The 281,126-nt window shown below is 44.4% G+C and overlaps 19 protein-coding genes and 2 long non-coding RNA genes across 38 annotated transcripts in view; 7 read left to right on the plus strand and 14 right to left on the minus strand.

The window, feature by feature from the left end:
* The window catches only part of LOC133956927 (segment polarity protein dishevelled homolog DVL-1-like), a 24,507-nt gene extending 5,909 nt beyond the window's left edge, over positions 1-18,598 (minus strand). Inside the window, exons 1-12 of the mRNA XM_062392296.1 lie at positions 18,192-18,598; positions 12,454-12,523; positions 10,683-10,804; positions 8,044-8,162; positions 3,923-4,061; positions 3,028-3,121; positions 2,827-2,896; positions 2,565-2,704; positions 2,022-2,098; positions 413-480; positions 224-301; positions 1-129 (exon numbers count right to left, since the gene is read on the minus strand). The exon at positions 1-129 is cut by the window's left edge and continues 6 nt beyond it. Coding sequence (XP_062248280.1) covers positions 1-129; positions 224-301; positions 413-480; positions 2,022-2,098; positions 2,565-2,704; positions 2,827-2,896; positions 3,028-3,121; positions 3,923-4,061; positions 8,044-8,162; positions 10,683-10,804; positions 12,454-12,523; positions 18,192-18,361 — 1,276 coding nt within the window. The 5' untranslated portion in view covers positions 18,362-18,598. The remainder of the gene's footprint in view (positions 130-223; positions 302-412; positions 481-2,021; positions 2,099-2,564; positions 2,705-2,826; positions 2,897-3,027; positions 3,122-3,922; positions 4,062-8,043; positions 8,163-10,682; positions 10,805-12,453; positions 12,524-18,191) is intronic.
* Positions 18,599-19,498: 900 nt separating this feature from the next.
* Positions 19,499-30,387, minus strand: LOC133957186 (matrix remodeling-associated protein 8-like). 2 transcript variants are annotated; one of them, XM_062392650.1, is made up of 11 exons: positions 30,305-30,387; positions 29,527-29,590; positions 25,624-25,650; positions 25,223-25,528; positions 25,029-25,130; positions 24,468-24,947; positions 21,347-21,505; positions 21,144-21,174; positions 20,979-21,058; positions 20,837-20,890; positions 19,499-20,728 (listed from the first exon to the last, which is right to left on the minus strand). In XM_062392650.1, the coding sequence occupies exons 2-11, from the start codon at positions 29,552-29,554 to the stop codon at positions 20,703-20,705; spliced, it is 1,293 nt and encodes a 430-aa protein (XP_062248634.1). In that variant the 5' UTR covers positions 29,555-29,590; positions 30,305-30,387; the 3' UTR covers positions 19,499-20,702. The 2 variants fall into 2 exon arrangements, with proteins under 2 accessions (XP_062248634.1, XP_062248633.1); XM_062392649.1 differs by having other exon boundaries at positions 29,527-29,789; positions 30,305-30,360.
* A 1,233-nt stretch (positions 30,388-31,620) lies between these two features.
* aurkaip1 (aurora kinase A interacting protein 1) lies at positions 31,621-33,850 on the minus strand. Its single transcript, XM_062392813.1, has 4 exons — positions 33,699-33,850; positions 32,622-32,727; positions 32,071-32,534; positions 31,621-31,921 (listed from the first exon to the last, which is right to left on the minus strand). The coding sequence occupies exons 2-4, from the start codon at positions 32,671-32,673 to the stop codon at positions 31,805-31,807; spliced, it is 633 nt and encodes a 210-aa protein (XP_062248797.1). The 5' UTR covers positions 32,674-32,727; positions 33,699-33,850; the 3' UTR covers positions 31,621-31,804.
* Positions 33,851-38,957: 5,107 nt separating this feature from the next.
* LOC133956368 (rap1 GTPase-activating protein 1-like) lies at positions 38,958-77,949 on the minus strand. Of its 6 annotated transcripts, none has more exons than XM_062391340.1 (25): positions 77,837-77,949; positions 69,320-69,355; positions 58,719-58,812; positions 52,331-52,378; positions 51,870-51,908; positions 51,563-51,754; positions 50,708-50,811; positions 50,014-50,092; positions 49,858-49,911; positions 49,564-49,647; positions 48,429-48,529; positions 48,154-48,283; positions 47,076-47,231; positions 46,916-46,987; positions 46,722-46,808; positions 46,471-46,611; positions 44,990-45,121; positions 43,612-43,689; positions 42,544-42,653; positions 42,232-42,351; positions 41,943-42,072; positions 41,654-41,840; positions 41,160-41,239; positions 40,814-40,861; positions 38,958-40,595 (listed from the first exon to the last, which is right to left on the minus strand). In XM_062391340.1, the coding sequence occupies exons 1-24, from the start codon at positions 77,878-77,880 to the stop codon at positions 40,853-40,855; spliced, it is 2,307 nt and encodes a 768-aa protein (XP_062247324.1). In that variant the 5' UTR covers positions 77,881-77,949; the 3' UTR covers positions 38,958-40,595; positions 40,814-40,852. The 6 variants fall into 6 exon arrangements, with proteins under 6 accessions (XP_062247324.1, XP_062247326.1, XP_062247323.1 ...); XM_062391342.1 differs by having other exon boundaries at positions 41,729-41,840; positions 77,837-77,947; XM_062391339.1 differs by lacking the exon at positions 40,814-40,861.
* Positions 77,950-89,846: 11,897 nt separating this feature from the next.
* nt5dc2 (5'-nucleotidase domain containing 2) lies at positions 89,847-100,113 on the minus strand. The gene is made up of 14 exons (XM_062391707.1): positions 99,706-100,113; positions 97,107-97,291; positions 96,956-97,030; positions 96,800-96,855; positions 96,266-96,359; positions 94,750-94,878; positions 94,249-94,309; positions 94,046-94,148; positions 93,834-93,935; positions 93,200-93,281; positions 92,957-93,043; positions 91,780-91,920; positions 91,296-91,360; positions 89,847-90,809 (listed from the first exon to the last, which is right to left on the minus strand). Exons 1-14 carry the CDS (start codon positions 100,049-100,051, stop codon positions 90,548-90,550), a joined length of 1,788 nt encoding a protein of 595 aa, XP_062247691.1. The 5' UTR covers positions 100,052-100,113; the 3' UTR covers positions 89,847-90,547.
* A 1,267-nt stretch (positions 100,114-101,380) lies between these two features.
* zgc:162200 (uncharacterized protein LOC558638 homolog) lies at positions 101,381-117,146 on the minus strand. The gene is made up of 10 exons (XM_062392131.1): positions 116,944-117,146; positions 115,094-115,427; positions 112,700-112,912; positions 112,357-112,509; positions 110,267-110,779; positions 108,422-109,303; positions 107,734-107,913; positions 106,594-106,745; positions 104,960-105,320; positions 101,381-103,878 (listed from the first exon to the last, which is right to left on the minus strand). Exons 2-10 carry the CDS (start codon positions 115,343-115,345, stop codon positions 103,873-103,875), a joined length of 2,712 nt encoding a protein of 903 aa, XP_062248115.1. The 5' UTR covers positions 115,346-115,427; positions 116,944-117,146; the 3' UTR covers positions 101,381-103,872.
* Positions 117,147-117,396: 250 nt separating this feature from the next.
* On the plus strand, positions 117,397-121,349 carry apex2 (APEX nuclease (apurinic/apyrimidinic endonuclease) 2). Its single transcript, XM_062392814.1, has 6 exons — positions 117,397-117,554; positions 117,663-117,746; positions 118,698-118,878; positions 119,268-119,411; positions 119,614-119,683; positions 120,032-121,349. The coding sequence occupies exons 1-6, from the start codon at positions 117,440-117,442 to the stop codon at positions 121,184-121,186; spliced, it is 1,749 nt and encodes a 582-aa protein (XP_062248798.1). The 5' UTR covers positions 117,397-117,439; the 3' UTR covers positions 121,187-121,349.
* On the minus strand, positions 118,114-120,094 carry LOC133957306 (uncharacterized). Its single transcript, XR_009921207.1, has 3 exons — positions 120,028-120,094; positions 118,712-118,831; positions 118,114-118,457 (listed from the first exon to the last, which is right to left on the minus strand). It is a non-coding gene; the product is annotated as an uncharacterized LOC133957306 (long non-coding RNA).
* Positions 121,350-123,260: 1,911 nt separating the features above from the next.
* On the plus strand, positions 123,261-134,775 carry LOC133956455 (sodium-coupled neutral amino acid transporter 3-like). Of its 3 annotated transcripts, XM_062391507.1 has the most exons (17): positions 123,261-123,428; positions 124,932-125,043; positions 126,629-126,752; positions 126,849-126,933; positions 127,764-127,879; positions 128,818-128,891; positions 128,990-129,082; positions 129,193-129,274; positions 129,382-129,464; positions 129,640-129,698; positions 129,792-129,932; positions 130,108-130,187; positions 130,277-130,377; positions 130,549-130,673; positions 131,927-132,071; positions 132,209-132,312; positions 133,517-134,775. In XM_062391507.1, exons 3-17 carry the CDS (start codon positions 126,712-126,714, stop codon positions 133,619-133,621), a joined length of 1,434 nt encoding a protein of 477 aa, XP_062247491.1. In that variant the 5' UTR covers positions 123,261-123,428; positions 124,932-125,043; positions 126,629-126,711; the 3' UTR covers positions 133,622-134,775. The 3 variants fall into 3 exon arrangements, with proteins under 3 accessions (XP_062247491.1, XP_062247492.1, XP_062247490.1); XM_062391508.1 differs by lacking the exon at positions 124,932-125,043; XM_062391506.1 differs by lacking the exon at positions 123,261-123,428 and having other exon boundaries at positions 124,903-125,043.
* A 125-nt stretch (positions 134,776-134,900) lies between these two features.
* On the plus strand, positions 134,901-139,059 carry LOC133956454 (actin nucleation-promoting factor WAS-like). 2 transcript variants are annotated; one of them, XM_062391503.1, is made up of 11 exons: positions 134,901-135,256; positions 136,029-136,169; positions 136,357-136,443; positions 136,565-136,661; positions 136,946-136,975; positions 137,062-137,097; positions 137,210-137,411; positions 137,509-137,687; positions 137,786-138,354; positions 138,446-138,557; positions 138,659-139,059. In XM_062391503.1, the coding sequence occupies exons 1-11, from the start codon at positions 135,155-135,157 to the stop codon at positions 138,715-138,717; spliced, it is 1,614 nt and encodes a 537-aa protein (XP_062247487.1). In that variant the 5' UTR covers positions 134,901-135,154; the 3' UTR covers positions 138,718-139,059. The 2 variants fall into 2 exon arrangements, with proteins under 2 accessions (XP_062247487.1, XP_062247489.1); XM_062391505.1 differs by having other exon boundaries at positions 134,902-135,249.
* Positions 138,850-152,455, minus strand: LOC133956453 (semaphorin-3F-like). Its single transcript, XM_062391502.1, has 18 exons — positions 152,005-152,455; positions 150,095-150,231; positions 145,640-145,800; positions 145,461-145,523; positions 145,221-145,340; positions 144,919-145,012; positions 144,694-144,813; positions 144,429-144,574; positions 143,735-143,849; positions 143,561-143,630; positions 143,306-143,450; positions 142,239-142,461; positions 142,055-142,143; positions 141,902-141,943; positions 141,665-141,822; positions 141,499-141,566; positions 141,286-141,413; positions 138,850-140,434 (listed from the first exon to the last, which is right to left on the minus strand). The coding sequence occupies exons 2-18, from the start codon at positions 150,204-150,206 to the stop codon at positions 140,057-140,059; spliced, it is 2,232 nt and encodes a 743-aa protein (XP_062247486.1). The 5' UTR covers positions 150,207-150,231; positions 152,005-152,455; the 3' UTR covers positions 138,850-140,056.
* A 4,187-nt stretch (positions 152,456-156,642) lies between these two features.
* Positions 156,643-163,356, minus strand: tspy (testis specific protein Y-linked). 2 transcript variants are annotated; one of them, XM_062391329.1, is made up of 8 exons: positions 161,005-163,356; positions 160,829-160,915; positions 160,623-160,746; positions 159,748-159,902; positions 159,126-159,202; positions 158,689-158,903; positions 158,439-158,531; positions 156,643-158,118 (listed from the first exon to the last, which is right to left on the minus strand). In XM_062391329.1, exons 1-8 carry the CDS (start codon positions 161,959-161,961, stop codon positions 158,075-158,077), a joined length of 1,752 nt encoding a protein of 583 aa, XP_062247313.1. In that variant the 5' UTR covers positions 161,962-163,356; the 3' UTR covers positions 156,643-158,074. The 2 variants fall into 2 exon arrangements, with proteins under 2 accessions (XP_062247313.1, XP_062247314.1); XM_062391330.1 differs by lacking the exon at positions 158,439-158,531.
* A 49-nt stretch (positions 163,357-163,405) lies between these two features.
* On the plus strand, positions 163,406-172,612 carry si:ch211-167b20.8 (protein phosphatase 1 regulatory subunit 3A). Of its 3 annotated transcripts, XM_062391326.1 has the most exons (5): positions 163,410-164,601; positions 168,018-168,067; positions 168,621-168,703; positions 169,068-169,094; positions 170,857-170,996. In XM_062391326.1, the coding sequence occupies exons 1-4, from the start codon at positions 163,718-163,720 to the stop codon at positions 169,092-169,094; spliced, it is 1,044 nt and encodes a 347-aa protein (XP_062247310.1). In that variant the 5' UTR covers positions 163,410-163,717; the 3' UTR covers positions 170,857-170,996. The 3 variants fall into 3 exon arrangements, with proteins under 3 accessions (XP_062247309.1, XP_062247310.1, XP_062247308.1); XM_062391325.1 differs by lacking the exons at positions 169,068-169,094; positions 170,857-170,996 and adding an exon at positions 168,957-169,049 and having other exon boundaries at positions 163,406-164,601; XM_062391324.1 differs by lacking the exon at positions 169,068-169,094 and having other exon boundaries at positions 163,419-164,601; positions 170,857-172,612.
* A 2,828-nt stretch (positions 172,613-175,440) lies between these two features.
* LOC133956362 (probable G-protein coupled receptor 173) lies at positions 175,441-180,050 on the plus strand. The gene is made up of 2 exons (XM_062391333.1): positions 175,441-175,721; positions 176,823-180,050. Exon 2 carries the CDS (start codon positions 176,981-176,983, stop codon positions 178,181-178,183), a length of 1,203 nt encoding a protein of 400 aa, XP_062247317.1. The 5' UTR covers positions 175,441-175,721; positions 176,823-176,980; the 3' UTR covers positions 178,184-180,050.
* Positions 180,051-182,926: 2,876 nt separating this feature from the next.
* Positions 182,927-188,993, minus strand: wdr13 (WD repeat domain 13). Its single transcript, XM_062391331.1, has 10 exons — positions 188,897-188,993; positions 188,320-188,407; positions 187,955-188,186; positions 187,449-187,558; positions 187,104-187,234; positions 186,710-187,017; positions 184,996-185,176; positions 184,696-184,837; positions 184,473-184,591; positions 182,927-183,794 (listed from the first exon to the last, which is right to left on the minus strand). The coding sequence occupies exons 2-10, from the start codon at positions 188,358-188,360 to the stop codon at positions 183,610-183,612; spliced, it is 1,449 nt and encodes a 482-aa protein (XP_062247315.1). The 5' UTR covers positions 188,361-188,407; positions 188,897-188,993; the 3' UTR covers positions 182,927-183,609.
* Positions 188,994-190,272: 1,279 nt separating this feature from the next.
* Positions 190,273-191,013, plus strand: LOC133956364 (uncharacterized). Its single transcript, XR_009921137.1, has 4 exons — positions 190,273-190,388; positions 190,510-190,541; positions 190,633-190,702; positions 190,870-191,013. It is a non-coding gene; the product is annotated as an uncharacterized LOC133956364 (long non-coding RNA).
* Positions 191,014-191,401: 388 nt separating this feature from the next.
* Positions 191,402-199,107, minus strand: LOC133956361 (protein-serine O-palmitoleoyltransferase porcupine-like). Its single transcript, XM_062391332.1, has 15 exons — positions 198,977-199,107; positions 197,773-197,916; positions 197,477-197,669; positions 197,284-197,327; positions 196,990-197,171; positions 196,753-196,883; positions 196,530-196,550; positions 196,241-196,255; positions 196,005-196,130; positions 195,828-195,928; positions 195,627-195,703; positions 195,450-195,513; positions 195,153-195,238; positions 193,743-193,853; positions 191,402-193,161 (listed from the first exon to the last, which is right to left on the minus strand). Exons 2-15 carry the CDS (start codon positions 197,906-197,908, stop codon positions 193,060-193,062), a joined length of 1,389 nt encoding a protein of 462 aa, XP_062247316.1. The 5' UTR covers positions 197,909-197,916; positions 198,977-199,107; the 3' UTR covers positions 191,402-193,059.
* Positions 199,108-199,391: 284 nt separating this feature from the next.
* On the minus strand, positions 199,392-204,278 carry LOC133956358 (uncharacterized). The gene is made up of 4 exons (XM_062391328.1): positions 204,009-204,278; positions 203,232-203,319; positions 202,639-202,768; positions 199,392-202,417 (listed from the first exon to the last, which is right to left on the minus strand). The coding sequence occupies exons 1-4, from the start codon at positions 204,205-204,207 to the stop codon at positions 201,017-201,019; spliced, it is 1,818 nt and encodes a 605-aa protein (XP_062247312.1). The 5' UTR covers positions 204,208-204,278; the 3' UTR covers positions 199,392-201,016.
* Positions 204,279-214,875: 10,597 nt separating this feature from the next.
* On the plus strand, positions 214,876-232,720 carry LOC133956363 (PDZ domain-containing protein 4). Its single transcript, XM_062391334.1, has 7 exons — positions 214,876-216,684; positions 224,669-224,979; positions 225,091-225,178; positions 225,263-225,361; positions 225,451-225,513; positions 226,490-226,591; positions 229,326-232,720. Exons 1-7 carry the CDS (start codon positions 216,625-216,627, stop codon positions 231,294-231,296), a joined length of 2,694 nt encoding a protein of 897 aa, XP_062247318.1. The 5' UTR covers positions 214,876-216,624; the 3' UTR covers positions 231,297-232,720.
* A 136-nt stretch (positions 232,721-232,856) lies between these two features.
* Positions 232,857-251,359, minus strand: kdm5c (lysine demethylase 5C). 3 transcript variants are annotated; one of them, XM_062391317.1, is made up of 28 exons: positions 250,999-251,359; positions 249,328-249,475; positions 247,383-247,460; positions 247,163-247,285; positions 246,918-247,088; positions 246,634-246,768; positions 244,099-244,155; positions 241,668-241,791; positions 240,700-240,968; positions 240,246-240,404; positions 240,018-240,137; positions 239,775-239,933; positions 239,004-239,185; positions 238,710-238,872; positions 238,504-238,623; positions 238,221-238,415; positions 237,931-238,112; positions 237,685-237,809; positions 237,436-237,583; positions 237,272-237,362; positions 236,760-237,142; positions 236,495-236,633; positions 236,208-236,387; positions 235,916-236,044; positions 235,067-235,819; positions 234,743-234,985; positions 234,027-234,209; positions 232,857-233,937 (listed from the first exon to the last, which is right to left on the minus strand). In XM_062391317.1, exons 2-28 carry the CDS (start codon positions 249,469-249,471, stop codon positions 233,929-233,931), a joined length of 4,764 nt encoding a protein of 1,587 aa, XP_062247301.1. In that variant the 5' UTR covers positions 249,472-249,475; positions 250,999-251,359; the 3' UTR covers positions 232,857-233,928. The 3 variants fall into 3 exon arrangements, with proteins under 3 accessions (XP_062247301.1, XP_062247302.1, XP_062247303.1); XM_062391318.1 differs by lacking the exon at positions 250,999-251,359 and adding an exon at positions 250,588-250,985; XM_062391319.1 differs by lacking the exon at positions 244,099-244,155.
* Positions 251,360-253,163: 1,804 nt separating this feature from the next.
* iqsec2b (IQ motif and Sec7 domain ArfGEF 2b) lies at positions 253,164-280,960 on the minus strand. 4 transcript variants are annotated; one of them, XM_062391321.1, is made up of 14 exons: positions 279,167-280,960; positions 261,831-262,137; positions 261,413-261,730; positions 259,879-260,933; positions 259,633-259,794; positions 259,410-259,532; positions 259,131-259,297; positions 258,741-258,880; positions 258,517-258,642; positions 258,314-258,413; positions 258,059-258,220; positions 257,383-257,571; positions 257,125-257,174; positions 253,164-256,834 (listed from the first exon to the last, which is right to left on the minus strand). In XM_062391321.1, exons 1-14 carry the CDS (start codon positions 279,631-279,633, stop codon positions 255,647-255,649), a joined length of 4,554 nt encoding a protein of 1,517 aa, XP_062247305.1. In that variant the 5' UTR covers positions 279,634-280,960; the 3' UTR covers positions 253,164-255,646. The 4 variants fall into 4 exon arrangements, with proteins under 4 accessions (XP_062247305.1, XP_062247304.1, XP_062247306.1 ...); XM_062391320.1 differs by having other exon boundaries at positions 258,735-258,880; XM_062391322.1 differs by lacking the exon at positions 279,167-280,960 and adding an exon at positions 262,254-262,911 and having other exon boundaries at positions 258,735-258,880.
* Between the last annotated feature and the right edge of the window lie 166 nt (positions 280,961-281,126).

The raw sequence follows: 281,126 nt of genomic DNA on the forward strand, positions 1-281,126 counted from the left end.
CAGCGTTGGTGATTGTGATCTTCAACCACATCCTGTCTCGAATCTCCAGGCCGGAGTCCGGCAGCTGCATCACCTTGACGATCGTGGCCATGTCCGTTTTACTTGCAGATAAGGGCAAGTCGTCAAACTCTGTCACAGGTAGAGGGAGTTCTGAGAAATCAAAAATGCTGCAAGGTTATCATAATCACTCCAGAAAGGATGCGCGTGGTTGGTTGTTTTTTACCGTAGTGTGGGTAAGGTCCCGTCAGGGCAGTGGTGTGTGAGATCCAGGCTGCAGGGTCAATGGGTCTCACTGGTTCAGCTGCAAAATGACATGGCATCAGTTCCTCTACTCCAAATGTAATACAAATATATTTATGTATTTGCTAAGAAGAATTAGGATCTATCTCCACATGACTGCAACAGGTCTTACCACGAGGGATGGTGAAGTAGCTTCGTGGAGACGGGTCCCAGCATTTGGCAACGGTGAGACTAATAGGACTGGAGAGTGAATATAGTAAATCAGTATAAATAATGCAGAGAACAAGAATAAGTAAAAGAATAAAAACAGAAATTCAAGCATGTCCACTTAATACAATAGTAACAACTAGATTTAGGTAAAAACAGGGAAAGCAGTAAGATAAAACACATTTCCTCCTCTTATGAATATTAACCCTATTAAGCCATTTAAAAAACAAAAAGTTAGTTTAAAGCCAAATAATGCAGCAGACAGAAATGTGCAGTCCGAACACTACTGAGCATATTTCCTTGAAATTCTGTGGAGGTGTGAGTTGTGACCCAAAGTAGAACTCATTACATTTGGAGCAGATCCAGAGAAAATGCGGAATTTGAATGAAATGAAATTTGTGTTTCACTTCTCTTCAAAGTCATGAGACGGGGCGTTGTGAGCTGTCACGTTGGAAACTGATTTATATCAGCAGCTCCATTTCATGCATGAGCAGAGAGATCAGGTCTCTGTTTCCTGAGGATAGCACTTACAACAAGTCAAACACAAACTGACTCCCCCGGGATGATCTGCTTATTTATACTATTACGAGTATTAGCGTGTGTGCTTTGAAAGCTTGCTCTGAACTTGTTTAACCAGCGAGAGAGCGAGGCAGGAAAACAGCTGATCACATCGTTTTATAAGAGGTCGCAAAGACGGTGCAGAAAATCTAATCAGCAATCTGGTAATCTAAAAAACAAAGTGTATTATGTGAGTAAGCAGAGTTCATTCCTCAGCCAAGGCACAGCAGGCCCCTTATGAAACCACATATAGATTTACTAGCTGTGTATTTGGATGTGCTCACACACACGTAAATATCAGTCCTGTAAACGTGCCTGGTTTTCCATAAATTATTCTCTGAGAAATCAAGGGAAGAGAATCCACACAAAATGTTGAAAGGGTTCTTTCTTGGGTCATCCCCCACCCCTCTATACAATTTCATCAGAATCAGAATCAGAAAGTATTTGTTGCCAAGTAGGTTTAAACCTACAAGGAATTTGCTCTGGTTATTGGTGCAAACAATGAACATAGAAACATAAAAACACAATAAATACAACACACATAAGAAAAGCAATAAAAATAAACAATATATATCTCCTTCTTATTTACTCCCTTTTTCTAATATTTATACAAATTAACATTTATTTAGACATAACCATATCTAAATAAAAATATATAATAGATAAAAGATATAAAAAGTGAAGTAAAAAGTGAAATGCAAGATGCAAATTTCATGGAAATCGGTTAACCAGTTTTTGCTGAACCCTATCTTAACACACATGAAAAACAAAACCATCCTCTGACCGAAGTCACAACAGCAGATACACTTTTAGGGATGTGCTTATATTTTACATGACTTTCTCAGCGGGCTTTGCTTTTAATTCTTTAAATCCTCCGAATACCAGAAGAGCAGCCTCTCTGATTCCGTGTAAGATTACAACCCGACATGCAGTGGGTTGTTCTGTAAATCTGATCTGAGAGCTGAACGATCCCTAACGCTCAGGAAGTGATCTGAACAGGTTGTTAATGTTCTTACCCGGTTTTGGAAACGATCTCTCTGAGAATCCTGACGGCGTCGTCATTGCTCATGTTCTCAAAGTTCACATCGTTCACCTGCCAGACACGAGACAAACATACATGATCAACTCCGCGTGTCAGATTCCACTCATTAGTTATACATTGTGTGTTTTTCATGACTAAATCGTTATGTTTAACCTCTGCTACACAACTCAATGAGCTCACACACATTAATCTCCGCTGTGCTCAGATGCCTGCAAATCCTAAGCTACTTCCAACGGTTAAAATGAAACCTATATTATGAATGCTTGTGCGGCAGCAGAGTGGAATCAGCCGTCCTGGGTTCAACAGTAGGTGGAGCCACTGAGATCAAAAGAGAAGCAAGTGGCAGGAAGTGGACTTTAAAAGGGCCACAAAACCTACGTTCAGCTTTCACACTGTGAATCAGCAGCAGATGTGTTGTCATCGCACCCAGCACTGATATATACCACAATACTACGACACAATTACAGAATTCTTGTTGAATGTTAATTTGTTAAACTGAAATCATGAGCTCATGTACCTGGAGGAGCATGTCTCCAGGTTCTATTCTCCCGTCAGCAGCCACAGCTCCTCCCTTCATGATGGAGCCGATGTAGATGCCCCCGTCTCCCCGGTCATTACTCTGACCAACAATACTGATACCCAAAAAGTTGTACTTCTCTGTCAGGGAGAAAACACAGGATTATTCTAGACAGGTGTATATATATATATATATATATATATATTAGAAATTATTGGTGTAAATTTGTATTATAAGCATTATAGTTGTGGATCAGCTCTACCCATGTTCAGTGTGACGGTGATGATGTTCAGGCTCATCGTAGAGTCGGTGATACTGCTGAAGGATGAGGACTGGAAAGAGCAGGAGGAGGACATGAGAATATGTAGAGCAACAAATATCAATATCAATCAGCTCTCTCATCTGTTTCAAACTCAGAAAACGTCAATTTCAATTTCAGCTGCGGCGGATGCAACGTGCTCACTCGGTCTATTTTGGCCACTTTGTGCCTCCGTCGGCGGCGCTTGTGTCTGCGCATCAGGTGAGAAGAAGAACTTTGTTCCGTGGAGCTGCTGAGCCTGAGATGGGAAGGAAGAGAGGGAAGGAAAAAGAAACAAAAGATACAAGGTTAAAATAAGACGGAAAAAGCAAAAGCGCGAGGAGTGTAAAACAGTTTATTTAATTTGAATATGACCTGGTATAAGATACAATTTTTCTCATAATGTTGTATATAAATTGTTTTAAAAAGGTAAATGTCTATTTAAATGTATATCCACAGGTAGACAAATACAAAGTGTGCAGGTCAATATGTTAGGAGACAATTTTATTATAATCAAATTACATTGGTATTTTGATATTTGACATAGAGCTGATACGTGTTACTATTCCATTTGCAAATTGCATTTACGACATCATTCTTCAGTGTTTTTCATATACTGTGCTGCTAATTAATAATTAACTGAATGAGACCCCCAAGGAATTTCTGGCCTGGTTCAGCATCTGAATTTGCATTTGCTGATTTATAAAATTACTCTACAGAATACACAATGCAGAATTACTGAATTACATTTACATGTTAAGAAAGAAATAGGCTCTAAATTGAGTAGAGATTTAAAGAAGTATCATGAATAAGTGATGGATCCGCAACAACTACAAAAACAAATGATAAGTCAAGTAAACATCCCACAAATTACTGTACGACACTGAAATGACTGAGTTTCAAGGGAAAACACTCGAATAAATCATATCTGCTGCAGAAATAATATATTTGGGTGTTTCAATTTTTTTATAAATTGAAATAAAACAATAGATATTTTTTCAGAAACAAACTACATCTACAGATACAAGGGTCTGGGTGCAGACGAGGAGTGGTGTGTTACCTGCTCGCATCCTCATCCTCCTCACTGTCAACAAAGGAGCTGGACTCCAGTTCACTGCTCATTACTGAGGCGCTGTCGTAACCCATGGCCGAGTCTCTGGCAGTGCGCTCTGATTTAGAGTGACCGTTGATGCGAGGGACTGGAGAGAGAGAGCAGAGGGAGAGAGAGAGAGAGAGAGAGCAGGGAGAGGGGTGAGTCAGACGAGAGGTCATGTTGTTCATCGAGGAGTTAGATCAAAACGAGGGGGAGGGCGTCTATGTGAGGTTTTTCAATCAATAAGAAAAAGAAATCAGAGTTTACAGATGAATGAGTCACAGGTTCAGTTCTTTGAAAAGGTAGAAATACAGATGTTTGGGATGTACTTTCAGTCGAGTGTCTGACTGTACACATTCATATCTGCATTAATTCACTTCCTTACACACAGAGAAGCCCCAGGTACGACCACCCTGTCCACCTCCATACCTACATTGCCACTGAGGTGGTGACGTCTCAGGGAAACAGCGGATTGGGCTGAAAGATCTCATAAGGCCAAGAGGGCGTGGCAGCCAGCGCTTTCGCCGAGAGCAAGCAAAACATTCCAGCAATGTGGCAGTTCCCATCGCTGGCTGCGCCCGGGAGGTGCTCTTATGAAAGCTGAGCCACTGCACATAAGCACTCAATCAGCAGAGGGACATCCACTGAGAGGATTCACTCAAACATATTTCCTCCCGCGCTGGGATGACTGCCACACCAGAGAGAGCCAAACAAAGGGAAAACACAAGGGTGCAGGTTCACAGGCTGAAATCTGTGTCTCTGTTGCTCTGCTCCGTCTGTGCTAGTCCGTCTCTAGAACCCGGCCTGTGCACCACACGCTCTCTGCCCACCGGCCGGCTGCTCGCAGCTCATCTACAACACAGGCGGTGACACACACAGGTCATCAACACGAAAGATTATCACTGACGAGCAAATATATATAAAGTCCTTTTCTAAAGTTTAGAAGTTTAAAAGGGAATAAATGAACAGATAGAGAACTCAATAGATAAAAGCCAAAGGAACAATTTAAGCTGATAATTTCTACACTTGTGGGTAACATTATATTACATAAACAACATAAACATAAATGCTCACATCAAGGAATAATAGTTGTAACTTTCAAAATAAAACACCTTGGAATAAATGAATAAAAACCTCCAGTAGCAAATAATGTCAGATTCCATCAACGGACACAACAAATCCCTCTCACCAGAGAAACGGCGAGCTCTCATCCGACGCACGATAAAAACTGAGCTGAGAGTCGGGAGAAAGTATTTCCTCACCCCCACCTGCCCCTCCCTCCCTCCCGTCGCACGCAGCTATAGAATGACTACTAATCTGCTCATGACCAATCAGTTGATGGGTTCCCCCCCCCCCCCCCCACAGAGGGAGTTAATGTGGGATTGGAGATGATGGGCCGTCCCCTCTCGTCTCCGCCTCAGGTGAAAAACACCATCAGGGTTGTTAAAAGCTCAACTCCTTGTCAGAGCACAGAGACGGGATTTTAAGACACTTTTTTTTAATAACGCAGGACAGCCGAAGTTCACCAGCTGTGTTTGTGCTTCGTGATAATACCTTAACACAAGCATAAGTGCTCCGGCTTAGCCATGTATGCTTTGACTCCAGCCTCCCAATCCCAGCAGCAGCACTGAGCAGCATAATGCTTCATGCAGTTGTTCCTTTATTGTTGTTGTAGGTATTAGATGTTCTCTGCTCCGGTGCAATAACCGAACATCAGAGTCTTGTCTTACGGATCGTATCCCATAACGCCGTCATGCTGCCCTCGGGGGGGTCTTACACCTGCTCATCCCTCCTAAAATTCTCAACTGCTAAATTATTCATCCATTCACACTCAAACGCTTCAGCGCAGACAGACAAACAAACCAGGGTTTGGTGTTTACCGGGGGGCAGAGCACTTTACCCGATCGCCGTAAAAACAGAGACAGGATCATTTGAAGCGTGTGTCTAAGGTGACAGGGGAATTCCTGCTGCTGCTGCTGATGCTGCAGGCAGTGAGGTGAGGAGGCGGGGTCTGGGCGCCGGCTACAGCTTCATATGTCTCGTCACTCAGGTCATGTGACTGAGACTGCAAACCACTGAGCAGAATTAAATTCCACTTTATTAGGTCCTGCTTGATTCATGAGCCTTGGAACCACAAGGAACACACGCCCAACTAAGACAACAAGTCGTGTGGAAGGGAGGGGAGATGTGAAGTGAGGAAAGAAATACGTGTGTGTGTGTGTGTGTGTGTGTGTGTGTGTGTGTGTGTGCTTGTGTGTGTGTGTGTGTGTGTCTGTGGTCCAGGAATTACTGTGTTGTGGGGACCTAAATCTGTAACCTACACTGTCACATTGTGGAGACTTGTCTTTGCTTATGGAGGCAAATTTTAATCCGTAACATAAATCTTAACATTTTAAAGTGGAGACATGTTTTAAGGTTAGGTTTAGCTAAAAGTTAGACAAGTAGTAACTATGGTTAAGTTATAGTTAGTGTCCAGGAAATCAATGTAAGTCAATGTAATGTCATTGTGCTATAATGACGTAAAGTCATATTCCCTAGGTCCTTGATAGAGTTAGAGGTACGAGGTGATTTGGGTTTAAGTCAGGGTTAAGGTAAGGATTAAGGTTTTGGTTAGGCTGTCCACAAAATGCAAGGAAGTCCATGTTAAGTCCTAATACAAATAGGTGTGCCAACCTGTGTGTGTGTGTGTGTGTGTGTGTGTGTGTGTGTGTGTGTGTGTGTGTGTGTGTGTGTGTGTGTGGGAGAGTTAGACATGAAGTGATCCTAAAGTAATTCTCTATTCTCCATAATCCGTGCAACAGCGCCTCACGTGTTGTCACTGAACCCAGAGGAGGTTGGCGGACAGACATAACGTTCATTAGACTCGATGTATTTCCGTATCACCGGCACAACAACAGATGTGCAGCCGGCAGTCGGCAGCTGTGGCTCTGACACCGTCACCGTCAACAACACATCACTTTGAGCCCAGTCAAAAAACACACACTCTGTCCCGAGTTGCTCAACAGTTCGATCCCGATGAATTCAGTCGATTGAATAAAGTTCCCAGGTTGCGAGAGGGTTGCGGCTCGTCCTACAACCACAACCTGATGCTGATACTATGTGATACCATATGCAGCACATAAACTAATGAGTATCTGCTTAATGAGCCCGGAGCACAGGATACGAAGAGCCACGCTTGCTGTGAGGAGAGGATGAGGGGAGGCAGAGAGGGAGAGAGACAACTGGCTTTGCAGGGAGGAAAACAAACAACAACAGCCGACTGCATCAGAAGCTGCTTCTTTATTACCTCCTGCCATGAATCCAACTAGAAATGGACAATAACCCGCTATTTGGCAAGAACAGGGAGAGGATGAAGTGGATATCTAAATATTTCAGGTTTGATTATGCCGGTAACAAAACACATCTTTTTCCTGCTGCCTACTCTGTTCTCTGTTGTGGACAAAGCAGATATGAGGCCTGTTGAGGTTGTCATATTAAAAAAATAGAGCCGGTAGAGCCGACAGAGCAGTTCAAGCACGTCCTCTGAGGGATCAGGGAGAAAGCGTTCCTCCTCCCGCCAAAAGAAATTGCTTTGGTAAAAATAACACAACAATAAAGGAAAGATGTGTTTGCAGCCGATAACCGTTCTCAGGGCTTTTGAAATCAGAAATCCCAACAATTTCTTCTCCAGGTAGATGGTGGATGGCAGGATTTGTATCCCAACAACAGCTGGAAAAGACTCTCCTCTGATTTTTCATAAAAAACAAGTGTCATCTGACAGGGTTTCATCAGTGGACAAGTAGGGAGTGTGACGACCAGGTGGAACAGCCTCTGATCATCAACCTGAGCCACACAGGACACAGCCGGACAATCTCCGAGCAGGAAAGTGGATTCCTGAATCGTTGACCAATAGTCAAACTGATTCACCTCTTACTTCTTCTTTACTCCCGAGCGTTTGGTTATGCGCTCCCTTCTTTTTTGTGGAGGTGAGTGACGTGTGCAGAGTAGAAAAAGTTGAGTTGGAGCAAGAAGCACCGAAATGTAATAAGTTGGGATGAGAGGATAAATGCATTTTAAGGATCCGTCTGCTCCACGCTGATAATACTCACGCTCAGTCTCTCGCGCTCTCCTCCGTGCACGCTCCCTCTCTCGCTCCCTGCGGTGGCTCAGCAGAGACTCGGTGCCCGTCTCGGTGTCCAGGCCGTCTCGACTGCTGACCGCGTTGGCACTGCAACACACACACACACACACACACACATCAGAAATACTTCCCTCAGATTCATATTGATGCACAAAACACACACTCTCTGCCTCCCTCACAGAAAATCTTTCAGATTAATTAACACTGGTGAACATAATCCCCCAGCCACAATACACTTCTGTCTGTTATAATATCAGTTTGCCTGCCATTCAACCTTAGGGGAATATGGAACTCATATTATAATTCAGTCCCTCTGGCCAAAACAGCACTTTCATTGTTCTGCGGTATGTGATGTGTTTTTCACTAAGTGTCTTTAATGACCAGATACCCTGAGAGGGAGCCATCCTGCACAATACTCGCATTAATGAGACCTATTGAAAGCCCAGATGGTGCCGGGAGCGTGATTGGGAGAGAGACAGACAGGGGAGGATGACAGATTGCATAAAAAATAGAAAAAAAAGGCGAGAAGTGGTAGATCAGGTGTCGGCCGAGCGGTGAGGCGGCCTGTGTACTTGGGGTCTGGGAGGAGTCTGGGGGGGGGCTCTGGAGGGGCTGGAAGGCAGATTGTTATTCTGTCAGAGGGATGGAGACGCCGTGGCCTCAGGCACCAGGGTTAAGGGACGTACACAGCCACCAGGCACCGAGGAAACCTGAAGCCGGTGAGAACTCTACTCAGCCCTGTCAGTCTGTCACACACACTTAGACATGTGTGCAACATGTACTTTACACCTGCATAGATAATCAAACTTACATTCATGTCCACTCACGCTCACGTGGCAGAGCCCGTAAGGTACACCGACACGTGTTGTATTCATAAATAGAAATAAAACACAAAGATGATCCTGCAGGGGCTGCGTTTAGTTTTCCCTGACACACCTCGATGCCGACATGCGAGGGATCAACGCAAATTAAAAACACAAAAGTGGACAGGATGCTGCGTGTGCTGTGTTCCCTCAGCGGGACGAGGTGCTCAACGAGCCGTGCTTACACGCTCCGGCTGCAGAGTGCTAATGGGTGCACCTGGCCAGGACCTCACCAGCACAGATCACCGCATGTTTGCAAATATCACCAAAGATGCACAGTTTGGATGCGTTCTTCTATCGGTGGCGAGTTGGGAGGCAGCGTGACGAGTGGTGTGACGGTGACAATCAGGCTGTCAGCGGCAGCCGAGCAGCCGGGCGGCAGGGCCTGCTGATCCGGGGGGGAGATTATCCAAGGCGCTGGGCTGCAGCTGTGAACAAATGCCACCTCCTTTCAACCCCCTCCCCACAAACACCCACCCACCCCACTCCTCATTGCTGCCAATCGCCCCCCCTCCTCCCTCTTGGGAAATGGAGATGGGCTCTTTTTAATGTACGTTAATCCGGATTACCAGGCAGCAGCACATCAGTTGTGTCCATTTCGCAGCGACACCTACTCTGTGTGCTCATCAAATAGAGCCATTCACGCCGACAAACACATGAAATGCATGAATAAAGCACAAAGGGGAAATGAAGTGGTAATAATATTCTCGCTATTTACAGAGAGCGGTAAAAAGGGAGGAGCCCGGATTAATTTCAGGGGGGAGAGGGCGTTCGCTGTGGGGAATTCAGCACGCCGCCTGAGAGAAAGGCCGTCTGACTCAAAGAGAGAAAGAGAGAGTGAGGGTGGGGGATTACATGGGGGTAAAGGGAGCTGGCGCACTTTCATTTCACTCCACAAGGTGGCGGTAATCCTGGTGAGAGCCGGGCCGGGAACAATAAAACCATCAGGACGGCTGACAGGCCGAGCAGCAGGGAACGGCCTATAGAGGGCAAAAGCGAGCTGAGATGTCAAACAGTGGATAAAGAGCTACACACAGACATGACAGATTGCTCGTTCTCAATATAGAGCCGCAGTCGTATTGCTCTGGCGATGCGATGGCAACAACTCTTGCCCCCACTGCCCCAAGTGCGTCCAGTTATATTTAGCCTGGGAAGTCTCCTGAGCTGGTGCAGTGATATTCTGTAATCTGCCAGGCTGAAGTTTAAAGTCCGGGCTCAGGCAACCGGACTCAGGCGGTCGGGAGCATCTCCATTTCTCTTGCTTTCAGGCACCGCTGTCTGTTTCAACCACATACGCCTTCATTAGCCGAGTATGGATGAGTGCTCTGAGTGACTGGGTACAAAGGGCCTCACTGAGTGCCAGTATTTGCCTGAAGATGTTTATACCGCGATGGCTATTTCAAGATTCAGCGGCAGTAGCGGCTCACGTTAACATAGACGAGTGTACTGATGTCGAGTGTAGGGAAGGGAAGCACACACACACACACACACACACACACAAGTGGGAGAGCCGCTCATGCATGTTTACACTCTCGAGCTGTAGCATATGTCATATTAACACACGGGCCACCTACACCTCCCATATGAGTCCCATGATGATGAGCTCTCATAGGCAATCCCCATTCCGATTAGCACAATATTTTGTGGGCTGTGAAAAAAGAAATTGGTGTGCTTGAATACATCTGCCTACATGCCATGCGTGTGTAATTGTGCGTGTGAGACGAGCGCTTATCGGCCTGCTCACTGGAAGGAGGGGGGGCGGGAGTCTCCGATGCCTCCTGTTCTCTCCAGAGGAGGGGGCAGCTCCGGGTGGCTCTCCGTGCACTGAGACCCTCCATCCGAGTGAGCGCTCTCTGCCAGAACCAACTGAGGGAGACATGGTAGAGAAACACAAACAATAATAAATACTTTGTTGGGATGATGCGGCCCCCAACACACTCTGTGATGAACACGGTGACGCTGCCCCCACGGAGACAGACGCACGGGGAGTGTGTGCACGAGGAGCAGCGGTGAAATGAGATGCGGCCTGGAGATGACTGGTGGCGACGCATAAACAACTTGAGAAACACAGCGAGCGACGCAGAAACCTAAAAGACCTCACTGCTTTTTACCCAGATGAGTGTGAGTACAAAGGATGACGCACAATGACCCATAGATTCGGCTACTCTGCTTTCATCTGAGCCAGAATAATGAGCGTTGAAGCAGGCGGCCTCGGAGACTAACAACTGTATGGACGTGATTATGCTAATGGGAGCTCAGGGAGTCATAGGTGTCCTCAGGTTCTTCAGTGAACCCGGTCCCTGACATCAACAATGAGTAAATTTCACTTTAAAGAAAATGTTTATAACAATAATAATAGCTGTATTTGTATAGCATGCTGAATACAAGTCATGCCACTCAAACTGCTTCACATACAATATAGATCCAAATAAGATCCAAATAAAAAAAACTTGTAATTCAAAATCAGAAGAGAACAGATTTATGTTAATAAAAGAATACCTCCACACATTTGAAGATTTAGGATTTTTTTGTTTTATGACATTGATTCCTTAATTTTCAACTTTAAATTTGGTATCATCTAATGTGTGGAGCTCACTGGATTATACTTAATATAAGCTAACATGTGACCAGGTGTTTCTATAGAGCTGTAATGAATGATCCATGCACAGTAATATGGGGGTTTGGGGAGGGGTCTCCTATGTTTTACATAGTATGGTACAGGTGCATGGCGATTGGAGCAGGGGTGTCATACAATTTGTCCTTTTCTATTGTTTAATTAAGGCACCATATGACATTAACTACATTTATTTTTATTCATTTTAAACATAAAAGGCAAGAAAATAACCTGTAACTAAATCTAATATCGAGTAAAAACATGGCGTTATTCTTAATCACAACACATTTCAGCAACAAGCTCATATTTGTTACAAACAGAGTGGGCTCAATGGGTGATGGATGTATATATAAGTGATGAATATTGTAATTTGTCCGTAAATTTCCCTTAAATTCTACAGACTGTTCCTTTAAATGAACAGCCAGTTAAATTAGATTAAACTTTGCTCTTAATCTTCCATCAATATTTACAGTAACACCAAAGCTTCTGTGCAGATAGATTAATGATTAAGATGTAAATTCTCCTCTTACATGACAGATTGATTTGCTACACTTAATCGTCCCTTCAGGGAATCTCTTTATCTTCTATAAACACAAACAGTCGATAGAGTAACCTCTATCAGTCGGGAGACACTAGATGGAAGGATTTCTTGTTTTATTGTGGAACTCACCAAACGGCGATTCTATTTCGTAACTGTGGCTAATTTTACAGTTGAGATGAAAGCACTCACACCTTCAGATCTGTGCTGAACAGCGAGCTGAAGGTGAAGAGTGTCTAAAAAGCTGTGGAGGCGTTACACAGCCACTTTTACATGATCCATGAGTGCTGCACAATTCTTTGGTCCGGAGCTGAGGCTGCTGGGAGAGTGGGGCCGCACGGGCACACCATCAATCTCACTTACCCAGGACACTACTCTCCCATTGAAGCAGGGCAGCTTGGCGTTGTCATCGGAAATCTCTTCTTTGACCACCCTGGGGAACAGGCAGACAGATTCGGTTAGGTTCAACTGACCGGGAGAAGGACACGGAGTCGGCTGACCGGCACAAACACGGCACAGCCCGGAGACACTTCACTTTCCTGCATCGCTGACAGACCCTGAGAGGAATTCACGACTTCTCCACATTCAGGCTCTAAAACACATTAAACTCAATGAGCGGTGTCGGTGATTTATGAACGTCGTCTGTGCAGTTACACTAAACACAATAATGAGATAAGAGCTGGCTGCTCCACCTGGCAAGGACGAGGCCATAAAACTGCAATGATTGATTCTGACAGCAGAGGTGTTTCACAATGATCCACTGTATACTATAGATAGAACAAATGATAGATAGATAGAAAGATAGAGAGAGAGAGAGAGAGGAGAGATAGAGAGAGAGAGAGAGAGAGAGAGAGAGAGAGAGAGAGAGAGAGAGACAGACAGACAGACAGACAGACAGACAGACAGACAGACAGACAGACAGACAGACAGATAGAGAGAGAGATAGAGAGGAGAGATAGAGAGATAGAGATAGAGATAGAGAGATAGAGATAGAGATAGAGATAGAGAGAGAGAGACAGAGACACAGACAGACAGACAGACAGACCGACAGACAGACAGACAGACAGACAGAGAGGAGAGAAAGAGAGAGAGAGATAGACAAATAGAGACAGACAGACAGACAGACAGACAGACAGACAGAGAGGAGAGAAAGAGAGAGAGAGATAGACAAATAGAGACAGACAGACAGACAGACAGACAGACAGACAGACAGACAGACAGACAGACAGAGAGAGAGAGATGGAGAAATAGAGACAGACAGATAGATAGATAGAGAGAGCGAGACAGGAGAGAGAGAGAGAGAGAGAGAGAGAGACAGAGAGAGAGAGAGACAGAGAGACAGACAGACAGACAGACAGACAGACAGACAGATAGATAGACAGATAGAGAGACAACAGGGTGTCATGGCTCAGTAGTGTATTAATAGAGTGATCCGGTGTGTCAGCCTCAGCTCGGCAGTAAATTCTCGACAGAAATACCTCCCAGTTACCCTTTGACCTGCTGGGACACAGTTCAGATCACCTGCCGGGCTCGAGTGTTTAACGCTCTGGCAGCACATGAACACATGAAGCCTTACACAACGACACGGGGCCTAAAACAACTTGATATATATTCACCAGTTTATAACTTAATCCCTCTGAGTCTTTACAATTTCCCCCAGAAATTATAAATCTGAGCATTTATGAAACATGTGGACATCTCATATTAGCTTCTGGGCTTGAACACATGAAAAGGTAAAAGCCCGACTCCAGGAGAACAGGACAGAGTAAGAGGATTTCATGCAAAGGTTGTCTCTGACTTTACAGCTTTCTGTTTCCACCCTCCTGTTTGCCAGAGCTTCCCTGCGACTGACATGATTAGCCGAGCTGTGTTGTGTGTTTTTTTTGTGCGCTGCCGCCGCTGTGGGAGCGGTGTTGCAGGGAGTGGTGGACAGAGATAACGCAGCGCTCTGGCTGGAGCTGACGACCACAGAAGTCTGCGGCTGTGGCCTGTTCCACCTCGGGGAGGAAGAGGGAGGGAGGCGGGGGCAGACTCTGCTGGTTAGGTAGGAAGTGTTTGCATCCTCTCTTTCAAGCATGACCAGCTGTAAGGTGACTTGCGAGGATGTGGGAGTGGCCCGCGCTAACGAAATTTCAGCAACAGCGCTCCCTCTTCCGTATGCTTGACAAGGACAACCAGTTCCACTCACTGGGTTCACAGACGTGTTTTACAACGTCTGAACGTCCCAGCGTGCAAAATAAATCTGTTAAACGTTTATCCATCTGTCGAGAGGGCTGGAAACTGAAGGAACTGGAAGACAATACCAGTTATAACAGATGACGTCTTCCACATACCCTTGACCTGCATTCTTTTCGAGTTCCATCTGATATCAGGAGTGTCAGTTCCACTTCTGAACTCTTAACACACACAGACACACACACACACAAACACACACACACACACACACACACACACACACACACACACACACACAGACACACACCATGTCTAGAGAAGCACGTGTCTGCAGGGCTCCAGACTGGTGAGCCTATCGAATAACTAATAGAGAATTTGGGTGCACCCACATTTTTTCACTCCACCTTTTGGCACCACAATAATATACCTTTTCTTGAAAGCTCCCACATGCATTGGTGATTTCTGAGCTTTTAGGTTTGTATTGTATTAGGTCTGTAGTACTGCAGTGTTTCAGCTCTGATTTTGAGTGTGTGTGTGTGTGTCTGTCGCTCTCCACTCAGACAATCACATGTATCACAGAGTTGTGTTTCGGTCACACTCTGGAGCCCTGGTCTGGTGCTGTCACAGGTTTGACTTCTTGGAGCTGACAGCTTTAATGGGTCTTAACGGATTTCACAGGATAATGACACGAGATCTCACAACTGAATATTCAACTGCCGGGGATATTTGTGTAGCTGTGGAAGATTAGACCTGTTTGTTTATGCTGGGAGAGACGGAGGAGGGCTGGGTCGTTGCAGCCTAAACTAGAAAACCAGACGCTTGAGAAGAAAACCACCATCACCGGCCAACAGTCCAAGGACGACTGCTCGGGCTGATGCTCATGATACTTTAAACAGGGAAGCAAAATATTTGCAGTCAAATAAGATTGTGAATAGATTTGTGACAGAGTGTCTGACTCAGTAAACATTGTGGTACATTTAATACTGGAACCACGAGGTTCACGCAGTAACACGCAGTAACACAACAACAGATGTTCTTGTTGTTTTTCATTTATAACGTCACAATAAGACACTAAAAGAGGGACATTATAGTGTCACTATGACAGTGAGAGCCTTTTAGTTAATGCTATGACAGTAAAACCTTAAAATGTCGAAATCTTCAAACGGCAAAATCAAAGTGGCATTTGTGCAAAATAAAAAGCTGCAGATTTTGTTATTGCCCCCCCCAACTACAGACACTTCAGCATCACTTCCTCAGCAGAGTAAAAATCCCCCCTATACCAGCCCCCCCTTTTTACTGAGGCACAAACAAGACTGTTTCTTTCAGAGCTTCAGCTTGGCTGCTTCCTCGGCTCCACAGTGCCTCTGTGACTTGCATTATACTGAGGTCTCAAACCCACTCACCGACCGGTGGCAGTGACAAAATAAAAAAAACGCCAAATCATCACCTTGAAGTCTCTGGATAGTAAGGGAGATAAATGGTGCCTTCAAAACAACCCAGCCGCCATTAACTTCCTGTCTTATGAATATGGATGAATGCAGGAATATGACTAGAAGAAATAAGAAGGAAAAAACAACCGAGGTGTGAGATGTACGTAAAGAAAACGCTGGTCGGTTCAATTTGCCGGAGAAGCCACAGCCCCCGGTCACACAGATTCCAAAAGGAGCTACAATGGCTCGTTCGCTGCAGTCGGCTGAGGCGTTTCGGCGGCGAGCCGTTTACCAGCTTCATGAGGCCGTTGCTTAAAGAGCCGATATGGCCGGCACAAATGTGGTTCGGCAATCTCTTAAGAAAATGGCTGTTTTTTTTTCCAGCACAGCAGGGGGTCTACTACAGAGGGCCCTGCACTGACTGCTCATTTACATTTCAAACACTGTCTATAACTGCAAGGGATTTGATGTTTTCCCTCTCTGCTCGGCGCTCTTATTCCTCCCCAGCTAATTCTCCGGCAGCCATTCTGTCTGTGTGTGTGCAGTACGGCCAGCATGGCTACCACAAAGCTCTCCTCCGTGCCTTTGACTGAGTTTGCTTCCATACTGTGCCAGTGCCATACGGCGCCTGCAGAGCCCGGAATATTCAACCTTAACTCAAAGGCCCGACTCCTCACGAAGACGCCTTCATAAACTGTTCATAACAGCCCCGTGTGGAAAAGAACAGTCCTTAGACGACGTCCAAGTCACAGCTGAACTTAACAGGCTTTGTTGATGGCCACGCAGGAGCCGGTCGGCCTTCTGTAGCCGTGTGTTCAGCAACATGGAACGCGTTCTTATGTGGGGAGAGCAAACATGCCCTGTTTGTTTCCATAATCTGCTTGTCGATCACCTGAGGCCCTCGCGAGCAGCCCGGCCTGCGGTGAACGAGAGGCAGGAAGCCGGGGCCGGGGACAAAGCGCCGCACCGAGCCCAGCCTGCCACCAGGAAGAGCCGGCTTCCCTCACAAGGTCAGGCTGCAGTGGAAATGAGTGGCGCTCGGGCTCTATAGGCACTGCCTGCCCCCTGCATTTCCTCCAATCGTGTTTTGCGATTTGCAGCGCGAGTTGCTGATGTGTGTGGGCCCATGTATGACTGTTCAGACTGGAATGAGAAACAAGGCACTGACACAAATACGCCATTCCCAGCAGAGGCCTGATGCAAGTGGAGTCTCACTGACCGAGGGAGACCTGTTGACCTGTAAATCAGGATGGGATGTTAAAACGAGACGACAAGGAAGGAACAAAAGAAGAGAAGAGGGAAACAGTGAGGAAATGTGTCTATTATTTCTTAATTTTGATTATCTGTAAATGTGAATTCCTGGGGTAGAACTCACCATTAAAAACATATTTTTAGATTTCTTGAATCATCGTTAAATGATACGACAAGTTGTGCGTCATTACATTTCTTCTATAGCTCCATAACATAATGAGGAGTAAAATTATGCCCTTAGGATTAAATAATTTGATTCAGTTCGCTCCCTCCTGACTACCACTGATTACAGTATTGTATATTCTTTGTCCTCACTGCCCGTCTCTCCTACATCCTCTACTTGAGATCAGTCTTTTTGAAAACTTCAGTCGCAGCTAATGGTACGAAAAAACCTTGCGAATCCAAGGTCATGAAGAAGTGGTTCAGCTCGACATCTGATCTCCTGATGTTAACTTCTCCACCTCTTGGGGCAATTACTGTAAATGCAAACACTGCTGATAGAATTGCCCCTGTAATCGTCCCAATCACTGTCTTGTGGTTGCTGTACTCTCCAGGGATTCACCTGCAGTCCATTATGTGAGAGTTCGTAAGCGTGCACGAAGAAATACAACTCCCCCCAGGCTGTTTTTCTTTTAAAAGCAAAAATAAATGAAAAATAATTTGTTAAATTGTTATTTCATGGGGGGGAAATCCCATGCTTCAATAATCAGGCTCAGGAGGAGGGGGGGGGGACCAAAACCAAAACAATATGAAACCTGAGAACTGGAACATGTGGATTCTTTTGTCAGCATCGCTCTGACGTTTATTAATATGTATTGACGTGATTATGGGTTAACGCGGTGTCTGTGTGGAGCTGGGGTCTGGCTCTGCGTAATGCATGCGGGGCTGCGTCATTAGGGCTCTGGACAGATCCGGTATCACTTCAAACAGTGTGTATGTGCGTGTGTGTGTGTCTGTGTGTGAGAGAGAGAGAGAGAGAGAGAGAGAGAGAGAGAGAGAGAGAGAGAGTGTGTCTGTGAGTGTGTGCCTGTAATAATGAGCAGGTGCCAGGAGCATGGAGGCAGACATGGCACTGTAGTTTGCACACATGTACAGATGTTGCAGCCTGCATCGTCCCATGTTGTTGCCCGTGACACGGCCCGTAGCCAGATGTTTAACCATGCACTGCTATAACACAATATGACACAACAATAACAGGGTTATAATAAAAATGTATAACAATAATAACAGCGAGCGACCACTCACCCAAAATCCTGGTCCATGGATTTGAAGAAGAATTTGTAGCTGTTGACGGGTCTGTTGTTGAGGACATTTTTAAAATCAGCTAAGGTCACTTTCTCCGGAGACACGGACAGCTTGACCAGATACGGAGTCTCCTCCTCGTCTATGTGATAAATGATCTTAGTTTCCGCCATGAGCGTGAGGGGAGGACGGTCATTGACGCGGGGCAGGACCGAGGCGGAGGCGCAGTGGACGGGCCCGCTGTGCGTCAGCGGCGGAGGAACAACACGGCCGCTCGCCTCCTAACACACAAAGCCTCGGAGCCCGCGGTGGGAAATGAAGCTCCGCGTCTCTGGCGAACAGGATCCGGACATAACGAGGGGAGAGCCCGTGCTGCTGCTGCTGCTGCGCCGTGCGTCGGTACGGTGGCTGTGTCGGCACTAAAACAGGAAGGGACAGTCCACATCCTTGCGTTGGGAATATCGCTCTTGATAATTTTTTCCACCATGGGCGAGAGAGTGCTGTCATCTAGTGGAGAGTCCGGGCTGTGCGCTTGGCCTGTGCGCCACCACCACCACAACAACACGCGCCACACTGGGAACTACACACACACACACACTCACTGGTGTTCGTGCACATGTGGAGCAGAGAGAGAGAGAGAGCAGGTGCAGCTGGTTGAAGTCCAACGTGCATCACAGAGGAAAACATGTGTCCAACATCTGGAAACTCCATTCAATTCAGATCGAATCTATTGTTTCATCAGTTAATTTGCTGATTAACGTAGTGTAGCTATATAGAATGTGTATTTCTTAAAGGTTCAGTGTGTAGAGTTTAGTGACATCTAGTGGTGAAGTTGCATGTTGCAGCTGAAGAACCCCTGACCTCACACTCCTTCCAATAAGGAAGGATAATCTGTGGAAACCTTCAGTTGTCATAAAAACTCAAAAGGTGTTTAGTTTGTCCAGTCTGGGCTCCTGTAAAAAACATGGCAGCCTCCGTAGAGAAGACCTGCTCCTGATGTAAATATAAAGTATTTAAATATAAAGGAACCATTCTAGGGTCAAGAAAACAACAATTGGTCCAGGTAAGATGAAACACACCAGTGAAAACATCACCAGGATTATATGTTTAAATCATATAAAATAACTCCTAACTCGTAGGAGATTTACAGCTAAAGGCTATAATACAGTTTTTTCTCATATTATTAGTTTTATATACACCTAATATAAAGTTTAAATACACACACACACACACACAGATTTGGAGGAAACCAGAAACTAAGCCTCAACAACGGGAACAAAAATAAATTCACGAGTCTGTGACCACTGTAGTGAACATTTTATAGAAGTGTTTTATTAGAAGAAACCAACAATAGATTGTGTGCAAGTGATTAGACAGAGAGCAAGAGGCAGAGAGAGAGAATAAAAAAAAGGGGGTTAGTACTTTGTGATTATTATTGAGATAGTAGACACACTTCTTCTTCTTCTTCTTCTTCTTCTTCTTCTTCTTCTTCTTCTTCTTCTTCTTCTTCTTCTTCTTCTTCTTCCTGCAGTGAAGCTCACAGAGCCGTGAAGCTTTGTGTCAACCTGTATCATTAACCAGCAGTTTTAATCGTGAAAATTCAGTGTTTTATAAACCAGGATACATTTTACATGCCCGATGCAAACAAGTAGCCTACTGCACAGCCCGCTGGAAACCAAATACATGGTAAAAACATTCTTATTTGTCCTGAGTGTCGAGTTTAGACTGAGCCTTTAGTCCACCGTCCTATTATTTAATAATTTGACCCCTGATAGTTTAGATGTTTTCAAAGAGACTACATGTCCGTTTTAGGGGGAATTATTTTCGAGAAGAACTTAAGTCTCACGTTCTGTATTTCAATAAAATACATAACATGGAGAGAAAAGGTAAAATTTAGTCACTTTGTCGTCATAGCAGGTTTAAGAGGAAGAAACAGTACCATGACATGTGGAAAACATCTTACAATCTGCAGATAGAGATGTGTTCAACTCGTTTCCAAACTCTGTCTACAGAGATACAGTAAATTAACCTTTGAATAAACTGTTTACAAATTGAAGTACTTCAATTTACACAAATTGAAGTACAGCTCAATGTGTGTACAAAAAAGAAAGAGGAATATCTAAAACTAAGAGGAGCTGTGAGCTTGCAGCTCTGTGAGCGTGCACAGTACATTTAAAATATACTTCAATAAACAGCATGCACCTTAATAAGAACAATGATGATAGAAAATGTCTAATATTCAAGATAAATCAACCAATGACTGCAAAGTGTAAGGATCAAATAAGTGTTTAACCTTATTAGTACCACAGCTGGTGAAAATACAAGTTGCATATTCAGAAATACACATAAACAATGATGTTGCCTTTTAGTGGAAAAGCTTAGTGTGCCAGAGTTACAGCAGAGGGAGCATTCCTCCTGTCCTCTCTTTGGTTTCCTCCTCTTGTCTCCATGATCCTTTACTCTCCGGTGTTTGCCCTGGACCTGCCAGCAGCAGCAGCTCTAGAAACATCCCTCTCACTTCCACATCTTCCCATCGAGGTCTGAATGTGGGAGAGGGACGTCATGTCAATAAAACACATTTCTTATATTAGACTACACCGTAGCTCTAAGAATGTAATTGTGTATTTAAGTATAGAACGTGGGCTCACCCTTGTTGCACTCTTTGGTCATATCTCTCTCTTTCAGTAGGTTGTTTTTGTAGTCTGTGGGTTGTGGCAGACAAAGTTATGAGGAAGTAATGAGGTGGGTTTTATGTGTTTATTGCATTTTTGTGGATGAGGGTCACTGTACCTGAATTCAGTGATTCCTGGGTGCAGGGCCTCAGCTCCGTGCACTCTAATGACACATCACCTCCAACGATCACGGTCCCCCTGCACAAAATGAATGTTGTGCTTAAAAAGGATAAACATTAAAGGAAATGTGGAATAGAATTTAGGATATAGAAACATGTCTTACCGCTCAGATCTACGCAGCTCATAGTCCAGCCCTTAAATGAAAATAAAACACACAATCACAAACACATTGTGTCCATAAAATGTGATACTCTACTCTAATGAGTAATTATAGAGAACAAAGAAGATGTCAGATACAAGCCAAGAACTCGGACAAGACTTCAACACTCACACAAATACACACAAATACACACACATTCACATTACCTCTCTTTTTGCGTCGCCGCGTCAGCACAATGATGGCGACAACGACGAGCGCCAGCAGGAGGAAGGTCGCCAGGAAATATCCCAAATGCTGCACGAAGTAACCTCGGTGCTCGGGGAGGATGACGTTCACCACACGTGGACCCTCCACCTCCTCGGTCCCTATAAAGACACCAAGCAGTACTTAATATCCCACATAGTTAAAAAAAACAAGCAAGGTTCACACAAAACCAAATAACAGTAGGATGTCTTGTATTAGATTTATGCTCTTAATCTGTATCTGATTATTAGAGTGATTCAAGTTAACGGCGACAAACAAGAGTCAAGTTCAAATTCATTTCTAGGACTAAAGATTTGTTTTCCCCCCGAGGCTCCTTCTTTTCTCACTAGAGCCCAAAAGACAGACACAGAAGGACGGAGAGCAGGAGTAAAATGTCAAAATGCTGTTCGGGGGTATAATGGCTTCCAGGCCTGATGTCATGCAGCTGTTTTTTTTTTTTCTTCTCTTCTCAGGGAAAAACAGGCTGACCAGAAAGGAGGAGGAGAAGTGTGAGGAGGGAGGGACACATTCTGTAATGTGGTTCGTCTGTGGGTCTGTATTAGTTTTCCATTTAAGCCTTTTTCCGTCCTCTACCAAACACACGAGTCTGGTTTCTGCATGCATGGAAAATAAATCTAAGACGCCGACATTCAGCAGAGCCCAACAGTCAGGACGGGGAGGGGAAGTCCCACTCTCCCTGTCACCCAGTTTGTTTGTGTGCACTTTGTGATGGATGACAATAAACATTAAATAATGACAAGTGCAGAAAATACATCCTATAGGGTTTTAGGGAAAATCTGTCCTGACCTGAGAATTGATTCTGACCCCTTTTAAATGTTACATGTCATTTTATTAAACTGATTTGAATGTGTTATTGAACCCAACATATATTTTGTATTAATTTTAAATTACTGAAAGGCTGTAAAGCATTAGACTAAACTTTTTTAAAGTTGGTGCCGTTTCTAACAAAGCTCCTCAGAGCACGTACTTTTAACGTAAGCTTCAGAGTTTTAATGTCTATAACACTTTTATGAAAATGTTTTATTCTTGTTTTATCAAATATCTTCTAATAGTTTATCTTCTATCTGGTACCAGCTACAGAGAAATATAAACGACTGGATTGACCATTAATGACCTTCATCCCCAGCACAAGGTCGAGACTTTAAAGAAGACCTGACACTCCTCAATGATTCCAGCTCCAACTCTGGAGAGTTTCTGTTGCTTCCATCTGGTCGTAGATAAAATCCTCCAAGATGAAGAGCTAATAAAAGTTTAAATAAAAGTCATTTATCCCTGATGTTATCTGGCTTTTAAATGACTCGTTGAGATGTTTTTGAATTTACTGATGTATTTACTGTCACTGTGTGGTTACTACTCTCTGCCCTTCAGGCCTGGAGGATTGTGAAGATGTCATTGTCCACTATAAGCAGTTTGTAGAAACTAGTTTTGCATTCAGAGCTGCTGTTGTTATCGTCTTTCAATGTCCCTGGGAATTCAAAAGCAGCAGAATCCCAGAACCCAGATCGGAGGAAAACGATCTATTTATTTTTTCTTCTTAAATATATTTATGTTTAATATATAACTTTACTCTATGGTCTCCCATGAAGCAGTGAAGCTGGACACCACTACAATCAATCACTACTGACAGACTAATGAGGAGAGCATCTTTGACTATGCTTTCAAAACCAGCCAATAATGAAAACAAAATTATATAAATAAAATGATATGGTCATTCTGACTCAATTCTTCCTCAGTGGGAGCTTGGTCCGTAATTATCAGCTGTCATTGTTTAATGTACCAAATATGCACTGAACTGCAGCGGCACGTCCAAGGTCATCGTCTCTGGAGCTCAAACGTTCCATCCAGAGCTGCAGACATGTCCCAGCAGTGGCTCATTTCCATTTCCCTGACAGATCTGTGTTAACGGCTACTTCACATACGCTGCGCAGAGGTTACAACCCCCCCCCCCTCCTGCAGGACGTGCATCATTTGCAAGTCAATGAACTTCAGGAGTGCGTATTCATTTTCAAAGATGAAGATTTCTGTGGAATTGCTGACAGCTCACAAAAGGACCCCCCCCCCCCCCCCCCTACCCCTTCCTGATTACAAAGAAGTAATGATGCATTCTTGTGTTAACGTGGAAATCATCTGTTGATGTTTGTGATTTCACATGGTTTGATGGAGCCTGGGTAGAGATCAGTGGCGTGTGAATAAAAAGTGAATTCCTTGGCTGAGGTTTACTCGGAGGACGCAGGCAGGACGCCATCGATCCACGTGTGCACCTCCTTCTCTACATACTTCACAGAGTTATAAAACGGGCTGTCATTTCTTTAAAGGGTCGGAGGAGGATCTATAGTCCAACACATACCTTCATCCCCCTCCCCTGCCCTCCTCTCACTTGCATGCTCTTTCATACCACAGCTGGTCCAGATGTTGAACAGATGTATCAGCCTTCCTCTGACTGCTGGTAAACATGACCCGACCAGAGGCTGATACACATCAGGGGAGAGACGGAGCAGAAACCGAGGGAAAAGACGGATAAACACAACTGGAGATGCAGTGTAACCAGTCTGAACACGTGGTCGGGACTTTCTGGAAATTGGGTCAAACAGAGGAAGAAAACACATCCACGCCCTGAATTATCCTGGAGCCCACTCATCTGCTCGATGCAGTTAAAATGTCTCCAGCTGTAAATGATACGTTCATAGACGACAGAAAGTCACCAAGGAAAAATTAGCCCACTTCCGCTGCGGCCGATTTACAGCAATTTACTGTCGACTAGTTCTAAAGAAAGCAAGCAGATAAAAAACATCTTTCTTTCTTTCTTTCCTTCTTTCCTGTCTTCTACATTCCTTCTACCTCCTCCCTCCCTCTGCAACTCAAACACAAAAACAGGGAGTACTGAGAAGAAACTGCCAAGAAGAGCCACTGATTCAACTGACCAACTATGCCTATAATTATAACAACAGGAGCAGGGTTCAATGAGAAACCATATGGGGGGAAAAACATTGACCATTACTAGCGTCTGGAAAAACAAAGCTCTGGTTGTGTCTCTGCTTTGTTTTTTGATTGTGAGTGGCTTACTTGGCACAGGCACATCATTCTGGAAGATTCTGGGCGGCGTGGTGGAGGCGGGCGGAGGTGGAGGTGGAGGTGGAGGTGATGGTGCCACGGTGAGCCGGAAGATGCGTCTCTCGTAAAGGCCGCAGTAGTGGTGGTGCAGGTGGCAGGAGTACAGGCCTCTGTCCACAGGCTTCAAGTCAGATATGGACAAGGAGAAGTCGCCCAGCGTGAAGGCGTCCTCCTCCACGCTCATCTTGCTCTGGGCAAAGACCGGGCCGTAATCCCGGCGCTCCCCAGAGGCGTAGAGGTCCACCAGGCGGTCGGCCCTGTCCTGTCGCACTCCCGGGGCCTGGAAGTCCCAGTGAGCCACCTGCTGCTGGTCCTCCTGGAGACCCTCTCTCCACAGGGGGCGCCGGTTCACACAAGGCAAAACCACCGACTTGCCCAATAACACCACGAATACAGTCCTCTCTCCATCCCAGTAACGTTTCTCTTTGCGAACTGGAAACAGAGGAGTGTTAAATTGAAATAGATGGTATTTGATACATGCTGACTAACGGATTAACATCAGTGTGGCCTCACCTGACTTGGTGACATTGAGCTGGATTTGAATGGATTGGTGAATCTGGCAGTAGTGATGGTGCAGATTGCAAGTGTAAACTCCTCGGTCGGTCGTGACCACATCTGAAAGAGAAAACATCCAAACGCTCATTGGATTAAATGGTAAAAGAAAGAAGGGAACGTTCACAGTGCTTCTGAAAACAAAGGAGCCTCACTGTTGATGACGAGGGAGAAGTTGCCGTCGCTGAAAGCCGAGTCGGGGACGGCAACGCGTCCTTTGTTGAAACCGTTGTAAACCCTTTGGCGGCCTCCGGGGGACATGTCCAGGATTCTCTCCACAGAATACTCCGGGCTGCTGCGGACCATGTCCCAGTGCACCACCCTCTGACGGTCCTTCAGTCGGTCCTGGGTCCACACCATGCGGGGGCTGTGGCAGGGCAGCACGGCCTTCGAACCCACAGGGAAGGTGATGTTCTTAGTTTCAACCACCGCTCCGAGACTCGTGCTGCTCTGAGTCCACGCTGAAACACATAAATAACCACGTGTGCTCAGAGGATCGTGAAACACGTGCGTTGCTAAACCCTCAGCTTTTATGAAGATGGTTAAAAAGTCTCACCTCCAGGCAGGAAGAGCACAGCAAGAACTGAAACAGACACAAACATGAAGGGTTAGAGTTGCATCCTGCATCTCTTAATTCACACTGCCTGCTGTAGTCTCACAGATGAAGACTCGAGGAATATATATAATCAAAACCAGCTAAAGTGGCTCTAGTGGCTGAGAGTTTAAATTTGCACCAGGCTGAGGAGGCGGTGCAGATTTCAGAGTTGGAGAAGACGGGGGTTCAGTCAGAGGACTGTTTACATTATCACAGGAAATCAGAAGAAACAGGAACATGGTTTAAAATTAAAGGTCACAAATGACAACAAGACCAGAAAAAAAACACAACTGGTGCCACAGAAACTCTGTGGAAACTAATTGTTCCTGTTTGTTTTCTTATTCTACAGATAGGAAATGTTCCTGCCGAGCTTTTGCTATTTCTAATGCATCTTTCCCACAGTGCTATTTGGTAGAATGTTTACCGAAGGGCCGGTGGAGACGCATTCAGCCAAAGCACACAGAGCCTCTATTCATGCAGGCTGCTGCTGCTGGCTCGCTGCAGGGCCGTGATCCTGAGGGGATGAAGAACCGAGCTGCTATTCAGCTCACTTCACTCACTCTGTACCTGGTGTCAAACGTCTACAAACATGACCAAACACCTGTGTGTGTTTTTACTGCCCTGGTGACGGGCACAGTGAACCACAGAGGCTAGAGGTGCGGAGCCTTCAGTGCAGGGAATAAGTTCAATATTAGAGAGATTTATTTAAAGATAAGAACCCAACGAAACCCTTGAAATGCAGATAAAGTCTCTGCTAAAAGTTTTTAAACATGCTGCTGACTCTGCGAACTCGATTCCCTGTAGCAGCTCGTTCCAGTGCTCTGAGGCCTGGACTTTAACTGGGCTGCTCCCCACTGGGTCGAAGCCAGGCCCCTGGGCCAGTTAAGAGACCAACGCCTGTGATGGCTGATGATGTGGAGGATCTTTAACCATCCACAGGCTCATATGGTTCAGGCTTGGAGGTAAGAGGTCAAAATATAGCGAGACACAAGGCCTTGAAAATCCTTGAAAGTACTGGATATGATCTTAAAGTCAACTTTAAAACACATTAGGGGCCAGCGTCAGTAAATCTAATGTGATGTGGACTCAACAAATCCTTCAGGGCAGTGGAATTCTTCACATTAGTCAATTAATAGATGTTAAGTCTAGAGGGTAAATCCTTTTGAGTTAATTGCATTTAATGATCATACAAATTTTGATCAGCACTCATAGGGGTTAATTAATGTAATGACATGTTATGTGCGGAACAAAATTATTTGTACAATAGTCCATGTATATGAAAGTAAATTCTATTTTGTCTACTTTTTACTTTTTCTCCACAGCAACTCAAAGGAAAATATTTTACTTCTAACGTGACTACATGTGTTTCACAGCTTGACATATTAAAGAGTTTGCAAAACACATGATTAAGTTGTTAGAGATGAATCTTCTCTACATTAAGGAGTAAAATCAGCTCCAAATGGGCCACAACAATAAAATGCTGCAAACAACAAAGAGCTGTTGTTTTTTAAAGCTTCAAGCTGCACAGAACAAATTTGACACAGGTTGAGGGACCATACATCCAGATGTGTTAGTCATCACAGCTGCACATGGTTTATTCACTTCACGTGAACACACAGACATGTGCAGAGAGGTTTCCTTTTTCGCCACAAGCAAATCATAACGCAGTGATTTGTACCAGCAATATAATAATATTCAAAGATGAGAGAAATTATTTCAGCAGACACACACACACACACACACACACACACACACACACAGACACAGACACACTGGCATCAGACATGAGACCTCAAGCTGGAAAACTTTGGTTTTTCTATTGACGGGTATAAACTTTCCTGCAGAAGGTAAAACAAAGTTGCCCCCGACCCTGCAATTTTCTCTCATCCCTGCTGCAGACACAGACACACACACACACACACACATGCAGGCTGATGACTCACACTAAAGACTTAACAATGTGCTACTGAATCACCAGCCTTAATAACAGACATTTAACAAATGAGCTACAAAATCACTGTTGTCGTTTTTGACACGATGACCACACGGAGAATCACCGCTGAGATAAAATAAAACAGGTTTACACGAGCGAGTGAACCCAGTGATTCACGGATGTTGAAGGTGAGTATAGTTTACTCATCGTTGTGTGTCAGTCCAGCTGCCGACTCAGCTAAATATACAATGATGCATTGAGAGGCCTGGACTCTGTGTGAAAATTAAGAACTTGGTTGCAAAAAGTAAGGTGTAGTGAAGTTTTCATATACTTGTACTCATAACTATTTCCATTTTATTCTACTATATTCTTATACTCCCCCACATTCTATAGGAAAGTATTGAACTTTCCATTCTATTACATTCATCTGACAAATATAATTATCATGTAAAGGTTTTATGTACAATAAAACCTGCTACCCTTATGCAACGATTTAAGTGCCGCCCTCTAACAAATATTTTTTTTCTACTTTGTTTACTTCACATCTGAGTTTCAGTTTCACAAAAGACTATTTTCTCTTTCGACATATCCAAGTATTTGATTAAAATAACAGTTTGAGGCCAAGTGAAATAAAATGATCTAGAATTTCACAATTAAGCAAAGATTAGAGACAATTCCCAAACATTTTAACAAATCTAAATATTGAAGATTATATGTATTAAATCTTCTTGTGCTTGTCTTATTGTGCAAAAAACATAAAATTAACAAATTACAACGATTTAGCCAATTCTAGATTCAACTGATCTTCATAAATAAGCTTGATAAGACCTAAGATAATAATGATAACAAAATTATTGTTTGCACCTTTTATCGACAGGGTGCAATTCAAAGTGCTCCACAAGTAAGGAAAGAAACTTAGCAAATTAGGAAACATGTTCATTTATCTGAACATGTCCAAACATTATAACTGTAAAGACAATTGAATTACAGGATATTTGGTTAGGGAACTTTTATCCATACAAAATCCTGTCCCCTGAGCAAAGTGGGATCAAAACATTGGGAGATTGTGAATTATTATGAGTTTGTAATTTCCCACCAAGAATGAATATACTGTAGATTAAAGTTCCTAAATTAAATTTTCTTCAAAGCAACGTTTACAGTCTGTTCCCTGCCACGTTGTAAGAGGCTGTTAATGAAGACATAAACATGGTCGAGGCAGTAAAGCCCCCCTCCCTCCTCCCCCTCCACCTCCTCCACGGGGTCCGGACTCGAAGCGGCCCACTCCTGGTGAAACACTCATTACTGACACATATAATGACAGGCTGCAGGATTGTGCTGACTCCTCTTCCCAGACCGCAGTTAACCAGAAACACATTGGGCTCCAGCCATAAAAAGTCCCACATGCACAATATACTATCAACAGGCTGCAGGGATCCACTTCACTTGGTTTTTACAAATGACAAAACAATAGGCAGCTTAAGAATAAAGTTAAATAATGAAAACGTAAAAAGTGAAGCGTATGAATAGAAGACCTTTATAGCAAGTATAAAAGATAAACAGAGGAGGAGCAGCTTTCCATCGCCATCACAAAAACAAGTTTAAGAAAAAACAGTTAGAACAATAATAACATACAAAGAGAACGATAGTCCTGTTGTAATAATTACTAAATGTGCAGCTACTAAACTTTGGTCTTGTACATTCACCTCCAGAAAAGTATATTTTTGCTTTCACTACAAGTACATGTTGAAGAAGCAGCCTGCCACAGAAAATAAAATTCAAAGGAATAAGTTTATATATGGAAGCTTCACGCAGCTTCAGGCTTTTGTTCCCGGCGGGTGATTCTAACCTGGATCCAATTATGGCACAGAGAAAGTTTCTGCAGAGTTCTCGGTTTTCTCTCTTATAACAAAAAGACGAGTGAAGGCACTTACTCTGAAGAAGAGTGATCTCGAGCTTCATCTTCTTCGCGGTGGAGGTGCAGGCCCGTCAGAGGAGCTGCGAGCATCAACAGATGAGACAGGAGGAGAGCTTCAGGTTCACAGAGCTTCGGGTTCACAGAGCTTCAGGTTCACAGAGCTTCAGGTTCACAGAGCCGCGGCTCACTTTGTTTTGGTGTATATTCTGCAGCGTCTGGAGCTCGAGCACGCTCCGCCCCCGGAGACACTGAAATCCTAAACCTCTGGTGCAAGCACTCCTCTCATGAGAAGTGACAGAGGAATAAACTGCAGGGTAACAAACTACTTCACAACAATTACAATCACCTCAAACTATCATTGAAATGTGAACACGCTCACAAAGGATTGAGAGCTCTCATAAAACTAGACAACAACCAAACAAAAGACTTTTTATGATGGCTAGTTTGTTAATATCCTCATGAGAGAGGCATTCACTCATACATATTTTATACTTATACATTTTTTGCAGAGCTTGTTGGTTGTAGTCTTGTTTATTTCTAACCAAAGATTATGATTATGTTTCAGAGAGCCATGACATTTAAATGTTTGCCACTAGTATTCAAACATTTCACATTTCTAGCATGAGAGAGCCATATGTGCGAGTACAAACGATTTGTACATTTTGTCAACAGCACCTGTCAAATTTGTGGTTATATGACCACTTTCCTGTAACATTCGATTTTATTATACACAAACAACAAAATTATTTTCTGACTTTCCGAGGCCTGCAATTAGATTTTTGAAATTCCCTTACTTTTCCAGGTTTTCCAGGACTGTGGGCAGTTCTATAGTGAACCTTCTGGTCTGCTGAGCTGTTTGGAGACAAGTATATTTCTGTATTTGTTTGTGAGGCAGGATGAAGCGAGGCTGACTCAGTGAGGTCAACACGTAGTCACTTCTTTGGCCTTGGCTTGTTTGGATAGTTTGCTAGGAGGCAGGCTACAGCAATATGCTGGTTGATGCTGCCTGCAACTGTCAGAGGAATAATGGTGTGAAATAGTTTCAGCAATAGGTCATAAATTCTGAATCCCTTGTCCACCATAACAGCCGGGGCTTTTTCAAGAAGAGGAGCAGAGCCAGAAAACCAGGAGGGACAAGGCCATGTGGTGAAACTCCCATCATTCCCTGTAAGGTAGGGTGGGATTTATACCGGGAAACCATCTCCCTCTGCAAGAGTAACGATGAGGGGATCTCACCTCTCATCTCTGGACAGTCAATAAGCACTTGTGTGTCAGAGCACTTGCCGAACGCACTTGGCATCGTGGCTCTATATTTCTCAGGAGACATGAAGGTAATGTATTTGAAAATATGATAATAGGTGAATGTAAACCCAATCTTGCTCTGAAACATTAAAACCACAATAGTGAGCAAGTTGAATATGACATAACGTAACTGGAATCTGATGGGATCATCAGATGCTGAAAACCTCTCAAGGCCGAGCAACAGCTTCAGTGAAACATCCAGCAGCCTCTTCTGAAGCTTCTCTGTCACCAGCTGTTGGGCCTGTTTTCTCAAACTCTGCATCCAAAGCTGAGGTTCTGGTTTTGCTTCGTAATCCTGATACTGACGCAACAATTCCACATCAAAACTCTTCCTCTGATTCTTCCTCTGGTCGTTGTGTTGTCTCCCACACATTTGGCTTGAGGCAGGGAGTTGACTATCCAGGCGAACAGCACAGGCACTGTCCCCTCTTTCAATTGAAACTTTATTCTCATAAAACAATGCCTTTATTCTCCAAATGTGCAATTCTTTTTTTTCTTTGACTGTGGCCCTAATACTCCTACATTATAATCCAAGGCCTGATAAGAGATTTTATTGAACATAGTAATTGAATCTAAAAACTAGATGGGCACTGAGAGGGCATAAGTAATATAAAGCTTAATAATAAACAAATAACCAAATGAAGAAGGAAATATGACCTCTTTGGTGAAGTGAAAATATTCCTGTTGCTGACCAGAATTCACCTAGTCATTTCAGTTGCACAATACTGCCACCCACAGTAAGAACAGGGAAACTGTAAGCTGCTCATAAGTACTCTGAACCTGTCAGCAGAAAATATCACACACCATGCTTTGGACCGTAAAAGGCTCTTTATTAGATCACTTACACTTTGTCAAAATGAGTGTACACAGCGTTGTACACCAGTGAAAGACAAAACACAGGCTGACGGTTTAAACTGCTTTGTGTTGAGTGTCGTACAGAGACAACCATTGGGGGGGACACGACTCAGTCTCGAAACCCCCGTGGATGTTTGTCACGACCTTCTGTTTCCGTGCTGTTTGACGAAGATCTTCGGTGCACTCCATCCCTCTGGAGCCTTCTTCAGTCCGGCTCGCGTCCAAATCCTCCTCAGATCATCCTCAAATCGTTTCTGTACAGGACGAAGATACAGGCGGCCATGTTAAAGAGGCAAGCTTGTGTTATGCTGGTTATGGAAAATTGTGTTTACATGCAGAAAACAAGAATTCTACTCAAAATATTACCATTACTGGCCTTAATAATTCCAGAGAACACACTCACCTGTTTCTTCTTTCCCCTGCTTTCCAGCACTCTCCTTTTCAAGAACTTAATCCGTTTTTGCAGCTTCCTATATTTATGCCGATTCATCATCCGCCGCCTGATCTTCAGAACATTCTTACAGCTGAGGGGCGTCACCGAGCCTGAGTCATCCTCCAGAACAGGGACACAGATGGGGGGCAGCAACTTCTCCTCCAGCAGGTCTATGTCCTCCATTGGCTGAGGGGACTCCAGCAGGGAAGGGAGGGAGTAGCGCAGGGAGAGCCAGCTCTCCAGAGGACTAACTGAAAGTTTACGTGGCACGAGGGCTTCGTCCAGTTCTGGCTCGAGCTGTGTCCATCGGGGAGGTGGTGTGTTGTCTGCTGCTGTCGAGTAGTTGCTGAGATTCTGTCTGCGTGAGAGGGAGAGAGCAGGGAAGACCGGCTGGCCACATCGGTTCAGAAACTCTCCATGGGTGGGAAGTGCACCTGGGTAAAAGGATATTATGTATTGTCGAGTGTTATTACTTCCTGAGGAAATGAAGTGGAAGTAGACAGACTGATGTTCACGCTTACCAGCTGCTCTACGTAATAGACTTAGACAGGGGACGACCTTTGAAGTAAACATTGTTGATGGTCATCCAAGTAAAGTCATCAGGAATGAATGGACTGGTCACTTGTCCTGTGGACGTGAGCAAAGTACTGAGTGTTAGTCAACTAACATATATTTTAAAAGTAGCAATATAGGCCAGAAAGAACTTGGACCATGTACTTGTAATATTGAAAGATCAGCAAGTGCATTAAAATATCAACAACTGCAAAATCTCATGGAATTTTTTAACTAAAGTTTGAGTTACAAGATGGATCCATGTATCCATCTCCTGCCAAATTAAGAAATATAGATCCAAGGTCCCACTCTTCAGACAAACCCTGCAGTTACTCCTGGCCTGATGACAGTGTATTTAGTTTCTGCGTATCCTGGATCTTCCCTGGAGCCTTCATCTAGCTGTGCTCTGCTTCTACCTTATCTGGCTCATTTTAAGGCTGAGGTGCAGTGGCGCTACAGTAAGCTCCTTATAATAACCCTTACATTATCCTGTTATGTGTGGGAAATTGCAACAACCTTAAAATCAAACAATTATGAATCAGTGCTAATGTTTATTAGAGAATAAACAGATTGGTTATTAACAGACAGAAAATCCTAATGACTTCGTTTCCAGCTAAAACATGAAGTTGTTGTTAGAAGAATATCGTCTTCCGCTGTCAGAAACTCTCACATGATTTAACTCACAATAAACATGACTGTCAGCTGCATCCAGACTGAGAGCTAACATCATTAGATGCTAGCAGATGTGAGCAGCTATCCGGCTGCTACAGATTTAATTAAACACGTTAACAACCATTACATCCACACACGTCACCAGCAGGACGTCTGAATACAAACATTCAAGAAATGTTGTAGTTTCTGCCAAAGTCACAGCGAGGTAATTCTTGGGTTGATGCTAATGCTAACTAGCAATGTAGCTGCGCTCTGGACGTCAAAGTCGAGAAATGATCGCTACAAAAAAGAAATTAACAAATGGTTCTGATATAAACAACGAGGCAACATGAATAAAGTATAAATGTTATTGTATCTAAACTGTGATAAGTTACCGGTTATAACTGTGACCGAGATCCTGCTCTTCAATGTGACTTCAGGAGCCCACTTCCGGCTGGTGCGACTCTTATTTAGTGCGTTTCCTGTTTCTAAGGGAAGAGAAAGGTTCCGGAGGAGCAGACAAATAAAAGCTGGGCAATTGGAGATGATTTCATTTAATATTATTATTATTAGTAGTATTAGTAGGAGTAGTAATAGTAGTAGTAATAGTAGGAGTAGTAGTAGTAGTAGTAGTGGTACTATTAGTAATTGTAGTAGTAGTAGCGTAGTGACCCTCTGATGTCAGCACTCGACAACCTGAACAGAGCGCAGCAGCTCGAGATCATCCACAGCAAAAGAAACTACCACACAGAAAACTACAAGTTCTACACATTTTGTTTTGTTGTGTTTTTTTGTTTCAGGATACAACGACATGAAAACTGAACTGAAGGATTTTCTTCAGACGTTTGCAGCTGAAGGAAATGTCACTGACATCTGATGTCATGTGACTGTTCTGAGAGGTTGTGACCTATAATGTCACTTGACTGTTCTGATAGGTCATGGGAATGACCTCATCGTGACCTCATCATGACCTCATCATGTAGCAATGCTTAACGTGAACAACCAATAAGGTTAGAGACAGAATCTACAACTAACTAATATTAGCAGAGTAATCATCGTGTGGGATTAATGATGTCATGACAGATTTCATAATTGATCATTATTAAATTGTACAACAATTTAAAAGTGATTATTGATGGTTCAGGGTATGAACAGTGTTTCCATTCTGCTTTTGAGTTTCAGAGGTGATTGAGTATGTGTGACACGTGAACATGTGACAAGCACGTCTTCCTCATCTCTTCATCGGGCTGGTGTCTGATCATGTTCAGCTCCTTCAGAGGTTTGACCAGTTTAGCTTGGAAACAAATACATCAGGGTCTGCGTGCCAGAAAGTAATCAGATTACATTGTACTTGTACAAGTATTTTTTCCTTTTTTTTCAGATTATTTATTTTTTACATTACATTTTATTTAGCTGACGCTTTTATCCAAAGCGACTTACAATAAGTGCATTCAACCCCGAGGGTACAGATCCAGTACAACAAGAATCAAGAAAGTACAATTTCTTCAAAATAAAACAAAACTACAAAGTGCTATAAGTAAGTGCTATTGAAGTGCTACTAAAGTGTTAGTTTCAAAAAGTTGTCAGTATTTTTTTTTCTCTAGATATATTTGGAAGAGGTGTGTTTTTAGTTTTCGGCGGAAGATGTGTAGACTTTCTAATATCCGGATGTCGATGGGGAGCTCATTCCACCATCTAGGAGCCAGGATGGCAAACAGTCGTGATTTTGTTTTTTGTTTAGCTCGCAGTGAGGGGACAACGAGCTGATTGGTATTCTCCTGATGTTGCACAGGCAGGAGATCAGAAAATCCTTTCAAATTTGGAACAAATGTACATTTAGACTCAGATGAACTAATGACTGAGGACCTCTTATCTCATTTACATATGCACACAGAAATACAGAAATAAATAAATGTTGAAATTCCAGTTCCAGTGAGAGCCGAGTGGAGGAGGACAGAGAAACTCCAGCTCTCATTTACATATGTATAGCTAAATAAATAAATGTTGAAATAAATTGCAATCTATTGTGCATTTCTGTATTTATTAATGCATTTATTTATTCATAAGTGATGTTTCATCCTCCCTATTATAAAGACGTTGGAGATTGAATGTCAATAAAGTTTTTTAGAAACTCTCTGTCTCCTTCCCCCCTCTGGTACTTCTACGTCTTTATATTCCTTCACCCAAGTACTGCATGCTACTTATGTAATGTCTTCTGCTAATGTAACACTGCACATTTCCTCATTGCAGGACTAATAACTTCTTATCTTAACCTCTTAACTCTCTGCACCTCCCCTCTCTCTGTCTGTCTCTCAGTCACGTGATTTCCCAGAAACTCAGCTGCAGTTTCTGAGTCAGAGAAATATGCTCAACATAATCATTAATAAACTGTAAATATCAAACAATCAAAAACTATCTTTAAACTATAATTTAAAGATCGATTTGCCTCAACACACTCTTGTCTCTCCATAGTTATGTGCACACAAATAATGTGTAGACTGCCCCTAACCTCAACTAGTCTGAACTTAAAACTATCTCTAACTCTAAACTAACTAACTCAAACTGTAACTCTAACTTTTACACAGTTCGTTGAACGTGTGAGGACCAAATGTCCCTGATACCTACAGAAGGACAAAAGCGCACTCACCTGCTTCTTGCGCGTGTCTCGTCTTCTGGTGTTTCTCACTTGTATTCTGATGGAGAAGGAAGCAGGTGTTTTTTTATTGGTCAACAAAATCAAAAGCGAAGCCGCAGAGCAAAGTGCCTGGCGTTTCCAAATTGGCAAAGAGGCTCACAGCGGGGATGGCCTTTACATTACATTACATTACATTACATTTCATTTAGCTGATGCTTTTATCCAAAACGACTTACTAATAAGTTGTGGGCGGTGTGACCTAGGGGGTAGAGTGGTTTGTTCTCCAACAAGAAGGTTGCCGGTTCAAACCCCACTCTTCTCCATCTGCATGTCGAAGTGTCCTTGGCAAGATACTGAACCACTAGATGGCCCCTCAGAAATGTTGAGTGTACCAATTGTAACTCGCTTTGGACAAAAGATTCAGCCAAATGACATGTAATGTATTGTAATAAGTGCATTCAACCAAGAGGGTACAACAAGAATCAAGGAAAACCTCAAGAAGATGTTGATCAGCATCAACTCTATCTTCATGAAACTCAGTTAACCTGCAGCTGTGAAATCCGCTGTGTCCCGGAAGCCGTCAGTCAGTGAAACAGCTGTTCAAGGTGGCAGAACGGAAATGGACCAATAAGGATGAAGAACACAAACAGCTGGAGCATCAGTTAAAGGAGGAGGAGCCACGGATGGAGGATTGACATTAAACATGAACTTCTGTTCTGCTTTTGTACTTGATAAAAAGAAAGACATGTGACACTGTGGAACTGCCGATCAGTTAGAAATGAGGGTCACATCTTGTCTCTGCTCGTTATCAGGATGGTCCACTGGTTGAGTTGATGGTTCTTCTCTGTCCTGGGTCGACCCTGAGGTCTTGGAGGTTCTGGGTCCCATGATCCTCTCTGGCTCGTCCTTCTGTGGATCCTCTCAGGCTGAAGGCTTCAGACTACCTGCACATTAAGGCTGTTGAGATACTTCAATCCAAACATGGGAACCCTCAAATATATCAAATTACCCGACATGAGCTTCAGGTCTCAAAGCTTCATACTAAATTAATAAATTATTGCTTCTACTGACACCTGCAACCCTGTGGAATTCTTCTTTGATGAGTCTGTGACTTGTGAAGTAAACATTTCACATTTCTGACAGCACGACAGACGGCTGCTAGGGAAACGTGCTCAGCGTCACCAATGCTATATAGAAAATTCCGTTGCCAAAAGTGCAACACAAAGAATGTGTTGGAAGAACTCAGAGCACGTTCATGATGTGTCACATGAGAAATATGAGGACTGAGAATGATCAGAAAGATAAAACCTCAGTTTGAGACCTTCAGGCTTCAGCTCAAGACAAGTATGCTGCCATAGTAACCGACTCAGGTAAACTGAACTGAAGACCGAGTTTCCTTTAACTCAACTGAGTCAACTGACTTCGAAACTAACTCTGAGTCACGGCGCAGCTCTACTAGCTGTTAAATGAAGTGTTTGCAGTTCTATAATCATCATGAAGAAAACACGGATTGAAGAATTTCTCCAGCTTTCAGCAAGATTCAATAGAATGCAGACTTTTTAAGAAGATAAAAGGATTAAAGATGAAAGTCAGAGATACAGTTAAATAAACCTGGAAACAGCAGGTTCTTTCTCAGATGACAGACCAGCTGAGCGTCTGTAGTTTTATTACAGAACATTGAACAAAAAATGCCAGACTAAACATTTCTCTTTAACAACAGAATATTGAATTTTAATTATTATTATAACAACAACATCAATAAAAATGATCATATTATAAGAAAATAAATAATAATAATAATGATACAAATTAAAATACCTATAATGATACCAATGATAATAATAATAATGATTCTGATTATTAATATCTAAATAACAACAACAACAATAATAATTATGATATTAAGTAAATTTTTCTTATTCTAAATTGTATTATATATATCATTAGCCTTATCATTATCATTCTTATTCTTATTCTTATTCTTATTCTTATTCTTATCATTCTTATTATTATAATTTGTTGCATTATTATTATTATTATAATTATAATGTAGTTTTGCTGCAATTTATTTAGCTTGTTTTTTTTACACCTATAAAATGAAATAAATGAAACCTATATTCATCTGTGACTTTTGATAAGTGACAAGTACCCCTCATGTGTGGATCTAATTTTAGCAACACACACCAAACAAGCAGATGGCTTTCATCACTCCACTGGAGGGCAGTAGTAATGGTAGGTCTGCAAACGAACCATTAACTTTGAACATGTCCATGTAACAGAATCAGTTTGATTCAGCCCAGGTTTGTGTCCTCAGTTTGCCTGAACACGGCTCAGTGGTGAAATACAAATAGAATAAATAATACAGAGGACCTCTGGGAGAACATGAACAAAGATGCAAGCTAATAAACTTGCCTGGAATTGCTTGAATCTAAATTACTTTTAGATTCTTATTGTTTCAGTTTATTAGCATTTAAACTGGCGTTCTTTTACTTAAACCCATGTGCAGGTCATGAGTTCCCGGCCCATATCAGCATAAATCAGAACAGTCCACAGGAAAGAGCAGAAACAAGAATATGTCATTACTTGTGTTTTTCTTATCAAATTGTAAAAGTTTTTATTTCTGAACCAACTGAAGAGCCACCAACATATTGCAAATGGTTCATCAATGTTTTGGGAGCAGATGCATTTGAAAAGCCACGATTCAGGTTGATTTTTCTCTTCACTCATTAAAACTGAATACGTTTCTTTTTTCAATTTGGCACAGTTGCATAACCAGGGATGCCTCTGCTTTTAGATTGCTCTAGTTTTACATACTTGTGGGGAGCCACATCAAATCATTTATTCATGGGGCTTTCTCTCCTCGCTTTCGTTAGGTTAGCAGGAAAGGGAACAGCTACAGTATGTAGGCCTTTCACAGCAGGGATTCTCTCTATGTGGGAGTCAATATACTGCGTCAACTTGCAAAATAAACAAGGGATACTGATAAAAAAAAAGCTCTGGAAAAAAGGAATACAGGCTGTTAAAGTTGTTTAGGCATTTATTTACAATAAAACAACACCACAACATTCATTTCACTGTAAATCCTGCTGCCTCTTCACTATCTATACTTACACCACAGGTTTGTGGTGACAAGGCAACTTTAAATGATCAGCAGGATATACAGTGAGATTTTTCCCTTTTACAGAACAGTCTGAAAAGCTCTTAAAATAATTTGATTCTACAAAATCTTCTCAAAAGAATATTCAAATTTAAGTGTATGAGAAAAAAACAACAACAACAATAAATTGTTAACTTGGCAGTTATTTTGAGGTGTTGGACAATCCCATCTGAAATCAATGATCTATACATTATACACTATGTACTCCAACTAAATATTTACAAAATCAGTAGTTGTCTTCTGAGTTACCTTCTCTCAAGCAAATAAATATTCACCATTTTGTTTGAATTGCATTGAAGATGTATCGCGCTGAAACAGATCTGACCCCTGAAATACACAGAACTTTACAGATGACAACATTATATTTTACTCCAGAGCAACACATACAGAACAAATCATATGTCGGAAAGCTGCGTGTAGTCGCCATAGAGGTACAGAAGAACAGATGTACGCCACAAATGCCACTTCAATAGGAACCAAATCAATAAATAAAAACATATTAGAGGAGAGAAATAGAACGAAATCTAGAGACCCGACTCCACAGCAGCAAACACGACGGACAAAGCAGTTTAATCAGTCAGTGATGGATACATCCATATATATTAGCAGACTATACACACAGCACTGGTGCATTGCACCATCATTATTTATCTAAAGAAACCAGTGTGCTTAAAAATGATTCTGAACATATTTGTTTTCATCTTAATCGAATACTGCCGTCCCATTATGGCTGCAGAACGTGAGTCAGAGAAGGGAGGTTAAAATAAATTGGAGGGACACAGACATTGCATGTTGAAGTTTTAAGGCCATTTCGTTTAATTCAGGATGCATTTCTTTCTTTACTGTGACTCGTGGTGTTAAGTTTAAACTTGGAGTTTTGGGGGCAGGACAGGAGAGAGAATAATTACTTCGCTCCAACGATCTATGTGGATTTCATCTAGAAAATACTCACATTATACAGCGTCCATCAGAAAGATTCTACATCACATGGGATATTTAGTTATAAAACACTCGTCTTTGATGCTGAATATTTGGTTTTTATTTATATATTAGAAGTCTTTACTGAGTCTCTGTTTCAGAAGAAGTCCTTTCCATCATGTCAACACAGAGATCAGTGGCACTGTCTTTACCCTGTATAGCCAGCACATTGAGGCTTTAACAAGACGAACTAAACCCAAGTCATATCTTTTATAAATAAAATAATAACATACAACTAGGCAACAGTTGTGTGAACAGTTGTGTGAACAGGCAAAGAAAGGAGTGGAAGGAAACAACACTGTGCAAAAGCTGGCCCCTCTTTGTGCGTCGTGCTCTCCCAGTGTCCTCCTCCAGGTTTCTGGATTCCTGTGCCCTGTCACCCACTGAGAAGAGGGAAAGGCCAGAATCCACCTGCATCCTCTCCTACGTCTCCTCTTCCTCATCTTCCTCCTTCTCATCTCTGCTCATGGCGAACGCCTGCACTTGTCTCATCTCCCCGAGGGGCAGTGACTTATGGGAGGGCTTTGGGAAGAAGAGAGAAACACATGTTCATTAGAATTAAAAACTCTCTGGAGAATGTCATCCTGATAAGTCTTATAATTACAACACTTAAATCACCTGCAGTTACAGATCAAGTCTACAAACAGCATTTGGTTTGGTATCATTTAACTGTATATCAAGTCTCTGGTCCCTTTGTCCCTTGTTTGACCCATGAGAAGGGTATTTGAGGAAGGTCTAACCTGAAGATGGAGATCCAGGACACAAGCGGCTGTGCGGAGCTAACAGTTCTGCACACAGAGATGCACAGACAGCGATAAAACACCAACGGAGCAGAGCTGCACATTAGCACACTGAAGCATTACAGCACCACAGGGCAGTAAAGCAGAGATACAGTAACACAGCATCACTGCAGCTCCTTTACTGTGAGTGTAAAACTGAACTGGTCAGTTCAATCAAAGAGTATAAAAACGTTTTATCGCCAGTTTGCATTGAGCATCAACAGAAACTTCAAACAAGCAGAGCACCAGAGAGGATCTGGAGGTGAAGGAAGGGATTCTGTTTTCTGGAGAATGGGTAGTGACTAACCGATGAGGACTGATGATCGTGCGGTCGCTCCAGTTTGATCCGGATGTCTGTCCCCTTCCCTCGATCAGGTTTACCAGGCCCTGGAGGACAAGTGAAAACTGTGTGTTGTAACTTAACACTTTGCTTTAATCGACACAACAAACATTTTCAGTCTTCTATTTCTAACTGTATTTTAGTAAAAAAGCACTTTGATAAAAGTTAGGACTTGTATGGATTGTAGTCTATGGGTCAAACATTTTTATAAGGACGGACGCAGGAAACAGCCTCACACACAAAGACAGCAGGAAAAAAGTAGATTTTCTAAATCGTCCATATTTGGGTGTGTTTGTGTTTTCTTTGAAATAATGAATAATGAATAATGAATAATGAATAATGAATAATGAATAATGTTGGTAGGAATCCAGTAATACTGATAAAATTACATTATTTGATTTTTCTACAGAGACATTTTCACTTCTATCACTATTATATCTATTACTACTAACTCCACTTACTCTTCTCTACAGCCTGACTAGTGTCCTGTGATGGTTTGTGACAACTTGCCGGACCTGCCTCTCCAGCTCTCTCACCTGGGGAGCTCGCACGACTGTTGCCGCTGGTGCTGCTCATGCTGTCCTCCAGCCAGTTGGTGTAGGAGAAGGAGTCTCGCTTGTGCGGCGTCCCCGCAGACGACACACTCTCCTGTGGAGCGGAGAGCGAAACACACACGTGTAGAATGAAGACAAACAGCTCGAAGGACAAATGATTGTGTTGTCTCACAGGGGACACGGATCGATCGCTCACCAGGCCTGTGTCGTAGTCCTCCGTGGCCTCGTTCTCCTCCACCACACTGGCGAAGCTACTAGCATTGGAGGAGGAGCGGGAGAGGTCGTGACCCTCAGGGATGGATGGGGCCCTGCCACCGAGACAAGAACTACACCCTGGGTTAACCACACTCCGGATCAGCCCAACCTGATTCTATCTCATAAGACATGGTCATTCAACATGCTGCTGCAGTGGAGGATAGTCCAGCCGTTACACAAACACATGTGTGTCCAATGTGACGTGGTTGTAACCTTTCTATCATACACACCTGTTCTTAGCAGTCGTGAGCGCTTCGGGGGAGCTCTGATCGGATGAATTGTCTGATTTGGGGTCTTGAGAGACGTGGCCACTGTCGGGGGTCTTCTGGGTGTTTGGGGAGTTTTCTCGACTGAAACCAAAGACGTGTAAATAAGCTTTGAAAACATCAGAAAAGGCAAATAGGATGCAACAACGAGAAAATAGATAAATGTGCAAAATTAAAAGACGATAAAACTATGAACTCTAGTACCAAGGCGTTAATTAGACAGGATATCAGAGGGCGATAGAAATACAGCAGGAAGGTGCAGGTGACCTCTCTCACCTCCTCTCCTGGACTTCTTGGATGTTTTCAATACCGATGGCGCTGCTTCTCCTGGAGCTAAAAGGACCTGATTTCTTCCTGGTCGGGCTTTTCCCCGGGATTATCAACGACTGCCGAGGAGAGGAGAGAGGCTGTAAGAGTCAAAGATAAAATACTTCTAATACGTTAAATATCTTGGAGCAGCATTGAGCTAATCTCGGGAGTTTATCAATCTATTCCTCTACTTCTGAGTGACACTAATTGTTACTTTGACAGCTCCCTTCGAAATGCATTAATGCTAAAACACATGTCAGTCTGACGTATGGGGCTGAGCACTAACGCCGCAGCCTTCCAGTTGTTACTTTGATGAAAAGAAATGTTAAAATATGCACTTAGCAGCTTAATGTCAAGCCCTGGTGCCAGTCTTCCAGCCAGAGCCGAGCGCAGTAAAGTGGGAGATGAAAGATGGATTTAAAGGCTCCGGGGCCTTCCACTAAATGAGCTTTCTCAGTGACTGCTTTGTTCATTCAATCTCGCTCTTTAAAGCTCTCAGAATAAGAACTTGAAAAAAAGCCTTTTATATGATGTGGCTTCAAAGAACAAGATGGAGGGGTCTTTTTTTTCATGATGTGACTGTGTGTATTTTTTTACAAAATGTAGAACTAAGCATAGTGGATTAAAATGCAGAGTACAGGCAGAAAAGACAATAGAAGGTGGGCAAATTCTGCACTAGGTAAAGGAAAATAAAATAAAAAACAGAATTGGGTCAAGGGTGAATACTTCAGAAATGACTTTGTGCTCTTAATGATTTACTGCAGATGTTTTCTAAACAGTAATGTATGTAAAACTCCCAAAAAAACATGAATTGTCAATGTGTAAGTGTGGAGATTAGTAATAATGACAATAATAATATATATATGCAAATCTTTTATCACAGATTTGCATGTTACGCATCCTATCTGCAGCACAAAATCCATATCATGTAGCTCAGCTTGATCGAAACATGTGGAGAAGAGTGTTTGACTGTGATGCAGACAAAATTAAAAAAAAAGAGAGAGAACGAGAGAGAAGTTAGAATTGGACATGAACCTCTTCTACTGTTCCTATCCCTATGGCGCTGCCTCGACGTCCATATTTACTGGGACTTTTGCCTGGGACAAGCAACGACTGAGCCACACAGGGGAGATGAGAGAGAGAGAGAGAGAGAGAGAGAGAGAGGGATGATGGTAGACAACAAAAGGGGCAGGGGGAGGGAGAGAAAACGTGAGATACAAATACATATGCGGTTTTATGCAGTTAAGTCATGTCACGTTCAAAACCAAGTACAAAGCGAATGTTAATTGGAGAACACAAAGGAGGGAGATATTCTGGCTCCATAGGTAAAGACACAGGCAGCTGAACGGGAGAGAGACCAGCCAGTTATAGCATGTGAGTCATACGCCCGTAAGAGAGAGGGAGGACGAAGAAGAGACAAAATCTACAGCGGAGGACATACAACATGTTAACCATCAGGTTTCACATCAAGACAGCAGGGTTATGAGCAGAAGCAGGCGACACTTGTATTCATTATCGAAGCTGCTGGGTTAATAGAAATGATTCGTTATTTTGGAAGGAAATAGACTGAAAATCCTGTTCGGTGCCTAAAAGAGAGAAATGGTATTTTTAATTGTGATTTAAATATCAATGCATATCAGAGAATATCCATAAAATACTGCACCCACAGCCCCTCAAGTATACAGTCATTTAAAACAAGCAGCCAGATGCTGTTGAGTGAAAACCTTCTAACTGTAAAGGTGAAAATGGTTTCTGAACAAATTTAATAAAATGTTTGGTTTTCCCCTAATGAGAGAAATATTCGTTTATTCATAAAACCGATTAAAAAACGGTGTGATCACACAGTGGGCTGGCATGCACACTACACATATTTGCACACACACACACACACTCCCGCACACACACAAACACACACTTCCAAGATGTTGTCACTTTCCCAATATGTCCTCACTCCGTATGCTCAAATAGTCCTCACAAGGATTCAAATGCAGATTAACACACACACACACACAAACACACACACACATTGACGCACACTCAACCTACATTCATTAGAATTCAAGAGCACACTTTTTAAAATGCAGATGCATGGGGAATTTAAATAATGAGAACACAAAAACAATAAATATTAGATGCAGCTTCAACCCAGGGTAGAAATCCACCTTGTGCCACTTCCACTGGAGTCACTCGACTTCGTGGTAGCACACAACGTGGAACCTATTAGAGAATCAAGTTTAAGGCCCGAGCGTAATCGCTCCACTGGACCGAGCGTGCGACCTTTCTCTGTGAGACGTTAGTGCAGCAAGCAAGTGAGGGAAGAGGGGGGGATGAACTCTGGTAGAGTCGCTGGGGGGGAAGTAGAGGAAGCGAGACTCGCCTCACTCCAGACCAGCAGGAGTGGGACTGTACTTACTATCCCTGGGAATTTGGGGCTCTCTGCGGGGTTGTGGGTTAAGCTGCCGCTCAGGCTAGTGGAGAATGAGTGCGGCTTCTTGAGAGCAAGACCCATGGCGTCCATAGAGTGGCTCCTGCTGCGGATCACCCGCTACAGAGAGAGACGGGGAGGAGGAGATACATTCAGATGGCGCTGACCCCTGTGACCCCTCTGCGTGGCTGCACGGAGGTACAGACCCAGACGAGCCCGGGGGTTGTCCCTGAACACTGACCACTGCAGGCAGAGAGCACTGACCTGATGCTAATCCTGACAGACAAGGAAGCGACAGAGAACACTGCTAAGCTTTAGTGCCCGAGGTGGGGGGGGGGGATCAGATGAGTCATAATGTTTAGGTAGTAAGAGAAGAGAGGGGGGGCAGGAGGGCCAAGTGGCTCGCAGAAGTCTGACCACACCGAGTTTAAACACAGCCAGGAGAAGTTTAGAAGCCCAGGTCGCCTCTTTGCAGGCGTGCGACACAGTGGAGAGTCAGAGGCATCGGAAGGAGAAGGAAAACAGCTCTCTTCGATGTGAGGACAGAATTATATTATCAAATACCCAGTGACTGATCAGAGGAGCATGCACAGAAGCACCAGAAAGCTAGAAAGATTGGAAAGCCAATAGAGGTGTGTGCCAGCAGGACAGAGCAGCAGAGCAGCTCTACATTCAGATGATAAGATGTTGAGGAGGTAAATCTCTGGGAGCCTGCAGCATAGAGACAAGAACAATCCTGAAAGACTAAGGGTTACATCCACAGAAGAAACACCTGCTACAAAACATGATCACTTTAATTACTCAAGATTCCAGTTTTTTACTTTTTGCTATCTGTGCAGGTTTGACATTTCTTGGGAAATATACTCGTTTGCTTTCATGCTGAGAGTTAGATGAGAAGATCGGGTGAGAATGGGTGAATCTGATTTGTACAGGTTGTAAAGGTTTTTTGGGGTCTGGGTGTGGAACAGTTGACCCTCTTATTTATGGGTTTACAGGTGGCCTCAGGTTTTTTGGATTTGTGAAAAGCATGACAGAGACACAATGGAAACCAAGATCATGCCGGAGAGGTAATATATATCTCATCTGGCCTGGACAGCCCCAGGAGGAGATAGAAACCGGGTAGCAGGATATCTGTACCTGCTGCCATCTCACCCCATCTCCAGATGCATTAAAGAATGGATGGATGGATGCTTCAGTAAGCAAAGTGGCTGCAGGCTGTAGCTTCATATTTAATAGACAGACATTAAATCAATCTTCTCATGTAACGCTTGGCCCGAAAGACAAAATTCCTAAATATTGAAGAAGACTGAGATTACCTGAAATTCATAAACAAAACATTGCTCCTGTCTAAGTGCTGGGGTAAATAAAGCTTTCAAATCTATACTCAGGACTATGTGTTAAACATTTTAAGCCTTTTCCGTTGAAGCAGAAATTGAAGCCCTGGCCTCTGCTGCCACTCCTCCAGTTACCTTGAAGGACTCGAAGAACCCCCCTCCTCCTCCACTCCCGTTTTCCAGTTTGTCGTCCTCTCCTCCGAGTCCCATCATGGCCTGGCTGTTCACATGAAGCTCCTCGTACAGCGTCTCTAACAAAGCCGACCGCGTTCGCTCCTTCCAGAGAGAGGGACATGAAGCAAAGGGGAATCAAAGGATGCTTTCTTGTGGTTCTGGCCTGATATGCAACATTATTGAATTCTTAAAAGACATTCTCGACAACTCACCTCTAATTTGGCAAATTTCTCAGCTTTGTAACAGGCGTATTCTGCATTGATGAGCTTAGTAAAAAGGAATTCATGGAATTCAGGGCCCTGGGAGGAGAAGAGCAGAGAGACCAGACATCAGGGGGACAACGATAAAAAGGTGCAGTGGCGAGAGGATGCAGTGGTTCAGGTCTACAGGATGTTCTTTCTCTTACTTTTTTAAAGACAGCCGGGTTTGGGAGGGCCGGACCAAAGAAAGGAACGTCATCCCGTGCTGTCACTGACACCTGGGAACACAGAGAGAGGGGATGAAGTGGCATCGTGATTTATATCATGAAGAAAAGTAGAGTAGAGTAAGATGGGAAAACAGGCCACCTTGTAGAGAACATTGTCAGAACACGGGTTGACCACTTGGACCACGACGTAGCCATGGAGGAAGTTGGAGGCGATCATGTCCGGTACGAACGGAGTGTTCTCCTCTTGGAACACGATGGCCACGATATCGTTCCCTATGTGCCGCTTCCTCTGTAACTGCAACACACCGGAGACAGAACAGTTTAACAGGGTATTGACTGTGCACATGCTTCTCTACAAAACAGTGATATTATATTTAAGGACTACTTATGTCAAACATTGGAAGATGTGTTTTTTATATATATTTAATTCTACGTAGCACTGAATCTCTTCTGTTGTGTTTTCTTCCAATAATACTTTATACTTCTTTAATACCAATGATGTCACAGTGCTTGCCAAATTGGGTACACTTTCACAAAAGCTAAAAAATCTTGAGTTTAGTGCATGTCTGATTCTGAAAGCAGCTTTTGTGCCAGCGTAAGAAAAGATGGTGAGTTTATTCGTGTTTAAGAGGGAGGATGAACTGAAATTGCTTTTTATAATGTGAACAGATGACACAAATTATCACTGCTCATTCTTCCCTCACCCTGCCACCAGCTGAAAGCAATTGTATTTGTGAAGAACCACCAGGGTGCGCTGTTTCCTCTAATGACAGGCTGATGGCCTCAACAGAGCCAGTGATCAGAGTCCCAATATAAACATAGCCTCATCTGTGTTTGTGCAAAGCAGGAGAGCAAATGGTGAGCAATCCTGAGCTAATCAATCAGTATTTGCATGAATTGGTGAGACAGAGGAGGAGGAGGAGGAGGAGGAGGAGGAGGAGGAGGAGTCTCCAGCTGCCTGAGCAGTGCAGTGCTGCAGCTCAGCTTTAAATCACCACAAGGGAGGACGGCTGTTCACCTAAGCAGACAATAAGGCATAACATTTAAAGTGATTAATGTTGGCTCCTGGAGGTTTTGTTTTTTTCCTTTTTGCAAATGTGTGCTGCGGCTGGGGAGGTGCATGCAAAGTGTGGAGCTATAATCCCCAGAAGGGAACCAGTCTGACTGCTCGCTTTGAATCATGCAAGGTGTGTTTGTCTGGTTTTGTGTTACAGTACCTGCTGGGTGTCCCCCTCTGTGTACGGCAGCTTTGTGGACACATGGAACATGACCTCCTTGTTGCGGTAGTTGCAGTAGACAGATTCTGCGCCCGTCTGCCCATGAGTCACGTCCAGCCCTCCACGGAAGCTGCGAGCGCACAGACACAAGTGTAAACAGGACGTTCCCCCATCCTCACTGCAGAGGCATGAGCACCAGGCTGTCTCCACGCTCATATACTGTAGAATGAAGTTGTTACTGAATGTATATGGTGTAAAATATGTACTGCCTTCACCCTTTGAAGTTGTGCAGCTCGACTTTTTCTCCTAAAAACTCCAGGAACTCGACGAAGGCCGGACTCTCGTCTGTGTTGCCAAACAGCTCTTCCTCTGAAGTCTGCAACATGGGAGAAATCCTCATGAACATCAAGGCTAAGAGAAGCAAATGATATTAGCAGCTTCAAGTTAAAAAATACACATGGTTTGTACAGTAAGATCCAATTTCAGAGCCACTTCTGTCTGCCTTCAGGACGATGAGCAAAGACTTGCATGCTTCACCTGCAGCGATGGCACAGTGAGTATTTTATACAAGGTGTGTTCTTACTGCAGCAGATCATTAGGGTTAATAACAGGAAGCCGGTTGGTAAAGTGTGTCCTTTGTGTGTTCGACACTCTTGTTCAAACAGCCCATTTACATCCGAGACGACAGAGGTGGCTTCGATCAATTACAGCAGCAGATAACAGGAGCTTTAGAGATAGGCTTCAGGAAGGCTCGTGCAATAATGATCGTCCGTGATGGAGAGTTGATTATCTATTGTCATAACGTGGAGTAGCGATAGGGACAACAAAAGCCCGCCTCGGAAAACACGCAGACAGACAAAGCCCAGGAACAAGCTGCTGCTTATCAAGTATTCCTGCTTTACTCCCGTCCACACGTCTCTCTCTCTCTCTCTGCTCGGCACCCCCTCCTGAGTAGAGAACGTCCTGCGGGATGAGCCGAGGGCCCCTCACTGCCTCCAGGGGACGGCCCCTTGGCTCATCCCCAACGTATTTAACACTACAATTAAACTTCTGCGGGCGTTAAGGGATCGCCAGTGCAGATCTCCACACACGGAGGTCTCTACTCGAGGGTAAAGTGCCCTCAGCCAGGCGTTCAACAGCTCTTCTGCCCCACACACATTGTAAACAAGAGGGCCGTGATTGCTGCAGAAAAGGAGAGAATGAGAGAGGAGTGCTGAAGACCACCACGGAGACTGGGCTCCTCTAAAAGCCATAATTAGGATGGAGGATGACTGAGGGTAATCAGTTTTCTTAGGAGAAAGCAGTAATTACAACGTAATGTACATGCTGATCGTTCCTGGGCTGAATACAATGAGCTCCTGCAGAACCATCTAAAAACAACATATAATCCCTGTTGGCGTTGAAGCTCACCTGTCCGAACTTCTGATACACGACACCGAATTTGAAATTGTTGTTTATCACATGTTCATCGAAGGTGACGATTAGTCGTGAAGCCTGTGAATAAATAAAGGTACAATGAGAAAAATAGCAAACAATGTATTTGAGAGTTTAACCAAACCTAGTATGATGCTTCAGTAATTTAAATTAGATAAATTATGACAATAACTTCCATATTTTAGTGTTTTTAATGTTTAATTCCTTTTTTTCATTTCCTTGAACTGTGTTTGTGCGACTGGAAATTACACAAACCAAACCAGATCTTACTTTTGGATATAGAACTGGAAAAAAGCGATCCACGTTGACCTCTTCACAGACAAGCTGGGATTAAAAAACAGAAAACAGGTCAGATTGTTGTTTGACAACATCACAACAACATTGGACAATTCGATGCGTAACGAAAAATCCTGGGCCGGTCCTCACCTTGGCCATTTGGACCACGTTGGGAAACTCGGTCAGACAGGAAATGGGGATCACATCGTGGTAGGTTTTCAGTTTGGTCCTGTTGATGTCATAAAGCAATTCTCAGAATTTATCGGAGAGAGATGATCCGATGTGGACCATCATCAAACTTCCCCGCCCTCTTCGCCCACTCGCTGGCCTACATAGTCCATCTGTTACTCTGCTGTTGACACTCTCCCGCTTTATGACTCGTACTATTGCACCCAGTGCCGGGAGAAAGTGTTTATCCAGTCAATTTTAGGACTGCACATGTATTTCTCAATGGGTGTGAAAGCATGGACGTTTATTACCTCAGCTGCAGATGTGCAAATTTCAGGTGTAAAGATTTAGATTTTCATTTTTTAACATAGCACAGCAACTTAATCATCTTCTAAATCCAGAAATATCTGTCCTTCTCTATGAGGCTCTCAAGAACTGTTTGGGTGGCTGTGGCTCAGGGGTTAGAGCGGGTCGTCAGTTTGATCCCAGCCTTCCCCATTAAGCATGCTGTATTTTCCCCAGGGCAAGAGACAAAGTGTTGCCTATAGATGTGCAGTTGCAGGGCTCTGCAGCCACGGCTCAATTACTGCAGGTCACTTTCACAGTGTCGGCCAGAAAGCTGCAACCAGTATCACCACAGACCAGCAAGCAGCCCAAACAGGGAAGTGAGTGTTACCTGAGCATGAGCCGGAGATGTTCCTGGTCCCCGATCACATCGTACTTCAGGGAGAACACCAGATGTCCCAGGGCCCCGTCCACTGAGTAGTAATCAAAGTGCTCCTGAGGACACAGGGCACGGACACGGGACATTAGTATCTGTCACCAGCAGACACGGGACACATGTGCAGGCGCTCTGCTCATTACACGTTTCCAATCTCTGCTCCTTTCTTTCTGCTCCTGCTCCTCTACTACAGGCGGATCAAACTTGTTCATGTTGTGTGTGTGTGTGTGTGTGTGAGAGAGAGAGCGAGAACAGGTGGCAAAGCCTAATGCATCTTCATTAGCAGCAGTGTATGAGGTGCCAAACAGGGAGGCTGGTTCCTGTTCGAGGTTTCCTCTGCTGGGATTAGCTTATTGCTTATTCGTTTCATTACTGTAATGAGCAAGAAGTGAAATTGATTGTCAAATATGCTACGACAGTAATTAGGCTCCTTTGAGGAGGAGGGGAGTTGTTGTCCTGGGGATATATTCATTCAGTTTAACTGCGGTAAAATCACTTAGCAAGCACCTTTCAAAAACAGAGAGATGTGAATTTAAAAACAAATAAATATAATAATTTCATCGCAAGCATTTATTGCAAGCGTTAAAATGTGCATGAACAAAATTATAGGATGTTTAAAATGCGGAAATAAGATTAGTGAAGCTATGGATGAAGATCTTTAGAGAGGAAGCTTGTGGAACATCCAATTATTTTATCACAGCAATGAAACAAGTTGAATATCATTTAGCAGTGTTGTTTTAACAGTTATTTTATTTGCTCTTTCAAGTATTTAATCTAGATTAGGGCCAAACTCTGCACAAAGTCTCTAACCTTGCCCAGGAAGTGTTTCCGGAAGAGCATGGCCATCGTGTTACATTCCAGCTTGGTGCGGGTGCTGGGAGACAGCGGCTGCGCCTGCACCGTGTCCACGCGCTCACTCAGCTCATGGTTGTTCCCCTCGATCCAAAATCCCCCGAACTGAGGCAGGAGGATGAGGGGGAAGGGGCTTCTTCTGCCCAACACCTGCGCCCAAATGCAAAAAACAGTGAGTTCCACATAGAGGGATGTGTTAGTGAAGGTAATGTGAGGACAGCGAGAGTGAAAGTGATTCATCTGATGATGAAAAGTGTTTCTATACCTCATGGACACTTGGATAGGGAATGTAGTCCTCCTCAGTCTGGAAACATATCAAGAAATAAAAAAGATTTGTTTGTTCTTCATCAAAGACTGAAAATAACCACATGGTCCAACTCTATAATCCCCAAGGACAGAGCTCCAGAATAAATTCACTGTTATGCAATGAAATTCAGTTTAGCAGCTAGTTACTGATGCATTATAGTCCATTAAAAACACACAGTAAATCCATATTAACCATTAATCGTCAATACATAGTTTTAAATCCTGGACAAACATCATATGTGCTTTTTGAATCCTCTCTACCTCTGACTGACTGACTTGAGAGCACCTCACTGCGTTATGAATAATGCAGTGAGATGCTGCTCTTAAGTCGTGGGCCTGTCTGGTAGAGGGAGATACGGCGGAGCAGCCGCGACACGACACCTGCGCCGTGTGAACGCTGCTCGGCGTGGAGACTCGTACCTTGAGCGGGGGAGGGAAGCTGCATCGCTGCTCATCCATCCTGTTGCCCTGCAAGAGAGGGAGAGGGAGACAGAGGGCTCACTGGTGAATTGGGTGGCCTTGCATTCAACACACAAAAAACATTCACACACCAATTATTGATAAGAAATATAAACTTAAAAACAACACACACAGCAGAGCAGTAATCGTGTGTTCTGAGCGGACTGGCAGAAAATGATCAACCTTGTTAAATAACTACACAGTTTTTCTACGAGTTGTGCAGCAGGCAAAGTCGTAGAGGGACAGATGGAAAGATAAGGACGGAGACACATTACACACACACACACACACACACAGGCAGCAGGGCCACCGGCGGACCATTAGAGGATAATAAAGAGCAGGCATTTGGGAGTGACTGGAAAATCTGTTAGCTCACAGAGGATGTGTGGGAATAATAAACCCCGGGGATTATAAAGCTGCCGAGCTACCTGACACCCTCACAATAAAACTACACCGCTGGACCTGAGGTGTGAAAAAGGGGAAGTGATGGGGGGGGGGAGGTGCAGTGATACAATGAAGTATCGCTGCATAAATAGAGGCCATAGTGATGGAGTCAAGGAAGAGGACACATCGTACGTGAGAGACTGTCTGACTGTCACCGTCCTGCACGTGTCACATCCTGAGGACAGATATCGACCTCTGGCTGAGAACGGTTGTGTTTTCACTCCTGTCTGTGTGTATCGAGAGGTTTGTTAGTTAGTTTGGAAACAAAGTTACACAAAAAACAACTGAACGGATTCACACAGCACTCGGTGGAAGGAGGCGGTAAGGGCAGGGAATGAACCCAGTAAATTTAGATGTGAATCCCAGGGAATAACCCACGTAACAGGCATATTTAGAAGAAACTGATGAAGGTGACATTTCTTGTTGCTGTTTGCCGATCTAGCTCTTCTCCTTTCCCAGTGATGCCAAAACAAACAGGTGACAAACACTGAGGCCGCTGAAAGCTATAATGAGTGTAAGTGAATTAATAATTCTCTGTAAACAACGGCCGGTCTGTGCTGATGCGCTAATTTACTGACACACATGGACAAAGCGATTAGAGGAGTTCTGATGTTTATCAGGAGCACGTAATTAAAACAAACATCCTTCCAAAGCTCGGAGAAACCAGGAGGTGAGATTAAGAGTTTATACAGAGGCAGTTATAACAGAGAAGTGTGAGTGACACACGTATAAACACTCTCCTCTAAAAACCACCACACTCAGTGTCCTTCACGCGTGCACAGAGATAGGTGTGGAGGGCGAGCAGAGGGTCGAAGTGCTGCAGAATTAGTCAGAGTCACTGGTTAGTTGCTTGGTGAGTAGAGTTTGAAGACCGGAGACAGAGGACAGAGATCAACCATGATCGTTGTCTTACCTGCATCTTCTCAATCATTTCAAATAAATCTGGGCTCTGGGGAGAGGAGAGTGACAGGAAATGGTTTTGAGTTGATTTCATTTGTTTTCCAGTTTGACGCTGCTCAGCACTCAGTGTCTGGAGCAGCAGCACGATACTTGTATTGACAGGAAAACACATTTTGAGTTTATTGACTCTGGCTTTACGTTCTCATTCTACATTCTCACACACCACACTGCTGTATGGATACAAATAATAAAAAAACAGCTCTGATAACCCCCCCCCCCCCCCCCCCATGACCCTCGTAGGAAAAGCAGTTAACATAATGGATGTTGTCATTATTAAATTAAATATTTAGGAATATATTGAAGAGGTCTCGTTTCCCTTTGCCATAAAACGCTTGAGCTTTTGATCACTAAAAAAGCAAATTAAGATAAAAGCCTTTTTATGCAATTAATGTGCAGAGAGATTTACATTTTGTTGAGATTACACTTACACAGAGATCAACTACCAATAGAACATGCAAACAATTTAATGAAAAAATGTATACAACTTTTGGGTAATGGGGGTAAAGCTTTGAAAAAGGTACAGTCAGCAATAATCACACATTTAATATCACATGAAGACATGTACTGTCTGACATCCAGAACACAAGTTATGTGATATTTTCTGTAGTCTGCTTCTGAAATGCCAATTAATCTTTATCAGATATTTAACATACACACATATTTGACATATTAAGTTGATAAAACAGCAGTAATTGTGTTTTCAGAGCTGTCAGTCACCTGTAGAGTTATGATTGATGGTTTAAAGTGTTGACCTATTTCTCAGCGCTGTCCAGTAAATGACTCTAACTGGGTGAAGCACACCTCTTCTGTCAACTGTTCCCATTGAACACTGGCAAACGTCAGACTCATCTGATTCAACATTTAATCAGATAGCGTCTCTTGCCTCTCCCTTGTTGCTCCTCAAGTCAAGCGAGCCCGACCTGCGTCTCCATGTTAAACACTCACCTAATTCTCCTGGAGCCCGAACCACAGCTGTTGTGTCCTTTGAATTTCCTCGTGCAAAATGTGGCCGCATGCTTTAGCCATGACAGTGACTGTACGCACTGCAGAAGTCGAATGACAGGAGTCCACAGGTGCACAAGTCTGAAGGGGGTCAGCCAGTGGAGCCTGAAATACTGTAGTTCTGTCCTCACTTTGTGTGCAGAGCAATTGTGCGAGTAAAGTCCTCCGCCATGTGCAAACAGCCGTCTGCCACAATCCCTGAAGGTAAACAGCCGCGGCTTCAACAACATTAACCAGAGATTACAACAAAAGGGAGCTGTTGTTGAGCCTCGTATTATCTTTGGTCTTAAAACAATAAGCACATTAGACATTAAACTGTGTGCCCCTGCCCAGAAGGCTTGGGAGTGTCTGACCAAAATCTTGAAATGTTATGTGTTTCTTTACACTCCAGGCAAACACCTGATACTAGAACCAGAAATGTTTCCCCACGCAAACACACATATTTCCTCAGCTCATAAAGAACCACTGTGTATGACCTTGCAGGTTTTTGCACCAGCAGCATTCATTTCACTCAAAGCACTTTGTCCAAGTGATAAAAACGCTGCCAAACTCTTAAGTTAATTTTACTATCAAGTGGAAGTTTTTTCCCTTTCAGCATTTAAAAAATAGAGCTGCTTACGTGTTTGGGTTTCTTCCAGTGAACCTTTGTCATCAGTGGAGCACTGAATTCACTGTGAGCCATCGTTCCCAGTCTCTACGCTGGCATCCTGCAGCATCAAACAACGCTGTGTCCACTCCAACCACCAGCAGGTCTGGAGTCAGCTCTCCCCGTCGACTGCTGCCTCTCGCTTAAAAAGTAAAAAGTTGACTGTGTCCAACTGCGACACCTGAAGCAAAGCTGCATCCCAGCTAACTGGAAGAAGTGGATCAGGCAAAGCTGAGGACAAGATCCGCAGGCTCTCCCAGTCTGCTCTAAACACACACCACTACCAGCACGTGTGTCGTGTGTCTCAGGTTGCATTACCAAGGCAGCTGTTATCACATAAAGTTTGGATGAATGATCCTCTTGTGTCTTCTGCTCATCCGTCCTCGTGTCACTCGCTCTCTTGAACGTTTTGTTGGAGGAAATCCAAACCAAAGATCATCCATATTTGTTTTCATCACTAACCCCATCTTGACTTAGGCTGTCATGTAGCCCAGAGGTGGAGTCGGGTACTCTTATATGATAAATCTTTCAACGGTACCCTAATCACATATCGGAGCTGTGTGGGCAGTCCCACATACAGGATATGACTCCAATTAATAAAAGACAGCTGTGAGAACACATAAGGAGGTAGAGGGATGAAGAGGAATGTTTTAAAGTGCACAAAAGAAGCGGAGACCTTTCGTTAGGGGACATAACAGGATCCTCATTATGACAAGATCCAAATTAAAGGCACAGGCTCCAGCTGCAACTGTGTGCATCCTCACCGAGCTCATTAAGACCTACGCCATCTCCGTGAGAATGAGGAGGAATCCAGGGACTCAGGTCGTTAATGTTCTTGGATCTACGGTGTAGGTCCGGTTCTGAGTGCAGGATTTGGACCCAGCTCATTTCAGGATTTCACTTACATCCTGAATTTATGGAGGGCCATAAGAATATCCCCTGACCGGTGCAACTTCTGGGAAGAGCAGGCTGTAACTCATCAGCTGGCGTTTATGGTTTGATGGAACCGTGTCTGCATTAGCAGCCGTGCACGACTACAGCGAGGAAACACTGTGCACGAGCACCGGGCCGTAAAATATCAAGGGTTTATGTGTTTGTCTGTGAATCCTGGCGCTGTTGATTTATCTGAGTTATCAAGATATACAAGCTTCTCTCTTGTCTTGAAAAACACACATCGGGAAAAAACTGTTTGTGTAGCTTCTCTCAGAAACAATATTCAATCGATAGACATTATCGATATGAGAGTTTAGAGGCGCTGTTTGGGGCAGTGACAGTAAGTGGTGCAGGGTTAATTGCAGATTGACCTGGTTTTTAAAGGGCTCTGGTTAAAGTGATACACTCCTCTGAGTCTTGCTCCATTAAGCCCTTATTAGACCATTGAACATCACATTAGCATGTCGTCCTTCGGTATCCTCATCAGGCCTTTCCCTTCCTGGAACCCAAGTGTAAAAGGGGGATGAATTGGAATTTTGCAATGGCAGGTAGAATATTTATATCTCATTTTGACTGCAGCTCACACATCTATCAATTTATTCAAGAAATCTCTGTCTGTATGTGGCCCGCACATCTCAGCAACTGTTCACCTTATCAACTTCACACTTGGCATGTGTATTGTTGTGGGCCCAAGGAAGTATGGTGCTAAATTTGATTTTGATTTGGTGCAACAATAACAATAAACGACCTGCGCGTTCACAACAACAGATTCTCCAGCTTGTTTTGAATTGAGTCGAGCTTCACAGAACTTTGAATCTTTGAGTCTTTCCTTGAGTTCTTTAATAGTTTCAGAAATTAAAGCTGCAACTGGCATCACCACAGGAAAAGCAAAAAAGCTCATTCCACACAGGAAGGTTTAGAACGGGCAACGCACAAGTTTGTGTATTTACAAATCCCCAATAGTACATTTGTAATGTACTTTTCTGCTGCTTCTCCCTCCAGGATGTGCAGAAACCTACTGTAAGCCGTGATTCATTGGGGTCCTTACTGGCTATATTTGCCTTGAGTGTCGTGGAAATCTGTGGGCACATAAGGACGTCTAAAAAAAAAATCTCCTCCTCATGTCCGACTCATTGTAACTAAGTCTGAGGCACCTACAGATGGTGCGAGCTGCAGGGATCAGGAGAAACTGTTAAACAGCCCATTCTCCAAATTCTCCTCTAATCCCTTTCTCTTCCCTCTCCCCCCCACGCTCGACTCAGATCAGGTCCGATTGCGAGAAGTCTAAGCCCCGTCCCGAAATGTGGGGAGGGACCATTTGAAACCAATCCGACATGAGATTGTTTCCACTTTTAATCACCACAGAGCTCAGCTTTTCTTCCTCCTCCGTCTAGTATCTTAAAATATCCCTGGGAGGCTTTTCAGGCCGATCGCTCATTTATAAAGATGAGCCATGCCGAGGATAGACGTGGCGATTGAGACCTCAAGATGGATTTGATGTGACGGCCTGAATACATTTATTGAGATTATTTCCTCCTTAATCATCCCCACTTCCTCTCATTTACATTCTGAGTCTTAAATTACAGCAATTGAGTCTTTTCTCATATGATCTCCACTGAAGTGACAGATAACAGAGCGAGCTAAGCTGGTTCATAAATACTCAGAATCTCAAAAATCATAATTTTCTTGTGATCGAATCACATTCTGATGCAACAAACCAAATAGAGTATATTAAAAAAAATTCAATTATTGCAAACTAAAAAAAATCCACTTTGCAAGAGACTAAATCGGCAAAATTGAGCTTTTCCTTATTAACAGCCTGTGAAATGGCTGATTATTTTTCACTGACTCATTATTTTGGAAGGCATGAAAACAGCTTGAACAATTGAACCCTGCACATCCACTGATGAAAACTGATTTCTCTAATTCGATGACACATCCTAGATAATCGTGGGGGCGGAGAGGATGGTCTTTTGATTTAACAATGACAGGCTGCGTTGTGTTGTGTGTAGCGTTGCGTTTGCCTCGATGGAGTCAGAGTTGTGACACTACAGGACGGAGGAGCCGTCGACATAAAAAGCCGCCAATTTCCACCTTAAAAATAGATTTCTCTTCATTGAATCAGGAAAACAATCAGCAGAGCTCTGAGACCTCTTAACTGTAAAAGTTAAAAGAAGATGAGAATAAAAACGAAAGTACCGCAGCGATCAGACCACAGAGTGAGAGCAGGTGGAGAGAAGAGAGGAGGAGTGACACCTCACAAAGATCACAGAAGAAAAGGTCACACAGAGGTCCATCAGAGGAGGTCAGGGGTCAAGTTGGAAAGTCCCCCCCCCCCCCTAGCGTTGTTTGTTCCCCTCCTACCTTGGGGAATGGCGAGGTGGTGTATGGGAGTGTGGGCTGGAACAGCTGTGGCTCTAGTGTTGCAGAAATCCGCGGGTCACTCCCATCTTGTTTCCTGCAACGAGAGACAGATGCAAGAGAAACGGTCAGTTTGAGATCGAGGGAGACGACTGAAAACGTTGTGACGCCACCAAATGTTGGTCGAATCTACCATTTAAAGAAAATAAGGCTTTTAATTTACAACAGTTTAAAGAGTAGAACAAAGCTACAGCTCAGATTACAGAGAGATAAGATAAGAACCGTAGTTATGTTTGATTTTCTCATAGGGAGTCATGTGTTTTGTGTTCTACTGATAAAGGGTTAATTCTGGTTAAACCTTTTGAAACATTCAAAAATCATCTATCAAACAAACATTTCCTAAAATAACTGAGCAGGAAAATACAAGTTACGTCTGATACTTATTCTGGGAAGAGGTTTGGTATCTTCACAGTATTTGCTAAAGAAACGATTTCCAGCCTCAACTGCTATTCACAAAGACTTCAGGGATCTACAGGGATGTATATATTTCCCCATTTACTCAAACAGAGCATCTCTCTAACTCCAGAGAGTAACAAGACCAGCGCAAAATCGGAGCTATACCACTGTCACGCATCCTTTGCTCTAAAGTCAATATCTCAACCTAGAATGGCTACATCCCCACAGGACCACGGATCGATTCCCTCCTACAGCGGGTCGGTTTGCACTGCAGGCTTTCAATTGGTTTTATTAATTCAGGCTGTTTCAAAAAGTGATTGATCTGTATGAAAGTGGAGCTGGACCGGTCCCGCAGCCTGTACACTGCTGTGTGCAGGCGTCAGAGAAGGTGAGAGCAGCTTCACTGGAATATGATTCATATCACGGTCTGTACACTGTGCTGTGAGCTCCACAAACCAAACAGCAGCAAACTCCAAATATAGAGAAATATTATCCAGTGCGTTCAATAACTGTAAAAAAAAACTACAGTGGCTGTCGACAGTGACACAGCATTTAGTCATATGAGTGAACATTTGCCGCTCTGTTGGTCGGATGATGAGGAAAATACAACAAAACAGCCGCTCAGGAGAAACTGCATGAGACGAAGCTGTTTTCACATTCACTGTGTTACTCAGTGAATCAAGTGCGTCTGAGGAAAATGGAGCATGAATCATTAACGTGCTGCTATTACACAACAAGTGGATCTTCAATCACAGAGAAGTCCTGCGTCATCAAAGTGAAACCGGGAACAGTTTCTGAAGCCTGTTTCTCACTGGGCTCAGTAAACGTGAGGTGAGGTGCCCCAGTAGCCCCAGCAGCCCCAGCAGCCCCAGCAGCAACATCCCCAGTAGCCCCAGCAGCCCCAGCAGCCCCAGTAGCAGCCCCAGTAGCAGCCCCAGCAGCCCCAGTAGCCCCAGCAGCAGCCCCAGTAGCCCCAGCAGCAACATCCCCAGTAGCCCCAGCAGCAGCCCCAGTAGCCCCAGCAGCAACATCCCCAGCAGCCCCAGTAGCAGCCCCAGCAGCAGCACCTCTCCCTTGGGAGAACAGGATACGATGAGGCGTCAGCTGCCATGAACTCTTAATTAGAAGTAATGCACAATAGATGGATGCAGGGCGCACACACACAGAGACACACACACACACACACACACACACACACACACACACACACACACACACACACAAACACACACACACAAATATACACACACACACACAAACCTATTTATTCATGTAAAGGGAAATGCTTATTTTTCTTATATGTGTTATATTGATTAAAGAGAATGAAATAGTAAGAAATACAGTAGAACACAATTCACTTGTGTGTCTTGATGTCTTTTGTAAACTCGCAATACTGTAAAAACACATAGTAAATAATAATTAGCATGAATTAGAGATAAGCCATATGCACAGACACACACTCTCTCTCTCTCACACACACACACACACCTATGTATTCATGTGAAGGGAAATGCTGTCATATCTTCTAGGGTTTAGATTGTCAGATAATATTCATGCATGTGGTCTACTCCGTTTTGCACATGGGAAAAACATAAATAATACTTAGCATGAATTAGTAACAAGATCCATATCCACACAAACACACACACACACAGACACACAAACACACACAAACACACACACACACACACACACACACACACACACACACACACAGAGACATACAGACATACACGCACACCTTTATTGTGAGGGAAAGCTTCCATTTGTGTATGAACGATATTGTACTACACTAAAAGAAGATGAAACACTTCATGCATCAGTGTGTGTCCACGCTCCTACACATGTTAATACTGTACAAAAGACATATCAAGTAATAATTTGCAATATATACACATCTGTATGTAACTCTGGCAAAGAATAAGAACACAATAATGTCCATTTCAGAGCATAACAAACTCCTGCATCCTCCCAAGCATGTGGTCCAGCACACGCACACTTCTTACTGCACACAAACACAAACACACACACACCTGCCTCCTCTGTGTGTAGGTTCAGCCTCCTCCGGATCAGTTTGCAGCACTGAGCCACCGCTTCATCCAAACAACCACAACAAATTACATAACGCACACCCCAGCTGGTGGACCACGCACAACAACAGAAATCATCGGCGTGAGGAGAAGTCACAGCACGTCATCCTGAGCGAGGGCGAGAAACTTACTCACAGCACGGCGGAGGGGCGGGGGGGGGGGGCTCTCCCTGGGAAGTCCGGACGGTGACCAGCACTCGGGCAGATGACTCACTGTGGGTGCTGCTCCTCTAAGCAAAGCATCTCACTGTCCTCTCCTCCCTCCTTCCCTTCCTCTCTCTGTAGTATCCTCTCCTCCTCTCTGTCTCTCTGTGTGTACTCTTCCCTCTCTCTCTCTCTCTCTCTCTCTCTCTCTCTCTCTCTCTCTCTGTCTCTCTCTCTTTGCAGCTCCAGCTCACTTGCTGCCTCCCATCAGTCGCTCACCTGCTGGTCCCAGCTCTCAGCTCTTTGGAGTGTCCGCACCCTGAGTGAGCATCCTCTCTGCCGCTGACTCTCCTCCCACTCAGTCTCCCTCTCTCTCTCTCTCTCTCTCTCTCTCTCTCTCTCTCTCTCTCTCTCTCTCTCTCTCTCTCCCTCTCCCTCTCCCTCTCTCGCTCTTCCTCACGCACACATGCACTCTTTGGCTGTTACTTCATCCATCCCCACCCTCTTTGTCTGTTCTCAAGCTCTCACACAAACACACACACACACACATACATACATGATCTGTTACTTGACAAAATCCCCAAACTGTAATCCACACAACAACCCCCCCAACCACCATCATGGCCTTCAAAGCAGGAGACCCTCCCCCATCACTCATTCAGGGGGCAAGTGCAATCTACAGCCCAGAGAGAGAAGGGATGACTCGGGCAACAGGGGATGGGGGGGGGGGGGGGGGGGGGGGGGGGGGGGTTGCCTTCGGTCCCTACACAAGCCAGCTAGGGCTGTTGCTGTGGCAACCACATCAGCCACATGTGGGAAAAAAATAAAATAAACCAACCAGTCTCATTCACATACATGTTCACGATGACATGAACGTGGCTGATCACCGTGAACACCGAGCTCCCGGAGGTCCACAGACTTCCTGGCCTCTCCGGTGCAGGACGGGGGAGCACGTGTGTGGAAAAAGGGTTTTAATCACAGCAATGAGTCTTATTCTGCCCCCAGTGCACATGTGTGCGTTTGCTGCACTAAGCCACTGTCGGCAGTTTCCCAGCAGACCCGTGACTTGTGTCACCGCTGATGCCTTTTTTTTTTCTGCTAAATCCCGGCTAAATAATGCTCTGATGCAGTGAGAGTGTCGACTCATCTCCCGTCTCCTTAGACAGCTCCTCACTGGGCGGGCAAGCACCTTAAGAGTAAAGTAGTGTGTGTGTGTATTTATGTGTGTGTGTGTGCGTGTGTGTGTTTACTCTTCTGTATGTGTCAGACCTAAGGAGATAACGAGGGGATTACAGCACAGTCCTCATCCTTTGCCACATTAAGAGCTGTGTATTGTGATAAACAAAACCAAATAATCTTCTCGTGTCCAGAGGTCACCTGTTGAAAAAAACTATATGTCACTGAACAAAACAACAACTAGTGTATATATTTTTCTATTGAACCCCGACAAAAGGCCGCTCACAGTTTACATGGGGTCCAGTTTTGCAGGGATGATCCGATGGACCAGGAGATCTGGGATTAAAAAAGACATGAACATGTCGCCTGTGACAGCTTTGTCAATAGATGAAAACACATTATCAGATAAGAGCGGGCTGAAGGTCCTGTTTGAAATCTGATTAGCACAGAGTGGTCGTTTCAACACGGATCATTGCAGCTGGTTCCTATCGCAGCCACATGGATCTGCCATGACACTCGGCCGCCTCCCTGAGACCCGGCCCCCCCTGTGCACGTGCTGATGAAATAATAATGAATAATGGCAGGATAGGACTAAATCCCTCGCCACGTAGGGAGCTGATCTCCTCCTGTGTGGAGGACGATAGTTGGCCTTTGAATTGATAGTATCCTCCCGGCTCTAATGTCTTCTGCAGAATGCCTCACTAAATCCCTTCTGAGAAGCCCCTAGGGATTCCCATCCCATTAGCCTGGTGAAATGTCCTGTGGTTCCTCCCCTGCCCTGCCCTCCCCCCACACCACGTTCCCTGAGAACTGCTGCTGCTGTCCAGAAATCTCCCTGTCTCCCACTTCCCTCTCCCTCGCTCACTTTCCCGGCCAAGACATGTTAAATAATGTTACTATATAATCCCTTGAGACACAAGCTCAAATAATGGCTGAGGCGAAAGCGAGCTAAGGATCCTGAGAAGTAGAGTAGAACGAATCAGGAGTCGGCAACTGTGTGTCGGAAAAATCAAGTTTCATTCTTGTATACGTATCTGAATTTATACAAATTAAATGGAAAGTTCCTACCGCTTCAAACTCGTGTTGTTATGCAGAGCAGCAAGGCATGCAAGTAGTGTGTGTGTGTGTGTGTGTGTGTGTGTGTGTGTGTGTGTGTGTGTGTGAGCCAGCGATCCCACAGGCCACTTAATAAAGGCTCAGTTCTGCAATCAGAGACACATTATACACCTCCAACATGTCAGGGGTCTCCAGTGGGCAAGATGGCTGCTGCTCTGAAATATGAATGAATGGTTATTTATGTATAACCTCCACTGAGCGACTCCCACAGAGGTTTAATTAGCGTTGGTCAACCTCAGGGGAGGGGGGGGGGGGGGGGGGGGGGGACAGCAGCATCCGGCAACACCGAGCCACAGCAGCAGTTAGATATAGTGTGGGAAATATATATATATACATTTAAATATACATTGTGGAACAAAAGAATGTATAGAACAGTGAGGCGCAAATAGAGCGTACACTGTAAAAATTAAAATGTCTCTTTTTTCATTTAATCCCCGAGTGGTAAATGTTCTCGGAGGAAAAGCACGTCTGCCATCATTGGATGACGCAGGTCTGAAGGTTCTGCTGCTGCTTCCCGATTCGTTAAAAACCCGACCCCAGTCGCTCCTAAACAAATGGGCTGTGTGTAATCAAGCCTGTAGCGTGTTTGCAAGACAAAGCAGGAGTCAACTGCTTCCTGACTTTGACAGGAACTTTACATCCCCCCCCACGACTTCTCTGCAGTGCACCTCAACCCCACTGTGACTGTGATTGTGAGTCGGTTACATGATCGTGACGCATATTTTGTTTGATGCCTTGTTCTGAATCGGGTAATAATGGGGCTACATGGAGCAGAGGGGGGGTGGGGGGGGATCTGAGCGTGATGGTGTTAAATCTGATCTTTTCTCTCCCAGTAGATCATATCCTTGGATCCCGGTTGTGTTTGACGATGAGCACAGTGACTATTTTTACCAAAAGTTGAAAACTGTCCACTCAATAGTTCCACCAATCATTTCACTACAGATCAACCTCAAAGTGTCACGACAGACAATTCAGACGTTTGACCTCAATTAGTGTATGAGCACTGTGAACAGACCCAGATATGATTTATTCATGCTGTGCGCTGTATGTAACGTGTGGAAATTAACTTCTGCAGTCACGCAGAGACACACTCAGCTCCCGACGCTCGGAGATCTCCCCCCCCACCCCCCCGTGTCATCACTTATTACACGATAACACTGGAGTGCTCAAACGTTTGGAGCCGCTCCCCTGGTTCAACGTTTTCCAAATGTATCATGAAGTGGAAGCAGCTGCTCCCTCGCCCGCCATCACTTCTCCAGCAGCCACAGATAGACCGAACACATGTGCTGTGAATTACCACATAAATAGAACCAGCCGCTGCCTTGTCCCCCCCCACAGACTGACCTGCTGCATTCTAACAAATGGGAGTTAGATTGGATGTGGCTGCACTTTGAGCCTCAGATGAGCAAATCTGTCCAGACCAGAGGATCTGAAATGTCTTATTTAGGTGGAAGCTCATCTGTGTACAGTTTATTTATATATTGTGAATCATTCATAAAGAGTCACCTCTATGTGGTTTAATCTGTTAATCAGGGGGAAGTGACATTAAAAAACACCTCTTTGTCCGATCTGCTCCTGAACATGTGAAAGCACCGGGGCCCTTTTGTCCTTCAGCCATAAAAGTTACCGCTGCCACAATCAGGCAAAAGCAAATACTGGACAAAATTTAGAAAGCAGATACGTCTGAAAGGTAGTTTGTTCCCAAGGGAACTGCGCCTCTAAAAGTCCTCTTAAACAAACAGCTAGATAAGGAAATCATATTTAGTATTCCTTATCACGACAGTAAAACACACCAACTGTTTCTGCTCGGAGGCACAGGGGCACAATTTTCCGCTACGCAGCTGCATTCAAGCCGAGAAAAGGAAAAAATACGTTTGACAGTCAAATGCCACATTCTGGGAATTCTAAATAATAAAGTATCCGCGGGATCTGATGCGTGAGGAGACTCCTGGATTGGTTGTCTTGAGCTAACCCCCCCCCCCCCTCTTGACTGCGGGTCATGCTCAGTATGCATTTACAGCCGTGGTGCAGCAGGTGTTTTTGAATAACGCATGTTCATCCAACCAAGCGTTCCAGATTCTCAGCTCCTCTTATCTCTCACAATATCCCTGTCTGGTTTTCCTCTGTAACACGGCCCCCAGGGGAAATCACAGGGATGCAGATGTGTCTTTTCAGCGAGCAGGGGTCATCCTGTGCACCTCTGTCGTGTGATATTAGAGCTATGAGGGTGTTCAGTGATATTTATACCCTTCTCTCTGTGAAGTGAAACATTCCTCCTGTCAATCAAGACCAGAACAAACAGCAGAATTACTCAGAAGAATCTTATCAGGCGAGAGTTTCTTATCCCACGGGACAGAGAGAGCAGGAGGCAGCTCGCTATAAAAGCTCCTGGACGCAGCCTCCTCCTCCCTCCGGCTCACTGCAGCATCCGCAGCAGGAAAAGGGCCAATAAACAGGCTGCACAATGGAGGTCCCCAGGCATATGCTCAGGGACTTACCCATTCACAAACACTACAGCAATGAAGACCTTAGCCCCTGTTGTTCCAACCAGAAGAGGCCGCAGCCTCGACAGACTGTCTCAGGGTGAAGAGGTGAACTTCAGAAAAGCTGGCGGAACAACTCTTCTAAAGACCAGCTCAGAGAATCAGTTAAAGTGAAATGGAAAGTGTCCTGTCAAAGTTCCCCGCCGCCCGTCTCACCCTTCTGCAGCCTGCTGTCATCTGAGATGTACGGTTTGTTTTTTTGAAGACATCTTGTGCCTGTGCTCCATGATGGATGACATGTTAGGATTTGGATTATTCAGACGAGTAGAACCAGGGGCGAGCTTGTCACTTTGGTGCTATATTTAGTCCGACGGCAGGAGACTCGCAGAGAGACAGTGTAGCCTGATCGGCCCTGACAGTCTGCTCTTCCTCTACGTCCGCTTCTGCAGACAACTCGGCTTGACGTGCACCGATTAGCGTGCACAGGCAAACTGACATTGGGTCGGGGCTTCGTGGAACAGTAGGCGAGCGCCTGTGCAGAAGGAAGGAGACGGAAGGGTGATGCAGAGTGACGTCTCCTGGGAAATCAGTGGACACAAACAGACGAGTGCTTATAGTGACCCCTCCTAAGTGATTTGGGGGCCGGACACAAAGGATGAAATGGGCCTTGAATTTAGACAGCGTTATTAAAAATAGATCCTGGGATTGCATCACACAGTTTTGTTATAAATAGCAGCAGCAGCTTTAAAATAACCTGTTTTTTGGGATGCCAGTGCCTGCAGAGCACAAAGGCAGATATCTGATCAGTCTAATAAAAGAAAACAGGCATAATTAGGTCAAGATTCAAGATGCAAAAACTTGAATGTCATTGTGCAACAGCAACCTAATTATCCTCAATCAAATTGTGCCTTTTTTACGATTTACAGAGGAACTATACAAATATGACAAAGAAGCAAATATATAATAAAATATAAATATAAGCTAAAGTTGAAAATAAAGTTCATAAATAAAAAAAGAGTATATGAAATAGATTATATTCAATATAATATGAAATATATATAAAATATATGACATATGTTATTATAAATCTATAATATTTAGTAGTAATAGTAGTAGTAGTAGTAGAAGTAGTAATAGTAGTAGTAGTAGAAATAGTGGTATTATTTCATTATGATAATCTATTGTTGACTGCAACTGAATGATCCATCTTTTTGCCACTAGAGGGCAGATGATTTGATACCTACCACCTACACACTCACCCTCTTATAAAGATGTATATATATACAGTATATAAACTAAATAAGTGCGATGGGTTTGAGGAAAACGTCCCTGCTCCTTCATCCTGCATTTGAAAACACAAACTGAAGTTCTTTGACGTCTAACCTGGAAAAAGACACACACCCGAGGGATGGTCCAGCACTGCAGACCTGGGCTGCATGAAGGGCGGGTGAGCTGAGGCGTGGATAAAACAGAGGGATCAGGGGCCAAGTTGTTTGAAAGAATAGACAGGAAGTTACACAATGGACAGCCTGCTTCAATAATCCAACAATAATCCATCATGCTCCAGGGACAGAGAGAGACACAGGCAGAGTGCACTTTGTGTCTGGATGTATGTTAGAGAGACGGAGAGAGGGAGTGAGGGAGGGGGGGAGAAAGAGAGAGAGAGAGAGAGAGGCGCCCTTATACAACATCTCAGTATAACCATTATCCACACCAGCACCAGTCTCCCATTTCCTCCCATCATGGGAGCTTAGCAAGAAAGGATTACAACCAATTAAAGGCCTCCCTGGGAGAGAGAGAGAGGGAGAGAGAGAGAGAGAGAGAGAGAGAGAGAGAGGGGACCTGGAGGATCATCTGTTCATTGTGTTTGACCCGAGACGACCAGATGGAAGCTGATCATTCAACATGTAATCAGCGCCATGAGCGCAGGGGTCAACACCCAACAACTGAATCACATTAAACACCTGCAACAGGTCGGGAGTCATCATCCACTGAGGGTCAAGAGAACGTATGTGATCCAGCAGACCATCAAGGGGGGGGGGATAAGGCATGATATGGATAATCTGCTCACACTGAATCTAACAGGCACAACTTGTTGCGTCTTATTAGCAAACTGTGATAATCCTTCATATTTTGATGGGTTTTTGCAGGAAATTCATAATTTGCATTGATCATTTCTTGAACATTGTCATCAGGCAGGCACGCTATATTATTCTGTGTCATCCAAACGTTCTCACTGCAGATTTAAAGAGAGACTCACCAGAATTTCCTTGGCCTTCCAATTCGAAAAGGTGAGCACGGCATTCTGCAGGATTTGTTCAGTCACAGTTTCTCTATTGGAGATTTGAGCCCTACGACATACAGCACCTGCAGGACGAGTTTGACTTTGTCTCTCCCAGATCTATTCCTGCAACACTGCTCTGCAACATCAGCAGTTTGTGAACGATCTGTCACAATCTGTCACTTTGCTTTCCATAAACTCGCCCGTCTGAGAGAACCTCTGCTCGGGTTTCATTCTGCAGACATCCCACTTCACTGGTCTCCTCTTTCTCTTCCGGTCACATCACCTCATCCCCTGATTTCCACCTTATCCTTCTTCCTTCTCTTCACTGCCTCAATTCTTTTTTTATCTCCAGGGCTCTTTTAAATCCTCTTTCAGACGCTCCTCTTCCTCCTGCAGTCTCAGAGAACAAGCCGTCACTGCAGAGAGACCCAGGCCGGTAGCAGGTGAGAGAGATCCTCGTGCATCTGTCGCTGAGGAGTGATGATACTGCAGCGTTTAACCTCCTGCAGTCAGATGGAGGCGGTTGAGGGCCAGACATTCGTGCCACCACACCTCACGCTTTCAGAGTAGTTTATCCGCAGTGGCAGGAGTGTGTGCTCAGCTCCCTGCCTGACACACACACACATACACACACACACACACACACGCATACACACCACTCAATCCTGCCAGCACTGCAGAGATAGAAGATGGACCAGGTATCTGTTTCCCCACTGCTGCCCATCTGCTCCACCTTTTAACGCTCCATTCATCTTACTTACAGTCCACTCTGGGGACTGGTCCACACGGTCGACCATCTTCTCCGTTTTGTCCAAATTTGAACCGTAAATGACAAACAGGAAACAGAACAACTCACCATTTGCTTCTGGCCTTGGCGAAGGTCTTGTCCACCCTGGAAAAATAAAAGCACAAGTTGACGAACAGATTTAAAAGGGTCAGGGTTAGTCAACACAAATTAAAACCCAACTTTTGACACTGTGGTCGTCTATATTTGGGGTTAATCTGTCAAAAAATACCCCAAGCTCTTATAACTCAAAACAAAAAAAAAAAAAATAATTAGCAGGAAAGATGTGAGAGAGCATCAGCACCAGGTGGCACATGACTGAATCCTCCACTTACTAACAGTTTCCGTGTCTCGTGTCTTTCCCTGCATGAGAGTTTGCTCAGACTCATTTGAGTGTGGACAGTGCACAGGGACAGTGGAGTGTCCTTCCCACTCCACAGCCCACTGAACTGAGAGGCTGGTGACTCAGTGGGCCGGGCTACCCTGAAATAACTCCTGCCATCTGTTGAAGTAGCATTTCCAGGGATGATTACTCGCCTCATGTCTCCTGAGACAAAATGAACCTCGTCCTGGGTTTGAATCTGTGCAATGAGGCTGATTACTCACTGACAGCCCAGTTTAAACTATCACGTGTCCTCAGGTCATGCTGGATAAACAGATCTGAGCAGTAATCAGTGGAAACAACAGCCAGATGATGCAGCGTTGGGAAGCCATCGGTTAAGAATGCAGGGTTGGGTTTCTCCCAATAGATGGCGCTGTGTGTGCAGCGAACATATCAGCCTCTGGCAGGTGAGAGTCAAGACAAACTTCTAGAGCTAAACTCCACTGACCAGAATCAGGATATCTGGTGGAGGCAGGATCTTTCTTTAGAACAACCTGACAAACCACAAGAACCAAATACTTTAAACTTGATAATCAGAAAACAGCACAACAGTAAAACCATGTGACGTCTCTACAGATGAAGCAGTTTACGTCCGATTTATCACAACAAAGATGATACACGACACTGACAACTGCCGCACAGTGAGGGAGTCATAGCTGCAGGCCTCCAAGCAGGTGGAGCAGAGTGAATGTTCAGTATGTCTCTGAGGATTTGTTGCCTCCCCTCAGAAAGCAGAACTGAGATACATAATCAAAACTAGAAAGATAGACGAGTGCATATAGGCCAAGGCCCAGTGGTTCCCCTTAAGACACCACAGTTTCATACAATAGATCTGGATTTTTATATAGAAACTCATAAATGTAGAGAAAAGTTCACAATGTTGATTTGTTTAAATCCTGGAAATGCCTCTTTGTCCAAATCTTCACCAAAATCTAAGCAGTTCTCCTGCTGTTACTATGCTCATGAAAACAAAACTCCTATACAAAAGTATATAGCACTAATCACAAACTACAGCGGAGAGTGCCATCATTTTTGTCTTTACATTTGGTATTGATGGAGGAACGGCACTAAGATAAGATAAGATAAAATAGTCCTTTATTAATCCCACAATGGGGAAATTTACAATATTACAGCAGCAAGAGTGATACGTTATATGCAATACTTAAGTTTAAAGATAATAATACTTAAGTGGAATGACTGTAAAAACAATAAAACTATGAATCGAATAAAAACGGATATGTACAGAGTAAAAACAAGACAACTATGTACTGTGATAGAATATGTACAGTGAATGGATTGCAATAGAGTTATATTCACATATCTGTTCCTACATGAATGTCAGAATCCATCAGGCGACCAGAAATCATCATAACCAATCATCCTCTGGGGACCATGAATGTCAATATCAATGTCGGTTGAGATATTTCAGTCTGGACCACAATGATGGACCCACACACACACACTGTAACACACATTTCCATGAAAACGGAATGACAATCCAGCATTGCCAGATTTGCTGCATCCTTGTCATGTCTAGCGTTGCTTTAAAAAAAAAAAAAAGGAAAAGCCATGAGTCAGGCAGCAGAGGCAGCCGGTGTTTTCATTCATGCATGTGTATCAACACACGTCTCTAAATGTCAATGATGCAGGAAATTCCCATAGAGGAAACATTAGGACCCAGAATGATTCTACTTCTTCTTTTGTGCGGAGAGAATCTCAACAGATAAATGAAAGCCTCTAAGACTTCCTCCTTCTGAGAAAACGGTGTCTGTGAGAGGAAACAGGCCCTGGGGTGGAGGGGGGGGGGGGGGGTACAGGGTAGGGAGTAATATGTGGGGTCACCAATCATCCGACTGGTCTTGTTGCAGTAGGTAGTCACCTGACAATGAGACAGATTTGGTGGTGATGGTATAACTCAAATCTATATCACCAGTGTTGGTTTCACAGAGCCTGACATGTATGTGCAGATAAATCAGCTCGGTGTCGTAGGTGGAGGTCGGGGAATCGGCCGAAAGACGTCCGTGCACTCGTCTGAGGATAAGTTGTTTTCACACGAACTTAGCATCACTAAGAAAAACATTTTCTGAACCTCATCCTGTGCGGCTCACGCCATTCTCAGGTTTCATGGGATTCCCGTGAAATGAAATCAACAGGGGTGTGTCGAGATTATTGAATAAAAAGTGGGATAGTGCGGGAAATTCTCAACAATGCAAAACAAAATACGATACCCCAGAGCTGAGAGCTCCTATCAAAACACTGTCACAGATAATAGACGGAACTGTTAAACATTTAATACTGTAAAATTAAATCAATTTGATTGTGTCAATCTGCAAAAACATGTGTCCAAACACTCGTATATAATAAATATTTCAATAATGTTTTGCAACAAGCTGAAGAAGGGTCGAACAAATGTTGTTTTCAGATAAGAAAAAAGAAAAGGAAAAGAGAAGAAACACGAAAAGCTGCTGCGAACTTTCATTTCTATCATTTACTTTACTTTGTACAATTTATCTAAGGAAAAGAAGAAATTCCTGAGTCAACTACGGACCTAATTTATACGTCTACTAATCCTTACAATGTTATTACTCTAAGTCGATCAAAGGAAACAAATAAATCCATTGCACGCTCAGCAATCAGTCAAATGTTTTACTACTTCTCTCATTAGAAGTACAAACCAAAGTCATCCCCCACGTAAAAAAAGACATTTCAATACTAAGGCAAATTAAACCTGGACTGTGCAGGTGAGATAAGGAAGATTCATAAAGTGGGACAAGGACGAGTCGTGAAAATCTCCCCCCCTTCTTCTCAGTGAGACAAAGAATTCACTAATGCATCTGTGGGCCGTGACTCTTTGCACAGTGAAAACAGTGTTAAACACAAACCAGTGCATTTAGGAGCAAGGAGGCGATATACAGCGCTGGGTGGGGGTCAGATACTGGCAAGTTGTTTCTCTTTCTTCCTCTCCGCTCTCAGCTTAGGTGTCAAGCACAAACTGGTTCCCACAAGGCGGGTCCCACAAACCCTACTGGCCCTTCGCCGTGTCAGCAGCCGCGAACACATGACAGCTAGTTCATTCGCTGTAATCTGACTTGAAGCGACGCTCGTAATTCCTCCCTCCCAGCTGCAAACTCTTTTCCCCACTCCAGAAATCAGCTGAGGTCTGTGGTTTACATCCAGTCCGCGGCGACGCTCGTGGCAAGTAGGTCACCAGACAGAAGTCAGCCTGGAAATCCAGCTTAAAGCAAACAGGTTGCCTGTTCAGCCTCCAATCGGCAGCAGGAACATGTTCATGCTGTGATAATTCTGCATCTGAAATATAAGAAGCACTGTAAACTCGAGATAATCCGGACGGAGGCCAGCCTGCACACGCCGAAAACCAAATCATCTGGAAAACGCTGCGGACTGAGTCTGAAAGATGAATGCAGCCGTTCACTCTGTCGCCTTTTAAAGAGTTTGCTGAGTGTTTTATTTAAAAAGCAGTAAAACGCAAACACTGGGAAATTACCTTCTGACTTTCAAATCCATCAGAAAAAAGAGGAGTCACACGCAGAATAAGGCCTTATACATAAAACATACATTTTAAATGTGTAATAACTAATATCGTGAAGATAATAGTAATAAAATAACTGATTCCTCTTATTATTCCTACAGCTACTGTAGATTCTGGTTGAGTCAGGGTCAGTGTTACTCACTCAGCAAGAGCTGAGAACATGCTGACTTGGTTGTTTGTGACTGTGCAGTTTCAACTTGATACTCTCCAACACATACAGAGGTCATAGAACCTACCTGTGGCCGATATTCTCGGAAAATCAAGGAAAAATGTTGAGAAATGCTTTATCTCATCTCCCTTTTTATGTAATCCTACTAATAAACACAAAACAATCACTTTAGCAGAGGCAATAAAGGACTGGGATTAGAAATGTGATTATACATAAGCTGGGTAAACAACAGCTATATTTTTCGTAAGCATTAAAAGCTCAAATTTCAGGGACTGGCAAACTAATTACAGTTCATCCAGTCGAGGACATGAATATGTGAACAAAATGTCACAGCAATCCATCCGGGAGTTGTCAAGATATTTCACTAATAGGACAAAAATGTCACCCAGCCTGTGGAGCTGGAGGAAAAGTCAGGGGATCACCGGTCACTGTAGGATGGAGTATAATTTCATGGCAATCCATCAAATCAGAGTGGTGTACAGCAAAGGTGGATGCTCGGACATATACAGTGTGTGAGTCTGTTCAGTGTTATCCCCACAACATGAAAACAAACACATCTGCAGTCAGACGCTCAGAACGCACCGGGTGGTGTCAGGAATAGATCCACAGGAGGACAGACGAGGCCTTGAGCCGAACAATCGCTATAAATAAAGCTCAGGGAAGCAATAAGTCACATTGTCGAGGAAAACAGAACGTGAACAGATCCCAGACCAGCTCCTGTGTCTGGACCCGGCGAGGCCTGAATGAGCCCATTGACGGAGACATGAGGGCAAAGTGGCTCAATGTTCTCATTTAGCAGCGGTACAGTGAGATACAGTGAACACACACACGCACACGCACACACACACACACACACAAACACACAAACACACACACACACACACACACGACATGTACATCAAGAAAATAAGAAAAAAATGTGATGAGTCATGTCATGATTATTGGTATTTTCATATAACTGTTGTGTTGCTTGCGGACCTCATGGACTGTTTACAAAGATGGATGAACCTGAAAGTGAAGCCAAAGGCTGCGTCCCCATTAAACCACCAGAGCTCGGAATATCCGACCCCGGAGTCAGAAGGTGCAACTGGAACCCCCCCCCCCCCCCCGACTTTGAAATCCAAGACCACCCCTCCAGATATATCGACAGCAGTGAGCGCTGTTGTGTTGACTGTTTACTTGTCGTACACGTCCAATGTTCACTTACTGTCTGTGGACGTTTTACGCGTAATGTGTTGTTATGACCTGCATGTAAAACGTTGTTCCCGTGCAAATGGAAGCCCCCCCCTCCCCTGGTGGCTGCTGATGCTGACTTGTGATTGGTCGAGCACGTTTATCAGCGTGACCACGTCAAAGACAAAACACTACTGCACAGAACCTGGCTCCAAACGCGTAAAATGGCGGCGTTCATATCTCAGATTTTCCATCTTTAAGTACATACTAGACTGAAAGTTATGATTCTGTATTGTAACGCAATGACTGTATAACAATGACAGAGATATTAATAATCGTCTCCACCGTGGCAACACCCCAGTTATCTCGCGGTGTGAATCGGTGACTCACATTGAGTCTCTTGTTTGACCAAACCTGGTCAAGATAAAGATGTTTTGGAGAAAAGCTTTCATGAGAAAGAATGGAAGAAGTCAAAAACAGTCAGCTACAGGTATTAGACACAAACTGTGGGGAGCTCTCTCTCTCTCTCTGTGTAGAGGTTTGTGTTAACATATAAAACATCTCTCCCTCACTTTTTGAGTTTCCATGTTGTGAAGCATGAAGTTGGACTGAGGCCACACACCTGCTCGGGCCGGGACGTGCTGGACACACCAGGCTCAGAGACGAGGATGTGCACGATTTTAAGTGAAATAGAATCCCTGATGTTTTTATTCTTTTATCGGAGCAAAATTAAGTTAACGACCCCTGGCCCCTCGGACATTAGATAATTAACTGCGGCTGATCCGATCCCTGCCTATTCTTCTTTCGTGGATGGCTTTTCCATTTTGAATATGAATGTGAATGTCAGAGTAAATATGCAAGGTGAACTGACTGAGTGGGAACTGGAGAGCCCTCTGCTTGCCCTACATCTCCTGTTTGTTTTGCCGCTGCCCTTGGAAGGTACTTGAATGGCCGTCCTGTTCTCAAGTATCTGCCTCGCGCTCTAATCATCTTTTTTGTCATGCTAACGTTTGCTTTTCTCAGACAAAAGGACAGTCTCTGCGTTGTCCTCCTGTTGTCTCTGCTACAATAATCCATACAATAGGCCTCGGACAAGAGATCATCACAAATCAAACAGACGCCAAAGCCCTCTTTTCTTTGAGCCGACAACAGCGAGGTGTGAAACAGCAGATTTTCATTAATGAATCGGTCAATACGCCTTTTTGCCGAAGCCACAAACTACACAAAAACACCCGAGAGTTTTTAGACTAATACACTTATCATGATCAAGTTGCCATGAACAGTGGGAAACACACCTTTTCCTTGTCTACTTTTCAAATCAGCTGACCAAGAGAAGCAGACAACAACAGTGTGGGTATTTCCACACTGAGCAGCACTTACATGAATTCTTCGTCCTATACATCACGGCCACATACACCAGCATTGTTCGTGTTGCCCGAAGGCCTTGTCACTGAGGTTACTGGAGAAGCGTGCAGCACACAAGCCATAGCTCTGTGTTTATTTCAAGATTTAATGGTTAATGAGCTCCAGACAAACAGCAACGCACTGTAGACCAGCTCCAGTTTGTCTCATGTGACAACAGGCATGTGCAGCCTGTTTCCTCAGGAGGAAAATCAAAGGAAATGAAAGATCAGTGTTCACGGGCTCTGATGGGAGCCTCATTAATGGTTGATGTCCAAATTATAAAGCGTGCTGAGTCCAGCAGAGACCGATCTGCAGATAACAGAGAGGGCCGGCTCTCCGTCGGTGAATGGCAATGGGATGCAGGGGGGCAGAGTGTCTTACAGATCACCTGCTGATATGAGCAATCAGTCTGACCTATCGAAATGCCAAGTGCCACTGCTGAACACAACACCGAGAAGCAGCTTGTTTGATTCATAAAAAATAAGAAAGAAATGGGTGCGTCGTCTCTTTCAAGGACTTTCAAGGAGATTGACCAAGAAGTTTTTGAGTAATCCTGCAAACAGACGTTGAAAAACACTAGAATGACTCAAAGCAAACCTCCGCCAGGGCCCCTCGGTCCTCTCACATTCAATCGAGCTGCACCTTATTGCACAAACTCAAAGATAACAGTCGCTTCTATACGCCAGCTTTCTTCTATCAAGATCCATGAATTAATTATAAGTAAGCTAAACGGTTTAAATTTGAACATCTTTTACCTCTAGTTATAATCCTGATAACACCAAACAAGACAAATGCTGCTTTATCAAGTATTTGGATTGGATCCCAGTGGCACCAGCTAAACACGAGGTTGTTTGATGGTTCCAACTCACTGGACACCGACAGACTGCAGGACTCATGAAGTTGATCAAGTCAACTACTTAACATTTGTTCCAAAAAGAGAGAAACGTCCTTGTAAATTATTACAAGGAGAAACTATGGGTCGATAATATGATGCATTACCAACGTTCTCCCACTTCTTAATGCACCCCCTGTCGTTAACGTCCATCACCACTTGGCCAACAACCAACACACACTTCAATTAATACTGTGGCTGCTACACTATTACACTTAAAACTGCTCCACAGCCCAGCCTCACTATATCAAGTGCCCATGTGTGTGTGTGTGTGCATTGATTGTCCAGGCTTTGTTGTTGGGCAGCACAACACAACACAATCCTCGAGAGGAGGCGGCCAGGTAGGTGTTCGTCTACTGCTCAGATCTGTGAAGTCTGAAGTGAGTCACACGAAGAAACACACAGATTATCACAGCAGTGAACTGGGCAGTAAAGGACTTGATGGCTGGCAGAATGCACTTGAATGCAAAACATATAAATAGAGTAAACACAAGCAAATAACGCAGTGGAATCTGTGTGTAGAAATGAGTGCAGGCATTTCTAGTGTCTGCACAGCTCCCTGCAAACCATTATCTCTGTCTCTTGCCCATAATATAACTCCGTCTGTACATCCGAAATGTCAACAAACACACTGTGCATTGACTTTACAAGTGTCACTCATAATGATTCATCAACAAACAGCCACTGCAGTGTGATAAAGGTTCTGATTTATAATAGAAAGCCACAGAAATGTCACGCTGGCACATGTGATACAAAAGCTGCTCTGATAAACAGAGCTGCAGACATGCAGGCAGAAATACAGGTTCAGAATCTGCACAGTCATCAATCGGGGAGACGGAGACATGCACACAGACAGACACACACACAGAGACATACACACACAGACACACACACACACACACACACACACACACACACGCACACGCACACGCACACGCACGCACACATCACCACCTTAGGAATATGAGCTAAAGAGATGCTCAGTTTTTGACAGAATTATGAGGAATCTCATTTCTTACCCCCCATAGGCTCCAAAAGTGAAACTCCTCTTTCTCTGCGGCATTCCGGCTAATGGATACGAGTGAGTCAGTCAACTCGGTGCTGAATGGAGCCAGCGCTTGTGTCACTTACGCTGACTGAGCATGTGTGTGTGAGAGAGAGAGAGAGAGTGTGTGTCAATGTGTGTGTTTGTATGCTCTGCCTGCTGTGTGAGCTCCACTCCCCCAGCCTGCCTCTTCCTGACTCACACGCCTCCTTCACAAACAGAGGGGTGGGGGGTGGGGGGGGAAACGAGGAGAGGATGAGGGAGGAAAAGGGAGGGGGGGGGGGGGGGGGGGCTGCTGACCATGCCAGGGAACCAGGCGTGTGGTGGTCTCACGTACAGGGCTGGATCCTCGCTCTCATGCACCAGGTTCACAGGGAATGTGTGTTTTTCTATCATTTCCAATTTTTGAACCCTAATCACAAAGTCACACCAGCAGATTCTAAATGGCTGAAGGTAAAAACACTGAGGGAATTTTCTCGCAACACAAGTTCTCCCTCTCTGTGTCCGTGGGAGGCAGCTGGTCGAACAAGCTGCAGCCCGGGTGAGCAGCTCCTCTCCTGCACACTGTAGGTGTCGACCTCCTCCGGGGCTGAGTTGCTGATCCGTCTCTGATAATTCTTCCCCTCACCTCCGGCATGCACATGAGAAAAAGGAAAAGTGAATGTGGCACAAGAAGGTTTTCCCTGGCTTAAATGTCTGGACACTGAGACTGTCCTTCAGCAGCTTGTAATGCTCCCCCTGAATGAGACGTGTTGTCCACTGAGACACATTCCAAAGCACTTGCACTATGTTGGATGAGATTCTTGTCACGCCCGGTGTTGGGCAGGACAACGCCTTCTAACGTTATTAGATTGGAACGGGTTTGACTTTTACAACATTTCATCTCTTCTGGATGATAAGACCTTTCCAAGCCAGGACCATAACTCCCCCCCCCCCCACGGGCCAACGATGTCCTCATCACATTAACGGCGAGGGAGGCTTGTGCTAACCGAGCAGACAGCCACTTAATTAATGGGCCCAACCAAAACAGGCACAATCATGCTGATAGACAATTACATCATCCCTCAGCGATTACATCACCGCGCTCTTTGGAGACGGCAATCTCCTAAAAACAGCACCACAGGACTTGGCCGACTTTGATGGTAATGGACCACAGTTTGTCTCTTGGCCGTGTGGTGAAGCATCAGACCGGACACGTCTCTGCCTGATAGAGACTATTGATTATTGATCTGATGGACATTTTAGTTGATTTGTTCCAGGGCCTTGATGGTGTCCAGGCTCTGGGGATTGGAATGTCTGTCTGACGTTGTCCAGACGGACCTAGAATCACTCCCTTGTGTTTGAATCCCTCCACCAACCACCACAGTTTCAGTCTACTACCCTTATGATGTCACCCCGACCTTTGACCCATGACCACTGAAATCTGATCAGTTGATTTCAAGTGACAGCTCGTCAAAATTTGAATATTCAATCGCATTCAAGAGACTGTAAACCTTTGCTAGGCCGTCATCTTGACCTTTTAACCTCCGAATTCTAATCAGTTCATTCTCGAGTCAAACGGAATGTTTGCAGCAAAGAAAGAAATTCCTTCAATGCATTCTTGAGATATCGTGTTTACAGTCAGGCAGATGGACAGAGGGAAGATAGCATGAAGCTACGATCGGAACTCTGATTTGACGGCTAGCGCCACCATGAGGAATTTCTATTCATCTCATTTGTCCATGGTGAACATAGTAAACATTATGCATGTTAGCCCTGTGGAGTATGTCTGTTGCCGATAACCCATGAACATGCTAAGAATGTGGCTAATAAACCACAATATACCATTAGATACCATACCATACCATACCATAAAACAAGAGAGTGGTCAGTTTTCTTAATTTAAATTATTCGGTACCTAAAGAAAGAGTAACTTTGGCTAATTTGGCGACTTGCTAGTTGGTTTTATTTGACACGTTATGTATCAATCAATTATTCATTAGTTAGAAATAATAATTTTCCATTTGACCCTAGCCGATCCACCGTTCAACCCAAAGTTACGCCCCCTTGATGTCTGTGCATCATGAATCAACTCATTTGAATTGGCTGGAATCAGAAACCACTGTCTTCATCTCAACAGACAAGTCTCGGGCTCTTTGGCAAAGCCGCTGCCAGATTTGATTTAAGCAGCACTCCATTGATTCCTTGTATCAGTCGTGGTTCCACCTTCAGTCCTGTCTGCCTTCCTGACAATTCAATTAAGCAGCTGGGTTGTGTGTGTGTGTGTGTGTGTGTGTGTGTGTGTGTGTGTGCGAGGCATTTGAATGGTTCCAGTCCAGACAAGAGGCCTTTAATCATATCACCTCTGGGACGGCGCCCGCTCCTTCCGAGGAACCCGGGCTCCTCTTTTGTCTTAAAGGAAGTGAACGGGCAGGAAGGGGACAAAAGAAATGGAGATCCCTCCTCGATATCCACGTCCTCAGACCAACAGAAACCACTGATGCAGCAACGTAAGGAAAACACAAGCTCACACAAAGAAGAAAACACAACACGCAGCCGACAATACGAACACAATTTTACACAAAAAGTTCTTCTGTCTCCTCAAGGTAAATGTGTCTTGTTCCCACCTCCTGTTCTACATTCAGCTAAAAGTTAACAACAGGATAATTAGGGTTGAAATCTTAAAAGTTGAATCGTCATTGTTCCATAATTGAATCTGAATCTGTGAATGATTCCAGCCCCTTTCACTCAATGTTTAGTTTTCCTGTCCATGCTGTGGAAAGGGAAGTGGAGGCCGAGTGGGTGTGAGGTCCAGGACGAGCGGACGCTGCTGAGGGGAAATCATTCATTCGTCCTCAGCTCTGCTTTCACGAGGCAGGAAATTTGCCCCCGAAAGAATAAATCAGCCTCGTTCCATCTGAAGCGAAGCGGACTTCAACGTGTGTGAAGGCCTTTGTTAAGAAGGTGTGGCACAATTTATCATTTCAGTTCTGGGGAAAAGAAATTGAATTTTTTTCGATAAGCAGGAGGGAGATAAACGTGTGTGTAGCCGGACAAACATCGTAAATCAACTTTGCCACAAAGCTACGTGAGGTTCTGGATGAAGAAGAAACTCGCTGCTGCAACAAAAGCTTCATTCAAACAGAAAATCTGCTTTATTCTCCATGTTTACTCTCATTGTTATTTTCTCCTGTACATTAAGTGTCTCTGGGTTCAAGACTCATACTCGTACAAGACAGTTAGGATGAAAACTTTCCTGCCTTACTGATTCCTTCCAACAAAATTGTGTTAATGTAAGTTTATGTTTTAAGCAAATTTCAGGCAAATGCAAGAAGAACTTTACAGGAGAGGGAAACTAATCCAGAAGATTACAACCTGACAATAGCAGAATATTACCCAGACAAGAGCAGTGGGCAGCCATGCACGGCGCCCCGGGGAGCAGGTGTTAGCAGAGTAAGGTGCCTTGCTCAGGGGCACTTAGACAGTGGGGTGGGGGGGTGGGACCTAAATCCTGTGTGTAATATCAACTTAAAGTTTCTTGCTATACATTTTCAGAAATAAACAATGTTCTGCCACCGTCTGTCTTAAAGCTCTCGAATGTCGTCTTTCCAAGTTGAAATCTTCGTCTGAATCTTCCACGGCTCCTGTTTTTCGTTTTGAGAATTTCGTAGTCTTTTTGTTTATTTCAGTTTTGCATCCGTCAGGAGTTGGAAACATCATCAACACTCACACTGACTCCTCATAAGAGTTCACTGCATTACTGAAAGCGGCTCAATGGGAACACGCTAGCTATATAAACGCAATCAAAAACTTTATTTTGAAAAAAACTTAATTAATTTGTGTGTTACCAATTGGAATAAAATTTTGTCAGTGTATTTTCTGTTAAACTGAAGGAAACCCCACATTTTTCAGACACAGACTAAATATTACCAAACACATTAAATAGATTTATTAGTTATGTAATTCGGGGAGAACGAGCCAAGCAGTGGAGGTTTTTGTACGGAGAGAGAAAGTCCAAATGGAGCGAGCGAGCAGCCTCTTAAAGAACAAGGTTAATCCGCCACAATATTTATACGGTAGCGTCATGAACACTCTGCTTATGGCCGCTGTATACATTCTAAATATTTGCCATGTACTCCACTGAATAAGGGGTTCACATACGTCTGAAGGGGGGGGAGTTTGCGCAGGAAGGGGTACCACACAAATATTTGAAGGGGGTGAATATTCAAAGGGAAATTGTGCTTTGAGGCAGGGAGGGGGGTGGTGGGGTTGGGGGGTGAATAAGCTGAGGCTTATCTCTGAGAGCATTTCATTTTCATCAGACTTTTCAAACTCCAGCAGCCGACGGAGCGACAGGAGTCACCGGGCACCAGCCGTCTTCTCTCAGGGAACAGAGCCACGTCTGTTTCTTCACTTTGTTGTTTCTTCAAGGGAACTGAGGAGACCTTTAATATGATATTTGCTTTGCGGAGCTGCAATTGAACATTTTCTCCCCTCGAATTTACAGTTTTCACATCCTCTGCTGGACCTTACAGACGCACACATGGTGGACGTCTCTGCAGCACAGACTAACACACAGTCTGAAACCTGAAGAGAAGTTACAGTACCAGTTGTTGACTGTCTGACTGGGAGGAGTGGGCCAAATGAACCGTCCTCCTCCCAATGAGGTCACATGCCCCCTGGGCCCCTGGGAGCCATTGCACACAGCCCCACACACACACTTACACACACTTAAACACACACACACACTAAACACACTGCCTTTCACAGCCTCTCGCCAGAGGGACAGGATATTGTGTTGGGCGCAGCAGAAAAAGAGATTTGTTGTTGCAACGTCCTCAATTCAAATAAATTACTGTCATACTTGTTTCTCCACTTTGCTGGAGTGTGAGTGTAAACAACAGTTCTGCACATTGTGTCCTTTCTTTTCATTGGATAAGACATATATCAGCTCATACCTGAAAGAGAAAAGAGAGTGAATGTGAATGTTACGTTTTCAGTAATCTCTTTTCACATTCTTAAACACAGATACAACGTTTTTCAACATTTTCGTGGATTTCTCAGAGAATAATTCATGGGTCTTGATGTAAAACGAAATCAGGCATGGCTAGGGCTTTCAAATTTGGTGCAGATCCAAATGAAAACCTCAATCTAGTGAATTAAAAGGAGGCATTAGCTCATCCTGCATCCTCTTGAATTCTCCGAGGCGTTACCGATAAAGCAACAACGGGGTGTGGGGGGGGGGGGGGGGGCTTCTTTAAATGATTGGCCCTGAGATCAATTAATCCTGAAAGTCGGTCTTCTTCAGACGAGTTTGATCCGATCATGGGAAACAGCCAATCAGGGACGTGTTGCTCATTGATCTCTGCTGCAGTGAAAGATCTTTTTCACATATAATGGATCCTCTGTGCGGTGCTGTCTGTCCACTGTGTCCCAGGCAGCTGGGTGATGGATGGTCCTCTGCGACCGAGAGGGACTTTGTCTTCCTGCCAGGTGATCAATAGACGACCCGCCACGCCACAGACAAACTCAGCCTGACACCTCTCAACTCCAAATCCCCCGGCGGGTGGAGAAATGCCAAAAAGCTAAAGGGCAGGTTTTAATCTCTTTGCTTTGATCTGGCGGTGGAAGTGGTGCATTTGATGGCTTTTATTTCCACTAACCACCACGGCAGCAGTGACAAATTCAATTTGAGCTGTTTGTGAATTCAGGCAACGTTCGCACTGAAAAGGTCAATAAGAGAGCTCCGGTTGAGGAGGCGGACATTTTCATGTTGTGTGTGTAAGAGTGAAGTCTATGAGGGTGCACTTGTCACTGCCATGTGAGGACCTCTATATACACAGTCTATGGTGAGGACCCAGGAGGATTGAGGGGGACAGCGCCCTCCCCTGGACACTGTGATGCCTTCGGTGCAAACTTTACAGAACAAATCTTCCTTCCTGACAAATCACACATGAGCTGATCAACATTTACATTGACAAGAGAAGGAAGGAACGAAGGAAGTTATTCTTATAAACCTTTTGTTTTTCTAAAAAAGATTAAAGGGGAATTTCTTTGCTCTTTTTTTATAAACGATATCTCATGTATTTGTTGTTGTTGTTAAGACAGTAAGATAGTAATGGGGAGAGAGAGCGGAACCTGAACGTTTGTAAATAATAACACAACTCACAATGAGCTGCCACGTGAGCAACTTGTGGTGTTATTCTTCACATTAAAAGTCCACACAGAAAGATCTCGGCCACACTGGGTTTCCAAAGGGAGGCCCTCTGGCTGTGTTTTTATTTTGTGTATACTCGACTGAAGGAAATCTTCAAAAAGACACTTCATTCCACTAAAACGTCTTGTTCACTCAAGCCTTAAATGGACTCAATTAAACCTAAAATCAATGATTGTAAGTGTGGCGCCTGCGTCTGTTGTCAGCTCGATATAGACCTGATGGAGAGCGTGGGGGTCACAGCCTGTGCAGGGGAGACAGCAGGTGTTTCCAGGAATAGAGACAAAGTTCTGTATGTGTCACCCGGACCCGAGGCGTCAGGGAGGGCAGGGGGGGGTGACGAGTCAGGAAATGTGAGCTCAGTCCCCCGCAGTGAACGATCTGTGAGTCACGCCGAGCTAATCCATATCTGCAGGTTATTAAAAGTTACCTCCACGGCCATTCCCCTCCCCCCCATTCACGCACACTTGTATCTATTCTCCATACGTGTCACACAGCTCAGTGGTGCAGAGATGAAATGATATGAAGTCATTACAGAGAGAAGCAGCACATATGTTCTTCCCTTTACGTCGACTTCACGCTCACACGAGAATAACCTTCTCATGTTGATTCATGAATATTCAAAGGCCATTGGTTATGCATGATGAGCACATGCTAAATAGTGGTAAGTTGTATAATTCTATAGCTTAGCATGCTTTATGTGCTACATGTGATTATGGAAATCCAGTTTACGACTCATGAATAATGTTTCTGCATATTTCAAAGAGAGTTTCTGGCACTTAGCAGTTGCACGATTATAACAACTACATTTTTACAGCAGTGTTATTCGTCACAGAATCCAATGTGCATATTAATTTATTTGTGTTATGATTGGTTAAGTCCTGTTTCCCTATTTCTAAATCTCCACTTTGTATTTTTCGACAGAAGGATGTTTGTCAGGATTGTTTTCTGTGTTTTATGGGAGAGAATAAACACACATCACACCATCTTTGCAACTTTCCATCAAATTAATCGTTGTCAATAGACTAAACATGAAAGTCAGTCCAGTCTCAGCATCCAGGTTTCTATGTGTAAGGCTTTTAAAGGTAAATTGTTTAACTTTTTGAAACAAGGGAGCAGAGACAGAGACTCAACAGAGACGGGATGGAGAAAGAATCCATAGTTAGATATTGTTTCATTCCCCGGGTCACACAACCCTGAGCTGCAGCTGCAACACAGAACTCCTGACTGCAGTGATCTATACTGACACCCCTGCATTTTGAAACCTGGCTTTTATTTTAACATCAACCAATTTCATCCAAAGGCTTCCACTGCTTCACGTCATAAACTACAGTCTCAATAATCTTACACTGCATCAAATTGAGGCTTTTAAATCAAAACTTACTGTGTTTCATTGGACTGGTTTTAAACCAGCCTCTCAGTAATGGTTCTTTTTCAGCTCAGTCAGGAAAGAAGACGCTGATGAGGTGATTTATTTTTCTCTTTCTACCCCAGAGAGGTGAAAACACGTCTGAACAGCAGAGGCTCGAATCCGACGTTCTACAGATATGACTAGACGCTTCGGTGAATGTTAATGATGTGGACTTCAAAGAGTGAGAGTGGATGTAAACCAAACCCAGCTGATGGTGGAGCCTCTGCACCGCGGCAGGTAGAACGGTACAAAGGCAACTTGTGATGAGAATCAAGAAATAAATAAAGAAGCCTCGCAGATACAGGGGCAGCGAGTGGGCGACTCATTCAAAGCTCATCAAAGAGAGGGAGAGAGAGAGAGAGAGAGAGAGAGAGAGAGAGAGAGAGAGCACACTTTGGCTGTTTGCAGTGGTCCGGCTGCAGAGAATGTGCGTTAACACAATGTGCAGATGAATAATTGAACAGAGACGAGAATGATGCATCCAATAAGAAGCTCTTTAAGTATCAACACCAACATTTAATTGTTGTTTGTTTTATTTGTGTAACGCGACAAAAAGCTCCGGGGACAGTTGTGTAATTAAAGTTTCACGTGAGAGAGAACGACACTTTTTTTAAACCGACGCAGGATGAAAACAAAATAATAAGTACAATCTAGTTGCTGTAATGTCCCTGCTGTCAAATCACATGAATTGTTCACTTCCCCATGTTCCCATCAGGCCCCCCCCCCCCAGCTTCTCATCCTTTGCCCACAGACTACATGTTAATTGCAGCACAGGCTTGTGTTTCAGATATCACAGACAGGACTGTAATTTCAAACAGGGTGCAATGACATATCAGACGTCAAACTGTAGCATGAGAGGGCAAGAGAGCGAGGGGGGGGGGGGGTAGATTGATAGCATTTTTGACACCGGGCCAAAGAGGGATCCTACGTGTATAATGATGAGAGAAAAAGCGAAGCAGCCACTGGCCTCACACAAACCAGCAGCGTATAAATAATCCATGTGAAATCTGGCAGTGAAATAAGGACACTGAGTGAAAAGATGTGTGTGAATCAGAAATATAAGTGTTCCGGATACAGGGAGGATCAGAATGAGCCGGCTCATGAATTATATATAGGATCATATGGATCACTAAGCCCTGGAAACAATCCATTCATCTTTAAGGTCCCTTCCAGAACAAAGAGGTAAATTAGCAGAGTTAAACTTCAGTCTGAGTTATTCGTGGATGCAGAGCAGAGAGTCACAAACCTTCACAATAAAAGCAGGCATACAGCAGCAGTCAGTATAAAGAGAGATGTGTATGGTTCCAGTTTAGACACATGTACATTACTCTAAGGGTTTCACTTAACTGTTCATTTATTTATATCAAAATATCACAAATCATTACTTGGAAATTCTTTAATATGATCTCAAAATACTTTATACCAATATACTACCATTAAATCATCTGATATGACTTTTATTGTACTATTCACAGTGTATTTTACATTTTAGTTGAATTCCCTGCTACATGTACAATAGATAAACAGTTTGACAGAAGCTGTCTGTGCTTCTCACAAAGATCATAACTGTGTATCTGGTTTGGAGAGATGTATAATCATGGCTGTTCAGATGAAATAGTTCTCCTTATGACATGTTATTAATTTGATATGACCCCAAAGAAGAAACAGCCACAATAACGATTTGGGCTTCAGACTAATTGCTCTCATCATGTGAGATCAGATGAACTAATGAATTTGCCCCAGTCCAGGACAGTGGCTCGGCCAATTAGTCTCTGTCTCCAGGCCTCTCTCCACTGCTCCCACTCTGGGACTGTGGTCGAAACATGGATTTCCAGTAAGCATCGGCTAATAGAAACTTGAATAAAAATAATATGATGAGGCTTTTTCACGATAACCATAATGATAATACAGTCAAATAAACAATGTAGTGTTTTCTCTGTGGGGTTTCTTGTGTAATTTTTCAGGCGGATGATGGAACCCTGTGTCAGCTGCAGCAGAGACATCGTCTGGCACCGAGCAGAGACCCTAACACTGCACAGCTGTAAGAGTAGAGGTCCCATTACACTTAATAATAGAAGAGGCTGCAGTGTGTGTCTGCCACATGCAACACACCAACCTCTGAGTGCACGTAACAAACAGGGGCACTCAACTGGAAGCTAGGAAATGAAGGCAGGGTGGTGCACGGACATGGAGTGGAGAGAGATTCAGAGGTGAGAAAATGAAGGAGTGAGGTACGGTGGTGGGGGGGGGGGGGCAGGAAGATAAAGCGAAGGGAGGAAGAAAGGAAACTGCAAATGGAAGGAGTGACGTTGCTGGAGAGATGCAGGATGGAGGCAGTGGAGGATGGGAAGTGTAGAGAGATAAGCTCAAAGGAGAAGATGAGACTGGATTTAGAAACCAAAAGAACATTTTATGGAGTGCAATAATACAATCTGTGATAATCAAAGGATTTACTAAATGTGTTAGTAATTTGTAAATGGAGCATTAGAGGTCAGCAGATGTGTCAAAGCTTTGTTCTGGCAGCGTTTGATGCTCAGGTGCAGGTTTATACCCTGAAACCACAGAGCCATGAAATAAACTGAAAACACCAGCCAGTGCTGCAGAAACATGGATGCATCACTAAAGAGCCCACGAGGTGTGAAGTAAACAAACACATGTTCAGACAGGCGAGACAGACACGTCTCCCAGCACATGTTTCATAATGGGTTTGATTTAAAAAATCACGTGAAGAAGAAATCAATACGCCCTCAATCAGGCAATGGGAGTCACAGTTTAAAACAGTTCTCTGGTATTCAGGGAAATACATCCAGCCCCAAAATAGAACTCCGAGAAATATCCTGCAACAGCTGATACACCTTCTCATTGTGACCTCAGAGGGAGATGGAGCAGTAATGGAACCAGAATCAGCCAGATCAGTTTGTTAGGATCCTCTAACGCAGCGAGGGAGAAAGTTATATATAAAAACACAGCAAAGATTGAGTTTCATCCCAAACCAGGAGAGAATCAAACACTGAAGGAGGGGGTAGTGTTTTTAATTCATGATGGAGGATTGAAACACACACACTCCTGCAAGTCCCTGAAAGAACAGTTGACTATTAACTGTAAATGGATTTGTCATTCTGTCCCCAGAGGTCACGTGATTTTCTAAACACTGATGCACTGTGTAGGGAGTCACTGAACATCAAACTGTATTAATGTGGTGAAGAAAAACTAAACCCACATTGAACTGAAGGAAAAGCTGCAGGAGCTGCCGAAAAGGGAAATTCTAAAATAAGATGCCATTTGGAGTAAATGACAGCATGACTCTTATACTCTTTAAAATAAGAAAAGATCTATTATTAGATCAAAATGTTTTATTTGTTTTATACTTTCACGTGTCCTCTTGAATTACACCGGCATAGATAATCAATTAAGTTTATCTTATTTTATCTTATTTAGATAAAAACAGGAGAGTGAGGTTTCACACTGCTCTAGATTGAGGTGACCCTGTGGTGCAGTTCATCATGTAGTTTTCAGACCACGTGACACATCTAAAGAAAAATCTGGAAAACTTGGAAAACCGAGTGTTGTGATTTGAGGTCACACCAGTAAGAACAACAACAACAACAGCAATAATAATATCAGACACTTGATATTCCAAAATGCTAAACAACACAAACTATCAAATATGTTATTTGCTAGTCACGTGTTCTCCCACGGATCCAGCAGTTGAGTACATGAGGAAGTAAAGATGCCTCGAACAAAGACAGCTGCCTCACAACAACGACGGCACATTACTTCAGTGACTTCCTGCAGTGAGGAGGCTGAATTTATCAATTAATAATCACCCGCATCAAGAAGACACAACTGTGCAACGATGTGTTAAACAGTCGCTGCACAAACGATCCCTGCACGGGACAACACATCCTAACTCAACCGAGCTGCTTTATTCTCACTGCTCCGGTTATTTTAAATCGAGCTGAAGCTGTTTTACAACACTGCCACACATTCACATCCATCTACAACAACATCTGACTGAGCAGAGCCGGGTTAGACCCCGGGTTAGACCCTGGGTCAGAGCATGCACACAGTACTGTACCTCCGCTGATGTCTTCAGGCGGGCGGCTGCAAAGTGAATGAGTTTGTGATGCTGAGGGAAGAGGGGATGAATGGATGCTGCGCTGCCTAGCAACCAAACAACCAATTAAAACAATTGGAGGAAACGAGCACAACTCCCAACATGAGCTGAATTAATTAAAGGTCGGTCTCAGCGGTGGGATGAACCAGCTCTTGTCATAATTCATCAATTATTGAAATCAACTCTCTTCACTGTGACTTAAATATTTTACATAAAAAAAACATGATGTGTACATTATAAGAAGAAAACAACACAAAGCAGTATCAGATTTTACTTTTTTATTTGTTGTAGTTGTGCGACGGTAGCGTAATTATTGCTCAGCAGATCCATAATACTTAGAAAACCAGAGACTGTCAGTCTAGTGCCTCAACATGTAACATGAGCTGCATTCTCTCAGGAGATCAGTGAATCTACAGCACCCCCTAGTGCATTCCCTTTGTAAGTGGGTCACTGTTTCCCCCCCTTCTCTACCAAGCATTATATATTTAAAAACAGAGCTACGTGGGGCTGCTGTGGCTTTGGAAGCACGGCGGTTCGATCCCTGACTTCCCCTTTCCACTGTATGACTGTGTGTGTGAATGGGTGGAGGGTAAAACTGTACCCTGAAGCCCTGTGAGTGCTTATCAAGACTAAACAGGGCTTTATTAATACAGCCTGTTTTGTCTTGTGTATTTTTGTTTGTTAATAAAACTAACAGGAGATGCTGTAGTCTGCCATACTTGATGTTGGTGTATACAGTGATGTAATGATGTGGCTCTATGGCGGCTCCAGCCCATGGAAAATAAAAATGGTTCTTAAAAGGTGCTTTAAAAAGGGTTTCAGTGGGAGGGGAATGCTGAGGAGGAAGTTGTGCGTCACCTTCTTGGCCTAAAAAATGGAAAAACCCTGCTTTATGACAATTCAACTCAAGAGTTCACCAGTCCTCCAATGGGAAATCAGTCAGTATCTGAGGAGAGAGAGGTTCTCATCGAATCTGAGACATCTCCTCCAGGAACGGGGTCTTCAAGCAGCCGGTGCAGAGCTGATCCATCCACAGAGGAGCCTCGTGCTGCAGGGGCGTGCGGCGCGGGTAGAAGGTGTACGAGAGGTCGTAGTTCAGGAGGCAGCTCAGGGACGCCATGTAGACGTCGGAGAAACGACACAGGCGCCTGGAGAAGTAGGTGGGGTTGTGACACGTCCTGAAGATGCTGCCGAACTGAGGGTTGAACAAGTTCTTCGTCATGATCCTGGAGACGGAGAAGATTCGGGTCAACATGAGTTCACGTGACTTTGATGAAGGCGTCTGATGTTTTAGCAGCAAGTACAGAAAGTTAAAATACGAGTTCAGGCAGTGAAAAGTAAACAAGGCAGAGAGAACGGCCTCTGACTGCTTCATTATTTATTCTTAAATTGTTGTTACTGATCCATTAACAGGTGGGTGTGGACTTATTCAGAAATATTTTACATATTGTTGGGTAGTTTAATGAAATGTAAAACATGTACTCCTTATAGGCTTTAAGGCTAAAATCCTAGCCTACAGAGTAACAAGTAATTATAGCTGTCCAACAAATACAGTAGAGTGTGTAGTATCAAAGTACTCAGTAGGAAAAACCAAGTGCTCAAGTGAAAACAAGAACTGAAGACCTGGACCGAACCCGAGTGCATCAAGGTTCATACTCTACCTGACAAATAGGTTCAGGGTCACTGGGTTCACTGGGAGGGGAAGCACTCACCTGAGTTCCTCTCGTTCTTTCTGCCATTCCTGAAAAACCTGTTTCGACTCCGCGTCCCGATGAGTCTGCGATGATGAAGAAAACAACACGATGAACACAAATCCAGGTTGATCACATTAAGATGGAAAAACTACAATTTAACCACCAGCACACTAATTTGTAGGGTTCAATCTGAACAGGAGTAAAAATGTGTTTTTGTGCTTCGTTGATAATCAGTTTGACACTTTTACACAGCAGCAGATGTTTGTTAACAGATGTTACTCTGAACACATTTGGATTGGACTTGGTATTTGTCTTATAAGATAAAAATAGTCCTTGTTTAGTCCCACAACGAGGAAATTTGATGTGTTACAACAGCAAAGTGGAACATAAACATAAGGAAATATTGAAATCTACACAAGAGAAATATGAAAATAGACATAATAAGTACAACGTAAACAGGACTGCACATGGAAAAGTACCAGTCCTGGTGTGAGACTCTCACCTGCAGACGCTCCATCAGGCCGGTCAGGGCCTGGAGCCACGTGAGGCTCAGGGCGTAGCGGTCTGTGCTCACCACTTTGGTTTCCTGCTCCAGCTCCGGTACGATGGCGGCCGTACGCCAGCCGTGCCGCAGCATCAGGTCCTGCAGCAAAGTGTGAAATTGCTTTGGTGCAACACCAGCCTGTACAATCAGTGTGTTTACATGTGCTTATAGGAAACTGGTGTCTGCGCTGAGCTGATTTCTAGAGAGGAAACCGGATTTCCCCCAGGCACAGGAGTAACTTGGTTTCTAATCAAGATGTGCTTGAGAAGATATTGCAAACAGGAAATGTAGCACAGCGTCTTCTGTCAACACTGACGAGTGTATTTGGTTCACAGGAGGGATGTTCAGTGCAAGTTCCATTTTGATAAGAGGGAACTTATCTAGTTAAAAACTACACATCTACTCATCTTTATTGTGTCTGTGTTTGCAGTTAGTTATAAAATAAAAAGGTGTGTTGCTGCAGGTTAATGGATCACTTAACAATCTGGAGACAAAAATCTTTTCAAACCAAATTCAAACCCAGTAGATGTTTAGAAAGCAGTCGTCCCAGACTGACCCTGGGTCAGAACTTTGCTCCACACATATTTTAATCGAATTTAAAAACACTCCCGCTCTCTCTAGTCCATGTTCTTTGCTTTCTCTGCAACACTTTTAATATTTCTATAGAATTTGAGGCAGGAATTCTTATCTTTGCAAACTGAACATAATTCTGGTCTATTGTCATTTTATCTATTAATTGCATAAGAAGATTTATATGTATTCAAATCAGATTAAAGTGTATTTTAACAGCTTTTCATTGTGTTACATGTTTTACTGATGCTTTTCTTCTTCTTGCGTGAACTAACTTGTTTCTGTGCTGTGACAATAAAGTTCCCTTGCTCATTTGACACACAACAGAGAACTTAAAGAATATATTGCATTATAAAATATTAAATTCTACATGTTTGAAACAATATCAGTGTGTGCTTCCATCTGGTGTTTGAAGTGTTCACTCTGAAGTGTCAATGAGCATCTGGCATCGTGTGCGTCTGTGTTTCAAAAATGTGTGATGACACATTATGATTTTATTAACTAACCTTTTATAATTATAGTTGCAGTAATGTCATGTTAGCGTGAGTGATGCTTTGACACTTACAGCCAGGTCACTGTAAAGATGGTCTCCAAAGTAAAGCACTTTGGATCCTCTCCACCCCGTCAGCCGGAGAAAGTCAAACAAGTTTCCCTGCAGCGAAAAAAACCACAAACCACCAGATGTTCTCTTCAGCTCCATCAAACAACAAGTACAGACGTGTGTCACAGTCACAACAGGCGAGAACAAAGCTTTCATCATAGAGCAAGGAACAGGGAGGGAGCGGGAACATGAGGTATTAACACACACCTGTTTGTAGATCTGCCCTTTTTCCAAACTTGTGATCTTATCCCATCGCTGGTCTCCTTTATCATCCAGGCGTCGGAAGGGTCTGGAAGAGCAACAAGTGTGAAGGATGTTAGAAAAGATCAACCTCTAAAACTAAAAGATGTCTTTACCACCAGTGCTGATGAAAATCAACCTGATGCTACCCGGACGCAAATTGCAAAACTAAATTAATACGCAATTAAATCAAATTGGGGATTCCTCTGGGTTTGAACATTGTTGGAAACATTCTGGATAATGTAAGTACACAAGCATACAATACATAAAACACATGTGTAACATTTTAATGACATAATATGCTTTCATGGAACAGTTTGATATTCCTGGGAGGTTGGCTGAGAGATGAGGAGATCAGTACAATTCTCACATCTGTAGCCTCAAGCAGCAAGTTAGCTTAGCATGAAGTCTGGAAACAGGGAACACAAGTTTGACCGACAACAACCAAACAGCCCAAACACAACCTGTCATGACTTACTTTATTATTAGACATTTTAATGAAGAATTGTTATATGTTATATATTTAAATTGGATTTAATCTGAGCTCCAATAGGTTTTTAACGAGATTTCTGCTCCAGACGACCGGTGTTCCTTCACTCACTTGATGCAGTCGGTGAAGAAGTGCGGTTTGTCTGCCTGCACGATGACCACGTCGAAGAAGTCTCTCCAGTTCCCCCCCACCATGTAAGTCATTCCTTTGTCCCTGTTCAACCGAGAGACACAAACACAGGTGGAACCGAGGGCCACTGTTTACTCTCGTTAAAGTCAGAGTTGACTCGGGAACACGCGGCACCGCGGCTGAATCCCACTCACACGAAGCTGAAGGGACTGTTGGTGATGAGGAACAGTTTCTTTCCCTCTCTGACGAGTTGGTGCAGAACGGCGTCCGTCTCCTCTCCTCGCAGGATGAACTTATCTGGTGGGGGGAGAAGGTAATCTTAGAGGCACCAAGCAGAACAGGGATGTCTTTGTGAGTGTGGTGAAATTCTGACTCGACCCGGTGATAAGAAACTCACCCAGATCTTGCATGACCCATTTGTACATGTAGCCTTTGAGGTGAACCATGCCGATTGCTTCCTGTGGGTTGAAGAAGAAGCGTTGAGCAGGGAACAGATCTGTGTTATTCAACTTTTTCATGGTTCACTGCCAAATCTAGCTGGAGTGTTTACTGCAGAGAGCTAACGCTGCCAAGGAATAAATGATTCCTCATGTTGAAGTGCTTGAAAGCCTAAGATCCTGCTTGTTTTTAAAACTGAGATCTTATACATTTCTTTTGCTGCAGTGCGATGCCTTGTAACTGGAAACCTCAGCCACAGGAGGAAAGGAGGAGGCAGCATGTTGTTCTGTGCTCCACCCTTGAGAGTTCACTTCAAACTATTGGCTGAGCTCAGCAGATTCCTGAGCCTCCAGCTGAAGAGGAATCCCAGTGCGTGAAAACCTTTGAAATAAACCAGCGCAGTGTGTTTCTCAGTATGAGGCAGACATTAAATACAGCGAGAGCCACAGGGCGAACTCACGGAGACGTCCTTGAAGAGGTGAACTGGATCATACTCTATGTCGTTGGTGATGAAGAAATCGTTTGCCACGGCCAACAGAGTCATCTCGGGGATGGAGAAGATGTCCATGAACTGCTTCACCTTCGGTCCCTGTGACAGGAAACGTACTTTAATGTATGAGAATTACTTTGTGCTCTTTGAAATGACTTCTTAAATCCCATTCAAACCCATTTTCATTTCCACCTCTGCCCGCTGAGAGGCTGAGAACAAAGCCAAGTCTTCAAATGAGATTACATTTTGGATGGGACAGCTTCGAGGGGGGGATTAGAGGAAGGAGAGGTAAACGTCCTGCTGCAGGAAAACACTCAAAAACACCTGATGAACCAAAAACTATTTATCCCAAACATCTGATTCTCAACTGAAAATTCTCCAAACGAGGGAACAAATAAGATTAACCGTCAGATTTAATACAGATTTCTGCTTCTCTTGGCTGAACTCATACAAAATTATAAATCTGCACTAAAAAGGTTTTTTGGACCCAAAGTTCCTGTGGTGATGTTTTCAGGGGAAGTGACGCCACCTTCCAGCTGATTCATGTTTACCAGGGAACGAATGAGATTACGAAATGTACCATCAGGTACTTACGTAATAGTTAAGCCACATGAACCAGGACATTTAAAAATCTCTGTGGAAGGTTACAGATGTAATCCTGGACTAACATCCTGGTTTGAGAGCGACACGATGAGATTCATACAGATGTTCTGAGCCCACAGCGATAAGACGGGTTTCCTCATCTGTGCCAAACTACAAAGGTTTCACTGAGAAGACACGTTTGGAAAGTAGAGTGCAAACCCAACACTCTTCTTAAAATCAATCAAACCTTGATGCTGAAGCAAACCAAACAAAGTAGATCATGAAATCATTGTCGAGAATGTCCAAAACTGACTGATCTAGCTATGTTAAAGAAAGTAGAAAGAAATGAGATCCTTGATTCACACCAAAGGTTTTTGTGTTTTTTTTCCTTACACGAAGTTTGGAGTAAAAATGTTCAGACACAAATCCAGCAAACAACCCATGAAAACACAGCCTGCTTGGTGGAGGTAATTATCTGCAAACAGATAAAACTACAATCCCCACATGAAACCACTTTTCGATATTCTTATTGATTCACACATTAGAATATCAGTCCCCTAAAAAATGATCTGTGAATTATTCTCTGAGAAATCAAGGAAAATGTTTTTAAAAAGCTCAATGTTCTTTTATTATAAGAAAAGTGAGAAAGAAAAAACTTTGTTCTTCAATAACCCAAATCACATCCTTCTACCAAGTTTTGTTAGAATCGGTCCTGTAGTTTTTTACATAATCCTAAAAGACAAACACAACTGATAAACATCATCTGCTCTCTCCACCCAACTTTTTTAAAAGTTGGTACAAACAACCCCAGCCAGTCAAACTGTCTAACACAGCTGTATTGTTATTACTCTACACTATATATATATATATAATAACTGTGTAAACAAACCAACACCCTCCTCACCTTGCCATAGAAGCCACTGTCCTGCTGCAGAGGGACGTGGTAGGTTCCTCCATAGAGCTGAAGGACCTCCTCGTCTGGCACGGGGCTCAGGCCGCTGGGAACATTAAACATGGATGTAAACAGTGAAGCAGCCGGGATGTAAATAAAGAGGCTGAATAAATATCAATGTGGCTGAAAACAATTAAGTCAGTACAGAACGTAGCTCCGCCAAGGCCCAATAGTCTCCTTCAATTCAATCAAGCTGCACACACTCAGATTTCAGTCCCGTGAATGTGCCTGTGTTTTTCCATCGAGATCCATGAATCACTTTCTGGGAAAATCAATGGAAATGTGATAAAAAAAAAAACTTCCCAATGTTGAATGTGTTCTTCTCCCTGACTAACACCACAGACTCACACCAGGGTTCATGATAATCCCTCCAGTAGTTTTTGTGTAATCCTGCTTTCAAAACACACCCAGCCTGTAATAATGGACGTGACTTTTGCATGGAAGGCTGTTGGCAGTTGTTTCCTGAGCCCTGACTCAGCCTCTTACCGATACACTGTTCCAGGCTGAATGTAGTGGAAGGCGTCGATCTTCATCAGAAGACCCTGTGCAGGATAAATGGATAAAAAAAGGAAATTTCACTCTTGACTGTTTCAGCACTCGCTTTTCCTGCAGTTGGGATATTTGTGATGTAGAAGACTTCACCTTCTGGATGTCGTAGTGAAGACCCCGAGCAGCGAAGTTGGGAATGTAGTCGTACTTGCGGAGGCCCGCGGGGTACTGTCAAACACACGAGAGGATCTGAATGTGAAATCTGAATCTGGATCTGATGCAAACTGCTGCAACAACAACACACCTTGAAGTGATCGATGAGGAAGCTCCGTGCCGTGTTGTAGATCATGGTGTTGAGAGCGTTGGAGTACAGGGCCAGGGTGTAGTCGTAGTCGAAGCCGTAGATGTCCACCTCGGCCAGGCTGACCTCGTTGTTGGCGTAGATGGTGGAGGAGTTGAGGAGGTTGCACGCACCGGGGGGGATCAGGTCTGTTCCAGGGAGAAGACATGAAAACACAGATCCAACAATGACGCAGCAAAACAGGAGAACACAATGTTTGATTTAATAAAAAAACAATAATAATGGAAAACCAGTAGTGCTCCCTGCAGCCACTCTGCTGCTGGGAGCCCTACTGGTTTTCCACACTGAGTCACTCAGATCTATGACGTGGGTTGAACATGCAAGACCGGCTTTAAAACTGAACTATCGAGGTGGAGGATTCATGCTCTGCACTGAGAGAGAATCAGCTTTTATATGAATATTAAACAAAAACAAGCACTTATTGAGTAGTTATATATTAATAGAAGCCTCACAGCTTTAGTGTTTTTTAAATCACTTCAGAGACATTTCTTCACAATGGGCATTATCATTTTATTATATTTTGTAAATACACATCCTTATCTATTCTTTGTATTTCTTATCATTATTGTTATTGTTGTTGGTGTTGTATTACTTTATTTTCTTCCCTGCACAAACTGTTCACATGTCCGTCCTTGTATAATCTGTGTGACAGTTAACTTAGTAATTGGCGTAGATGGTGGTGGAGTTGAGGAGGTTGAACGCACCGGGGGGGGATCAGGTCTGTTCCAGGGAGAAGAGGGGAACACAATGTTTGATTTAAGGGGAAGTAGGATTGGGTCGTCCATATTGTGTGACTCCTAAATCAGTAACGTTCTCTGTTTTTTATGAAACCTGCTGACACTGTTTTCAATCCAGTGAAGCTGGCCTGCTCACTGCCGGTTGCGTAATGTGCTGCTGCTGAGATCTCATCTGACACTTTCCCGAGCTGTGTGGATCCCAAACGAACACATTGTACTGTACAGTATCAAATCAACAGCCCTGCAGAGTGGGAGCCGACCACCTCCAGTATACAAGGTCCTTCTCATGATCCATTTTGTCCAAGCCGCTGTTGTGATAAGCACAAAGTCATGCGGGGAACACATGGGCACAGATTAAACAAACAAACCGTTTTCTTCTGGGGCTGAAACAGAGTCACATTCTGTGGCTGGATCGTGATCAGAGGGAATATCAATGTCCACAGGAGAACAGGGAACACGGCCACTCTGTCCCGGGACATGTTCAAGTTCACCGAGGGCTGTGGCGGCTGCACGATTTCCCTGCAGCCACTCTGCTGCTGGGAGCACTACTGGTTTTCCACACTGAGTCACTCAGATCTATGACGTGGGTGGAACGGGCAGGACCGGCTTTAAAACCAAACTATCGAGGTGGAGGATTCATGCTCTGCACTGAGAGAGAAACAGCTTTTATATGAATATTAAAGAAAACAAGCACTTCTTGAGTGGTTTTATATCCCAGTGTTCTCCTTGGCATGCATTAGACAGATATCCTAAAGTTACTAGAAGATTCACAGATTTAGTGTTTTTTAAAATCACAGTTTATAAATTATGATGCATCTCAACAAATGCAACAATCCAACTGTTGAGACAGACGTAACTTGAGCTCTATCTGAAATATTAAAACATGTTTGTTTGTATGATATGGCATCAGATATACAAAGTCTTTTTCTTTTGCATATTTTGCTTGTTTTGTCTGTTATTACTTTATTTTGCTTCCCTGCACAAACTGTTCATAGGTCCGTCCTTGTATAATCTGTGTGACAGTAAACTTAGTAAGAACTTTGTATTTGGATTGTTAGATTTTATTCAGCCTATTTGTTGTCATCTTGTTTCAAAACTTTTCCAAGTCTGTAACTTTGTGAACTTGTTTAGAAAAGTACTTCACAAATAAAGGTATTTTTATTATTAAAGTTTTTATATATTTTTCATGTTTTCTTTTGCTGCATTTCATTTCTATGTATTTATCAGGTTAATAACAGCAGAATTATCTGTGGTGTCAAAATACTTCACTCATAAGTTACTGTGTTGTGGTTATCTGAGGTCAGGGTTGTTATTAGATGAAGCAGATCATCTTCAGGAGAACACGTGAAGCCACGGACTTCACTTCTGTCACTGACTTTTATCTTAACAAATACAAACCATCATTTCAACTTAGATCATAAGTGTGTTTGGAACAAATAAAGAAACTGCAGCTCTGAGACATCTGTCTGATCTGGATGTTTGGAAAGAACAACAACGACAATGATGGTATTGAACCAAAATTGGTCAATAAAAACACACACACACACATACAGACAGGCAGACACACCAACACAAACACAGACAGACTGAGAGACAGACAGGCAGGCAGGCAGCCAACACACACACACACTCACACACATAGACAGACAATCACAGCCTGCAGGAACAAAATGTCCACACTTGATCACAAAGGACAGAACATGGGGTATGTGGGGAACATGGAGCCCTGCTGACGTGGTAACATTCCCCGCAGCTGTGAGGGGGAGACCCGGGGACCGACCTGGAGGAGACCCGGGGGCTCTTACCGTGAACCAGCCGCCTCAGGTCGTGGTACCGGGCCCACAGATAAGACCTCTTGTCCATCGGAGCCGCGGTGGAGGTGAACGAGCGCCTCCTCACGGCCCCGACACCAGGGGCGCCCACGGGCCCCTTCGGTCGCTTCTTGGCCCCGGGAGGCTCCGTGGAGGAGGGCACGTCTGCACCGGGCCTGTCCGGATCGGAGCTGCAGCTTCCTCCTGCTCCTCCTGCTCCTCCTGCTCCTCCTGCTCCTCCTGCTGCTCCCGCTGCTCCTGACAGCCTGCAGACTGAGGAGCTGCTCCCTCCGCTCCACAGCGAGCGGCTCAACGCGCTGCTCACGCGGGTCAGAGACATTTTCAAGGATCCATGTGAACACGTGGAAAACAAGGAGTTGAGCTGAGCTGCGAGTTTTTATACGAGCGGATCAAAACACGTCCGGAGCCACGCCCCCGCTATGCCAACTTAAGCCAGTGGGAGGGGCTCCAGTAGCCCGCAGCCAATCACAACCCCGGAGCTTACTGTCACAGGCACATATGACATTTTCTAAAAATAATAATAATCTGTTGTTTATCATATTTGGCTGTGTTTCTTTAGTTAAGTGTTTTCTTTATATTTTATTTGTAAAGGAGAATATTTTAACATAGGTTATAGTTTTGTTTAAAACTGAATCTATATGTCATGTAAAGTTGTGTTTTGGTTTATTTATATTCTCATTTAAATTCCGTTATAAGTCCTACTGCTCACCTGAAGGCTAAAATCTATGATGCATAATTCTGTATCATTAGTATTTCAATCACTCAAATTGATGGACTATAAAAAGAACATTAAGCTGATTTATATCTTCACTATTTTCTCCAAAACCACTTACTAATCATATTTGCTGTACCACTTCCCTTCCAAATATCTCAGGAATAATACAATTTTTTCTTCAATGTATGCTGTATATTATTAATATTACATGTGGAAGGAGTGTCCGATTGCAAGGAGTGCATATTGCAATCGGACACTGTTTACTGATTTGCATTTTGCATTTCACTTTTCACTTCACTTTTTATATCTTTTATCTTTCATATATTTTTATTCAGAAATGTTTGTCAAAATAAATGCTACTTTGTATAAATATTGGAAAAAAGTGAGTAAATAAGAAGTAAACAGTGAGTAAATATATATTGGTTTTAAATTTTTTATTGCTTTTCCTATGTATGTTGTATTTATTGCGTTTTATGTTTCTATGTTAATTGTATGCACCAATAACCAGAGCAAATTCCTTGTAGGTGTAAACTTACTTTGCAATAAAATACTTCTGATTCTGATTTTATTTATTCTATGCAAGTTTCAAAATAAGTTCAGGACCGTGTCTTCAAACTTATTTGTAAACAAACTGCATTTTTTTTTAGCTTTATCTAAAGTGTCAAGTCATTTCAATTATCTTATTACTCAAACTGCTCACTGATATGTATTCCTCCAGATTTTATTAACGTGACAACTGGAATATTTCCTCAAATTTTCCTCCCAATTATGAAAAGAATCCACTAGCACCATAGAATGAGCACTTTCCATCACATGCCTCAGAAAAAACTTTTCCACAAAACAGTAGTATTTTGTTGGATGATGTCATGTGGTGAAGTGAAAGCACATCAGGATTCTGCTGCACTATTTCAACACAAAACATCACAGTCAGTGTACAGCATTGGCTCGTTTTTATTCCTCATGACGAAAGCGGTTAACAGGTCAATGAAAGGTCCACTTTGCATACACATAAAAAGTTGAGGACCACCGGATGTATTATGCGGAGTGAGCAAATTTACACAGAATGCAGACCACATAAATACAGTTAAAATATTATACAACAACGGTACTTAAATTATACAGCCATGTGCACAGAGTGAATTAAATAGATCAAAAGAATCATTTTACAACCTTCAAAGTATTATGACATTTTTCGTAAAGCATTTTCACTTTTTAGCACAAGTTCATAAACAGTTCAGTACAAGAGCTGGTTAATAACCCTCTCAAAACCATATAGTAATATTGTTTATGTGTTTGATGTTATGTGCTTCATTTTCAGATTTGTATACAGTAACTTGTCTCACAGAAGTACGTCTCTATAATAAATAGTGGCGACTATTCATTCAAGGTAAATCTGATGTCAAATTATTCATTAGTCAACACTAATGACTTCATACAAGGCATGCAAGCTAAAAAGTGAAAATGTTATTACCAAAAATACATAATTGTATTCAGTGCTAAAGCTGCTCCCCGAGTTTCCTCAGACGCAGAGAAATCATAACTTCAAACTACAGTGTGGAATTGTACCTTCTCTTTTAAGAAAATGTCATGTAGTCTAAAAAAAAACATCAGACAAGTTCAAAAACCAAGGCACTAAAAATAATATTTAAAAAAATAGATCAGCAGGAAGTGGGCTCTTTTTACTTTGAACCACAGGACAGATGAAGTTGAAAAATGTATGCCAAACTTTTTCCTCATTTGTTAAACAGCCATTTCTGAACATGGTCATGATTGGTCACATCTAAATCAATTCAATTTGAATATGATAAACTGAACTCAATCAGACAGGTGGTGTCATGGTGCCAATGTTGACGTTTGAAATGCCGCCAGCAAACTACAGTATAAGCAGTACATATGATTACGTGTATGGTTCCATGTTAAGGTTTTTTTTAATTTGCTTTCTCATCTTGCTTTTAAATATTTTAGTTTCTATAAATTATTTATTGTTGTGAAATATATCGGGCTGCTAGATTTAAAATACTGCATTAATGCAATTACGTGACATTATTGTTTCAGTTCTCTACAAGCAGCCGGCTAAGGTGATTAGTATTACTAAGTGAAACCGATGGATGCCGTAGCCCCAGGAGAAGACACTTAGCTTGCTGTGGGTAACAGTGTTTCTTTAAAACATGCTTACTTTGGTAGCACACATGAGCGTTGGGATGTTAAGTGATGAAACACAAAACATGGCGATCGCTGCTTAGCCGGAGTGACAAAAAGCAGAAGCAGAATGGGAAACTGTTGTGACTTTTGCAATCGTGAGAAATGAACATGGCCCAACAGACCAGTTGAATTTAACCAGTGTTTTTAAACAACCACAGCTCAACACCCAGAGAAGGTGACATTACCAGCCAATAATATGCTTGCATTTGGGCCACTATGCCCTCCCAGGTGGATTCACAAAGCTGATTGTAATGAGAAATGCTATATGGCTGTTGTAAAGGGCTGCGGTCAGCCACTATTAACTCAAAGTGAGGGTAAGTTCCCATGACCCACTGATCCTCAAGAACAGCAAGAGTATACAGGCACTGTCCTGACTTGGTCTGCATAGTTTGCAAAGTCAAATGCACGTTAAAGATCTCCCCAATCAAGTGTCTGATCACCGTTTGACCTGAGGTGGTGAGCGTATGTCTGTTCCATTTCAAATCAATGAAACGTATGTTTACTGGCCTTTAGTTAAAGGGTGTGGCTGAAGCCGGATTCAAAATAACGGCATGTAACTGTACCACCAGCAAGAGGGAGAAAACTCGAGACTATGTCAAACTCTCTACTTTTAGGATAGAAATCATTTTAGTAAGGCTAAGCTGCTCTATTAAAACCACTACCTGGGAGACCTTTCACAGATGATCTAAGGCTTACACACACTAAACAACGCCAGACAGACCTGACCAGGATGCCAGACTAAAGGCAAGAAGGGTAAGGACATAAAACAGATCATAGCCTTGATTCAAAGGCTGAGGACAGTAATACTGATTGTGAATAGTCTCATTGTGGAATAAATAGTGGTTAGCGGTAGACCACGACACACAGCTTTGATCAAGACCAGATGGAAGTTAGAACTTCGGACAAGACACAGTCAATGACTTCACAGAGCAATGAGCAGCACATTTGTCTCTTCATCCTTCTCCGGGCTGCATGCAGGTTTCTCCACTCCCCAGCAGAGAAGACCAGGAGGGCCAGATGAGAGATCTTATTTTTGTAACTTTTGTTTTTAGCTTTTTTTTGTGTTTTTAATCCATGGTTCTGGAGGGTAGAGTGGGGAATGTAGCATCGTGTCTGGGATGAACAGGATGTCTTGAGTCAGGAAAGGAGGAAGGAGCCGGGGAGTCAACATGAAGACAGGTCCTTATGGAGAAGAGGGGGGTTGGAGTAATGGAAGGAGTGTTTCAGCGCTACAGAGACAGGGTGGGACAGAGACAAAAGAAAACATTTAGTTCAAGCAAAACAAAATAATATGAATGTAAAAAAGGTGAGGATAATTTATAAGGACCAAGAGATCGATACACGTATAAAGGATCAGCAAGTAAAAGGCAGTTTGGTTTAGAGAGATGTTTTAAAATTTGTGCAAAAGCAAATGTTCCAAATATTAGTGATAGCTTATTTGGTATTTTATAACAAAAGGAAACAAGGTAGTTAATATTGATGGTTTAATCATAGATAAAGTAAATTAGTTTAGATCATAAATCTTGTGTTTTCTTTCTCTCACCGCCTGCGGGATGATTTAGAGTGAGAGCTCCGGGCCCTGCCAGACGCAGCCTGAGCTTTGTTACCAGAGCCCCTACTAACGTTAGTGTGTGATTCCTCTATGGTTCTACACATGGAAGAGGAGGCTCTTTGTCTAGACTCTCTACAGATCCCTGTCATCCTGGTCCTACCAGGTGGGTTGTGAGCAGAGAGAGACGTGGGGGTCATGGCCCCTGAAGACCTAGCACTCATCTGAGAGGACGCCAGGTCTGACTGAACGGTGTTACGGCATGCAGCGGCTGCTTGTGAAGAATTAGACCTGTGAGCTGGAGGTTGCTTTCTTCTCACAGATGTGTCTGAGTTTGGTATTAGATCAGGCTTTTGTTTATTTTCACTCCATGCTTCATATTTGTTAGGATACACACACAAAGCTTTGGAAGAGGTTAGATCACTGGATGAGGTATACAAAGGAGACTTTAGCCTGGTGGAAGAGGCCTGAATAACGCGGGTTGTGATGAAGGTGTCCTGGCGAGCTGGGGCTGAAGCCCTGCGGCCTGACGCAGCCTTCTTTGAGTCACTGACTTTAGTTTTGACCATGACCTCACTGTTCACAGAGCTAGTGGAACGTTTACGTGTGAGGGAATAGCCAGTTTTTGACTCGGCATTAAAGAAATCATTGACACTACGACTTCTAATGAAAGTGGCGTCTCGCGGGAGACCCTTGCCTCTACGTGGCCGGCTGCCTGCTGGGACAGGACTGTCAGGACAAACAGAGAGAGGGGTTCTTACAGGGCTTGTGTGGAGGCTTCGGGTTAGAGCTCGCAGGTGGTGTGTGGCCATGGCAGGAACGCTGCTGCCGAGAACCGGGCTTGCCCGCGGACTGCTCCTCAGCTGCGGCCGTGCAGGACTGCTCCGGGGACTCCGAGAGGCCCTGCCTGACTTGGTGGCCAGCTCTTTGGCTCGGGAGCGGCGAGGGCTGCTGTTCAAGCTGTGGGGAGACAGAGGCGTCTCCAGATCCTCCAGTCGCTGAGTGAGAGCCAGCTTCTGCTGGATGGCCATGCGCAGGAGCGAATTCAGTGTCTTCTTCTCATCCTCGGCCGCTGCCAGCTGCCTCTGCATCTCATCCAGCTGAGTGACATACTGGTCACACCTGAGAGATGCACACACAAGGTAAAGATGCAACATGCACAAGCAGGGAGGCGCACATTAAAGCACAATGCCACACAAAACACATGCTTAAATGACTTGAAGTGGGGTACCACACATTTAAAACACCAGCTGTGACCAAACACTAGTATGGCAAGTAAAGATTATTTTTAATATTGATTCATCTAAAAGGCCTTTTGCTGAGTAGGCTTTTAGTTTAATGTATCTAAAAAATATTACAAACACATTTATAAGATGTCAAGGACAAAGCGATATTCCAACATTTCATAAAATTTGTAAACGTTTGAGAATCCGGTGCCAAACTTGATAATTAAATATAAAAACAATTAATTAATTGATGTTTATTGATACAAATAATACTTTAAAGAGCTAGAACAAAATGGATGACAACAGTAAGAACATACTTTGACTGGATAAAGAGTTAAAAAATACTCCCTTGTAATATCATCCTGTGGAATTGCAGTTACTTCAGCTATCCACATGATGGCCCTGGTAAACTTAATTCAAAGCAGGGGATCTTAAAACGCTTTAGTCTTTAGCCTGTTGCAGCTGTAGTCCTTGACGTCTGTCTGTTCTCCAATCCGTCTTAAGGATAATCGAATGCCAACTCATAACTGCCTGATGAGGCCCTACACAGGCTGATGCAGGAGTCTCGCTCAGATAACAAACAGGAAAACCAACATTCCTGCTGCCTGTCTAAAAACACAAAACCATTTCATTTAAAGACTTGGAAAAATCTTCCCTCTACAAATGCTTACTGCTGCTCAGAAGAGGTTAGTGATTAGTGACTGTGAGTGAGGTATTAACGCTCAAAAGCACCTTCTCACTCGATCTCATGTCCCCCCCCCCTCCTATCTCCCACCAACATGTGGCTCCTCCGTCCCTGAGGTGACCTGGCTTGATGCGACAAATCTGTCCTTGCCTCCTCCCCCATCGGCACAGGGCAAAGCATGTGGCTCGTAATCTTCATGTGAACCAGTGGATTGTCCACAGGCGTAATAAGCGTGGTAAGCTTATTACATGCGTGGCAGCAAAAGCTGCACCACAACAACAGCACCATTACTAAGCATGAAGAACACTGGCAGAGTGGCACAGACCAGACAATCGGAGCTGGTCAACATTCTGTATTTCAGTTGAAAGAGATTTAAATCAATCTAAAAGCTCCTGTGTCACACCACACAAAAAAACAGAATCACAAGTCCCTTTCTCCTTTATAACACTGCTGAATAGAACAGAGATAAAAAAGGAAGTCTTACCGACTGGCGAACATAACTCGGAGGGAAGAGAAGGTGGCGGCGTCCTCCTTCAGGGCTTTGAGCTCATTCCGCAGCTTCATCATCGTCTCGGACACCATGCTCTTCTCTGTCTCATACTTAGTTTTCAGATTGGACAGGGCCAACTCTGCAGTCTGCATAGACAGAACACACCAGTGTACTATAACCACAAGATAATAAACCACCATCATTATGTGACTCCCTCAAGGTGAAGCGCATATTATCATGATGATTTATATAGATTAGACAAAATATTTTCATAATACCCTTATTTTAATATGACAACATCATCCTACGCAGGATCTACCTTAGTTACCCGACCGAATAACTAGTAATAAAACAAGCTATGAGCGCTGTCCCTACTTTTCCAGTTCCCAGTGACACCAACATGTCAAAGAGTAATCTTTGATAGACTTTCTTAGATCAATTAACAGTACAACAATAGTACTGTGAGTTGGATAGTTTGTCCCTCCAAGTTTTCCCCTTTACGTACCTATGACTTTATGGTAAAGTCTCTTAAGAACATAAGTACATCACAGACACACAGGGGGGCCGAAATTAGTCCCTAGAAAACCAGACTTGAGAAGGTAAACCGCTGTAGGGGGGCATATTCCTGCCAAGCAGATTACCTTGTTTGTGTTTGTGTGTATGCATGTGCGTAAAAGGGAGAGTGACAGCTCAGGAAATGAAGCCGGTCATGCGGTGTGCTCGCTCTCTACTCAAGGTGGAGAGCCATGTGAGCCCGAGGGACTGTCTAGACAAGACACTGAAGAGACGGGTCAACCATACTGTTCGTGTGAATATTATGCATAGATAATGATGAGGAAAGCCTCTCACATTATAAAATAATAATTATTCTGGCCAATTTCTTTCGGCAGGCATCAGAAGGAAGGCTGCAGTTCACAATAAACTATTTACCTAATGACCAGGGCCTCTCAGTAAAATAGAGATGTGTGAAAGCTGGTTTTCAGTGGGAACGTTAGAGGACAGTGTTTCAGGGATAAGTCCTTGACAGGTCAGGTTGGCTTACAGCAGTACACTCAAATGGAAAACCAGAGAAATACATTCACCCAGACAAAATGGGCAGATTATATCCAATCCAGTGTCTTTACTGTGACCTACCTGTTTGTTAGCCTTGAGCACCGTCCTGAGCGTAGCTATCTGTTCCCTCTTGGTGCTGAGAAGGGACTTGAGTTTAAGAACTTCCTCCAAGAGGCTCTCGGCATCCCGCTCCGACTCCCCACTGATGCTGAGCCCCGAGTAAGGCATCGCCCCCCTCTGACGACAGAGGTCAACCGCCACCTGAGCAAACAGAATTAAAGAAATATAGTTACCCTTGCTTCAATTTAAAAAGGGATTTTTTTATTGAAATTTTAGTTACTGGCTGAAACCACACAATTTAAGTCTCTGATTTTTCTTCAACATTATTACTAATAAACACATGAAATTCATCTTTTGAACTGAGAATTCAAGGGCATCTATATGCGTTTCAGGATGTTCTTCACAACATGGAACACGGAATTTTCTGAAAGGATTTTCCGCAGTGAAGGCACAACTTTGACCCCACATAATCCAATCCATTCAAACCCACACACACGTGTCAGCAAGTCCTGCAGCAGGCAATGGATTTGTACAGACATGGCAGCTTCTGAGCTAGTTAACAGTCTGAGCTGAGCATTAAGTTCAGTGAGAAATTTGTGCAGGGTGAAAAGCACCCAGAAGAAAATAGGCTTTCAGGATAAAAAAAAAAATTCACAAACATTCAAGTACTCGTTGAGATAAAAGACTGTGACAAGCAGAACTGTCTTACCCGGAGGTGTTTGATCTGACAACGGATGACCGCTACCAAGTTGCGAACGTTAGACGGGTCCCTGAAATCCAGAGTGGGCGACCCAGGGCAGTTAGGAGAGTCTCCACTGGCTCCTGCACTGTCCACCTCTCCCATGAACTGCAATGCTGCAGCTTTGGAGACGAACATCTCATTGGGCCGAGTCTTCTTCTGGGCATTCTGCTGCAGGTATAATTGGTGTGCTCTTCTTGCATTACTCGCTGAACCACTCGCCCTGGCACCGTCACGGTAATAGTCTAGGGTGACTCGCTTGGGTGTCAGGTTGTTGCAGACACAGATGTGGTGATAGAGGTTGGACAGCTCCTCAGAGAACGCCAGCAGCTCTTCCTGGGCAACGGTTAAATGCCCTTCGGAATCGATCGCCACTTTCCGCGTGGCTCCGATCTCCTTCTCCAGCTCACTGATGCGATCCTGGTCCTGTTTACTAGACTTGATGCATTGACGGATCTTGTCAGCCAGCTCCTGGGCCTCTCCCCGCCAGCGATCCTTCTCATGCTTGTATCGCTGCTCGAGAGTGTTATAACGAGTTCCTGCCTGAGTCAGTTCATCTCGCACCTTCAGAAGCTCTTCGCTGGCTGAACGCATGCGGGCCTCCAGCACCTCCTTGCTCTTGGTGTCTACCTCATAGTCAAAGACACCATTGCCACCTTCATCAATCTCCGCTTCACCCTCTCCCCCGTCTTCTCCCTCCTGGTGGTTCTGCTGGCTGCTCTGAACGGCCTCCAGCTGCTGGGTGAGGGAGCCAACCTTGTCCACTTGCTGACTCAGCGCCTGCCGGGACATTACCAGCTGCATCTGCAGCTCCTCCACTTTGCTGGACAGGCCAGACTTATCTCGTTCAGCCTGAGTGAACACAAGGGGAAATTCATGAGGTGAGGAATGAACATGCAGTATGAATCTGACTATGAATTTCATTTGCCAATGAATTGAGTAATGATCTATTTCAATCAACAGAATAGAACAGATCATTTTTCATTAAACAAAAGGACATTCTCTATAACATAAATGTCTCCCCCAACAACCTCTACTCAATGCATTTTTAATGGCTGACCCCATTCCACACCACACTCTCAACATCTGGTGCATAGGGCTGCCCAACCCCCTGTTTAAGTGCATCATGAATTATATATCTCCCTCATACAGGAGCATTGACAGCTCAAGACATCCTTCATTATTCTAAGTACCCTTAACTTGAAAAGCACAACTACACCAGGTGTGAGTTGACTTAGTTATTTGGAGAAGCTCTGTAGATGGCAGTAGGTGTTTGTTGATATTATAGACACAGACACATCACCGAGTCACGGATGTGGTCGAGAGCAGGAAGCAGTTGACATTTGAGTCTCGACAATCTGTGACAGTTTAGTCACATGAACTAACCTGTAGGAAACTCACTGTTCAGTGCCACTTGAAAAAGTGGCAGACATTTTAATATATTATTTTCATATAAACATGAAGACAATTCCGTAAAATAAGCAACAAATATGTAATCAACAATGTGATGCATGTTAATGACTAGATTGTGCACAGGCACTATACATGGTAGATTACAAATATGCAGAAGCCATTTTGTGCCTTTGCATCACTGCCTAAAACTCTTGGTGCATTTATGAATTTGGGTATTTTATTCTATATCTACTGCCTAAACATTATTGTAATTATATTAATATATATATATATACCTATATATGTGAACAGGCAAAAGATATGTGTGAACAGGCAAAAGAAGAACTTCACTGCAAAACATCACAAGCGAATACTAAAACTACTTACTATGAATCCTATTAAAAAACAGGTCATGTGACCTACCTGTAGGAGCTGCTGTTTCAGTTTCTGACTGTCTGAGAAGTGCAGCTCACTCAGTAGATCCGACACCAGCCCAGAAGCTGGAGCACGCAGGAACACATCACTGGTGCGCGGAGTAGAGCAGCAGTGGATGAGGCCGTTACTTTTGGAGCCCCCCAAGTGAGGAGGGTGAGCAGAATTGGGAGCAGAGCCAGGACCATTGTTATAGCCGCTGTCCTGGTCTTCTCCCTCTCCCTCTCCCCCCTGGCCCCCCTGGCCCCGCTCCTGGCTGTCATCCAGCTGGTCCAAGTGGAGCTCCAGGTTCCCCACAGCATCGAAGGGGTGAAGGGTCAGGGAGGAGAGCTCCCTCCGCAGACTGTTCTTCTGCTCCCTCTCCTCCTTCAGGGCTTCCAGAGCCTCATCCAGCTGCATCTCTGCGATCTCCCTCAGCCTCCCTGCCTCCTCCAGCTGAGCTCGCAACTCATCCTGCTCCTCGTTCTTCTGGGTCAGCTCCAGCTTTATTGATTCAAACTCCACCTGAAATGTGATAAAATAAAGAATGACCACGTGAAAGTGTTTCTGTTTTTTTTAAACAGATATAGAATCAAATTCTAGCTCCAACATGTAAATCAGTACACAGTGTTACAGTCACATACCTAGAGGCTTGGACAAACAGTAACAAGGGAAATTATAATTGTTGGGATAATTTAATGATCAGCACCAATTATGATTTTCATTACATTCACATTTTAAATGCGGGGTAATTATATAAAAATGAAAGTATATATTTAAAAATTAGATCAAGATGTAACATTAGTATATGACTGACAGTACACAAGGTCATTTTGGCTTTTCATCTAAAACAAGAGACAAGGCTTTATGTAAATATATAAATCATGTAACAGGTCGAGCATAAATAAGCAAGCATCTGTTATATTTTGATCTCGTCACGGACAATTTGTGTTGGCAAAGCTTCAATATACACAGAAGGTCCTTCTGCCCTTGGCAGCGTTCGCCTCACACCCTCAAGATTCCAACCAATGACAAAACAAAGACAGCATCACGTAAGTACCAAAAAATGAACACACAAATACTTAAAATCTTTTATCCTGCAGTACACAACATGTTTGAGGAGCATTTTCAACAGGCCGAGTAGTTTATAATTCCAAGACTATATGAATTTAACGTCTGTTCAGTTTGAGGATTACCTCAAATTTGTTTAAATGTCTGACCCATCTTGATTTATTTTGATACAAAGAAAACTGACGATAACTGCACATACACATGATAGAATTATAATGGAGTCAAACACCTACACAACAAAAATAACCACTTAGTTCAGTACTGCTCTGCTGAATGGGCGAGGCAGCTTGAGATGCATTTACTCAATAGCTCACAACCATACAGTATGTCCAGAGCATCATTCAACATAACTTGTCGGTGCCTGTTTAAAATAATATAACTCATCAATAGTCATTTGAAACTTATCTGATCCCCATCAGTTGATGATTATTTCACTATTTCTCATGACAGACTGCTATCAGAATATAAATCTTCATTGCGTAAACAATTTCCTTAAGCAATTGCAATGTCCTGCAATCATCTGTGATTCATGACACTGCTGGTGATTAGTCACAGTGCTACTTCCAACTATAAATATTTATTTTCAGTGGCATACTGCCCGAGAACTATTTTTCTTGTGCATGGCAACTGGTTCTCAAGGGAAGCAGCCATACCGGGAATTCACTGAGTAATGGAAAAGGCATCCTCTTTAAACAAAGGCCGTTCCAGTCTCACATTTGTAACTTGATTATAAAGTTTTTTAACAAACATCTTAGAGATTCTAAGTTAGCAGAGAATGCACGGCAGTCATAGGAAAGGTTTTGACTCCATCATTGACAATTGTTGTTGTGGACTACGACAACGACCTGATAGAGTCTCAACAACTGAATGTGCTTCACTAGCACACAAGCACATTCGCTCCAAAATATTCCTTTTTTAATTAATTTGTTCTGGGAAGCAAAATTGTTGTATATCTAACCCTTCTTCCAGTTACAGACATAGTCAGCAGGTAGAGCTTAAATCTAAAAAGCAATGCAAATGTAATAACTAACCTGGTTTTCCTTCAGCACAGACACCTGTTTTTGCAGAGATGTGTTTTCTTCTTCAAGCTCGCCATTGTCCTGCAACTGGCGCAGCTCACGTACTTTGTATTCCTTCATCTCATCCCTCAGATGGCCCTTCTCTGCCTCCAGGCACTCACACTCCTGGGAAACACAATCCAATGTCAAATAATTGCAAAACACCAGATTTTACCCACATTCTTACCAAATTTATGCCATGCACTGTTCATTATACAGTGGCAAAGAGGGGCTCAGTCTGAAGTTGACATGAAGTGATGGGACATGATAGAATAAAGTACATCACCAACATACAGGGGGGCAGAGAACACCATACCTTCTTTAACTGGGTGGAGACTACCCCCAATCTATCGATCTCTGCATGTGCATTGCCCAGAGCAAGGCGTGACTGCTTGAGCTCGGCCTGAACTTCCTCTATGCGGGTTGCCAAGGCAGCCTCCTTCGTGGCAGTCTCCTGCAGAAGATTCTCCTCCCGGCACTCTCCATCAGCCGCTGCACGCTTCTGGTGGCTGACAGAATCTAAAAATGCCTTGACAAAAACAAAAAAGGGCTTAGGAAAGGGCAAAGTGCGTAGAATCCAGCAGACTACAGCATGTAACACATACTGGAACATTTGTGGTGCTTCAAGACAAAAGTAGATGTGCTACTCTTATCAAAAAACCATGAGTGAAGACATCTTTAACAAAGAACAGGGAAGAGAATTTCCCCGACAACCATCAACTGTAATCCAACCAGTGAGGGAATAGCTGTGATGGTTAAGTAACAAGACACCGTAACAGCAGCTTCCACAAGCATTGTATTTTGTGCATTGTTCTTGGCGTCGTAGTAACATGCATTTCCTCCCAGTTTGCCATAATTAGCCAGCTTGACACATTATGCACCAATGACTTCAAAAGAAAAAAAAAAAAAATACGATCAAATAAGGCGTTAATTGAAATGAACGTGGTACTAAACATGCTCAGCTGAACATCTCGGTTCAGTTATATAATGATTATAATTTACAACACACGAGTCTGCTTTGTTAAACCCCAGCCAAAGCCTAGTTAGGTGAACAGCCGAGAAGTTAGCTTTATGCAGATTATCTAAATAGCTGAAATTCTGTACCACTGTGTCCCGTCAGACCTAAAGAGCTTTGCTTGATGTGCAGTTAGAAAACCTTTTGATGCACCACTTTTAGTGTTATTCTAAATGTGCAACTACCCATAAGCAGGGTTTAAACATTATAGGTCACCTAATTTAAGCAGGTAGATGAAACAATTACAATATGGAATTTAATGTTATGGGATTACCTTCTTACATAAACCGGTTTTTTAAAACCATGTCTGCTCAAACAATAACAAACACATTCAAGGCTTATTGACATTTACATCATAGTTACGACTGCAGAAAGGGCACGAAGATTTAATACACACAATGTCCATAAAATCTGTTTGTCAGCTTTACTGCACAATGGGTAATTATTAAAACAAGAGGAGGGGCAATTTAAAAAAAGGGAAGCACATTGTTTGTTTAAAAGATTAAGGAAATGAGAGGCATATGCCATAATTCATAATACATCTGTGGGAGGCATGTACTACATGATAATCTGAGATTTGACATATTGTACTAATCTGTTCATCTTGGCGATCCTGTGCTAACCTCATTCAATCCTTAATACTATGCAGTTAAGGATCCAAATCGGATTAAGGCAAACAGTGAAAATGCAGCATGTTAAAAGTGTTAAAGATATGCTGTGGAGGAAGACCTCCTCACTTCAAAAGTCTTTGCAACAGTATGATATGACATCAGAACTGTAAAACAGCTGTTAGGGTAGCAGCAGATGGACAGCTACCAAAAAAGGAACTGAAGGGATGGGCAAACAAATGTATGTCATGACTCACTGGTAGATATATCAAATTAAATACCATTTATCCTGATATTGATCTCAATAACTGGACTTTGCATTTGTGCCTACACCGAGTTGATGTTGTACTTGGTGAACTTTCCAGTGTGAAATATTGCCAGCCTGCTGACATTTTAGCCAAATCTGGCTAACACTACTCTAACGAATATCACTCCTCATCTGCCGCTCTATGAACAGCTCTTGGCAGCAGGGGATTTCCGGGATGAACACATTGCAGTTTTATCTGGGTGAAACAAAATATACTTTAAAAGACTAGGTATCTGATCTGTACATAGATTTGCATACTAACAGATGCATGACCTAGCATTTCCGCAGGCATCTCCCATGCTGGTATCAGTACAACTCTAAATGTAATATACAAAACATGTGTTGTTAGAGGATGTGTCTTTAGGGAACTTGTCAGATCTTAAATTACAATGAGAAGCATGAGCAGAAATAGCGTGTATCCATAAAATGTCAACCATTTAAATGTTGAGAGTATTTACATTATGAAGTCATGATAAGACACACGGTTCCATTGTCTCTTGATCATTGTGTCTGGCAATAATGCAACAGTTCATCAGACTTGCCCAGTTCTACCAATATAAAAAGACTGCAACCACTGTTATGTTCAATAATCCTGTAGTATTCTTTCAACACAGAGGAAAACATTAACATGAGCATTCTATAAAAAAATACAATAAACTACATGTGAACTTGGAATTTATTAGAAAATATCACTTGAAATCTTCACAATGAAATTAATCTAAACTGATTGGTTGTCTTGGTTTATAAATATAACCACAAGGTGCCCTGCGGTGCTCCTACCTCTTTGAGCTGCTGCAGCTCCCCTTTGAGGGCTTCATGCTCCTCCTCCAGTTGCCTGTGTTTGGTCTTGAGAGCCGCACTTTCCTCCAGCACCACCAGGCCGTAGCGGGCGGCCTGTAGCTTCTCCTCCGTGGCCTCCTCGAGCTCCAGAGACAGCCGCACCACCTCCGTCTTCAAGTCTCCACTCCCCATCTCTGCCTCCCCTTCTAGCTCCACTGCTGCTCCTGCTGTGTCTGCATCTGCCTCCAGCATCCTTGCCCGGCCTCCCACTTAACTGCCGAATGTTCTACTGGGACACTTGCCTCCTTCACTCGTCCGCTCTCATTACTCCCAACTAGAAAAACAAAAACACAAAGATGGTGGTTATGTAAAGTACTCAGAACAATGGCCAGGATGGCAAAGCGGTTTAGTGTGAGTCGTATTGTGAGACCAACTAAGCAAACTGCCTGAGGCTAGATTAATTCTGGGATTGGTTGTGTGGGAAAGTACTGAAAGACCAAATAGCCACGATGCAAATCCAAGCCCCAAATTTCTGAAATGATGCAGCGAGCAATTATATATAACCTGTAAACATCCGCTAGCCATGTTGCTTTTTAAGATGTTATAAGTTATTACTGTTCTTTGATATACTGATTCACTGATGACTGTGAGCATCTGTTGGGGCGGCGGCATCAGAGCCAGTAAATCTAATAAACTGAACAAGCTGACCTTCTGGAATCAATAAAGTAAGTATATATCTATCTATCTATCCACCTATCTATCTATCTATCTATCCATCTTTGTATCTCTCTATCCATCAATATGAAGACACTGTGAACAAAGAGATTCAGATACAGCTTCACCGGCCACCAAGCAGTATCTGAAGTACTAACTGTTAGATCCACCTTTATGTGTTGCGACATTAAAGTAATATACACACAGGAATACATATATATATATATATATATATTAACCAAAAATATAATGCACATTGTTCAGGAATGGGTTATTTTGCATGAGGAATTCGTTCACAAATGGTACTTTTACCTTTAATATAGTCTGATGATCCTACTTTTACTATAACACAGTAGTTTTCTGCTCTATTAAGCTCCTACTTTAACTGGATTAAACATCTGAATGCTTGTCTCACAGCTGGTGACAAACACTGTGGCTTATAACAAGCGTATAACTGGTGATTCCTCGCCTCACCGCAGTGACCACGCTGCCACTATTCAATAACGCTGTTTCTTTTCAACATCAGCTCCGTTACATCCCATCACTAATCCCAGATGGTCCCGAATGGCAGCTGAATACTCGACGTATGTAAGTGTCTGTTAAATAATCCTGATGAATGTGACCCTCCGTGTCGGACTAGGTGGGGCAGAGTCAGCCACATTCCCCCCCCTCGTCCTCTCCTCTCTGACCGAAGATGGAAACAGCAGCCGTCGGTTGTCCCGGTGCCAGGCGATGAGTACCGTGTGCATCTGCTCCCCCTCCATTGGGGTGAATTGAAATACGTAATTACACCTTAAAAACAATTTATATGTTCACCATGTCCCCCGGGAGCAGGCTGCTACAGCCCCGGGAAGGTGACGCGCATCAGGACGGGGTTAAGGTTTCAAAATAGACGCCACCGGGACGCCACCGGGACGCGTAGCTTTAGCATCACGGCCACCGACACAGCGATGCTACCAAGCAACGTCACCCTGAGTAATGTGGACAACCGGTGAGTTAGCTTTTGAATTAGCGAGATTGGACCAGGCCTAGCGGGGGAAGACGACATCCACGACCCGGACACACGGGGGGATGTTCCCCGGTCGGATCCTGTCAGAGAAGCTAATTAGCTAACAGCTACATGGACGGCGACTCACCGTGCGGTCGTGTTTCAAAGAAGCGGCTCGCGCGGCTGCCATCAGACGGTAGCGCCGCACATCCTCCGGGAGCTGTCAGGGTGCGCCGGCTGCTGATCGCGCTGATCGCGCTGCTAGTCCGGGCGAGTCTCTGCTGAACAGCCGCTGTCTCTGCTCCCACCCCCCGGCTCGTCTCGCGTTTCTCCCGGAGGTCGAGTGTCAAAAGCGCGCCGAAACCCTGACGGGACTCCTGCTCCCCCTAGCTCGGCTGCGGCGAAATGCAGCCACAGCAAATTTGATTATATTCCGTGATTCGCTGAGTAAAACGTGTACTGTTTATTCACATGTATAAATTATAACGATTATTAAACTAATAAAAACATATATTATATCAACAAACACTAAATAAGAAATAAAAACCGGAACGAATGACTGAAAAACGTCACTTCCGCTCGTACGTTCCCCTGACTTCCGGTTAACTTCCGCAGTTGCCCGTCTCTCCGTTTAGTTTCCCAAGATGAGGATCGTCACCTGGAATATAAACGGGATCCGGACTTTCAGAGGAGGAATCAAACAGGCCCTGGATGCTCTGGACGCAGACATCATCTGTGTGCAGGAGACTAAAGTCACAAGTAGGTGGTTAACCCGAGCGGAGAGGCGGCCGCCATGTAACGAACCACCACTCGTGTGCATGTGAGGAAAGTTGTGATGATAACACAGATCCCCCCTCCACTCCTCAGGAGACCTGCTGGATGAGAGAAGCGCCATCGTGGACGGATACAACTCGTATTTCAGCTACAGCCGAGGACGCAGCGGATATTCAGGTTAATTACAGAGTCATGAAAAAGCATTGATTCCCTCACAGTACTGTTAAATTGTCCCTGGTGTTGTAATGTGTTGTGGCAACTGACAGAGACGTCAGTGTGTAAAGAGAAGACTGTGTAAATTTGCAGTATTGTCAAAATTCTTGTTATACTTATACTATTGTTTGGGCAAATTGACATTGACAATGTTCCATTAATTTACTTTATTAATCTTGGAGTTAAGTAAATAATCTTTTAATAGTCCCACAATGGAGGAGAAATTTGCAATATTACAGCAGCAAGAGTTCAACATAAGCACCAGCAAGTAATATTAAGTAAGTGTGATGATAATAATACTTTAGTGAGAGGAAGATTAACAGTGTAAAATCAAGGACAATATATGCAGTGAGAACATACATAGTGAATGGATTGCAAATGAATTATTGTATTGCACAGACTCAATGAATATTGCAAAGTTAAGAGAGTTAAACCAGAGTTAGTCCATAATGCGTGCGTGTAGTTCTACTGGGAGCAGAGCTGGTTGTTCAGTTGACCTGCGATACCTTTCCTTCAGACACTGGATCAGTCTGTCAGACTGATCCAGTACTGACACCAGCCCATAACTGGGATGGTGTCCTGCAGGGGGTGGGACCGGTTGTTCACCAGAGAAGACAGCCATCATCCTCCACTGGGTCAAGGAGGTATCCCATGATCAAGCTGGCCCTCCTGTTGCTGCGTTATTAAAAAATATCAAAATAACATCAGAGTTTTCATCAAAGGTCAAATTCCAGTATACATTTTTCCAACTGTATTCACTGAGAACACAGTCTTATAAATTAAAACCTTATTATAATGTATGGTCTCTTATTTATTAGTCAGGTAGAATATCCCTGGAACCACTTGTCTAAAGTTGCTGCTGTAACATTACTGCACTGTGCAAACTAACTCGCTTCCCATTCCTGACGTGCACAGGCGTCGCCACTTACTGTAAGGACAGTGCCACTCCCTTCGCTGCTGAGGAGGGTCTCACCTGTCTGCTCACCAGCCACGAGGGGGCAGTGGGATGCTACGGGGACCACGCTGAGTTTTCAACCGAGGAGCTGCAGCTGTTGGACAATGAAGGACGAGCCATCATCACACAGCACCGAATCATGTAAGAGAGAATCAGTTTACTTTGAGGTTTCTGTGAGGTGTCTGTGTTTTTTCATAAAAGCAACTACCTATGCATCCCATCTTGTGTTTATATTTAGGGTTCTCTCATCTTATTTGGGGTATTTACTAATTTCAAAGGTGAAAGAAGCCAAATACTTCCAGCCATGTACCATTCAAAATAACAGATTAGTTCCCTTCTTTGTCATTTATCATGTTTAAATAAATCATTGGGGAGTTATAGACTTTTGGTTATAAAAAAAAAACTAACTTTCACCCTAGCAAATTTGGAAATGGGAGATTCTATAGTGATTCTACATTTTTCTGTCACAGTATGTAAGCTGTAGTGGACTATGCTCTTCTGTTTTAAGCCTTGTCCCCCCCCCCCCTCAGGTGTCAGGACAAAGTGCAAACTGTTACCATCATCAACGTGTACTGTCCGCGGGCTGATCCTGAAAAGCCGGAGCGAAAACTGTTCAAACTGCAGTTCTACAAGCTGCTCCAGTGTCGGGCTGAGGCTGTCCTGAAAGATGGCAGGTGAGTGCTGAGACCTGAAAAATTGCATGTGTATCCTTTTTCTACCACTTTTTGACTGTTGTGCATTTGAGCTTGAACAAAGCTTTCTTACTTTAATTTATCATGAAAATGTGACATTAACTTACTCTATTAATCTCTATTTATCATATTTTTTAAATGAAGGAAGAAACTGAAGTTTTTTTTTCTGCTGTTTTTTTTTCAGCCATGTGATTGTTTTAGGAGATGTAAATACATCTCACCGGCCGATAGACCACTGTGATCCCAGCGATGTTGTAAGTAAAAGTTAGAATGATGTCATATGAAGATTCATTTTTTTCAACCTCAAAATAGTTCCACATTTTGGGGGAAACACTTTCAGTATCTTATAAAGTTTGATTTGAAGATTAACAACTCTCTTGTGACTTCAAATTGATTATCAAATTATATCCAGCAGCTGATTAGCTCAGCATAAATACAGGAAATAGCTGGAGACAGTGGAGAAACTGAGACGAGAGCGATATCAGTCTGAGCAAGGAAACTAACTAAAGTGTTCCAAACATGTCAAACGATTCCTCTAATATAATAAAATGTAAATGTGTGTTTCATCATAATACAGCTAAATGTATTTTGTCCTTACCTAGGAGGATTTTGGTGAACATCCTGGCAGGAAATGGCTGAATGGTTTCCTGCACGGTGCCAAACATGAGGAAGACAGGAACGAGGAGGAACTCGATGAAGAATCTGAGGAAACTCCGAGAGATCCCGTCCACGGAGGAAAATTTGTGGATACGTTTCGCTATTTCCACCCAACTCGAACAAACGCCTTCACGTGCTGGTCCACACTCACTGGAGCGCGGCAGACCAACTATGGCACCCGCATCGATTATATATTCGCTGATTGCCAGCTCGCCATGGAGCAGTTTGTGACGGCGGACATCATGCCAGAGGTGGAGGGGTCCGACCACTGCCCTGTGTGGGGGCAACTGAGCTGCCCTCTCTTGTCCAACTCCAAGCCTCCTCCCCTTTGTACTCGCTACCTGCCGGAGTTTGCTGGCAAGCAGCAGAAACTCTCACGCTTCCTTGTCAAGGTCAATCCAAAGTCAGCTCAGTCTGAGCAGAGGGATGTTTTACCTGGATCTCAGGAGGAGGGGGAAAAGATGGAGAATTTAAACCCACTGGGAGCTGGAAATGTCTGTGGTAAAAAGCGGGGATTAACATCAGATTCTGTTGTCCCAAGAGGGAAGAAGACAAAGACAGTAAAGACTAATTCAAAGCCACAAGGCAGCCTCCTTTCCTTTTTCAAACCTAAACCCACAAATGTTGTTCCCCCTGCTGAAGCCCCTTTGAGACAGTGTGAAAAACCTCTCCGCCTGGATAACTCCTCAACACAAAACTCACAGAAAGAGTCCACAACGAGAGAACATGTTTCCTCAGTCACAGACAGAGTTCCTGAAGATACAGAGACTGTGAATAATCATTTCCCACAGACGTGCACCAGCAGCCCTGCAGAGAAATGTAACAATCAGGCGAAGACAAAACATTCAAGCACACAGCCCACTGTGGGACACTCGGGTGCCAACACAGGAGCATCATCTGTGTTTTGGAAGTCAGTTCTTCACGGACCACCTCCACCGCCCTCCTGTAAGGTCCACAGGGAACCCTGTGTGCTGCGTACTGTGAAGAAGGAGGGGCCTAACATGGGTAAACAGTTCTTTGTGTGTGCACGTCCTCAGGGCCATGCCTCCAATCAGGAGGCTCGATGTAATTTCTTTGCCTGGGTCGACAAGGGAAAGTAACGTGTTTACTGCAGGGAGCACAGATCATGTTTTCTGAAGTAAAACCTCTACCACAAGTAATTACTGAAAGATAAACCCACAGACTTCTCGTCCTTTCATAGATTTTAATCGTTGACAGTGTTTTTTTCTGAGCTAAATAATAAAAGACATTAGTTTTCTAGTATTTTGAGTTTGTATTTATTTATTCTCAGAGTTGAAACCATTTAATTATCTCTGACAAGTAGGTTATACATTTTCACCCGTGTTTGGTTTATATCTGAGCAAGAATATGAAAAAAACATCTAAAACACTTTGGGCCTATATAGAAATTATTGCTTTTAGTTGCAGATTAAGGAGTTGAACCAGTTATTATTTTTTTCACTTTCTTTACGATTTGCCTAAAGACTTAAACTAAAAAATCAAGGTAGTTTTAGTCTCCATCTTGTTAAGATGACAGAGATTCAATGAGGTACAAGCAAAGCTGACGGCTGTTTTGACGGCTTGAACAAACACAAAAACTCACCGAATCAGGCCTGGTGAAAATTTACGGATTCTGGAGTAATTGAAAATGATTAGTGTTGCTATATTAATTTACAACTTATTCTTCATTCTCCATTTAGGAGAAGGCTCCTTTGATGATGAGACTTCTGTCATTAAAGGAGCCTTCTTCATTTAGGAGAGCTGGACTCAAAGACACAACCAGCGCGCTTGATCCAGTAGAACATAGTCTAGGTTCCTCAGCATCAGAGATTTCCGACTCAGAATCAAGACCAATAATTAACTCCTCCCCTTCTTCATGCAGCATCTTTATGACCATTTCAACTGTAAGTCTGAAATTATTACGACCAGCAAAACTAACACTTTGAATAAGTTAACGTTTGTTCATAAAGTAAGAAAGGAAAAACCAAAATGATTTGTGGTTATTTAAAAACACAATATTTAAAGAATACTTAGAATATTAAACGATAAAAATACAATTACCTCATGCATGAAATAACACAGGAAATGAATACAGGTCATTATTAACCCATGTTGTGCATTTGATGGTTAGCGATACAAAAGAGAGGTTTACTCAAAAAAGTTAAGACATTTTTTACATAAGGATTTAGATGATCAAAAACAGCTTCATTGGGGATTACCTGACATACTGACTGATGAAATTCATTCACGGCAAAGATATAGAGCCGAAAAAATGAGCTGGTCCCTTTTGACCCATTTTGTGTATCAATGGGTTAAAGCTGTAAGAATTACACTTGTTTGTGACTTACTATTTAACTCCACATGGGAATAACATAAAGAACACTTCAAATGCTTTATTGAGAAAAGACTTCCATGTTATCGGTTCGCTTTAATGTCACAGTTTCCTTTGACGTCTCAGAATGCTGCAGTGATAGTGATAGCAGCACCCACGGCCAAAAGGAGGTTAGCCTCGTTTCACTACTTTCATTCAATTAACATTCAGTTTTCACTGTGTGTTCTACACTTGAAGGCGAGGACCGTAATGTGTGATTAGAGGGCGTGAAACAAGCGTTTTTAAGATGTCACGTTGGGCCCAAAGAACTTGTAAGGGACATTTTCCCGACTTCAAATGACACAGGATACTAGACAAATCAGTTGAGTTTCAGATTAGTGATTCGAATGTGCAGCCCTTCTTGTGCTCATTGCAATGAAACCGCCCCACATCATATACTGTAGCTTCTGATTGTCCAAGATGATCTGCACTGAGGATTGTGAACACTGCCCACTAGATGGAGATGACAGTGAACTGATGACACAAAGCTGAAGCACAGACAAGTAACTTTCCACAGCATCACATTTTATTGACACAACCAGCTGCACAGCCACAGAGTAACCACTGTCACGTAGGCCAGTTGGCAAGGTATTCTAATCTGGAGCAAGTTTTAATTTCTTTGGATTTATATTACATTTGAAAGACTGTTCAACTATTCCCCCCCCTCACAAAAGTACTGGCAGTGTCCAGTTGCAGTATTTTATAAAGTAACAGAGCCGAACACGTGGCCTGACCACTCTGGAGGAAAGGGAGGGGCTGGGTTTCTGACATGGCAGGAAATATCGTTTTTAACGCGCACAAATGACAACCTCCTTCCTTCCCTCATTTTTCTCAGTCGTTTCACAGTTGCAAAAACAACCCATGACTCTTTAAAAGACGTGTTCTGGACACGAATCTGCCAACAAACTTTTGACGTTAACCCCGCTAACTCTGTCAAGACCGAGGACATCCATCTTTCAGGCTGTCAGAGGGGTGAGTACAAGAAGAAACCCTGTGGGGCAGCACTCTGCATCTGTATTTGTGCCACAATACAATTCCCCACTCACACAGATACTGTCTTAAATTATTGTTTTACCTCTATTAATGTACTATACACTCACAGCTCATTGTTTACACTTAAACTATATATGTGTTCTGATTTGCAGTATGTGCTGCTACTGGCAGGTTTCATAGCACAGATGTGTGATTTTATAAAAGACTCACTGAAATGGAAGATCATCTTGGCTGGAGTTTGCTGGCATACCCTTTGGTATAAATATAAAGTGTTTGATTCAAGCGTTTGTCTGGATCCAAAATGTCTCCTTGTGAGCTGTATTTCCACATCTTGTATAACATGTGTTATGTTATACATAAGTTTGTTTAATTGTCCTAGACTTTCATTCAAATCAATGAAGTCATTTGAGGGCAACAGCAGCAGCAAAATCTCTTTATTCAAATTCATCCCGATCTGCAAGGACCTCAAATTGTTATGTTTTGCTAGACACCTTCTAAGCAGTCTGTGGATGTGACCCTTTGTTGTCATTTTGTTATAATGAATAAACAAAGTAAAAAAGATCTACCACCAGCGTGTACAATCCTTTATGTGAGATCGTGGAAACAGAGACACATTTCCAGTAATCATTTGTGTCGGGGGGGAGATAACGAACATGTGGGTGTTTCTCTGCTGAGCTAGCAAAGCCCTTATCTCCGTTACGTAGAATTTCCTCAACCACCTGAAATGTCACTGAGAAGTGGCTGACACTTGAGGTTTGACGCAGAATGTTTTTGGTGTCTGCAGGAAGCGTGATATACTGCACAACACCTCCTTATATGATGTTTAAATATGGAGGTGTCTGCTGTTAAAAACAATATTTAAACACCCTCCTGGACTTTCAAGGATCTTTTCCATGGGTCACATGTGTTGCATGAAATGGCCACTTCTGCTGCTACGCGTCAGCTCGGCTTTGTTTTGGATCAAGCACATGGTAACTTGTGAGCACGCACCATGTTTCCACTCCTGAGCACAATCACATGTTGGCAATCTTAAAAAAGCACTTATCTCCTAAGCTAATTACCATCACTGTGACTTCCAGCAGGATGCAAACTGTCAGTGAGTGTCCGCCCATGGTGAGACAAAAGCCCACCTTGCTGGTGACCCATTCTAGCTCTTCTTTCTGCTCCCATAGTCTGCAGTGACATGGTAATCAGTCTCCAGTATGATAAGTTCATGTAAATGTGCAGAGTTCCTGGGTTTACCTGTAGCCTCGGACTACTAACTGTCTCGGGAAACCAGTAAAGAATGAATTCCCTTTGTTTGGGCTCCAGTGTTGACACCTTCCCAGTGCAGACACCTGGTGAGCGGAACCCTGCAGCGTCTATGTCACTGGAACTACCTGTAACTGGTTAAACAAAGGGTTAAGTATGGGTGTTCCCATTTCCCTCTTACTCCCTCCCAGCCTCTAATCTCTCTCACTCTCTCCACTCCTCACTACCAAGGAGCTTTGAAGAGACTCCCTAAGCTGGACAAGAACATTGGAGGCTGAAAACTGAGCCAAATTTAAACCAGGAATTATTCTTTCAATATCCAGAAAAGGCAGCTGGGCTAAGGGTGAGTCAGTCAGATGTGTGTGTGAGTGTGTCTTTGAGTTTCATATTCTGTAGAAGGAAAGGGAAGGGCTAACTGTCAATAGTAAGCTGGTCTTGCATCAGACAAGAAAGCATGTGGCGTTCAGGGCTGGATAGTAAGGCTGCATTAATCTCCTATATGTGTTGTTCATTGACAAGATTAGTCTAATGGTTGTTTCAGGATAACACAACTTTTTAACTACAATACATTGAGCACATTGGAAGCTGCATCAGGGAAGGTTGTTGGGGTAAAAAGAAAAAGGCTGTATAAACTGATGGAAAACACAAGAGTGCTTTTGGGGTTTTATTCCTTCTTTGTTTCCACTGAGCGATACCCCGTGGCCAATGAGTTGTCTAACGTGGAACAAGTTTTCAGTTAACTTGGTTTGTCAAGTTTCTCCGGCTTCACCCTCCCCATTTAAAATGCATAGCAGCAGGCCCTGTTGTAAAACATCTGCCTCCTCCAATGTGAGCGTTGAGTGGTTTTTGTGAAACTTAAAGTGGAACACGTTGCTGACATTTAGTCAGAATTCTTGTTGCATGAGTGTGTTGGCCACGAGCCATGGGAAAGTCATTACGTTAGTAGCTGAAGAAAGTTAGTCTAACCAAACTTGACCTGAGGCCAGTATGCAGGCAAAGGACGACTCTGTATTTAGACAAAATAGCACCATGTACACAGGAAGCCTTTGTTTGTTTCTGTGGACCACTGCTATCAAGCACAACGTTGAAGGGATTGTTCAGCGACAAGGGTAGGAAAGGGGGGGAAATTCCAGATTTGTGAAAAACTTTTTAGGAATGTCACAACGACTCTGTCTTTCGGGGTCAGATGTGAAAATCCTGAGGACACTTGGAGAAGGGAAGTCTCCCATGACCCCTATGGCAGGAGCGCAGACCTACGCTCATTCCCAGAGCACATCCAATGCCAGCTTTGTGTGGCCCACAGTAGATTAGAGCAACATAAGTCCTCTGACAACATTTGTTACTTTAAGCCCTTAATATCACACAAGCTTTAAACTGACACGGCTAACGTGTCAAATTTCCTCTCAGATTAATTTTTCTAGTCCAAAAGTCCTTTTTTTTTCATCCTCACATCCGAGAAGGAGTAGAAGTCCAACTTGTACCCGTGGCAAAGGAGTTCGCCAAAAGAAGAAAACATCATAAATCCGAGATTCATGTTGTCTTTGGCGAGTGGGAGAAATTACAGTGGTGTGTCTCCAGTCTTTATAGGCCTGCCATTTTGAAGCTACAAAGCACTTTCTGTATTGTAGGCTACTCGTCGTATTCAAAGTTTCTTGAGTGCTGTGGCTTTCCTCAAACAGGCTTTGTTTACCTTAAAATGGCTGAGGAGTTTTAAATACCTTTGCCAGTCACTTAAATAAATCCATATTTATCGTGCCGGAGACCAGAGCCCGTCCTGAGTGAGATCTTTTGTTGTTAAGAATTCAGAAAAGGTTTATTTTTTCCCACAAATAATGGAAGGTGTGTCAGATCTCTGCTTTCTAGGTGCGCAGTGGATTTTGATAACCAACTATTCTGCAAATTAAAAAGTTGTTGTCTCTTTCTTCCAGAAAATTTTAAAGAGAAATCTTGAGTCAAGCAAACGTGAATCTTTAAAGTCCCTTAAGCAACAACCTCAGTTACAACCAAAACAATGGAACTCCAGAAGATGAATGGACACAGCAAGGATGAAGGGTAAGACTCATAAACAAACTGGATAGATCATCTCACAGTTAATGTGTCGTGACCTAATAATATATATTTATATACATATTGTTTTTCCTTGTATAGGTTTGATGGGCTGGACGTCATGGCTGAACACGAGGAGTTTCTCCCTCATAAAACTGGTGCTAAGAAAGAAATGCACTTTACAGATGTGAGTGATTTTCACTGTGTGTGTGTGTGTGTGTACGCCCAGCGGCTGTATGAAAACCAACTCTACCTTGTTTAAAAAGGTAAACAGACACTTATTGACCCAAATGCAAACACTCATGAAAGATACAAATACTCAGGTGTCCCCATATTCATTAAGATTGAGTTTAAAATGTTGATTACCTGAGCATACTGTTTATGTCGTATGTAGTACTCCTTAAATAATAACCACAACACATTCTTTCTAGCCTCAGAAGGTCTTGAAATAGAGAAAATACGCAGCCATCACGAGACAAAGCGTATTTTATGTTCAGTTATCTTGAGATTCCATGAAAAATATCTGACCCTTACTAGGTTGTTTGTTTATAGCTCGTTGTGATCTGTGATCTTTGACCCGCATTTGAAAGTTGATTTAAAGGAGGGAGAATTGTGGTGGGGGGTACTCGAGTGGGAAGGGGGGGGGGGGGGGGGGGGGGGTTCAGGTGTGAGTAAATGGTTTACGAGGCTCACAGGTCAGTTAGAGATAGAGGCACTCCCAACTTTGCAGAATTTAGCTCACGGCCACAGGGACTTCAGGACAAATCCGACTGGGCTGGTGTACCGTCATAAATAAATCCATAAAGTTTTAACCAACCATGTCTGTCTCTTTACTGGCCCTCTGTTACAAGGCTGTGTTCACTGGCCAACTACAACTAAGTTACTTCACGTGAAGTTACTTAAAGTTAATCACGGCCACACACCTCATGTCCTCATCTATCAGAAGATGTTTCTTTGCTGTGATCCTTGTGCTGTTGTGTGATTTTGATTTTGATCTTCTTTTTTTTCTCGCTGCAGTTCGAGGGAAAGACTTCATTCGGCATGTCCGTCTTTAATCTCAGTAACTCCATAATGGGCAGTGGAATTCTTGGATTGGCTTTTGCAATGTCCAACACTGGAATCATTCTTTTTTTGTGAGTATGAAGCCAAACACACAAACTGTATGTCTGACTGTTTATACGTGTGTTTACATATTTGTCTATCCATGTATATGCATGCATTTGCCCACTGCATTCTTAAAATACTCTTGTCCAAAGAGGATATTGTAGTGAACTATATTCAGCTTCTACCTGTGACTTATATTTAGTATTTGGGTTAAGCCAGATGCTCCTTGAGGTTGTAAGAATAAAGTATGGCTTTTAGATGTGTGTTCAACACAGTGAAGATGTGTGCAAGTTATTTTGCCCTTTTCTTAATGTTTCTGTAAGCATTTTATCTTTTATTTCAAGATGTGATAATATTGCATTACATTTTTTTGCAAAGTTAATTATTTTTTGTGTATGTTTTATTTATTTTGTTGTTACTGGTGTTTTACCTTCAGTTAGATATTTGATTTCAGGTTATAATTAGGAATAGGTCAAAGTTTGTGTTGTTGGATGCAGTGTGGATGCAGTCAGGGGAGGGTCCTTATAAGGCTAGAAGCAGGGCCACAGGGGTGTGTGTGTCATCTGTGTGTTTGTGTTAGGACAGGTATGAGTGGTGGCAGGGGCCTGAGCTCTGCGCAGGAATACGTTTGTGTGTCCCTGTGTGGCCTGTGTGGGTGTAAATGTGCGCATGCAACTGCTACTGCGCAAAGCCTGATCTGTCACATTGTACCATTTGAGCTCATGCACACGCAACTTCTCTAAATCAGATTTGAGCTGTTAAATTTAGACCTTAGTGAACAGATCCAAGGCCCGCCTGCTTGGATCAGCAGGCGGGGGGGGGGGGGGCTCTTAAAGCCAAACTCTCTTGTGATGGTGGAAAGGATCATCGACTAAAGATGATTCCCACTGATTGAATATTAACAGAATTATCTTTTACCATTGTCTTTGAATATACAAATTTACTCCCCTCTCTGGTGTCTTCACAGAATCCTGTTGATGTCCATTGCCATTCTTTCTGCGTATTCCATCCATCTCCTGCTGAAATGTGCTGGAGTCGTCGGTGAGCCAGAGCTACGCCCACTTAGCATACAAGGCCACAGGATTGAATTCTGTGTTCAAAACTTATCACACACAAATATAATGTTCATGTGCTTTCAGGGATCCGGGCGTATGAACAGCTGGGGAATCGGGCGTTTGGCTCCGTGGGAAAAATAGTGGCTGCGTGCATTATAACAATACACAACATCGGAGGTACAATGTCTCTTTATGAAATCTTTTTGTGTTATTTATTTAAACCTGACACCACCAGATCAACACACCATAGTAAATGACCAAATAAACTTATTTCAATTTCCTTTTAGCAATGTCCAGCTATCTCTTCATCGTCAAGTCTGAGCTCCCTCTGGTTATTCAAGCTTTTCTTGGAACTAATGTAAACACCGGGTGAGTGGAGAAGGATTACTCTGATTTATTTATATACCTCAGTAGACTCACGTTTTAGTTTTTCTGCAGAACTGATTTTGTTGTCTGTTTGTCTGACTGTTTCTTAGAGAGTGGTTCATGAATGGAAACTACCTGATCATCATTGTTAGCGTTTCCATCATTCTTCCTCTAGCACTCATGAAACAACTTGGTATGTTTTTCATCCTGTTGTCACATTTTCTTTAGTTTATCACCTTTATTTTCTCATATATTTCACATCTCTCTGCCTGTTTTGTATGATGTGTTTACTCTCATATTCTGAATTCAAAGTATCATCTCTTCAAGTATTTCTCCTCAGTTTGTGACTGAATCTTTTTCTATTCCAGGTTACCTGGGCTACACCAGTGGCCTCTCCCTCACTTGCATGGTGTTCTTCCTCATTTCGGTGAGTCGGCAAAAAGCCAAATAAAGATTTCAAACAATATCTTCAGCTGTTCCTCTGTTTAACGTTTTATCTCGGATTGCTGTCAATCCCCAGGTTATCTACAAGAAATTCAATATTGATTGTCCGCTGGAGGGAGAGGATCATCCTAATGTGACGGTTTTTGCTGACGACCACGTTGCCATGAATGAGACGAGCGACTTATGTGAAGCCAAGATGTTTACCGTCAACTCACAGGTTTGAGGAATATCATTTACACATCGCCAAGTCTCCGCTGTATATCGATTTCCTGGCGAGCGCAGTGAAGCGTGTTATGTCAACGGCGTCAGGGCGTGTTATGTCAACAGCTGTATTGATTATAGGTAAACTATTGGCTGTGTATTACTCACCATTTGTTGTTCTCTGCTTTTAGACCGCGTACACAATCCCAATCCTGGCCTTTGCTTTTGTCTGTCACCCCGAGGTGTTACCGATCTACACCGAACTGCGAGAGTAAGTCAGAAAGCATCGTCTTTCCTTTAAACATGTGGGAGAAGAGAGCCAAGCTAAAAGGTTTTAACAAAACTATTTTTATGTTGCAGTGCCACCAAGAAACGTATGCAGGGTGTCGCCAACATTTCCATCTTGGCCATGTTTCTCATGTACCTGCTGACGGCTCTTTTTGGATACCTCACCTTCTATGGTAAGACACTCAAAGGTCACTCTGTTCTGATGTGGTGATTGGCAACATTTCAAATGAATGGCCCACTTGTGCCCAGTGCTCATGTGCATTTTCCGATGTTGTGAAAGAGGGTCTATACCAGGTGAGATACTGTATATCAAGCAGTGTGTGTGTCTCTGTTTGTGTGTACAGGTGCTGTGGAGTCCGAGCTGCTCCACACCTACAGTCGCTTGGGCTTCAAGGACGTCCTGATCCTCTGCGTGCGTCTCGCGGTGCTCGTGGCCGTCACGCTCACCGTCCCCGTGGTTCTGTTTCCGGTGAGACATTCATCATATTAGAAAAGAAAGAAGTAATGTTTACTTTACACATTTCATAAAAAGAAAGGGTTGACCCCAATAAATATCTTTTAATTGTAAAATATACTTTTTAGAATTGTATTTACTAAGAATAGATAAATGCAGTTTGAATGACATTATGGAGGTTTATTAAAATCATTATTGTGAAAGTGATGACCCCTAGTGGTTAAAGAATTGTGAATCCATTCTAATAAGCCACATTTTTTATTGGCAGATAGGCCGGAGACCAGTTTATGACTTGAGGCTTTTCTTTTTTAAGCACGTCACCTCCTACCAAGGTTGTCCAAGAACATCCTGAACTCTCAGCTGGAACATTGAGAGTTCATGAGGCTTCTAATGTCGCCTCTTTACCACATTAGTGGAGCTGCAGCAGGGATCCATGCAAATACACAGTCTGAGAGAGTAAGAATAGAGTTATTGTCAAGGTTCTGAAAATAACTCAGTTTCAGAGCAAAACTTCTCAAAGCAGCTGTTTCTGTTTCAGCACTGTGGTCAGTGTGTGAAGCCTTTTCAGACTTCAGAGTCATCTACGGATGCTGAAAGGGATCAGTCTTTTAAATGGCTGGAAAGCATCCAGAATAAAAGAGATTATTAAAAATGCAGCGTCAATCAGCAAACAATCCATAGTTATATCTTGTTATTACTTGTTTACAGGCAAACTGATGCCATGCGTCATCCAGCTGTTGGCAACTTTCGTATGTCAATGTTGTAAAAGGCTATGAAAACCTCAATAAGAGGTCGGAATACTCCTCTCGACCTAATTCCATAATTGCTTATTCCGACTCTGACCTTATTCCTGTTAAGGTTATCAGAACATGCTGTTTGCATGGCAGTGCCTTATCCAGATTATTGTCTTAATCGATTAATGTACAGAATATCAGGGGTTTTCCCCAAAAGTGAAACTACTCCTTTAATACTGTATTTCTGTTTAGAGTGTGAACACCTGCTGTTGCTCTGTAAACTGAAACTGTCAAGTATGTCGCACTTCTGGTATTGTACGTCTTGTAACAACAAATATTTATGCCCTCAAGGGGCTCGCTAAAATTTCAGCTAGCTGGAAGACGGAGTTACTGTAGACGCGTAGCGCCAAATGAACAGTGGCAAAGCTCTGTTACCTGTGTTGATAAAACCAGATGACCTTTATTTTTATCAGTCTTAGTACTTGTTATCTTGCTTGTAAAAGGGAAACATGTTTTCCTTCCTTCCTTCTGCAGATCCGCAGGGCTCTACTCCAGATCTTGTTCCCTGACAAGCCTTTCCACTGGGCCAGACACATAGCCATCGCATTCTGTCTCATCTTCGTGGTCAACCTGCTCGTTATCTTCGTGCCCTCTATCCGCGACATCTTTGGCATCATCGGTATGTTTACACGGGAAGAAATATTGTTTAGTCTGGGCTTCAGTACGGTGTTTTTGTATTGACTGCATCATCTGGAAGACGTGTAATCACTTTCTGTGTGCCGCTTTAACTTCTCCGTTCTCCACCTCCATCTACAGGAGCCACATCTGCTCCCACCCTCATCTTCATCCTACCTGGCATCTTCTATGTCCGGATTGTTCCTGAAGAACAGGAGCCTTTACTGTCCAGACCTAAGATTCAGGTACAAGTTGATTCCTTCAGCTATATATATGAAATTAAATGAATCTTCTCTTGTGTAGCCCTTCCTTGGCCTCATCACCACGAGATCCAAAGCACTGGGTTCTTTTGTTTCTAAACCAATCTCTGTAATACACATCATTTATGATATGTACTGTTTTCAACCTGCTTAAAAATAACTTATAAATAGTGGTGTTTACCCTTGTGATACTAGCAATGAATACCTAAGCATTCAATCTTATTCATTGACACCAACAAAGATGAAATTAAATGATTTATTAAACAACAATTTTATTAAATGATTAAGTCACCTTCAGGACAACCCCTAACTGCAGGGGGTGTTGTTTAAATATAGATAACAGAAAACAAATGTACAGCACTTTGCCAATGCTATTTATGTCTAAGATAAGACTTTAACCGGACATATACTAAATGTGCTCAGGTACAAAGTAGAATAAAGCAACAGCAATTAATTCAAACACAGTCGGAATGAAACCACACACACAGTTTAGCTCATGTGGGTTAGGGGAGAGAGACGTCTGAAGTTAGTGAACTTACAGAACGAGTAGAGTCCTCACTCCTGGAGGCCATGACAGTCAGCTACTCACTCAGCATCAAATCTTCCTCCTCCTCCTCCTTCTCCTCCTCCTCCTCCTTCGGGGGACGGCTGGTCTCTCTTGAAGCCAGAGGTGCAAACAATGCTGTTCCGGTCACGTGGTGCGCTACCTTGTGCCCCCATGCGGCTCCCTCGGCCGGTTTTTTTTTTTTGCGAACTAGCTTAGCATTAGCTGAATGCTAACACTCGGCCACACACTAACACTCTTCCCGACAAACACTTTAGGTTCACCTGTTACTGGTGACTTCACATTTTGTAGCTATGAGCCACATTAGGAGAAACGCACGCTGCCTCCCGCGTTGTGTCATCCAATCGTTCGGACCTGCGCTCTCCTCTAGTCCCGCCCCCCGCCCCCTTTTGACCAATCAAAACCTCGATGTCTCTCCACACTGACAAATCAGGGGCAGATAATACAGGAAGTGACACCTGAAATGATCAGGATGGTTTTGCCCCACATGTTAGGTGATGAACCAAAACAAATAATATGGAGTTTAAACATCTTAAAAGGACAAACTGTACAAACACTGCATTGCTATATTATTTTACATGTTGTTGACACAGATGTTGTTGTGTTTCCTTTCCACCTCTGCAGGCTGCATGCTTCGCTGCCCTGGGATTCATCTTCATGATCATGAGTTTGTCGTTCATCATCACCGACTGGGTGACCGGGGAGTCCAGAAGCGGAGGTGGACACTAGCTGCCACTACCGAACAGCGACACCATGAAAACAATGCAACCAAAGCTCCCCGTCATTAAATTACCCCCTAATCTGCCGAGCTGGACGGTTCGGCTGGAAAGATATGTGAAGGGCCTTCCACCACAACACCCCCCCCCAAAAAAAGAAAAGAGAAATTCAAAAGTGATGGGGCCGACCAAAGGTCAAAAGGACAAAAGGTCCTGTAACGGAGGAGAGAACAAAGATGCATGAGAATACTAAGAAATATGTTCTGACTTATTGAAACCTGTGTCACAGGCTGCAGCAGGGAGGTGTAGAAATGAATAGGAACGGAGTATTCCAAGTTACAGTATCAAGGATGAATGGGAACAGCGTGACTCAAATGGAAATCCTATTTTAGAGGATGGATGTGTAGAGTGTCCTGGAATAACTCAGTCACTGCCAAGCTCCTCACGATCTCCGAGTGTACACGACAGAAATGTGATGATGAGCGTTTGCTTTTTATAAAAGAAAATTACTGTCAGTTGCGATTTTGTAATATATTAGAGACACGTGTCAAAAATCTAAAAATTCTCTCAACGTGACAGATTCAGCTCAGCGCGACGAGCGAGGGGTCAGTCTGCAGATCCCTGACCTCTCCAATCTGTCAAACTTCACTGACTTGTACATGGAAATGAATGAATGTGTTTTAATATGATCATTTGTTAATATAATTCTGACAGTTAGACACGAGGTTATCATCGTCACAGATGAGGCTGACGTGACCTTTCATATGTTGCAGCTTCTGGGGGTTTTGCTGCTATAATCATGAAGGTCAAACGTACAGTTACTGACAAATCACACACAGAGACAGACAAAGAGAGGAGGTTTGCACAATATCAAGTTTATCCATGTCGCTGAAGACGTCATAGCTGCAAACCAAAGAATTTATTTATTGTGTCATATTGAGATGGGTTTCAACACATTCTTTTTTAAAACAAAATCATGTTCAGCAAAGTCCAGTTATCGAATAAATGTAAAAAAAAAAAAATCCGGGTTTAGAAACGCGGTTTTTTCTTTCACGGAATTAAGTTAAAAATAAAATAACTTTTTTCAAAAATTGCCATTCCGCCTGTACATTTTTAAATAAATTTGAATGTTGTTATCTGTCAATAAAAATATGTCTCTCATTTGTACATGCACGGAGTTGAAGTCATCTTTTGTGTGCGTGTGTGTGTGTGTGTGTGCGTGCGCGTGCGTGTGTGTGTCTTTAAAATGAATGCAGTCACGGCAGGACAAGTGCAGCAGTCAACTCCCTCACTCTTGAAAATGGAAGTAACACGTTCATTTGTGCCGTGCGTCTGAGAGAAAGAAGACAAGCAGGGGGGGGGGGGGTTAGAGAAGTGCGGTCGCCCGTTTCCTGCTTTGAAATGATGTGAGCACAGAACAGAGAAGAGAAACTTGTGAGCGCCTGTAGAGGACTGTGACAGCGCGGAGAGAGGACGTCTTCTGTCTCTTCGTCAAATGGTGTTCACATTCGATCGGTAACACACTGGCAGAACTCTCAGAGGAACCATGAGCCGTGGATCTAAATCGAAGATGGACAGCGCCCACAGCTCCCTGCTGAACCTGCAGGAGCACGAGAAGCTGGATGACCTGCTGGGCAGAAGGTGTGCTGTAAGTCATTCTGAGACTGTTATCCGTCCTGAGCTGGTTGACTTTCTGAGGTTTATTGTGACAGGGGGTGGGTGGAGAGAAAATGTATAAGGTGTACTGGTTATTCTGGTTGTTAGGAACCATAAATTGCTTCAGCCCCCGAGGACTTTTCTCTCGTGCCTGCGGTTGTTTAACATCCTGTCCTGAATTTGAATGAGCTCAGTTGTTGACAGAATCTTCAGCCGAGAAATGAGTTAGTAAAATAGTCAAATTAAGATTATGTAGTTTCTGCTTTTTAATTGCTTTTGTGCTTTTTATCTCATCTGCTGATGATTCACATACTTTTTTTGGCTTTTTAAATCTTTTTTTTAAGGCAAATTTTTGGGTCAAATCTATTTAAATACAAATGTTTCTCCCCATACAATCCACAGTGTGTTGACGCAAATGCAGTTTGAAAATGAGTCGCTGGCATTAGGTCATCAGAAGGGACCCAGCAGTAACAGGAAATGGTGGTTGGAGCATTTCTTCCTCTGTGTCAGAATTAGACACGATCATCGGGTTTGGTGTCACAGGAGCAGAAGTTGCTTTGTTCCTGTGTCTCTAGAAACTGCTCCTGTCGCCGAGCACACAAATAAACATTCTAATAAGAGCTGCACATTTGAGCAACTCTTGCATTAGCATTGGCCAATCAGGAGCCTCGCCACAAAACACCAAATCTACAAGTGAGCTGCAATAAAATGTGTGTCCTGGGCACAGGATTGTTTCAATGTGTGTGTTGTGTTTGTGTGTTTAGTCCATGGCCACTGCAGTCGCCCAGCTGTTCATGGCTCTGCCTCACAGTCCGACCTCGTGGAGCTTGCAGCACACAGGAGTGGTGTGCTTCATCAAAGACAACCTTCAGCGCTCCTACTTCATCCGGATGTTTGATTTGAAGGTAATCTCTCACTCGACTTCATTCCAAGAGTTCAGTCAAGAGGCCGCATGAGAACACCGAGGCCTTCTCCAGACTGATAACCTGACACAACACGACTCTTAGTGACTCACTGCAATCTCTCTAATCGGTCGTGAGCGTCATTGAGAGATTTAAATATTAAACTAAATAAAAAGTTTTGTGCCCACAGGCAGGGAGGCAGGTTTGGGAGCAGGAGCTCTACAACCAAATCGTGTACAACTCGCCACGGGCCTACTTCCACACCTTCGAAGCAGACGTACGCACACACTTCTATAAAACCTCTCACTGTCTCAGGCCCCATGCAGTTGTTGTTGTTGTTTAAATCATATTTGTGTGGTAAAGCAGTGTGATCTGTGTTGACTTGTAATCGAATGCAGGACTGTCAAGTGGGACTGAACTTTGCAAAGGAACAGGAAGCAGACGAGTTCCAAAGTGCTGTGGAGGGAAAGATCATCCAAAGAAATACCCGTCATGGTCAGTGAGTCATGTTTACTTCTTAGAATGATAGAATATTAAATACCTTATTTCCCATCAAAACGTTTTTAACATTGCTCTTGATTTACTTTACATATTGTTGAAAAATATTTGAAATTCTGGGTTGTGAGTTTTTTGCCAAACTCTGAAAAGTGAGAATCCTAAAACTAAAATGACAATTGATACAAGATATTTTCATTTTGATTTAAATTTTTCTTGATAAATATTACACAGTGAAGTAAAGTGATGCAACATGGTTTCTCTCACCTCCTTGTTCTTGACAGATAAGAAACAGCGCCCCCATCCACCAAGTGGTAAGACAGAACTTGACTTCATAAATGCAGTATGTTGTTTAAAAGTGCAGCTACTTTACTTTCCTCTATTTTCTGTTTCCTCATAGACCGAGGGACTCTACCTCCACTGCCACCTGACAAAGGTCAGTGGCTCCTTCACCTCAGCATTTCTCCATGTGTAACGTTTACCACCACCAGGCGGTGACTTCTGGAATCTAGAACCAACTTTGATATTCTCTCCATCTCGTCCAAAAGCATCATCCGGTAGCCCTGGATCTCATCGCATGGCCATGGTGGACATTCAGAACCCGGACATCCAGTCTTCACGTTACCGCTCGGTGCCTACGCCTGCCGCCAGCTCATCTCTGAGCAGCAAAGACAAGAAGAAGGACAAGAAGAACAAGAAAAAGGGCATCAAGCTCTCCAAAGCCGACATAGGAGCTCCCAGTGGATTCAAGTGAGCGTGTTCGATGATGAACCTGATGAAGGTGGATGGATATTTTCAAGAGGCTGGTTGTCTAACTGCGTTGCTCTGTCCTCCTCCTTCATGTCAGGCACGTCTCTCACGTCGGGTGGGATCCCAACAACCTGGACCCGGACCTGTCCAAGCTGCTGTCCGAGGCTGGGATCAGTGAGGCTGAGATGAGGGACGAGAAGACGTCTCAGCTCATCTACAACGTCATCGAGCAGTCTGGAGGCCTGGAGGCCGTCAAAAGGGAGGTGAACCAAAGAGGTCAGGCTTTTTTTCTACCTTCTTATCAGTCTCCCTGCTCCCTGCTGGTTGATGCTGCCCACTTCTGTGTCTTATTCATATCTTCCACTACATCACAGGGTCCGTACCTCCACCTCCTCCACCCAATAGAGGGTCCCTGCCTCCTGTGCCGGGCTTTGCTTCCTCTGCCCCGGCCCCTCCACCTCATCGAGGCCGCTCTGGGCCCCTGCCTCCCCTCCCTGGCCAGCCACAGCGAGGGCCCCCATCTTCTCATCCAGCTCCAGTACGTGGAGGGCTGCCCCCCCCGCCCCCTCAGTCAGGCAGAGGCGGCCCTCCACCGCCGCCCCCTGCACACTCTCGGCTCCCTGGACCACCCGCCTCAGATTCCTCTCACATCTCAATGTCTTCCCACAACCCGCCTCCTCCCCCGCCGTCTGGCGGACAGCGCTCCACAGGTTTACCACCTCCTCCTGTCCCATATGCACCCGGCCGAGGAGGAGGAGGAGGAGGAGGAGGAGGGCCACCACCTCCTCCTCCGCCTCCTCCACCGCCCCCCGCCTCTGCAGATTTCGCACCACCTTCTCCTGTCTCCGGTGGCCCACCACCACCTCCCCCTGCATCGGCTAAAGGAGGAGACGGCAGAGGAAGTCTGCTGGATCAGATCCGACTGGGGAAGAAGCTCAAAAATGTAAATCAACTTTTCATTCCTTCACAACATTTTCTATATGCTCATAATAAAACTGTGCTTACACGTTAAACGATGTCCTCCTGTGTTACAGGTGACGGAGAACCCTGATCCTGTTGGAACCTCACCTCCTGAATCCAGTGAGGGCATCGTGGGCGCTCTCATGATGGTCATGCAGAAGAGGAGTAAAGTCATCCACTCCTCTGGTAAATATCAAAACAATAATCCAATATTTGCACAAAGAGCAGGAACAATGCATGTGGTGAAGCGAGAGGTCAAACATTTTAAAATCCGTCCTCTCTTTCAGATGAGAGTGAAGACGAGGGCGGAGATGAAGACGACGATGACGACGAGTGGGACGACTGACCCAGAGGTGGTTTTTTTCCGTTTGTGCGGTTTTTGAAATCCCGTGGATGTGCAACGTGTTTTTCATTTTTTGAGACAAACTGTGTCGGTGGTTAAACAAACACGTAATTGGACAGGAAGTACAGCGAAGGACACGTTTAAGAGAGAAATGTTTATATATTTGTTCAAACATTTCCAGTGTAGGATTGATCACAGCACACAGCACTGTGTTACTCACAAAGATGGTGGATGGTGGCTCTGGCTGAAAAAAACAAAAACAAATGTTCTCGTTCCTTGTGCTTTCCATTTTTTTGAAATAAGTAAATACAGATTATGACAGAACACCATCAATCGATTTCTAAATCTGAGCCTGTTTCATTCCCATTCTGTTGTCCTGTTTGTAATAACATACTGTACATGAAAACTATGTTCCTGTATCATTTTTCTCATACATCTGTGCAAAAGATCCCAGATTTCTCTCTAAAAACCGCCACCGACAAAGTGCATAACTGGAAGAACACTGTATGCTAAATCTTAAACACTCACATACTGCAGGTCACTAGAGCACGGGACAGTTAGGGAGTCATCACATGACAAACATCCAATGGAATTAGCTCAGCTGAACACGTTACACCGTACAAACATCGCAACACGTCAAAGGTCGGAAAACAGTCCAATGTACAACAAAGCAACAAACAACAACACGTATAAGCATGCAACACATTATCTTCATACAACACAAGAGTAATCCAATGACCATATATATTATATTCACAATCAATATATTACATTTTCTGTTTCAAGGTACTTAAAAGGGACCGTAGCTGTGGTTTTGCGTGTTGTGGTCGTTCGACTACATGTTGTGTTTACTTTACATCACGGAGGGTCAAACGTTTTCTAAAGCAAACTTGCTTCATATTGACGATTGATCACAATTACTTTTATTGTGCTTTTGTCACAGAACGATTAGAGATGTGTGGTGATGCGGTTGTGTGTTTTGGAATCTGGACTTAGTGGTGCGTTAAAGATTTGCAGGGTCAACCTGTGAGACAAAATAATGAGCAAACATTAACAGGATATATATTTAGTTTCTTGAACTTGATTTCGACGTCAAACTAATACGAACCCGAAACCTGAGCGAAACCAGCTGTGCTCTTTGAAAAGTGGTCATCGGCAATGGAAAATATACACAACCTGTGTTGAGGCTGACACCGGCAAAACCACCGGTACAGTTCTTTACCGACAGCATGAACGCACCACCTGCCTAACGAATGGAGGTGACGACCAAACATGCATGTCATAACATAAAAGTCCACCGTAGAGTCCAGACAGTGCTGGATGTCCTGGGCCCCCCCGTCCTCTAGCCCAGGCCCTGGTCCTGGCTCTCCGTGTGCCTGCGGCTGGTGCGCTTGCGCTGCTGCTGCTGTTTGGGACTCAGCTGTTCCCAGTAGGACTGGCAGTACTGGTTGATCAGTCTGATCTCGGGCGGGAACGGGGTGGAGACGAAGGACGCCTGCGGGTGGGGTCCCGCCTGCCGGGTCTTGGGCTCCTCGTCCTCGTCCTGCGCGGTGAGAGCCAGCACGATGTCTCGGTCCAGGATGCGCAGCGCCACGCGGGCCAGGGTGTGTTTGAAGTTGTTCTCGGTGGCGAGGCAGTGGTAGAGGCCTGCGTCTGATTGGTTGAGGGACTTCAGGAGGATGCCGTGGTTGGTCTTCACAACACCCCCCACACGGCTGAGCTGTAGGAAAGAGAATAAAAGAGAGAAAGATTACAAACAGACGAGTGGTTGAGCCCCTTAAAGCTGGATAAACATTCTGATTATAACAATACAGTATATATGCATTTAAAAAATGGGCCAATTCCCACCATGTTATCAAACTAATAGATTAATTGAAGGTTGATATTTTACAGCTTAACCATAAACGTTATTATGAATAATATTAAACAAAAACAAAACAAAATACAACAAAGTATTTGTTTTTTACATTGTTTGCTCTGTAAATAAGAGTTTTCATTTTGCTAAACATAAACGCTGACACTGAAAGGCTCAAATCGGCCCAATCAGACTCTGACTGATCTCAGGTCTGTCTGGTTAGAATGTAGCTGGTTATCTTAGCTTAGCACAAAGACTGTAACTGTCTGAAGTAACAACAATCACCTCCCAGCACGTGTGAAGTTCCAGCTAAAGCCCCGTGTTAACCTCACAGTGTAAAAACAAGAAGCTGTGGGTGTATGTGTTGCGTGTGCTGGACTGTTTACTGCAAACAAGACTTTTATTACAACCGCCAAGGAGCTCATGCTTTCGTCTGCATTTACTTGTCTGTGGACGTGTGAGGCAGAACTCAATAGATGTCGGTGCGGATACATCTTCTCCACATTTTCTTTAATATTGTGAGTTTTTTAAACGTCTTCCTTTCTTTCTCAAGGACTCATTCATGGATCTTGATGAGAGAATCCAGGCATATTCAGGGATGTGACATACGAGTGTGTAAAATGTGTTGCTTGACTGATTTCAAGTGGACTCTTGGGCCCTGGGACGAGGTGTCCTCCATTTCTACTTTTAAAAAAAACGTGACAGCTCTTCCTCACCACTTTCCTCCTGCCTTCCCTCTGGAAGAGCCACTTGACGGTGGCCTGAGGAGTGCGAGGCTGACACTCCAAGAACGTGCTGCTGCCCTCCACCCCGAACTGCACCGTTTCTCTGAGACGTTTCTCCACTGAAAGCACATAGAAATACATAAATAGTTATTATTATTACAACTTAAAAGTGGTCTTTAAACACGTTAAAAAAAATTGCCACACCTTTTGCATTGAAGCCTCTGCACTGCCTCAAGGGGTCCCCATGTTTCACGTCCTGTCTCCTGCTCCTCCTGAGACAAAGGGGAGAATCAAGAATGAGTTTGACTCGACACATCCTGGATGGACGGTGTAGAGACAGTGAGTTGTGACGCTGTGAGACGTCCCTGACCTCTTGGTGGACGGGGTGAAGGCGGAGCAGCTCTCTCCATCCCAGGAGCAGTAGGGGTCCCGGGCCAGGCAGCAGTCGGAGCAGGCCCGGCCGTACACCCCGCAGCGGTGCAGCGACACCTGGGTCAGCCCCGCGTCCGAGGACACGTAGAGCTGTTGCTGCAGTGACACAAACAACACAACTCAGTGAGGAAACTGTTCGTACACTGGAAAGTTTTGTCTTTACGGATGTGCTTACTCTTTTAGAAGATATCTTCATGGTTTTGACAGGAGCCCGGGTCTGGAAATTAGATTTAACAGTGGAAAAGAGAGAAATCAACACAACTTTATCATCACATATTATTATGATAACAACATTTTAGCAATTTCAGCTCCAAATATTCAAACATACCCTAAAAACCTCCACTTCCTCCAGCGTGAGCTCCTCCATGCTGATCGGGTCCTTCGGCAGAACAATGACTTTCTGCACCGTTCCTCGATCTGGAAGTGAGACACATTTCATTTAACTCCTTTAATCTGAGACCAGAATGACCCTCAGGTTGGACTCGTGTCCTCAGCACTCGCAGCTGTCTCACCTGTCCCCAGGAACAGCACCTCGTAGCGTCCGTCCACAGCATCCACCTGATCCACCACCAGGGCCGTGAAGCGGTAGTCCACGCCGGTTCTCACCACCAGGGGGCGGCGGTGGATAGGATAGACTGGGTGGAACATGAGGGGATGAGCTCGGATGAAATCCACAGCCTCATCCGAGAAGTTCTTGGAGGAGCGGATGTCTGGAGTGAAGGTTCCTCCTGGACACTGGGAGGGAAGAGGGAAAAGGTGGAGTTTGTTTATGTTGCATGTTTTTGAAAAACATGTGTGAAGTGGATTTGAATCTGAAGTTTACTACCGAGTGAGTTTTCACATACAAGGGATTTAGAAGAGTGTTGGGAAAGGTAGAGTAAATGAAGAGAAAGTATTTTGAGTGTGAGGAGAAAGAAAAGATTAAGATTGTATGAATCCAAAGAAATTCCTGTGCCAGCTTGCCCCAGGATTGCAGTGACACAATATGTGTACTTAGAGTATTAAGTCTAAAAGGTATTAGTGAAAATAAAAATATAAAGTCTATACGGAGTAACACGTACTTAAGTACATGAACAAATCAAGTTAATTCTATACAATAACATCATTTCTGCAACAAACGTCACACACTCTCTCTTAGGTCCATGAATCATATTGTGTTTTTGTATTGTGACGATATTGAGAGTAACACAACTTCAGTCTAACAAAAAGATCCATGAATAGTCCATGAGAAAATGTTGGGGGGCAAAAACCTAATCCTGGATTTGCCCACTGATCCGGATCGGCAACAAAGATTTAATTGGGTTCTTCTCACACAACATCCTTCGTCCAAGTTGTGTGGAAAACACATTCAGTTGTTTTTGTGTAATCGTGCTCACAAACAAACGGAACAGGGGAGAAAACACAACCTCCCTTGGTGCAGGCTCAAATTAAAGTTATAAAGATTTGTGTAATTTTGTAAAAGGAGTGAGTGTGATGAGTATCCACATTTATAATACATGTGCTTAGATGATGCACGTGTAAGTATAATGCATGGTGACGGGTTTAATGAGATGAACAAGACAACATGGGTGAAACGTACGGTTCCAGGTCGTGGGTAGGGAATCTTGCCCGTGTACTCTGTCCACTGGTAATTATGTCCGTGTTTGTGGGCGAACGGTCCATTGAACACGTTGCGTATATCAGCCATGGCGTACACGCAGACGGCTGAGCCCTTGAACACGGAGCTTAAGCACAAACAGATCATTACGGTAAGAGGGCGGCATTAAGAGACACGTTGCACCAGGACACTGAAGCGAGGAGACGAGGTGGGGCGAGGTGAAGGGGAGGCACTCACCCGGCCGTGGTGAAGAGGGCGTACACCATCGGGCTGCGTTCATCCTGCGCCGGTTGAATGAACACGTCCCCTGGAGGAAGGAGAGCGACGCACAGATCAATACCACTGGTTAGAAGCCGCCGCAATTACAATGCAATCACGGTGAGCGCGGTGCGGATGCTGCCGTGGACTCACGTAGTTCATCGAAGCGCGTCTCCACTCCATCTTCACCGATCACGGAGCAGATAAGACGAGCCTTCAGGAAGGTCGTCCAGCGGTTCACCAGAGACTTCTGCCCTCCTTCATCATTCTGGACAGGAGGCAAATGAGGCCATGATTCAATACGTACAGTTCCTTTCATATATCACAAGGAAAGCTTGTGTTCAATTATTACACTTATTGTGAATTTCACTACCTACACACCTATTTACATTCATATTTCATTGTTTACTAATGTGAATTTATATTTATTCACATATTTTTGTCCATGTATTTGTAGTTTTTATGATATACTCTGCTAATTAGTATACTTTTGTGAATTTATACCCATTTATACAAAGCATTTTATACTAATTTTCTCTTTTGTACCACATACCTGCCTATATATGTATAAACAGTACATATGCATATTTGTATGGATGGTGCAATACTCAAGTATATTTCTATACAAAACTATATTTCCATAGTGGAAGGTAAATATTGTATTCTGTATATTTTCTGTATTTATATTCTATTTCCTTTGTTATTCTCTTGTCTACCTCATCCTGGCTTGTCTGCTTCTGTAACAGTGAATTGCCCTGGTTGTGGGATCACTAACGTTTTATCTTATCCCATCTCCTCTTCTAAGTTTAAATCTTATAATGTCTTTAATACGCTGTGGTTTCCTCACCAGACACACTCTTCCCACCCTGGCGAGAACACTGGGACTCGCCCCGCCGCTGGAGTCTAGACTCTTCTCTCGGAAAAAGAAGTAAAGTTTGTCGTCGTTCTTTTGTGCGCTGTCAGGGATCTGCTGGATCTGGACAAACACCGGCTCTGAGGGATAAAAACAGATAAACCGGGCGAGGATTGAGGCAAGTGGTTGTCAAATGAAATGAGAGGAGCTGTAACATGTAATCACCAACATTTACCTCCTCACACCCACACTTACTCACCATTGAGCCACCTGGAGTCGTACTGCTCTGTCCTGATTGCCGTTCTGCCGCCCATGGTCCTAAACAGAGTAGCGTCCGTGCTCATGAAGTCAATATGGACGCCTGCGTACAGGTTTCCATCTGCAGAGGTGGAGCAATGACAGAATAAAGCGGTAAGACTTTGTGATTCTGCAGAATTTAAAAGATTTAGTGGGTTTTACTGCAGATAAAAGAAGAATGCCTTACTGATGAGAACTGCAATGTTCTCCTGCGTTGGATCATAGGAGCATTTTCCCTTCCCTGAATCCGAGTACCCAGGGACCAGCCTGAACAGGTAGTCCTGCAGAGATGAGATGGAGAGACTGTGCATAAAAATAGATCCGCTAAAGCGTCACATGGGAGCACGGGGGGGAAAAAAACCATAAACAAATCAGTGTCCCAGTTTGTAGCCCTGAAATATTTAACAGGACCATGCTTTCCAGGCCTGCTGCCGGGGGACTGTTGCTGTAAATCCCACTTGGGGGAGCTGTAAGTGTCTCTGGGTTCACCTCCGCCCTCCAGCCTCGGTTGATGAATGTGCAGATGGGCTGGTACGCCCCCGTTCCACAGGTGTAGAGGTGGGTGCGGTTCCACGGCTCTATCAACCTCACGAAATTGGCACATTCGCCCTGGACGGACAAAGACGAGTAAGACAAATGGAATTCAGAACATCAGCGTCCTGGTCATGAAAGCAGAGGCCTGTAATTTCTTTTTTTTTGAAAGAGCAGGATGTAAACACAGGATCCCACCTGTCTCCCCTTTCCCGTCATCTGACATTCTCCCTTTCTCTTGGCGGATGCCGGCCAGTGGATCTGGATTCAGAGCAAACACACAAACAAAACAGCGGATTAATGAGGATCAATGCATTCAGAGACTCAAAGCCACATTCCAAAGAGCAGACTGGATTTGAGTTTGAGTCGGTACGCACTATGAGAGGCTCCTTGTTGACGTTCTGCATGTCCAGGGCCACCAGGTACTCCCGGCTGCCCAGGTAGAGGCGGCCCTGATCCTGATCCATCAGGAGGATGCGGTAGTCGCTGGTGTTGAAGGAGAAGCTGAAGGGCCGAGCCGCACGTGTGTCCATCAGTTCTGTGTGGAGCGGAAACAAGAGAAAAGTCTCAGCTTTGTTAAAAACATCTTCATCCTGAGTAAAGCCCAACAGCAGGGGGGGCAACTATTCACTTTATCCCCTTTACGCCTTTGACGTGTTTCATTACTGACGCAGATGAACTCGTGGTGCCTTCAAGTTCTCGGTCCTTTGCTGGAAAATGTGTGTCACTGATTAAATATAACTCAACTAACAGCATTTTAGGAAACATATTGGCTTTTAAGATCTCAATATTTCATGTGTCCTGACTCCTTGATTGAGTTCGAGGCACCGCCTGCCTCGTGGAGTCAGACGAGAAAGGCGAGTCCCCGAGGAAACACGGTCAGTGGAACCAACAGCTAATTCTCCAGATCGGGATTGTGTGCATCAGAGCAGAACCTGTTAGGACACGACGCGCTGGAAAAAGGTTTTGCCTTTTCTTTTTTTTGTTCTCCTGAAAGCTTTGATTAAACAATTTTCATCTGCTGCGAGACAAATGGACTGAGCGCAACACTAACGCTGCGTGTGAATTTTTCTTCTTCCATTGTTCCGTCCAACAACACATTATAACACTTTAAATGCATGAAAAGCACAGACACACACATACACACGCACACAAACACACATAGAAACACACACACCCTTGTACACCTATCTTAGTGAGGACACTCATTGCCATAATGCATTCTCTAGCCCCTTTCCCTTACCTTAAGCATTACAGCTAAATGCCTAACCCTAAATCAAATTGTCTCCTTTTCTCTTATTATGAATTCCACTTTATCTTATAGTTCATATTTAGTCTTTATCTTTTAGAAACAGTTGTATAAGTATGACTCATATTATTTATTTTGACACTCGAGACCATGGTGTGGAGATTTTGGTCCTGCTGCCCCACCAGTGTCTGTGCTTTTAAACCTTTCATATTATTTCATATATTCATATTCATTTATATTGTTTCTTAAATGATTTGAACCCTTCAGTGATGGTTTTCATAAGGTAGGTCAGTGTTTTTTAACCCTAACCCTAACTTTAATCCTAACCCTAATATAAACCCTGTTTTAACCCTACCAGTGCCTGGAGGACCAGTTCCTTTACCCCTCTAACCTAACCCTAACTCACCCTAACCCTAAGAGCAGGTGTTAACCCTCAAACAGCTCATTGAAAGTGGGTCAGAAAGTGAGGACCGGTCAAAATGTCCTCTCTTTCTAAAACTGTCTTCGCAGTTAAAGTCCAGGCTCAAAATGGTCCCCACAAAGATATCTGTACAAGTGCAAACACCCACATCAGTGACATGTGCGGGGTACTGACAGCCATATGTGCACCCTGGGACATGACGCAGGCATGTGAGAGACAGCAGGCTTATATCATGACAAATGTTCCCGGAGACCCTCAGAAGCCGGCTTACAGGGATTGGAGAGGAAGCGCAATCTTTATTTACATCAAAGTGGCGGCCATCGTCCGGCTGAGGTCAATGTTAACAGGATGCAGTCAAGGTGCCACTAAAATAAGCGATGCAATCGGATCTCCGGAGGACACGGGATGGAGCCGCGGAGGTGGGCCGCGGTCCGGCTCTGTTCCTGAGAGGTAAACACAGGATAACAAGCGTCGTGCCGAGCTGCACCGGGCCGTAGTGGACCCAGCCAGGAGGCTAAATGTGGAACCACCACACCCCTATACATGTCTCCATCCTCCAGAAATAGCAAACAATGTACTGCCATCATCTGGTAAACATCCAGCAAACACTTCTGACCACATTCTGACACCGACAGGGAAACACTGGGAGGGACAGTGGACTGGAGCACGAAGCCCCGGCGCTGGGGGGGCTCGTGTTACAACTTAACAACATATTGTCACTGAGGCACTAATGAGCGCTGCCATTCAGTCGCAGCCTGATCTCAAGTATGAACAAACTGGTGACAGCACGGCGAAGGCATGGGATCCTGAAACACACGGCTCCGGTTACACTGCACGTTTTGCTCTCTAGCAACGCTGACTAGCTCTGTCCAATGACACCCGGCCCACTCCCTTTGTAGTGTGTGTGAGTGACAGGACTTCCCAGCCACAGAGGAAACAATACAAGATATCTCTCCTCTGCAAGGCCTCCCGTGTCACTCATTCGCTCACAGGAGTCACATGTCCCCCGGCCGCCCCAATACCTCCTCCGCAGGCGCCTTGGAGAACAAAGAAACTCGCTGTCACAAACAATGAACAATAAATCCTCGGAGTGGCAGAAAACAGTTGGGCAGTAAATCTAACTTCTTTCCTTCTTGTTTGGTATTAGGGGGAAGGGTGGGTGAGGTGTGTGTGTGTGTGTGTGTGTGTGTGTGTGTGTGTGTGGCTGCTTTACTGCTTTATTCAACACATCGCAGCTGGTTTTAAACCGACTGTGTCTGAGCTGATGGGAACGTCCGGATCTCTCACGAGGAGGAAGACGATCAAGTTCAAGACCAAACTTGTGTAATTGGTTCTAATACTAACACTTTGTACAGGCTGTGCTGTGAAAACACACCAGTGTGTGTAAGCTGTTTACCAAACGTGCGGATTAGTGTTAAAGGTCGTATAAAAAAGCACTGCAATTACCCTCTCATGCTACAGATTCATACGCAACCGCCACAAACATGTGGCGTGTACAGCTGTTTGTCAGTCTCATAAAATCTGATTCAAAACTAGATTCCAGCTGCGTGTCAACCTCAGATCTCACATGTTCATCTCACCTCATTCATTCATGGTCCTGTTGGATTGTTTTAACCAACATATTCAACTTCCATAAAAAACAATAAATCAATAGGTGACATATGGAAACCAACAGCTTCACATCTACTCATTCATCAAAGAGTTTATTTAATTGGCTGCACTATAAGGCCCGAAGCTTATCTTCAAATAATTGTTTTAACTTGCAAAGTGAGCTACATGTTTTTGCTCCTCATTATATTTACAAGTACAGTGACGGAGCTACTTCAGAATTATTCCTAATCATTAATGAGTCCCCTTATTCATTGTTTGTGTTCTGGACGTTGTGATATAAACAGCCCAGGTTGCAGAGTGAAGCTAGAAAACCTTGTGTTCATCCTACCTGGTTTATCGGCAATGAAGATTTTTTAAGTCAATGTTTTGAATAAAATGAAACTGAATAAGCTTTATTCCTGGTCAGCTGTGCGGTTCATGTTAAAGCCATATATAATTAACTCAACTGCTCATTTTTCCGTCTCTTTCTAAGCTCCGTTAAGCAGACGACTGAGGTCCAAAGTTCACAAGTTAGCCAAATTCCAGAGCGCTGGTCGCCTGTTTATTCAAATGAAGTGGATTAGATGAACCGAAAGACAGATGTATATGAAATTAGCCCCTTTAATCTATTTCTTTTACATTCTTTACATCTTTACTTTTGTTTCCTGGATTCCCCCTGAGCTCACGTCGAGAATTCAGACTCAAACCAAACCTCTGATCTGCTTCACATCGTCTCTTGTTTAGAAAATCCAACATGTTTCTCACTGGATCGACAACAAAGCAGCAGACCTTCAGACCCAGCCGGGACCTGACAGCTCGCCGCCACATCAAACCCCCGAAGAACGCCATAAATCTGATTCACGCTTCCTCTGATTCTCACTCCCGGGTCGACTTCACAGTGATTTGTGAGCGTGCACGACGTCCACGTGTGCAGGTGCGCTTGAAGACACAACATGACAGAGGATCGAGACGCAGGAATAACTGTAATCATGCAGCATTGTTTTGGATCAAAGGTGTCATCCACATATTTGTAACATGAACCACAAGTCTGCAGATTGTGTGGGAAAATCCCAAAAGCCGATAGAAAAGGCTGGGACAAAAAAACACAATCCACTCCCATCGTGAATCTTCTCCTCACGGCTAAAAACTTTGCGGCTCTGACGTTTTAATTTTGCTCTTCTGATCAGATTTCAGCCGCTTCCTTCCTGTGTCATCATGTCGTGACTTCAAAAACAGAGGGAGGCCAACAGGTCAGGCCGGAGCGTGTGTGGCTGTTCAGGGTGTGGACGGGGAGGGGGGGGAGAAACTGTGTGGAAGGGCACTGCCAGTATCCAGCCTCACGTAATATCCACCTTTTGTTTTCAGTGTTGCTCTGTTTGACATGTGGCAGGAAGTAGGTTCTTTACATATGTATAAAGAGGAAGCAAAACCTCTGCTGGTGTGGATGCGTGCGCGAGGGGTGTGTGTGTGGGGGGGGGATGCATGAGTGTGCGTGAGTGAAACTTGTACCAGAAAAGAGCCAGGGACAATCCCCGCTGTCAGAGGAGTCGGAGTTAATCTGTGTGAGCTCACCTTTGAAGGAGAGGCGAACCCGAGGAGCAGACTGCTGCAGGCCTGAGCCTCTGTAAACACAGAGGGCCAACAGGAGGAGCTGGGCTCCAGACGCAGTCATGGTAACAGGCATGCAGGTAGCCCACAGAGATCTAAATCTGGAAGAAAAAAAGAAAGAGGAATGAACTATTATTATAGAGTGCCCCATGAGAAATATGAGACAGAAAGAGAAGGAAGGACAGACTCCTTCCCTCTCGCTCGCTTTCTTTCCTCCTCTGATCTCTGTGATCAGAAGTTTGGCCCGAAGCCTTCCAGAGGGAGAGGTAGAGTTTGGCAGGAGAGAACAACGTCCAGATCTTCACACCTGCTCTGGAAAATATGACAGGCCTATTATTTATTTAAAATGTAGTGAGGCGTGTGTGTGTGTGTGTGTGTGTGTGTGGAGACTGTGAAATGTTGTTTTCGAGCACATTCACAGGGAGAAAGTCTGGAAAAAAGGGGGATGATCAAAGTGTCTTCATCTTCTTCGACGTTCATCTTTTCTCAAAACGTGTATTTCATCCCCATTTTCATAGAGAAGTGTGTTTAGAAGATCCTGGAGCCCATCAGTGATTCCCTCGGCCTCTCGTTCTCTCTCTCGCCCTCTTTCCACACAGCACGTCTGCGCACTTTGAAAAGCTGACGAGTGAAAAACATGACAGTTCAAAAGGAACAGGTAGCCCTCGCTGAAACCGCCGCTGACAGTTCAGGGGTGTCGGAACGCAGCCTAACTGTTAGACCTTAACTCCGCATTCATTATGCATCTGCACTTTGCCGGAGAGGATCCCATATAAATAATGAATACTAAAAGCTGAGTCCATAACATCCATTAAATTGTCTCCCTGTAGGTGTGCTTTACTCGAGCTATAAGCCATCCCAGGGGTTTCTCTTTTTTCTAGACGTCCATGTAGCCCAGGCCTCTGGTGGCCCAGGGTACAAGCCTCGGAGCAGAAAGCAGGGGGGGCTTCTAGGACGAGAGGTATTCATGAGGAAAACTGGTGAGTTCTCACAAAATGCTCATCACAGCTCCCAAGCAGGGCGTGACACATTTAGTAAAAATGCATTTTCATGAAACATTTGGGGAAGAAGAAGTCACGCCTCACACACTTTCTGGCATCAACACACAGATTCCATATATCTTCTCACCGGGGAGGCTCGATCTTTACATTCCTCTGATCATCAGTTATCGGTTCTAATGCACCATGAGATTTGTAATCAACGTGATTTTGTGTCATTAGGTTTAAGAAGGTAGTGATCACCCTATAAGAGGATCCATCATTTAAACAGCACTGACTCACTTCCACTTCATAGAAAATAAGAAATTGGAGTAGAAATAGATTAAAGATAATAAATAAAAGGAGCTTAATTGGAAATTACTGATATTTTTAAGTCTCTATATAGACAAAAGGAAAATGACCAAGGCTTGGGTTAAAATGAATCATGGTTAAAATTAATGTGCAGTGTATTGATATACTGTCGTTTTAATAAAAAACTATGTATTCCTAGTGAAATACCTTTAAAATATCTCAAATAATAAATCAGAAATATGTCGACAGCCTTGTATTGTGCCTGAGGGTCTCCATGTCGGATGGCCTGGTTCTACTTTGTGGTATTTCCCAGCTGGTTCTCTCTGTTGGGTGGTAACGTCCCCACAGATCAAAGTCCTGCTGTAATAATATATGATTTCCCCCCCAAAAATAAAATAATTACAGGATTTCTATAACCTACTTCTTTCTTTTTCCGCTGAGCGAGTGCGCGCACTTACCTGTGAACTCAACATCCAGAAATAGCGAAAAACCCAGCGAAAAAATGTGCGCGTGCTTGTGCCATCCGCTGCGATACAGACTAACTAAAGTTAAAAGTTAAACCGCAGAGGAGAGACATGGTCCTACCTTGGATTTCTCTGAGTCTCCACAGCGGCTGTGTGCGTCCGCGACGATCCAAAAGTTGCGCGTTGTCACCGCTTTATTCCCCGCGTTGTGCGCCCTCGGAGCCGGATTTGGAAAAAAAAAGCCTCTCAGCGGTGCAGCGCAGGCATCGAACACAATCCGACAGGGGTTTCCAGGAGAAAGAGAAAACAGCCCCACCAGCCTGTAGTCACTCGAGCGTATTTCCCTCCAATGTAGCGACGCAGGACAAAAGAGAAGCACGCACAGCTGATCCCCGGGTCCCCTTGTGCCGGCTTTATCCAAAAGTTTACCCCTGGAGCGCAGCAGCCATCACCGGGATGTGGACGAGATGTTGCTCCATCGGTCCCTTCCAGGCGCCGTGAGAGTGAACGTAGTGACCAGGTGCAGGTGTTGGGAGAGAGTGAGCCCTGCTGTCCTCTCCCAGTCCCTTCTGCTCTGCCCCCACCCAGCCTTCCCTCTCCTGCTGGCCCACAGCAGCATTGGACCAAACCTCTCCGTGCGCCATATGGGCAGGATTAACCCCTCAGCTGCCGCTAACTTCAGCCCCACTCTGTTATACTGGGTTGGTTATATGTTCTGTAAAGTTCTCTCTCTCCCCTGGTTTGAGGTTATTTAACCTGAATAATGAAATCACACGGTGAAGCACAGGCCACAGTTTAATGTGTTTCTCATGCACTGGGACTCTTCTTATGCATGATGCAGGGGGCTGAGGTTCACTTTGACGTGGGGCCTGCTCCCTGGACCATGTCACCATTACTTTTCAGCTCCTCACAAGAGGAAGGTCAGGCGAGGAAGATTCCTGGGATTCCTGTGTGCCCGGCTCCGACGCTCAGGACAACGGTGACAAAGCAAGCAGGGTGGCGGGGGGGCCCTCACGTAAAAGGACATCCATCCAGTGAACTGAGCCCTGAGCTGGAAAATAAAGCGGCTTATAGAGCGCCTCTCGTCATTACTGGGTTTTGTGGTGAGCTCTGACGCTGGGAGGTGCACCGAGGACACAAAAGCAGAGGGTGAGTGTATTCTGAGCAGAGACACAGTAAAAGTAAAATAAACACACCAGGCGACGAGGAGGAGACATCTTTACTCCCAACTTTTTAGAACTTATCTTCAATTCACACTCTTGGGTTTTGGATTCACCGGGTTTCAGATTGAGTCAGCAGTGACCTTATCTCTTGTTGGGTGTCGGCCAGGCTGTGATGTGCCGGCAGTGATGTGTCCAGGAGGGACTCTTTGTTTCCCGCCCCACAGGAGGCCTCCCTCCTGCTTCCAGCTGAGGAAATGAGTCACGAGTGTGCGTCAAGTTCAGGCTTCCGTGTGCTCTCAACTTTGACCATGGACACCGGTGCAGCGACCGGCTCCCACCGCTTCGTGAGCCACCCATTAACGTCATATCTCTGCCTGAGCCATCCTCCATCCTTTTGGCCTTATCTGACCAGCATGCTCCCAGCGCTGCCTCGACTTGCAGGAGATAGCAGCGGCTCTTCACTCAGTTTCTTTTCTGTGAATGTAAACACAAGGAGTGAGAAACAGTCGGTTTCCTTTAGCGTGATGGATGCATTTTGTCTCACAGATGACGGACAGGTTGGGATTAGAAGACAAACACTGAGTCTGTGTTCTGTCAGGAGGATCCCCTGGTCTAATGGATAGGTAACGTGAAAAGCGAGGGAGACATTTATCCCTGTAGGCCTTCCAGAGGCTCCAGATAAATCCTCCAGCTCTCAGACACATCAATCACGACAGTTCCAGGGGCTGAGCGCTGTCCCCTCGAGGGAAGAACAACCCATTATATGACCCCACTGATGGTCTTTCCTCAAAGTATATTGATGAATTGGAGAGTGTCTGAACAGGCCCGCTGCAGAGCGTCCAGGGCGTCACCCTCACACAGCTACCATGACCTTGAGAGGAAATTACAGGGTTGTGAAAAAATACATGTAGGTGCAATATTCCCCGGGATTATTTTGCTCTATTTTCCACCGCGTCTCCTCTCACACGACTCTACAAGCCTCCTAATCATTATCCGACAGGTCAGGGAAATATGTAAACATCAAAATGCGAGACAAGGGAACAGGTGCTGTGTGACATCCATGAACTTCACACTCCAGTGACTTTCAAAAGGAGAAAGCAAGTCTGGAAAAACATCTTTGACGTGAAGGCCGCATACGTGGCGTGCATTCCAGTCGCAGCCTGCTCACCTCGCACCGGAGTGGAAGTGAGGTGATGGAGGGAAGAATGTACAGAGATACTGTATCTGCAGCTTCTCTGAGACCAAGCATCGCCTGCAGTCGGGCCAACATGCCACGTGTCCACCGGGCCAGCCAGCCAGCCAGCCACCATCTGCCTCGAAGATGAGACTGGCACTCTTCCTCGCTATGAAATGCAGCTGGGATTATCAACAGCTGCCGAAGAGGAGCTCTTTCCATACAGCAAGTGTGGGGGGGGGGTGTTGGGAGGGGAGGGTAACTGTACATGAGAAGGAGGAGGATGCCGGAGGATGTGAGTTGGATGAGTGAAAGTACAGCCCTTGTGTCTTTAGAGGTAAATCTGTCAGCACCAGCCTGTGGTAACAGCAGGTTAATGATTAAGAGTCCCAGTGCAAAACGTTGTGAGTATATGTGACTTCAGGCTCCTTAACCCCCCCCCCCGACAGACTTTGTGCTCAGAGGATCAGTGGGAGAGCAAACATGTGACATGCAGAATAAAGTGAGAAAACATAGAGTACGTGTTTCCCTCTCCACAGCGTGTGCATGCAGACACAGATGCACAAACACGCGTGCACTTTCTCTGCAGTTTAAATTAAAATTGATTTCCTCTTATCTCTCCCACTCTCTCTCTCTCTCCCGCTCTCTCTCTCTCTCTCTCTCCCGGCACCCATCCTCTCCCTCACAGCCCCGAGACGCCAGACTCCAGGTGAATTTCAATGTCAAAGGAATGAAGGTAACAGGAGCTGTGCAATCTGCTCATTCTGTCAAGTGGTTGTGTGTGAGTGTGAGTGTGTGAGTGTGTGTAGGTGTGTGCGCGTGCCCTCCTGTGCTTGTGCCTACAGTATGTGAGTGATTGGTGGGGGGGGGTGGACCCATTCATCTGTCTGGTGTGATCGTGGCTCTCTGGAACCGGGGCCTAGGCGTGAGTATGCACTGTGATCTCCCAGATAAGAGTCATCCATCTGCTGTGTGTATCTGTCAGGACCCCGGCAGCTCTGCTTATCACTGCACTCATCCATTACCCCTCCATCATGCTCACTCTTCCCCCACCCCCTGCACACTTCAAATGCTGTGCTTCATCTTGATTAGCCGACAAGTATACGTGCTGGAAACTTGCAAACACGTATCTGCCTTGCCGTTTCTGTACACACATGCATGCAGGAACGGAGGAGCAGGGAAGAATGCAATCTTCCGAAAAAGACGTCTACAACAAGCGTGCACACGTGTGCAGCAACACGCACAGGTAGTTGGTATTCATCAGCAGCACCACCTCAACCTCTCGCATTACCCACAACACAAAGCAGCACCAGCCCCCTTTTTCAATTTTTTTTACGCACACCCAACATCAATCACACAAGGAGAAGAATGAGCCGCTCTGTTATCTTTTCAGCTCTCAGTCCACAGAGCATCAGTCTGAGATTCCTGCAGAGCCGCTCTGGGAAATGTGAGAGCTTTGACGTGATGATTTGTGTACAGTAGCAACACCGGCTCAACCCAGGGGAGTGTAGTTTACAGAGGGGAATCCGTTTAAACTGTTGCAACCCTTATACACACAGAGGCCTTTGCAGACAACCCCCCCCCCCCCCCCCACAGACCACAGAGCAGCCCGAGGACAGCTTGGTTGTACCCGGCAATCTGTACTTAGTTTGTCACGATCAATATTGTAGGAACCAAGTCCCATTATAATTCATAGTTATAAAAACATTGTGCGCTGAGGTGGGCTGAGTGAAGCTGCTTCAAAGGAGGAGAGCAACTCTTGTTTTTCACATGGGATCACTTCACGGAGTAGAATGTGTTACCATCATCAGTATTAATAGTATATGCCCATCCTGGATTGCATACCCTGGGCGCTGCTGGGCCCGCAGCAGGACAGGTTTTTGCTCGTGGAATATTTATAGCTGTGCATTAAAAGTGGAATCAAGGGTTTAAGTGTACCATTGCAACACCGCTGCCGTGCCTTTGTCTGGGCCTGTCCAAAAATGTGTTGCCCGGGGCTACTTGCAGGGCTCCATTCAAAACGTCATCGATATCACACACGCTGCTGTCATATCAAAGGTGGAATATGTTTTAACAAACAGCTGTACGTCAGCGGGGGTTTTGTTTGATTCTTCCCTTTGAGAAGAGCGTGTTGCAGCCAAGAATATCAGAGGTGACTTGTGTGTCAATATGTCACGTGTGTTATTGCTTCTGAACATCAGAGACGGCCGAGTGAAGGCAAGATTAAACTTGATCTAATTAATACACACATGAATGTTTGAATAAGAGCATTAAAGGACTTTATAACAGTTTCCACTCAAAACAAAAAATGAACACTTGAAGTCTGACAAGAGAGGAGAGGATGAGTGGAACTACACCGCCACCTTGTGGTTCTCCTGCACAAATCTCACAGAGTTAAATAAAGCATCAACAGACAGCAAAGTGAAACAACTGCCTACTTTATTAATTCTGAGTCAAAAGGTGGACATTTATCTCCAAGCAAAACAAAATCAACCAAAGCAACAAACGAGTAGGTATCTTTAAACTACAGTGTTCTATAAAACACGGCACACAAAATATAACTTTCTGATCACGTTCATGAAAAAACTCCAGATTATCTGATAAATGTATTCATTAATTAAACATGTGTACAGTCTTATCCAAAAGACAACGCTGAAATATTATTTACAAGTTCATTGCTAAGAAAAGTAAGCAAATTCTAGTTCTGTTAAGAGTGCACCTCATTGTGTAGCTGTGAGTTAAACTACATTTACCGACACTGTGCTTTTCCTCCACGCAGCCTGATAGGCCATAATCTTCCTGTTTTATATTTCATGCTCACAGGCATGCCATGATGTGGACATGTAGAAGAAAAAAAACAAAAACATAATAAATACCATCTTGGTCAAAAGACAGTGAAAAAATTCCTATGACATACAACATGGAAATAAACCTTAAATGTTTCAGAAGGCAAATAAATTTACACTCTAAAGAAATGTCAAAAGATAATACAAAACACATTATTACTACTTATTATAAGGGTGTGTTACAAAAAAAAAATCCACAGAAACATTGATCAAACTATGCAATGACATCAGAGATGGCTAACAAGGGTGGGTGGGTGGGGGGGTGGAGGCTGATGTGGGACACGACTGAACATACAGGAGAGGAGGGAGAAACACAGGTATTATATTTGCTCCTATTTACTACAGTAGAGTACACGTTACCTTATACACAGCCAACAATAACCAGAGTGTGTGCATGTCTGAGAAGCAGTAAAGTTCGTTCGGTAAATCTACCACCATGATCATCCCTGAGAACAAATTTTGGTTCAGTACTGGGTGCGTCTGAAACGTACTGTCATGATATCAAATTCCATCGGTGACACTTTTGTCTGCGCCACACCTCACGTCTAAAAACTGCCAGAACTCTCTTCAAATATCTAATAATCACGATGCCTTGGATTTTATTTAATTACGGCAATTAAAGTCTAACCCACGCGAGTGCGTGCGGCGTGTCGGCTGGAGTATGACGCGATCTTCAATAAATAGAAGAACACTTGCATGGAGCGCTTGTAGAAAAACACATGTTTGCACACAGGAGAGTCAGAGTACATCAGAATACACAGTACCAACTGTATAAAATAGAGGGGACACATGCAGCCTTGGCTTCATTATTAGAGGGAACCCTGATTTAAAATGCTTCTATTGATTTTAGGTATAAAAAAACACAAGTTCTGATATTCTGTGCATAATAACTAACACCAGGAAGAAGGATTCTGGTACTTTTTTAATCGATTCAGCATCCCGTTCGTCTTCTTGGTCTCTGGTCACTCAAAGACTTCTGTCGGAGATAACCTCTTCTTCTTCTTCGTCTTAGGCTTCATCCTCTTCCTCCTCCTGGTCACTGTCATCAGAGCCTAACGGAAAAAGTAGAATTATAACGTTTAACACTTTTCAGTTAGATTATAAAATGTATTAGAAAATAAAACAGCTTCATCAAAAATAAGAAAACAGGAAAACCAAGATGACCGGTTACTTCTAAAGCCTCGTTCACACAACACGATCTTCAGATGGAGCACAGAAGAGGTGGAGGTGTCGACAGTTCTGATTAGTGACAGATTTAGTAAGCCCCCCCGCCAGCAAGTTGTGTCATGTGAACACAGCTTTAGTTTTTCCCAAGCAAACTGCTTGTGATAGTGGTGAATTAGCAACACTTGCTGGTGAGTGATCTTCTTACCGTCAATCACTATTTCTCCAGCATCAGCATCATCCTCCTCCTCCTCTGGGCTCTCATCTGAGGAGGTGACGTTTCCTGTCTGATCTGTTTTCCCTGCATCGTTCAAACATTTATATTTCAGCTACAACACAAACCCCGGCAATGTAATCCTAACAAGCCCCTGGCCTCTGAATTCACATCTGTTAAAATGAACAAACACAATGTAGAGATAACAACTTGTTATGTTTTTCAGTTCTGCTAATGCACTGACCTGCAGTTGGTCCCCGGTCTTCCCCCTCCTCCTCCTCCTCCTCTTCTTCGTCTTCATCTTCTTCGTCTTCCTCCTCTGGATCCTCTTCTTCTCGCCTCTTACTGTGGCCTTGTTCAGCTTCACCAGTGTCCTCGCCGGGATCATCATCCGAGTCGGAGATTACCACACAATCATCTCCATTTCCGTTATCAGCTGCTCTGGGTCCGCTCCCACTACTGGAGAAAAACGTCATTTAAATAACCAGTAAAAAACATAAACAGTAAACACATAGTTTGGGTTTGCATCCCACCGGGGTTTACCCTCAGGAGGGGAAACAGGAAAACATTTACACACAAAAGTAAAACACCTGGGTTGAAGAAAATGTCCAGAGTTCCCATCTTAATAAGTTGTTATTCCACATGTGACAATACACAGCTATGAGAATGTGCTGGATTTACCTGCCGTTCTCCCTGGGTTCCCACAGTGGAGTGAGGTAGTATCTCAGTGGGTCTCGGTACAGGTCGTCTTTGAGTATCTAAACATCAGAACAAAGATAATTTAGGCCCATTTCAATTAAATGTTTGGAACATATGCTATCTAATCCTTTCACTGTCCTGCTTATCTGAGCACACATACACAGCCTGTACTTAACTATATATATATAACTTATTATTTACTTTGTTATATACCAGCAGGAGCACGGGAATAAATGAAGAAATTATGACATTTTATTAAAACGTTAAGATTTAAGGCTTTATCCATCCTAATAGGTTTCAAAATGGAGTAAAAAGATCTCCATGCAGAAAAACAGGAAGTGATTTTGGGTGAATGCCTCGTCCTTTCAAAATCTGCATTCCAGATTAAGAGTCCCGGAGTATTCAAACTAAACGGAGACAGCAGTGTTTCCAAAGTCTTCACTTCTCACGGCACGAAAAGGCAGAACTGTAGCAAAGGTGATGCATTTACAAACTAAGACATTATAGCCATAGCTTCTTCTAGCACGTCTGGCAAATAACTAGAGGAGATAAAATGACCCAAACATCAAAACCCCTGTTGGTATGAGGGTGGAGCCGTCTGTACCTGTGCTACATCATCCTGCCCTGGGTTGCTGTGGTCACTGAACCAGCTGAAAAACGTCTGGTAGACGCCACGTGACGACTTCCGGGGTTCGCTCTGGGCCGTCAGATTTTGCCCACGATGCCATAGGATGGGGTTGGAGAAGGACATGGGAGATCCTGAAAACAGGAGCACTCAGGATGAGAGGGTCACACAGAAATGAATGGATGTCTTGATTTAACAGGACTTGCTTTGCGATTGTGCATTCTCAGTATCCTCTGTTCAATGTGGAGCTGGTTAGCTTAATGTCAGAAACCATGAGGAAATGAAAAATGCATGAATGAAACACAAATCTTCCATTAAGAAAGCACTGCTCTGAAAACTGGAAACACCAGTAAGACCAGTATCATCTTTACTGCCAAGCAAAATCCTTGTTACACCAAATTTGTGAAATATAATACAAACTTTTGTTATGACTCTGTTGTCAATAGTTTGTGGTGTTTTTTGAAATTGCATTCTACTGAATTGCATTGTATTCCAAAAGGTCTTGCGAATATTCTCTCCATCTAAGTTTTTAAAAAAGTTACACTCTCTTAAGACTGTGGAAGTCAAGTTATGAAGTTTGCTTTGCTTTTTCAGGAAATATACTCTCAGCGCCTTTTGGTAGATCTTCTGCACAACGTGTTGCTTTTTTACCCAAACTAAGCTTCAACATCCTGTTTAGACTTTAATGTGAAAGATGTGTTTGCTGCTTTTCTACACAAAATGAAAAACAGCCTGTACATGACACATTACACTATTATCCTCTGTATGAACATAATTATAATTCCAGGATGCATAGTTCGACCCTCTGAATACTACGCATACTTTAAGAAGGTATTCTGAATTGACTTCATCACCATCTTTTATACCTCCCATCCCAAGGTGCAGCTCCTTCATGATGATGTTGTTCTGAAAATACGGGTTCCGTCTGAAGTGGAATCGGATCCTGTAGCCGAGCTTATTATTCTTGAAAGACTCAATCTGAGAAAGACACGAGGAAACAAATTATTTGTTTTCTTCCGGTAGTATTCAAACGTAAACTTTGCGAGAATAACTCACGCACATTTCCTACCTCCAGCTCCGTCATGTAACTGAGAGCATCTTCATCGGTCTCATCAATGTGGGCTGAGAGGTGTGGATGGTTCAACAGCTGGCAAAATGAAGTTAAGCATAAACCCGATAGACTTTACAAACACAAAGCAGTGAGGAGGGATGGGGACATTTTCATTTGAAGGATACAGCTGTGACCCAGAAGCCGGGGATTGTTTTAGTGATGGAGCTGCGCTGATCCAGATGTGGCCGCCGCAGACGACTGATCTTCAGCTCCAGCCGCTGGTGAAGCCGGGCACTCTTCTTCTCCAGGGCTTCCAGTCTCATCTGCACCTGAGCCAGCAGGGCCACCGACTGCCTCATCTCAGGGGCCATCTTCACCGACACGATGGCACACTCCCCGTCCTCGTTGTCCTCATTGTCCGACGGGAAAGAGGAGCTCGGTGTGGTCGAGGATCCGGAGATGGAGTCGTCCCCTTCATCCGCCTCGGCCGCCTCATCTGCATCTTCCCTGTCGGTGCTGTGCACAGACGTAGAGCTGTCCGCTGCGGCTGCCTGAGTTCTGGAGCCCGCCCTGGGGGACTGCTGGTGGCCCCCGCGCTGTCTGAATTTGCTCGCCGGTTTCACCTGTTTAGCCTTTTCGGATGAGCACGGAGTCTCCCTGCTGACCTCCGCGTCGCGCCCCGTGAGACTGGCCAGTGCCTCGGCGGCTGCTATGGCCGCGGAGTCGGACTGGTCCAGAGGAGCCGCGGGACGCTGCTCGGCTCCCGGCGTCTTGTTGGCAGCTTCCCTCGCCTCAGCGGGGGGCCGGGCCCCGGAGGGCTGCGGCTCCTCGGTGCTCCTGGCATCGTGGCCGTCAGCAGGGGGCTTGTTGACAGACAGGGAGCCACTCGTGCTGTCGGAAGTGTGGTCGGTCTGCACGGCGGCAGCTGGCGGCTCCACGCTGCCGTCACACTCCGCAGCTGTGTCCTTGCTCTCCGCTTCACTGTTTTTACAACTTTCCGAAGTGACTCCGGCTCCACCCGAGGCGTCGCTAACTTTTGAGGTCTTGCTGGGGATCGCGGCTCCTTCATCCTGGTCGGGGGATGGACACCGCTTCCTCGACGCAGAGTCAGAGGACTGTTTGGAGTCCGTCACTTCACTCATGCTAGCTAGCTAGCCAAATAGCTAACAAGCTAGCTTGCCCGAAAGCTCAATTGAAACAAATGCAGTTGAATACTTGAGCGGAACCAGTGGGTCAGGTCGCTGTTGTGGTTTTGTTCCTTGTCTCGTGACGTTCACCTACATCCTCGGTGCAGCTGGAGCAGGAAGCAGCTGTCCTGTTTCTCCGCGGCCTTGTGCAACGTTAAAGACTAGCAGGCTAATGCTAACGTCACTTAGCTCACGTTACCCAGTTGCTGTGTCCTCGCAGGCGCTGGCGGCATCACATCCTCACTGGGAACGGTCCCAGTAGAACCAGTCGCTGCAGACACTCAGACTCCTCGCAGCTGTTTCCGTGTGAACACGCAACCCGCGCTGTTTGTTTGAGTTTGTGTTTGTATTGCCCCGTTAGCTTACTATCCGTGCATCGACGTGACAGGAAAACAATCTCCCGATTGGCTAGGGCACGCCGCGCTAAAACCTCTCCGCCAATCAGCGACGAGGGGTGCGTTTACAGCGTGATCCGTCTGCAGAGGCGGTTTAACTGCGCAGAGATAAATGAGAACAAATACCCTTCATGTGTTCACCCGCTCATCAGAAACATCAGGATCATTCATGCGTTTCCTGTTTGGTTCACTCAACTCTCAGATGCATCGATCCGCTGACAGTCACATATCAGACATTTGTAATTGATTAACGGTTCAGATGACACGAGATGTAAACGCACACTTGTTTGGTTGAGGATGTTTACTTCAGATCGCATCACGTAAGAATGTGTTATTAAAAAATAGATGTGCACGTCCACAAATCTATAAATAGCTTCTCAATCAAGCTTGTGTAAGTGTTTTTTTTATTAGGTCAAGTTGTATTTGATAAGTAAGAAACATATGTAAGATCTCAGGTCCCTGAACAGGCACGTGATTATAAGCTTCGAAATATAAACAAGGAAAATGATTGGGTGTGGTGTGTGTGTCAATTAATTATTAAGTGAATGTGGTTGTTAGTGGTCAGATAGAAAGATAGATAGATTGATTGTAACATCTTATTTGTTTAGTGTTTATCCTGTGCATAACTTAGGTTTGCAGCAGTTTTCAACAAAAATAACATTAAAATGAAAAAAACTTTATTTTAACCCTATAACTGTCCCTTTGAGACTTTTTAATCATGGCGCCCTCATGGTGATAGAACAGACCCCATCTGCAAATAATAACTCCACCCTGGTTGTTTCTGTAGATCCTTCGAATGCACCCTGATGATGACCTCTATAGGTGAATCATTACTTCTGTCTTAGTGCGTCAGTGTGATATTACTTTAATATGGTCATGTCCTAGTAGTGGGCGGTTTATCCAGCCCGAACCAAACTCAGCCCAGGGGGGGAGAAGCAGGATTATACCAAGTCAAGAAGACAAATTTCGGACAGAACATGTTCTCGTCCATGGACCCACAACCATAGCTCGAGATCCCGGTAGGTCAGGGCTAAAATTAGAGGCGGCTCCTTCCTGCAGCCAAAGAGCGGTGCTTTAAGTCATGTAAACCAGGGGATACACTATCACAAGGGGCTCGCAGCACAGACACGCTTTCCATGGCTGACATTTACTGTCACACGTTGACTGACATGAGCCCGTGTGCGTAACGCCGGAGCAGCGCTGGATCAACACCGGCCACCGCCGCGCAAACCTCGACTCTCTGGCTGTGGTTCGGGTTTTTTGCATGGAGACGCCATATGTAGTGTTCTGAGCGCACAGGGTACACATCTGCAAACATGTCCTTCCTAACCATACCGAACCAAGAGGGGCTTTTCACCACGATCAGAACCGGCAAGTCAGCCGAGGGGGTACGCGGTGTCTCCTCCATGTACGACGAGGATAACAATCACAACGATGGGGATGAGGAGGAAGATGAAGATGACGATGACCCCGAGAATGTCCGCCTCATCCCCAGGTGCTCCCCGGTGCCCAGGAAGCGGGGCGCCTCAATCCACGACGAGACCGCCGAGTACATGCGCATCCACTTTGCGCTCTCCGCCGCAGCGAAGAGAGTCTGGTTCGCCGACACCACGGGCGGAGACCTGGTGGACGTGAAGGAATTCGTGGCCTTTGACTCGGACGACGAGGAGGACAGTGCGCGCTGGGAGGAAGAGGAGGCGAAGTACCGCAAACCACTGCGAGAGCCGACGTATCGCGTGCAGCCGGAGTTCACGGCCCCTGCTGGCGGTGCGCTGCTGCAGGCGGTGCGCGCCAGCAAGGTGGAAGTGGAGCAGGTGACTCCGCTGGAGGACGATCCTCTCGCCTTCTGCGGTTTAATACGAGTCCTGAACGTGTCCTTCCACAAAGCGGTTTACATCCGATCCACCATGGACAACTGGGTGACTTACTTCGACCACCCCGCAGAGTACGTCCAGGGCTCGAACGACGGGGACACGGATCGATTCTCCTTCAAGCTGTCGTTTGCGCCTCCGTATGTCACGCACGGCTCACGCATCGAGTTCGTGGTCCGCTATGAAACGGCCGACGGGGATTTCTGGGCCAACAACTCCTCTATGAATTATGTGCTGACTCTGCTCCTGTCCTATGAAGACGACCCAGCTCCCAGGGACATCGACATGCAAGATGTCCGAGGCATCCTGAAGCCTCCCAGGTATTACAGGTAAGTCTGCCCTCGCACGTGATTTCACTCGTCAGCCACAGATCAAATGATTCAGTAAAGAGCTGAGAGAGGAGATTACTTTGACCTCTGACCTCCAGAGGTTGGGGTTGAACCACAATCTCCTCAAAGGCCTTGAAAGATAAGATAAAACTTAATTGATCGCACACGGGACAGGTTACAGAAGCAGACAAGCCAGAATGAGGAAAGTCAAGTGAATGAAAAAAGGGCAATCTAATAATAAAATGAAAAGTTCTATAAAAAAAGACTGAATATGTAAATACCTGGCACTACAGAAATATTGTTCTGTAAATAAATGTACTTGAGTAAAGTGCTTTGACACAGGATGGCTGCAAGAGCAAATATAATATATATGAATATGAGTATTAGATCCTATATTTATGTAAATGTGCACAAATGGGTATAAATTAAAAGCAGCCATATTTTATATAGTACAACATTACAAAGATGTGTATTAATGTAAATTCACAATGATATACACTACGGTATGAATGTAGAAAGGTCTGCTGGTGAATATACACTGATAAACTGTATGTATGTATATTTAAATATATATATAAACACAATCATATGATATAAATACATTATACATATACTTTAATGCAAAAAGTCAATTAGTTAAAAAATAGTGCAAGTCACGGTAAGTAGTTGTGATATATGAACAGTGCAGTATTTAAAGATCTGCCCAGTGCCCCAGTGTCCTATAAGGGGTGGGAGGTGTTGTCCATGATGCATTTCCATTTTGGAAGCTGAAATCATCTAAATATTAAATTTAAATTAAATCCGCTCCGATGCAAACAAGCATATGGGTGCACATTAATAATCCAATCATTGAGAGATTGATCCAGACAAAGCCTGTAGAGTGCTGTGAGACACTGGGTGTTGTGCAGCAGCTGCTTCGCTCCAGTTGCTTAGTAATTCCCTGTGAGGTTTCATGGCTGCAATGAGGCCTTATTCAGAAGTTCTGCCTGGAGACTGTTTTCAGCAGAACAAGAAGTCCAGTCTGAATCAAAGCAAGGACGTTTAGAAACACAGCTACACACTGCACAATCAGACCGGGTCAGTCATCTGAACTCAAGTAGTCTAAGGTGTTCATTACGTCTGATTTACAGTTTAGAGTCTTCATCGAGTGAAAGGTGGGGAGAGTTTCGCTCACAGGCGACACGCCCCCTTCAGAATGCCAATCATCCAAGGGAGTGCAAGGACGATCAAAATAGGCAAAGGGCAGGTGTGGTTTTCAGCTCTGGCGTTTCCCTGCCCGGATATTTACCTCTGACCTTTTCCATCGGAGTCATCGGGGACCGGAGACGTTTCAGTGCAGCAGATTGACCTATTTTCCCTTGTGTAGTTTTTGAGGCTGATGGACAAATGGCCAAGTAGTCCGACACAGGATAAGCATTGGTCCCTACCAACGCTTAAGAGGAGCCCGATGAGGGGAGCAAACTGATGTAGCTGTCATGTAGTTCCTCATTAGTGGAGCCGGGGTATAGGATGGGGCCAGATGGCTTGTTAGGGATGCATGAGTCACTAACTGGAGAGGAGGAAATTGGGGAGCAGAAACTCCAGCACCACCTCCACCACCACAGCAACCTTCACAGAGTCATTAGGTGCTTTGAAGTTAGCTGATAATTGGATTTTAACACATTAACAAGGGAGGAAAGGTTACTGTGGGGTGAAGCCAGTCTAGACACTAGAATGTATTACTCACTTTTTGTTCATTTGAAGTACACACACTAGATTATGTCTGTGCTTTGAAGTAATCCGGGCTCTGCTTTAGTTTATATTTAACTGAACCGTATCCACCTCGGGCTTCTATAGATTTAAAATGTGCCCGTGGTGATCGCTGGGACCAGAGCAGGAACGGAGCCTCCATCTCATCTGCCTTGATCACTTAGTGATGAGGCTGCTGAGTTTTGCCTCAGTCTTAATCTGTTTGGCATCAACTTGCTGCTGAGTCAGTCCAGAGTTTGGCAGCGAGACGGGAGCCAAGCGGAGCCACTTCTCCAGATCCGGCTCGCGTCAGGCCAACAGCATTTGTTATGTTAACTGGGCCTCAAGCCATCTTGAGATGTTTAAGGGCTGGGTAATAAAACCAATATCATACATATGTGATTCATTATTATCAATAGCAATACAACAAAAGTTAATTCGATTTCCATATATTGAATTGTGTAGGCATATAACTAAGGTAGAACTGAACCACCTCAGATTTGTAAAATATTTGTGGTGGGGGTTGGATCTAATCCCAGCTGACATTTGGTGAGAGGCGGGGTTAACCATGGACAGGTTCACCAGTCTGTCACAGGGCCAACACACAGAGAGGAACAACCTGGCAAGTAGATTTAGAGTCTTCAATCAACCTAATCATAATCTTTGACTGTGAAAGGGGGACCCTTCTTACTGGGATTCAAGACTACAAACCACCACACCGAGATACTGTATAAAACTTAAAAGAATACAGATTGCCCACATACCAAATTCAGATTTTTCTCCAATACCGATATCCTGATTCAATTCCTCGACCTTCTCTTGATTTTGTAATTATGCTGCAGATACTGTGGCCAACACGATGGAACTTGAGAACTTGCTTTAAGAAAGCAAACAGTGTAGCGCGGAGCTTAGCAGATAAACACTTCACATCAGCAGACGTGTTTAATGCAAAGATCTTTGTCAGGTCTCAATCGTTTTAAATCACAGCCTCCGATATGAAGCTGGAGGAACATCAAGCACAGGGAGCACGAACTGCTCGCCACCTTCTCCTCACTCTATTTGTGAAGCTCCTGTCACATGCTCCTCCCTCTTCTTGACCTTTATTTCATTTGGCTTCTTTTAGCAATGTAGACTCAGTGCCCTCATACAGAGAACATCCCTGCGCTATTTTTTGATTCATCGAGGATTTAAATGATCAACACAACCATTAGTTCATAACAGTTAAAATAGGATCTGATGTAAGTAACATCCACTTTATCCTGGGTAGACAGAGTTATGAATATGTGTCCGCAATTATATTTGATGCATTTAACTTTGATACATAAATTCAGCTTCTGCCATCTTAAAATGTGTTTGCACAAAATGGATTATGGCCTCTCTCGTCTGCCACACATTTCTTTTTTAAACCTTTGGACCAAAATGTTGGTCCGTGGTTCAGTCACATTGACATTATACACAGACTGCACTATAACCTGTATAAAGTGTATTTTCATTGTGTATTACTAAGCCTCAGGTTTTGCAGCATTAACACAACGTTTGTATCCGAAAACAAAAGACTTGTCTGAGGTTGTTAAATTTCCGTGTTTCATACACATGGAAACATTTAGTTGCTTCAAATTGTAGAATTGATTGTTTTTGTCCTGTTTTCATATTGTCTCATAATGAAACTGTCTCTCTCTTCTTTTCAGTATGAATGATGATGAATTTGATTCAGAAGATGAACAGGAAAAGGAAGAAGGTACGTTTTGGATGTTGCTGCACAAAATCTATATTGACCTATGGCTTCACTATGGGAAACTTCATCCACCAGGTTTCAATAAAATCAGTTCTGCAGTTTTTCCATAATCCTGCAAAATCCTGTGGTAAACAGAAGAATATAAGTATTTATAGATTAATATCAATCATGGTATTATATGGGATGTAGAAATTGTTATGTTTACTTAAAGGTTTACTCCAGTGGTTAACGTTTTAATATAAGGAGTCTTTTATTACCTAGTAAGGGTCAGGCTCTGAAAACACTACATTTCCCATAATGCCTCTCATTGCCATTCTTTCATTATTATAAATTCTATGTAATATTCCAGTTCTTAATGCAGCTCGTCAACAAATGATCACGTCCAAACATGTTCTCTGATTCTCTCCAGAGCCACAGACAAACATTGGTCAACATTTTAAAATGCAGAGTATAGCTCCCACTTTTAATTATTCATCCACTTTTGATAGTCTGTGTTTTGTCAAACAAGGTCATCGCTTTATCTCGCAGCATTTTTGTATCTGTCTTACATCTACAGAGGAAACAGGGACCTGCAGGAGCGGACTCATCCGACCCACAGCCGTCTGCCCCGTCATCATCCAGCCCGAGATAGACGTGGAGGTGAGAGGAATGAAACAGAGAGACGGGAACAGATTTAATGGAATAAATAATGAAATAACTGGAGGGTTCATTGTGTTCCCTCTTCTTTGTGAACTTTCTTTGACCTGCAGCAGTTTAGAATCGGGTCAATGTAACTGGAATGTGCCGCTGCAGATTCGCTGGCTTACTTGCCAACATTTAGATAATGACTAGTTGGATTATGTTCAAATGATCCCGATTTGCATGCAGCTGTTGACACGTTCCCATTTAACAGGTAAGCAGGCGAAGTGCTGTGTCCCTCTTATGCGACTCATGTGTCCAATAAACATTCCAGTTCCACTTCTAACGCTCACATCATTGGCTCGGTTGTTTATATTGTTCACAGCTCATTGAAGCTTCAGCAACAACTTAGGTAACGTCTCGCTTCTCACCGCTGTAGCACGAGTTCTGTATGTCCCCCTCCTCGTCAGCATCACTGTGCATGCTCTCCGTGTCTCTGCATTTTAAATTGGCCTCTTTAAAATCTGTCTCGGTCTCTTTTTCTCAGTCGTGACAAGTGATCGTGAAGACTAACATTCATTCTCACCATGTGTTGTCGTAGTTGTCATTATTTGTGGTTATTGTTCGGAGTCTTCTTATTGAAGTGTTAGTGAAACTCATTTTAGATCACATTCAGTCTTGTGAACACTGGACGATCTTTGAAGAGAAGTTTAACTACTATCGCTCTGCTGCAATATTAAAGGAGCAGTTCAACATTTATGGAAATGGCCTTATTTGCTTTCTTGGGAAACATACATCTTTTTCGCAGCAATGCTAAATCCAGTTAAGGACTGGTATATAAAATTTTTTCCTCTTTTTTTTAAACAACACATTTTTGAATGCCAGAAATGTTGAACTGTTTCCAGTGAGGATTTCCAGGGAGCTTGAAGCAGCTCATAAGTTGATTTTGGAACAATTCCACAGAAAGAAAAACTCAGAGTGAAGGAAATGTGCATTTCAGAATCAGGAGGAAGTTACTGTTGATGCATAATAATCAGTAAACAACCCAGAGTTTGTCAAAAAATAGATAAACCAGGACGTCCACCTGCTAACATGATGTGATCCGGTAGTATCTCACTGGTACTCTGTGTTAGGCATGTACTCATCCAGCTCATCTGTATGTATCAGTGGTCACATGCATGCCGTGTTTTGGTAGAGCAGTACAACTAAAGTTAATTATTTTCCTCTCTATAAGTAATTCAATGTATATTTAGGATCCAATTCAATGCTTTTTATTCAAACGTCATCATTACTGACAAATGATTTCTCCACTTTCAAGGGAAAGTTGGTCAGCATACTGCGAGTGTGAATCACTTTCTGAGTATTTCTGATTCTGTGGAGCTTCCAGGTCGTTTCTTAACAGATTGACTCAAAGTTCTCGATTTGGTCCAAATGAAAAGAGAATTATTGGAAATCATTTAGTGTAAATTTATGAGGATTCAGGTTAAAAGAAATGCAACAATTCTTAACTCAATAACATCTTTCCCTCGGAAAAGTTACAGCAGGTTATGATATTAACATAGAACAAGATGTTTCTGTGTTAATATATTCACATCTTCCTCATTAACACGTCAGTGCTCTATCTGTGTTTTATGAATCTTGCTCTTGCACTTGTTCCTCTGGATGTTCTTGGTGTTTTCTGTTGTGACTCTATCACGATTAGACCTTTGAATGTTTGTCACAGCAGCCTCAAAGCTCTTTTCAATAACCTCAGCTCGTTTCTTGTATTTATTCTCAAAGAAATATCCCCAGAGGTGTCACTTTGCTCCTGTTCTCATGTGAACATATGGACAGTGGGTATTTTTGAGGATAAAATAATTATACATTTGCATTGATTTCACTCTTTTATGCCCTTGTTCTGTTTGGACTCCGGTAGGAAAGAGTTTAGTCCTCATGACAGGGGACGTAAAGGCGTAGGAATTTATGTTTGTCAGTCCCATCATAACACTCCTGGTCTGTCTGCATTTTCCTCACAATTACCGTGTCAGCATGGGATCCATTTCACAGAAAAAGCATCAGTATGTGGTAAAATGCTTTTTGTCTCTGTGTGAAACATTAACGTTGAATACAAATCGTTCCCCGTTTGCTTTCCTTTTCTCAGCCGTCACTGTTGTCTCACTGCTTTACCTCCACAGATTGCTGTTCACCCACCAGGTCCCTCTGCCCCACCCAACCACGAGCCTCCATCTGTTGCCGGCACACTGTCCGCTCACACCGAATCCCCGGGTGAACGCTCCCCTTGCACGTCTCCCCAAACCACACCACAAACTGATTCATCCTCTGTACTCTGTGCCGGTGAATCGGTCCAGCCAAACAAGTCCCAGCCTTTACCCAGACTCCACTGTGAATTAGTCGACCAAACGTCAGCGCAGCCCGTAGCCAGTAGTCTCTCTCCCCTGCAGCAGGAGTCAAGGCCCAGATCAGACAGTTCCCAGGCTGATGGAGAGGAAGTCCCTTCTTCAGAGGCCTCTCGCACGCAACCTCCATCCACAGAGACGGATCTGTGGCCAACAGGAGAGGACAGATCGATCGAAAGCCCGGCTAGTCGGCCTCGTCTCCAACCGGCTGCTGCACGTGTCTCTGTTCCCGGTGCGGCTCAGGGCCTCGAGCGAGAGGCTGCACTGGGATTCAGTGAACACGCCCCAGGATTAGCAGAAGGTTCCACCAGGTCTGCGGCGCGTCGTGAAGACGGTACGCTCACGTCCCCTGTGGCAGAGGGTCAGGCAGCTCTGGGATCAGAAGGTGAAGCTCCACCATCACCTGAACTCACAGAGAACGCCCCCGAGACCACAGGTGTAGCTGAGGCATGTGAACACTCAGCTCCTCCGCCTGCCTGGGCCTGCGGAGAGAAAGGAGATGCTCCCCAGATTCTACCTGACACATCAATGGAGAATCTATCAAACACGTTGTCAGAGGCGTCTGAGCAGCAGTCGGCCCTGGGCAGGAATCTGATGCCATCCATCGTCTTCCTGAGCGGAGTCGTCTCCCTCTCCATCGTGATGCAGGAGCCCAGCGCGCTCTTCTTCATCGGACTTCTTCTGGTCTTGCACCGTTTGTGATCACGCCACACGAGTTCACCCTGATCCGTTTGCTGGTGAAGTGCCTTTTCTCATGATTCCAAAAGAAGTAATCGAGTTAAAACCACGTTGAAGTCGTGAATCACTGTGTGAGTTCTTAGAGTTATGTGTATTTTCATCAAAAGAAAGAAAAGAAAACACATGTAGGGTTCAACTCGTGAGTATTTCCATGTCATGGAGAAACTATGAAAGATATATGTGATATTTTCCTGCAGTGTTAATAGAATAGTTGTTTTGTTATTTCCCAATTCTTACCACATTGTTATCACTCTAATGCCAAATAACTATATATCATCACACATTTTTAAGTGTTGTGTCATGTGTGTATGTGGGGTTGTGTAATCTGATTTTGTCAGTTCTGAAATGCACTTGTTGTTTTTTCTTCGTGAGTGTTGTTGTGAGTGTGAATCACAATAATTGTTATGTCTGAAAATCACATTACCATAGCGGGACATAGTATCACCATAGATATGCACAAGTACAACAAGTAGTATTTTTACCTTAATGCTGCAAAAACAAAATCATGACTTTTAGTAAACACCAGATAGAAGTGGAAGCTGCTCGAGGGATAAAACAAGTGGAAAAAACTGTATCCAGTGTGAAATGTACTCATGATATTTATCATTGAACATTAGAGAACTATTCCACTGTTGTGTGTTTTTCCTGTTAAACGCTTATTGATGTAGCATAGCGTCAAACTTTATCGCACTATACTCTGACGACCTCACAGCCAGACCGGAGCCCTGAATGACACGTTTGAAGTGATGAAAGATTTTGCAGTGTGTTGCCATTAAACATTTACTTATATCCTGTGCCACAGTGTGTGTTCGTTGTGTTGTTTTCGTTTCCTGTTCAGTCATGACACTGCAGAGCAAAAAAAACACAACACTCAAATAGCATCAGAGTGGAAACACACAGACGGCAACATGAGCTGCAGAGAGAACCCAAAGGTCGCGCATTGCACTGAGGTCATAGTGTCATACCGTGCACGCTGGCCAGAGGAAGCTCAAGTCAGCTGACAGTTCTCAGGAAACCTCCTCAGATGACACTCTCATTCTGATTATTTGGATTTAAAGGCTTAAATGTCTCTGTCACTCTTCAGGTGTCAGGTATCATTTTACATTTTATGTCAGTTCTACATTTGGCCCCTTAAAACTTAATTGTTAATCCGAGCACAGAGCACTTTTATTTTCTCAGACTCCTGCAGGGAAGCGGGTGGGAGTGAGGAATTTGTGTGATGGTCACATAGCTCGAGTGTGGAATGTATTAAACATTTAAGCGGACTTAAAAACTGACCCAGGGAGGATAATCAGTAAGAATTATCCATCAGATGCTCACTTTGAAATAATGAATGCCTTTCAAAGCAGTAATCTACACTGAAAGCCGTGTTAGGCCCTGATGATAGAAAGAAGGGTTCTCTGTTTGTTTGTTGTGACATACACAACAGCAGTTAAAGTGTTTATTGTGTTGCTCTTTTCCTCTTAAAACCAGTGTGACATCACTCTAATGGGCATGTTGGCTTTTTGGAAAGGATCTGTTTCATCTCGAGAAACAGCTGAAACAGCGACGGGCCCCGAGCTTTCACTTAAATAACATCTTTGACAGCGAAATCCCCCCCAAGACAAGACAAATCCTGCTTCCTGTAATACCCCTCCTTTAACATGTCACTTTACTCAATGGAAACCACAGCACCCATGGTCCAGAGATGCTTATTGGCTTTAACTGCTCCATCACTACTGTCGTGTAGGCCAGATAGAACTCTTTGGTACATTTGATTCAGTCTAAACTTTGTCTAGGAACATATGTACGTATGTTTAATCCTCAGGCCCACACAACCATCCATCCATGTTCTGTACTGCTCAGTCTTTGAAGGTCACGTGAAGCTGGATTCAGTCGCCATTCAGCAGGAGGCAGGGTTCACCGTGGACAGGTCGATAGCTCGATGTCTTTGGACTTTGGGAGGAAGCTGACAAAACCCCAAACGGACACATGAGAACTTGCAGAACTCCAAACAGAAAGGCCCCAGCCAGTGGTCAGGTTCAAACCCCAAACCTTTCTGCTGTGAGGTGTGAGGCTAACCACCGCAGCACCAGGACTTTCCAGGATTACCAACCCCATCTTTAATCTTTAATTTTAAAATCAATGCAAACCTTAAAACATCATTTATTTTATCTGTCAATGACAAGACCACTTTTTTAAACATTTACTTTTAAACCCAAAGAAAATGGGTTTGTGCCAGAGAAACCAAACCAGTACTCAAACTGGGAAATATGCTGGCTGTGAGGGAAACAATGCTAACCACTGCAGCACCGTATCGACGTATAATCGAAAATGTATTTGCCAAACCTAAAAAACTAAAAAACCTTTAGGTGAATTGCAGATAGGAAGTGGACAGGCTCTCTAGACCGAATCTATCCAATCATATGGCACAACTGAAATTCTGCTATAAAGAGAAGAAAAACAGATGATCTGTAGTTTTATATATCTTCAGAACATACATGTACCACTCCCCAAGACCAGAAAATACTGTGTATATGAAGATTTGGAGTTATCAAATCCTCATAACAAGAACAGATTGATTACGTTGGAGATGGTTTGAGGTTTGAAGTGCACATCTTCCCCTCTCCTTTAAATGAGGACCCAGAATGCCTTGCTGCGGCCCTGTCAGGCCACCCTGCCCTGTCACTGAGGCCAGGAGGAGACCAATGAGTCCTGGGGCGTGATGGCAGCTGGGGCCCCCGCACTGTGTCCACACTGGAGAGAAAAACACACGCGTCATGAGAGAATAAAACACATCACTTTGAAGTTATTATGACCCACAATGCTGCACGTCTCTCTCTCTCTCCCCCTCCCTCCCTCCCTCTCTCCACCTATCCCTCCCTCTCCATCCCTCTCTCTCTCTCTCTCTCTCTCTCTCTCTCTCTCTCTCTCTCTCTCTCTCTCTCTCTCCGAATAAAACCGACGCTTTCCGTGAATGTGCGAGCTGCCTCCTCGCCAGCAGCCATAATTGGGGATAATTCAAAAAAAAAATCCTGATCCTGCCGGGTTGTTGTTTTTCCTCTTTTCATTTACCCCCCCCTCTCTTCATTTGATTGTGATTTTTTTTTCACGATGTGGATTGGCTCGTGACATCGTCGGATCGCTTCCCCCTTTTTATAATAACACTAATTCTTATAGGATGTGTGCGCTGGGTGGCGGAGGCTTCTGTCGTGGTCCACCTTCCTCCGGGCTGCGAGACAAAGACCGCACACATCCCGGGCGGAGGGCGCGCGCATCGGCCTGCTAGTGGCCGGACGATGGGAAGCACGGACGCGTTCGAGGCTGCTTCTGTCTGTGCGGAACGATTCTTCTTCTCCTTCTTCTTCTTCCTCCTCTCCATCGTCGGTGGGTGGGTTGTTATCAGCATTGAAAATCTGACATCATTTGGATTCATGAACTGAGCGAGACATTTGTGTGGTTTTTGAGATCCCCCCCCCCCCCCCCCCCCCCTCTCTCTCCTCCTCTTCTCTGGACAAACCATCCTCGACGTGATGCAACATAAAACCCTCGGATGATATTCAGACACTGGGCAGATGAACACATCCCTCTCCCAGTAACAGGGAGGCAGAGGATGTCTTTTTTTCTCTCCTCCTCCTCCTCCTCCTCCTCCTCCTCCTCCTCCTCCTCCTCCTCCTCCAGCAGCAGCAGCAGCGCGGTCCTCATCCCGCTGTTGATTATCACATCGTCTTGTGTTTATTCCAATGCGATGGATTTGTGCATAACAGGTGTCGTTAGAGCCCGAGGAGCATGAAGCGTTATTATGAGTTTTAATCTCCTCGCGACGGAAACACAGCGACTGGGATCGTCTCTCTCTTTTTTTACTGTTATTGTGTCATTCTGTTGTTTTTGAGAAGATCTGGAGAGAAGAAGGATGCTATGAAAAGGTAGGTTATCATCTCCCTCCCTTTGCACACACACACACACATATACACACAAACACACACGCACACGACACAAAAACACAGCAGAGGTGATTTTGACACCTGTTCATCTGTGTGTGTGTTTTTTTGTTACCCACTCCAGTTTGTGTGTCAGGCCTCTGCTGACACGGCAGCCGTCTAATCAGGTGAAATTATATTTGTCAAGGTGGCAGAGTGTGTGTTGTGTGTGTTTAAAAATAAGCCCACAGTTCCAGCAAATCATATTGTGTTTCATGGCCTACATAGACGAGGGCCCACCCAGACAAGCCACAGCTATTATCACCTCCTGCCCGCTGTGAATTGTGTATTTTGTGTTTTTTTTTTGCATCACTTAAAAAAAGAAAATCAGATCTTCATGTTTTTAATCATGTGGTGTTGAAACAGGGAGGCTTTCAGGTTCCTATAGCTCCAGCTCCGAGGCCTGACCGGTCATCACATCGATGGGTTTTCTCCTCCTGTTGAGGACATTTCCTCATTTCACACATAGATCCTTGGTTAAAAAAGAATAATATAATATACAGAATAAAATAAGGAAAGCTAAATGTCTGCCTGCTCTGCTGATCTCCTCACAGTTGCTATGTGCTGGTACAGATTACACCCTCTGCTCTTTAAGCGACTGTCATGCACACATTTCGCCGAGCGCCACCCGAGGAAGCATAAAAACGCATCTTTGCTCATTTACGACGTCTCTGTTTGTTGGACGTAGCCCGTGTTGGTTGCACTGTGTCTGCTCCACCCCCCCCCCCCCACCCCCCCTGTACACCCCCGTGCATTCACTCAAACACCCACACTTGCACAAAGTATGTGAGCCGTTGTATCTTAGCAACGGGCAAGGTAATTACTGGGAGAGCCGAGGAGCTGGCATGCTGTAGAGCCGCTGATCTGATCCCAGCCTCAGAAACAGGAAGGCAGAGATTTCCACCGTGTTGCCCGACACATCACTTCTGTTTCCACGCTGTTAAAATGTGAGTTCTGTAGCCGCTCAGTGCTCCGGACCCCAACGTGCAGGTCAGACATCTTGGTTTTTTGAGTCTATTCCCTCAATACGTGTGTCTCTGTTCGCAGGTGGCGTGCCTGTGGACAAAGAGGAAAGATGAGTCTGTCGGGTAGAACGGATCCTCGCAGCCTCTCCCTGTAGAGACGAGAGGGAGACGACGGCTGTAGGGGGATCGCTGGTGTTTGTGAAGGGCCGAACGAGGCAGGCTCCTGTGGAAGGTGAGAGAATGGCTAACCAGAGCATTGTCATCGACGGCCCGGGCAGTTTGCTGGCTGTGCTGGCGTCACAGAGCGGACTGGCAAGAGGCGGCAGCAGCAGCGGCAGCAGCAGTGACGGCAGCGGAGGGGTCTCTGCCACGGATATGTCTGCCTACTTTAAGCTGGTCTTCTTGGGTTTGATCATCTGTGTCAGCCTGGTAGGGAACCTCTTGGTCTCCCTGCTGGTCCTACGAGACAGGACACTTCACAAGGCCCCGTACTTCTTCCTCCTGGACCTGTGCCTGGCCGATGCAGTCCGCTCAGCTGCCTGCTTCCCCTTCGTGCTGGTGTCCGTCCACAGCAGCTCCACCTGGACATACAGCGCCCTGAGCTGTAAAGTCGTGGCTTTCATGGCTGTGCTCTTTTGTTTTCACGCTGCCTTCATGCTGTTTTGTGTGGCTGTCACCCGCTACCTTGCCATCGCCCACCACCGATTCTACGCCAAGCGCATGACCATCTGGACCTGCGCCGCCATCATCTGCATGGTGTGGACACTGGCCGTGGCCATGGCGTTCCCACCTGTCTTCGACGTTGGGACGTACAAGTTCATCCGGGACGAGGACCAGTGTATTTTTGAACACCGCTACCTGAAGACCAACGACACCCTGGGCTTCATGCTCATGCTGGCCGTGGTGGTCCTGGCCACCCACGGCTTCTATGCCAAGCTGCTGCTGTTCGAGTACCGGCACCGCAAGATGAAACCCGTCCAGCTCGTGCCCGCCATCAGCCAGAACTGGACCTTCCACGGTCCCGGGGCCACGGGGCAAGCTGCAGCTAACTGGATTGCCGGGTTCGGCCGCGGCCCCATGCCACCCACTCTGTTGGGCATCAGGCAAAATTTACACAATCAACACCGGCGGCTGCTCGGGATGGAAGAGGTGAGGTCAGAACGGAGGCTGGGCAGGATGTTCTACACCATCACCCTGCTCTTCCTGGTCCTCTGGGCTCCCTACATTGTGGCGTGTTTCTGGAGGGTGTTCGTGAAGTCCTGCACCATCCCTCAGCGGTACCTGTCCATCACGGTGTGGATGAGCTTCGCCCAGGCCGGAGTCAACCCCATCTTCTGCCTCCTGCTCAACGAGGACCTGAGGAAAGTGCTGCGAGCTCACCTGCCCACCTACTGGAGGACTAAACAACACCTGCCCCAGGACGAGGCCTACTGCATCATGTGATAGGCCGTGAGCTTCGTGAGGTGAATGTTTCAGAAACGAGGTGAAGCAGAAGCGATGTAATGCACCTTGGTTGCGTATTAAGTGTCTGTTTTGTTGTTTTGCACAACAAAACCCCAAATTTTGCCAACAAACGCAGGCACAGTGCCACTCGATGAAGAATGTCGACGCTTGAATAAATGTGTCGGGTGCAGAGGTTTGAACGGGGAGAGAGAATCCCCCCCCCCCAGCCCCCACCACCCCGGGCAACTCCTTCAACGGTTTGTATTACTGACGATGTACTGTACGATTAACAGGTGGGAGAGATCACAACAATCCCCCCCCCCAACTAAGTGTGACAGATGCCATTTTAAAATTGATGTTGCCTTATTTCAAAAGGGACACACCCCAGAGGTTTTTTTTTCGACTGAGAATTAGTTTGTGGGTCACACGGGGCACGAGACAGACGAGCGGAGGGTTGAACTCCTTTATCAGAAATGTGCTGTGGACTGTGAAAAGAAAAAGTGTTGACGAGAACCCGACCGACCCTGAAATACATCGAGGGTCTGATTGGATTGATGGACCGCCCTGGACATCTGTTCATCTGTTTCAAAGGGAGACTACAGAATACCGAATGGACACAAAAAAACCCTGGACACATTTAAATAGCTGTGGTGAACCGAAGAAGCCCCTAACATGCTTGGTTTTTTCAACTTGATTTAGGGCGTGTCAGGTTTCTTTGTATCATAAAAAAATTGCCTGTTTTTCCTTTACTTTGTAAACGATACATGTTAAGCAGATGACACTATTTTGAAATATGACTTGATTTGATATTGTATAGACTGTACAGGAATGTATATTCCTGCTTGTGTGTTTTTATATAGCATTTCGTGTGTATGTGTGCGCGAGAGAGGAAGAAGAAGAAAGAGAAGAGAGGAGGGAGGGTTAAAGAAGAAGAGAGAGAGAGAGAAACAATGATGACAAAACAGGTTCCAGTCAAATCGAGTCAATGTGAAAGCAGCCACCATCTTGTGGCCTCAGAATCATGCAAAATTGAGCAGTCATCATATGGAAATCCTTTAAATGGATTTCGCTAAATGAAAATACAGTTTTATTTTAAATGGGTAATGTACAAGCAAACGTGACGTACAGATGGAAAATAGAAAAGGGAACCGAACAATTAGGAAACAACACTTGTACATTGCAAACAGGCCACAGGACTTAACGACTTGAATGGTAATGTAAATGAATGAAAAAAAAATCACTGGCAAATGGATATTTATTTGCAAATGATGATCTTGAGAATGTTTTTGAAGTACTGTTATGAGAATACAAAAAAAAAGATTTAAAAAAAAAATGAAGAAGAAATGAAGTGGCACTTAATGCGAAGGAAACTTGAATGTTACCAGGACGTCTTATACCCCCCCCCCCCCCCCCCCCGACATCAATGTCACCATTTGTGCATCTCACAGAACATTCTGAAAAGCCGTCTTCAGGCTGGATACGACCCCAGAGATGTTTGGCAGTATGGGAAACCGGCGAAGGCCACATTTAGCTGTCTCTCCGAATTAAGATTCATGTAATGCAAAATGTCCGACCTACAGTATGTTAAGCATAGATATATTTGTGCAGTCAATTTTTTCTAAATGTGGACACGTGCACTGCATACTGTATTAGCATGCGTTCCACTGCATTCCATAGATTCAAGCCTGGGGATTACAACTTGTACAGACGTCGACACGGGAAGACAAAGTGAAACGCGAACCCGGGGGGGGGGTGTCCATAACTTTTTACGTCTGGCATTCCTTTTTGGCGAGATGATATCCTGTAAGTGTACAGTTTAACTGAGGTGGTTCTTTTGCCCACTCATCAATAAAGACTCTACTTTTGATGCATTGTGAGTTTTTGACCTGCCTGGATGTTGACACGGCTGCATCCCCCCTGTGGAGAACACTTCACTGGAAATAGACCACTTTGCAGAGCGCGTGGCACAAATTACACCCTGTGTGCCTTTTAGTTCCTGAATGCAGCAGAAGATGAATTCTGTGGTGCATCGGTGAGGCTCTGGCTTTCTCTCCCTGCGAGCGCTGACCAACAACAGCTGCAGAGTCCAAAGGATTGAAACCATTATTTCTTTTTCCACTACAACAACCCATCAAATCTGAAGAGACAGGTGTACGAATACACAGAAAGAGTGGAGAGATGTCTTATAACTGTTACACAAGAGCTGGACCGGACAACTGTGTGGGAACAGAAACAAAATGTGCGGTTGGGTTCAACAAGTGAGTTTCTTAAGCTACAGGGCTGTTAAATATTTAACCATGAATGAAAAGTACAGGATAAAGGTAAAGAATCAAAAGGTCAAGGACATGACTAAGCAATATTCAGCCAAATCTCTCGAAAGGTAACATTTGCAAACATTAGCCGTGAGTTAATAGTCACACTAGACCAGGCTTAAGGAACAAAATCCATTAGGTTATTGATTAAAGCAGTTCCATCAAGAATTCGTTAAACAAATCTCGCTTTGATTTTGAAGAAAAATTAAATATATTGTTCTGTTTGATGCTTTAAATGTGTTTCAAAGAGAAAGAGAGAGAGCTGAAGAATAAACCCTGGCCGACGTGTGCAGGAGCAGCTTATCAACATGTTTCTATAGATTTAAAACTTGCATTTGATATTTAAGCTTTGAGGCAGAACCTTGATTTGTGATTCTTTTTCTTCCAATTCACTACATTACATTATATATTCTAGAATGAAGTACAGAATTGATTCAACCCCAAAACCACGTAAATCAAAATAACTGCATTTCTGTCATATACTGTGCAAAGTGAAGAATGGTGGAATCCAATCTCTCAAAGAAGTTATTATTATTAAGAAGAAAACAATAATTCATTCTTAAATGAAGCTTCAGATAATGGAATACATTATAAAAAGGGTTTAAAACTCCTTTGTAGGATAAGGAACAGAAAGCACATAAATAAACCAGTTGAATCAGGATCCACATATACAGCAAACCCTGAGCAGCCGAGCACGCTACACAATTATGCGTCTTACAAAATAAAATCCAAAGGAAAAGCTTTTCTCAGTCTTAATTAGAGCCCGTTTGAAATCCAGCCGTCGAGTGACGGTGTATTCTCTCGGTAAACAATTAGCCTATGTTTTGAATTTGAATGAGAGATAATTTCCATTGTCTTTATGAGCGTGGACAGTGTCTGATGGAAGAAGAAGTTTCCATAGTGAGCGGTTACAGCTGTGTGAACATCCCCAAAACGCTCCAGGTTCAACAGGTTCTCTCCGGCTGCGCGTCTCCGTCTCAAGCTCTTATTTTTAGTTTGGTTCCCACTTCTCTAAAAGATGCTCAACAACAAAGGCCGTCTTACTCACTGGAGGAACTTCGATCGCCCACTGAAGATGCAGAGTTGTGCAAGGGGCCTTGTTGCATTGTGGTGTCAGGGCACGGGAGAAGTTTAATGTCGACCTCCCGGATTGGGTTTTGTCTTGTTGTGTTTTTATCAGTATCCATCCTGCCTGTTTCAGACAAAGCCCCGTCCTGACCTTCCCAGACAGCAACCATTCAGCGTGCCCTCACTCCCACACGGCCACATTCAAACGTCACAATGCCCCTCGCCAACCTTGAGAGGAGCATAGTCCAGGCTACAGGCAGCGAGTCTGTGAATAAACCACCAAAGATGTTTGAAACTTTCAATTTAAGATCCCTGCTCTCACTGTGCTTCCCTCTTCACTGTTTTTTCCACCATTTTCAGTTGAGTAGGTATTTTTGTCTGCTTGTGGTGCAAACAGTGTGTGATACGACTTCTCTGCAGTGATATAACATATCAATCAAACAATTGTGTATCATTTTATAACTTGCCTGGTCCTAGAAAATAGAAAAATCTAATTTAGGAGCTTCAAGGTTTGATTGCAGTACGTTGCAAAATTAACGGGTCTCAAGAAAAAAACCTTTCTTAGAGCTGAAAAGACACAATGATGTCTTCTATGTTCAACATTATAGTTTACCATGTTAGAGTGCAAGCATTTTCTGAATATAGAATTCAACTCAGGTACTACTGAAGCATTCAGTTCCTATTCAGGGGACTATGAATGTGGAATTTCAACAATGTAATAATCCATGGAGTCATGCAACTAGGAAAACACAAGCATGCTGATGTTCAGTCGGATATTAACCATGTTCACTATCATAGTTTCACAAAAGAACATTCCAACGCCATCTAATGACAAGACGAGATACCAGAACAAAATGTCCATGTTAAGGTTGCTGGTTGAACAGTCAGGGTAGGTTCTCGGGGGACCATGAATGGACACTGTCATTGCCATCTATGAGCTTCGCCACTATAGTGACTAAAAACAATGATTAACAATGTGGTTTTTATTCATGACTCAGGCAGAGATCTCTAGAAATATGATACGAAATATATAAGTTATAATTTAACCAATAAGTCTTTGAGACCCCATAGCGGAAAAACAAGCTAAAACTAAAATCTAAACATAAGTGTATCTTTTTACAACAATGGGTTTATTGCTGTACGACAAATAAATGTAACACATTTCTCCTTTTAGTCACTGACGTAGGGGGAATCCTGTGTGGTTCTTGAAGACCCACACGATGACTAACACTCTCCTACACTGTAGGTTCGACCACCTTCACTGCATCGGGCTCTTCACACGTTAGTATTTCCATTTTCAAATCCCATTGCTTCAATTATAGTTTGTGAAAGAAAAAAAAAAAGGACACGAAAACAACACACAGACAGTTACCGTAGTTTATTGTGTATGTGTGATAAATAACTTATATGAATCTGGAATCAGCATAAACCGAAAACACACATACACAAACACACAGATAAGTACAAACACATACTTAAAAACACACCTGTGTATATTTTTCATTATCAGTTTGATATGCCTACGACCGATCGGGAGTTCAACATCATGCACGTGGTCGGATGCAAACAGGCAATTGCAGAACTGAAAGCAAATAGAGGCGGCGTCACTACACTTGATTACACTGCTGGAGTAACAGTTACATAAATAGTGAACTAGCTCTACGCCAGAGGGACCCGTCTCTACAGTGTTGGTTTTTCAGGAACATTATTCTCTGCACACGGATTCAGTCAGTTCCTGTCGGAGGTAAGCCATGACACATGCATGGGAGTAGTGCTGATTCCTTTCTTTGTCCAAAAGCCTGATCCCAGCTGCAGCTGTAGGAGAACTGACACACATACACATTAACCCCCCCCCCACAGGAGAAACCTCTAAAACATCCCCACCACCTACACAGCATATCGTTCAATCTGATTGCACTTATCATTAAATTAAACACTAAATGCCACCTGTTACATTCCAGTGAAAATCTGCAGACGTGGACGGTTGAGGAGCAGCGGGTCTTTTTCCTTTAAGCGGTAGATGGAAGCATTTCATTGGTGGATCAGTCACTTTTGCTCCCGCCTCCAGATGATGACCATGCCGGTGGAGTCGGCGGAGGCCAGTAAGCTCTCGTCGCAGTTGAAGCTGACGTCCAGCACCGGTCCCCCGTGGCCCTGCAGCTTGTTGACTATCGCCTTAGTGTTGCGTTCCACGTCGAAGAAGTAGACGCAGGCGTCCTCGCTGCCGGTCACTGCAGCAGACGGGGAAGTCAGAAACACAACTTTGTAAGTCAATGGCTTTAATAGTCTAATTTGTTAAATTCATTTTGGATTAAAATCATGAATGGCTCAGTCTCTAATCGACCTCAAGTGACACGACCTTCGCATGTAAAGCAGAACAAAAGAATATGGAGATGATGCCTGTTATGACACGAGTGCTTCCCAGGTGTCTTCACAGTTTGTCAGCTCTAGGAAATAATAGCTGTAACCACGCTGCAAAATATCAGTGGGCTTCAGAATGAATCTCAACACATCCTCGCCCAGAGACTCTCGAGTGAGAAACTGTTAATTAGAGACGCAAACCTGATAATTTAAACAGTGAAAAAGCCTTGAATGAAACGATGAGTTGATTGTTAGGAATTGGTGAATGAAGTTAAATAAGGTGAAGCTCCGAGGTCGAGCCATGCCTTTGTGTAAACAATATTTTCAAAATGTATAACCTTTTGATATACAAACCCAAACAAGCTGCAAACAAGGAAGGTAAAGGGCTGCTAAAAGGCTTTCTAATTTGTTTATTTTTATCCAAAAGCAACTATGTGCTATTTTCTGCATTTCTCTTCTCCCCGAATTGGACAGCCTGGAGCAAGTATTGAACTGTGGTCTCATTTTCTATTCAAATATCACAGCAGGAGCACTGAGAAGCGTCTTACCCACACAGGCGCCCTGTCTGAACGACATCAGGGGGCAGAAGATGCTATGAACCAGCTGGGAGCCGTGCTGGATGGGGAAGCTTCTCTTCAGCTGTAGTGTGCCCTCGTTGTCCACCACTCTGCCCAGGGAAGTGTGGTAGAACCGATTCAATTAAATAGAGCAATGTAAGTATATATAGTTTACAAAGCTTGCGATAAATAAACAGGGACATCACAGACGAACCTGTACAGCAGCATCTTATTGACGCAGGCGTTGACCAGCAGGGAGGGGTCTCTGGCCTCTCGGCTGATCCAGGACCGAGCAGATATGCTGCAGATGGAGCTGCCTTCGTTCACCACCAGACGCTTGGCTTTGGTCAGCTTCCCTGTGGGGGGGGGGGGGGGGTAGGCAGGAACAGCGGAGACCGGCAGTGACACATTAACCGCTTTACCCTCTTGAACAAAGACACCGTTCAGTGCACAAAATTGTGTTAATTTGTAAAGTGGTCAGTGCATCATTTTCCCTCGGTCAAATAGAGCATACCTGTGGCCATGTCGAAGAGGAATGAGAAGATGCTCCCCCTGTCATCACCAGCCCAGAGGATCCTGCCCGGAGCATCAAAGGAGAGAGACAGCACGCGGCCTGTCAGCTTACTGGAGCCCCCCTTCACCTTCTTCCCGGTGGAGATGTTCACCACCTGCAGGTGGTGCTTGCTGTTTCCCACCTGGAACACAGAGCTCGGAGTGAGGACCTTTATTAGAGCAGCGCAGAGACAGCGAGTGGAGATGCACTGGTTGCAGTGATTTTGCCATTGACACCAGACCAGTAAAAAACTGGTTACAATCTGCTCTGGTATTTCTACTTACAGCACATTAAGAATTTATGCATCATCTGTTACATGTTATTACATGCTATATTACATGTGGTATTATTTATACACCTATAGTGCAGCATAGACTCATTAACTGTGTAAATAAATGGTCGAAATGATGGCTCCCCAAAAGTAAATACTGCCTCCTCCATGTTAGTGGATGGAACATGGACAACGACAGAAAAACATCTCAGAGAGGGCTTCTGTCTGATAATTATTTAATTATATATATATATATATATATATATATATATATGAGGCTATAAAAACGGAGTGAAGCGTAATACTTCACATCTGAGACTGACTCACGATTGGTCAGGTGTGTGTATCAGCAGGACCTGGAAACCATGGCTCCATCCCCCAACCACTACTCTGCTGCTACACTACGGCAACAAATGACATCATCGGCACAAGATGGCAGCGCTTGTATCCTGGATAGTTGACTTGATTTCTGCATAGTGGGAAGCCCTATAGACAAATTGTGAATATGGGCTATGCTTATAAAATTTGATTTATTGATTGATGAGGTGAATCTTCGTCTTCATCTTTATATACAATTGAATTCATGGACCATCTCGCTGTCCTCAAAACAGATGAGACCAGTTAAACCTGTACAATCCTGATTTTGAAGCCAGTGCTAAAGACACTAATGATTTCCTCCTCTTTGTTGGTACTGTCTGATAAAAAACAAATATCCATCTCCCTCATGTTTCACTTGAAGGGACACAGCTCTGGTTTCACTTAACATTCTGCTCTTCCATTAAAATGAAAGGACAGATTTAAATCAAAAACTATCCAAGATTCTTTCCACTTTTGTTCTTGATTACCAAAGCTGACATTTAATTCAGAAATGTGAATCAATATCCGCACAGTGCAAATACACAGACACAGTTATCTGGAATGTGATAAAAGCACACTAATGGGAAGTTAGTTTGCCTCTTTGTGCAATTTATGCTTCACACACAAAAATGAAATGATGCGAATAAAAGAAAAACAACTATTAACAAACGCGACGGCAACTCATAAAAACTGTGAGGAGGAAATAAAAGCTGCAAAAAGTCAACATCTGTGTTTTGAGGGTTCTGGGTGCACCAGCATCGGAACAGAGCAAAGTCTCACGTCTACGCTTTCTAAACACCATATGTCAGAAAATCTTTGCCAGACTTTGCATCGAAGAACAACTTTGAAGTTAAGAACATTAATATCGTGAGATGAAAACAGAACTAAGTTGGTAAAATAAAAACCAAAAAATAATAAAGCTCGCAAGACAGGCAAGATAACATGGCTCACATTTTGACCGCCCTCTTTGCTGCTGTAACACGGTAAATGTCCCTTTTGTGGGACTAATAAAAAGGATAAAGCTATCTTATCTCAAATAGGACTCACCACAGTAAGATTGTTATTCATCGGCTGGAATGTGCAGCAGAGCAGCTCGCTGGATTCCGGGTCTCTGACCTCCCGAATGCAGCGACCATCCTCCGTGTTCCAGATGCGCAGAGTCCCATCCAGGGATGTGGAAACGATGACGTCGTTGCTCAGAGACCAGGCAAAGTCCGTGACGGGACCTCCGTGACCTTTCAGTGTCACCTTCACACTGGGAGGGGACGGGGACAGCGTCATGATGGACAGGCTGCCGTCCAGTGAGCAGCAGGCCAGCAGGTGCTTGTCATCGTTGGCAAACTGCAGCCGTGGAACTGAAATAAGATGAAGGAGGTTGAAGTAAAATGGATGTTCATACTCGATGTTCACAAAGTGATCATCATGGGCTTTATTTACTTACCGGCAGAGTCCACATGTTGGTCAAATATGTGGTGCATGCCAGCAAAAGCATAATTTTCACTCAGAGTTGTGTCCCCTGCCATGGCTCGGCTGGCCTCTGCCACTGAGGTGGGCACCAAACTGCCCGGAGGCCTGCGGCCAAAAATAAAGACCATCGCGTATAAGCAGGCAATCAATACACCTCCTGTCCACCGCCTACAGATGACAACTCAATATGTGAGATGAGATCATTGCTCGATGCAACCAAAGCAGAATTACAGATCAAATGAAGCATGAAACAAAGATAATCCAGTGGCCCCAGGTGAAGAGACAAGATGCTGGATGAATGTTAAGGATCTGCTGGTACCTCTCATCGTAGACCGCTCTGTTCATCTGGGCCTGTAGCTGGTAGGAGCCTCTGCTGACGGACCGGCGGTGACCACGAGCCCCTTGGGCGCGGGGGTCCTCCTCGAAGTCCTATCCAGTGGGAGAGAGAAGAAGGGGGGGGAGCCAGAACCTCGTAGGAGTGAGTGCAAGTACAAACCACACACAATCATAAAATAAACATCAATAAATATTACAAATTACCATGCAATTTTAAGTTAACGACACTGCCCATATACACGGGCAGTGCCAGCCATTTCAACCAAGCTGCTCAGTTTAATAATCAAGGACATCCAAAATGTTGCTGGCTATGATGCTGATTGGTGAAAATTAAAATCTAGCCATCCAGATGGCTCTCATTTATTCTATTCTATGTTTTAATCCATCGCTCAGATATTTTTATATCTGCCTATCTTAAATCAGTACAGACACCCCCGGCTATTCCTTGTCTTCTATGTTCCCTGTCCCCTCTGTTTCTTTGGGTCTGACCTCCATGCGGTCCAGTGTGGTGCGGGAGCTGCGCACACTGCTGGCCCTGAAGCTGCTCTGCTCGGACAGGGGCCCGTAGCGCAGGGCCAGCAGCTGACTGCGCAGCCTCAGGTACTGCCTGCGCAGCCCCGGCTCAAAGCCACACTTGGCGTTCTCCCTGAGCAGCTGGCTGCGTCGGCGGATGTACTGAGTTCGGAACTGTGGGAACGTGGGCGTGCGGTAAGCATTGTACCTGGGGAGGAGAGGAAGTGACACAGCACACACACACACAACACATCACAAAGGGATCCATAAGCAATTACACGTCTGAATAATTTCTTCATCACTTTCAGAGCATGGGAGCCGGGGGTGTGACTCAGGCCTACCTTGCGTCCACTGCCAAAACCTGCTGCCAAACTGCTGCCATTCCACAAGCACTCTGGGTAAAGATGGAGCCACTGCCAGAGCAGGTCCCTGTCAAACACACCAGCCACTCATCTTAATAGTCTTTACATTACGTGGTAACACAACATGGCTGACATGTACATCACATACATACAATCAGATGATCTCCTCCAATCACAACACAGAGTCGAGTCAACATCTAATAATTGAGTTTATTAAAATCACGTGACGCAATTAATTGTTGCAGTGAAATAATCAAACGGAGCCACGTGATGAATGGTGTTAGCATTTGTCTTTGAAGCACTGTGGTTAGCAAACATCAAAGAGGAGCAGGCGACTGCTATTCTTATTGACAGCTAGCCCGAAGCGAACTAGCTTAGCAGCTAGCACGTTAGCAACAACATCAAAGGCGATGTCCTCGTTTAAAAACCGGTTTTCCTTGAATTCGCCGACTTGGATAAATAGCGTGAAAGATGGCGATGCTACACAGAGATGAACGTGTTGAGTGTGATGACAGCGGACAGCACGAGGGGGGGGATTCGAGTGGAAACGTCTCACCTTCCTTAGCTTCTCTCCATCGCTGCTCTTTCTGTTCCGGTCAGGTCACATGACTCAGTGAGACCAGCACAGCCCCTGCTGAGGCCTCGTGAAGCCACGTGACTCATCAGGTGTCACGTGGATCTGTCACATTTAATACAGATAAATATATAATACTTGAATTTGTTCTGTTTTCCTTTCATCCACAAGCACAAACTATCAAATGGCTCTAAGTAAAGCAAATATAAGATAAGATGAGATTAAACTTTATGGATCCACACGCAGGGGGAATTCAGATGTTACAGCAACAGGCAGGTCATAGTGAGGTAGACAAGATAATAAAGAGATATTTAAAAAAAAAGAAGGCAATAGAATAAGAATAAAAACAATTAAACAGAAAAAGCTGAGTATAAAAATAGTGCAAATAGTATAAGTATATCTGAGGCCTAGTTTTCTTCATCTGAATCTATGAATTATTATCAGGGAAAACTGAGTAAATGTCTAATTCTGCTGACTAACAGATAAACCAGCACAGATGAAAAAATAACCTTCAGAGGTAAAGAAGCAGCTCAGTTTACTGACTGGATACATGATATAGCAGTCGGGCTCCGTCCAAAACCAAAACACCTCCCGCTACCTGTAAAACTCATCAATTAACATGTTGTATAAAAATGTAAAAAAGATAAAGTGGTGGTTTATTGTGTTTTTATGTGATGGACTATTTCTTGGCAGGTCGCAGGGACTCTTGGATTTTGTTTCCCAATATCCAGTCCTTACGTTGGGCTAAGATAAAATAAGCAAAACTCAGCTAAGATAATTTTTATTTGCGTCATATTAGTGCAGAAGTCATGAGAGTTACACCAGTGTTTTCATCCCTCTCTTGGCAGCAAGACAAATAACAATTACTCCAAATGTAATTCTCAAAGTTTAGAATTTTTATGATGTCAGTTTTCTTGTAATTATCATCAGGATTCTTGAATTATTCACTGGGAAATTGATATATGTTGTATATTTGATAATCATGTAACATTCTCCGCTTTAATCCTCCTCTAATAGTGCTGACAATCCTAAACACTGATTCAGTAAACTCATATATATCTATAAAACCTTCTTTTTGAAATGTCAATGTTATCCATGACCCTGCTGACATTATATTTATATATTAAAATAAGTTAAAATACACACCATCACCATCCCTGTAACAGGATGCAAACCCTGTCTTGTCCGGGACAATAGGTGGACGCACAGTTCCAGTGGGTTCACAATGGCAGTATGACAAGGTCAGCTCGGAGGTTTCGCCTGGCTCAGCAAAGACCTGCAGGGCTGTGGGCCGCGCTGCTTAGCTGACGGGGCTCTTTGCTTGTTCACGGAGCTCTTTCTCGAAGGGGCCCCAGTGACCGAGCCATTCACCAGCACGGGCCATAAATGACCGGGTTCAACGGCACGTTAAGCACAGCATTCTCAAAAAGTCAGCACAGACCCTGGAGAGCAGCCAAAATGCCGGGAACAAAAGGTGAGTCATGTTCAGACACAAATTTTAATTCTATATTTGTGTTCTTTAATTTATCTGTGTAATATATAAATTATAAGATAAATCGATTTATGACGTGTGTGAATATTTATTCCATTTCCAGGTAACAAGTCGGACAAGAAGTCAGCTACCAAGGTAGGAAAATCCTTTCTAATGTAAAATCTGATTTTTCTTTTCTCAATCTATAAATGTTTTCACTTCATCTATATTTGCTTTGATATCCCAGCAACCTCAGAGTCCTAAGGAGCAGCCGAAGAAAGATGATCAGAAAGGAGATGATAACAAAAAGCAAGGAGGTAAACATTTATGTGAACTGACCGGACTTATTAATAACAGAATTTTCATTTTCTCATCTGACTCTGTGATTTACGATGGATAAGATGGACCGGACGGTGTGGAGGGGAGGTCGGTGGTGTTCTGTGTCCCCAGTGAAGGTATCTGTCTGTGTTTCGTCCCCTCGCAGGACAGCCGAAGGGAGAGAAGCAATAACTTCCAGGCCTTCGTGAAGATGGCTTTGGAGACACTGCTGGGTTCCTGCCGTCGTAAGCACGGGGGTCCTCGGGGCAGACAGGGTTGAGTGCGTCCCCCCCACCCCACCCCCCCGGCCACAGGCCTGCAGACCGGCCCTGTTGTGTGCGGCCTCCAGATACAGCATCTGTTCACCTCTCACAGACGGCAGAAAGTGAACCCAATCTCCATCCATCACCATCTGTTGTTCAACCTCTGCCCCCCCCCCCCCCCCCCCCCCCCCTTACTGTCCACTCTGGCTTCCTGGATGTTCAGAAATAGACTCCAGGTTTGACCGGATGATTGCAACTCTTCCCCAACTCACCCTCACACCACAAATGGCTGTCTAACAGTCCACACATTGTTCTTGTAAATAATGATCATTCGAATAAACAACTATTTCTTACAGCAGACCTGTGTGCATTGTCATTTCACACAAAGACGACAAAAAACAGGTTTCATGTAAAATTTTATAAAAATATCACAGGTGTATCAGTGCCTTCACATTTACAGGGAGAGAATAAATCTGAAAGTTAATGTTATAATAGCATTTAAAACACTTTGAGGGGAATCCGGTCTGAAGAGACTGAACATCCAGGCTCTGATCTAAAACACTACATCTCAGTCAAGAAGTGAATCCTTTGACGTTCTGAATTAAAGAAAGACAAGAGACAGAATCAGAATCTGATACAGACGCTCAGGTTCCTTCATCAGTGACAGAAACGCACCAGTGAAAGCAGCAGTGTCATAACAATCTGCACTTTGAGGATAAATATTCAATATCATGTGTAATTCAATCTGGTGTTATGAAGCTGGAAGGGAGGTCTAAACAATGTTTGCTCAACAGTGACACATGTGCAGTACCCTGATTCTAAACCTTTGATTTTCAATACTGAAGAGGGAAAGAGTTTGGTTCACAACCACTAGTAAGACTAAGTTTAATTATAATTAAAATAACACAAAACAATAGACAAACACTATTAGGAAACCGCACCACAAGGATGAATTCATAGATTTACTGATGATTTGTCTTTATCTAAAATTCACAAAAAGAGGGGAAGACATTATTCTTATTATTATTGGTGATAAAAAAAATTGCTGCCTCATAACAACAACCTGTGCTTTTTCATAAGTAAAATCTTTCTCGTACACATGCTCTGCTAGAGGATAAACGTGGTGACAATCTCTATTTCTCTAACGGCAAACAAATCCCAAGAAGAAAAAAGAAAAAGGACAAATCCAACAATGCGTTGACTCTGTGGACGCTGTTGTTTCCACAGCCTCGGTTTGATGTGAATTATTAATCTGCCAGTTGTTGTGTAAAACATCAATGAGCCACCGTCACACTGGGCGACAGATTCTTTCATCGCCGATGGAGCAGGAATCGCTCATTCTCAAATTCTGCAGCCGTCCAGAATCACCAGAGCGCCAAACATATCGATCTCTGACTGAAAATGGTTCCGTAGAAATCTCTTTTAATCCTGTCGGGTTATGTTTTGCTAGGAAAGCACAGTGGCCAGCTGTTAAGGAAACGATTTACCCTTCTAGAAAAACAGAAGTGGAGTGAACAGGCCTGGGGCTCTGGGCCACACGCAGACAATCTGGAGGAGTCAGACCGTTTTTGAAAGTTGTGCCGTTTAAATTTTTTTAATGGGGATTTGTCGTTGACTATAAGAACACAGTCAAATTCAACCTTTCTGACCTAAAACTAATGATTGTAAAACCCTGGAGGAGAAGAGGAGACCACACCCGGAGGGACATGAGCCGCGGCCCCGTGGTGAAAAGATAACGGGCTCTATCGGTGCGTCCACAGAAAGGAGCAGCAGATCTCCTCCATGCTGATAGGTATTGATTGTGACTCACAGTGAGACATTGGTAACTGCTGTCACAACACGACGGCTCGATAACTGCAGCTCAGATAAAACAAAACCAAACAAGGAGAAGGAGGCGATGTGGGGACAAGGAGGAGAGGAGTGGGGGGGTGGGGGGCAGGTTTAACTCAGAGATCAACCGGCCAGCGTCGCTGCAGGTTTGAATCTGTTCTCTCCGGTGTGAAGCAGGATAGAGTCACAGTTCAGAAGTGGAGAACCAGCCGGACTCTGTCTCTCATTATTGCTTTCCCCACCCGGTCACTGCTCTGCTGTTATCAGAGAACCAGGCGGTACAGGATCCAGCATCCGAACGTCACCCAGTGGCTCGTCCAGCTCAGCTCCGACCACTTCTGAATGGTATGGTGGGTGATATCGTCCTGTAGGGGGCGGTACACACAACGTAAGAGGAATAGGACCCTGAACATTCTTCTTTATACCTTCCATTAAAAACATCTTTTCAGAAAACAGGATTCATAATTCATCTGTTGTTCCTCTATGAGCGGATTCAGAACTCAAGTAGAGCCACTCATCATTATATAACGTGGCAGTACACGTGCCTACTTTGAACTATAAATACCACAGCTATAAGCTCACATTTCTACATAGCATTTCATATGTCCACGCCACATAGGGCGCTGTACATTTAATGGGTACAGGCTGTACCTTAACATGTGGTGACCTTCAACTGCGGTGTGACACAACTGCCCCCCCTCAAAAGGAAACTGCACATACACACACATATACACTGTACATGTGCAGTTTCCTTTGCATCCTTCAAACTGCACACAAAGCTTTTCTTTCGTTTTTTAAATGCAGTTACTTAGTTTTTTCGTTTTGCTGTATTTATTATACTCAGACATTCTTTATCTGTTTCTTATCTCTGAAGCCTGTTCCCCCCCCACCCTGCTGCACTGTGAATTTCCACTCAGGGGATCGATACAGTCTTATCTCATCTCACCTCATCCTCCTCCATGTAGTCCACACTGGAGTTGAACACAGAGCCCAGGTACGTCAGATGGAGTAGTGCCAAGGCGCTGAATGCTAGGTTGATCATATAGACCCACAGCTCCTGCAGAAGGGGGGGGGGGGATAGACATATTGCTTTTTAGGCCTGTGTGGGGTTTTCTCTCTTAAAGGACCTGACAATCTTTAGTCTTAATCAGCTTCTTGCATGGTCTTGAAAAAATCGTGTCAGTAAATTCCAAAATGTATCTTCTGACTGCAAGAGACAGACCACAGAGACTGCAGTGTTTTAAGGTCTTCAAATGTTATTTTGGCATTAAACCATCTTATTGTATTTTGTCTAAATCCAAAGGAAAAACCTATACGAGAGAGGTTTATATGTCATATTTGTGATCGAGAAGAAGGGTAAAAATAGAGAGCACAGTTCCTGGATGCTAACTAGGCCAGAGGGTCTAGGAGGGAGGCCCCCTTCGAGCACCTCCTGCTCTGAACACAAGTGCCAGCGCTCACTGCGCCGTGGCCATTTGCAGGAATGAGATCAAACCAGGTAAAACACTGCAGTCCTGTGGCGGGAGCTGAGATTTCAATTCAGGCTGCATGAGTCACACAAATTCACAACAGAAAAACAGATCCTGAAATTAGTTATAAATTGGACGGAATTATAAAACTGATAAACAGTGAATTAGAATACTAATATTAGATTAGCTCAGCATGAGGACTGGATGAAGGGGAAAGCTTGGCTCTTGGCGAGAGTAACAAAATCCAAATCTCCCAGCAGCCACAGTCTCTGTGTGGATTAAACCATCGCGATATATCATGTTCATTAATGAGTTTTATAAGAGCTGGAAGGTGTTTTTGTATAGTTGTTTTTGGACGGAGTCAGACTGTTTCCTCCTGCTCACACTCTCTATGCCAAGCTTCACTGATAGTCTCATTCATTACCTCCACCAAGGTTACTCAGCACTATTAGACCAGACTGTGTGGATCAAGGAATTATTTTAACTTAACTTCCGTGAAAGAAATCGGTGGGAACTGATATCTCTGAGTTTGTGATTTGGTGCAGCCTGATCTGTAAGGGGCTGCTGGGCCTCAGTGGAAGTACGTGCTTCAAAGCCTTATTGTCATATCTACAGTCCCTGTGCAGTGGAATGCTTTCTTTGCCTTCCACTATGAATACCTGTTTTTTTAAGTAAAAAAAAAACAGTAATGCAGATTTATTGAGTCCATGCAAAGACCATAAATCTGCATTAGTCGTGTCAAACTCTTGGCAAACAGGCAAATAAGTGCGTTTACAAGAATGCAGAACTAATCCTTTAACACTGAAGCTCAACTGAAGAGCCCCCTGCTGAAGATGAATGAGAGGAGATAAACTTTCTCTCAACAAAAGGAGGAAGGTGCGTTTTACCTTTTTGTTTCGATGGGTGCAGTTTGCCTGACACTTCTTCGACAGCACGCAGGCGTTAAAAATGGCTGCGAGCCTCTTCCGCAACACTGCAACAGAAAAAAACAAGACCAAAGCATTGACATGAAGCTTGAGGAAAAGTTCCCCTTGCAACCGCGAGAGATAAATTACAATCACTGCAGTGAACAGAAACTCTGTGTAATGGTGGGTGCAATTAACCATTACTGCAAAGCTAAGCACCTTCGTGAAATGGAAAGGTTCTAATGTGGAGAAAGAGGCAACATGAGGCACAGCTCTCACCGTGTTCGATGTACGTGATGAACCCCAGGGAGAGCAGCACTGCTCCCAGGTGGAAGCTCAAACCCTAACCAGTCACAGGAGTCAGGATTAAACAATTCCACTGGTTAACACACAGACACTTTTACGTTTCACATCACAGGGTTTGATTGCTTTCTGAATGGTTCCCACTGTACTCACATGCAGAAGAGCGCTGGCTGTGTACGTCACCATGATGGCAGAGAAAGTCCCAAATTTGAGAGCACTCGTAAAAACATCTGTGGGAGGAGAGCATCAGGCTCATGGTGAGAGCAGGTCCATAATGAGTTCATTATGATTCCGATAGTGATGAGAACGAAAAGCAGAACCAGCTGCTGCAGGTTTTCAAGCGTTGTGACTTACAGGTGTGCAGGAAGCGAGACATGGGCAGGTTCCAGGACGTCACCACCTCCACCATCGACCGGGGGAACTCTATACTCAGGGGCTTGGACACGGTCATGTCCCTGCAAAACAAACGATATGATTATGAATGTAAATAAAGAGAGAAGGGAGTCTTATTGTTATTATACACATTCTGACCATTTGAGGTTGTCCTTCTCCTCCGTGAAGCCGGCCCCGGCCAGAGTGGCGGTGGTCTCGCTGAAGTACCCGACAAAGTAACTGCTGAAGTGGAAAGACATGGTGTTCTCATACGCCAGCAACCACCTGAGAGAACGACATTAACAGAAGAAGAAACAGGCAGATATTAGGTTTCACTTTCAAGTAAGTTCCAACTTCATAAATGACTAATTCGAGAAAAACGAAAAAACACATACTTTGCCAGTGTTCCTCTGAGGAGCAGCAGAGTGAAGAGAGAAGATGCAGCAGTTAATGTCAGTGATACACATATCATTTCATACCACTCTTATATTGACTTGCCACATGAGGGAATACGTCTGGAGACAGATGTTCCTGCAGCTCATGTGGCTGCACAGAGGAGGTGTGTGTGTGTGGGGGGGGGGGGTGATGTGGATGCATGCTTGCAGGTAAAGATGATGAAATGGTGAGAGGAAGATGAGATAGGCAGCGTGTCGGCTATTTTAGAGTCAGAGAGAATAAAATTACCTGATCTTCCTCCTCTTTTTACTGTAAAGAAAAAAAAAAGGATGAGTTTAATCCATGAGAGGTAAGGGATCCAAGTTAAATAGTCTTTTGTACTTTTAGTCGAGTAAAGAGGTTTAATCAGTTTTTATACATGAGTTTCTGAACGTCTACTTGAGTAAAGAATGCGGTTACTTTGACCACTTGAAATCGGACCAGTCAGGACCGGGTCTGAACAGAGACTCACCTTCGCAGTAGCTTGTTTCCGTAAACAGGAATGAAATAAGGGAAGAGGTATGGTGCCACACAGTTTGAAACAACCAGGCAGACCTGACTCTTCACCCAGCTCGCAGACACTTTGAAAAACCACGAAAAGCTCTGAGGAAGCAAAGGAAGTTAGCAGCTAGTGTCAGGATCCATCTTTTAAATAATCCTCCCCCCTTTCACCTTCACACCTACTGAAGAGATGCGGTCTCACGCTTACCAGCCTACGTCCGTCCAAAGCTTCTTTGTAGCTGTTGAAACTGATCCAGGGACCAAAGATGACCGTGCCCACGAAGTAGATGTAGCCCATGAACTCGATGGGTGAGGGGACACTGGACACCACGCCCCTGTCCAGGTCGAAGGCCAGAGAGATGGCTTTCATGGCCACCACCATCTGTGAACCTGGATGATGGCGAATCAAATCAGCATCAGTGCCGAGTAAAGAGGGAAATCAACGCTTGTATCTGGAACGTTTCAAATGCTGCAGCCTGCAGAAACGACGCGTGGGACCCACCTCTCATCTTGTGCCAGTTGGTGGTGTCCATCATGTGCAGCTCTCTGTGAATCACAATAGAACAGAATCAGTTTTGACGCAGCACAAAAAAAGAAAAGAAGAGAGAGATTGCAACGGCGGCTATGAAGCGTTCTCTTCAAAGCTTGAGGTGCATGCTGCTGAGCTGTCGGCTGTCAGAGAAGGCCTCGCTCACCCCAACAGCAGGTAGATGAGCACGGTGATGGAGAGGAAGGTGCCTCTCATGGTGGAGTGGCGGCACAGGAAGAGGAAGAGGTAGCAGAGCAGGCTGAGAAGCACCACCCAGATCATGTGAAGCTCAAAGAACAGGTAGAGAGCGTAGAAGCCCCCGGCCACGGTGCCCAGGTGCTTCAGGAAGTGGGGGAGGCCTGGTGAAGCAGGATGAAGAGAAAACAAAGGGCAGCAGAGGTGATTACGCTGACACAGACAATATGAAGGCTGCATAACACTGACAGGGCACCGGACTCTCACCTAACATCCAGAGAAGCCGGCACAGCAGGCAGATCACCAGCAGCTGCCACACCTGCTCCAGGCCCTGCTGGGCTGTGGGCAGCAGGCAGCCATGAGCCAGCTCCTGGAAGAACTTCTGTCGGCTGAACGCTCCCATCTCGAGACCTGGGAAGAGAAGGAAAACGTTAGAGATACAAGAACAGCAACTCTGCAACAAGCATTTCAATCGATGGATGTACAGTGTGGTCGAGTTCAGGGATATTCGTTGCATTCCAGTCAAAAAGAGGGTTTTATTATGGAAAAAAATTGAATAATAAGTATAATAATGAACAAAGATCAAGCTTATTTAACGTTCAGGAATTAATGACCCCAGGATAAAGAACTCCCACTCTCTCCACACACTGTCCGAACCCAATGTTACCATTCACTGTGATCATAATTATAATTTTAAATAAAAGCCGACCATAACAAATCAAATGATATAACTAAACATAAATTCCAAGTAACTGCATTCATGGCTCCTACAAAGAGTAAAACAAACGTGTACATGTACTGCAGGTAATCTTACATATGCAGGCTTGCAGGTGAGGAAGGACTCACAAGTCAAACGATGCACACCACTTTAAACTTCAAATCCCAGCATGCAAAGCACCTCACTTGAAATCTGTGCAGATCCATGCAGTAGCTGTCAAGACTTTCAATGACGATTATGTTAAATGAGGATTTTCTGCATGCACATATATGATGATCATATGTTTCATGTTTTTTTAATGATTCCATCAAATTGCATCTACGGGACTGAAACACGTTTGCAGGACTAAATGAAATCTGAGGATGCGAGCAAGCCTCAGAACCACAGAACAATAACAAGGCCTCGTGACCGCTGGACTGGTGAAGTGATCGTTTCTCTGCAGAGCAATGAGACTCACTATTCTGCAAAGGCTCTCTCTCTCTCTCTCTCACTCTTTCTCCGCAATGCAGTGGAGCAGAGGGACGAGAGGACTCACATCTGGTCAAACAAGCCAATGCATTAATACCGGATCATGTGCAGCACCGGGCCTGAGACCAGAGACCGAAGCATCGCTGGGAATTGATTCGAGAAAGCTGCTTGAACAACTGCTGCCACAGCTCCATCAAACCAGCGGATCCCCCAGCCCCCACACTCAGCAGCAGCTAACCGGACGCCCCCGGGCATGACAGGGACTCTGACCCGGGGATCACTCACCCTCTCCCGGCAGCAGCTGGAGCTTCCTACCCGCCTGGACCCAGGCGCCTTTCCCTCGTGCCTCTGCGCCAAGTTGAGCGTTTGCGCCGCCGCTGCACTTTTACGCGCACTCGGTCCAGATGATGCTTATCCGGATGACTCCCATTGTCACAGCATCAGCACCACTCGCCCGTCGTCGGAAAAGAAAACGCGTCGACGAATCCGCTGCTTGGCTCCGAGCGTCTCAACCAATCGTGGACGTCGTTGGATTCCCGTGAAAGGCGACAAGGACCAATCAGGGATCAGCTTCCAGCATTAGCCCGAAACCCTCCAGCCAATGGGAGGATCGCAGTTGTGCAGATGGACGGGGATGCAGAGAAATGCACAGTGGACATAAATAAATAATAACACACACGAGCAGCTTTTTTTTTTCTATTTGTTTATTATAAATTCACATCAGAAATATAAAAAACAGCATCAACAGTACAACATGAAATATTGTTTTCCAGCAAAGTGACTGCAACACTGACTGACAGACATTAATGCCACAGCTCACCATTTGTAAACAGCAGCACAGTAGGTCAAATATACTACGTGTATGTACTTGTACCCATCAGGGACAGTAAATGTAGCTTTTCTTGTATTTACTGTAGGCGTGCAAGTTATTTTGTGTTATGCCAGCAATAAGTCTCCTTTTTTGAGCGCAAGATTTAAGAGTTATTATTTTATTTGTCTTCAGTTAACAAGGTGAGATTAATAATGCGTTTTACTAGGGAGATCATGGCCAAGAACAGCACCAAGGTATTGTTCCTAGTGCCACCATCTGGACAAACCTTGAAAAACAAACATTTTGCGAGTAAATCTATTTCCCCCTGAATTTCTTCCAATAACAAAACCCCAGCAAATAACATACAGTTGCTTTTTTTCTGGATATAAACATTCAGTTAAGACATATTTCAGTTTGTTTCTTCCATATTCTTTCCTTTGTCCCATAGAAACTCAGCCTGATTTGTACACCATGTAGTTAGAATGCATTGAGATACATCTACATGTTAGGTTAGTTATTTATCTACTTTAGTGAACTAAGGAAGTGAGGTTAAGCAAACAAAATATAATTTGCAATTTCAATTACTTCCAAATTTGGCCTCGATGCTTCAACGCTGCATGAGGCGAAGGAATAATTTCGTAAATACTTAGTTATTGATTGACCGAAGGTACTCTCAAATTCCAGACGGATAAAAATTAAAACTTAATAAACTTATATGAAGTTGATTAGAAAACGTAGAGTATTCCCAGCAAGTTTGTAAGTTAACGACTGCTTTAAGGCCTCTAAGGTCAGTCAATGAAAATATTGGGTTCAAATATACGTTTGAATTGTTGTGAAGGTTCGGTGAATAAACGTCAGCCTTGCAACAGACAGGCAGCTAGTGTCTTGCTAATTAACTTAGCATGTTAACTCAGTATCTCAACCATCCAACTTTTAAGATTTTAACTCTCAAATACTGGAATTTATAAACATTTCTATGATAAAAAAAACTGTGTTAGAAAACGTCCTCCAGTTGCCCCATGTAATGACCTTTTTTTTTCAAGCCTGTTTATAACTCAGACTAAAGGGTTTATTACAAAGTACAGAACCTCGCCTCGCGTCTCTAGTGGTTAAGAAGTGACAGAATCTCAACTAATCTGTTGTATAAAAAAATAGCAGCACGAGTTCAGTCACTTACATTAAGATGTATCAGATTCTGAACCAGGTTAAGGCTACACATGCCAAAGAATGGACGTATAAAAGTGTGAAGTCGTACATTCAGATGTGTATAAAACGAGAACAAAACCATTACAAAATATACAGGTGGCCAACGTAGACCATAACAGTAGGTCCTTCCCAACAAGCCCACGTTAGCTTATGTTTTAGTTGTAGTCGGTGCCAAACCCCAGTGGGTTTGAAAGAACAAGCTTATTGGCCTTATGATGCAAAACAGTCTTTAGTAAAACAATGTGCAGGACAGATTCATGCCTGTGTCTCAAAGTGAGAAACAGAACTCATCCCCCACTAGGTTTCGATCAGACCACAATCTCCAGGTCATAAGCAATTCTGCCGATTGGGACTGGCTCTACGATTTGCTCGATGATTTCCTCTACGGGAGAGATCGGCCGCTCACTTGGTTCCTCCTTAATAACCTTCACATCCCCTTTTGATTTGCTTAGGATATACTCGTAATTTCTTGTAACCTGAAGTAATGCCGACGTGAGGTACTGAGGTGAAAACATCCTCAGTGAGGATGGGAGTTTAGGAGGTTGCACAGCTGCAGCCGAGGTATCTGGGTGGCTTGAGCACCCGGGCACTGGTGGAGGGGGACAGGACGCAGAGGAAGGTGCAGGGCGTGTTTTAACTCTGACTCTTTTGCCCGGCGCTGTAGGTTTGAACTTGTGGGTCTTGGATAAAGGTTGAGGTTTTGGAGGTGTAAGGACGGTAGAAGTAGTAATAATAGGAGCTGTAGGCACAGTAGCAGTACTATGAGAAGGTGTGGGCACAGTAGTAATAATAATGGGAGCTGTAGGCACTGTAGAAGTACTATGAGAAGGTGTGGGCACAGTAGTAATAATAATGGGAGCTGTAGGCACTGTAGAAGTACTATGAGAAGGTGTGGGCACAGTAGTAGTAGCGGTAATAGGAGCTGTAAGCACAGTAGTAGTACTATGAGAAGGTGTGGGCACAGTTGTAGTAGTAGTAGTAGGAGGTTTAGGCACAGTATTAATAGTAGGAGGAGGTTTAGGCACAATTGTAACAATTTTCCTTCTGGGTTTTACAGTCATGGCGCCAGGTGTCCAGCTTAGGTCAGACTTCTGCTGCCCTCCGTTTTCTGGTTTCACTTTACTCTCCACCGTTTGCACCTCGTCACCGGAGGACGCTTCTTTAAAGTCAGTAGCAGGACGGAATGGGGTGTGATTGTGACGTCGACAGAACAGGACGCCACACTTGCCGCACTTCCTGCCGTCTTTGACATGCAGCAGTTTATGCCGCTTGAGGCAATGATATGAAGTTAAAGACCGGTCGCACATGTTGCACGGAAAGCTGGTCTCCTCGGGTTTTATACACCGGTGCTGGGTGAAACCGGTGTGATTTGTGAATTGCACTCCACAAATTCCACAGGAACAGGACTGTTCTTCTCCTTCTTCATCTTCATCCTCATCTTCATCCTCATCTTCATCCTCATCTTCATCCTCATCTTCATCCTCATCCGGCTGTTCGTCTTCTACAGGCTGAGATTCAGTGGTGAGGTTCCGGCTGCACAGCTGGAACTGAAACCCACCTGCTTGTAAAATTAGAGGTTGTAAGACCACGACAGGATTCCTGACTGCTGGCACTAATGGGGATGTCTTGTTTGGGCTGGAGGTTGTTTGAGATGTGATTGTGCTGGCTTCTTTTTCAGCCACAGCCATTTCAATCAATGTTTCCGCTTCCTGTAAAGAACAAACATGAAGATGAGCGATAGGAATGCAGCATAAAAGAGAAACTCCAAACACACACACACAAGAAAAAACTTGATATGGCAGAAAATGAGTCCCACAGTCACAACCAAAGCCAACTTGTGTGTCTTTTAACATGATAATATCAAATATACAACTGAGAGATTTGATATTTTCTAAGATAAACATTCATGGCAGAATTACACAGCTTTTACCTTTGCTGCTGACCGGGTGTACGGTGCCTCAAACTCTTCCATCAGAATAGGCGACTGCTCGTCTTCTGGAGTCTTCATTTCTTCTTCTCTGTACTCCTTTTTAGGGCGCCCACTTTTTTTTGGCATAAAACTGTGAAGAACAATTTGAATATGTAGTTTGTGTCAAATATGTACTTGTAACTGTAAAGAAGGAGGAGCTAGCTCAATTCAACTGTAAAGATATTGTGGACTAAGATTCCCCCCAAAAATGGTGGCAGGATGGGACATAACATTTTTGAGCAGATCTGAAATTAGGGGGGGATCGAGGATCACTTTCTTTAATATTGCAAAAAGCCTATTTCTAATTTCTCAAGAAAAACAAAAAAAAACAGGCATATTTAGGGAACTAATATCTATGAGTGTGTGAAATAAAGTTAACAGTATTCTTTTAACAAGGGCCTCAATGCACAGTTACTATTTCTGCATGAGGTTGATTTTGATGCCAGCACTTTTGTACTTGTAGGGATTTTACATGTATTTCTACAAAAAGATAGTCATTCCCCCACTTATCTTAAGTAACCAAACCATCTAATAATGATTTTCACGTGTCTTACCCTGTCACGTTCTCCTCCGGGATCCGTTTGATGCATGGGAACACAGAGGGAATAAAGTCCACATTGTCGTGGTCCAGTGACATCTCCCCTGTAGGACATGAAGACATACAAGACGTTTCTTAAGCTTCAGAGTGGAACCCTATCCTCCTGTGAAACCAGTTATCCTCCTCTCGGGCTGCTGGTGTTTAATGGAAAATAACTTACAGGAAAGGAAAGGAGTGTGGATCAGAACGCTTGTTGAATCTAACTCAATTAAAATACCTTTCTTATTCCCTTGCTCTTCTAAAGACAGCCCTGAACTTCTCTTAAGTATTTCTTAAGTAGTCTTGAGTGTGACTGTTAGTGTTTGTCTCTGTTACTGGAATCTTCTCGATATCACTTCCTCCTCTACCATTTCCCCAACTTCCCTCCATACCACTCTATCTACCTCTTTTTATGTCTGACGTGAAAATACTATTTACGTCAGCATTATTTAATTAACATAATTATTTATCTTTTCCTTGTTGCTCCTTGCGTGAATCTGTCTGAATCCAAATACACAACTGTCAGCACAGTTAATGTTCTTTTCTTTTTTAAGCCCAATGAGACTAATTGTGATTCTTAATTTGGACAAATCAATTAAAAGTTGATTGATTGATTGATTTGATTGACAGGGACTACAGCACAGTGACTGTAAACGACGCAGTGCCTGTTTTGTGTCGCATCCCGCCCTGTGTCCTGTCCACAGTGGGTTTTAAACTCGTGGTGACGTGCAGAAAAACGCTCTTATTATCTTACCTGATATAAAATGAGCGCCGCAGACACGAGCACTTCCGCTCAGTCTCTCGCTGCTGTTGTTAGCTTGTTGAATCGCGTGCAGCCACAGCTTCCTCCTGTTGGCCTGAGACGGCAAGTTCCCGGACGGGATCCGGTGAAACCTTATTTTGCTTTTGCGGCACGGTCGGTTGACGCAGCTCGACACGCAGCACATCGACATGTTGGGTTTAAAAACAGCCCCGGGACCCCGGAGCTCGGCCGCGGCTAAAGGAAGCTAGCGACCAGCCATCACTTCCGCTGCCAAGATGCGCGCGCATTCTTCTTTTTCTTCTTCTGTTGTTTGATGGAACTTGGAGGAGAAGTTTTCGTGCGTTCCCCCTTGAAGATTAAGAACTGTTTTTAACAGTTTTACCTCAAATATAACTTTAAAAAACCATCAGGCAACAAAGTAGTTGTGTTGTATTTATTTTTTTCTAAGCTAGATCCTATGACCTGAAATTAGTTTTGTGTTTTAATCTGCACTCCATTTATAATTGATTGTTTTATAGTTCAGGTCTATTAAGTTGATTTAGTTTTATTCTTACTTTTACAACTATGCATTATTTATTCGATTTGTTTTTTTTCTTACTTTTATTTACCTACCACGTACATACCACACAATAAAAGACACACAATTAATATAACTTTAAAAAAAAGTCATCAAAGAATAAATAAAATTATGAAAACTCTTATTTTTTAAATGTTTATAGATATATTTTTTCAGTAATCAATAACCAGAGAGGGATTGGTCCACTGATGTAACGTAAGACCCTGCCACTGATGAAGATGATATATCTGAAATGGATTTGGAAGAGGTCAGACTCAGCAATAATGATGTAGTAGATTGAATTTAGGGGAAAGGCTCCTCTCATTAAGTACTTTATCTTTTAATACCTATTCAACAGCAAGTGCTTAATTACTTTTACTCCAGTAGAAAAGTCAATGTGGTTCTTCCAATTTAGCCTGAGTACATTTGTCTCTATTCATTTTTACTTTTACTTAGTACAGTGTTGTACAATGCAAGCAGGACTGCTAGATAGATAGATAGATAGATAGATAGATAGATAGATAGATAGATAGATAATATTGTGATTCTACTGAGTGTGTGTCACAGTTCCTCCAACAGATGTCACTGTTGTGTAATGTGGAGAAGGCAGTGTTCTGCTCAGCTTTCAGGATTTCAAAATAAGAGTAAACAACCAAAGCAATTACAATTTACACTATTTTATAAAATAACCATTGGACATACACTCTGGTGATTGATGTCACAATTTACTCTACTTGACTTTATAATCAGGGATGTGTAAGAAAAGCTATCATCTATCCATGTCGTCACTTTGCCTGTTTGAGTGCTTCTATCTCACTGCAGAGCTCCAAACTCACATCTGTGGAGCATCTGGATTGTTGTGGATAAACGCTGCTTGGGCTTTCTCATGGAGTGCCCTCGCAGTCTGGAATGAAAATCAATCAGTGGAGCTGGGTCTGAGAGTTAAATCAATATTATTTCATTTCCCCTCGCACTTCCACTGAGAGAAAGACCTGAGTCCTATTGACGCCAACGTTTAAGTTCCACTGAACAGACCAGTAGTGTTTACAGCCAACAGAATGCAACAGCAGTGAACACCTGTGGAGAGGAGTATCTCCACTATAGTTATGTTAAACCATTTCTGAATGCTATCATTTAGACTGGGATGTCTCTTCCATGTCTACATGCTTCTGACCTGAAAGGAAACACATTGGCATTGCCGCTGTGTCCCTTTCCTCCCTCCTTCCCCTCTCCTGCCTCAAGGTGACTCCTCCATCTGCACCCTCGCTGCTTTGCCAATCCCTCTCCCTGCAGTTTACCACGTTACTCTTTCTGGAATCTGATTCCCCTTCTCTTTTTCAGAGAGCCTGTCACTGCCCCACCTGTTTCATCACTATAGTCCTGGAGCTGTGCTCATCAATTACAGCTCGGGGGAAAGTGAGAGGCAGGTGGACCATCAATGTCTTTATGTATCAAAGGATTATATGAAAATAACAAATCTGAAATAATATATCGACATTTCTGCAGGCTGATAACACACTCTATCAGTTTTATGCCATCCACATTCTGATTTTTGTCCCTGTCAGGCACGAGGTGTGTCTTTGTACTGGCTTCATTTCACTGCACAGCGTCCCCATTTTAATTATCCTCATCTTCACCCTGCCTCGCGTCCCTCTAAGAAGGGGGTGAGAAGACAGGGAAGGGAAATAAAAAGGAGAGAATATTGAAAAAGAAAGAGTGTACGGAGGGTGGGGGGGTGGGCTGTGAGCGGATGGGTGGCCTGTTTTAGGTGAAGGCTGCGGCAAGGAGGAAGAAGAAGAGACACAGGGAAGGTGACGCAAACCAATCTGCCACCGTTTTTGTTCACAAGTGGGTCACTAATACAGTCTCTATTTTTAACAGCAGAATATACAGAGGAGTTTAAACACCTCCCTGTGCTTCTTTTTCTTTTTCAGTTTTACAATTAAACATCACAGCTAAAAAGAAGTGACCAATCGTTTACCTTTAAAGATAAACAGAGACAAAGAGCAACAAGAACCACAGAAACAAACAAAAGGACATCTGCTCTAATAGGAGACAAATAAGTGCAAGTGTCAGCTAGATGGTTCAGTATAAAAACAAATGGACAGGGGTGAACACATGACCTCTTCAGCAGAGTAAATAATAGATTTGATCAATACATCGAACTGTGAATGGATAAATATTCAGTCCAATAGCTCACTGTCATTATCAGAGTAGATAAGAATACAGCTAGACACATTTGACACGTGTGTACTGTGTATTCAAATCGATAATTCCTTTTTATGTTAAGCTTTATACAGCAGCTTAGTAGAAGAAGGCACCGCCATGAAGCCAATGAGGGAAAAGAAGAAATAAAAACTCTCTTAAGGCTGATTCTGTGGACAACCAGTCGTCTGTTTTGATGGAAACTGAAAGGGAACTTTCACAAGATTAAAAAAGGCTCCATCATCCCATTCATTCTCAATGGTAACAGCTACAACATGTTATTCAGCTTTTCATCAAATATTAATGTTTTTAATCCGTGATGTGTTTTTTTCATAACGCTGCAAACTAAAAGAGAACAAACAATAGACGCCATTGAAGACATAATCCCCCTTTAGGGCCTACACCTTCATGCTCATCATACATGCACTTAGGGCCATTCTTAACAGATGAGACAAAAAATGGTTGCCACATTTAATCAAAGGTTGCAGGGCTGTGAGCGACACGGTGCCAGCCCCTCTCCACATGTTACATATGACAGATATCTGCAGGCCGGGTCTTCAGAAGATAAAAATCCTCCTTTTTACGAAGGCTTAAAGTATTTATTCCTGCGATCACTGTGCCACATCTGTCTTCAGCAGTCCTGACACATGCATGCTCGTCATTTACCACATCTGCCGCCCTGCAGTGAGGGATGGGCCTGTTGTTACCTGGTGGAGTTGGCGGCCGTGCACTGATATTGACAGCCCTCTCTGCTCACCCATCAGCACAGAAAGCCCCCCCGACTCAAACCACTTCCAGCGGCTGTCGCTCCTGCCATCGCTCAATTGTCTGGTGAAGGGTTGAGCCACTACAAGGCAATTACACATTCATTTCACCCGCACAGCCAGCCAGGCTCCCCTCCCCCCTCACGCTCCCCGTCTCCTCCCTGCTTTGCTCCACTCGCCCCACCACCACCACCTTCATGTTTCTGCAACGCCTGCACTCCACCACCACCTCCATCTCTACCTGATGCGGCTCAGATTCTCCCGTTACACCTTTAACCTCCGCCCGTCTCATCTCTCGGGCCCCTCTTTTCACAATTTTACCCCCAGCATCAGAGCCGGGGTCAGCAGGAGGCAGAGGCTGGGGAGGTGGAGGCCGAGGCGATGGAGATGAGAGTGGAGGTGAAGGGAAAAACAGCATAAAATGGTGTGGAATTCTGAGGGGGGAGCAGAGAGAGAGAGAGAGAGTGGAGTAGGAGGGAGGGAAGGTTTGTCTGGATGGCGAAGAAGTAGAGAGAGTGGGTAATGATGTATTGATTTGGCTGAGCCTGGGGCAAATCAGTGGGAGTGTGTGGGAGGTGGAGATTCCCAGCTTGTCTTAAAACACCTGGTTGAGAGAAGTTTGGTTGATTATTTGCCTCGAGTGAAGGAGTCGAGGCGCCATTTGAAAAAAGCATCCTCAGAACTGAGGCTTTGTTGGACAATATTCATATTTCAACCTCGTACTGCAGCGCTGGCATCCGAAAGAGTCATTTGAAGGGAATTTTAATTGTTTTTGTGTTGTGAAAATGATAGCGCAGCCGTCGGCCAGAGCACTGAGCTATGGAGCAGAATAATGTGGAAGCTCGTGGCTATAAAAGCAGGCGTTTAGACGGAGCGGACAGTCACTGGGGATCACATAAAGTGAGATCACTACGGGGGAGAAGGAGGAGTGGAGTGGATTTAATGGGATCTTCTACGTTTTCTCTTCAAAATGCATCAAGGTGTGCACATGCGTGTCCATGCACATGTGGCCCCTTAGGGGGGGAAAGATGCTGATATTGATTATTAAATACATTTCTGGTTGAAGGATATTCGGTCTTCATTGATTGGAGGAGACACTAAGAATAATGCATTATGATAGTAAAACTGCCCGAGGAGAAAACAGGCTGAAATCTAACAAGTGAAATCGTCACACAGCCAGCAGGTTTAAATTCTGAGATAATAAATTAAGTCGGGGGAATGGAATCAGCGCTCACTGGGCCTTCTTTTAATTCAGCAGCTTACGTGACTGCTGATGCAGCACCGTCCACCTCCCTGTTGTGCTAATGCGACACCAAGTTCCAGCCTATGCTGTGAGGTGTGGATTAATGTGCTGTGTGTCTACAGGCTGAGGCTGGAGTCAGCAGTCGCCCAGACATTGGAGACGAGGACTCCATATTGCTATCCCTGTGTTAGCTCTCAAATTAATTAGGCCACTCTCACTAAGCCTTCCTCCTCCCCGACGGTACCATGGTAATCACCTTTCCCTTTGGAAAACTCAAATCAACGCCCACTGCTCCTCTTTTGTGATCTGCTCACTCAAATCCCTTTGTTTCTCCATCTGCTGAATCTCCTCCTCCACCCAACTTTTCTCCCATGCTCTCTTCACCCTCTCGTCTTCGCCTCCGTTTCTAAACTCTCGCTCATTTTCTCCCTTTTGTTCATCACTTATGTTTTAATTTCTTTACAAAGAAGCTCAGCTCTCTCCAACGAAATCTGTGCTCACAGTCGGCGTCACATTCATCCCCGCTGCACAGGTGAGATGATGCTGTTCCAAAGTCAATCCCCCTTTTACCCCCCTCACCCCCCACATGTCTCCCCTCTGCCCACATCCCTCCTCTCTGCTAAGTCTGTTGTGACACGATAGCAAAACACAGTGAGAACTGGGAATAGAGGGCACGGAGTTGTGATAAGTGAGGATTTGAGAACAGTGATGGGTCGGCGTGAGGGAATAACAGCCCCTCCCATCCCTGCCCCATCTGCCCGACGACCATGAAAATCCATTAATTTGTGCGAGAGGACTTACACGTCCCACATGCCAGTCGGCCTCGTGTGATAGACTGATAATGAAATTCTTTAGCAACACTCAAGTGCGTCTGCGTGTCCCTTCTCTTGACTTTCATTAAAAAAGTCATTGTTATGTACAGGGTGTGCAGCTCTGTTTAAAAAATGATGCTCCACTGAGTGGTTGCACTTTATGACAGTTAAATAAACCCGGTATTGATGAAAACATTAGAATCACATTAGGCCTTATAGTTAATATGTTACATGGCAACGGCTGTCTGACTTTAATACATCTAATGGCACTGTGGTTTATGGCTTTTAAAAGGTGTTTGACTATTCGATACAATTCGATTTTGTTTGTGTTTGAGTGTGGTGTTAAATGTAATTTTTTTTGTAAAACCTACAACCTAACCTTCCTACCAACTGTTTATAATGATGTTTCTGTTATTTCCTCATGAGGTCTGAGTTGGATACTTGACCAAACCTCTAGAGAAAAGCCCACGTTTGAGGTAGATCAAGACTGTTGTTGTACATTCACTGCATATTATTCATTTGCAGTATGTTTTGTGTGTTTGGTCTTCATTGTTTAGTTATCGGATGCTGAGCCTGTCAGTGTGTGTGTTCAACTGGGCGTGGCTTCTGCTCTCCTGATTCTCCGGCCAATACTTGAGTTGCTTCAATCATTCGTCATCAATCAGACAGTATCCATCAACCACTTCTAATCTACAACCTAGTCACCCTGGTCATGAAACTGCTTCGACAGACCTTTAACCATCCGTGTGTGTCTCTTTTTCAGGATCACCTGCTCCCTCCCTCTGCTCAGCTAACACATCACCGCTTGTCTCCACCTCAGCTCTCTCTGCCACAATCAGCCCCACTGCCTCTGTCTCCTTTGTTAACGGCACTAAACCCTCTGCTCCTTTAGCCAGCAGCCTGACAGCATGTCTGACTGTCTCCGTATCAGCTGCTACCAGGAGCTCAGCATGAATCACTGCACAGGTCACAGCCAGACACAAAATCTTCAGTATGAATATTTTTTTAATACACTGTTGCTGATAGGCAGCTTGCAAATAATAAATCTAGATTCTTTGGTAAATAAGCATGTTTATGTTTTTAGTCCAGCTTGTGTTCAGTCCTGCCTTTAACTCAAACCTAGAATAATGTATAGAATAAATAGTAGGGGGACTAACATTGATCCTTGTGGGACACCTTTATTAATCTTTTCATGTTTTCATTTGAAACCAAAAGCATCAATAGTCTGAGCTCTGCCAGCTAAATGATCAGCTCTGTGAACTGGCAACCAGTGCTCTGTGGCAGCTGTGGCTGGGCCTCATTAATATGAGTTACACTGTTGATCACAGCAACAGCTCGATCACGACAACTGAGAGGCGGTGGACTAGTGGCAGAAAAGGTTCGACTCCACGGAGAAAAAACAAAAAGACGAACCTGGATTGATCAGTCCAAAAATCCAAGAGGATTCTCCCTACCCTGTCTAGTTCCCCTGAGCAAGGCACCTTACTCCCCCAACATCTGCTACCCGGGCGCCGTACATGGTTGCTCACTGCTCTGTGCGTCCTGCACCAGATGGGTCAAAAGCAGAGGTTACATTTCCCTACCTGCATGAGTGTGCCTGTGCATGTCTCTGCATGTGTTTGGGATAAATAAATGTATCTTAATCTTAATCTGATTCTCCAGTTTGTGTTTCCGCGTGCAGAGTCAAGCTTCACCGAGCTTTGAATGAACAGGTGAACAGCTCTTTGTGCAGAGGAGGAGGTGCAGTGTCCGGGTTCAATGGACTGAGTCCTGCAGGAGCTCTTAACTTGCAGCTCAACATTGATAGCTCTGTTTTTTTGCAGGAATGGATCAGTTACCAGCAGCAGCAGCATCACAGTGTCTACACTCATAAACTCCTGTGATGTACATCAGGGTTGATTCCTGTCTCGAGTCTGTTTTCCTCATCCAGTTAATTATCAAGTCTGTACTTCTGCCAAACCGAAGTTTCCTCCACTCAAGTACGATTAGATAGAGTCACAAGATCCCTTTGCTCTCCGTCAACATGGCTTCCCCTCGTTTCTATCATTCTCTCATCTATCCCTCTATCTGCCGTCCAAGTCCCCATCACACGCCGTCTCTGTGTCGCTCTGAGGCAACTGGCCATCATCGTTTCCGCTGTGAAATGTCTTTCACTCACCGCGACTTCTCCAGAATGTGAATGAAGCCGCTGTGAGGAGTCCTTTTCCATTGACTGTCAGTCAGCGGCCCTCACTATGATATGGCAGTCATGTCTCGGGCCCAAGCGCACACACATGCAAATACACCAATGTGCCAAAAAAAAGAGGATCAAATATGGTTCTTGCAGAATTGTATTCTTCTCTGGCTTCTTCTACTCCTCGGAGCAGTAAATAAATAATGAGAACACTTAAAATTCTGCCAGTACTCCATTGCTCTGCTGCCTTCAGTCCTCTGAAGAAAAGCCAGGCCTCATTGGAAACACAGAGGCTTCTCCTTTTTCTTTTCTTCTTACACATTTCTATCCCTTCCATCTCGTTCATCCCTCTCTTCTGCTCTGTCACTTCTCCCTCTCTGTTTTTATTTCCCTCACAAAAAAAACGTCCCTCTGCTGAATCTCTGTCAAGCGGCGCTCTTGCGAACTCCTTTACTTGTCCTCATGTATGCATAATATTTCCCATTAACATTTATGCAAGACAAATTTTTTCCCCCTCTCGTGCATTTTGAACAGGACCTTGTGGAATATTACAGGAACAGTGAGATGTGAAAGTCTCTCAGCTTGTCATCTCCAACAGACAGACCTAGAGGTAGAGGAAATGCAGGGGCCACATTCATCAGGCTACCTGCCCTTTGCACAGGTGAGGGGGGGGGGGTGCACAATCTGTTGTGGCTAATATCAAATGACAGGAGCTTGTATTTAAGCTGCAAAGATGTTTTCTGCATAACACTGACCTTTTGTGTTGAGATGAGAAAAAATGAAAGCAGACAGATTGAGGCTGAGTTATGCACGAGTGAGAACAACAAGATGTGTGTCTGTGTGTGTGCACGTGTTGGTCGTAAGTCTGAATGTTTGTGCGGTTCATCCAGAATTAGTGGCTCTGCAGCATTCTGAGATATGTGTAAGCCTGTTGAACCAGAACCTGTCACCATGAAATCCTGTTTCAGACGGGCTTACAGCGAAATGAGCGTCTGTGTGTGTGTTTGTGTGTGTGTGTGTGTGTGTGTGTTTGTGTGTGTGTGTGTCTAAAAGTGATGCCTACAGAGGTTGTTCTTCATTTCACGGCAGCTGATAAACGACTGATGCAGCAGAGAGAGAGAGTTCAAGCGCATGAAGATGGAAAAATAGGAAACTTACAAGTAGAAAATTACAGCATCCCCCACAGAAAGGTCAACCCGGAGCGTGGTTACACTCTGCAAATGAAAAATAAAAGATTCTCGGTGTGTGGATATCGGCGACTCTAATTCTTGTGCCCCCCCCCGGACTGTCTCACTTCTCCCGCCCTGAGTTTCTTGGCAGTGGAGCTGCAGTTAATGTGCCAGTGAAATCTTTTCAAAATTGAAAATTAGCAAGTGAATGGGGCTGTGAGTGCCTGTGAGTGTGGACATGCACGGGAGGGGAGGGGGGGGGGGGGGGGGGGTTTACTCACAAATACCACCCAGACAGGGCTGTTACTTAAAATGAAAGTCTCCATATGCCTCCCCCCCACCCTCAGCAGGTCATTTTGATTACTGCACAGAACTGTTGTTCCCATCCCTGCGTCTCCGCTGCTCTCCCACACAGTCATTTGCATTTCTCCTTCCTTGGCTCTCCTCCATATCTTCCAATTGGTCCTGTCACACCTGTTATTCTCTTGTTTCTCCTCTTTTCCCCTCCTCGTTTGTGGCGATGCAGAATCTCATCTGAATGCACGGCCTGCTCAGGAGCTCTCCACCTGCTTTGGAACATTGCATTTATTTTTACTGATATGAGTGGTTTCATCCCTTCCTCCTTGTAAACCCTCTTACAGCAACTCCAGGTCACACAGGATTGACCACACACCATGAGGGGAAGGAGTCAATTCCCTGCTCGTGTGTCTTGATTTTGAAATGCATGAAAACCTGGATAATCCATTCACTTTTATGTGGCTTTACTGGTTATCTCGTCCTGTCCTGCTCAAACAGTATGCACAGGCTTTCCAGTGCTTGCTCTCTTGCCTGCAGACAAGCAGAGGGAGGCAGGGGGAGGAGGGGGGGGGGGAGAGAGGAGGAGAGAGTAAGGACGGAGGGAGAGAGAGGGTAGCAAATGAGGTGTGGGTACAAATTATGGGGCGACTAGAGAGGAGAGCAGTAGCCCAGCCCTGGAAATGGAGAGAAAGAGGGTGGGGATGACACAGAGAAAGAGAGAGAGAGAGAGATTATACAGTGTGGAATCCAGAGGAGCTGTGGTAGTAGAGCAGCGTACACACATCAGCCGGCTCCTCCACCGCTGGGGAACAACCGCCTTTTTTTTGTTGTGTGTGTGTGTGTGTGTGTGTCTCCCCCCTCCTCCTCCTCCCCGCTGCAGAGTGGGGGAGTGCGTTTACCGACGCGCCCAAGGGGAGATGCCAAGAAGTATCCTCCAATCAGCCGTCAGTGGTTCCTCTCATCTTGTGAGGGTGCTGATGGGGATTTATCACTGACCTGAGACAAGCGGTGCACTCTGCTCAGCACTGCAGCCACCTGGAATACTCGCCAGGCTTTTTTATACCTTTCCTTGAGCACATTTTTCAAAGTGAATGACCGGAGGACAAAAGGAGGATTAAGATGGACTTACCCACTGCTGAATTCTCTTTTCCCCCTAAAGATGGACTAACTTTTACACCTGAATTTGTGCCATAGGAGAACATCCTTTTTATACGCAGTGCTTTAATAGAAGAAAGTGTTTTTTTTAAAGGAAGTATTTGTAATTTCACACCTTGTATTTGATTGTGGAAGCATGTCCTATCCTTTGGGGGCTAGAGTAGACAGAGGTACATGAGATGAACAGGAGATGGAGAGAGGGGATGAAAGTTGCCCGTCTGCTGAGAATGTCTGACACCTCTTTGTGGCTCGATTAGCAGCTGCTTTGACTCTCAGGTTATCTCTAACTCAGCTGCCATGAGTCGGGATGTGTGTTTGTGCCTGGTTGGAGGTTAGAAGCCAGTTAGAGTTCGGGATTACGCCGCCTCTGGAAAGGATACCGGTGTAGCCGAGCCTTGAATGAGGATTAGCGGCTCTAACACCTTGTCTCTGGCCACGGAGCGTTCACACAAGACTGTGGAGCTGCGGCCGTGCTCCCAGTTACCCGCTGCAGGATTAAAGATAAAAGGCTTTTTTCATCCAGCATGATGAGACTCAGAGGTCAAGGACAGAGACCAGGAGACGGGAGAAAGTTCTACTGAGATTCTGTTTCCAGTCTAATTCAGGTCATAGAGCCAATGGGAGTTGAATACCACCTGAAAGGTTGTGTTTATAACATCAGGAGGAAAACTAAAACATTAAGAGAACGTGTGGAGCCTCATTGAATCAAAATCAAATTAGTGGTTATTTAAAAAGCAAACATTGATGGTTCTTGTGATTAACAGTGTTGACATCTCCAATAAGCCGGCGAGCACCAAATCCAATTGATCCATTGATATTGATTCGGGTATATAGCCAGGACAGAGTCGTGTCTGATCTCTGCTTAGGAGGTCACTAATTTCATTATAATCCATCATTCGCTCTCACCCTGGAGTCGTCAGCCACAGTGCTGAGTTGGCGCTGGCTCAGAGAATCAATGGACTAATACTTGTCATTATTTCAAACCACAGATCAGATAAATACAAACCACTCCTGCTCGGAGCGCGTTCTGTTTACACACCTCTTATTGTTCAGAGAGGCTGTTTGAAGAATTGACTTCTCCTCCGCTGACGGCTACGGGGAATTTGGCAGGTTGTGTTTGTAGTGACGCTTGTTGTTGAAGGAGACATGTGTTGCATCCTGTTTTTGATGCATGTGCAGGTGTGCACGTAGTTTGGAATTGCATCCCTGGCACACGGCTTATCTTAGCGGCACAGCCAGGGCTTAAAGATCCGGCTAACCCTAAACCCTAGGTCCCACCTCGCCACGTGGAGAGTCGTATTAGGAAATTATTTTTAACAATGCATTGATACTTAAGTGGAGAGCTGAGGAGGAGGGTCCTGACAGGGATTTCAGGAGGAGAGGTTATCACAACACACACACTCACAGACTCACACACTCACAAATCCTTCAGCAGTCCTGGACAGCAGAGTGTAGTAGGTGGGAAGAAGCTCTGTGTGGCAGTGAGGCAAGCAGGAGTAAAAACAGGACTGAGGCAAGTCCTTTGATCGCTGCATTGTTTTCCAGAGAACTTGTTCAAAGAGCATTTCTGAACGTGAGCTGTTTACAGGTTCAGTGCTGTGAGTCAGAAAAAGCCAAAAGCAACATGAAGGAGGTCAGCTAGAGTTCTTCTGGGAGAACCTGCTCGATCCTGTAGTTTTTTAACGTTAAAGAGCAAAACAAGGTCGGGCAGCCCAGGGTGACTGTCTAACCACTTTTGACAAGTCACCAGACTGTGCACTCGATTTGTCTTCCTCATCGATTTAATGACACAAGCACAAAGCGGCAGGACTCATCATTTCTCTAGCTCCACTTCACAGATCATCTTTTTGTGAAACGGTTCCAAGATAAGACTGAAGTGAAGCTGGATGATCTACAAAAAAGCACATGGACTTTTCCCCCACAATGGAGAGAGACACAAACGGACCTGCAGCTCCACAACCATCTCCACCTCTGAATGGACTCTGGATTATAACCCTTGAATTGTGACCGAGAGAAGGACGAAGAGTGACGCAGCCAATTAAACTGTGAATCCACCGCCGGCGGCAGAGATGAGCTGCGTGTTGCTCTGAGGAGAAGAAGTGAAATCACTCCACAACCCCTTGCGAATGAGGGTGGGGCTCTCACTCTCCACTCCACAGACAAAGACCCCGGTAGAGAGAGTCCCGGTGTGAGACCTGGACATCGGGAGCAGGTTGTGCACCGGCCTGTCACGATGGGGTGCAACATGTGTGTGGTTCAAAAGCCCGAGGAGCAGTACAGGGTGATGTTCCAGGTGAGATCTCAGTCTCCACTCTTTTCTATCTCTCTCTCTCTGTGTCTCAGATGTTTTTCTTTTCTGTCTTCAAGTCTACAAGCAAAATCATCCCTTTGTGTCTCCTCCCGAAAACTATTCTTTGTTATTCTCTCTGTGGCTGTGGCCCAGTGACGCTGCTGGATGAATAGAAATCAAAACATCAAAATAATCCAGTTGATTATTTTTGCATCACAACCTCTTGTTGTTGACAAACTCATTTAACCCCAAAACATCCACAAACATCTATTAAACAGTTTTTACTCCCTCATACATTTTTGTTATTTGTATTGATGGAAATACAATCATAATCATCTTCATAAGGTGATTTAGTTACAATGTAATTAAAGTTTAAACATTATGATTATAAACCTGGTAATAACATGAAATAACGATAATAATACTAGTTATTATTTATTGTTATTAATGATGAATTAAGTGAATCAACTGACTCAATGCATTAAACATGACTGTTGGGTTTGATAGAAGCTTATTGATATAAGCCCCAGATCATGTGACGCATCTCACCTCTGCAAACAAATCTACCTCTTGTGTCAGATCTTTGTTCCATTTCCTGTAAACGTTATCCCTTGTCCTGCTCTAACAATCTTATTAATATCCGTATTGAACAAGTCATTTAGAGATGATAATACAGATAATTATCATGATGACCCTTTGCTGTGATTACCACGATCACGAGTGAAGAGAGCCGAGCTAGATTAGATACAAAACAGAGCGATATTTTCCAGCGTGCGGAGAGAGTGGAGTGGTGCAGAGGCTCGGAGGCAGCAGGATGGATGGGTTGTTATAGCCGGGCTAAAGTGTTATGGGAGAGAGAGAGAGAAGGGGTTGCCACGGTTACACAGCCTCAGTACCACCTGCCAACTGGGACCACTGACTCTACGTGAGTAAGCTCATCTGGCTGCCAGAGCCTGAGGAAGCTCGAGCTCTGTGACTTCATGATACAGGCGCTGACCGGGAAAAAGAAGAACCGTGCTTACTCAGCGGGAGGGATGCTCAGCACTCGTGGGGTTAACTGTGCAACACTTTGAGTATCTGTGGCACCGGGAGCCACAGCTGGGTCTCTGGTGCACGCCGCGGCCTGGGCCAGTTAACGGGAAGCCTCATCTGGTGCCAAGACAGAGCATGGAGATAGACTGGGCCTGTGTCGAGGCTCGGTAATGAATGGAGCTGAGAGTTCCAAATATGAAAGAGGGAGGGAGAGTCAAGCTGCTTCTTCTTCCTGTTGTTTGCCCTCCCGATATCAGAGGTAATTGATTTGAGCGCTTCACGGAGCAGGAGTAAATAGAAAAGGTTTGAATGACTTCACAAATCCCAGAGGTGGAGCACAAGAAAAAAGGGAAGGAGGGATTTGGTTGATGGGGGCACTCCGGGGTGTGATCATACAACCGGAGCAGGGCCGTAATTCCATATTCGGTGACCTTATCTAACAAGGGGCGGCTGTGACCACACCGGCAGCATGCAGGTCAACGTCTTTCAAAGTGGAAATCAAATGATTCTGAGGCTGTCTGTATCCCTCGCAGCTTCCAGACAGGTGTGGTGGGAAAGAGGGAGGTGTGTGGTGGGATTCTGTGGTGGAGCAGCAAGTCTGCATTACACTGTGGTCAGAGGAGCCTGGAATGATGCTGCTGATGTCAAATCAAGGATTAAGAAGATCGAGATGTTAAGAGGCTAAAACATGTGTAAACAAAAGGTCCAAATATGAAAAGCTGCCGAGAGGTAGCATGCTGTTTGGTCCACAGAATGAAATCTGAGATATTAGGTGATAATGATTAGAAACATAGCGATTCTTGCTGTGCAGATGGTCCATTAATCCAAACATCACAACAAGCAGAACATGGAGGTGGTCGACCATTAAACAAATAAATACACAAGGACATAATCACATCTGCTGCTTCATTTCAGCTGCTTCCCAAGTTTCTGTATTTTCCCTTTCGAGGCGTTTACCTTAGAATTTACACCTTCAAATTAAAAGGCAGTAACTGTGCCCGGCTCTAGACAATAAAAGTAGTATTTAGAGCTTTAAGCTGCATCAGGGCTGGAAAAAAACCATGGCTGTTACATTGAACTATAACAAAACACTTGCTTTTCTCTTGCCAAAGGAATAGAACTCATGCATTAAACATCGGGCCGCTGCCTCACACACGCTGGTGCCTGGAACACACCCATCAGTATGTTTCTGATCAGCCTCCCATAGGAACCAGTTAAAATCACATATTGTTGTTTTCAGGATGAATCACTCGCTCTGCACTTTGTCCTGAGCCGAGCGTTCTACATACGTTTAGCAGAATACACCTGACCTACACTCATATATACACACAGACACACACACACAGACGCACACACACTCATGCAGTAAACCCCTGCCCCCCCGAGCCCTTCAGCCGCTCCCTTCTTTTTTCCTCTACCCCCGTCCCTGTAAAGAAGGGAGGCTGTTTCCATGGCAACCGGCATCATTAAACAAACTCAATATGCTTTTACTCAAAATGACACTGAAGGAATAAAATGACGTCCAGAGAAAAGATGAAGATCGATAAAAAAACGATGATCAGGAGATATTAGCAGGATGTGTGTGTGTGTGTGAGAGTGTGTGAGCGTGTGTTTGAACAGATCACACACACAGGAGGTGGACAAAATATTAGGAACACCTGGTCATATAACGTGATTACACATTACACTGTAAGTTGTATTATGTGTTTCAGAAATATGCATGACTGCATTATACTGTCATCTGTTCCTATTAGTATTATTTTGTTTATTTTATAGTTCTCTTATGTTATGTAGTTGCTTCCCAGGAGAAGATTTTAAGATTTTTCTATTTATTTTGTTATTCATCCTTTTTGATGAATGTTAAAGCAAAAAAAGTGACTTGAAATTTCTAAATGTGAGGTTCATTGATAATGTTGAAAAGGTTGATAATACTCCTGTTCTTTATTTAAGTAGGATTTTACCTCCACTTCTAATCGAGAACTCTCTTTATAGTTGTATTATTATATCATTATAAGGAATTACCAGGAATAAAGTCACTTTATCTTTCCTGTCATACTTAAAATTAGTGAAGCCTTTATGTTTACGATGGAGGATTTAAAATTTGAAACAAAAGGTTCCATAGAGTTACAGGATTTCTTGTGTCAGGGATTCCTTATCAAGTTTGAAATATAGATACTGTATTGTATGAATTATAGAAAATGAAAGCCACACGGTAAAAACATTGTTCTATGAAAACTGATTTTAATACGATGATAATGATAAGTGTATGACGTCTTGCATCTCTTTCCAAACATAAAACCAGAATGCAGCTCTGTTCGGGAAGGTGAGAGAACACTCCAGCAACAGACCAGATAAGCATTGTGTGATTGTGTGCCTTGTGCAGCTGCTCATTCGTCACACACAATCTGGGTGTAAGCATGTTGGGGTTCCTGATCCTTCAGACGTCTCAGGCTGCTCACCGACATGTAGAAGTCACACAGAGGACGCTGACTGTGAGTTTCTCTCATCAATCATTTAATATCTCAGGAGTGGCAGAGTACAGAGGGTGGAGGGCGTTGTTGTGAGGTCATACAGTCTATGACACGTTTTAAAAAAATGTTCACACTCTCTTTTCTCCACCTTGCTTGAGTTTCCATCATCACCACAACCAGAGCCCTGGCCACATGAATGATGAATTTATGGCCAAATCTTGCATTTGGATAATCTCCATACTCCCACTGAGACTTGTTAACATCATCACCATCAGCGTCCGTGCTGCCTTTTAAAATCAATATCTTCCCACTGTGATCAGTTCATAATTGGCCGACCTCTCCCTTGCCTGTATATTTAAATGAGCCCGGCGGTATCAGACAACGGGGGGTTATCATCTGAGTGGGTTCAACCCCCGTCTCCAGGATAATTGATTTTTCTGAGGATGTGACTGCTCCGGCCTTCAAAGCAAAGGAGATGAGAGGAATCAATTACCGGACAAGTGGAATTCAATGTGTGTGTGTGTGTGTGGGGAGGTGCGTGTGAAACGTGAAGCTTGAGAAAAACTCCTGAGAAGGATAAGACTCCAGATTAGGACTGTGGTTTGTTGATGTGGGATCATTGTGGACGTGATGAACGCAGAGTGAGACGTCACCTGACCTTCCTCTTCTCTCTCTCTGCTGAGCGGAGCAGTAATTTGCTCCTCGGCGGCTTTTCAAGTAAAAGCTAATTATGCATCAACGTCTTAATTCCACATTCCTTTGTGTGTGTTTACATACAAGTGCTGCACCCAGAGCCCGGGCTCGCTCCCTATGTGCATTCACACAGCGATTCCTTGAAAGCTTGTTTTCAGCGTTTCTCCTGCATCATTAACCCCCCCCCCCCCCCCCCCCACTCCTCCGGTGTCTCTCCTCCTTTGGTTTTTCTCTCCCTCTACACTTTGAACTTTTTTTTTTTTTTTTGCATCTCTTTCATCTCTGTACCACCTCTCCCTCCCAACACCCCCCCACCCCCCCCCTCAGCATCACAGCCGCCACCGCCCATAACCCCTTCTGCGAATTTGAAGGCTTCACCATTTCTTCAAGATTTCACCTGTAATTTTCAACCCAAACATGTGGAATGAGGGCGGGGGGGGGGGGGGGGGGGACCGTGGTGTGGTTTGTGTAGCTCATAAAAAGCCCTTGTGTAGAATGACCTACTAACCCGGAGATAATAGAGAACAGCACGTGTACGAGTGGAATCCATTCTCCATCAAGTCCGAGCTGGAGAGCTGTCCAATGCTCAACAACAACCATTACCCTGCATGAAGTCATCTTCAAAGCACCTCTCATTGATAATGAATGAGAACCCCCCCCCCCCCCCCTTCCATCACCCTCTCAGTATTCATACCTGTCACTCATGACCTCGCGGAGCCGTTTCCTATGAGCCCGGCTCTGATGCTGCAGAGCTCGGCCGCGTGGTCACGAGCACAAAGCGCTGATTTATCAAAATGCACTCTACCGAGGAATGTTGAGTTGTGTTTCCCTTCCATCGAACATGCAAACTACACAAAGTGTTAATTCCTCTTCCGCTCACAGGCCGAGTGGAGAGGAAACACCTTATTCCTCTGCAGGAGAACGAGCTCATTAAGAGAGACAGATAGATTTATGGAGGGACATTATAGTGTGAGGGGAGACGAGCTCACACCAGGAGATGGAGCGGCTGAAATAGAGTACTGCGAGTTTTCATCTCCGGGGAAGGGACATGGGCCGACAGAAGTGCTGAGGCAGCACGGCCAAAGAACGACAGAGTGTGAAGCAAACGGGTGGAGAGAGAGAGATGGAAAGAAGGAGTGAACCGGGGAAGATGGAGGGTAAGAGAACAGGAAGGGATGTGAGCATGGAAACACAAACTGAGGAAAGATGGACTGGAGAGGAGAGGTTGTGGTGAGAGAACCGAACATGAAGAAAAATAAAATAGGAGATAAACGTGTTTCTGTCCCTGGCTGCACAGGGGAACATTGATCAGACATGCAATTACTGGGAGGGGACCAGTGAAGAGAGAGGGAGCGGGAGACTGAGGGAGGGCGGAGAACGAGGAAGATGTGGAGACAGCCAAGGTCAGCAGCATGAATGAGTCTCCACAAAGAGCGTCTGGCTCGGTAGCTCTGATAGAAACCATGTTGCTTTCAGTCTCTCGGGGAGTGAAATCACACCAGATAGAGAGGAGGTTTATTATGGGAGTGGGGTGTTTCTACTGGTTTTTATTAAAATCCTTAAATCTTAAATATTTGATCGTGTAATGCAGATGTTCCTCACAGGAGATTGTTCGAATCGTTCAATCCTCCTCTCATGGTTTGTTCCATATGTTTACCATGATAGTTTCTTCTTTAGGTTTTTCCTTATCTGATCCAGGGTCTGAGGAAGGACGTTGTCATATCCTGTGTATAATGTTCATGGAGTTTCAGTAGCAGACCTTCTGTGGATCATACATTTTGACTCCTGCTATCTGCAGAAGCTACAAAGCTCAATTTTTAATTAATGAATCGTTTTAATTGAATCAGTTTCCCTGTTTTCTGCCTCTGGCCGGGTTCAGCCCGTATAAATTTAAATAATTCATGTTATTTTTACCCTGAATTATTGTATTTTACCGCTGGGGAGTATTTTAAATTTATATGGACATAATAATTAATAGCTATAACATAATATCCATTTGAGTTCTTTGGCTGATATATTGGGTATTGAACTAGTTTTACATTGTATTAAAAGGGTTTTTAACTGTAACCAGCTATAAATTGAGTGACAATGATTTAATAGTATGGAGTCTACGCTGCTCACTTCCAGTTCCGCATTAGTTCAGTGTATTAACAGGGATTTCAAGAAATATGTTTTAAGAATAAAGTTGCATTTGAGAAAAAAACACGCAATTTAACAAGAAAAAAGTCTTAGTACTTTAAAAAAGTAAATAATATGATTAAGGGAATAAGTTTCTCTCCCTCCGGATCTGAATCTTGAACCAATCGTCTTCCTGATTCTTTCCATTTCCTCCTCCACTATCTTAGAATTCCCACTTTATTACCTTCGACTTTATTCATACGATATTCAAACTTGACTCTTGAAATCTCCAAACACTCTTTCGTGTACTAACATTATCTGATAAACTCAAAGCACAGCTGAGGCCACCGGGTCTGTAGTTAAATCAACCAAGCCCCAGTTTGTGCTTCTCATTTATTAACATCAGCACAGATTCAGGTCACGGAGATAAATAGTGTGTCTGAAGGATAATTACCCAACCATGTTAAGCACACTTGTTTTTCTAAGGGTAGCGTCACATTCCCTAAAGACTCCTCTAATCCTGAGGAGGGTAAACATTCAATCTGTTGCATGATAAAAAAATGTAATTTCCTTTTTTTTTAGGGGGTGTTTAAGGATTTTTTAAAACATTATTAATGTTTGGTAATAGCCTACATGAGATGCATAAAGTGGAGCTGAAATTATCCAACAAATTAAAAAGCAGCTTTAATGAGGCCACTGAATTAATCTCTGTTCTTGAAGTCCAGGCCTGTTTCAGCTTCGGTCGCCCGGAGGTCGAACAACAGACATTATTTTGATTTCTTCATCAGATTCATTTTTTTAACAATCCCTCATTTTTAATGCTATCGTTCTTCAAACCGTCAGTGATGGGATATCTTCTCATGCACCTTGACAGTCCCACTACATATTTCAGAAGCTTCTAAATTAACTGTCGGGCTCCGGAGGAAGAGGGAGGGGGAGAGATAACAAATTTAACATCTACTGTACATGTCTCAACTTGTTTTATTTCACACAATCCAAAAGTCTGAAAGTGTGAAATCTCAGCACAAATGACATTACAGTCATTCCTAGTGAAGCTCTCTCAAAGTAGGTTCTCTCTGGAATACAAATACGTTTTTGCTATTTAAATGTATTTGCAGAAAAAAAAAATGCACCATTTCTAATTCAAACAAAAGAAAGATAAGAGTGATTTGTTGGGGAAGCTCCCAGGGAAAACTAACCTACAAAGGGAAATACAATTTGTATTATTATCTCTGTGACTGTATTAACTTGAATAAGTGCTTTTCCTCTCAGGTCCCGTTCGTTTATAAAGAAGTTCACAGCGACTGTTTTCACAGCGCTCACAGTTTTAATTCATTTCTGACTGCCACTGTTTCCCCGCTCTCTCTCCACAGAAGGGTCACGACACGCTGACGGTCGATTAAAGGTCTTCACAGCTCTCTGCTGCTCGATGTGATGGAGTGTCAATCCCCTTTTCTTTCACGGGCTTCTGTGTCTCAGTAGAAAACACATCAGGCTTTAAATGAACTCACACGTCTGATGAACTGATTGTTGTCGTTCTCTGCTGACTGACTGCTCTTTATTTTAGTTGTGTAGCTGTAGTTCTCCCTTCTGCTCCTGTGTTTAACCAGCCTCTTCCTCTTCTTCTTCTTCTCCTCTTCCTGTCCTCCTTCCTGTCCTCCTTCTGCTTCCAGTTGAATGGGAAGGAGCTGTCCCGCCTTTCCGGGGACCCCACCCTGGACATGCGGGACCCGGTGCTGTCCAACATACTGCGGCGGGGGGCTCGCAGACGGGCAGGTCTGGCGGGAGCTCCTGGAGGGTTAGTGCCTCTGACCATGGGCATGGCCGACTGTGTGGACAGCTGCACCCAGACAGACATCAGCTTCCAGCATATGTTGACCCTGGGAAAGAGCAGCCAGCATCCCTGTGGCGCACCACCCCCGCCCGACCCTCCGCCATCGCCGCCGCTACCGCCCCTACTGGAGCCATATCTGCTCCATGAACTGTGAGTGTACCAGGCCCGAGTCAGACCAGAGCTCATCTGCTGGTTTGGTTCTAGAAGTCCAAACCATTCAAGATTCTTAGCTTCCCAACCGTTGTGTCCTCTCGTCCTCAGCTTCAACGAGCCTGTGTACTATGACCCCACGGACTACTTCGATATCGCTCAGCACGAAGTGGACCGGCAGGACGAGCTGGAATATGAGGTGAGAGCCCATCAGTGACTCAACATCTGCCGCCCCACTGTTCTCCATCTGACATCCTCTCCTCCTTCTCTCCACCTGCACCAGGAGGTGGAGCTGTGCAAGTTCCGTCAGCAGGACAAACTCGGGCTGACGGTGTGTTACAGGACCGATGACGAGGAGGACCTGGGGATATACGTGGGAGAGGTGAGGGCAGTGTGTTCAAATGAAAGTCTCTAAAGCAAGTTTCCACTATTTAGATTCTCCTACACAAATCCTTTTCTTGTTATTTCCAGGTGAACCCGAACAGTATCGCTGCGATGGATGGCCGCATCCGCAAGGGAGACAGAATACTACAGGTGCAACAGGAGCCTTCATAATATTATTAATACTAATAAATAGAACGATAAAATAGAAATATATAAATCCATCAGAGCCAAGGTCAGTCATTTTCTAAAGCTTTTGAGAAGGGATTTAAAAGGCGCTAGAGAATTAGTCTGTCTAACGTTCAGTGGGGAGTGATTTCATAGACTCTGATAACAAAGGCTCAGTCGCCCTTTTATCACAAGGTGACACCTGGAGGAACCAGCCTGGCTCTGATCTGCAGATCTTAGCGGTCGAGAGGGCTCGAACCAGGTCAATGATCCTGAAAGGGATCTGGGTGCGAGGTCATTTAAGGCCTTAAAATTGAGCAATGGAATTTTATAATCGACACAACATTTATGAGGGAGCCAGTGGAGGGAGGTGAACTCAGGAGCAATGTGGTCCGGCCTGAACGTAGACTTGTCAACATTGAAATTTAGGACATTCAGGATTTAATTTGAGAGATGTTTGTTCGAGTGCTTGGATCTGAGGGTTTTAATGTCACATAGAACTGAGAATCATCTGTATAAAAATGATACAATGATAGAATGTATATTTTTGGACATTACAGACCTTAACCTCAATGAAAGCATTGTTATCATTAGTAAAGCTGTGTTACTCTTCACGAAAACAGTTAAAGCAACAAAACTCTTGTTACAACTATTACTGTTTTACTTTTTGTCTGGTTATGCATGAAACGGACGTCTTAGATTATATCTGAGCTCACAGAGCTGGAGTCACGTCTCATGCTTCCTCTCTCCAGGACGTTTCTAATAGCGCAGCATTTATTCTCAATTCATTCATAAGTGAAAAGAAATCATTACCGACACTGTTAAGCTGAGCTTTATTCAGCTTAGCAGCAATTCTAAAGAAAACTATTTCCTGAAATTAGAAATTTAACTGAATGGTGGATAAAGTTTTTTTTTATTATCTGGCATTAGCTGAACTTTATTATTCTCTCCCTGCGAGCAGATAAATGGAGTGGACATCCAGGACCGAGAGGAGGCGGTGGCTATTCTCACCAGAGAGGACAGCACCAACGTCTCCCTGCTCCTCGCCCGACCCGAGATAGAGGTGAGGAAATTGGATATTCGGTCCACAGAGAGCGCCGTCTGAACGCTGACCTAAAAAGAAACATTCCTCTTTTTCAATTACTCTAAATCGGCTGTATGACGGTGGAGCTCCATGTCAACGTTCAGTCGTGAGATTGTGGGGAACGAGCACAGAGAGAACAAAGGAGAAAGAAAACAAACTGGAAACAATAGAATGTCTCTCAGTGGAGCACGACCCTCCACCCAACGGTCCACTTAGAGTCAACCAGGCTGTGATAAATCTCACACACTCATAGATATCAGTTCCCTGAACATGTCTGATTATCTTCATCAAGATCCTGAAATTATTCCCTGGGAACTCAGTGAAATAAAACAACAACACAATCACAAGATAAGTGATTAACAAAAATGACCCAGACCTTCCCAAAAGTACCCTTATAAACCACACTTAAATTAGATAGATAGATAGATAGATAGATAGATAGATAGATAGATAGATAGATAGATAGATAGATAGATAGATAGATAGATAGATAGATAGATAGATAGATAGATAGATAGATAGATAGATAGAGATGGATTGATGGATTGATGGATGGATGGATGGATGGATGGATAGATGGATAGATGGATAGATGGATAGATAGATAGATAGATAGATGGATAGATGGATAGATGGATAGATGGATAGATGGATAGATAGAGAACATAACAGTCAAACACAAGAGCACAGAATGATGAAATAGTATAAGGTGATTGAAAGACACAAGTAACCGAGTATTGAAGCCAAGTATAAATACAGATTTAAGGATAAATATCTGAAGCTACACAAAGTTATAGAGCACATATCTAGAGGTGGATCTGAGGAGTCGACGGGCAGCAGGGGCATCGACAACCAGGCGGAGAGATGGGAAATCTTTGCAGCTCAAATAAACCGCCAAATTGGCCGTGTGTGCATGATGGAGGATTGTGGCGAGCGAGGCCCGGCTCATGATCAGAGCAGCACAGATGGAGCCGACTGCCTCAACTAGCTGGCAAGCGTCGCTCCATTAGATCCATATTTCTGTTTGGAGATCCGCACACACAAAATTCTGAATGCTCATTATTTCATCAAGATCTATGAATTTTTGTTTGAGGATCAGCACCCCCCCCCCCCCCCCCGCCTCCACATGGAGTCACATGTGTTTAGTTTTTTTTGTGAAATCTTGCTTAGAAACAATCCAACCAACCAACAAACGGACAGGGAGGAAAGCACGAGCTCCTCAGTGGAGGTAACGAGGAAGACTGTGGTTCTCAGCTTCGTCCAGCTGTCGATGAGGAGCACTGATAGCACGACTAAACAGGCAAAGACAAATAGGGCCTGTATCCACTGTGCTAATGTGGCGCCGCTTTGTTTCCCTCAAGGTCGCTGTTCCAACACACGAGGACATTCTAACACATGCCGGACACACACACACACTCCTGCCAAACGACTTGTAAATACACAACTCGACACATGTCCGACCAGTGAAATGGGTTTTCATTGCATAGTTAAAAAAACACAGGCTGCAGATGGAGGGAGGCTGTGAGAGGAAACAAAGATCTGTATGCACGCTGCATTCGTACAGATGGAGCTAGAGGGCAGATTTAAAAGGCCCTCATTAAAACAGTCTTAAGTCAAAGGTGCACACACACACACACACACTCACACTCAAACACACACACACATGTTACAGCTCCTTTTCTTCAGATATGTTCTTGTGTTTGGAGAGAGGAGCACTACCTGAGAGGGGCCCGACGAGATTTATGCCTGCATTAAGATTCAAGAGTGCGGACGGAGAATCATCAGAGGGAAACGCACAAGCCCAGATTAGAGCCTGATCTGTTGTCTTGAGGAGGGTTAGGATGAAGGGGAGAGAAGTGAAGGGGCTTCGTCGAAGAATAAGAGATCGAAGAATCAATGCTTCATCTTTGCAGTCGGCTCGCGATTCACAGCCAAATCAAACCAATTAGCCAAAATAAACTGCACCGCGAGAAGTGGATGATTTGCTAATGTGAGGGCAAGCATTTGCATTATGCTTGATGCCAATCAGAGTAGAAGAGCAAACACATTAGAGACAACAACAAATATCCAGTTGAAGCACTCTTGATTCACTGGATTGATATTTGATCCTCTCATACCCTAAAAAATATGAAACGTATCTCATCACCATGAGATAGAACATGGTCAGATTTGTACATCCAAATAGTGATCTTTCATGTTACTGATAATTCATTCAATGGGATCTAAAAGCTGTCGCAGTCTCAATACTCCATCTAGTGGCAGAAAAGAATATTACTATTTTCAATCAGTGTTAAAATGTGCTGCTCTCAACATTAAATCTGCTATAATCCGTAATTTTACAGGGACAATGGATGAAGTCACAAAGTTTGATTATAAATAATCAATTTAAAAATTTTACTATGTCAACTTCCATCCATCCATTATCTTTACGGCTTATCCTTTGAGGCGGATTACACCCTGGACAGGTTGCTAGAGTTTCACAACCTATGTCTACTTAAAGAATGATAATTTCAGAATTTTGTTTTTCTTACCAGCTTTGACAGAGCAAGCCACAGATTTAACGCAGTAGTAGTTTTGTCTCTTTGTGGTGGTTTGAATTTCCAACGAGCTCTGTCACATATTTTATGTGTAGCACTAACACTCGTTTCCTTGTCTTTTTTCTCCTCCACGTTGACCTTGACGTCTCCACTGTGACGCCTCCTTCACCTGTCAGAACGACAACCAGCTGGACCCAGATGAGCTGGACCTGGAGCCCCTGGACAACGCTGAGCACCTGCCCAGCAGCCACAGAGTGAGGTCCGGCACCTGCCTCCTGGGTGCCGGAGCAGGCGGTGTTGCAGGTGGAGGTGTGCTAGGAGGTCACGGTCGGTCCCTGAGCAGGGATTCACCCGATTTGCTCCAGACGGTGCTGAGCAACAGCCAGGAGCTGGACAGCGGGGTGGGCCGTACAGACGAAAGCACCCGCTATGAGGAGTCGTCAGAACACGACCTCCTGGGTGACGACCACACCAGTGCCCCCAATACAAACGCCACCAATACGCCGGGCAGCATGCGCAAGTTTCTGTCTGGCAGAGGGGATACTCCGCCCTTGCTGCACTCCCAGGACCTCCAGTTCAGCACTGACTCCCTCTTAGGGCTGGACTGTGTGAACGGTGGAGGGCTGGAGCCGGTGGAGCGACAGGAAAGAACCCACGTGGCGGATCCAGTGAGGATGATGATGCCTGGGCTGACGGAGGAGGAGTGTGAGAGGTACAAAGAGCTGCTGGAAATCAAGTTTTACTACGAGAAGAACAGCGATGCTCTGCTGGAACAAGACGGCGGGAGTGTCCCACTAGACGTGAATAGGAACGAGAGCCTGACGCAGCATGAGATGGCTCTTCTGGAAGAGGAATTGCGGCACTTGGAGTTCAAGTGTCGTAACATCCTGAGGGCGCAGAAGATGCAGCAGCTGCGGGAGCGCTGTATGAAGGCTTGGCCTCTGGAGGACAAGAACGGAGCGGGTGCTGGACGCTTGGACATTAGTGGGACGTTGGTCAACGAGGAGTCCTGTCATCATGCTCTCTCAGATATCAACGAGCTTCCGGAGAGGGAGCGCTCCGATAAGGACAGTACGAGTGCCTACAACACTGGAGGGGAAAGTTGCAGGAGCACCCCTCTGGTCAATGAACAGTACCCATCACCCTCCACCCAGAGCCTGGATGGGGGAGAGTCTCTTTATTCGACTTCCACTAGGCAGAGAGAGAGGGGGACCAGGGACGGAGCACCAACAAACTTGAACCAACCCTACGCTCACATTCACAGAAGAGCAGCGGACACTAAGACGTCCAGCCCTGGAGCAAAAGTCAGGTCCCTGTCCCGAGACGGAGGAACCAGGAGGGGCTCAGATGGAGGGATGAGACGTAACCCCAAAGCCAACGGGACAGCAGAGAGGGCTGGTGGACGCAGCGCAGAGAACAGCCCCTACCTGTCCCGTCGGCAAACTGAAACCAAGCCGCCTCACCGCTACCTGAGCTGCATGCAGCTGAGGTCTCCCTCCACCTCTGAGCAGCTCTCTGGTCTCAGGGAGACTCTCAGAGAAGGAAGCTTGGAGAATGGGGGTGACGACAGCCCCATGAGCTTGGGCAGCACATGTAAAGGTGTGGCCCAGGCCCCAGGTGCTGTCCCTTGTCCCTTGTCCCCCTCTCTGATGCCTGCCTCCCCTCGCATGGAGTGGAAGGTGAAGATCCGCAGCGACGGCTCTCGCTACGTGGCCAAACGGCCGGTGAGGGATCGCCTCCTGAAGGCCCGCGCCATGAAGATCAGGGAGGAGCGCAGCGGCATGACCACGGACGACGACGCCGTGAGCGAGATGAAGATGGGCCGCTACTGGAGCAAAGAGGAGCGCAAGCAGCAGCTGCAGAAGTCCCGCGAGCAGCGGCGGCGCAGAGAGTTCATGATGCAGAGCCGTCTGGACTGTCTGAGGGAGCGCGAGAGGGAGCCGGGCAGCGGCGGCGGCCAGCAGGGGGCGACACACCAGCAGGAAGCCAACTCTATCCTGGAGCTGTGCCACCGCAGGAGCTTGAAGAAGCGCAGTCGCAGAATCATGGACAACTGGATCACGATACAGGAGCTGCTGGCTCATGGGAGCAGGTCTGAAGACGGGAAGAAGGTCTACAACCCGCTGCTATCTGTCACCACAGTGTGAGGCTCAACACGACAGAGACAGGGAGTCAGAGAGAAGAGAAAGTGCCAAAAGGTTTGGTCAGAGCCTGAAGGATGCATCTCTGTGGCACCAACATCCGTCTGCAGGGCTGCAGAATCAATCTGAAACACAAGTCATTGAACGTAGCATTTGCCCAAATCTGAAATGTTCAAATCAAAGAGAAGCACATGACTGAGACAGTCAGTATCACATCTTCCTTAACAGACAACACACACATTAACAATATCACATTGAACTTGTCTGGTTGAATGGACCTGGACCAATGAGGACACAGCTTTCTACCCATGTTTCAGGTCACATGTGAAGAATGTGATTCTTTTTTTAATCTTCATCTGAATGTCACGGTCAATGCACAGGACAGAAAAGAAGCGTGTGGACAGAGTTAAGAGACGAGAGGTGGACATACAACATGAGCCACATACTCAGAGGGAATCGAGCCTGGGAGCTGCAGCAAGACAAAGACGCACATCGTCATTCATGTTGTGTCTCGTTACATAAAGAGGAGATGCTCTGTGAGATGGCACCACCTGCTGTTAGACCGTTACAGCCGTGGTGCAGAACTGAGAAGGTTTTATCTTTTCAGGCCTCTCAATGATGGAATCATGCAGCTGTGAAAACCACGATGAGAAAAAAGCCACTTCTGTGCCAGATAACTGTAAATTGAGTGTCCTCACGGGACTTTTGATGAAGCACATTTTGAAAACGATGTTGTGCCGGTTGATGTAGTCGAGACCTTTTCTTCATTCCCGCCGTGTTTGTGTACAAATGTTTTTGGGAAATGAAAGGCTGGGCGGATTCTTTCCTTCAGGCAGATTTCACCAAACAGCACAAGTTTCCAAGTGTTACATACAGACTGAAATAATCTGAGGCACAAAGTAACTGACAGGATTTTTTTTTTACTTGAAAAAGCACAGAAAACATTTGATAAATAAAACTATAAAGATCAAATCGTCTCTACAGTTGTGAGGTCAAAATCCCCTGCTCACACCCAATTGTGCCATGTTGAAGAAAATTAGAAAATAAACCTGGATCTGCTTTGAACTTTCATGGAGATCAGGAAAATTAAAGCTGATGAAAACTTCCTTAGTGGAGGTAGTGAAAACTGTATGTCCCATTATGTATGTTCCTAAACATTACCTGTCCTTCAAGTCTGGTGTGTTATTTCCAAATTTTACCTTTTTGTCTCAAGCCACTGGATAATTATCTAACAAGTTACCTGGACTAACAATGTAAGCCAATTTAAGTCTGGGGCGACTGATCCAGGAGCAGAAGTTAGATCTCATTTTGCTTTTATGCATGTTTTGATATTGAGGCTGCCCCCCCCCCCCTCATGTACTTAAATCCTTTAACATACTGTACTTGTAGATGTCCTCCTATGATCTGCTCATAGCGTAGAGAAAAAAAAAACAATGGTAAACTTGTCTGTTGAATATTGTGGTGTTCAGTGTCGGCCATTTTGCAGTGAAAGCTTTTCTAAAATAAATGCTGTGATCATGAAAACTGTGTCGGTGTCAGAATCCAGAGAATGAACGAGTCAACGTGTCCTAAACAATTCTAAACCTTTATTTTTCTAACAAGAGTGAAAAGAAACAAAGGCAACATTAAAATGAAAAGTTTATACACAAACTCACGACAACTGTGTGTCTGCAATATCAATAATAATAATAATAATAATATAATTTGAACCCAGGAAACAAAACAATGTGTGACAAAGTGAGTTACAGTGAAGTTACCTTAATCTGCAAAGAGAGAGAACGAGGGAGGGGCGAGCGAGAAGGAAAAAAAGAGGTCGAGTCGAAAAGGAATAAAAAGATGGAGTCAAGAAGAAGAGCTTTTTAAAAAATGGAGGGAAGGGAGATGAGACAAAACCAGGAGGAACAGATATCCATTTTGGGAAAGTAGCACCAAAAACATTAATGCCTGTTTATAACACTTCCCAAAAGTTACTCTGTTTATTCAAAATGCATATCCCCTCAAAAAACGGCCTCAAACACAAGAGTCAATACAACTAAAAAAATACAAGTGTAACCACGGAGCTGTTTTCCAAGATCAGCCGTCAAAAAACCTGCTGTACGTCAGCGTCAGGGGAACAGAAGTGTCTAAACGAACCAAATAGCTTATCCGACGTCCAACCGGGGGGGTGGGGGGGGGGGTCAAGTGAAGTGAGACCTGCCGCTGCTGAGCCAGGCGTCGTCTGAACAAGCATGTAATACAATTGGGATAACATAGCATACTGACTGACCTCAGAGACAACTCTAGACCAATGAACAATCCTATTACGTTAAGTCCCACGTCGGTCCAACACAGTCTTTTAATATGTTTGACGGGGGAGGAGGTGGAGGAGGAGGGGGAGAAGGAGGAGGAGGAGGAGGAGGTCTGGGTAGGGACAGCGGGTCTGGAGGAGTAATGAATGAGAGGATGGAGTGTAGAGGAAGAGTCGTGGCTCTGTGTATGTCTGAATGGAGGGATGAGAAGGGGTGGAGGAGGGAGGAGGAGGAGGGGAGGGGGGGATGTCCTGCATCTTTCTATAATGACACGGTTTTCTGGCACAGAATGTTCTGTCCCTTCAGCTCCTCTGCAGATTCTTTCACACAGAGCTCCAGCGCTGACTACATCACAAAATCTGGGAAAGACAAAAATACATTTTTAGCGATTTTCCAGAAAATGAAAAAGAAGATACTTAAAGCAGAAGTATAATCAAGGGGCGCTCACCTCTCGTTTGGTCTGATCAGGTAAGTGAGGAGAGGGGCTGTGGCTGAGGGGACAGGTTTTCTTTGACTCCGAGGCGTCCAGTGACCGCTCGCCGGCCCCGTCCCCGCCTCTGTGGCTCTTCCTCTTCCTTTTGGAATCCTTGGCTCGGCTGCGACTGGTTCGTCTCTGCTCTTCCAGCTCGATCTGAGGGAGAGAAACAAAGACGACAGGACGTTAGAAAAGAAGCAGCGGAGGTGAACCAGCATCAGTAGAAATGTTACAATCAACACGTGGACTAATCTCTGCTTCAAAAACCAGACAAGTAAAACCTGTCAAAGTTTAGTGTTATAAAACATTTTCATACTGCCAAAACATTCCTCTTAAGAAAATTACCTTGAAATGGAGCGGAAGAAGCTCGAAATGCTAAAATAATTAAGACCTACTTTAAAGTGTTTAAGACACTCGGATAAGAAAAGGATGGATCATGTTTTACCTTCTTTGTTTTATCTTAAACTCAACAAGCTGCTGGTAGATCTGTATCTTCCAAACAGACATGATTGCATCATTGGAAAGTTAAGTTTATTTCCCAAAATGTGAAAAAAGCAAATGGTAAAGACATAGTCTAAAATTCTGTTCTTGAATTTAATGATGGATGTGTAATGTCTGACTCTGAATGTCGATACCCACGTAGGAAATAAATACATCATCTCAAAAAGCAGTTTTTCTGTTCCCCTGACCTGAATGAGTGTGTGCAGTGCGTCTCTAGGTGGAACAGAGGAAGCTTGGAGAACCCGGTGGATGATGTGAGTCTGGTCCAGAGACACCTCCAACAGGTCTCCCTCCAGCTGCAGCTCCTCAAGCTGGTTCCTGGTGGCTGAGGAAAGCTCCACCACCTTGCCCTTCAGTAAAGGCAGCAGGGGAAGCAGAGACCCCACACCTGTAACGTTTGACTTCTTGTTGATGCCATTTTCACATCCAGCCTGTAGGGACACAAGAGGGAAGACAGTCAGCAAACAGAGATTACATATTCAAATAAAGAGACGGAGGAAGCTGGTGTTAACCTGAGTGCCGTTGCTTTCCTTGGTTTTCTTTTTCGGTGAATTCTCTGCAGTCAGATCGATGACTCCATCCTCTCCCTCCCCTCCGTCGGAATCGGACAAAACTATGACGGAGCTCTTTTCTGTCGTCTTTTCCATGTCTTCGTCTTTCTCTGCTTTACTGTGCAGAGTCTCTTTGAGTTCCTGCAGCTTCTGAAGAGCCGGCTGCAGCTCGGACGCCTCCAGCGCCTCTTTAGCTCGACCCTGCCAGGTGATGGCCCTCTCTGTGAGACACTGCAGGGCCTCTCCTTCAGGGAGACGCACCGGCAGCCTCTGCAGGGCCACAAGTAATGCCAGGATAGTCTCCAGGCGAGGGCGCCGTGACCGCTGGCACTGCGGACACAAGAAACGCGCTTCCCAGTCCCACCAGCAGAGCGGGTTAGCCAGTGGTCCAGAAGAGGGGAGCAGGGAGGGGAATGGAACGCAGCCACCATGGAACCAGTCCTTACACAGGTGGCAGCGGAGCTGAGGGGCGCGGGGCTGCCCGGCGCACACACACACTGACTGAGGGGGGGCGGCGCGGGTGTGGTTACCATTCTCTTTTACAGAGTTCTCTGAGTGGCTGGATGTGTCTGTCTCCATGGGGTCGTCCCACCTCCCGTTCTCCTTGTTCTCCTTGCAACTTGAAGCTTTAAGTCCAGATTTACACATGTTCAGTTTCTGTAACCTCAGTAGTGCCTCCTTCTCCTGGTGCTCTCCCTCTTTGAAAGCCATCACCTAATGTCAAAGCACATATTAAGAGCAGGTCAACAAACAGTATTTAAGCATCTCAGAGCGATTACAAACACACAAAGTCACGTTCGGTAGACTCACAATCGCGGCAGGATCCCTCAGGTCCTGAGCAGAGAGGCCCAGAGTGTTGGTGTCAGAATCATCCAATATATCATCCAACGCCTCCGTCCCAGTTCTACTCTCTCTCCGTTTTGCACACGGACATAAAACCTGCAATGGCAACACTCAAGTTAAATGTCTGCTCTCATGAAGGACACCTTACTAGGAGCTGTTAAAGTGACATGTAATGGTGACTTAGGTACAAAGATAATATATGCTGCTGCTGTTGTTATTACAAGTTCAAATCTATTTCCCCATTCCCCAAGTCGCCCACCTCTAGCAGACTGTGCTGACTGCTCTTCTTCAGGAAGGTCTTGGTGGCCTTGTCCCTCCAGGAGTGTGCGCTGGCCACCTGCAGCTCCAGCTGCCTCAGCTCCTCCATGAAGACCGGCAGATCCCTTCCAATCGCCACCAGGCCCTCCAGGTCATCCAGACACGGGTAATGCTCCCCATTCTACAACAAAGATTAAAGATAACAATACATCAACATGAGGTACAATGTGTTTTACAATGTTTATTCAATTAGGCCCATGAAGAAAACAGCAGGTTTATTCTTCTAACCTGGATTTCCTCCAGGTCTGTGACCCAGGCGCGTGCTCGTGTGAGACAGCCCTGTAGAGAGAGAATGTTTGGAAGCCTGACCGGGATAAGCTGGGCCTCGTTCACTATTGCCTCCAGGGTGGAGAGGGGGTGTTTTTGGCTGGAAGAACAAAACATGACAAAGAAATCTTTGAAACGGGAACGTCTGGTTGTGGCATGACAACAATTCCTTGCCGCAGGTTAAGTGTAGAGAAAGGTATACGGTGTGACATCCCGACTGTCTCACCTTTGTTCGAGGCAGATTTCTGCTTTCTCCTCCCAACGCTCTGCGATTGTGAGCAGCTCCTGAAGCTCCCCCATGGCCGTCTCCACCGATACGCTCTGGGGCACACTGCATCCTGCCTGCATCAGGATCCTCAACACTTCCAACGTCACCTCCTGCCTCTCGCCTCCTTCTGTGCCCAGGGTGCGCCTCACCTCTGCCAGCCAGTGGCCCTGCTCCTTTAGGCCCTGAAGCGAATCACACTCTGGCACCACAACGGGCAGCTTGCCCCCCTCCTCTAACAATGTCTGCAATCGCTCAGGGGGCGGCGAGTCCCTCCTCCAGTCCCGGTCACTGACCAATGCTTGAGCCTGGCTCTGGAAGTCCTCCACTGTCTGCAGCATCGCCTTGAAAATCAGGGGATACTGATGTAAACCTTCAATGCACTAAATCAGCTAAGATTGTAAAGTTGATATCAAACAGAAATTAGTGGTTAAATAGTTTACTTAGAATGATTGACTGTGAGTTCTTCTTACCTGCATTTCCTCCAACTTGTTCATCACACAGGGCAGATTGTTCATCGTCTCTACCAACGACTTCAGCTCTGCCAAGGTCATCTTACTTTCACTGAAAGACAGCAAAGTGTGAGCGTGTGTAGCTGAACAGACGGAGGCAACATCCTCTCTGTGATCCTTCCTACCTGCTCTTTGACTTCTCCAGGAGCTCATTACTCGTCTGCTGGCAGCGCTCTATGTCTTTAAGGACTTTGTTGAGTTTCCTGAGAAGTTCGTTGTCTGGAAACTTTTTGTCCGACGCCTCCGTCTTCAGCGTTTCCAGGTCATTAATTCCTGCATTCGAAAGGGGGGTTACAGTTTGGCATGGTCGATATAAATTCAAAATATCAAGGCTGAAATAATGTTTAAGGGATTCAATCATAACGATCTCTCACCTATCTTGCTTCCCTCTTCTTGCTCAAGTGCCTCTTTCACTCTGTTGGCCCAGGAATCAAAAGACTCCGATCGGACCTTTAACCGGTGAAGCATGGCCAGCAACTCGTCCAGGGTATATCTGTACCTGTAAAGTGACGGGGAAACAAAAATATATAAATATTTAATCACAGAAGATTATACTGTGGTATATTATGGCCAAAAGGTATAAACCCACACACAGACACAGCTACAAGACAAGTGAATACCTGAGGTAGAGTTTTTCGGTGGGGCAGTTGCACAGATCCTGAGTGTGATAGAGACACACCAGCCGCTCGGGGCATTTCGAACAAGCCAAAGCAGAAAGGAAGCATGTGGTCTTGCACTTATCACACTGTCGCTCGTCGTCAGGCAGCAGCTCAAACGCCTCGCGCTCCGCTTCGGTGATGCCCTGCAGCAACATCACAGATGGTAGTGAGCGATCAGAGTTTAGAACGTGACAGAAACAGAACGATTTGATCGGGCTCACAACTAGTGAAGCTCTCCTTATGTAGCTCACCCGCTCCATCAGTCCCTTCCGCAGCTTCCTCTCCTCCTGAACAATACTGAACATTTCCCGGTGTGTGGCTGCGGCCAGGTTAAGATCTAGCTTCTCTGGGCTGGCAGCCATTTTACAGGTGAGCTCCTCGTGGGAGAATACACAATACCTCCTCAGACGGCGGTAGTGATCAATACAGGACCGGCCGGCAGGCAGCTGAGGGCGGGAGAAGCATCGATCTTAATCACGGAGTCTTGAATAATGTGAAATGATGACATGAGGGAGACGGTGTGAACAGACATACCCAGTCCGCAGTGCAGAAGTTGACAGCTTCGGCAAAGTTATATCCCTGATTGAAGCCGCTGTGGTAGGCTCTGGGGAAGGTGATGACGAACTCGCCAGCACACTGGTTAGTGCGTACAACCTGCAATCAATAAACAAAGAGGTAAGAAGGCTTTTTAATCAATCATGTGTCTGCTGTGTGCATGCGTGTTTGAGTGGGACACTGACCGGTACACCATGAGCCATGAGGATATTGGGGTTCATGATGGTCACCAGCTGGTGCAGGAGGTCAGGCTGAAACTCAAACAGCTCGGGCGTCTTCTTCTTCATCACCTCCTCAAGTCGCTCAGCTGCCACAGAGGGAACTCCGTACCAAGTCTTGGGTTCGCCCCTGGAAATGATAGATAGATAGGAAGTGAAACAGAGAGAGAGACAGAGAGAGAGACAGAGAGAGGTTACGGTTCATCGTAGTCTCTACATTAGAAACCTTGATCCTCCCTACATACAACAAGCGTTCTGTACCAGTGCAGGTAGTTGATGGAGTAGCTCCAGTGATCCTCGATGTGCCAGCAGAAAGCCGAGAACACCATGCCGACGTAAAGCCACGGCACCTTCATCCCAGAGATGTCTCCGTTAATATGGCACAGGAGTGACTGATCCAGGACGGGCATCACATTCAAGTTCCAGCCAGAGCGAGCATATTCCTGACAGAAGAGAGGAGCCAGAGCTGAAACTAACCACTGGACAATCTTTGTTCACTCACATCCTGTTACGTACATATTTTTTGGGAGTTTGCTTAGATTGTATGGATTCTGTCTCCACCCAACTAGTGAAAGGACCAGTCTATAGAATGATAATAGCGGGTCTGAACAAGAACATATTTACCTCCATGTAGAGGTCATATTTTCACTGCGTTTGTTTGTTCACCAGCAGGATTATACGAAACTACTGAACAGATTTCCATGGGAAGTTGGCAGAGGGATGGAACATGAGTCAAGAAACCAATTTAAGTTTGGGGTGGATCAAAGACTCTTTCTTCTTTAAGTGTGGTTTAGCCTGCCAGAAGTAAAGTGGACTGTTGGGCGTTATGCTCTCTAAGGAGAAATTCTGTTTTTTAAAGCATCACTGACTGGAGTGGGGATTAGTTGGTAGTCTTAAAGCCACATTGCATTACTGCATATTATTTATACCATATTTAAAACTGTACCTGTGCTTGACCTCTATCCAAATCTGTTAATCAAGCTTCCCCCCTTATCCAAACAGTTGCTGTTACAACAGAAAACAATGTAATACCTCCTCTTCCGTTGTGAGCTTCTTCTTGCCATTGTCCATCGGGAAGCCACTGCCGAACTCTTTGGAGTGTATATCTGCTCCGTACTCCACAGTCACGTCTTCCTCGATGCTACTGACCAACCTCCAGAACTCCCTTTCCACGAGCTCAGTGGGAACCATCTACACAGACAAGGATATAGAGATTAGTCACTTGTTTAAACAGCAGTAAAGGGGCAGAACCAGGCTTCATACATGTGCACTTACGTGGACAGGCATGTTGAAGTAATCTGCTTTGAAGGCGTCTGCCATTTCCCCAAAACTCTGCAGAGTGTACTCTCGTGTAGCTTGTTCAAAGCCGAATGCTTCTGCTGGCTTCTTGATCTCCTGAGATCCAACAGAGAAACGTTGTGGGTTAGAAGAAATCTAGCAAAGCTGAAGTAATGTTGTGAGCATTACAGACACACAGGAATGTGCTTAAACATTCGTTCTTACCTCTGCCACACACTTGGGACATCGCCAGTTGCCTTTGGGAGGATCAGTGAGGGGGGGCAGTAAACAGTGGGTGTGGTAGTTATCATCACAGCCATCGCACAGCAGGAGTTTCTCATCATCATCTCCCCGACCACACATTCGACACACAAACGAATCGACCTGTAAAACAGCAAGGAGCAGAAACTGTTGGTTTTAGGGACTGGAGCCTGATGAGTGATGGTGCAGACAACAGAGCGTCCTATCAGGACACTGCTAAGCTGCTCTAGCACAGATACAATTAAATGGAGTAAACAACCGAAATCATATTAGACTGACAAGTAATGAAGAGCACAGTACATTGTGCTCACTGCCAAATTAAATCAGTTGAGCGCTTTATCAAATTTTCAGAGATGCATTGTAAGAATGAGTGACACGGCCTCGACAGTCCCTGGAGTGGGTCTTCTGATCTACTCACGCTTTGGGGGTTGTTGAGGTTGCGTCGAAGCCTCATGGTCATTTTGGTGCACGGCTTCTCTGGATCGTCTTCCTCCGTGTCCTTGTCTTTCCCGTTCTCCGGTTCCTCCTTCTTCACTTCCGACTTAATGGTGATGCTGGGGGGAGGCGGCTGGGGACTGGATGTGGCCCCTTCACTCTGCTTCTCTGCAGGCGCCAGTGGCTCGGCTTTCACTGAGGGATCAACGGGCGCAGCCGCCTCTTTGACGGTGACAGTCTGAGGCAGCTCGTCTGAAAGAGGAGCATTAAGTGTTTAGAGTCAAAGGTTTTTAATTATCACAGAATAAAATGTTTACAGAACAGTCTCATCTAAACCAATGAAAAACTCTCCAATGACCAGATTTCATTTGAATGAGTCAATAGAAAGTTATTGCTTTAGCTGCATCGAATTCATTGTTGTGGTTCAGTGAGGCTTCCGTAAGTCCATATTTCTCATCCATCTAATAATTCCAGAATTGACTGTCTGTTTGTGGCTCACATCTCGAGAAACGTTCAACTTATCAGCTACACACTTGGCTTGTGTTTTGTTAAGGGCCCAAGGAAGTGCAGTGTAGAATTTGGACAATTAACAGGCATCCAGTTCTCCTTAGTAGTGGCTGGGACTCATCAACAGAATTGACGTTGTTGTCTTGTCTTTCATTGATGAGTCTGCAGTTTGTGTTTTTGTGTACTAAGTCAAGCTTCAGTGATCTTTGAATAAACAGGTGACCAGCTCTTTGTGCAGCAGCAGTGGTTTCAGCAGCTTCAGGGTTCTCTGGACTGAATCCAGCAGCCGGCCTTTACTCGCTGCTGCTCAATTACTGCAGATCACTTGTACAGCTTCAGAAATAAAGCTGCAACCAGCATTACCACAGGCCAAGTAAAAGAACAGACCTTTAACTGTAAGTGTCTGAGAAGCTGTTCAAATGAGTTTGCGGCCTCAGCACTTACCTTTCTTTCTTATGCCTTTATACCTCGCGACCAGCCCGAGCCCCATCATCTTAGGTCCAGCGCCGTAGATCTGTAGTTTCTTCAGCTCTGGGTTCTTCTCGATGTCTTCCTCTGTGGGTTCAGGCTGGATACAAAAAAAAGAAGTACAATTTCATTATTAAAAAGGGACAAACTGACGACAACTCCTCTACAGAGCACACAGAGCAAATAAAAGTCTGAGGCCAAATGCAGATCGACAAATGAAAACACAAGAGCATAGCAATGCATCACAAGAAGGGATTGTGCTGCGTTAGAAAGTAGGGAAAAGTTAGCCTACGTCACAGTGAAAGCTTAAAGGTTAAGACCCACCACCAAAACACACAATCACCAACAGTTGCAACCATACAATGGGTGTCCTTTAGGTTTTACTGACTAGGATTCCAGTTTTTATTAAATCCTGGTTGGTGTTAGTTGTATTCTATTGTTTGCATAAGAAAACAGTCAACAAAAGTTTCCCAGGTAATTTAGTCTGTCATCATAACTGACAATTTAATTAGGAAGTATGTTTTACTATGCAAACATACTGTTTAATGGCTGTTTTATTTGAATTGAACGTGTTAACAGTATGTACTTGTAAAAACTAAACTTTCTGGTCTTTAAAATGATAAGTAATTTACAAAGGCAGATAATTCTCCAGTGTATCTTTGCCTGAATTACTTTTATTCACAATGTGTGGAAACAGATCAGATCATATTTAAATAGCGACATTAGCTTGTAACACTGCATTGATATCTAAAATATTATAATTAGAATTCAAATGTTTTGTCAGTCGTTTCTCGTTTATATCTCACGTCAAACTTTTCCTGCTATTTTTTAAACCTCAATCTTGAAAATGCTCAGATTTGGCAAACTGCCTTTGCTGCACCCCCCCTCACCAAAGCAGAGTTGACGAGCGCATAACATCAGCGATGATATTTAAAATGTTTGAAAGCGTTTTACATTACACTGCCTAACATTCCTGTGACCTCATCCTCTCGGCTGGTGGAGAGAAGAGGAGCTGGTTTTCTCTCAAAAAGAACTCAACTCATTTCTTATACAGCACTAATTCAATTCTTTAACATTACACGCAATTAGTGTTCATTTTTAGCCCGCTCACTCACTGAGCTTCATATTGAATGTGGAAGTCAATCATTTTAATGCACTAATTAAAATTCAGTTCCCCTTTTATGTTTTGAAGCTGTGTCATGTTGTCAAGCTCTAGTTCTAGTTCATTGCAAACAGGTCTTAACATCACTTTCAGTAATTACTCAATAGAACTGAAAAGCAAAAAATAAAGCACAACAACATTCAGAACACATTTAAAAACAGGTTGGATCTGAAACCTTTGTCTCTAAAAACGCCTTTAGGAAGGTTCTTTTACATTGGAAGTTTAGTTCTCGTAATATGATCACTTTAAAAAACACTCCGACTTAAACCAAGAAACCAGATCACATTATTCATTAATATCTGTTTGGTTTTAACTTTGCTACTTTTATGCATTTAAGCATACATAACTCCTGCTCTCCAGTCATTGATATACATTTTCTGGTTACATAAAAAATATGTATTTAATCTGGCAACCAAGCTTTACAAGTGGGATGGGGACTGAAACCAGGGGATGGAAAAGTAGAACTTGATGATGGACGGCAAACAAGCAAACCTTGAGCAACCTGGAGGGGAACAACAATTACACACAATACTTTACCCTCTGTCTTCAGACTATGAAAACAAAAGCCTATGAAATTAACCCTACTAGGTTATCCTGTGTGAGTGCACCCCAAAAAAGCACATGCAGCCACACACTTAGCTGCTGTAGTGAGTTGAGAGTGAGGCAAATGAGCAGAGGCACACAGACAGCCCAGCAGTACAAGCCAAGTACAACCACAGAGAAAGTGCATCAGAGAGAGAGAAAAACGAAGAGCGCAACAACTGAACAGCTAGACCAGTAAAATGATAATAGTTTGAGATAAAGTTCATATTTAACATCAGTCTGCTACAACTGTGTCGTTTTGGATATCTGAGATCTGAGAATTCCCTTTTAATCTATAATATTTTGACTAAAGCTTCAATGACCCGGCTCCAAACACCTGTGTTCAACATGAGACGACATTCTCCCATATGTAATAACAGTTCTAGAGCCTGTTGTTGAAGAACAAACAGGGCAGGGAAATCCTCCTCTCTTTGTTCAGTGTCTGATCTAGAAATCAAAGTGCACATGTTGGCAACATGTCTGTGACAGTCATGTGACCTTTTTGTGGGTTGCCACCCGGTAAACATCAGACGTATGAGTGCATATGACTGCGGTTAGTAAGAATTAGCAAACAACGCGCTCAGAAGGGGTGAGGTGGTTTAGGAAAAGCGGCAGAAAGAGAGCGGCAGCGAGAGGTGAGCTCTTGTGCTCGAGAGGCAGTACCGCAGAGATGAGTTGAGAGCCAGTGGTGAGAGGATGTGGGGCCAGATCCTCTGGACCCTGCAAGGGGGAGACAATAACAGCAGCGATAAACTAAGACAAGAGGAAGAAGGGAGATGAGAGGGGAAGGGAGAGAGCCTGGAGAGAACACAGCTGGGTGTAGGAAAAGAAATCACCTGTACACATCATGAGACAAGGGTCATATATTTGATGGAGGATAAATCAAGTCCAATAGGAAACTTTTGTGGACCTCGGTACTAAAGTTTTGAGAAATCCATTAATGGTTTGATGCATTTAACATACATTTTGTTTACACTGCAGTCTGATAGACCAGCATGTTGACAGAAATGTATTTGATATTTTAATGAATTCCGCTTCTCGTTGAAGAGAATGTAAAGATACATTAAATTCTATATGGAAAGAAAATGCTGGTTCTGATCCGGACCGACACAGCACGTTACCACCAACAGATGATCGGTGATGTCGCACCAACATGATTTTTATGGAATGGCTGCGTTTATGAGAATTCTCCGTTGCTGAGAAGTAGGGGATTTTATGATTCTGAAACCAAGATCAAAACCATGATGCAGGTGGTGCACCCTGCTGAGTTTTACTTAATTTACTAGTATTGGTAATGATATTAGATCATTTTGGAAGTTGAGTAAAAATACGCTCAACTGTTACTGTCTTGTATATTTTATAAGTATTTAGAACAAAAAAAACAAAATGGACTGGATTTCATATAGATGTCGATTACCTATAACTATTTAGATACTTGTGTCACTTGTTTCAGTTACAGTGTAAATCATCTGGTTATAATCAAGTTATTTTGCTTTGAATTCAGCTTTAAAGTAAATATGCAAAACAAAAATCTATTCCAGCATAAGAAATTAATCCACTAGCAAAAGTATGATGAGCAGATCAGTAAAACCTGCGGGGGTTGTCAGGGTAGAAAATGAAGCATCATTAGCTTGCATGTAACAAGCATGAGATGATAAACTGGTCCATTCACTGTGCTGCTCACTGGCAACATTTCTTTATAAAATAAAAGTGTCTCATGAAACAAATGGTTGTGTGTCTTTTTTGGGATGAAAAAAGATGGAAGAACCCAAGCATAGAACAAAATAAGCAATGGAGCAGAGGGGAAATGGCAGAATTAAGCAAAGCAGCAGGGCAGGACGGAGAATAAGCAAGCTGGGATGTGCTAATGTGAAACCTCACTTTTACCTGACACCTGTGCAAAGGAGCACATGGATAAACACATCAAAACTCTTAATATCAACACATAAGGAGCTTTATTCCAGGTTGATTGGTGGCTTGACTCTTTGTTAGCCTACAATGATGCAGCCTGTCACTGTTCGCATGACCCCGATCAGCAGACAGACCATAAACTATTAAATTATGCTAAATCTTTTCAAAGTAAACCTCCTGTAAACAGATTTTTATCCTGGAATTACAAATCTGATTATTCAGAGTAAAAGAAACACTGTATTCTGTGCACTTCCCTGGAAACCGTTGGAATGAAAAGACAAACCCTTGTTTTCTTTGTGTACTGTAGACATTTTGGTTTGACATCAAAAGATGAATTTGAGAGTTGAGAATTTAAGCTTTAATTTCCTGGCATTTCCACACATCTATGTGTTAAACAGCTCAAGACATCTCCTCGTGCTGGGACCCACCCATTCTTGAAGTGAGGCAACGGTGCACCTTCTAGACTGAAAGGGTGAATGTGTACTCTTGGTTTTAGACTTGGGTTTCAAAGTACTTTTGTCGTTGAAAAAAAGAATAAACCAATATGAAGACCAGTGAACTGTGGGAGAAAAGATGGTTGAAGCTGCGGTAAAAGCATTGAAACGATACCAGGAAACAACAGCTGAGATTGTGAACTCTTGTTTCATGTTCATCTTTGGCCTTAAACCCACATGTCTTCAGTGTAAAACTACTAAAACAAAGGCTTTGACCCTTCAACATTTTGAAGGTATTGTATTTTAAAACCAACCTAATGACAAGACTGCTATTATTGAGAGTCAAATACAGACATTATCAACAGATGTGGGAACAAAACATCTGCCATGTTCTGGAGAGACAACAAGCCCCAGTGAGGAAGAGGGGGCAACAGTTGACTGAAACTTAACCAGGTGCCACACAGAACAACAATAATACTATTTACATAAAGACGTATTAGCAAAACACATTGTGTAAAGTGTAATTTTATAAGAATTAAAGTAAACTACCCTGTGTAATCTAAAGGGGTTTTTGCTAAGAATCTCATTCTTAAATGAGATTCTTAAATTATCATTTAAGAATCTCACATAAGATTCTTAAATGATGTTTGACGATCCTGTGGGAAACCATCACTGATGAAGCATGAGAACAGTGTTACTGGTGAGAGGTGCTTGACCGATCCGATATTATTTAAAGTTGCAAAATAAACAAACAAATACTTTTCTAGGATTGATTTTAAGAAAATGTCACCCAACAGCAAAATAGGTTACTTCAATACACTGATTGACCAATAGGATAGATACGCTCACTCACATCAGGCTGGCATCTGTTTGCTCTGCGCCCGTAACTGATGATTTTGGATGGCTGCACCGACTGTCGCAGGGGGATGGAGTGAGGCTTGTACTCTTTATCCACTTCTTCACCATCATAGTGCTTTGGCTTGCAATTCTGAAATGACATAAAGAGGGCTCTCATGAGAACACGTCCATACAAGGGACATATAACATAGCACAGTAAGATTCATTTGTCATTTGCTTTACACAGATCAGTTTCTTTTGAATGTCCTCTATTTATTGAGATAGGAATGTGTATTATACCGGCAGGCTGGCACCCGACTGGGACACTTCGAAGGGGAAGACGATCCTCTCGTAGTGGGAGCGCAGCAGAGAGCCGATGTTCTTGCCTGGAGGGTAGCCAAGCCTCTGGGCCACCCGAGCCCAGCGGCGCTCCTTACAGACCATCTCAAAGCCCCCCTCACCCGTCACAATCTGGAACAAGATGGAGCGTTTCAGCAATCACAGAAAATGAACTAAAATATACATTTCTCTGAGTTCAAACTCACCTTTGACAGGCTGAAAAGATCGAGGATGCGTCTTTCAATATGGGGGATTTTCAACGAGGACGCCTGGACTTCCCAAAACCTGGCGATGCGGTCCAAATAATTAAGCTTTACTCTGGTCTCCGCCTAAAAAAAAGATGAATAAGGGACAACAAAGTTTACTCCGGTCAGTTCCATGACAATCTTCAACCGTCAACGTTATGGGAAATAAAGACAAACTTACCTCAAGCTCATTGAGCCTTTGCATGCGTGGTGTGAAGCGAAAGGTGTCCAACTCCACTGAAAACGGTGGCTGCCAATCCTATATGGGAGCAAAGACACTAATGAGTAAGCCTATATGCTAAAAGAAACTTTAGTAACAACTGCTTCAATGTCGAATACTATCATTGAGGGAGCTTACTAACAACAGCAAATGAACATTGGAGATTAACACGATTGTGAGCTTAACCCTGGTTTAACTCAGGCTTTCAGGCTCACAGACTTGGCTCAGCTTTAACCAGGGAGGTTCACCAAGGCCTCCAACTAAGTGACCAACACACTATCAACAATTAAAGAACCACTTCTCACCAATCAACTCTGAGGGCAATGCACTTTCTACCAGTTCTTTATTTGTAAATACATACAAGTGCAGAAACAATCAAATCAATCAATCAAATTTTATTTGTATAGCCCATATTCACAAATTACAATTCATCTCATAGGGCTTTAACAGGGTGTGACATCCTCTGTCCTTAACCCTCAGCAAGAGTAAGGAAAAACTATTAAAAACCCTTTTAACAGGGTAAAAATACGTAGAAACCTCAGAGAGAGCCACATGTGAGGGATCCCTCTCCCAGGACGGACAGAAGTGCAATAGATGCCACGTGCAGGAAAACATCATCAAGATTAAAGTCTTCAAGATTAAAGATTAAAGTCTCTAGCAGCATTTGATGAGGGGAAGCATCCTGAAGGACAACCCCAACAGAAGGGACGAGTTGATAATCTACAATTCTTCAAATCGTTTTCAGTTTTCCATGTAATCATCTGCGTCCTCTACTGCAAATAGCTTCACTTTTGTTTTATTCTGTAAACTCTTGTTAATACAGTATTGTACTTGTTAGAGCTGGTAGCCAATCAAAATGTTCAAGGGAGAAGCACCAAATTCAATTTATGGAACAAATATGCAACTGAAACTATGTATAAACCATGTTTTGGAGTTGTAGGTGTACAGGAAAACTTTCTTTTAGTTGTAGATTATTAATTTGTTTTTGTTTTTGCATATTTAATTCCCTGCAACATTATTTTGCCTTGTGACAGCATAAAGATTTGTGAGAGTTATTTATGTGGTGTCATCTAAAACGTAGCATTTTGTGGAAATTGAGCTAAACTAAATTAATTTTAAAGAACATTTGCCAAAAATTAAACCTTACCCTTTAACCTTTACAATATAAAACATCATCACTTCAGTTTATTCAGCAGAAAAGTCTGAAAATGTGTTATCATTTGTGCGTTCATTCTTGAATGATGGCCAAAATCCCTGTTCAGTATGACCTTGACCTTGGATTAAAAAACATCTAATCACTTCATCCTTGAGGCAAAGTGAACATTTATGACAGATTCTAAGAAATGTTCTTAAACTGTTCCTGAGAATAGGACCGAAGCACAGACAACTCAATAACACCTCTGGTCACAGCTGTCACGGAGGAATAATGACATGATGCTCACGTTCAGACCAAGACGACACTTTAAACTGTCGAACTGGTTATTAAACCTGCTTGAAGAAAGTCTGTGATGTGCAGCAACATTGTTCAATGGAGTGATATTACGTTCAATAAATAACATCGAAGAGTGCATATACACAACCCTTCTGTATTTGCTCAATGAATCTTAAGGTAGCTGAGCATAGATTCATCTGATCTGCCAAATGTGGTGAATTTGCGACCTTTGCGTCCAGGGCTCCACCTGATGAGTCGAACGTTCACAGGCCGAGTGTGTGAATGCAGTTATTATTATTTCTATTGTTTCTACTTTTAAAAGCAGCCTGAGAATGCAAAACGTGAAAATGGATTTCTACTGTCTCCAGATTCATGTACCCTGGGCCTAATGCTTCCTGTGCATGGAATATGCTACACATTGAAAACAGAGCAGGCAATTTATTTAACACAAACGAAGCATAAGAAAATATTTACTTGTGGGGGTCGGATTTTGCAGATTCCAGACTTCTCTGCAATTGGACGTATCTTGGCGATGTAGCCCAGGGGATCCAGAAACTCCTCCCATGTCGGCTCAAATACTGGACACTCCGGAGGAGGGACAAACTCTTCCCCTTCCATTGCCCTGACAAAGGGAGGTGGACAAGGCACATAGAGGTTAATAACAACACGTAGATGACACAACTTACACAAGATTGCGAATCTGATCTTTACTTCCTGGAGAACAACTTTAAAATCTAACAAAGAATTTAGTCACTTTCTTTCATGACCTCTTCATACAATGGGGAAGTTCACAGGAAGAGTAAGTGCAGTGACCAGCAGTTTGCCTTCAGCCTTTCATAAACTACATTTTCATAACACAAGTATCACAATAGATGTTCCTAATGACAGCAAACTTTATAAACAAAGTAAATGAAATGTCAGCGACAAGGAAAACAAACCAGTGTGTGAAACATTTCAGAGCGTATCAAAGAGTATAAAGAAAAGTTTCTTCATTTGTTTACGCTCGATGAAGCATAACTTCCTGTCTGGGCACAGTTACAATGTTCCTCAAACATTTCCCTGTTAAGCTCTAATAACGGATTATAAAAGTTTGAAGTAGAGGCCAATAAAAAGAAACAGAGATTCCCAGGATGAGGTGGTGGTTTTTTGGTGAGGAGGGTCATCCAAGTGGTCATTATTAAACCCCCCCCCATCCCCATCCCCCAACACCAGACACAACAAAACATCTGCCATGCTCTGGAGAATCGACAAGGCCCAGTGAGGTAGAGGGTGCAACAGTTGACTGATGCTTCACCAGGTGCCACACAGAACAACAATAATACTATTTACATAAAGACGTATTAGCAAAACACATTGTGTTAAGTGTAATTTTATAAGAATGAAAGTAAACTACCTTGTGTAATCTAAAGGGGATTTTGCTTATATTAAAAAAGGTCACACTAATAACCAGAAGAACTCCAGTGGCCTGGATACCATCGCCCTGATTCTTCATGGTCTCACAGACAAACAATGGCGTGGAGGCCATGAACCCTGAGGAATCGAAGGCCAGGAAGACATCACCACAAGCGGGGGGGGGGGGGGGGTAAAACCCCTTAGCTTTGAGACAAATTACCACAATAACCCACGAGTCACACAACCCCCCACTGAGGTGTCCCAAGAAGTTAAACATCCTCCAGCAACTGTTAGCGACTAGCGGCTCAAACTTGGAACAAGTGGCGTGAAAACTACGCTTACCTTCCGGCCGCAGCAACAACAAGACACGGAAAGAAAAGTAAAGTGTCCCCCCCCCCCCGTCCACTCGCTTCTGGTCGGGTGTACCAGTGTCTCCCCCGGGGTCAGTCCCGAGCTCTATGTTGTGTCTATTGTTCCATCTATAATCACAAGCGAGTCAGGCTAGCGTTAGCATCGAGGCCTCCCGTGCTCAGCCTCCCACGGGTTTAGGTGAGCGAGCTAGCGCTGGTGTGGCTAACGTGGAGTGGGTGGCTGAGGAGGCTAAGTCAACAAACCAGGCGAGACAACCCGTTCCCCTGCTCGAATCTAACCCGGCTAACACGACAGCTAACTCGGCGCTAACCATATAGTCGTCCGTGGTAGACAAACATCCATATGTGCGGTTATTTATAGGAAAACGCTGTGGTGACTGACCCGCAGACACCTCGATGTCCCGGGGTACGATGGGGCTTGGTGGCCGCGCTGCTTCCTCTGTTGTTGTGATGTTGCCTGGTGGTTAGCTAACGGTGGCCAGCTGTGCTCGGTCCGTTCGGCCAACTGCCGCTGCTAGCGAGGTTGACCCGAGATTCAGCCTCGGTTCTCCATCGGCTCCGGTCGGCCGAGCGACTCGGGCTCAGAACGCGGGCGACACGGGTTCGTTTAATGGTGATACGAGGGTCTCGGACTCTATCAGTCGGGTCGTGGATCAATCATTCCCCGATCAATGTTATCACTCGCATCGGGCCAGGCTATCTTTCTTGACGAGACGCCATCTTAGTTTTTCTCACGACCGAAGCACAACCTCGAAGCTCCACAGCACGTACCTCACGTTTACTCCCTGAAAGTAGTGCACACGTACACACACCGGAAACGACGCGATCAACTAGAGAGGCAGGATTCCAATAGAACTGTAGATGCATGATTATAAAAGAGCTTTGGGGATGCATGGTTATAAAAGAGCTGTAGAGCTGCAGGGTTTTAATAGCGCTGTAGAGGTGCATGGTTATAAAAGACCTGTAGATGTGCATGATTATAAAAGAGCTGTAGAGCGGCATGGTTATAAAAGAGCTGTAGAGGTGCATGGTTATAAAAGAGCTGTAGATGTGCATGATTATAAAAGAGCTGCAGAGATGCAGGGTTTTAATAGAGCTGTAGAGTTGCATGCTTATAAAAGAGCTGTAGAGCTGCAGGGTTTTAATAGAGCTGTAGAGTTGCATGATTATAAAAGAGCTGTAGAGCTGCAGGGTTTTAAAAGAGCTGTAGAGTTGCATGATTATAGAAGAGCTGTAGAGCTGTAGGGTTTTAATAGAGCTGTAGAGGTGCATGGTTATAAAAGAGCTGTAGAGCTGCAGGGTTTTAATAGAGCTGTAGATGTGCATGATTATAAAAGAGCTGTAGAGCGGCATGGTTATAAAAGAGCTGCAGGGTTTTAAAAGATCCATCAGCACATTAGTGTCATCTTAAACATTACTTTAACATTACTGCTCGTCTTTTAAATCTTTCTTAAAGACACATTGTATTGGTGTGCTTTCTCATAGAGTTCTGATCTTGTTGATTATTTATTTTTAATTGATCATTAGACTATAAACAGCATATCACTACTTATTATATTTCGGTGAAGTTACACCCATATATAAATTGTGCAATTGATGATGCTACCTGAGTCTGCCACACAAAGCCAGAGACAAACGTGTTGCTTTTAAATTCTAAACTAATCTAAAACTTGCCAGCACTTTCTGCTGAGTATTGGCTTTTCATCAGCTGTGGTGATTAACCCTCTGGTACAGGTGGAGGTGTCCACAATATATATAGCACATACCAGATGTTATCATATTGTTCTATATATTAATATTTTGCACAGTTTCTGCCCAAATATGTATATCAGTCAATATGTGCATATATATATATATGCATATATGTGTGGACGTCTATTTAAATATTTCCTTATACATTATATACAAATACAGTTTACATTCTTATCCTGTGCCACTGTGCTTTACTCAAGTATGTTTCTCTACAAATCATTTCTCTCTGTAGTGAAAGGCTTATATTATGAACATATTCCATTTTTTGAATATGTACTTGAGTTTTATTTCATTTATATTTGATATTTGTACCTGTTCCCTTGCCTTCATCATTTTGACTATCTGCTGCTGTAACCAGTGAATTTCCCTTGATTGGAGCGATGGGACTTCAGTGACATAAATCCCATTTTTCTCATTCCAGCTAATTAAATCATGTGAAATTACCATTGAAATATTATATTATTTGATGAAAAGTCCTCCTTTACAATCTTATAGACTCATGGTAGATAATCAGTGTATTGTATTTCTCCTTATCACTGTGACACTGGACACTGAGCTCCTCATGCGTGTGTAACTTGATTGCAATAAACAAGGAGATAGTGTGTCTCAGTGTCTTGGACCAGTGTTCACCAGACACTATAGTGAGCTGACTCAGCAAAAATGTCAACAGTTTGTGTTATTAAATTTTATATAATTATAAGTGTGATATATTGTATTTATTGTACATCTCTAATGTTTAGCTGAGATTTGCCCAATGTGGACAACAAATATATCCTTGATCCTTAATTGTTTTGATCGAAGCAGACTTTAATATCACATGAAAACCCCACACAGAGCCAACTTCACTGCAAGGACACTTTAATTTATCAGAAGCAATAAATATTCACATCTCAATTCTCTATTCTTTCAGTACACATTTTACAAATACAAAGAAAAAAATTAAACTCATTTGTTTAAAATAATATCAATAAGTGCACTGACATATACTCTTTTTTGGGCTTTAATAATTTATATCATGGTAACTCATTCTCTCACCTTCAGTCGGAAATAATAAGAAAATGAAAAGAAGTCAGTATTTCCTTTTGGCTAACGTCTTCTGTCCCTGTCCCTCTTTTATATGTACATACTTAGTGGCACTGACATGCACGCACCTGAATGCAGACAGGGAGAAGATCATCCCATAGTTAATATAAGAAGACTATGTATAGTATAATATGTACATTCAGGTTTATACAGTACAATCTATTCAATAAGTGCAGATATATTCATGCAAGAAGAGTCAAAAAGGACACAATAAAAAGAAAAGGCTAGCCAACACATACCTATAAAATATTCATCTGACATTCATGACTCTCTTCACATCTCTGTAAAAATCCTTCTCATGAGGATCCGGATCTCCTTAAATTTCTTCTTCAACTTCTGTAACTTGTTCCATAGATTCTCTTATCTTAGTCCGCACTGATTCATCCTCTCCTGAATCAGATTATGTGAAGTGTTCTCTCTGTGATTTATGGCACTGGAGGTAAACCATACCAGTGCTTCATTTCAACTTCAAAAATTGCAGTAGCAAAAAGGGACAACACTTATACGAAGCCCACAGTAAAAGAAAGGAAATACAGTTTATACCTGCAGGCTATGTTACATTCTTGACATATGTTGTACTTTTCTTTTTTAAGCGAGGAGCCCTCAGCAGGATGCCAAAGCATCAGGAAATATGATAAGAGATTTCTTAAGGTGGCAGAAGAGGGAGGATTAGAAGAAGGCCATTTCTGACTTAAGACATCACGTGTGCAAAACCACAAAACCTCATGTAAAAGCGTGCTTCTTCAAAACATGGAAAAACACACAATGGCTAAATCAGATGACTGCAGATAAGTGAGCGGAGGTGCCCTTTATAATTATGAGGGGACGGCATTTTCCAAAATCCAGGTCTTTTTCCCACAATCAAATTTTTCTTCCTGTACAGGGAACCTCATCAAAATGAAAAAAAAAGAAACACAAACTCAGATCCATTCTAAAAGTTCTAGTTTTGATGATCACACTATAAGAGAACTTTTACTCCCATGTGCTCCCATCATAGAACAGAAAAGCAGGAATATTGTCGGTGTTAACTAATTTGAACAAAACTAAATCTCATTCATTATTTTCCAACAATCAATGATACTAATTATTAAAAGATGAATTCAATGGAAACCAAAGTACAATGGAAATAAATCAAACTTCACATATTGGAACGCCCTCTCATCATCGTGACAAGCCGAGGGAGTTTATATGTGCATATACTCTCTATAACCATGTACAAACATCTGCTGATATAATTTATCACTGATCAAAACAATTATTGGACAATATTCATCACTCATAGCATGTATAATATCAATAAAACAGCAAGAAGGTTCAGAAACATTAAAATATATTATTGATTGTATCGGTAATTCCCGTATACCCAACGGGGAATGCATTTTAAAGCCAGGTGGCTCCTGTTGACATGTAAAAGACCATTTAAGCAAAAGACTGTCAGGAAACTGTGCACTGGTTTTAAAGTTTAAGACAAAGCAACATATCTGAGGTCTTCTTTAGAAAAAAAAAAAGATGCTTGTCAGCAAAGCAGAAACTGCGAAAGTGGACAAAGACATCATGAAACCAGAGAAATTATTGCAAAGTCAAGGGAATTTTTTTATGCAACTCTCTGCTATTTAAATGCCAAACTCCATTGGAATGCATTTGGTGGCTTAGTCTTTATTTACATCCCCATGTAAGCAGCTGGATATATATTTATACTGTGTGTGTGTATATATATATATATATATATATATATATATATATGGTCTCTGTGTTTCCAGTGTCATATCATCACACTCGATTCTGAAAACGTAAATGGTCTCACACAGACTCAACTAGATTTCAGACAATCTAAATAAATATAGACGTAGTTCCGTCTTAGATTTCATGGCTATATACTTTTTTGACTTCTGTGTGGAATGGTTGGGGGGGTGTTAGTTCTTGTCGGTGTGCATGTATGTGTGTGTGTGTTCTTATGTGTTCAGGTTTCATGATGTGTGCAAATGTTATTTAACTCTGGCTGTGCTTTTTTATCGCCTCCTACATATGTGGGAAACGGAGGTGAAAGTAGCAGAGACGAAGCAAACTGCGTTTCCTCTTGTCAGTAGCGCTGCTGCTGTTGCTCTCTGTCCTGGCAGACTTGGATCTCGACCTCGCTCTGCCCACCTCCACCACTCTATCATCTGACCTCTGACCCCTGTGGCCCCACATTCTGCTCATACCACGGTACTTATCCGGTTGATAGGCTTGGATTTGGAGCTGCCCCCTGTACCTGTCGCTCCAGCCCCCGTCACCTGCGGCCCTTGCTGAGGCTGCCCGGGGTGCTGGGGGGGGTGAGGGGAGAGAGGTGTAAGAGGGGTAAGGGGGGACAAAGGGGGGGGTAAAGGGGAGTGCGGTGGGGGAGGGGGGATGGAAGAGAGAGGAGGGTACTGGGGCAGATACGGGGCGACGGTCGCAGCGTGATGTGCATTGACGGAGGCGGACGGCAGGTTGTGGGGCAGAGTGCCGAATATGAAGTGTGTTTGGTGGGTAGAGTGGCTGCCTGGGTGTGGTGTGTGTACGTGTCCGGGGTGGGTTTGGGAGTGTGCGTGGGGGTGGGGGTGGGGGTGGGAGTGAGACAACGTTAGTGGAGGTTTGGTGCCAGGGACGCCGCCCCCTCTGATAGAGTGTGTGGGCTGCGCATGGTACAGGGTGAACTGTGGGTTCTGGGAATGCTGGGAGAGAGGAGAAAGGGGGGGGGGACACCCCACAACCATGTTGGCGTAACGACCCGGCAGCCCATGCTGGGAAAGCTGGGAGAGATGGGCCAGCTGCGGGTGCGGGACGTGCATTGGGCCAAGCACTGGACGACAGGGTAGTGGGCCTCTGTGTATAGTATGAGTGGCCACCCCTTGTAAAGGAGGGGCGACAGCTTGCATGTGGTAGCGATGGTGATGGTAGTAAGGTGGCGGGGGCTGCACGCTGCCCACGTGACAGTACTGTGCGTGCAGCGCCTGGATCTTGGAAGGCCCCCCCTCCAACTGGCAAAGCAATGAAGGGGAGTGAGGAGGGGGCCCTCCCGTAGTCAGTGGGGGGACAGGTGCGGGGTAAGGTGGCCCCGGTGGAATAAGGGGCCCTGGTGGTTTGGCACGTTTGCTGCCGAATAGGGAGCCCAGGAAGGAGCTGCTGTTGTTGTTGCTGCTCCCCCCAGGGCCGCTCCCCGCTCCTGCTCTCTCTGCACTGCTGGAGACTCCCCCAACTCCTGTCCCAGCAGTGGTATGTTGCTGCCCCGGCCCACCCCCCACCCCCGATCCGGGGCTCAGGATGGGGCGGTGAGGCCGGAAGTCTTCTGTTCCATAGCAGCCAGGAACCACACCTGGCACTTGATAGCGCTGGTGAGGCTGTGGGCTGCTAATGATGGATCCCTGCGAGGATAAAGTCATGATCATTCTTTAGAGGAGTGCAATTTAGCTCCTGTTCCCACTAACATCTTTATACACAGAAAGTATTTCAGGAGAGGAGAGACATGCTGGGGATGATGTGAATGCTCACAGCCATGCAGAAGGTGACAGGCGCGGGACAGATGGACACACGCACATGCATGTACACGTACACACCATCTATATGTACACTGTACACACACTGAGCATGCTCAGGAAAATAAAGCACGAGTGAGGGGAAATGTAGGTCTACTAAAGTCTACATCTAGACTTACTTCCATGGTACTGTCCAGAGAACCAACACTGTTCCTGCGACCACGTTTCCCTGCACCCGACCAGGAAGAATCATGTCAGCAAAGAGTGGAAGGTGGAAATATTTATTTATTTATGAAAATAAGATCTGTATATGCATGTGTCTGAATTTCAGCGAGAAAGAGGAACAGGATGTAGCAATAGAAAAAGAGATCAGAGCTACAATTCAACCCAGCTGAAGGAAATGGAATTTTCACCGTCTCCGAGGCTCAGTATCTCACCTGTCTCCGATAAGTCCCTGAGAGATGAGCTGAGCGCTGTGCGCTTCAGACCGTCACCCACTGAGTCATCAAAACTCGTCCTTCCCAGGTTGCCGTTCACAAGATCACTCTTCCCTCCCACGCCTCCTCCAACCCCACCTCCAGACAGCAAACTGGGTCGCATCACACCTTTCTGCTTCTCCAACTCCGCTGTGAATAAACGCAGAGGGCACAGGGGAATTCAGAATGGGAGGGAGACACGGCACGCAGGAGAACAAGAAGCCATAAACCGACAACAAGAAACAAACAACTTTCATTATCCTCATAAACACAGCTGTGGCGGTACTCAGATGAGCACATACATTCACGAGGCCCAACAATCCTGTTGAATGTAATAGACAGATAGACAGACAGACAGACAGACAGACAGACAGACAGACAGACAGACAGACAGACAGACAGACAGACAGTAAGACAGACAGACAGACAGACAGACAGACAGACAAGCAGACAGACAGACAGACAGACAGACAGACAGACAGACAGATATGCTTTTGCCTAATGCTGCTGACAGACATACAAACAAACCAACAAATAAACCAATGGACAGGTTTGACAAAGGTAACTTCCCTGGCGGAGGTATGATGCCTTCAACAAGTTTCAGTTCAAAGTAACTACCAGTAGATGGGGCACTTACACTCAACCCTGTATTTCTCCATCTCTTGCACTTCAGCAACGCTCTCCCTGAGGTCGCTCACAAAGCGGGTGCGATCTTGCTGACTGGGTGCCATGAAGACGATAAGAACTTTCCTGTCCCCTCCCATGGCTGATGAGGTCAGGCGGATTCCATGAGGGTAGTCTAAACACAGACGGAGGGGAAACATAAGCCTTAAACACCACACAGGGTCACTAAGAATAGTTAAAATGTGCAAAAGGACAAATGGCTTCTTACACGAGTTCTGGAACATGTTCACTTGCATCTCAACCAAAGGGAACGATTGTCTGAAACTATAAGTCACTGAGGTTTTCTTCTTCTGGAAGATTTTGGTAACCTGTTGCACAGGATAGATTGCATATTTCAAACAGAGGCTTTTAGCTGAAATACGTCAGCTAGGAATCTGCCATGTCTTCAAAAGTGACGGATGTGAGTCTTACCACCAGAAGGTCGTTGAAGAGGAAGACCTCTCGCTGGTGCACTCCCGTCCTCTGAGGTCTGTTTGGGTCAGGCACCTCGTAGAGCTGGCAGCAACACACCAGCCTGCGATGGGGAAGGGACAGCACCTACATGGACAAATAGTAATGCAGGTTATACCTCCACATTATTGTGAAGAAACGCTTATAGAAAAGAAAAAGTCATGTTAGGGGTTACGGACACTCACAGGCTTCTTGCCCACGATCACTCTCTCCACAGCCTGCACTTGGGACACATGGTCATCATTGGTCCGTAGCTCCCATTTCTGTATCCGCTGGTAGATCCCAACCAGCAGGTCCCTGGGTATATCCTGACCATTGTCAACGCCTTGTGGGGAAGACGAGGAAAAATAGATTATCAAAACAAATCATACAGATTATCTAATGTGGGGAAAAGCAAGTTTCACACCAGAGGGAGAGAGACAAAGCTGGTTAAAATAAAAAAGACACTTGCTATTTAAATGCTAAACTAATGTTCTGTGTTGAAAAAGCCAATAACATAAAAATTGAATATCAAAATATAAATATAAATATTAAAAGGAACTTTAAGTGTTTTATAATTTCATATGAATGAGCACCTCTCAAATTCTTGATGAAATCCTCCATTTTCATTTTCCTCTCCGGTTTGACGTTGGGACTGTACATGTCTGTGTTGAGGAGAATTATGGCAAAGGCCAAGATGAAGATGGTGTCCGGGTTCTGGAACTGCCGAACCAGGGTGGGATTACACACACAGTATCTCTGACTGCATATGAGACAGAAACAACAAGTGTAAACATGACACTTTCCATACGTCAGTCACAGACACAATCTTAAGCTTCTCTTGAGGAAACCCATTGTGTTCAACAAAGACCAACCTGAAAGCCTCGATGAGCCTCTCCACTTTCTGGGCTTCACCCTGAACTTTAATCTGAGCCTGGAATTTCCTCAGAGCATCGTCCAGGTCCATACCTGAGAAGTCCATCTCGTCCACCACGCAGCTGAAACACACAGCAGAGGTCACGGTCACACCTCCCATACTCAAGACCCTGTCGACAATCAAGCTTCCTCAATCTGATTGGACTAAATTGTCATACTCACTCTAAAACATCTTTGTTGAATTGTCTCTGCCGGTTACCAAGAAACTCTCCAATCATCTGCCTGCTCAGGCCCTTCCTCTCTAGGATAAAGCGAGCAATCCCCACTGGAGTGTCAGAGACAAACCCTCTTTCAATCAGGTACTGGATCCCTTTCTCTGGCTTCCTATCACAGCAACACAAAAACAGTTTGATTAGTTTGATTGCACCATCACGATCAGAACAACAACTGTTCAGTGCCACATCTTACTTGTTGTAGAGGTTGAGGCCTATGCGGTACTGACGCCTCTGCACCACATCGCTGTTGAAGGGCGGAGAGTCCCAGCTGTGGCGGCTCTCTCTCTGGTATGTCTGCTTGCCCAGAGGTGGTAAAGGTTCCCGCAGGCTGTCCTGAGATGAAGAGCCTGAGCTGCAGTTGACCGTCTCGTTGGAGTTGGTGGTGGAGTTGAGTGAGTCGTTGTCTCCGTCTGAGCAGCACGGCTGCTCCAGGCCACCGGGGGGCAGAGCTGTGGAGGAGGAGGAGGAGAGTGGGGTGGTGGGGGGCTGCTGTGGGGAGGAGGAGGATGAAGGGGTGTCTGAGTACTGATGGTGGTGGATAGGATGGTGGTGATGGTGGTGGTGAGCAGCCACCTGTTGAGGAATATGTGTTGGAATGGGTCTGCTGGGGGCCCGTATCTGACCCTGGGCCGCTGCAGCGGGGGCCTGGCGGGTGCCCGTGTTGGGGGAGTGTTTGAGGGTTCCCTGAGGGGAGCCAGCTCCCACCCCAGGCTCCTGCTCGAAGACCAGCTGTCTGCTCAGGGAGCCTCGGTCTGAACGGTCACTCATGTCCACTGAGCTGTCGCTGGGCGGCTCAATGGTGAGAAGAGGCAGATGTGCGCCCCTCAGACGATAGTCCCTGCACTCTGTGCATGGGGTGCTACGCCGGCTGTTACTGCTACCCCCTCCCTCCGTGTCCCTGCTGTCCTCCCGCCCTCCAACACCAACACCGGGGCCCCAGTACTCTGTATCTGTGCTGCTGGGGGCCCGGTCGAGGGACAGGGGTGACGACGGCATCCCATCGTCCATGTACAAGGTGACATCACTGTACGAAGTGGCCGTGCTGTCGCCGTGCATACTGAGTCCTCCTCCAGCTCCCCTGGCTCTTTCTCCCAGACCTCTTCGGGAGGATGGATTGCTGCTACTGCTCCACACACACTCGCCGAAGTCCTCGCTTATACCTCCACCCTCCCTGCTGCCCTCCTGGGAGTCATCGCGACCCGCGCGGCAGGTAAGGGCATCGTCTATCGAGTCGGCTAAGGACTTGACCTAGAAGAGAAGAGTGGAACGGGAGTTGTCAGGACTACATACACACACCCTGTACCTTTCTATTTCAGAGCCTCCTGTCAGAAAGACAACTTTAGTTCATTAGTTACATGTCTGAAATAGATGAGTACCAGATCAGATCTACACACACAATTGTATCTTTTCATGTGTTTGTTTGTTGATCCAAAATAAATGAACCCAATGAAAGTTGCTGAAGATCATGGAATTGATTTAATTTTCTTTAACATTTTTACAGATTAATTAATAGATCTCGATAAATAAAATCAGGCATATTTAGGAGAGTGACAATGTGGTGCTGCTTGACTGAATTTAAGGGGACATGGTGGATGTGTTCGCTCTACTGAGTGCTATCCTAGTTTATTCTATGTCTGTTTCCCTCTATACGAATAACTTTAAGATATTCACTGTGATTAAATGAACTTGAACTAGTTTTTTCCTGAAAGACTTATATAAATTGTTACCTGTTTGGAGAAGGAGTCCTCTAAGTGGGTGTAATCTCCTGGGCGGTCCGGGTCAGGGGAATGAGGAGGCCCGATGGCCACGTTGTGGGTGAAGCTGGTCTGTGTCTGGGCCTGCTGCTGAGGCTGCCGCTCATCAAACGAATACTGCAGTCTCATGTTGGACAGGATGATGCGGCGGGTCATGCGGCTCTCTGATGCGGAGCTTCGGAGGCGCTCAAAGTTCTTGTTCATGCGGTACTGTCTGAAAGCCGTCTGGATGATCCTCGCTGCTCGGCGACTTACGAAGGAGCCACCGTACTTTCTCTCCAGCATCTCCACCTGGCGTAGGGTCACATCACATACATGTTTAGTGCTCATGGCTTTCTAGGAAACACAAACATTTGGGACATGAATCCTCAGACCGACAGTACACGGATACCTTCTTATCCTGCAGATCTGTTGAGAGTTCATAGCTGTCTGAGAGGGCCTTGCATCTCTTGTTCTCCTCCTCCTCCTGCTTGCGGAGGGCCAGACTCGCAGGTTGGTGGCGTGTCCGTAGCGCCCAGGCCAAGCTGGCTGAGTTGGAGGTGGCCACGCACAAAGGGCCACGGGTTCCAGGGGCTGGGCCGCTGCCGCCACCACCGCCGCTGTCACTGAAGCGTTCTGAGCCACGCAGGTAAGGCGCCTGGCCAAAAGAGCTGTCCTTGTGGGTGCCCGTCTCTGGACACTGGGACTCTCCTTCCACACTAGGAAAGAGAAGAAGGCATTAGAATGGGTCAGTAGCCAAACGTTACACCAGACAAGACTGTTAAGAGCAAACTAGAGAATAAATGACAAAGTAGGTTTGTATATAAGGACTTACATGTAGACTCTAGAGCGGCGGGGGACTAACCATCTCATAGCAGAAGTCATGGTGAACTTGTATCACAGGCAAATCAAGGCAGTGCCAAATCCTGACAACATTCCCTGTGTATACTAATTGCGACACCGGTGATCCAACAGAGAGGCCTCTGCCCTCTACCTCCTCCCTTTAACGACTTCAGAGGATGAGTTAATGTGCTACTAGGCTCAGCAAAGTCTTGATTTGTTTATGCCTCCCTGTCTTTTACTGCTTCTCTCTGCGCAGCAGCGACAGCACATTTTCAGGAATCATCAGTCACCAAAACACACTCTGCCACATACCAGCAACACCACACTGACAGGAAAAAACAGGTTATTTCTGTCTGCAGCAGGTTTAGAACAGGCACCTGCAGCTTGCTATTATATATTTTGAGACCTGACACATGCATTTAACATCTCCTCCCAGAGTGACTCTCACTCAGGCTGTCACAGAGGCGGAACAAAGTCGAGCTGCAGACACAAAATTTGAAACCAGTTAAGTTTGTCTGGATACAAACTGGACGGATCCTTAACTGCAGTCGACAAAGCAAGAGCAGAAAATCAAAGAACGTATCCGGATTCAGGGAAGTCCAAACAGAAATCTCTCTTGTGACCCGCACAATATCCAGCCCAATAAAAAGTTAATGAGTGTGTGGGAGAAAAACTTTATAGTCACATGCTCCGCCTGTATTTCCTGCTTGTGTGAGCCACACCCCCCTCTGTCAGCTGTTTCCTGTACCATAACAAGACAGAGAGGAGGTAGCCATGGTCAGGGATCTGTGTGTGTGTGTGTGTGTGTGGGGGGGGGGGGGTTATTCTGCTCATGACTGAAATGGTGCCTTCGTTGATGTTGATCATTTTGGCTTTGCAAAAAATCCGCTCCTATTTCCCTCCGTGAGCTGTCACTGATCCACCAGACGTTTCCTGTGTTGGACTTTTGTCGCTCAAATAAATGGACGTAAAGCCTTCTAAGGGAACATGGACATATCTTGTAGGAATTGTAATTGCTAACAGGTTTTTATCTTGTGTATAATACAACTGCAATACAAACACTGCAGTCACTTCCCGGAGAGGAAGGTATACAATGAACGGTCTCTCGGCAGGAAATCCTGTGCCCAGCAACACATGACTCAGGCTAAATTAATGTTGAGTCTAACAATAACTTCCAATATGTTGCATAAGCCCACTGATAAAATGACACAACTCTGACACCTACAGGAAAGTGCACATCACCACAGCTACTATAAGGTAAACATATTTAACAGCAAACCCACTTATTGATAATTAAAGAATTTGCAAGAAATCCATCACAACATTAACAAGTTGTGTTTTGTTTCCTTTTCAAAACTAAACCAGTTACAAGCAACAAGTCATTTTGCACAACATCTCTCCCTAATGTTTTCTTCTTCCTTTGCATTATCATCTTCCATTCCTCCTCCTCCTCCTCTGCTCCTTAAATAGAGAAAGTGAGGAGGGGGGGGGGGGGGGTGCTTGGTGACGGTTGCTGTGGGACCTCGGTGGGCGGTGAGGCAGTTGTTAGGATGAGAAGCGTAGTTGCCATGGCCACGTATTTGACTGTTCTCACTTCTCACCATTGAGGTGGGTGTTGAAGATGCTCCACAGGTTGTGAATGACAGCCGGGCTTAATACTTGCCCTTTTTAAGAAAACTGTTAAAAAACGAAATGTATCCACACGGAAGCAGCCACACAAATACTGTAGATTGTCAACAGCAGAGGCCTGAATTAACACTCTCACTCTGGGGGGGCCATTTAATTATTGTTTTTGGATTTAACGTTGTGAAAAGAATATTCTTTCTATCCTTCAGAGCTGTTTGAAACATGTCCTTTGAAGGGATGGAAGTTATCCACACAGGCGAGGCAGCACGGTGCCAACAGGTAGACGCTGCAGGCGTCGACACAGCCCAACGTTCTGTCATTCACATCAGCAGGCACAGATGGTACTTTCATTCAACTGAGTCACAGAAACCGCAAATACATGCAACACAGCATGAGGGAGCCACGCGTCTAGAATTGTATTAAATTGCAGTGAAGAAATATGACTGCCTTTATCTCTATATCCATGTAAAAGTCCAGCTGTCACCTGTTCACATGTCATACAGAAGGAAATATGTCAAACAAGAGCGACATCTGCCACCGTGGTTCAACTGTATGATTATCTGCAATGGTGGATGTAGGGTTTTTTTCTAAATCAGGGGCCATAATTTACACAGGGGGGCCAATTATATATTTAACATCCATGCACTGATCCTGATTCAGTACACGGAGGACATCTCAGTCGTTGTTCACTTTTTTCACACATCACTGATTATATTTTGAGAATTGTTGCTTGTTCCTGCACATTGTGTACAAAAAAGCCGAAAAATGACAACTTCTTAACGAATTTCTATATTTATTGTTAGTATTGTTGCCACTTCAGCGGCCAATCAGATTAGGCCAACCAGTACTCCCCCTGGCCCCATCCCTGGATCCACCCCTGTCATATAGTATCAGTTACAGTCTATTTCTTCAGATTGCCTTGAGAAAGATTTCCCCCTTTTTTAAAGCCTATTAACGCTCTCCAGGTTTTTCAGGTTTTGTTAAATACAAAATATGCAAATTTGACTTTGGTTATGTTTTTGCCTGTTGCCACAGCCAGGCAGAGATGTGTGGTGCAAAGAAGGTGTGGACGATATCAAGGTTAAAAAAAAAATTGTTGTCTACAACATGGTTGTGGCCATATCGCAGCTGACATCTGCACCTCATTATTTATGTAGGAAACCCTGTATTCCAGTTACAGTGGCAGAGAGTGGTTCTCTCTGGAGGCCGCCTCGTAAAATAGAGCAGCCCAGACCGTCTCTACCTGCAGCCATTTAATTGGAGCTGGAGCAGATGGTTGAATTCCAATAGAGCGATCACTGATGGAGGTGAAGGAATCGAGGAAACAAGCAGAACTTGATAAGAGAAACTGGGCGTGTGTGCAGCAAATTACGATGTCAACTCTGTGCAGATCCCAGACTCGGGCCCCCCCCCCCCCCCCCCGATCATACAATATTGATGTGCTGTGTGTGTTTGTGCACGCGTATGAAAGAGCGGCAGTAGGTCTGACTGTGTCAATCGAACCCGCAGCAGGACATGGAGACCGGGGGATTAACCTCTCAGCCGTCTGCCATGGAGATGCCAATAACTGCATCGATCGGTCTGTTTACTCGTTTCCACCTGAGAGTTCACTGAGTGGAGTTATCTTCCATTGTCTCATTTCATCTCCAGCGATTTGTGTCAATTCTGTTTCCAAAGCTTATTATGACATCCACAGAACCCCCTGTGGCTCAAATGGGAACTATGAATTATAAAGGAGGCAGAGAGGCCCTCAGCAACATTGCTTTGGTGAAGCGTGATCTGATATCTACCATCTCGTCAGGACTTTATTTTTATAAATGACATGGGGATGAAAGATTGAGACACAACCTTTGAAATGTTCCCCTTCAACCACAACAGTGTGTGATGTCTCTGTCACACGTGATCCCACTCGTTCAAAGGACCCAACTGAAAGGAGACAATCAGAATCATTCATGGGTCAGATTCCTCAGCCGCCAACACTCCGGGAGTCACTTCACCGTCTCAAGCTGCGAGCGTCCATCACACACACACACACACACACACACACACACACACACACACACACACACACACACACACACACACACACACACACACACACACACACACACACACTGATCACTTCTCAGACTTTCCAGCTCACCCAGACTCGGTGCATTCGTCAGCAGAGGATGATCTTTTATCTAAAGTAGTGAGATATAATTTAGAAGTCTTGTATAACTGAATTGTTTGAAGAGCGACAGAGGGATGCAGCTGAAAACTGGCAACGTTTTGCAAAGCACACACTTACACAGAGGATCTCTGACAATGAAGCAGAGCAGAATGACGAGATGTTAACCCTCCTTTAAAATAATGACTTCTCCTTCCTCATTCCTTTGCAAAGTGAAAGTTTCTACTTGACATCAGCTGCAGCAACTTTCTGAGACTCAGTGTGAAACTGCATAAATTGAGGATTTGGCCTCTTCGGAGTTTGGACCCAAATATAAAATCACGCTAAGCTGACAAATCCTCTTAACACACAGTCAAACGAACGCGACAAACTATCGCAGCAGTGTTAGTATTGAGAGCTAATGTATTTAGGAGTTAGGAAGTGATTATGTGATTTGTTTTACGGCTGTGTGCATTGTCATCGTGACAGTTTGACAGATTATCAAGACTTGTGTGATCTCAGCTGATCTCAGCTCTGACCGGCTGGTATCCAGCCAGTCACACAGGAACCTGTCGATTTGCATTCATCGCCATTCGTGCGTCAGTTTCATACAGAATTAAATTTCTCTTTTAAACACGTACACGACAACATGTTGTACAAGCTCTCTGGTGATTTGGTTACATCATAACTGCTGGACAAAACGTTTTTTAAAAGTGAAAGAAAAGTGGAAATTAAGCTTCTTACCATGCTGCTACTGTCAGAGAAAGGTCCCACACTAACCGGAGCAGCGTAATAACACACCCTCTCTCTCTCTCTTTCTGACTCGCTCTCACGCACACTCTCACTTTCGCCCTGCAAAGCTGTGCAGGCTACATTCTTGACAGTTGTTTGAAAGCTGCGCTCTGTCCTCTCCACCCTCCCTGCATCACATGCACAAACACATTTATTACACAACACCAAACCAAGTGAAAGCACACAACACCACAGAACAGGTAACGACAAGTCGACGTCTTCAAGTGAATTATTTATTGAAAACAGTGGATGAGAAATATCAGAAGTGCAGATTGTTTTATCTTTTATCTTTTGAGCGGCTGTGGCTCAGGGGTGAGTGCGGTCGTCCTCTAACCAGAAGGTTGGTGGTCTGATACCAGTATACCCCAGGTACACGAGTTGGAGTGTCCTTGGGCAAGATACTAAAAACCCAAATGGCCCCTTCTCATAGAGAAAGTGCTGCACATAGATGCACTGTATTAATGTTAAGTGCTTTGAGTGGTCATCAGAGAGAGACTAGAAAAGTGCTTCATGAATAGAGACCGTTTTCAATTTGAATATGAATACAGGACCTGTCATTGGTTAACTTGATGGACTGATTGCATAAATACATGTGAGAGCAAAGACACATGGGTAATCTACTGAAGCAGATGAGATGGTTGACAAAATAGTCATAGAAATTCATCACAATACTGTCAAATTGTAGTTTTCTGTTATAAATACATATTCTAAATTGGATGTAAATCAATTTCCTCTGAGGTTTAGTAGCTCATGTTGCAGCAATGGAGCTTCTGCATACACTGAATGTGCTGAATTGGAATTTTGCATGATTGAATGCCCCGTGAAATCACTATTTTTGTATAAATTTGTCTTTTTTCATCCGAAGTATAAGATAACAGTTTTTTCAACAGTTGCAGCAATATGCTAATCAGATTAGCAACAATAATGGCGTCTGCACTGTGCGTTCTGCAGGAGAAGCACTCGCATTCAAGGATTATGTGCACCACAGGCTCAATATATCACTGCAAATAGATTTTCTATAATTATTTTTTTGTGTGTGGATGAGTACATTGTGCTTGAGGTACAGACCCCGTGTTTACGAGCAGCGTTTCACTAAGACTGGAAATCACCTTCAGACATAAAAAAAAAAGAAGAAAGAAATGAAGTCTCCCCGGGAACTAGAGATCTTTATTTAGTTCAGAATTAAATCAACGAGATAAATTTATTCAAGATCAAGAATAAACATGACAACAGACAAGAGAAGATGTATGAGATGTGTAGGAACAGTCAAACGAACATGTTAAACAAAATGCATACATATACGTCATACAGAAGTCGGGCTGCTCTGGTGATGAAGAACTGCTCTATAGGGACGGCACTGTACACAAATGTGCACAGATAACAAGCAGTGACTGCTGAGCACATCCAAACTGACACCACTGAACCAGTGGAGCTGTGATAAGCACGAGGAGTGTGACAGTAATGAGCAGACATAAGTTATGCATTCTGACAGCTTGAAGAAAGACACTGCACAGAAGACGGAGAGAAGACTAATCATGTGACGGATGAATCAGGGACAACACAAATATAAATAGTCCCAACAGGACTAGTTGCATGCGCCCCCCCCCCTGCTACAGAAGCTGTTATCGGTGCACAGTGAGGTCTCCGTTTTTCCTGGCAGCATGAAACTGGGACGGTCTCTTTCACAGGTAAATGGGCGAGTTGGTGAGCGGGTCAGTCACACCTCGGCTCAGCGAGAGGAGGGGCTGCTGCAGCCTGAGGCAGAGCAGCAGAATTGATGGGCTCGCTCATCCTCACCCCCCCCTCTTTGGAAAGCAACACGGGACAAGTGAAAACACAAGATATATCCGCCGGGCGGCAGACAGGCAGGACGAGACGGAGGACAAGAAAAGAAAGAGAGCGAGAAAACAGCGTGAGACACAAATAAGCAGAAAGCAAACACTGTAGGTACACACACACGAACACAGGATAGAGCGGGGGGGCTTTATTAAAAACACTGGGTGCATATGGACAGCAGGGGGGTCTTTCAGGCCATTAGATGGCAGTGTTGCGGCATCATGCGCTGATGTGTCAGAAGACAGCATCAGTTGGAGGGACAGATGAGGGAGAGAGAGAAAGAGAGAGGAGGGGGGAGGGGGGGGGTCCACCAGGTTCACTTGTGACTCTGTTCCCCTCGGCCCCACGGCACATTGAAGATAACTCTGAGGAGCGCTGTGTTTATCAAAGGTTGTTCAGGCGCCCCCACTCCAGCTGCGAAGGCCCCGTCCCAATTCCTCTCCCAGAGCCCGACCCCTGGACATGAAGGGCCCTTCACTGGGAGACAAAATCTTTCCTATAGGAATTGAGACACCACTTGCTACCTCTTCAGCAGCCAACGTTAGTATAGTGACAAACAATATCATATGATATTTCAATATAACGTTGGTCCTGTCCATGCAAACTTCTTCCCGACACTGAAAACATTACAGGGGAAGTTTTTTTTCTTCATACTTGGGACACGGGAGTTACAAATGTAAACAGAATATTAATGACTTGGATGAAAGTAAGATATTCCGCTGGATCGAAACAGTTTTTCATGGTTGATTTGACAGATCTCCTTCTTATATTGATAAGCATTTTACACACAGCGGTCTCCATGTGGATTTTATCTGTCTGTTACTAAAAGATTCAGGAATATCCATCCACCCCTTTGTTTTTAGTTGGGTCCTGAATTCACTACTGTTGAAGGGCTAGATGATCACTCCCCATGCATCACATGGAGAGATGGGAAAACACTACGTCAGGGCCACGTGCAAAATGAAGGGGTCTGTCCAAGTGACACGGCCGAGGGAGACACCTGGGAGTAGTGAGAGGCTCTTAGCTGTGGGGGAGGGGGGTGCAGGAGGTGAGGCAGACACACGAGGATGCAAAGGAAGTGGTGGTGACGACGGTCACCCTGCGTCAGGGAGAGCTGGAGGTTGTTGACAGGCGTTGGGAGAGTTGCAGGTGAATTGCAAGGCTTCTAATGTTTTTTTCATTTATGGTGTCGTACTCACTGTACTCAGGCCCAGCGGCGGCCCTTACCTGTGCTCCTGCTGCTGTAAGCTTTGGTCAGTGGAGGGGCAGCAGTACTGATGGAGCCTGCCGAAGCTGTGAACAGTCAGACTGGCAGGGAACGGAGCGGCATGGGCAGCTGTGGGAGTGCTGGGCGCCGAGGTGGGCTGCCCTGAGATAGACGGCGGCCGGACACTGACGGGGGGGGGGGGGGACAAGACACAGACACAGACAGCAGAGAAACAAGACACACAGACAGTCAGAGCCAAAGCAGAAAGAATGACAGAAAGAAAGAGAGAGAGAGAGAGAGAGAATGCACATTGATTTGAAGCTGCACATTGATAGAGAACAAGGAATGGAACATTCAATAGGACAAAACGTTGATGTGCAACAATTCTAGACAACAGCAAGAGATCACAGATACAGGTGGTTTTCAAGAGAACCGTGGAGAGTCTAGGCGAGTTTGAAAAGATTGTGCAAAGCTTTTAAATAAGAGTTTTGTTCATGAAACTCCAACCACTGATGAATCACGCCACACAAAGAGTTATCCGGTGGAGCAGCCTGTGCGAAAATGGGAAAAGCACTTTCTGTAATGCATGCAAAAGTGCACATGTAACACAAAAGCCTCTCCGCTGCCCCTCTACTCTGGCAGAAGTTAGAGATGTTCCATCTGCAGACTGCGAGCGAGCAGCTGAAGAGTGAGCAGTGGTTGAGATTAGCATGTAAATGGCTGGTTTCTCACCGGGGCCAGCTGCTGTCAAGGACACGCAGTCCCTGGCATTTTAGTATGGGAACACTTTCAAGCCCTCTTTTACACAGCGTGCTCGGGGAGGGGGGGGGGGGGCAGGAAATGCTGCGACACTTAGGTGACGTGCGGCAGTTTGGCTGCTTGTTTCATGGGCAGATGCAAAAGCTGAGAATATAAGAGTTTGTGATTCGCTGGAAAGACATGAGCTGCATGGAAGAAACCTTCAATCAATATAATAATGTCTATTAGAAACAATACACTGACCCACAAAGCCCACATACACCATACTAACCCTAAGTACTGTATTTATTCCTGTCTGATAACCATCTCATTAAACCTCAGTGCCCAGTTGCTTTACAAAACCCCAAAGCCTTATACTCATGATGTTAGTTTCATTTGGATCTGCACCAAATTGCACACACTCATAGATATCAGTCCCACACTAACAAACTGGTAATTACTATGATCAATAAGACCGGGAAGGAAGTGTTCAAAGATGGAGTGGGATGCTGTTATTTAAAAAATCATAGAATAATGCAAACTTGAATATTCTACTCCTACTACCCAACAGATGAAAAGACAGTTCGGGTTTGACAGGATTTCAACTCGGCTCTGATGGAATGTGACGACATAGGTCTGACACACAGAACAGAGCTGTGAGTTTAAACCGGAGGAGAAGGAGAGTGAGAGTGTTTAAGGTTATAATCACGTAGGCGGACGCTCGTTCTGCTTAGTGCAGATGATATAAAGTTCCAGTTTAATGAGATTAATCACCTTCTTGTTTATTCCTTTTCATAAAGACGACAAAAGTTTCAAGGTTGATTATAAAAGCCAAGATTAGATGATGGAGCCAAATATCCTGATAAGATGTGAGGCGTTAATTTCTCTCTATCAATACGACCGTGTGGCCGAGAGAGAGAGAGAGAGAGAGAGAGAGAGAGAGAGAGAGAGAGAGAGAGAGAGAGATAGGGAATATTCCGAACAAGTGAACCCTCTGACCTGCTCAGCTTTGGATGGAGATATGAAGAGAGGCAGAGGTGCGGTTATGTAAGCTCGAGCCTTGCTTATGCACACTGTGGGATTTTTTTTGAACTGCCAAGATTTGTATTTTACCAGCAGTAACCGATGCCTTCTGTTGGAGAAGTTCCCCAGAGTGGCAAGTGTTGAAAAGCCCATCGAGGATCTGAAATCCGCTTCTTGAGCAGTTATGCCTGAATCCCAGAGTGCCATAAAACACACGTACGCTTGCACGCACAATACCCCAGTCGTCCTCCTCCTCCTCCTTCTACTCCTCCATAGAAAAAGCCAAACACACACACACACACTGCCCACACACTCTCTCTCTCGGTAAATAAAAAAATCCCTCATTCTGTTCACAGATGCACAAAAAAAAAAAAAAAGTTAATAAAAGACAAGAGATGGAGATATGAATCGATCAGGTATTAGCAAAGACACCGGAAGTGCAGGTGGCACATTGGGAGAACGTGTGAGGTGGCGTTATGTATTTAAAAGCGCTGAGCTGACAGCGGATGGAGGCAGGGAGAGCAGTGGGAGGAGAGAGAGAATGCATGAGAGTGGGAGAGGTTGAACGCGGAGGAGGGCAAGGGTGAAAATAATCAGGAGAGGAGGGATGGAGGGGAGAAGGACATGGGAGGAGGAATGAAATCAGGATGTGGAGCGGTGATTGCTGCAGGGATCGAACCTGTGCACCCGTGCAAGGGGGTGTCAGCGTGTAGGTGAGTCTATGTATAGACGAGCGGGGAAAGCTGGGGCGAGGAGATCACACGGAGATCACCTGCTATTATTCTTTATGTTGGTATTTAACAAGTAACAAATAAGAAACCCAGCAAATCCACACCCAACATCCTCACGTGGATAAATGAGAGAGAATAAAGCAAATAAGTATAAATCATATTATTCACATTAAAGGTTCAGTGTTGAAGGTTTAGGGGAAAGGGAGAAATTGAATATGAAATAATCTTAGTGGTGTTTATTCATCTAAATTGTGTGAATTGTTGTTTTCCTCAACCTAGAATGGTTCCTTTATATTTAAAAACGTTATATTTACATCGGGAGCCGGGCCTCTCTACATTTTGTGACAACCTAAGGTTTCCACAGGTTCTCTTTCCTGTTTGGAAGAAGAAAGGGAGGTGGGGTTGTTCAGCTGCAACATGCAACTTCACCACTAGATGTCACTAAACTCTACACACTGAACCTTTAACCCACGATAATAACATTTACAGGAACAATCCTTATACAGACAAACTGGACTAATCCAGAGGGGAGGATTGGTAAATAGTAATAGTCTCTATTTATGTTGTTCTTCTCTTCCCATGATGTCCACTCAGAGTTTAGCCATTCACCCAATCACACACAATGCATCTACGTGTATGTAAAGCACCTCTTTGTCACACACCACTCACACACTGTTGTCAATTTGCGGTTGAGTATCTTGTGCAAGGACACAGGCGGAATGGGGAAGCCTGGGATCGAACCGTCGTCCTTCTGGTGAGTGGATGACCGGCTCCACTCCTGAGTCACCGCCGCCCACCATCCGAGTCCTTTAAACCTTCCAAGCCATCACAACACTGCAAGTAACCTGTAGAATGTGGACCTGCTTCCCTGGAGGGTACATTTGATTCTGACAGGGCGAGGACGTTCGGATCCTTTTCAGCTCAACAGAATGAGGCGGCGTCCAGAAAGCGCACTCATTACACATCCTGCATCAGATGTGATATTATAGACACTTCACTTTGAGATGGAAACGCTGTGGCTGGTTTCTATAGGAGCCTCTCAGCACCAACAAGTGTTTCACGAGGCCGCCCAGTCGCGGGGCCGCTTCCATTTGCCTCCACGTGGCTTTGAATCTGAAAATCTGTGCGTTTAACTGAGCCGTGGTTCTGTAGAGCCGCTCCACGCTGTGCTTTTTGGTTTTTCCATTCGCTGTCTGTGAAATGAGAGAGTGGGAGGGCACTGCGTCATCCCACCTCCAGCGTGTGACCCACCTGACTCCTGACGTTTGATAACCACACAAGCTGCGTTGTAGCCTAAAGTTAAGAGTGTGTTTTAATACAACCCCCCCCCACCCCTCCTCCCTTGCTCTTACACCAACCCCCCCCCCCACTCCCTCCGGCTTTCCACTGCGAGCTTGAGTCTCCTGCTGCTTGGCAACAGTGCGGACTGCCTGTGTGGGCGTTTGGCGTCGAGTGCCAGGCGGGTGGAGAAGGAGGGGCGCAGCTACAGTCAGGACTCGAACTACGCACACCAGGCACCTGCTGTATACCCTGTGAGTCGGTGGGCATGTTTAGGTGTGGGATTTCACCCGATGAAGAACAGTGGGATCTAATTGTATACGTGATGTGGGAGCCGCAGGAGGAGTAAATGAAGGAAATTAGATCCCCGCAGATCAGGATAAGGATCTATTTCAGATTTGAACTGAAAATCCCTGAGGTCTGAAGCGTCCGGCCTGAGAAGCTGAGTCTTCTCACAGAAACAGAACCCGTAAGCCGTGATAAATAAAAACGTTGCAGCACTCGTCTGTGTCTTCAATATGTCTCCTCCATCCCCGGCAAGCCGTCATTCACTCCTGCTTCCGTCTTTCACCCTGCTCCCACTCCTACCCTCTCTTCTTCTCTTCACTTCTCTCCATCTCTTCTATTCTGCGTCTCTCGCCCACAGAGTTCTTCACAGAGGAGCTCACAGTGTTCCCACGGTAACCAGTCTCCCTTTTTTTTTTTTTTTTTTTATTAATTTTTTTTTTTGCTTCTCGAAAACGTGTGCACGAGTGTTTGACGAACATCCCGCCTGGAGAGTCTCACTTAAATGCATTTCTTTTTTCTTTTACACTGGAAAGACAATAACGAATCAAGTCAAAGTAACAGCTGAGAAAAGACGATGGAGGAACATCTGATGGTGTGTGCGTGTGTCTGTGTGTGTGTGTGTGTGTGTGTGTGTGTGTGTGTGTGTGTATAGATCCACAGTGATCTTTCACCCACTGATGGATGGCCAGCAGGCTTAACACTGGGCCGTCGTCGCTAATGACAAAGCAAGTCCGTCAATCTCCGAGCTAATTGACCGTGGCTGTTGTTAGATGCTCTCAACAGCTTCTCTACACTGAGCAATGGAGGCCGCTCCAAAAAGACAAGGGGGCCAAGAGGAGGAGGAAGTTCTGGACCTCCACCGCACCCCTGGATTAGGTGAGGGCAGCTGGAGGTGGACGGAGGGAGGGAGGGTGGATGCAGATTCAGTATTGTAATTGCCTTGAGGACAGCTTTGCAGATCCACAGCAACTATGAATCACGCGGTGCTCCCGGGTCCAAGGACACTTCACTTCACTTCACTTCTTGTGGAAAGAAGTTTACATCACAGCTACAGACGTCACTTGTCTCCGTGCTGTTTCAAGGAAGTCAGGTCTGGTGGCGGAACAGAGAAGCAAGTGCAGGCGAGCAGGTCTGGAGCGGGAAGGTGACATGTCGGCGTCTTGACGGAGTTAACAGAATCACACATTGATGATAAGAGACGACCCTGGTGCTGTAAATAAAAGCCCTGTGCTTACAGAATCTGAATGTACACGTCATGTTCTGCCTCCTTTATGCTCCAACCTTCACCTGAATGCTCTGGAGATTGTCCTGTTATTAAATACGAGTCTGACTCAGACCATCTCTCTGCTGCGTCCTTTATAAGTGAAAAGCAAACTCGGGTTTCCAGACATGTTCCTGCAGATCATGTATGAAAACCGCTTTAAAGCTGCAACACACACCCACACACATGTTTTTTCTTTCACTTGCGAAACTATGGTGACAATTAATGATGTCACACAACTACAAGTGTCAAAAACAATCAGGTCAACAAGTCATCCCTCCAAAATGGACGCTACAAAATGATGCTGAGGTGTGAAGAGAAAAGGCCAGTGGGGGTGGACTGTACAAGTGCAGAGGATTTATATTCAACACAATTCAATAAACCTGTAGAAGGCAGTAAACACTGAGAAGAAAGAATTCAAAAAACATAAAACAATAACATGAATTTATATAATATGCATATCAATAAAAATCACTAAAGTTTGTGCATTAGGTTTAAAACCCTGAGTGCCTCATTGTGCTGAATATGAACTTCTGCAGAGAGCAAAGGTCGTGGGTCAGTCCACTAGGTGGGAGAAATGCATGCACTCATTTGTATCCGGTGGGTTCATAAAACTGAAGAATAGAATCTGATATTTTGTGTGAACACGTTCGAAGCCACGAAACACTCACTTCACTCAGAAACGGTGAGTAAAAGGCAAAAGAACACCACCCACCTCCTCTGACCTCCCACGCACACATCCATCATTCAAATTTACATCAAGCTAAACCGCACCACAGCGTTCATTAGCACCAATTCAGTATTCTAATTCTACGTGGTTTTAATCCACCGCAAATCCAGAAATAGATACATCTAAACGAGATGGAGATTCTGGAGAAAACAGCAGCTGCATTTCTTTTTCCTAAAAAAAGAAAGTTATGCCGAGTCCGGAGAGGGACTGCCTCCCATCTCATCAGATTGGAGCAGGTCAGTACAGGCTCAGCTGAGCTAACCCACACATTCGCCTGAGGCTCGATTCATTTCTCCTAGCGGTATCGGCTCAATCCTGGCAACTGGAGGATATGAGATACAGGTGACCATGTCCCAATGATCGCATATTATTAGTGGAATAAACAATACTGAATAAACCCAATCAGGAAACATAAGTGTGCTTCAGCCTCGAGCAGGAAAAAAGAGCAAGCGGGCGAAGAGAAACACAATAGGACAAAAGTAATTTCTGCAGCTTCTCTGAGTCATATCTGCAGCAGTGGGAAACAGGCACAGCGAAGGGGAGAGAGTGAGTGTTTACGTGGGTATGTGTGAATGTGTGAGGAAGAGAGAGAGAGAGCGAGAGAGAGAGAGCGAGAGAGAGAGAGAGAGAGAGAGAGAGAGAGAGAAGGGGTGTAGTAGGGGCAGTAAAGGGGATTTGGTTATGTGTAGTAGAACTTCACAATCAAGCTCCTCCGGAAACCAAAGCCCATTACTGCTCCAAATCCCCCCCCCCAAACAAGATTTAACGTCACTTTGGGAGGGGGCGGAGCCGATGCACACAGGGGCCTGTGTGGAGAGGAGAGGGGGGGGGTGGATGACGGAGCGGAGACACAAGCACCTCCGCCCGGCTCCAAAAAGCTTGTGAACAGTCACAGTCGGAGTGAAGAGAGAGAGGGAGGAGACGGCTCTCCCTCTTTTTTTTTTTTCCCTTGTTATATAATTACACTGTTCCACCGAGTTCCGGCATCACCGTGGTTGTCGCCAAGACCTCCAGCTGCCCCCGCCTCTCAGCCACTGAGCTGCATGAGGACAGCTGCATGAATGTATGTGGCACATAATGAAGGATATAATATTTCACTCGTACAGCGAGACCTGTCACCAGCTACATGACAGCCTGCGTGGCACACAGCACGGTCACACTTGCTTTTTAATGACGGACGCACGGGTGGTATTCTACAGTGTCTACACACACACACACAATCATCATCAACGTAAATATATATATATATATATATGTTCAGCTGTAATTATCACCCCTGGGCCAGTAGCGATGATGCTCTGGTGACACCAATTAATCTCGTGCACCTCCCTCCCTCTTTATTCCATTTTTGTGCACTCACACAAAGTGCACTCGTGTGACCCTCTCCCAAAATAACAACAGCAAAACATCTGCCGTGCTCACAGCGAGCCGTGGCAGCTACTCGGAGGAGGGACTTGACGTAAAATGTGACTTCACCCCGAGGCCCCAGACTCACATTGTTCACACTGCCACTAACAGGAGGAGAGCCATGAAAGAGAGGAGCATTTGGGACAGCTGTTTATCCTCGTGCCACCGGGAGAAGCCGGAGGAGAGGAGCGACTTTGTTTTGATGCAGTGGCATGGCGTAAACAAACCGGGGTATATTCAGCCTCCTTTGCGTGGAAACAAAATCGAGGGGGTTGTGTAATTCGCAGAGTGCACGGACCAAAGATGAGTACTCCTGCTGGAGGAGGAGAAACTAATTGGGCAAAAACAAAAACAGCTCTCTGAGCCTTGCCTTCTCTGGCCCAGACTCGCATTTCCCTCCCTCTCCTATACACAACCCCTCGGACAGATGGCAAATCAGTGTGTGTGTTCCACCTTTTCTCTTTTGGCCTGAGGCCTGCTAAGTAAGGTCGCTTCGTCACTTTCCTCCCCCTTGTCGTCTTCTTCCTCTCCCACATCTTCCTTCTGTCTCTCCCTCTGATCGGAGCCATATTTGAAAAGCCGACGAGGAGATTCACGCTCGCATCTGATCCGTTATCAGAGGGGCGGGTGTTGTTGCTGACCTCAGCTAATGGGCCAGTTTTTGGGGCCGGGCTGAGTCACAGCCAGACAGGGACAATATGGCTCAACTGTGTGGGTGACTCCTTATTAAATGTGACACTTCATTCGACGCGCTCGGGCTCGGGCCGGGTTTAGAGTCGGCCACGACCAGGAGAATAACAAGGGAGGTTCAGCAAGATCTACATTTGCAATCCCTCACTGTGATTTAACACCCACATAAATAACTAATATGCGTTTCTGCCTAATGACTGAGTCCCCCCCGGGGATGAGGGGAGGAGAGGCAGACAGCAGAGGAAGAGACGACTCCGATCGATGAGGGATTCAGTCAAGTCTGAATCAGTCTTTGATTAGGGGGACTGGGACTGTAAGGAAACAGACAGTGGGTGAAATCCAGTGATAATTGCTGAGATGAGTGTGTGGAGATGTTTTCATACGCAAGAGGACCAGAGGCTGCAGCTATTTCACTGTGTGCTTGTTCATTTTCAATCATTGCCCACTCACAAAGATTATATGTGTGCAGAACAAATAATGACTCTATCTGTGCCTGTGTGTGTGTGTTTGTGTGTGTGTGTGTGCGTGGTTAAGTAAAAGTGAGGACAGATGCCCTTGCTGTGTTTGCGGCACCCTGACTTCAGGTTATCCTTCAGCTTTAGGTGGAAAAAAAGAAAAACTGCTTTCACTTCAAGACCAATCAGCCTGGAGGTCAGAGCGCAGAGGAAAAAGAAAAACACAGTGGGCGGACTTTTCTTGTAGGAGGCTTCACTGGTCCCTAAAGTTCAAACCAACATAAAGAAAAAACACCCATAATCCTCCTGGTTTCCTCAGCATTCTACTATACCACTCCTACACTCCTCAGTGTGATCATTACACAAATCAAACCCTCTGCAGGGAAATTACACACAGCGTGAGGAAATGGACACCGTGAGCACTTATCATCACTGTAATCCTCCAGGATTTTTCATATATACACAATGGTGGTGTATTAAAATATCCATTGTAGGTTTAGTACCATTACTGCAGTGATATCTACGGCTGCGGCTGCATCCTCACATTATGAGGACTTAGCGTTTGAAGGATCTGTCACTTCAGATTTTGTGCACATGTTGGTCATCGCAAAACAAATCTAGAGAACCCTGGAAAAGAAGATCACTGTGACGTGAAGGTCAAATCAACAGGCTGCTGTGTTGGAGGAGAACTTACTTTCTACGCAAGGTGGAGCTGGCGTTGGTGTCTGTGCTGTCGGTGCGTTCGAGTCGGTCTCGCTCGGTGGTGGAGGAGCTGCAGGAGGGGCCTCTGGTCAGCCTGGTGTGGGTCCTCCTCTCCCTGCTGGGCCCTGGAGTTGTGGCTGTTGCAGTTGTCGCCTGAGGAGTTGGTGCGCTACCATTCCCACTGCTGCCGCCACCACCACCGCCACTGTCACGATGGATGGGGAGAGACAGAGGCTGGCTGTGGTTGTGGTTCTGCTCCGGGGTCTCCGAACCAGGCGTGCGCGGGTTGCGCTCCTGCCTCAGGCCCTGGTTCTCCTGGTTGACCCGGTCCAGCTGGCCCTCCAGCTCCTCGATGCGCCGCCGCTGGGTCTCCAGGAGCTTGGCCTGGTTCTCGATGATGTTGTTGAGCTCCAGGAGGTACTCCACTGCCCGGTTCGGGCTCTCAGGGCTGGTCTCCATGGCGGGAGCCCTGCAGCTGAGGGTGTGGCCTCCGCCGCCAGCCACCGCCACAGTTTTGACCCCCGTGGGGCCTGAGATCCACCCCCCCCACCAGCCCTGATGAGTGGGGGGGAGGGAGGGACCGACCGAGTCTCTGGTGAAGCTTCTGATGAGCTTCTGACGTTCACAAACAAGAAGTCACAGGGGATTAAAAGGTTTGAGAGTTTAAAGGTGACTACATATCCTCAAATGTGAGGGCGGGAAAGAGCATTACAACATCTCAGCAGCCAGTAAACATGTCGCGATGCCAAGAAGAGAATTCAAAGCTCAGAAAGAAGCTCAGGACAGCGTTAAGAAAAGTCTGATTCCCTGAAGTCACCGTCATCTTGAGGAACCTTGTGAAATCTGCACGGAGCAGTTCCAGAGTTTGTTGCATCATGATGGATCTAAACAAATTCTAACAGTAAACAGAGAAAGGCTTTTTAAGGACCTGTAATGACTTGTCTTTGTTGATTCTCTGAAGGAAAAAATAGATAGAGAGGAATAAGAAGAATATTAATTTATCCACTGACATGGGACATAAACCTGCTTATTTGCGTTTGGAACAAACGATCTCAGGTTTTGGTTTATTCACAAAACATCTCCGATACTTTTTCCGGGACGAGCAGAGGATGTGAAGGGGAAAGGGGTGGAGGGGTAATGAGGGGAGGGGAGGGGAGAGGGGGTCCTTTTATATTACCACTAATTAGTCTTATCAGGCGCTGTCAATCATTACATAACACAGACATCTCTGCTCCCTCCCTCGCTGAACATCCCCGCAGTCCGTCGCTTTCAACCCATGGCTCGCTGCGTCTTCAGGGCGCAGAAAGTGAACGGAGGCGGTTCGCGAAGTTCATTCTCCTGAGGTTGTAAGAAAAAAAAAAAATCCTCCTCTGAGCTCCAGAAAAAAAATACTACATCCCGCTGGTGTGCACCGATTCAGACGAGTTGTCCAAAGTGTGCGTCCCTGCGCGCTCTCATCCAAGATTTACGCACAGTTTACGCACAGGCTGATCTCGGAGATAAAAACTTGACACCTCGATCATCCGGACGGTTTATTACTCGTCCTATTGTCCAAAAGTCTTAATGGGTTCATATCTTTAATCTGTCGCCTACTTTTCTTCTGTGTTCGCTGCTTCTGATCTGGAACAAAACACGTTGACTTGAATTTCCTACTTATCTGAGTCGAGCGTCTCCCGCATCCTCGGGTCCGTTAATCCGGAGCAGCAGCGGCAGCGCGGTGCGTTTCTTCCTCTTCGGTCTTTGCACAGAAACACGCGGACGTTTCGCTGCTTTGCGAGTCTGAGCTGCAGCGTAGTGTGCGTCTTTTCCTCTGGAGCCATCACTGTCAAGTCAGAGACAGCCGAGATGACGGAAGGCTTCCGGCCAACACCTTCACAATAAAGCACCGATGAAGAGCTGCAAGTCTTCGCCCACATGATAAAACTGCAGGGGAAAGTGCTTTGAGGAGAAAT

Source organism: Platichthys flesus, chromosome 7, assembly GCF_949316205.1.
Source record: "Platichthys flesus chromosome 7, fPlaFle2.1, whole genome shotgun sequence".
Classification (NCBI taxonomy): domain Eukaryota; kingdom Metazoa; phylum Chordata; class Actinopteri; order Pleuronectiformes; family Pleuronectidae; genus Platichthys; species Platichthys flesus.

What these genes read in the sequence shown, in the direction of transcription:
- LOC133957186 (XM_062392650.1), bottom strand. Translation starts at nt 29,554, where the DNA reads ATGAAGCTCGAGATCACTCTTCTTCAGA. An exon ending in CTTCTCCCTCGTCATCAACA is followed by an intron (nt 25,131 to 25,222) that starts GTGAGGCTCCTT and finishes TTTCTCTTTCAG; the next exon opens with ATGTGGTCACGACCGACCGA. An exon ending in GCGGCGACGCAAAAAGAGAG is followed by an intron (nt 21,175 to 21,346) that starts GTAATGTGAATG and finishes TTTTCATTTAAG; the next exon opens with GGCTGGACTATGAGCTGCGT.
- aurkaip1 (XM_062392813.1), bottom strand. Translation starts at nt 32,673, where the DNA reads ATGTTTACTTCAAAGGTCGTCCCCTGTCTAAGTCTATTACGTAGAGCA. An exon ending in TCTATTACGTAGAGCAGCTG is followed by an intron (nt 32,535 to 32,621) that starts GTAAGCGTGAAC and finishes CCTTTTACCCAG; the next exon opens with GTGCACTTCCCACCCATGGA. An exon ending in GCAGGGGAAAGAAGAAACAG is followed by an intron (nt 31,922 to 32,070) that starts GTGAGTGTGTTC and finishes CGTCCTGTACAG; the next exon opens with AAACGATTTGAGGATGATCT.
- LOC133956368 (XM_062391339.1), bottom strand. Translation starts at nt 77,880, where the DNA reads ATGCCGCAGAGAAAGAGGAGTTTCACTTTTGGAGCCTATGGGGG. An exon ending in ACTTTTGGAGCCTATGGGGG is followed by an intron (nt 69,356 to 77,836) that starts GTAAGAAATGAG and finishes TTATTTTTCCAG; the next exon opens with GGTGGACAAGACCTTCGCCA. An exon ending in CTGACAATGTTCTCTACAAG is followed by an intron (nt 46,988 to 47,075) that starts GTGGCCTGTTTT and finishes CTGTGTTCCCAG; the next exon opens with GTGTCAGTGACAGCACGGGA.
- nt5dc2 (XM_062391707.1), bottom strand. Translation starts at nt 100,051, where the DNA reads ATGTCTCTGACCCGCGTGAGCAGCGCGTTGAGCCGCTCGCTGTGGAGC. An exon ending in ACAGTGGCTTCTATGGCAAG is followed by an intron (nt 94,879 to 96,265) that starts GTGAGGAGGGTG and finishes TTCCTGTCACAG; the next exon opens with GGACCGAAGGTGAAGCAGTT. An exon ending in AAGGGCAGATCTACAAACAG is followed by an intron (nt 93,044 to 93,199) that starts GTGTGTGTTAAT and finishes TTTTCGCTGCAG; the next exon opens with GGAAACTTGTTTGACTTTCT.
- zgc:162200 (XM_062392131.1), bottom strand. Translation starts at nt 115,345, where the DNA reads ATGCTGGAGGCAGATGCAGACACAGCAGGAGCAGCAGTGGAGCTAGAA. An exon ending in AGCTGCAGCAGCTCAAAGAG is followed by an intron (nt 112,913 to 115,093) that starts GTAGGAGCACCG and finishes GTTTTTGTCAAG; the next exon opens with GCATTTTTAGATTCTGTCAG. An exon ending in TCTCCACCCAGTTAAAGAAG is followed by an intron (nt 112,510 to 112,699) that starts GTATGGTGTTCT and finishes TGTGTTTCCCAG; the next exon opens with GAGTGTGAGTGCCTGGAGGC.
- apex2 (XM_062392814.1), top strand. Translation starts at nt 117,440, where the DNA reads ATGAGGATCGTCACCTGGAATATAAACGGGATCCGGACTTTCAGAGGA. An exon ending in GCAGGAGACTAAAGTCACAA is followed by an intron (nt 117,555 to 117,662) that starts GTAGGTGGTTAA and finishes TCCACTCCTCAG; the next exon opens with GAGACCTGCTGGATGAGAGA. An exon ending in GCTGTCCTGAAAGATGGCAG is followed by an intron (nt 119,412 to 119,613) that starts GTGAGTGCTGAG and finishes TTTTTTTTTCAG; the next exon opens with CCATGTGATTGTTTTAGGAG.
- LOC133956455 (XM_062391507.1), top strand. Translation starts at nt 126,712, where the DNA reads ATGGAACTCCAGAAGATGAATGGACACAGCAAGGATGAAGG. An exon ending in GGAACTAATGTAAACACCGG is followed by an intron (nt 129,275 to 129,381) that starts GTGAGTGGAGAA and finishes ACTGTTTCTTAG; the next exon opens with AGAGTGGTTCATGAATGGAA. An exon ending in TCCCCGTGGTTCTGTTTCCG is followed by an intron (nt 130,674 to 131,926) that starts GTGAGACATTCA and finishes TTCCTTCTGCAG; the next exon opens with ATCCGCAGGGCTCTACTCCA.
- LOC133956454 (XM_062391503.1), top strand. Translation starts at nt 135,155, where the DNA reads ATGAGCCGTGGATCTAAATCGAAGATGGACAGCGCCCACAGCTCCCTG. An exon ending in TCCACACCTTCGAAGCAGAC is followed by an intron (nt 136,444 to 136,564) that starts GTACGCACACAC and finishes AATCGAATGCAG; the next exon opens with GACTGTCAAGTGGGACTGAA. An exon ending in TCCACTGCCACCTGACAAAG is followed by an intron (nt 137,098 to 137,209) that starts GTCAGTGGCTCC and finishes CTCGTCCAAAAG; the next exon opens with CATCATCCGGTAGCCCTGGA.
- LOC133956453 (XM_062391502.1), bottom strand. Translation starts at nt 150,206, where the DNA reads ATGCCTGTTACCATGACTGCGTCTGGAGCCCAGCTCCTCCTGTTGGCC. An exon ending in AGGAAGTGGAGGTTTTTAGG is followed by an intron (nt 141,944 to 142,054) that starts GTATGTTTGAAT and finishes TCTAATTTCCAG; the next exon opens with ACCCGGGCTCCTGTCAAAAC. An exon ending in CAGAGGCTTCAATGCAAAAG is followed by an intron (nt 141,414 to 141,498) that starts GTGTGGCAATTT and finishes ATGTGCTTTCAG; the next exon opens with TGGAGAAACGTCTCAGAGAA.
- tspy (XM_062391329.1), bottom strand. Translation starts at nt 161,961, where the DNA reads ATGAGTGAAGTGACGGACTCCAAACAGTCCTCTGACTCTGCGTCGAGG. An exon ending in CCGGCTTCTGGGTCACAGCT is followed by an intron (nt 160,916 to 161,004) that starts GTATCCTTCAAA and finishes TCATTTTGCCAG; the next exon opens with CTGTTGAACCATCCACACCT. An exon ending in AGACCGGGGACCAACTGCAG is followed by an intron (nt 158,532 to 158,688) that starts GTCAGTGCATTA and finishes TGAACGATGCAG; the next exon opens with GGAAAACAGATCAGACAGGA.
- si:ch211-167b20.8 (XM_062391324.1), top strand. Translation starts at nt 163,718, where the DNA reads ATGTCCTTCCTAACCATACCGAACCAAGAGGGGCTTTTCACCACGATC. An exon ending in AAGCCTCCCAGGTATTACAG is followed by an intron (nt 164,602 to 168,017) that starts GTAAGTCTGCCC and finishes TCTTCTTTTCAG; the next exon opens with TATGAATGATGATGAATTTG. An exon ending in TGAACAGGAAAAGGAAGAAG is followed by an intron (nt 168,068 to 168,620) that starts GTACGTTTTGGA and finishes TTACATCTACAG; the next exon opens with AGGAAACAGGGACCTGCAGG.
- LOC133956362 (XM_062391333.1), top strand. Translation starts at nt 176,981, where the DNA reads ATGGCTAACCAGAGCATTGTCATCGACGGCCCGGGCAGTTTGCTGGCT.
- wdr13 (XM_062391331.1), bottom strand. Translation starts at nt 188,360, where the DNA reads ATGGCAGCAGTTTGGCAGCAGGTTTTGGCAGTGGACGCAAG. An exon ending in GTTTTGGCAGTGGACGCAAG is followed by an intron (nt 188,187 to 188,319) that starts GTAGGCCTGAGT and finishes TCTCCTCCCCAG; the next exon opens with GTACAATGCTTACCGCACGC. An exon ending in CCACACTGGACCGCATGGAG is followed by an intron (nt 187,559 to 187,954) that starts GTCAGACCCAAA and finishes CCCACTGGATAG; the next exon opens with GACTTCGAGGAGGACCCCCG.
- LOC133956361 (XM_062391332.1), bottom strand. Translation starts at nt 197,908, where the DNA reads ATGGGAGCGTTCAGCCGACAGAAGTTCTTCCAGGAGCTGGCTCATGGC. An exon ending in CTTTGGACGGACGTAGGCTG is followed by an intron (nt 196,884 to 196,989) that starts GTAAGCGTGAGA and finishes TTGCTTCCTCAG; the next exon opens with AGCTTTTCGTGGTTTTTCAA. An exon ending in CATCACGTACATCGAACACG is followed by an intron (nt 195,239 to 195,449) that starts GTGAGAGCTGTG and finishes TTTCTGTTGCAG; the next exon opens with TGTTGCGGAAGAGGCTCGCA.
- LOC133956358 (XM_062391328.1), bottom strand. Translation starts at nt 204,207, where the DNA reads ATGTCGATGTGCTGCGTGTCGAGCTGCGTCAACCGACCGTGCCGCAAA. An exon ending in CGGCGCTCATTTTATATCAG is followed by an intron (nt 203,320 to 204,008) that starts GTAAGATAATAA and finishes CATGTCCTACAG; the next exon opens with GGGAGATGTCACTGGACCAC. An exon ending in ACACCCGGTCAGCAGCAAAG is followed by an intron (nt 202,418 to 202,638) that starts GTAAAAGCTGTG and finishes TGTTCTTTACAG; the next exon opens with GAAGCGGAAACATTGATTGA.
- LOC133956363 (XM_062391334.1), top strand. Translation starts at nt 216,625, where the DNA reads ATGGGGTGCAACATGTGTGTGGTTCAAAAGCCCGAGGAGCAGTACAGG. An exon ending in TGGGGATATACGTGGGAGAG is followed by an intron (nt 225,362 to 225,450) that starts GTGAGGGCAGTG and finishes TGTTATTTCCAG; the next exon opens with GTGAACCCGAACAGTATCGC. An exon ending in AGGGAGACAGAATACTACAG is followed by an intron (nt 225,514 to 226,489) that starts GTGCAACAGGAG and finishes CCCTGCGAGCAG; the next exon opens with ATAAATGGAGTGGACATCCA.
- kdm5c (XM_062391317.1), bottom strand. Translation starts at nt 249,471, where the DNA reads ATGGAAGGGGAAGAGTTTGTCCCTCCTCCGGAGTGTCCAGTATTTGAG. An exon ending in TCATGGCTCATGGTGTACCG is followed by an intron (nt 238,624 to 238,709) that starts GTCAGTGTCCCA and finishes TATTGATTGCAG; the next exon opens with GTTGTACGCACTAACCAGTG. An exon ending in GGAAGGGACTGATGGAGCGG is followed by an intron (nt 238,113 to 238,220) that starts GTGAGCTACATA and finishes ATGTTGCTGCAG; the next exon opens with GGCATCACCGAAGCGGAGCG.
- iqsec2b (XM_062391320.1), bottom strand. Translation starts at nt 279,633, where the DNA reads ATGGAGACCAGCCCTGAGAGCCCGAACCGGGCAGTGGAGTACCTCCTG. An exon ending in AGGACTCCTTCTCCAAACAG is followed by an intron (nt 260,934 to 261,412) that starts GTAACAATTTAT and finishes CTTCTCTTCTAG; the next exon opens with GTCAAGTCCTTAGCCGACTC. An exon ending in AGGCTCATCGAGGCTTTCAG is followed by an intron (nt 259,298 to 259,409) that starts GTTGGTCTTTGT and finishes TCTCATATGCAG; the next exon opens with TCAGAGATACTGTGTGTGTA.